Here is a 288358-nt window from a genome sequence, read left to right as displayed (position 1 = left end):
AGAAAAAGAAAAGAAGGAAGAGGAAGAAAAAAGGGAAGAGGAGGAGAAGGGAAAGGAAAAAGAGAAAAATAAGAAAAGGAGGAGGAGGAAGAGGAGAACAAGAAGAAGGTCAAAACATTCTTCCTTAACATTATGAAAATTAAAGATCACACAAACAGCTCATATTCTATCAATGAATCAGTCTGGTATTCTTCTAACACAACTTCCTATGTCAGAGTTTATGAGGAAAAAGATTGTGCCCATGATGAAAGTCATGTATACCTAAAAGTCATTTATTAGTACAACTACTCTCTGATATAAGGTATTGTAAAGGGCTGAAACTCCAAAAAGGTATGCTTGAATTAGACAATGGAGCACTTAAGGTTAATTACCTATTCAATGTGACACAATGACTCTATTAGCATATATTTGGATTATTGGCCCCTCTCTCTGTTGATGCTTGCTGAATGTCTGGTATTAAGATAATCAGAGGCAAGGATTGGAGGGGGAGGGAGATAGGCAGAGTCACTTGGCAACCGAATGAGGAGGAGAGAAGTTGGTGACTCCGGACTCCCAAATCCAGGATTCTTCTTGGCTGCTTCTTTCACTTTTCCCCTAAAGACTTTTCTTTGGTTTATCCTGACTCTGGCTGACCCTGAAGCCCTCCAGAGAGCAAGCCCATACTCTACAAGGCATAACCATAATCTAAACACCTTCTTGTTTAGAAATAGTTACCACAAAGAACCAGTTTTAAGGAACAGACTGAAGAAGGGACCTCAAAACTCTAAAACTCCTTGAAGGACAAATTCTCCTTGAATCCTGTCACTGTGGGGATCCCACCCGAGGATAAACAGCCTCATTCTGTAACTTAGGTGGGGCTGGTTGATACCAATCCTATTGAATTAAAGAAATTCATTCACTTCTATTCAAAGTCAGCCCAAGCTGAAATCCAGTTTGTAAATAAAAAAAAAAAAAAACCAACTTGGAACTCCATCCCCCCACTACCCCCCTTAGCTTGTAGCCAAGGCTTATAAAAACTACAATTTGAAACAACTCTTTGCAAAAGTCCTAACATGCCAGGCTATGCCATGCTATGCCAAGGAAGCCTCTACCCACTAGAATAATTTTCTCTTCCAGTGTTACCCTCTCTTTATCCTCACCTATTTCCCTAACAAGACTTATGCCCCTCTGTCGGAATCTCTCTACTAGAGACTTTACTTCTCTGTGAGACTTTGTTTCTAAGGAATTCAGCCTTTCTATTCTTACATAGTAAAGACTGACTTCCCAATGCCAATAATGCTAAATGCTATACAAATATTATCTCATTTATTCTTCATAATTAGCTTGGAAGGTAGGTACAATTGTTATCCCCATTTCACAGATGAAGAAAATGAAGCAGACAAAGATTAAGTGTATCCAGAGTCACATAATAAATAGGTTTCAGAGATCATGTTTGAATTAAGCTCTTCCTGACTCCAGACCCAGTAGTGAGCATAGTAAGAATGTAGCTACATGAGATAAAGAAAAACAAGACTAATGGTAGAGAGAAGTCCAGGGGAAAAAAGCTATAAAATACGGGGAGTATCCATAGGTGTGTAGTTCTTGTTTTGCAAGTTTGCAAGAAACTCCCAGATTGACCTAATATTCAGTACTTGGGGATAAAACAATTATAGGGAAGAAGGGTATTGTTCCCCTGACGTAGTGAGACTATAAATACTAGATATTTATGATGTTATCACTATAAGAGGCAGAGTAAGACAAAAGGAGAGCATCTTCCCCTTAGAGTGCAACAGTAATTTGTGTAGGTTTTGCACTATGCATCCTTGGTTACTGTATCCTTTAACAATTCCCAGGAAATGTACAATTGGCACCATTATTGCTAAAGAAGTTATCATTCCAAGCCAGCAGAGAACTTTCCATTCTAATTCATCCAAAAGGCTCAGCTTAGCTTTCCAAATCCTATCCAACTCCATCTTTGACGATCATCTTTGAAATCTCTTAGAATCTTCAGCTACTACATAAACATGTCAAGATTGTGTCCTTTTTCTTACTTTTAGTCATCCTTTTGCCTTGACCTGGAATGTGTTCACCTGTTCTTGCTTATTCTGTTTTTGGTTTTGGTTTTCTGGTTTTTGGGTTTGGGGGGGCGTTGTTTGTTTATTTTTTTGCTGAGGCAATTGGGGTTAAATAACTTGCCCAAGGTCACATAGCTAGGCAGTGTCTGAGGTCAGATTTGAACTCAGATCCTCCTGACTTCAAGGCTGATGCTCTATCCACTGTGCTACCTTGTTTCCCCTGTTCTTGCCTATTTTGCAAAGGCTAGTGACAATTCCACTTTTTCTAGCCCACTTTTTCTGTTCACACTCTGACCCACATTGACTTCTTTTTTCTCCATGATACTATAGCTTTTTAAAATATGCCATCATTCATTTTGTTGCTTCATCATTTGCTATGCAATATCTAACTATTTCTTTTTGTATGTTGGAATACTTGAAGATGATCAAAACTTTCTCAAAGTAAGGACTATGTCTTCTATTTCTTTTTATCCATTACATATAAAGAAAATACACATACATTCAAATATATGTTTATGTAAAGAATATCCTTGTCTTTTTTAATCCTGCATAGTAGAATATTTATTTACTTATTCTTCTGTTTTTTATTTCTAGTCTCTTATTTGTGTTTTATTTTTCTATTTTTTGATTTATTGTTTATTCAATTATTATTCTAAGTATTGAGCATGTTGTATGTATTCAAATAAATAATCTAGTGAATTTTAATTAGCTAGAATTAGTATGGTGTTTTTATAACTCATTTCACAATGGAAATCATAACTGTCCACTCAATTGTAGTCAGATGGCATGAAATATAATTTTGACTCTTTTTCCAGATGATCAGAAACTGTCCCAACACAAGTATACACACAGACACAAATGAGAGATCAAACTAATCTGCTTTTGGTGTGGGATGGCGATGGTTGTTTTTTCTAATTTTAAAAAGATCTCAAATCATTTTATTTCTGCATTTTCCTCCTTCCTAATGTGGGCTTTAAACATTTTTGTTCAACACTAATGGTAGAAAACAGGATCATGCAACATTGTATTCTTGGCATCAGGCATTATAATAACCTAGCATGACTATTCCAAAGAATTGCTGGAATGTTGGTAGTTAAGTGAGAATGTATATTTAGAACTAGATGAGATTTTAATGATCATCAAGTGTAGTTCTGTCCCCATTTTTTAACATTTAAGGGAATTGAGGATTAGGGAGATGAAGTAAATTATACAGGATCACCACACATCGAGATATCAGAAACAAAAAAAAAAAAAAAAAAGAGAGAGTATTTAAGAAAGATGGAGTAGCTAGGTGGCACAGTAGATAAAGTACTCTCCTTGGAGTCAGGATCACCACACATTGAGATATCAGAAACAACAATAACAAAAAAGAGTATTTAAGAAAGATGGAGTAGCTAGGTGGCACAGTAGATAAAGTACTCTCCTTGGAGTCAGGAAGACCTGAGTTCAAATTCAGTTTCAGATATTTACTAGCCCTGTGACCCTGGACAAGTCACTTTACCTATCTGACTCAGTTTCCTCATCTGTAAAACAAGCTGGAGAAGGAAATAGCTAACCACTATGGTATCTTTGTCCAGAAAGCCCCAAAGAGGGTCACAAAGAATTGGGAATGAATGAAACAACTGAACAACAGCAACAAAAAGATTAGTACCTCTCAGAAACCCCACCCCATTCTCATCTAGTACCATTCATATGGCATTTGTCACTATATGTACATGATTTATATGTCAAGGTGGATGGAGGACTGGTCTTGGAGTCAGGGAAACTGTGATTTAGGACTTGACTCTGACACGTACTGACTGTGTCAACTTGAGAAAACCATTTAATCTCTCAGTGCCTTTCCACTACTGCTACCACCTCTCCCACCAGCAATTCTCTAAGACTCTAAATTGAAGAAATGTTACTAATTAGTTACAAATATTTTTGTTCCCCTTTCACCAATCTCTTGACTCTTATTTCATGATTCTTTTGTATAATTCTTATTTTCTCAAATTTTCTTCTATCTTTTATTTGATTTTTAAAATTGTTTCTGAGTTCTTCTAGGAGTTCTTTTGGGGGCCTGAGATTAATTCCAATTTTTCTTAGAGGCTTCACATGCAGCTACTCTGACATAGTTATCCTCTTTTGAGTTTATATTTTGATCTTCTTTGTTGTTATAGTAACTTTCTGTGTTGAGGGTTTTTTGTTTGTTTGTTTTTTTGCTCATTTTTCCGCCTATTTCATGATTTTCAATTTTATGTTAATGTTTAGCTCTGCTCTTGGAGTAGAAGGGACATTTTCCCAGACTTCTTTGATGGGGGGGAGGGGAACATAGGGTTTTGTCACTGACCTGTGTTTAGTGGAAGTTTGGGGAGTACTTGAGTATGACTGGTCTGCTGTGTCAGGGAAGCAGGAGTTCATTGTTGACCTATGCCAGGACTTGGAGCCTTGCTACTGGTTAACTTGCCCAGACTCTACATGTCCAGGACTGTGCTTCTCTTTTATCCAAATGAAACAGACATGTCTTATTGACCTAAGTTGTCTTGGTGGAAACTTGTTTTACCCTGTCCTTTTGTTGGTTCTACCACTTTAGAGTCCATTTTGAGGAATTGTTTTGTAAAGTTCTTTGGAAGCATTCAGATGAGTTTCTGCCTTACTCTATCAACTTAGCTCTTCTCTTAGGATCATGGTTTAGTGAATCAATAGTGGATTACTGGCTCTGGAGACAAGAGAACCTGAGTTCAAATTCGGATTCAGACACAAAATATTTACTAACTGTGTGTGACTCTGGGCAAGTTGCTTACCTTGGGTGTGTGTCTCATACACAAAAACAAAATGATATTAAAAAATATGCTTTCCATTCTAAGAAGCAGGAGTAGTGTGGCATGATAGGGAGGATGTTGGATTTGATGTCAGAAAGGCCTAGGTTAAAATCACATCACAGACAGTTATTAGTTCTATGACTTTATATAATTCATTTAACATTTGGAATCTCAGTTACCTCTTCTATACAAATATAGCAGCTGTACTCAATGACCCCTAAGGCTGTTTCCAGTCCTAAATATATGCTCCTATTATCTTATCAGGATAAAATTAAAGAGAGTATATTAAATATCTTTGCAATTTCTCATATGCCACATGCATAGAGAGTCACAATCAAGCTATCAGAGCAATCTGCAGGGACGTTTTATTTCTAATTGAAATATATTAGAAAATTTTACATTGCATTTCAATGACATAAGTCAAGATCTGATCCTCCCTCATCACTTAGAGTCCAGACCTATAGAAATGGGAGATATAACTAAAGCACAAAATGGCACCAACAAGCTCCATTAAGACTTTTCTTTAAAACCCCATCAAATATAAACTCTTTGAAAATAGGAACTGCTTTGTATGTTTATATCATTAGCAGATGGCAAAGAATTTGCTACATAATAGGAGCTTAATAAATGTGGAGTGAATTTAATTTCTTATTCTTCAATCTATTTCCCATAACTATACAATAATGCAGTTAATAAACTAGCATTTATTAAACAATTATTATACACAAAGCCTATGGGATAAAAACACAAAGATTTAAATAATCTTTACTCACAAGGGATTCTTGGTATACAACAGGGCAGACAACAAGGACAAATATAAATAAATACAAAATAAAAAGAATATATGCAAAATTAATACAAATTATCAGAGGGTAAGGGAGCTAGCAACTGGGGACATCAGTAAAGACTTTTTGGAGACAGTAGTATTTGACTTGTGTCTTGAAGGAAATAGAAAGATTCTAGGAGATAAAAATGTGAAGAGAGCACATTTCAGAAATAAGAATAACCAGTACAAAGGTAGGAATATGAAAGATATTTTGTCTTGTGTGAGTAACAGAGGCCAGTTAGATGGGAACGTAGAAGGTAGAAAAAGGAATTATATAAAGTCAGATTGGAAAGAGAGAGTGGATTCTGGTTTTTAATTGTAAAAAAAAGGTGTTTAGAGTTTATCCTAGAGGTAATTGAAAGTCATTAGATTTTATTCAGTAAGGGAGTGACATGGTCAGAACTGAGGTTTAGGAAAATCACTCCGGCAACTGTACAAAACATGGATTAGAGTGAGGAGACACTAGAGGGAAGAGACCAATTAGGAGGCTTTCAGTAATATAGATAAGAGATAATAAAGAACCTGAACAAAGTTCATGATTGTATTACTAGAGAGAAAGTATTAGCAAGAAATGTGTGGAGGTAGAAATTCAATATCTGATCTAGCTTTGTGAGATGTAGATTGATGAGTTGAAGACAGTGCTAAGGTTATAACCTGGGAAATTGGAAAATATTGGTACCTTAGGCAGAAATAGGGAAGTTCAGAATAAAATAGAGTTTGGGAAGATATATAGTAAACTTTGTTTTTGATATGATGAGTTTGACATGTTTCTTGAAATGTCCACAGGCAGCTGGCGAGACAAAACTAAAGCTCAAGAGAATTCCTGGAGCTGGATAGAGTGATAGGTAAGTAATCTTCAAAGAGAATACCTAAAGCCATGGGAGCTCTTGAGGTCACCAAAAAACAATATAGAGAAAACAAAGGAGAATATTCAGAACAGAGTCTTAGGGAATAACCACAATTAGAGGGTACAATGAGTCAAATAAAAAAAAAAAAAAGCTGATAAGAGAGAAGATAGGAGAGAGTACAGTCATAAAAACCCAGAGAGGAGAAGGGAGGAGGAAGAGGAGATGAATAATAATTTTAAATGTAGACCAGAAGTCAAAAAAGATGAGGACTGAGAGGAAAAAAAACATCAGATATGGCATTTAATAGATCACTGATAACTTTGGAGAAAGCTGCTTCAGTTGACTAGTGAGGTCAGAATCAGACAGCAAAGGTATGAGGAGAGACTGAGCAAAGAAGTGTCAGCAATGAATATAAATAGCTTTTTCTAGGAGCTTGGTTTATAAAAGGTGATGAGATATAGAACAATAGCTTGAAAAGATGGTATGTCTAGAGAAGGGTATTCTTAAGGTTGAGGAAGACTTGGGAATGCTGGAAAGCAATAAGGGAAATCCTAATAGATAGGGAGAGATTGAAGATTAGAGGGTGTTATGGGCCAGAACTTGAAACAAGGTGCTGTCAGTGGAATTGATAGAGACAATAGTTATCTAATTTAGCATGGTGCTTAACAGTTCTCTAGTTCAGTATATGTGCTTAGTACTTACTATAGTTCTATAAGATTCACACCTTTGATAAGAGACCATATATAAGCTAGGAGCCTCAGCCAGGGATTCACTCGGGGAGATTCAGAAGCCAGAGAAGGCAGGCAGGAGCTCAAGCTGTCGGAACCAAGGCCAGACTGAAAGGCTCTTCAGAAAGCTGTCCAGTCCCAAGAAGGAGATAATAAAGGATCTGGACTATAAGAAAGCTAACCGGGCTGCAGGAAAGGAAGCAAGACTTGGAAAGAGACAATAAAGGATTTAGAGTGCCTGGGGTCCTCAAACTACGGCCCACGGGACAGATGCAGCAGCTGAGGACATTTAACCCCCTCACCTAGGGCTATGAAGTTTCTTTATTTAAAGGCCCACAAAACAAAGTTTTTGTTTTTACTATAGTCCGACCCTTCAACAATCTGAGGGACAGTGAACTGGCCCCCTATTTAAAAAGTTTGAGGACCCCTGATTTAGACTTTAATTCCTGACTGCACTTATGGTGATTACTGAACTGAAATGAAGACTGCCTCCAGAGACCCCAAGAAAACCCCAACAAGAGAATATTACATTTTAGAGAGAATATTACAAGAAAGAGGGATTATTGAGAGAGCATCTGCTAAAGAAGATGAGAAGGGTATGATCGAGGACATATATAGAGTGAGTGGTCTTGATAAGGATAAAAGCTACTTCATCAGAGATTGAAGAAAAATAAATGAGAGAAAGGTATGATATCAAAAATTTTTAAGTAGAATACTGAGCTCTTTGAAACATCCTTAATTTTCTCAATAAAGTGAGAGACAAAGTGCTTAGATGAGTGAAAATGGGGAGGAGGATGTGTAGGAAGCATGAAAAGAGAAGAGAAAGTTTGTATACCTTCTATAGGGATAGAGATAGAGAATCAGTTAGACAGTCATGAAAACAGTATACTAAATCTGGGCAACTAAGTGATGCAGTAGATAAGAGTACTGGGATTGAAATCAGGAATTCTCATCTTAATAAGTTCAAATTCAGCCTCAAACACTTACTAAATATGAGACCCTGGGCAAGTCACTTAATCCTATTTATCTTAGTTTCCCATCTATAAAATGAGTTGAGAAAATGGCAAACCACTTCAGTACCTTTGGCAAAAAAAACCTCAAAAGGGGTCACAAAAAAAATTGGACACAACTGGTATGACTCAACAATAACAAAACTGTACCAAATCAGTTCAGTTGGCATGTTTTAAGTTTATTTGCTTAAGGGTAACATATTTGTTAACAGGACCTTATATCAAGGATTCTAAATTTTTGTGGGGGTCATGGATTCCTCTGGTAGTGTGGTAAGAACTGTGAAGCTCTTTTTTACATAAAATTTCTAAATGTATAGAAATATAGGATTACAAAGGAAATCTATTATACTCAAATAAAGAAAATGTATGTGTATTTTCCCCATTCAAATTCACAAATTCTCTGAAATTCATGATCTCAAGCCAAGAACTGCTGGTTTACAATCTATTAAAAACTGTTTGGCAGTCCAATAACAGGGAAAAACTGACATAGATCTTTTGGTTAACCCTGAAAGAGAATATTTTCCTATCTCTTAGGAGTCAGCAAACCATGCTTTTACGCACATGATGGCTCATGGGTATGTTCTCCTGAAAAAATGGTTTGCAGAAAATCATTTTCTGTATACTGTAAGGATTAGTACTCTTTACAGACAAAATATTTCCTCAGTTTTCTCACATACAATGACATTCTACACATAAACACACACACACACACACACACACACACACACACATTCTACTTCACTATCTCTACGAAGATCTAGTGGATTTTCTGAGAAAAATATTTATCTTCTTGCCTAATGAATAGTAAACAACAAAAATAAATAATCAGTGACATTTTTGGAGGGGACATCTGCTATGGACCAACTAGGTTTGTGCCACTAACTATTTCGGGGACTGTTAGCTTGGATTCTGTAGGAGGATACAAAATTATCTAAAGATGGCCCTTTAATTCAGAGAGTTTATACTCTAGTTAGGGATAAAACATTGTGCAAAATTTATAAGGAACTTAGCAAAGCAACATTAGAATAAAAGTGAATATAATACAAATTCTCAGAGTAAAGTTTTATCAGTGACTTTTCAGTGTATGCAGTGAATTTTAATTCTTTACAGTCACTTTGACTTAGAGCGGTACAAATTTTATGGGCTAAATACAAATTTAATGGGTTTCAAAATTATAAAAACCAATAGCAAAGTTGTCTGCTCTGCTTAAAAGCATTGAGATAAATTTTCATTTTCATATGACTATAATATGTTCCTATTAACCAAAATTGAGAAGTGTCCTCAAAAGAATATGAGGTAATATGAAGAATTAATTAGATAGGAAGAAGACTAGAACCAAGTTGCTTTGAACAGAAAAGGTAATCGGTTCATAAGGCCCTTCTTTCAACTTAGGGCCACAAAACCTTGCTGTTTAGCTATTGATTTTTAGGACTAATCCCCCAGAGCACCATAATTAAACAAGTCACAAGACTTAATCTCATTTTCTTTAAACACAGCTGAGAGCATAAATTTGACATCTGATTTTCTTTCTTTTCAAAGTTGACCTACTGAAGTTCTGTTGTATGGCATTAAGTTTCTTTATTTTAATTTTAGGATTTTTTTGTGGGGTTTTTTTTTCTCTAAAGCAGAAATTTTAATTTTTCTTATGTCATAGATCTCCTTTGATAGTCTGGGAAAGCCTACGAACCTCTTCTCAGAATAATGTTTCCAAATGAATAAAACACATAGAATTAAAGAGGAAACCAATTATATTAAAATATTATTTTTAAAATTCATGGACCCCTTGAAATCCAGTTGTCTAGCAGTCTACATACCCCAGATAAAGAACTCTGTTCTAAAGAATTATGTTTACCACCAATTTAGAGGAGAATCCTTTTTTTAAACAAGATGATTATATATTGTCCTTTCAGGTGTATATTGCATTTCTCAAAACAAAATATTGCAGGTATAATGTGTATCTTCTCAGATAATTCTTCTGTCAAAAAAATATCATTTTATTTGTTCTTAAGGTTTTTAAATGATTATACTATTTCCTTCCAAATTTAAAAACCTAAAAGACATACTTCTTTATTGTTGCCATCAAAATCAATATTACAAGAAATATTTTCTTATTTTGGCTTCACCGCATGCAAACATAATTAAGACATGATTGCTATAAGAGTACCTCTTGGACACTGGTCTCTGGGCTTGGACACTTATAATAATCAAATAGTTTTCTTGGTAATAAAACAAAAGGGAGAGATTTTCCCCCAATATTCCTTTCCCCTATTTTTTAAATAGTGAACCTTATTTTTCAAAATCTGCTCTTTGTTGCCATAGTGATGGATTCCCAGTATGAAATTATATCATGCTGGCTTTCTTTCAGGTTTCTGCAACACTCAATAACCACCCACCCCTCTTTCATACCATTAGAATTCTGCAGGCACTGAACACCTTAACAGTTTCACTTTCCTAAAGATGAAATAGGAAATCTGAGGAGAAATGGTAAGATGATAAAGAAGCCTTAAGACCTAGGTGTTAGTCCCAGCTCTACCCCTTATTAGACATGACCTTTGACAAATCATTTCATCGATCTAAATCCCAATTTCCCAATCAATAAAAAGAGAGTAATATAACTGGCCTGTGTACCTTATAGGATTGCTAGACTATGTATTTGAAAATACTTTGCAAAGTGCTATATAAATGTAAGATATCATTACATTGATGACTATGAAGAATTACAGGAAATGGAAAGGGAAGGCAAAAGGTAAATTTCAAAAAGAAATATTTACAATAGAAAGTTATCCCCACCCCAAATGTCTTTGTCCAGTTTCTCTCTAGAACAATGTACCTCCAAATGTATCTCCAGCTTCTTTTTTGATAAGTGACTGATAGACAACCATGGGCAACCCAGAGGCAGGGGAACTGCATTCAGCTAAATCAGTGTTGTCCTCACAACATATTTTTATTGACCATCTTTCCCTTTCATGACTAAATAAATCTTTTTAAGCTGGCTAGCTGACATAGAGAAAAGAGCATCAAATCTGGAGTTAGGGAGACATCTTCCTGAGTTCAAATCTGACCTCAGAAATTTATTAGCTGTATGTCCCTGGAGAGGTCACTTAACTCTGTTTCCTTCAGTTTCCTCATCTAGAAAAGTTGGAAAAGAAATGGCAAACCACTCTTTTCAAGAAAACCCCCAACAGAGTCACAAGTTGGCATGATTGAAAAATGACTGAACGACAAATCCCCTTTTACTAACTGTCAAATAACCTAGAAGTATCTAATTTTATTCCAATATTGAACCTAAACTACCAAAAGACTATTCTGAGTTAGACAAATGTACAAGATCTATGCTTAAGTCTCATGTCTGATATAAACTGGCTGTGTAACTATGGGCAACTCATGGAACCTTCTAAGGTTTGGGGTAATCTCCAAGATAATAGTTTGCAAAAAAGCATATATTTGGTAAAGAAAGTTTCCTCATTGAGAAATTCTACTTATATCAGTGAAATCATAGGTCCAGTCCCTGTCCTTAATTCTATCTCTATTAGTAGAGGTCTGTACCAGACACTAGGAAAATATAAAGATTAAATAAGAGATGAGCTTTGTCTCTATGGAGATTACAATGAAATCTGTTAAAATCAATCACTTCACTGATCCAACCATTCTGGAGAGTAATATGGAACTATGCCCAGTGGGCTATAAAACTGTGCGTACCCTTTGATCCAACAGTGACTCTACTGGGCCGATATTCCAAAGAGATCATAAAAAAGGAAAAGGATCCACATGTGCGAAAATGTTTGTAGCAGCCTTTTTTGTACTGACAAGGAACTGGAAACTGAGTGGATGCCCATTAGTTGGAGAATGGCTGAATAAGTTATGGTATATGACTGTTATAGAATATTATTGTTCTAGAAGAGATGATCAGCAGAATGATTTCAGAGAGGCCTGGAGAGATTTATATGAACTGATGCTAAGTGAAATGAGTAGAACCAAGAAAACATTAGAGCAAAAAGATTGTGATCATCAATTCTGATGGAGGTGGCTCTTTTTAACAATAAGATGATTGATGCCAGTTCCAATGATCTTGTGGTAAAGAGAGCCATCTACATCTAGAGAGAGGACTGTGGGGATTGAATGTGGATCACAACATAGTGTTTTCACTTTTTTGTTGTTGTTTGCTTGTATTTTGTTTTCTTACTCATTGTTTTTTCTTTTTTGATATGATTTTTCTTGTGCATGATAATTGTGGAAATGTGCATAGAACTGCACATGTTTAACATATATTAGATTGCTTGCCATCTAAGGAAGGGGAAAAGGGAGGAAGAAAAAATTTGGAATACAAAGTTTTGCAGGGATGGATGTTAAAAACTATATATGTGTATGTTTTGGAAATAAAAAGCTTTTAAAAAAAGACAAATCATTTCACTGAATTTTATGTAACCTCAATAATGGAACTATATTCCATCCAAGAGACAGAGAACACAATCCATCTGTATCCCCTTATCCTGTGTCCTAGACAATTCCTATAGCAAGTCAACCTAATGTTCTAAGGGTCTTCCTCTCTCTTTACATTGTTTTGGAGGAGAGAGTGAGGCTGATGACTTTGGACAGTTCTGCCTCACTTAAATCCAATTGACACATAACTTATGATATCAATTGGTTCTCATCAAGAATAAAGGATTAAGAAATGGAATTCCATTGCAAAGATGGTGGAGTGAGGAAGTCCAAGAGCAAAACAGTAGCCAACCTCACAGCAGGAGGCCTATAGCAGACTCCAAAACTGAAGCAATCCACCAGGAAGACCTCATTCTCTAGCAAACTAACAGCCCCCTTGGAAAGTAAGTGTTCTGTGCAGTGCAGCAAGCCACTCCACCCCAAACTTAAGCCACCAGCAAGGCCTTGACCCCATTTCTTACCAGGTGTAAAGCTCTGCCCTGGCTGGCTAACAATGATACCTCACTCCTGGGGCCTATCAGCAGAGAGATCTTGTTTCCATAGCAACCACTATTAGGGCTGAGCAGCAACAAGATCCCTACTCCAGGGCTAACCCCAGAGTTACCATAGCAACCTAGCAACAAGGCCTCACCCCTGGAGCTGACCAGCAGCTAAACCCTACACAAATGCAAAAAGAAAGGAGAATCATGCAAAAGAATCATGGAAAAAAGAGTCAGTGGGAAAAGATATACAAAAATTTACCAAGGAAAATAACTCCCTAAAAAATAGAATTAGCCAAATGGAAAAGGAAGTACAAAAGCCCAGTGAACAAAATAATTCCTTAAAAATTAGACTTGAACAAGTGGAAACTAATGACTCTAGGAGACATCAAGCTAGAGGGGAAAAACAAAAAAAAAGAAAAAATAGAAGAAAATGTGAAATTTCTCATTGGAAAAATAATATCTAAAATAAAAATCTAGGGGAGGATAATTTAAGAATTATAGTTACCTAAAAGCCATGTTTAAAAAAAAAAACCTAGACAACATCTTTTGAGAAATTACCAGAAAAAAACTGCCCTGATACACTAAAACCAGAGTAAAATAGAAATTGAAAGAATCCACCAATCACTATTTGAAAAAAATCCCAAAATGAAAAAAATCAATAATCAATAATTTCAATAATTAAAATGACAACAATGAGACAACATAGCAAAATTTATGGGATGCAGCCAAAGTAGTATCTAAGGGGAAATTTATATCTCTAATTGACTACATCACTAAAATAGAGAGAAGGCTTATCAATAAATTGGGCATACAACTAAAAAAAATAGGAAATTAAATACCCAATTAAATACCAAATTGAAAATCCTGAAAATCAAAACAAATTAATACATTTGAAAGTAAGAAAACTATTAAATTAATAAATAAAGTTAGAAGCTGATATTAGGATAAAAACAATAAAATAAATTAAACACTGGTTAATTTGATTTTAAAAAGAAAAGAAGAAAACCAAATTACTAGTATTAAAGATGAAAAGGGTGAATTCACCACCAATAAACAGGAAATTAAGACAATTTTTAGGAATTATTTTGCCCAATTATATGCAAGTAAATTTTATGATCTAAATTAAATGGATAAATATCTACAAAAATCTAAATTACTCAAATTAGCAGAAGAAATTAAATAATAATCCAACTTTTAAAAAAGAAAATGATCAATACATCAATTAACTCCCTAGGAAAAAATCCCTAGGGCTAGATGGATTCACAAGTGAAATCTAGTAAACATTTAAATAACAATTAATTCCAATACTGAATAAACTATTTGGAAAAATAAGTAAAGGAGTCCTACCAAAGTTCTCTTTTGATAAAGATATGATGATGATACTCAAACCAGGAAGAGCCAAAACAGAGAAAGAAAATTATGGGACAATTTCCCTAAGAATGTTGATGTAAAAAACTTAAATAAAATACTATGAAAATATAGCAGTGTATCACAAGGATCATACACTCTTATTAGGAGGAACTTATTTCAGGAAGGCAGAACTGGTTCATTATTAGGAAAACTATAATTAACTATATTAATAATAAACCAAGAGAAATCATATGATTATCTCAATAGATTCAGAAAAGTCCTTTGAGAAAATACAGCACTCGTTCTTATTAAAAACTCCAGTGAGCATAGGAATAAATAGCACTCACCATAAAGTGATAAGTAATATTTCTTTAAAACCATAGCAAACATCTGTAATGAAGATAAACTAGAAGCCTTCCTAATACAATAGAAGTGAAACAAGGATACCCATTGTCATCTTTATTACTTAATATTGTACTAAAAATGTTAGCTATATAAATAAGAGAAGAAAAGAACAATAAAGGACTTAGAATAGGCAATGAAGAAACAAAACTATCACTTTTTGCAGATGATATATTACACCTAGAAAATCCTAGAGAATCAATTAGAAAACTATTTAAAATTATTAATAACTTTAGCAGAGTTTCAGGATACAAAGTTAACCTACATAAATCATCAGCATTTCCATATATAAGCAACAAAATTCAGCAGCAAAAGATAGAAAGAGAAATTCCACTTAAAATAACCAGACAATATGCAATATATGCAGCTGTGAACTAATCCAATCATTCTGGAGAGCAATTTGGAATTATGCCCAAAGGGCTATTAAACTGTATGTGTCCTTTGATCCAGCAAGACCCCTGATATGTCTATATCCCAATGATAAGTGGGGAGGCGAAGTAAAAGGACCTATTTATATAAAAATATTTATAGCAGCTTTATTTTTGTAGTGGCTAAGAATTAGAATTTGAAGGGATGCCCATCAATTGGGAAAGAGTTAAACAAGCTATAGCATATGATTGTAATGGAATATAATTGTGCTATAAGAAATGACAAGCAAGATGATTTCAGAAAAACTTGAAAAGAATTATGTGAATTAATGCAAAGTGAAGTGAACAGAACCAGGAGACCACTGTACACAGTAATAGCATCATTGTTTGATGAATTGTGAATTACTTAGCTATTCTCAATACACTGATCCATGACAATCCCAAAGTATTAATCATGAAGTATACTATCTGTCTCCAGAGAAAGAATTAATATTGATTGAATGAAGACTGAAGCATTCCATCTTTTGCTTTCTTTTATTTTTTTCTTTTATTCACATCTTCTTGTGCAAAATCATTAATTTGAAAATTTTTTTATGTAATTAAACATATATGACTGCTTACTGTCTCAAGGAGGGGGAAGCAACAGATGGAATTTAAAACTCAAAAATTTAAATAAAAAATCCTAGTAAACCTAAAAAGATAAAATGAAGTGTCTTTAGAAAAAAGGACAAAAAAAAGAATGAAGGACAAAAAACAACAGCAACTATAGCATGTGGTTATCCCTCCCTGATGACACATGGCCAGTCCATCTCTTTTTGTGGTCAGCCATCTCTCTAATGACATCCTTTATGTCCTTTCTCTTATCCAATTTTTGGTTGGTAAAGTAGTGCAGCCTCCTCCCACTCACTATAGGCTTCTCCATTACTCTTTGGAAGTCCCTCAACTTTTATTCTTTGGAGATTGTGGCATTCCATGACTCATAGTCATATAATATCACTTACTTAAACACAGGTAACTATAATAAGCATTACATAAATGCAGTAGAGAATGCAAAATGATACATAAAGTCATGAAGGAAAGTTATTATGAAGGGGATGAGAGACTTGGTAGAAGATGCCTAGTTTGAGTTGTGTTTCAAAGATGATTCAGAATTCAAGAGAAAGAGGAGGAAGGACATTACAAGAATAGAGAACAACATGAGAAAAGACATGTAAAGAAGAAATATTAAAGTGACAAAGATTGTGACATAATCAATGTGAACAATGTGAAAGGAGGATGGAGAGGAAGGTGGTACAATTTTTTTGATAAGGTCTGAATTGAATAAAGAAGTATGAGCCATACGCAAAAGACAATGGGAACTCATTGAGGACTGAATTGACTATGTCTGCATATGAAGGAAATTAGTCTAATAGTTGCAGAATTTATTAGAGGGAAGATTTTGTGCTAACATGCTACCATGCTTAGACTAGCAAATTCAGCGAATTATCTCTGCCGAAATCTATATAAACTGTGAAAATTTTGAAATGTGAATAATGAGGTCCTGGTCAAAGAAAAAAGTATAGTTTCAATTAAAATTTGTAACTGAAGGCACAAAGAAATTATAGACCTGTGTAACTATTTTCTGAGTGCTACCAGTTGTGCACAAATTATAACATGTTCCTGGAGCTACACCTCTCTAGCCGAAATGTGCTTTTTTAATGCTTCCTAGGGGGGAATGTAGGCCTACAGTACTTCCACCTCAGAGAATCAAGACAATGCCAGAATTGGATACCTGGATGTTATTATTGTGTTTGAGTCTAAAATTTCCAGGAATTTTCATGTTAAATCAAATACTTTACCTAAAATGAATTTAGTTCCATACCTTTCATTGTGCCAACTAGTAATTAAGTCACAGAAGTGTGTTTGTTCTCTTGTCAGGAACTATTCTCAAATGGAATTTAAGGCTATTTTAAAATAGAATCATGAAAAGTTAGATCTGTAAAGAAGCTTTGAAATCATTTAGTCTAGTCCCCTTGTTTTACCAATGATGAAACCAATATTCAGGAAGATAAATTGTGTAATATCATTAAGTTACTTAGGAGTGAGCGAGGAAAAGAACCCATGTCTTCTGATTTTTCCATTCTTTTTTCATCATCCTACTATTTTGTACTTTGGAACAAAAATTTTGACTTGGGCAATCAAAATAATTCACTTACTGCTATTCTTTGCATATAACATTCCATCTTTCAACTGAGGACATTTTCATAGACTATGCCCTATACTTGAAACTCTCATACTCTCTGCTTCCTATCAATCTCTGCTTCTTCCAAGTCTCCCCTCAAGTTCCAATTTCTACATCTCCCTTGACTGGCACCTTTCCTTCCCAATTTATTTTGTACATATCTTGCTTATATGTTGTCTTCTCCATTAGACTTTTAGACTAATTAGATTAGTCTAATTAGACATTAGACTTGAGAGCAGTATTAGCAGTGCTGAGCATAGTTCCTAAAACATAATAGGTGCTTAATAAATGCTTGTTGATAACTTAATCTGAATTAGTGAACAAATTAATGTTTCTCATATTAAATTGTATTTATTACTGAGGTCAAATATTAAGGAATCAATTCAATCGATGAATGATGCATATACATACTAGTCTGAATAAATGTTATTGTGGTTATGCTGTGTGATTGTGATCTTAAAACACTACACAATCTCTGAAAAAAATCAAAATTACAGTTAATTCAAAGAGTAATAGAAAAAACATAGTGGCATAAGTAGGCTGCAGCATATTTACAATGATGACCTATGCAAGGAATTATCATTCAAAATATATATGATCAGAAAAGGATATGGGCCAGTTGTGCATCAGGGGACAAATATTAATAGAGAGTTCAGGTGTTGCTCTAGTATCCACTAAATGTAAATATGCTTTCAGGAAGGCCTCCAGTATAGTAGAGAAGCTATAAAAGAAAGTGGACAAGAATTATTAAAAATAAGAAAGTATGAGTGGAAAGTAATTGACACTGATGCAAGTTATGCCCACAGTAAAGAGACCATAGATTGAACCAAATAATTAGGCCTTCTTATATATAACCAATATAAGTAAATCTGAATAATAAAATACTATTATTCCTCATTGCTTGTTGTTTTAAAGTTTCCATTTCTGCAAGGACAATTTTCAAGCTAATTTTTTTTTACTCTTTTAAAGTAGACAAAATTTATTTGGGAATGTGAGTAAACTATTTACATAGTAAATAGCATATTATGCAATGCCTGACTACATTGGAATCAATAATTAAGTTGTTTATGAATGCTTAAAACACTTAAATCAATTTTGAGAATTGGATAATCTATATTATCTAGGAAAATAACATACAAATTTTTTGCATTTTTGAATCTGACCATTCAGACAAAAAATTTGATCATTCTAAGAAAAATATCATTGCTTGTGATTTAAAGTATATTCAATAGATGATTAAAACTTAATCAATTTTTATGTCTGAAGTAAAATAATGACATTTCAGAGATTTTTCCTTTTTTTGACAAAATGGTCCAGGAATAGTTTATAAACCAAAACATGCTGTACAAAGCCCACTATTTACACTCTCAAGCACCAAAGATGGTTCTAGAATGTTGCAGTGGAGGCTCCTATTGTTCAGAAAACATTTTTACTACATTACTACAATAATGTGAAGTAGGCTCTCAGATACACTTGGCATGGCCCTATGGCTCTGTATTTTGAATTATGTATAGACTTGACAATCAGAGTGTTATTATAGTATTCTACAAGAGGACATGCAACATTAGGAAACACAGAATCTTTGCTAGTTCTTGGTAATACTCAATTCAATTAGGTGGGGCATAATAAAATTATAGTTACCATTTGTAATGGGCTGAAACTGAGCTGATGCACTGAGGTCCAAGCTAATTATCAATTGGACAATACTCTATTAGCATATGCTTGGAGAAAGAATGGCCCTGCCTACTACTCTGTGCTGGCTGGATCTGTTGGCGTATAGAGAGATATGAAGGAGGGATTAGAGGGTAGAGGAGGACAAGCAAGTGTGACTCCAAGCGATAGAAAGAAGAGGAGATTCCTGTGTCCATTTCTCTCCTCCCCCTTCGACAAAAAATAAAGATCAAGGACTTTTGCTTACCTGACTCCAGCTGATTCTAAAGTATCCAGGGTGCTAATGCAGTCATTACAACCATCCCCTTATTACCTCTACTCTTTATCTTTATCCACAAAAGCAAGCAAGCAAATAAACAAACAAACAAACCAAAGCATCACCCCTATCCTCTGTTATCCCAATCTCATACTGGAGCAGATAAAGATAGTCCCTAGATAACTGTATATATCGGGACAGATTGGTACCATGTGTCTGGAATTAAATTACATAACTTAAATGACCAATAAATTCATGGATCAATTCCTCATCACAACATAAGGGTTTAATCTTAGCTTCATAAAAGTTAAGCCATTGAATCACAATGTTTCCTAGAAATTCTTTCAAAGTAAGAAGTCTTTGGATATAGATCTGTCAATAAAATGTATGTCTGCTATCCAAAAACCCATAGAGCTAAATTTGGAAAGAGTTATCACCAAGTTGACCACAGAGTATTGAAACTATGACCATAGCAGCTCTCCAAGACCTCTACAAAAATATATAATAAAACTTAAAGTGCTATGTACAAATCTATATGATTATCATTATTATCAAATGGTTGTAGAGGGATTTTTATGTGCATGAACAGATGGGATACTTGCACTGAACAAATCATCTATCCATTCCCCAAAGCCATGTATATCTTTTTATTCTAGCTCTTTTTACTCTACTCTGTGTGATATTTTTACCCCAGAAACACCCAAGAATATGACTTTGCTCCTGTAAACACTCTGGGTTCTATTTTAGAGGCATTTGACATTAAGTGACTAGCCTAGGATCACACAGTTAGTAAGTTTGTAAGGCCAGATTTAAACTTGGGAAGATTCAGGGCAGCTAGGTGGCACAGTGGATAGAGCACCAGCCCTAAAGTCAGGAAGACCTGAGTTCAAAATCTGGCCTCAGACACTTAACACCTCCTAGCTGTGTGACCCTGGGCAAGTCACTTAACCTCAATTGCCTCAGCAATAAATAAATAAATAAATAAACTTAGGAAACTGAATCTTCCTGACTTCAGTCTTGGCACCCTATCCACAGTGCTATCTAGCTCCCTCTAATAGCTACTTGATCAATATTCTATCACCTACTTAGCAAACTTTATTTTTAATAATAATGGTAATGAGCATTTCTATGGCACTTTATATACATTAACTCATTTGATACACACGACTATTCTAAATTTATTATTATTATCCCCATGTCATATATGAGGAAACTGAGGCTTAGAGTGATAAAGTGGCTTGCCAATAATCATATAACTAATAGTGTGTTAAGGAGAATTTGAACTCAGATCTTCCTGTTTAACCATCTTCTAGCTCCTTCTTTTGAAAATTAAAATCTGTGGCTAAGATGCCAAAAAAAGATAATGATAAATATTGGAGGGGATATTGTGGGGAAATATTGTGGGAAAACTGTGATATTAATACATTGTTGGTGGAATTGTGAACTGATCCAATTATTCTGGAGAACTATTTGGAACTATGCTCAATAGTTCAAAAGTCAATAGACTATCAAACTATGCATACTCTTTGACCCAGCAGTCTCTCTGCTGGCTCTGTATCCCAAAGAGACCACAAAAATAGAAAAATTACCCACTTTTTTTGTTTATAGCAGCCCTTTTTGTAGTGGCAAGGAACTGGAAACTGAGTAAATGCCCATCAGTTGGGGAATGGCTGAATTAGGGTGGTATATGAATGTGATGGAATATTATTATTTTGTAAGAAATGACCAGCAGGATGATTTCAGAAAGGGCTGGTGAGACTTATATGAACTGATGCTAAGTGAAGTGAATAGAACTAAGAGAACATTGTACACAGCAATAACAAGGTTATGCAATGATCAACTCTGATGGACATAGCTCTTTTCAACAGTAAGATGATTAGGACCGATTCCAATAGATTTGTGATGGAGAGAGCCACCTGCATTCAGAAAGAGGACTATGGGGACTGAATGTGGATCACAGCATAGTATTTTCACCTTTGTTGTAGCTAGTTGTTCAATTTTTTAAAAAAATTTCCTTTTCGATCTGATTTTTCTTAGGCAGCATGATAAATGTGGAAATGTTTAGAAGACTTGTACATGTTTAACCTATATTCAATTACTTGTTTTTTAAGGGGGTGGGAGGGAGGAAAGGAGAAAAAATTGGTACACAAAGTTCTGCAAGGATAAATGTTTAAAACTATCATTGCATGCATTTTTTAAAATTTTTTATTGACAGAGCCCATACCTGGGTAATTTTTTTTTACAACATTATTCCTTGCACTCACTTCTGTTCTGATTTTTCCCCTCCCTCCGTTCACCCCCTCCCCCAGATGGCAAGCAGTCCTATACAAGTTAAATATGTCACAGTGTATCCTAGATACAATATATGTGTGCAGAACTGAACAGTTCTCTTATTGCACAGGAAGAATTGGATTCAAAAGGTAAAAATAACCTGGGAAGAAAGACAAAATGCGAACAGTTTACATTCATTTCCCAGTGTTCTTTCTTTGGGTATAGCTGCTTCTGTTCATCCTTGATCAATTGAAACTGAGTTAGATCTCTTTGTCGAAGAAATCCACTTCCATCAGAATACATGCTCATACAGTATCGTTGTTGAGGTATATAATGATCTGGTTCTGCTCATTTCACTTGGCATCAGTTCATGTAAGTCTCTCCAATCCTCTCTGTATTCATCCTGCTAGTCATTTCTTATAGAACAATAATATTCCATAACATTCATATACCGCAATTTACTCAACCATTCTCAAATTGATAGGCATCCACTCAGTTTCCAGCTTCTAGCCACTACAAACAGGGCTGCCACAAACATTTTGGCACATACAGGTCCCTTTCCCTTCTTTAGTGTCTCTTTGGGGTATAAGCCCAGTAAAAACACTGATAGATCAAAGGGTATCCACAGTTTGATAACTTTTTGAGCATAGTTCCAAATTGGTCTCCAGAATGGCTGGATGTAGTCACAATTCTACCAAAAATGTATCAGTGTCCCTGTTTTCCCACATCCCCTCCAACATTCCCCATTATCTTTCCCTGTCATTCTAGCCAATCTGACAGGTGTGTAGTGGTATCTCAGAGTTGTCTTAATTTGCATTTCTCTGGTTAATAATGATGGAGCATATTTTCATATGGCTAGAAATAGTTTCAATTTCTTTGTCTGAGAATTGTCTGTTCATATCCTTTGACCATTTATCAATTGGATATGGCTTGATTTCTTATAAATTAGAGTCAATTCTCTATATATTTTGGAAATGAGGCCTTTATCAGAACTTTTGACTGTGAAAATGTTTTCCTAGTTTATTGTTTCCCTTCTAATCTTGTCTGCATTAGTTTTGTTTGTACTAAAACTTTTCAATTTGATATAATCAAAATTTTCTATTTTGCAGTCAATAGTGATCTCTAGTTCTTCTTTGGTCATAAATTCCTTCCTCTTCCACAGGTCTGAGAGGTAAACTATTCTATGCTTTTCCAATTTATTTATAATCTCATTCTTTATGCCTAGGTCATGAACCCATTTTGACTTTATCTTGGTATATGGTGTTAAGTGTGGGTCAATGCCTAGTTTCTGCCATACTAATTTCCAATTTTCCAAGCAACTTTTGTCAAATAATGCATTCTTATCCCAAAAACTGGGGTCTTTGAGTTTGTCAAACACTAGATTATTAAAGTTATTGGCTGTTTTGTCCTTTGAACCTAACCTATTCCATTGAGCAACTAGTTTATCTCTTAGCCAATACCAGATGGTTTTAGTAACTGCTGCTTTATAATATAATTTTAGATCTGGTACAGCTAAGCCACCTTCATTTGATTTTTTTTTCATTAATTCCCTTGAAATTCTTGACCTTTTGTTTTTCTATATGAACTTTGTTTTTATTTTTTCTAGGTCATTAAAATAGTTTTTTGGGAGTCTGATTGGTATAGCACTAAATAAATAGATTAGTTTAGGTAGTATTGTCATCTTTATTATATTTGCTCACCCAATCCAAGAGCATTTAATATTTTTCCAGTTGGTTAGGTCAGACTTAATTTGTGTGGAAAGTGTTTTGTAGTTTTGCTCATAAAGTTTCTGATTTTCCCTTGGCAGATAGATTCCTAAATATTTTATACAATCAGTAGTTACTTTAAATGGAATTTCTCTTTGTAACTCTAACAGTTGGGTTTTGTTAGTGATAAGAATGCTGATGACTTTTGTGGGTTTATATTGTATCCTGCAACTTTGCTAAAGATGTGGATTGTTTCTAATAACTTTTTAGTAGAATCTCTGGGGTTCTCTAAGTATACCATCATATCATCAGGAAAGAATGATAATTTGGTTGAGTGATAATTTGGTTTCCTCATTGCCTATTCTTATTCCTTTAATCTCTTTCTCAACTCTTATTGCCAAAGCTAGCATTTCTAATACAATATTAAATAGTAACAGTGATAGTGGGCAACCTTGTTTCACTCCTGGTCTTATTGGGAATGGTTGCAGTTTGTCCCCATTACATATGATGCTTACTGATGGTTTTAAATAGATGCTACTAATTATTTTAAGGAAAAGTCCATTTATTCCTATACTCTCAAGTGTTTTTAATAGGAATGGATGTTGGATTTTATCAAATGCTTTTTCTGCATCTATTGAGATGATCATATAGTTTTTGTTAATTTGGTTATTAATATGGCCAATTATACTGATAGTTTTCCTAATATTGAACCAGTCCTGCATTTCTGGTATAAATCTTACTTGATCATGTTGTATTATCCTGGGGATGATTTTCTGTAGATTTTTTGCTAATATCTTATTTAAGATTTTAGCATCAATATTCATTAGAAAGATTGGTCTATAATTTTCTTTCTCTGTTTTCAACCTATCTGGTTTAGGTATCAGTACCATGTCTGTGTCATAAAAGGAATTTGGTAGGATTCCTTCATTCCCTATTTTTTCAAATAGCTTATAAAGCATTGGGGCTAATTGTTCTTTGAATGTTTGGTAGAATTCACATCTAAATCCATCTGGTCCTGGGGATTTTTTTTTTAGGGAGTTGATTAATAGCTTGTTCTATTTCTTTTTCTGAAATGGGACTATTTAAGCAACTTATTTCCTCTTTGTTAAACTGGGAAGCCAATATTTTTGGAGGTAGTCATCCATTTTACTTAGGTTATCAAATTTATTGGCATAAAATTGGGCAAAAAAAAAAAACCCTTATTATTTCTTTAATTTCCTCTTCATTGGTGGAAAGTTCTTCCTTTAGTTTAGGGAGTTTGACAACTAATTTCTTTTTCCTCTCTCCTTTTTCTAAATAATGAGATTATTTAGGTTCCAATTACTTTTTGGTCTATTTACACCTAACTTTTTGTTGAATGTAGTTTTTATTGCATTGTGATCTGAAAAGAAAGCATTTACTATTTCTGCCTTCCTGCAGAAAATCCTTTTCAGATTTACCAAAGGTTTATCAATTTTATTGTTTTTTTTTTTCATAAAACCAACTCTTACTTTTATTTATTAGTTCAATAGTTTTTTTTTTACTTTCAATATTATTAATTTCTCCTTTTAATTTTAGAATTTCAAGTTTAGTAATTGATTGGGGGTTTTTAATTTGGTCTTTTTCTAGCTTTTTAAGTTGCAAGCCCAATTTGTTGATCTTCTCTTTCTCTATTTTATTCAGGTAAGCCTCTAAGGATATAAAATTTCTCCTTATTACCGCTTTGGCTGCATCCCACAAATTTTGGTATGATGTCTTACCGTTGTCATTATCTTGAGTGAAATTATGAATTGTGTCTATAATTTGCTGTTTCACCCAATCATTCTTTAAGATGATATTATTTAGGTTCCAATTACTTTTTGGTCTATTTACACCTTTTTGTTGAATGTAGTTTTTATTGCATTGTGATCTGAAAAGAAAGCATTTACTATTTCTGCCTTCCTGCATTTAATTTTGAGGTCTTTATGTCCTAATATATGTTCAATTTTTGTGTAGGTTCCATGAACTTCTGAGAAGAAAGTATACTCCTTTCTGTCACCATTCATTTTCCTCCAGAGATCTATCATACCTAATTTTTTCTAATATTCTATTTATTATTTTAATTTCTTTCTTATTTGTTTTGATTTATCTAAATCTGAGAGTGCAAGATTGAGATCTCCCGCTATTATAGTTTTGCTGTCTATTTCTTTTCGCAACTCTCTTAACTTCTCCTTTAGGAAGTTAGATGCTATACTACTTGGTGCATATATGTTTAATATTGATATTGCTTCATTGTCTATAGTACCCTTTAGCAAGATATAGTTTCCTTCCTTATCTCTTTTAATTAGATCAATTTTTGCTTTTTCTTGATCTGAGATAAAGATGGCTACCTCTGCTTTTATGACTTCACCTGAAGCATAATAGATTCTGCTCCAGCCTTTTACTTTTCTCTGTATGTATTTCCCTGTTTTAATTGTGTTTTCTGTAAACAACATATTATAGGTTTCTGACTTTTGATCCAGTCTGCTATCCGCCTCCTCTTTATGGGACAGTTCATCCCATTCACATTTATAGTTAAAATTACTAATTCTGCATTTCCTGCCAACCTAATATCCTCAGATTATGCTTTTCTTTTTCTTGCCCCCCCTTCTCCCCTTCCCTATTATTAAACTTATTGGTCCCACTTGCATCACACAGTTCTCCCTCTTTAGGATCTCTCTCTCTTCCCTTTGAATCCCTTCCCCTTTTTTGTAGCCTTCCCTTTTTATACTTTTTCCTTTTCCCTTTTCCTCTCCTATTTTTTAATGAGGTGAGAGAAGAGTCTCTGTAAAACAAATATGTCAATTATTTCCTCTTTAAGCCAATTTTGATGAAAGTAGGATTCACACAATGTTCTTCCCCCTCTCTAAGTTCCCTCAGATATGATAGGTTTCCTTTGCCTCATTGTCGCGTGTAGTTTCCCTCTTTTTATCTCTCCTTTTCCCTTTTTCTGACATTCCCCTTTCCATTTCTACTTCCCTTTTTTATATCAGTAAAATCAAATTATACATGTGATTTTTATGTACATCCACAACAGAAATACTGTTCTCAAGAGTTCCTTTTACCTTTTTCTACTTGTCTTGAGTCCTGTTGTTGGAGATCAAATTTTTTGTTTAAATCTGTTTTTTTTTCCTTAGAAACAAATGGAATTCCTCTGTTTCATTAAATGTCCATCTTCTTCCATGGAAAAAAATGTTCAGCTTAGCTGGGTTGTTTATTCTTGGCTGCATTCCAAGTTCTTTTGCCTTTTGGAATATCAGATTCCAGGCCCTTCGATCCTTTAATGTTGAGGCAGCTAGATCTTGCATGACCCTTATTGTGGCACCTCAGTATTTGAATTGTTTTTTCCTGGCTGCTTGTAATATTTTTTCTTTAGTCTGAAAATTCTGAAATTTAGCCACAATATTCCTCAGAGTCTTTATTTTAGGGTCTTTTTCGGAAGGTGTTCAATGAATTCTTTCAACACCTATGTTACCTTCTGATTCCATTACTTCTGGGCAGTTCTCTTTGATGATTTCCTGTAAAATAGTATCTAGGCTCTTTTTTTCATCATAATTTTCAGTTAGTCCAATGATCCTCAGATTATCTCTTCTAGATCTATTTTCCAGATATGTTGTTTTTCCAAGTAAATATTTGACATTTTTTTTCCAATCTTTCATTTTTTTGGTTTGCTTGATTGATTCTTGATGTCTTAATGAATCAGTCATTTCTATTTGTTCAGTTCTGATTTTTAGTGAGCTATTTTCTTCATTAGCTTTTTTTACTTCTTTTTTGTATATGTCCAATTGAGTTTTTAAATGAGTTGTTTTGCACTATGGAATTTTTTTTCCATTTCACTAATTTTTTTTTAGTGAGTTATTTTCTTTTTTCAATTCACAAATCCTATTTCTTGGGAATTCCTAACCTTTTCCAATTCATAAATTCTGTTTCCCTGCACTTCTTGGGAGGTTTTTACCTTTTCCAATTCACATTTCAGGAAATTGTTGCTCTCTTGCATAACTTCTCTTTCCTTTCCCCATTTTTCTTCTAGTTCTCTTTTAAGGTTTTCAATAGTCTCTTCTAGGAGAGCCTTTTGTATTGGGGACCAACAATTGTCTGGAGATGTCTGCTATTAGTCTCTTCAGGGTTGAAAAGCTGCTCTCTTTCTGTATAGAAACTATCAATCGTCCTTTGGATTTTTTTACTCATTTTGTTAAAGTCTGTATGGTCTGCCTTCAGAGCCAGGAGGTGACCATCTTCCTCTGCAGAGCAGTGATAGGTGTATGAACAGGTAGCTGTCCTGTCAGCCGGCTACAAAAAGCAGTGAGGTACTGGAGTTTTCTGGGAAAGAGTTCCCCACCAGGAAGTAACTCAGGCCTGCAGGGACAAGCTGGGAAAGTGCCCTGTAAAGAACCCCCGCTGTGTGGGATAACAACTGCCCTGGGGCTAGACGCTGAGCAGTGAGAGTTTCTCTACCCCAAGCCAAAGCTCGCCCTGGGACTGTGGGTATTAGCTGCTGAGCAGTGAATGGCCCTGCAGGGACCCGATGTGTCTCTGCCCCAGGAAGCACAGTCTACTGGGGAAGTTCTATTGTCTCAGGCTGAGCAGATTAGAGGCTGCCCAGGCTGTGTCCCCCTGCCCTGCAGATTTGTAACTGCCCCTGCAAAAGCCCAAAACTTCAGGATGTGGCTGCAGGACTGTGTTAAGGATCTGCCTGGGTCACTTCTGGGTTTGAGGGGTTACAGCCAGATCTCATTAGGTTCTGGCATTTTTTAGAATACCCTCTGTTTTAGGCTTTAATTTCTCTGCCAGTTTACTGCTTTGTAATCAAGGCAGAGCAGTTAGCCTATAGCAAAGTCATCTCTATAACTTCTCTAGCCACAGAGATCACCCCCGCCCCTGGTCTGCTCAGGACGTTAGCCTCTCACTGCCTGTGCTAGTCTGTTCCTGGCCCTTCAGGACAAACAAATCCTGGCGATCTTCCAGATTATCTTCTGCTGGTAAATTGTGTGCTTCTAATCTTAATGAATTTAAGCAATGAAGAGCTATTTTTGAGGCTGAATTTAATAGTTGGTTATGAGGGGAATGAGAGGAGCTTAGAAAGTCAAGTGTGCTTTCTCCACCATCTTGGCTCCGCCTCCATTGCATGCATTTTGAAAATAAAAGGCCATTATTTAAAAAAAGAAAACAAAAATCTTATAAAGTATGAAATTCTTCATGCTTTTAAAATCCCAAAAATGAACACCATAAAGTCCTAGGTAAGTGAATGTTGAATTTGTATAATGTACCTGAGTGTATAATGGGAATAGATCCAAAGACTTAGTATGTGGTAAACAGGTCTCCTGCAGAAGAGCATCCCACCTTCTTTCAAGTAGGTTTGAAAAGAAATCAAGACCCAAGGCTGTTAGCACAGATTGCCCTAATAACATCAGAATCAGTAGTAGGAGAAAGTGATACCATAAAGGAGTTGGGAATATATCTCATTAAGAAAGATGCCATTACCCTGCTTTGTGTCACCTCTGAATCATGGGTATCAATGGATCCATTTCCTAATGATATGGTATCAGAGTTTAGAAGAGCTGATAATTATAGAGAAACACATGGAGACCAAACGTAGTACCAGCACACTGATTCTGAGGACCACATGGAAGTACTTCCACATAGTAATCCTTAAAAAAAAAAAAGTAAAAGCAAAATTCAGTTAAAAAACTACTACATTTGTAGTTGAAAGAGTTATATTTGAGACCTTAGAGAAGTCTTATTTCTCTCTCCTTCAATTTCTTTATCAGCAAATTAAGAAGACTGGAATAATAACCTCTAAGGTCCCTTTCATTTATCTCTCATTTTCTGATAAAATGACTATGTGGAGCTTTCCTGCAAAAAAGAGAGTTAGTAAATGCCAGTCTGTTAATATCCCTAGAGGTAAGAGGCAGGTTAGGAATCATATAAATGTAAGCAAACCTACAGATACTGTCCTATTATTAAAAGTTGTTGTTCAGACTTCTTCAGTAACTTGAACTAAAATGCTTACAAATGGGGAATTAACATACATTTAACATGGAGAAGGATATCAATGGACACAAATGTGATTAAATTCCTAAAATGTAATCCAGGTCATTTGTGCTATAAGGTATCTATAGAATAATTGTTATGATTTTTTTTTTTGGTATTTAAGGAGTTTCAGAGATCTCAGAAAATGTCAATGTTATGGCTCAAATTAATCTATTTTAAAGTTAGAATTGAAATGGATAAATTTGTTAAAATATGAAAAATCAAAATAAGTAGCAAATTAAAAACAGAAAAGACTTGATTTTTGTTTTCTTTTGAGAAACTGAACTAAAAGATGCCCTAAGTTTTTAGGGGAGCAAATATAAATCCAATTAATACCATAACAAGTGTCCTCTGGGATCTTTGGAATTCATTGGTTTCACTCAAAATTTTGTGTTTTAACCTTAATTATGTTACATTAAGGTGCTAGAATTCCTCATTGAAGTCATTTCCCCTATCTTACAAGTTCTATGATCTTATCTTTAGGATTCTTTTATTTTGGGTTAATAAAATAAGTATAATTTAAAATAGAAAATATGACCTTAGGGTCAGCAGTTTGGACCACTATACTTTCTAAATACTTTAGATAATCTGGGGAGTGATCAAATAATAATTCAAAATAATACAAAATATATAATAATTATTAACACTAATCAAAATTAGTAATTATTACAAATTAAAATAATTAGAGCTTTTTAATTGAAGAAAGGGACAAGGGGAAACTTCAAGTGCATGCATGAGAATACAACAAGTTTTCATTAGGTTAAGGAAAGGCCAAATAAAAAGAAATGATTTAAGTTTTAAAATGAGAGATTTTGGTAGAGCATTAGCAAGAAATTCATGGCTGCTATCAGAATAATAAGATACTGATGGAGACTATGATTGTAGTACACTAATCCTTAGAGGTGTGAAAAATAAAAGAATAGAAAACCTATGAAAGGCTTACTCATTTTCCAATACTGTGATGGCTTTGTGGTTTTGCATTTGTAGGTATTCTTCTCATGGCTGAAGAACAGAACTTATTCATGACTACCAATTCTTTGTACCTTTTCTCATCCATTTCCTCTCATAAATTCATCACATTCAAGGATAGAGAGAGAGGGTGGAAGGCAAAGGACTCTATTCAATGTGCTGGGACCTTCTTTAAATAATCTTTGTGTTATTTGAATATCAATGAAATGATGGACTTTCCATTACATTTCTCATGTGATAGACCCATCACTTTTTTTACTCATAAATTTCTTTGAAAATATATTTTACACTACTTTTCATTTATTCTTCATGTGTTGTGTACTTTATTCACATTTATTGCGTACCTCCCCTTTACATTGTCCATAGAAAAATATTCATAGTGGAATTTTTTGTGGCAGCAAAAAAACTGAAGCCAAGGTGAGCAACCATACATTGCAAAATCATTTTAAAAAATTGTAGGGCATGAATGAAATATCATTGAGCAAGAAATTGTAAATATGGGGAATTAAGAGAAATATGAGTAGATTTGAATGAACTGATCCAGTGTAAACAGAAGTAGGAAGACAATTTATGCAATAAGTATAGTAAACAAGAATATTAAAAATAAAACATAATTCTAAGTGACAATCATAATCAACTTTGATCCAGAAAAAGAGATGATGAAATGGACATCCTTTCTTTTATGGGAATAGAATTTACATATATTGTGGCCATATCAGTTGATTTTTTAAAATTTATTAATTATTAATATTCATGGAGAAGAAGACATGTCTAGATATGTTTGGGAGATAAAATATAAGGTATCATTAATACTTTTTTAAAAGATGGTCTTTATTCAGGGAGAATCTTAAAGACATTAAAAGAATTATACAATTTCCTAAATACAATCTAGGCCATTCTTCTCTTCTTATTCAATTCTGTGCCTGGCTCCTTGTCCAGCCATAGAAATATGAAATGATAGAATAGACTTAAAGAATTTCCATTTGGGTGCCAATCACAGTCAAAACACACCACCGCCTAGCCAGCCCCTCAGAATCACCACTAGCACATTGACAGAGAATAACAATTACCCACACTCTGAAAACCCATCCTGTAAGTCCCAAAATCAGTTCAAAGAATAGCTATAGATGGGGTGCTATATTTAAACATTATATTCCAGGCCTATCCCAGTAGCAAAAATGATGCAATTTTTCACTTTATATGCCCAGCAATTAGCACATTATTTCATACATAATGGATATTTTAAAAATATTTATTGAATTAAATTAAATGAATAACATATGTCTAGACAAGATAGTGTGAATTATTGATAAAAAAAAATAGAGAGGGGGGGCAGCTAGGTGATACAGTGATAGAGCACCAGCCCTGAAGTCAGGAGGACTTGAGTTCAAATCTGGCCTCAGATACTTAACACCTCCTAGCTATGTGACCCTAGGCAAGTCACTTAACTCCAATTGCCTCAGTAAAAAAAAAAAAATAAATATATATATATATTATATATATATATGGAGAGGGAGAGAGAAAGAGAAACCACATAGAGAGAGAGAAAGACCACATACTCAGCCTTCATAACAAATAATATTAGTTAGCTTCCTTAAATGAAGCATTTTTTGGCTTTCTCTTGCCTGTATAATTTGAGTAAAAATGAAATGTATGGTCTAAACCACACCTTCTTATTCTTAGAGCAGTTACCTACATTTTAGTCTAATTTCAAAAGAACAGTAGAAGTTTTCTGTTCCCCATTCTGAGATGCTTCCACACAACTGTATATTTTCTTTCTGATGGTCATTTTTTCCATTCTGAAAATAGGGCATGCAGGAAATCTGTTCTATTTTCACTTTAGGTTGAAATTTGAATTTATTTTCATTTCACAAAATGACTTATATTAATTATTTTTCCAAATTGGTAGTTGTCAATAAAAATTAAACTCTTATTATTTGCCATATAGTATTTGGCACAGTGGATAAAGTTCCAGGCCTAGAGTAAAAAAAGACTCATATTCTGAGTTCAAGTCTGACCTCAGACATTTACCAGCTTTGCCTAGGCAAGTCGCTCAAACCTGTTTGCCTCCATTAGTCATCTGTAAACTGAGCTGCAGAAGAAATGGCAAAAAACTTCAGTATCTTTGGCAAGAAAACCCCAAATGAGGTCACAAAGAATTGGACATGACCTAAATAACGGAAAATAAGAGTCTATGGCAGGCTCTGTGTTAGGTGCTAGAGATAGTAAGACAGTTCCTACTGTTAGAAGATCTCACAGTATAATGGAGGAGATAATATGTAAACAGACATGTATATCTATCTTTATATATATGTATATTTATATAAACAAGGCATCTAGGATAATAGTGCTTTTATGTTCATGTTAATGTTGTATCTTTGCTTATCACATTTTGACCTCTCCATGAATCAATAATCTCATCAACAGATGTACTCCTTCCAGTGCCCTTCCATCACTTCTCATACTATAACTCTTGACCAAATCATTCCATCATTCATGGGGGTCTACCAAATATTTATGGGGCTTCCTCTACATTGCTTGACATTTCATGGATACCATTAGAGCACAAAGGATATCCATTTATTATCCATCATTCTTTCTACTTAATTAGCTGACATTCTTTTTTTTTAGTCATTACAGACCTGATATCTTTTACACCACTTCTCTTGCACAATTATTCATGAGTAATACATTGAAGTTTACTCATGATGTGCTTTTCCATTGCCCTTTGAATGACCCACAACTTCAAAGACTATAACATTTCATCTTTCAAAGTATTTTTAAATGATTTTAATATAGTCATGGGAGGCATTTAGTAGGAGGATAGCCCTAAGGTGAAACTTTGCTCTACTAGATCAAAAAAAAATTTTTTTATATTCAATAAGCAATAAGCTCAATGAAATGTACTCTCCACAGTATTCATTCAATTGTTTGATCTTGAAGATGTGGTCTCAGGTTATTTGTGAAAACCTGCTTATTTTCTGCCCTTACTTTCATGGGGAAAAGTAATTTGGTTGGCAAAATCCGTTTTTTGCTTTTTACCCAATCAAATTATTTCATACTTCAAAAAGAGATCACAAAGTATATGCTTTCTTGTTTATACATTTTAAACTTCATGTTGCCCTTATACAGAGGTGATATGAAACCCCTTTGAGAAAAATAATTACCAATAACCAGTGATTTGGAGAAATTCAGATTTCCTTCTTAATCCTCATTTCAAGACTCTCTGAGGGTTGAGTTGATGGTCTCCTCTATCTAGATCCCTCCTAAGTAGGTAGTCATTGTGTTCTATTCAGGCTTGAATAAGGTATAAAATTCTTTGAATAGAGTGTCCAAGGCTGTAAGGAGGATGGAACTTACCGTGTTTCCCTGATAATAAGACCTATCCCGAAAATAAGCCCTCCCCTTACTGTGTAAGATTCCTCTAAAATAAGCCCTCCCCCGAAAATAAGCCCTATTGAGATTGCTCCTGTAGTAAAGGTGATCCCCTGCGCTACACGCTACATTACAGTACCCTCTGTATGCACCGTCCCCCTCCCCTCCCCAGGTGAAACGCACGCCACGCTCTGAGCTGCATCCAATCAGAGCTGCAGCAGGGAGCGCATCATCCTGTTCTTCCCCAGTGATTTTCTTGCTGGCGCCATTGAGAGCAGTGCCGCGGAGGAGAGCTGAGGCAGGACAACATAAAAACCCGGTATGTAAGCAGGAGTGAGGGGGCATGATGGAGGATAAAAGGGGCATGATGGAGGATAAAAGAAGAACTCAGGGGGCATCATGGAGGATAAAAGAAGAACTCAGCCAGCACTCACCGCGCTAAAGAAATGAAGAACTTCCTTGCAGAGAGAAGAATAGATCAAGTAATGATTCCTGCAGGAATGACTGCCTATCTCCAGACCCTTGATATTGCAATAAACAAGCCTTTCAAGAACCATTTGCACATGGAAGTCAATGACTACATTGAAAATAGAATGGAAAGAAATCAGCGTGGAAACTTTGTGAAGCCCTGTCTGCAAGAAGTTGTGACTTGGGTGAAGAAGTCATGGAATAAAATGACTGACAGCTGTGTCACCAAGGCACTACGAGCAGGTTACCTGGACAAGACATGTTCATTTAAAGAGAGCTATATTGCTGGACATGACAGATTGGGACCACTTCTTCTGAAGGAAATAGAGGCACAAGACATCCAGGATGGAATTCAGGGTATGGACACTTATGACGATGTTGTTGAAGAAGATGACATGATCATTATTGAATAAAGGTACTTTTTTTTGTTCACATTTACCTGTTTATTAAAATTGCTGCCAATGTTCATTAAAATAGGTTCTCCCCTGAAAATAAGCCCTCTGGTGTTTTTCTGTCCAAAAAAATTAATAAGATAGTGTCATTATCGGGGAAACACAGTAGAAGTGGATGACCTAATAAAAGTTCAGGTACAACCCTCATTGTATTATTCTTTCTCTTATTAATTGTTAACCAATGAGGGATGATTGTCAACCTGGAGACCACATATTCTTCAAAGGGCACAAAACCTGTGAGCCCACCACCATAATTGTCTTTAGTTATTATAAAAAGCCAGCCAAATGACCATCCTTTTATTATTAATAGTAACTCATTTTCACTTATCATTAATAATTCTTGAATTATAAGTAAAATTATGAAACTACCTAGAAATCATCTCTCAAACTTTTAAAAATGCCACACCTTGGTGAACTTATGGGAAGACATGTACAAAAATCACACAGGATTGCCAAACACAGATAAATTATGATTCACATCACTGGAGGAAACATCTGATTTTGGTTATTTACCATGCAATGAAGTACCAGAATTTGGAGGTCACAGATTTTTTTTCTTATTTCCCAATCACCTACAAATTATGATTAATAATATAATGTGCAAGTAACTTCACTTCCCTGTCACTGTCCGGGTTTGTAAAATAGGCCTGAATGGCCTATGAAGTCCTCTCCAAATCTTGCTCTATAATCACATGTTCATGATGAATGAGATCAATGTGTCCCTCAAAACTTAGTTCTTTGTAACCTTTAGATGCTTAATAAAGCCAATCCTACCACTAATTCATCTTCCCATACCTTTTTTTTTTTTTGGGGGGGGGGGAAGTCCCCTAAGCTTTCCTTTTTTTAGCTATAGCTTCCTTTTATTTTCTGGTTTCATTTATAGCAAGAATTGATCACTCAACAAAGATTTATTAATCACCTAGTGTGTATTTAGTGCTATTCTAGGCACTTCAAAAATACAAAGACAAAAAAAAACAAATAATCCCTATTGTCAAGGAGTACAATAGAATGTACCTAAATTTGTTACTAGACAATATTCTCACATACTGGCCTTCTTATACCTTATACCTTTGTTGTCATTTCATTTGTTGTCAGCCATTTCAATTATGTCTGATCTTTATGACCCTATTTGGGATTTTCTTGGTAAAGATACTGGATTTGTTTGCCATTTCCTCCTCCAGCTCAGTGAGATAAGGAAACTGAGGTAAACAGGGTTAAGTGACTTGCCCACAGTCACTAAGTATCTGAGGCCATATTTGAACTCAGGAATATGAATCTTCCTGACTCCAGGCCTGAAAATATGACACCTAGCTTCCCTCCACACATAGAATATCAACAAGCAAACTATTGCTATCAATATTCAAAAAACTATGTAATTCTTAGAACATTCTCCTCTATTTTCTGCTATTTTTCAACTATCAACACACAAGTAAAAGACTCTCAGGATTGAGGGTCATCTTAAATTTTTTGTCATATTATCAGTTGCCATGAGCAAATAATTCTTCACTGAGTAGCAAGTCTTCAGGAAACTTCTCAAAAAACATACATAAGTTGTTTCTGGGACTATGCTCAAAGCCTTTAAAGCACAATGGAGTGGAATAAGTTATATAAAAATTTATTAAGTACTTACTATATTCCTGGTGCTATGCTAGGAACTGAGAATGCAAATACAAGCAAAAGTAAGGTAGCCTCTCCCCTCAAGACACTTGCATTCTAAAAAAGGGAGACAAAACATTAAAAAGGAGCTTAAAAAGAGTTAGATGGAAGTTATAAAAGTAGTTCTATAGAGTCAATTGTCTCAACTAAGGTGCCTTAAATGGAAACTAAATGGAAACTCTAAAGAGAAATTCATCAATGGTATGAAAAAGCTGCAGAGGAAGAAGTATCTCCAGGATGAGAAAGCCCTTGAAGAGAGGTGGAAAAGTTAGCATGGAGGAAACAGAGACCGAAATAAATTAGAACCTAGCAAGGAGCTTAGCTGAATTTGTGCTTCTCTGGTCCAGCCTTTAACGCCCCAAGATGATCTCTTTGCCACAATGGGCTGTTGGAAAAAAGCACTGTGGGTGTTCTCATCAATCATAAGATTTTTGTTTATTAATAAAGTGATTTTTAACTACTCTCCTGTTATTCTCTTCCATTATTTAAATATTTCAGTTTTATCTCTATAATATTAAGTATAGATTCTTCCTTTCATATTATTTTTGAAAGCTGTGAGATAATATTTTAATAATGAAAACTCTAATTGTAAATTGTTAATATTTTGGGGGGTGTAGACTTGCAATTTCATTGGCATAAGGTCTTCCTGGTAAAGAAACTTCCGATAAAAATTGGCAATGATTCTGCAGTTTAAATTCCTTTATTATCTATCCTACTGGTCTTTTTCTCTTATACTGCCACCATACCCCAAGTTCTTTGTGACACAGTGAAATTGAATTTTTTGCTGTTCCTCACACATAACATTTCCATCTCTGAGCATTTTCATTGGTCATATCCTATACTTGGAACTTTCCCTCTTCATATGTAGTTCTTCCCTGGCTTCCTTCAAGTTCCAGCCAAAACTCCATGTTCTACAAGAGTACTTTCCCAATCTCCCTTAATTCTAGTGTCTTCCCTTTGAAAAAAGTAGATATAATTTCACCAATTTTCCTGTCTATATCATATTTGTAAATAATTATGTCTTGCCATCATACAGTGATCTCCTTGAGATTGGAGACTATTTTTAAGTACTATTTTATTTTTCCAAATATATGCAAGATAATTTTCAACATTCGCCTTTGTATAATCTTTTGTTCCAATTTTTTCTCCCTTCTGCCTTAAGACAGCAAATAAAATGATATAGTTTAAACATATGTAATTCTTCTCAACATATTTCTATATTTGTTATACTGTGCAAGAAAAATTAGATCAAAAAAGAAAAAAAACGAGAAATTTTAAAACAAATAAACAAACAGCAATAAAAATGTGATCCACTTTGAGTCTCCATAGTTCTCTCTCTGGATGCGAACAGCACTTTCCATCCCAAGTCTATTGGAATTGCCTGGAATTACCTCATTGTTGAAAAGAGCCAAATCCATCATAGTTGATCATCATATAATCTTGTTGTTATTGTGAATAATGTTCTCTTGGTTCTGCTCACTTCACTTTGTATCAGTTCATGTTAAGTCTTTCCAGGCTTTTCTGAAATCAGTCTGCTCCTCATTTCTTATAGAACAATAATATTCCATAACATTCATATACCATAACTTATTCAGCCATTCCCCAAATGATGGGCATCCATTTCTTATCACTACACAAAGGGCTGCTACCAACAGTTTTGCACATGAGGATCTCTTTCCCTCCTTTATGATCTTTTTGAGATGTAAACCAAGTAAAGACACCTCTGGATCAAAGGGAATATCAGTTTTATAGCCCTTTGGGCATAGTAATTGGAAACTATGTTTTGACTTTCTTTGTACTTCCAGGGCTTAGTAAAGTGCCTGACACATACATAATAAATGTTTATTAATGGACCTACTAAAGAGTTGCCTGGGTCACTAAGAGATCAAGTGGTATGTCCAGGGTCACAAAGCTAGTATCTATCAAAAGCAGAATTTGAATCCAGGTGTCCTGATTCTGTGGCTGATCTTAAATGTATAATAGATATTGCTTCACACTGTGATTACAGAATAATAATAATTATTAACATAGCACACTTTGGGAATTTACAACAAATGTATGAACATTATCTCATTAATCCTAACAACATTCTTGTGAGCCAGAATAAATGAATAGAAACATGTCAAAAAATTTTTTTTTAGTGAGTTAGGTCTTTATTTCTTTATTTACCAATGCAAAGTCAAAGTTATACTCTGGAAAATAATAAAATAAAAACTGGAAAATAAGAAAATCTTCTTTTGTCTATGTTTTCTTTTACAACATGGCTAATATGGAAGTGCATTTTGCATGACTATTCATATATAATCTATATCAAATTGCTTGCTTTCTTAAGGAGAGGGGAAGTAGAGGGAGAGATTTTAGAATTCAAAATTTTTTAAATGTTAACAATTGTTTTTAAATGTAATTTGAAAAAAATAAAATATTAAAAAATTTCAAAAAATGATCATTTCTTTAAATGTTTTTTTTTTCCATTTTCTACTTTTCAGTGTCAATTATCTTGTTTAAAGAGGTCAAGTTGAGTTGCCTCAATTACATGCTCTTTTTTCATCTGTTCTGGCACCAATTTTGATCATCAGTCTAACAAGCTGATTACGCCTTGCTATACACTGAAAGTTGGAAAATACTTTGGCAGCCTAGGCCAATTTATACTTGAAAGTAATGACCAATATTACATAATTTTTATTATAGTAATTTTATTTATTTTTAATACACATTGCTTTATGAATCGTGTTGGGAGAGAAAAAGCAAAGCAAAAAGGGAAAAACCATGGAAGAGATTTAAAAAAAAAAAAACAGAAAAAGAGAAATGTACAAAACATGTGTTGATTTATATTCAAACTCCTTAGTTCTTTTTCTAGATGCAGATGACATTTTCTGTCCAAAGTCTATTGGGATTACTTTGAATCACTGAACTACTGAGAAGAAAAAAGCCTTTCATAGTTGATCATAACACATTCTTGTTGTTATTGTGTACTATGTATTCCTGGTCCTGCTTGTTTCACTCAGCATCAGTTCATGTAAATCTTTCCAGGCCTTCCTATAATCAGGTTGTTCATATTTTTTTAAAGAACAATAATATTCCATTCCTTCATATATCCCAATATTACATAATTGATGAAGTTATTCAGCCTCTTTTTGAAGATCTGGGGAGGGAGGATTAGAATACTCAATACCACCCAAGTCAGTCTATTCTGCTTTTGGATAGTTGTAGATGTTAGGAAGATTTTCTGACATCAACCCTAAATTTTATCCTTTTGAACTTCTACATATTGCTCTTGATTTTGCCCTCTGGGGACAAAATTGAGCAAGATAATTCTACTTCCACAAATTAGTCCTTGACACATTGGAGGCAATAATCTTATTCCCTTTGACTCTTCACTTATTTATATTAAACATCCCCCAATTCCTTCAACTGATGTAGACCCAATGCTATTCACCAGTCTAGTTCCCTTCTCCAGCTATCCTCCAATTCCACTCAAGAAAAGTAGTGACATAAGACTAAACACAAAATTCCAGATGAAGTCAGATCAGAGAAAAATATCATAGGCCTATCATCTAATTCAGCTCAAGTTGGCATTGGGTTTTTTTGACTATCATATCACGTTGATAATTCCTATTATTTTCAGACAAACTACTACTCATGCCTCTTCCAACCTTGTCCTCGTGAAGCTTATTTTTGTATCCAAAGGCAATAGGAAGGAAGGAAAGGAGGAATGAAGAAAGGAACAAGGAAGGAAGGAAGGAATAAAGTTAAGAAAAAACATTGATTAAGTGCTTAGTATATACAAAGCACTTCTGTAAGTAATGGGGCTACAAATAGAAAAATACAATACTCCATGCTCTCAAAGAGCTCACATTCTGATGAGAGAGACAACATATATGGAAGTTTTCAGCTATGGAACATTTTTAGACAAAGCTTTCTGTGGTCTTTATAGTTGTTAATATTGTTATTTGTTCTTCATTCTCAAAGAGGATCATGACATTAGGGAGATGATACCATGACATGCAAGTGAATTGAATTTAAGTGAAGGAAATCTGTAAAAGGTCATCTGTCTCACTTTTTCCTCCAGAGTCATCTGGGTCCAGTGGCAAGATTATAGATCAGAAGGACTGGAGATAGCCTTGGATGCATTAGGAAATGATGACCTTTTTAAGGTAACATCTTTAACAAGTCTCAGTTTGACTGAGGCAACACCTATTACAGTAGCAAAGCAAATGGTGAAACCTCTTTCATGATAACTTCAAATCACTTTCTGTTGCCAAAGCATTTAACAGTGCCAAGGATTTTGGTGGCAAAAACTTTCTTTTCTGGGTTTCCAGTTAACAGTAACTATAACATCTGTGGGTGCAGTCTCTAGACTACAGCTCCTCAGAGAATCATTTTGCCAGGATGATGGCTCTATAAACTGAGCTGGAAGCATTGATATTCCCAAGATTCTTGGGTTCAATTCTAGGGTCTGAGGAGAGATTGGTGGTGTAGTAGAATGCAATGGATGACTTTGGTGCCTTCAATGTCTTACCAAGCTCTAAGTGCTCCATAGGGCTTGTGTCAGCCTCCTTCATGGCTGTTAGAACAAATTGTTCTCATCTGTCTATTCTGCTGAGAAAAGTCTTCACATGTTAGGGTAGTCATTCCCTAGCTCATCAATGGGTTTAAAGCCTATTGTCTACCCTCAACCTAGTTTAGCTCCTCTACTGAGATAGTTAAACCAGTGTTGTACATGCTACAGTTTCTTGGACCCACAGGTGAGAGTTGAGTGAAGATAGACACTAAATATAGGTGTGGAGTTCTGAAAAGGGTTCAGCAAACCTCTACCCTGAATACCTATTCAGACATGACACTGTCCTGTCTGTGATTACACTGTGATTACATTACACTGTCCATTCTGTGATCTTTATGAGCATGATATTCTTTTAAGAATAGATGAAAATGATCAGAAGTAAATTTTTGAAACTATAGAAGATTGTGTGTTAAGTTTGATGATGACTGAAATCGTAGCAATACTGCACATATATCTTCAGAAGTAGATATAAAGAAAATAATAATTTATTGCTGTACTGACATAAAATATTAATGATATTAGGGTTCAGAGTAAAAATCCTTAACTACTGAACAGAAAAAGGCAAGCAATAGAAAAATGGTACCCTAAATGCAAAAATATAAATCAAAGAACTTACTTGGCAAAGGAAAATTTATAATGTTTGCTCCCCCACCCCACCCCAAGAAATGTCTTCATTAATCCTACTAAAGTGCAGCTGTATAAAATTATAAATCATTTGACTTGGCTCAGGTAACAGGACTTTTATTTCAGAATACCATGTCAAAAAAAGCTAGAGGCTTTTAGTAACACTGAATCTTCTATAATACCTCATATTTAAAAAGAAAAAACTCAAAGAATGATTCTGTTATTGACTAGAAAAGTTATTTACCAACTATTTTGATAAGGAGAAATAAACATAAATCAATAGCATAGAGTCTGATGGTTGAAAAAGATTTATTATTCACACAGCATAGTCTCAAGTCAACAAAATTATTTTACTTAGAGCTGCATTCAGATAATACAAGGAAATAAATCCATTAATTATTCCAGAATGATGATTAATTCTATCCATTCCTTTTGAATAATTTTAAATATTTTATCTTTGATGAATTTTATTCAATTATGCTTCTGGCTTATTTGACAAACAGAAACTCTTTTGAATATTCTACTTCTCTGTTTCCTAATTATATCCAAATATCCTCGTAGGGAAATGTTGTGGCCCACAGTATTGGAATACCCTGGCAATAAAAACAGAATAGCAGGTGAACTCTAAATAAAAGGAAATGTTGGTATTTTACTATTACTAAATTTTCATCCCATGAGATAACAAAGGAAGTTAAAGATAGAAAGGAAGCATTTAACTAGAGACTTAATTTCTGCTGGAATGGAAAAGTAATTAAATGCCTACTGTGTGCTAAACATAGTGCTAGACACTGGAGATACAAATAACAAAGTAAGACAGTCCATATCCTCAAGGAGCTAACCTACTAATTGGAATGGGGAGAGCCAATATTAAGGGAGTGATAAATTAACAGCTAAGGCTAGGGGAGGGGTAGATAAGAAAGGTAGTTTCCACGTGTAGAGTCACAGAAATGGTGAGGGTAGCCTTGGAGAGTTAAAAGTCATAGCTTTTCCAAAACAACAGTAGTATTAGTTTGACTAATATTCCCAGAGCAAGAGGTAGAAAAGAAAGAGTGAGGAAGAGTCTGAGTTCTAGAACAGGACAGACTCCATGATGTGAGAAGTATTTAGTGAAATATAATCTGGAGATGGCCAGATAAGGGGAGTAAAGTAAGTTTGTACTAACTCACCAACAGGACACCTCAGACCAAAGCTAAGATTTCGGAAGCTGAGGCAAGAATTTTATAACTTAGTACCTTAATGGATATGCAATTAGGGGCATGGTTCCTAGAAGAATGGTCTCCAAACCTTTTTTGACAGTACTCTTTTATCAGGGGGGAAAAATGAGTATCAGGTCAATCCAGGCCAATCTTCTGGATCACAATTGGTGTATAATGAAACTAATAAAAATTACTCCACTTAACAATGAGCTCTTAAAGGATAAATCACTAATTCAAATTCATGTTGCTCCCCATCCTTCTACGCTGAATCAGAGAACTACCTCACACAGCAGTGAGAATTCTGCCAAACCTCAGAGCCAGCAGGCTACAAGACAAGAAAGTCTTGTCACTGGTTCAAACTTCACGCCAAATCCTAAAGACATCCTCTTTGCCTTATTGAAAGGAATCTAGTCTATATAAAATCTAGTTTTTTATAAAACAGATACCTTTGGTAGGTAAAGTATTAGTCCTGAAGTCAGGAAAACCTGAGTTCAAATCTGGCCTTAGACATTTATTAGATATATGATCCCGGACAAATCACTTAACCTTTGTCTGACTCAGGTTCCTAATGTGTAAAATAGAGATAATAGCATATATCACCAGTGTTTTATAAAGAGCAAATGAGATAATATTTATGAAGTGCTCTGTGAGCATTTAAAGCACTATGTTAATGCTAGTTATCAACAAAAATAATCATGAAGATGATGATGATGATAAATTGCAATGCTTGGCAGTAAGGTTCTCAAAACTTTCTAAACAAATAGTTATCATTTGAAAGGCCTTCAGGACATTACTAAAAAAGTCTGACCTCAGGGGTCAAATGAAAAATCTAACATAGGTAGTATTGGAGGAGAAGCTAAGTAAAGATATGCAGAAAATTTAAAACATCAAACCATCTAATATTGTTGTTCTGTTATTCCAATCATGTCCAAACTCTTCATGAATTCATTTAGGATTTTATTGGCAGAGATACTGAAATGGTTTGCCATTTCTGTCTCCAGATCATTTTACAAATGAGGAAACTGAGGTAAACAGTATTAAATGACTTGCTCGGAGTCACATAACTAGTAAATGTCTGAGGCCACATTTGAACTCAGATCTTTCTGATTCCAGGCCCAGAACTCTGTCCATCATGCACTTATCTACCACTAAATCCTGTAAAAAGTAAAATCATGCAGGAAGGGTAATATCGAGAGATTTCCACAATGGATTTCCCAAAGCAAGGTATTGATAAAGAACAGGATCAGCGTCACAGTACAAATAATAAACAAGAGTTTACTAATGATTAATGGGACACTGTTGGGGGCACAGTCCCTAGGAGAATAGTCGCATTCTTCTCATGACCATCAAATAGTCACTGATTCCCATTATAGGCCAGGATCACCTGTAGAAAGATAACTAAGAAGTTGTAAATCTCATCTGTGCAATTTCTTTAGGGTCTTGAGCCAATACACTCAGTATGTTAAGTGGCAAAACCTCTTAACCCCTGGGTAATAATATCAAATCTTTGCTTTTTTAGAGAGCAAAATGAAGACTACCTATCACTTTCATCCAAGAATTCAGGATTTCCATGAGTTGTCTAAGGGATCTCCTGTCTTCTAAATGAACTCACATTCTCTATTATTGTGCATAGACAGTTTCACCTCCCTATGCCATTAGAAAGCAAATCATTTCCCAGCAATTTCACTCCTTGGTTCCTGGAGCCATCCCAGGAAAAAGGAAACCTGAATATAGAGAGCAAAAACATTTCCCCAGAATATATAGTACCTTCAGTGAAAGGGGGAAAGGCTTAATGACTTCAGGCAGGGAATATAATAAGGAAGAGTAGGAACAAATCAATCAGGATTATATATACATACAGACAAATATGTACACAGATATAACATATCCTTATCAGATAGTTCTATTTGGAGGTTGAATTCCAGAAACTGCTGTACCAGAAGATCATTCCACTTCTTTTTCTAGAAGTAATGATGTTAGTCACAGGTAAAGGGAACAAAAATATACATATATTTATATAAGTAGCATATAAGTGCTAAACTCTCTACTAATATTATTTGATCCTCACAACCACCCTAAGTTGTGATACTGTTATTGTTTACATTTTACAGTTGAAGAAACTGAGGTAAATAGGATAAGTAACTTACCCAGAGTCACATAGTTAGTGAGTATATGAGGCCATATGTGAATTCAAAGCTTCCTGATTCTACACTCAGTGGTCTCTCCACTATGCTCCCTAGAAGCTTCTGTAAGAGGACACTATGTACCCTGATAACCAGGAACAAGATGCCAAAGTTATTATTTTGAGCCCATTCCAGCATTCAAACAATGCCCCTGATTGAGGATAGAGTACTCCATCTCAACTTCTAACCCAAAGAATGTGATGGTGGTGGGCCCAGTCTCAGTCCCTCTTTCATATCAAAATGCATATAGGAAGTGGTGCAGAGGAATTTCATAAAGATGAAGGATTTATTCTATAAAAGCATTGATGATAGCTGCCATAGTGACAGACATAACTTGCAATGCAATATCATAGACTGAATAAACATCAGCTGCAAGAAGGGCAAACTTCTTATTCTGAGGTACAGAAAGAGAGCTAATATGATCAATTTATCAGTTGGAGGCAAGCCAGGAATAATGAGAGATTATGCTATTCTGGTCCTTCAAATTAGACACTGATTTGAATAAGATTATTTTTGAATAGAAGTATCTGTCTCTTCCTCAGTTAAAAGGATTTTAAGTTTCCATGTCTGCATATTATTATAGCCCCCATATCCATATTGAGAATGGACCTAGTTCTCACTCTGCCATTCTCACAAGGGTATCAATCTGATTATTCAAATAAATATGGGACATAAAATATCTCAGATAGGCATTAATGTGTCCTACTAAAAACTGTTTATTAGAGAAGACATCAGTAAAATTTCTCCGTTTGGTTGTGAATACAATTAAGAGAACCTCTTTTCGTCCATATCAATTCTCTCCAAGCCACTCAGTCAGACCCATGGCTATCATTCAGAAATCAATATAACTGAAAATATTATCTGTATTCAGAATTCAGTATAGGTGAAAATATTATCTGCCCTGTCCTATAAGGTTCTCTTATATATCAGTCATGTAAATCATAGCTTGACCCATTGGGTAGATTTTCCATTACTCTCATTTCTCAGGTGTTACTGAATTGTTATCGAAGTTTGGTAACACATTTCCTTTCTTCTAATAGGCAGAGATATCAATGAATCAGGCAAGTGTTCCTCAAAAGTTAAGATTTCACAGGTAGGCTTCCATTGGTTTAACAGAAGAGGCAACAAAGTCTTTTCAGTAAGTTTCATGTCTCTTTTTATGTAGATGGTCATCATATATAATGCAAAAACAAATAAAAGTGAATTTAACAAAAAAAAGTTTTCAGAATAATTCATTCTTCTTTCTTTAAGTAGTTCTTAATGGACGATATATTTCAATATTTTATGCCTGCTTGGATATTTAGTTGTACTTTCTTGTGAGTTTGGGAAACAGCAAAAAAAAAAAAAAAAAAAAAGCCATTTGGTTGGACCTTACAATGCAGGAAAGGATTCAAAGTTAAAAAAAAAAAAGTTTATTTCTGATTCTACACTCAATAGGTAGCCAATGAAATTTACTGAGTAGTAGGGTGATGTTGCCAGACCTATATTTTAGGTGGTGAGAAGTTTGGCAGGTATAGAACATGAAGAGAATAAGGAGAGAGAGCAAGGAGTCAAGTGTGTGTGGGGGAAATACTAAAAAAAAATTCAGGTGAGAGGTGATGGGGAGCTGATAGGTCTATCAGCTGTGAATAGAGAAAAGAGAATTGTACAAGTAATAGAGGCAATCGGGAAAGGCTTCATTCATATAAGAACAGGCATTTGAATTGATCTTTGGAGTAAGCTAAAAAGTTTACTAAGAAGCAGAGGTGAGAAGAGAATATACTTTAGCTGAGGAGGAGAGACTGTGTTAGGGGACAGAAATGGGTAATAAAATATCATGTGGGGAACAAGATCAGTTTAATTGAATTGTAGAGCATGGGAAGGGGAATAATGTTTAATAAAACTGCAAAGGTAGAAGGTTATGAAGTGATTTAAATGACAAATAGGAGTTTGTATTCGATCCTAGAGGAGATAAGAAGCCACTACATTTTATTGATAGTGAATATTACATATTTGAAATTTATGAGTAAAAAGGATATATTGGAAAGAGAAGAAACGATCCAGGAAAATCAACAAGGAAACTATTGGAATAGTTCAGGTGAGATATGGTGAGGATATGTGGAGAGTTTTAGAGGAAGAATACATAAAACTTGACAAGTGATTGGATTTGTGGGATGTTGGAGAATGCTAAGATTCTAAGATTATGAGCACGAATATCTGAAGGAATAATAGTGACTAAATTACTAAGAATTAGATTTCAACTTAATGTAAGATAAACTTTCTAACAATTAGAGGGGTTCAAAATTGGATTGGGTTGAGATAGAATGTTCCCTCAAATATTCAATAAAGATGAAATGATCAACTATCAGGAACATTGTGGGTGGTATTCATACATGGAGAGTATTTTCTCCTACTGAGAAGTTGTACTGAATGACTTAAGTGTCTTCCACCTTTCAATTTTTTTCATTTACTTTAAATGAAAGATTAAGAATCCTTTATTTAGGATTCTATGAAAATTATTCTAGCTTTCATATATGTCTATATGACCTAAATGGAAGAAAGTATAGCTAAAATATAGAATCACAATTTAACAAGACAGCATTTTTTTCATTTTTTGGAGGATTTCATTTTTCCAAATACATGCAAAGATAATTTTCAACATTCCCCCTTGCAAAACCTTGTGTTCCAAATTTTTCTCCCTTTCCTCCCCTTTTTCCTTCCCCCTCCTCAACACAGCAAGCAATTTGATGTACGTTAACACGTGTAATTATTCTAAGCAAATTTCCATATTATAATACTGAGCAAAAAAAAAAAAATCAGATAAAAAAAAAAACAAGGAAACAACACAAAAAGGTGAAAATGCTATGCTTTGGTCCACATTCAATATTCATAATTCACTCAGGATGGGAATGGCATTTTCCATCATAGTTGGGTGAAATTCCTTGAATCACTTCATTGTTGAAAAGAGCTAAATCCATCATTGTTGATCATCATATGATCTTTTCACTGTGTAAAATGTCCTCTCGGTTCTGCTCACTTCATGTAGCATTAGTTCATGTAAGTCTCTCCAGGCTTTTCTGAAATCAGTCTGATCATCAATAATATTACATTACATTCATATACCATAACTTATTCAATCACTCAGTTTCCAGCTCCTTGCTACTACAGAAAGGGGTGCTACAAATATTTGCACATGTGGGTCCTTTCCTCTCTTTTATGTTCTCTTGGAATACAGATCCAATAGAGATCTGCTGGATCAAAAAGTATACACAGTTTTATAGCCCTTTTGGCATAGTTCCAAATTACTCTCCAGAATGGTTGGATCATTTCCCAATTCCAAACAATACATTAGTGTTCAAATTTTCCCACATTCCCTTCAACATTTATCATTATCTTTTCCTGTCATCTTAGCCAATCTGAGAGGTGTAAAAGGGTATCTCAGAGTTGTCTTAATTTGCATTTTTCTAATCAATAGTGATTTAGAAATTTTTTTTCATATGACTAGAAATGGCTTTATTTTCTTTGTCTGAAAATGGTCTTTTCATATCCCTTGACCATTTATTAATTGGAGAATGACTTATGTTCTTATAAATTTGAGTCAATTCTCTATTTATTTTTAAAATAAAGCCTTTATCAGAAATATTGGCTATAACATTTTTTCTCAGCTTTCAGCTTCCTTTGTAATCTTGGCTGCATTGGTTTTTGTTTGTGCAAAAATATTTCAATTTAATATAATCAAAATTGTCTATTTTGCATTTCATAATATTTTCTAGTTCTTTGGCCACAAATTCTTTCCTTCTCCACAGATCTGAGAGGTAAACTATCTAGCTCTTCTAATTTGCTTACACTATCACCCTTTATATCTGAAATATGAACCCATTTCAACCTTATCTTAGTATAGGGTGTTAGATGTTGGTCAATTCCTAGTTTCTTCCATATTGTTCTCTAGTTTTTTTGCAGTAATTTTTGTCAAATAGTGAGTTCTTATTTCAAAAACTGGAGTCTTTGAGTTTATCAAACACTGAAATACTGTTGTTGTTGACTATTGTGTCATGTTAACCTAACTGATTCCACAGGTTTACTACTCTATTTCTTAGCCAATACCAAATGGTTTTGATGACTGCTTCTTTATTATATAGTTTTATAATTTTAGATCTGGTGCAATTAAGCCACCTTTCTTTGCATTTTTTTCATTAATTCTCTTAAAATTCTTGGCCTATTGTTCTGTCAGATGAATTTTGTTATCATTTATTCTAGCTCTGTAAAGTAATTTCTTGGCAGTTTGACTAGTATGACATTAAAGAAGTAGATTAATTTAGGTAGAATTGTTATTTTTATTATACTAGCTCAGCCTACCCATGAACACTTGATATTCTTCCTGTTGTTTAGAGCTAACTTTATTTGTGTGAAACATTTTGTAATTGTCTTCATATAGTTCCTGGCTTTGTTTTGTAATGCCAGAGAAACTGAGGCAGGATAGAGATTAGAGAATTTTTAATATATTATTTATTGGAGAACTTAATTGATTGACTGGATTGGACTTTCTTTTCAAAGTATCCAGTGTTGAATGTGAGACTCCAAGGTTTTTTTATAGGATTCTGGTGAAAAGAGAAACAAAGGCAGAAGGCAAAGAGCGGGAATTTTGAGGGATGGACCATAAATTCGGTTCTGACAGGTTGGGGGTGAGAACTATAAATTCTTACTAACTGGGAGGTAAGGAGATGTCCAACTAGACACAGGAAGTCTGAAGAAATAGAATTAGGTATCTGAGAGGACAAATGCAGTCTTGTCTTTTGGAATGTTAGAGTGGCTACTAATATAATATCTTAGCCCTAATGGATAGAAAAAAGGGGGGCATTGCCTTCTAACTCAGGGAAATTGAGATATTATAATTCAGGGAAACTAATGCAGGGAAACAGAGGTAAAACAATTCAAGGAGAGTGTGGCATAACAGTTTTGGCAAGAAGACTCAAATATTTTACATTACCTTTGTTTATATTATTATTTGTTATTATTGTATTATTATATATTATTATTTATATTATCTTTAATTATTTTAAATGGGGTTTCCTTTTCTATCTCTTGTTGCTGGGCTTTGTTAGTAACATGCAGAAATATCAGTGATTTATGTTAGTGTATTTTATATCTTGAAGCTTTATTAAAGTTGTTAATTGTTTCTAGTAGTTTTTTAGATGATTATCTAAGATTTTCTAAATATATATCATCATATCATCTGCAAAGAGTGATAGTTTTGTTTCCTCATTAGTTACTCTAATTCCTTCAATTTCTTCTTCTTGTTGCTAAAGCTAACATTTCTAGTACAATATTGAATAATAGTGGTGATAATAGGCATCCTTGTTTCACCCTGATCTTATTGGGAAAATCTCTAGCTTCTCCTCATTACAAATAATGCTTGCTGATGATTTTAGGTATATGCTGTTTATCATTTTAAGGAAAGCTCCATTTATTTCTATGCTCTCTACTGTTATAATTAGGAATGGGTGTTTGTATTTTGTCAAATGCTTTTTCTGCATCTATTGAGATGATCATATGGTTTCTGTTCATTTGGTTATTGATATAGTCAATTATGATGAGAATTTTCCTGATATTGAAATAGCCCTGCATTCCTGGTATAAATCCATCTTGGTTAAAGTATATTATCCTCATGATAAATTGCTGTAATCTCTTATTTAATATTTTTGCATCAATACATTAGGAAAATTAGTCTACAATTTTCTTTCTCTGTTTTTAGGTCAGTATTTTAAAATAAAGATTGCTGGAGGCAGAGCCACAATGGCTGAATAAAGGCAGGAACTCGTCCAACCTCTCCCCCAAATCACTCCAACTCTAAACAAATTTTAGAGCATCAAAACACCCAAAAAGATGGAATAGAACATTTTCCAGCTGATGGTAAATTAGTAGGTCAGCAGCAAAGATCTGTGACACCAAGGTGGGGGTCCAGCATCTAGTCCTCGTGCAGACTGCACAGCTCAGCCCCATTTTGAGTCAGTAGCAGTATAGGTGGCTTCCAGACTTCTAAGCCCAGAGATACCAAAGAGGAGCTGGAAAGTCAGCAAAAAAGGTCTATGGAACCAGGATGGGAGCCCAGTGCACAATGCCAACACAGGCCACATCAGGGCAGGCCCCCTGTATCAGACCCCAGTATTGAACCAGGAGCTGTGCTGAAGGCTTTTGGACCTATTGGCCAAGAATACCAGGGAGGACTTGGAAGTCAGCAGAGATGATCCATGGCAACGGGATGTGGTATGTAGTCCCAGCATAGTACCTACCCTAACCGTGGTGTTGCTTTAGCTACTGTGGGGCAGGGATACTTCTAACAGCTCCAGGACAGAAAAGAGTGTTTGTTTTTAGATTCCTAGAAGGATCTCTGAAAACAGCTGTACAAAACCACTGAAGCTTGGGACAGTGCACCCTCCACCCTAAAAACAGAGCCCTAATCTGACAAAAAGTTAAAAGTAGAGTAATAGGTTAGGAAAGTAAGTAAACAACAGAAAAAAAAAAACATTTCTCACCATTGAAAATTACTACAGTGACAAGGGAGATTAAAACACACACTCAGAAGATAACAAAGTCATAGCTCCTACATCCAAAGCCTCCAAGAAAAATAAGAATTGGGTTCAGGCCATGGAAAAGCTCAAGGAGAACTTGAAAATCAAATGAGAGAGGTAGAAGAAAAATTATGGAAAGAATTGAGAGTGGTGCAAAAGGAAATACAAAAAGCTAATGAAAAGAATGCCTTAAAAAAACCAAAATTGGCCAACTGGGAAGGAGGTACAAAAGCACTAAGGAAAATAATTCCTTAAAACATAAAATCGAACAATGGAAGCTATTGATTTTATAAGAAATCAATATAGAATAAAGCAAAACTCAAAAAAAGGAAAAAAAAGGAAAAATGTGAAATATCTCATTGGATAAACAACTGACCTGGAAAATAGATCTAGAAGAGACAATTTTAAAATTATTGGTCTATCTGAAAGTCACGATAAAAAAAAAAAAACACCTGGACATTATTTTTCAAGAAATTATCAAGGAAAAGTGTTTTGATAGTCTAAAACGAGAGTAAAATAGAAATTGAAAGAATCTATGCATTACCTCCTGAAAGAAATCCAAAAATTAAAACTCCCAGGAATATAGGACAGATTCAGGAATTCCCAAATCAAGGAGAAAATACTGTAAGCATCCAGAAAGAATCATTTTAAATATAATAGAACCACAGTCAGGATAACACAAGATTTAGTAGCTTCTACATTAAAGGACTGGAGAGCTTGGGATATGATATTCCATGAGAGCAATGGAGCTAGAATGACAACCAAGACTTGCCCAGAAAATCTGAGTATAATCCTTCAGAGGAAAAGGTAGTCATTCAATAAAATAGAGTACATTTATGCATTCATGATGAAAAGACCAGGACTGAATAGAAAATCTGATTTTCAATTACAGGACTCTGGAGAAGCATAAGGAGGTAATCAAGAAAATGATATCATAAGGGGCTTAATAAGGTTTATCTGTTTATATTGCTCTATGGAAGGATGCTATTTGTATTCCATCAGAATTTTCTCATTATTATGGCAGTTAGAAGAAGTATATATAGACAAAGGGCATGAGTTGAATATGAAGGAATATCTTTTTTTAAATGATGAAATTAAGGGGTGACAGAGGAATACACTGGGAGAAAGGGAGAAGTGGAATGGTACAAATTATCTGCTATAAAATAAGAGGCAAGAAAAGCTTTTACAGAGGAGAGGAAGAGGATAGTGAGTGAACCTTACTCTCAGAATTGGCTCAAATAGGTTATATACATACTCAATAAAGATATAGAAATTTCTTACCCTGCAGGAAAATAAAAGGGGAATGAGATATGGGAAGGGAAGAGGAAGGTGATAAGAAAAGGCATGTGGGGAGGAGAGGAGAGGGAGTGGTCAGTAGCAAAATAAAAATCGTTTCTGTTAGAAATACTATGGTATAGTATCGTAAAGTACATAGCTTACTTTATAGCAAAAAAGATCTCGGCTCAAATCTCGCTTCTGATACAAAATCACTGTGTGACCCTGGACAAATCACTTAATCTCTCTGCTCTAGGAAACTCTGTGAGACTGAATTGCAGAGAAGGTATTGAGAGGGAGTTTCTTTATTTGGCAGTACCTTCAGTTCAATTGTTCTTTCAGTCATATCCAACTATTTCTGATCCTTTTTTTTTTTTTTTTTTTTGGCAAAGATATTTAGCAAAGATATCCTAAAAAAATCCTAAAAGTAAATCATGTTGATAACACTATTTGGGGAAAGGGGAAAGGGTGTGAGAAATCTAAGACATATGACTCTTGCCATCTCAGTGATGTTAACTTCATATACAGAGTGACAATGAGGACATAGTGAAAATATGGAGCCCTCAGGCATGCTAACTTCAATTGCTATTGTTTAACTACTTTTCTAAATACCTTAGTTTAGGAAGAAAGCTCATAAGCTGCAAAGCATCAAGAGGTCAACTTCAAAGAGGTCTAGGACTGAGTCCATGTCACATGAAGAATTTTTGAAAGAACTTGGGGAAGTTTAACTTGAATGGCAGAAGTCTCAGGAGAGACACTATGGCATCATTTAAATATCTGAAGTGCTGTCATATGAAAGAGATATTAGACTTGTTCTGTTTGATCTCAGAGAACAGCATCAAGAGCAACAAGTAGGAAATATCAAGACATAAATTTAGGTTAGACATAGGTTGCAGAGGATGAAGAGGCTGAAAAGTTCTATGAGGAATTTGATAAGACCCTCCAGCCTAAATGGGCATTGTACACATACACACACACATATATATAAATGCAAATTTGGAAAATGTTGAGTATTAGAAAAAATACATATGAAATGTGGAGAAGCATGGTTTCAGGGAAAAAAAGGAATGAGGGAGGCTAAGGACTTGTAAATTATAAGAAGCCTTTCTTTGAGGGAGGGAAAGCAGGGGATGATGGGAGAATGCAGGCCCCAGAGATAACAAACACCAAACAACATTGCAAAAACAAATAAAATAATAACAAAAAATAATGGATTCTGCTTTCACAGACAGGAAAATACTTGTCTAATACTAGTATGAGAAGATATACCTGAATCAACTATGTGTAAGAGAACTAACTTACCAAGCTGAGATCAGAATTGTTAAAAAGCCAAAGTATAATATAAGTTTGTAACAATTTAATCTTAAGCTCTTTAAATAAGCAATTGAACATCAACAATAGGATTAATGATCAAAAATGACTGATGCTAATTATAATAATTTTATTCTTAAGGAAACTAACAGAAATTAATTGCTACAATGAAGAGACCAAAAGAGCCCACAGAGTGCCTAAGTAAGCAAACATCAATCTTACTTATCAAATAGAGAGAAATGGACGCCAAAGGCAACATGGAATTTGAATATAAACTTGTTTCTTAAATTTTGTAAAGATGGATGATAGATTTTTATAAGCAGTATTGTCTCATATATTGATGGCATTGTAAAACTCATTTAAAGAAAACTTGATAAAAGAGAAGTCATCCTAAGGGCACATAAGGACAAAGATGGAAGACAACAAATTAGAAATATAAATGAGATTTTTTTTTTTACAAAAGTCATAAAACTGGTTTTTTCTATTAAGGATAAAGGAACCATCATACTTCAATGTTAAGAACCGAGTGCTACATATGCTTATAAGAGTGATAGCTATGGTGCTAAAGAGAACAAAGTTAAGAAAAATAGCCATAGCCAGACTGGATCAAGTATACTTAGAAGAGATGTGTGCTGTAGATAACAGAAATGTAAGGGTGTTGAGGGGTTTTTACACAAGGTATCTGAGGGGAAGATATTAAAGGTGTGGGAAAAAATCTTGAACCTAATATATATATATATATATATATATATATATATATATACTATGAAAAGATAGTCATCCATAAATACCTCCCTATGTGGCTATTCTTCCACCTATACAAAATCTTTATTAGATTCCCCTAAGTGTGAATCAAGGGCATCCTCAATGAAGATTTTAGCAGGGAACAAGCAGGCTTTAAAAAGCAATATTCAACAATGTACCATATCAGTACCATTTCACAACTGAATGAAAAATAAGAATATAAAATTCTGGTTTTTTAATTATTAAAAAGCATTTGACTCAGTAAGGAAAAATGTTACCTTAAAGGATTGTCTTCCACAAGGTATTTACTATCAATGCACTAAAAATCATTTAAAAAATACTCAAGATTCTTTGAAATAGAAATAACAGATAAAAGATATAATACCAATAATAAATAACCTTGTCCAATAACTCTTTGTCTACAGACATCAAACAAGACAGAAAATGGAACTGCATGCTTACCAAAGTTGTTTGCCATTGTGATGGAGGAGAGTCCAAATTGAAGGGAGATTTCCTATGGAGGATGATGTTCTGATGCTTCTTTTTATGGATAATATTATATAGATCATATCAAACCACAGAATATTACAGAGCTTCCTGAAGGAGATATGTAATTATTTAAGGGATTTTGGCCTGATCATCTTTATGAAAAAGACCAAGTGGATGAAGAATATCTATTGCCTAGATTACTATATGTAATTATTTAAGGGATTTTGGCCTGATCATCTTTATGAAAAAGACCAAGTGGATGAAGAATATCTATTGCCTAAATTACTATATGTAATTATTTAAGGGATTTTGGCCTGATCATCTTTATGAAAAAGACCAAGTGGATGAAGAATATCTATTGCCTAGATTACTATATGTATTTGAATGGCTACTCTATAGAGATTGGTCATCCACATGGATGAACACCTGGGTAGACAACAGAGATGGATAATGGATTGGGCTTAGATTTGAACAAGAAGACAACAGGTTTGACTGATTGCAGGAAAGCACAAAACTCTTTTAATAACGTCAAGCTACTCATGAAAGAAAAGACCAATATTTTTCGTATCAATATTCTACTGGTGAGGTCATGTGGTGGTGAAACATAGAATACTAGTTTCTGAAAAATGAAAAAAAAAAAAGGATATCACATAAAGGACAGTGGAAAGGCAAATGGTGTGTGTGAGGAATCTGTAACATATAACTCATGAAGAACTTCAAAGATCAGGAATTAAAGATGTCTTTATGGAATGCTAGGAAGAGAAAATCAGGCCATGTAACAAGGATGAAAACTAACAGGTATATCACAAGAGTGTTCTACTATAACTATCAGGAGAAAATGTGGAAGAACTCTAGTACATTGGAATATACATGCTTGGCAAACATGGATGTGGTATTTGAATAGTTGGAATGAGCTTTCAAACTGATGAGATCCTAAATCCTAGATCCATAGATCATAGATATTGAATCCAGAAAATCTTTTAATAATTGGAGTTATCCAAAAGTGGGTTGCCTGAAGAAGGGGAATGAATTTCCTTTCATTGGAGATCTTCTATCAGAGGATGGAGGACCACTTGTTGGATAATCTACAGTGGAGAATTCCTTTGGGATGATGAATTGGATAAAATAGTTCTTAATTAAAATTCCATGGTTCTTTGATTTTGGGGTCTTGCCTATTTTCACATCCCTCTATAAGGAAATCTCTACCATTCAGGGTTAGCCACCCTTTATACTACAATTCAGAACCTACTACAATACCTAAAGAATGGTTTTTGAGGAACTGCCCATTATTGTTGCCCTAAGGCCAGATAGATTTTAGTACTCATGTTTTGTGACTTTCCCTCTGGCTCATTCCCTAACTTTCTAATTCTGTCTGATGGTCCTGCATATTTGTGTTGACTCTTGTAGCAAGTACCCAGATTTCATGAAATCAGGCTGAAACTTCTGCTTTCCTGTCCTAGTTTAAAGTGACTCCAGTGTGATGAATACAAAAAAGATCATTCTTTCCGGGGAGCATAGAGGTACTTTGGTCCAAGTCTTTAAATAGATACAGTCCTTTGAGTTTTCTGGGCATATTCACATGTATTCTGCAAGCAACTGTATTCCAAAAGTATGACCACTCTTTTTACTTCTCAAGTGTCTCCTAAACATCTGTGTTAGATTATTTTCCAGCAAAGTCATTTGCATTTCTCCCAGATGAATCACATTTGTTATTTTCTGCTCATGTTTCTCACCTCTTGAGATACTTTTGTATTAGTTCTGAAATCCATTATTGATATTCACATCACCTCTCAATTTAGAACCATCAGCAGATTTTACCAATGGAACTGAGTGATATCTCTTACAGACCATTAAAAAATTTCATGATTCCAGGCCTAACACTAGACCTGTTACACTTTTATTATTTCTCCCTCAAATAAAGGGAAAACAAAAGCACCATTTCCTCAATGAGAGACTTATTTAAAAATTTCAGAGTGCTCTTGTTTTCAAGACAAACGATCAAATAAGTTGAAGAAATGCTTTAATTGTAATGTTTTAGAACACCAGAGATTTACTAGTACTAGATAGGATTATGAGTCTGAAATCTCAGGACAGAGGCGAGCCTTTGTAGCTCCAATGTAGCATCCCTACACCTGATTTGTAAGTGCCCCCTCCTCGCTAGGGTTTGTCAGCACAGTATCCTTTTCTATTTTGGAGTATCTCTCAGTAATGCCTTGACAGACATTCAGTCGTTCCCCCTTTCCCCCCACACCCCTTCCCCGAGGAAATCCATGCAATCGGTGCACAGCTGAGATTTGTGGAGGATGGGGAGTAGGGAGGCAAAGATGGTTAAAAGTACCTCTGAAAACGGAAATTCTGAGTGTTCAGTTGAAGGAGTGAGATTCATAAGAGCTCCCAGACTTTAATGGACCAATAAGTGCCGGGAATGGATCTTTTCCTCCCCCGTTCCCCTTTTAGGGCAATACTTTTAAGAACCTTGAGAAAAGAGCCATGAAGGCAACTAAAGTCTGCAGCGAAAGACGTGAAACCATTTCCAAGCAGCGCTCCCACGGAGCCCGAGGCGTGGGTGTCTGTGTGTGCATGGGTATGCGTGCCTGAGTGGGTGACTGAGTTTCAGAGCGAGAACAGAACAGAATCGTCCCCTCCATCTGCACCGGCAGGTTCAACGCTCTAGAGCTTAGAGGGGAAGGTAAGAGTGGAGTGGGTGGGTCGCTGCAAGTGGTGTTCCCTTATTGGCTGACTGCCGGACTCCCCCTCTAGGAAGACTGAGTGAAGCTGAGCGGGTGGGGGGGCCCCGAGTGCTGGTGCAGCTGGTCCTATTTTGGCTCGGCGCGATTCTAAGCCGGGGACATTGTTTCCGCCGTCGTGTTCCATTCCCCTGGACCAGAAGCAGAAGGGAAGAGCAGCAGCTGCCGAAGCAGCAGCAGCAGCAACAGCAGCACCGGAGCGTCAGCCTCGGCGGGAGGAGGAAGCAGTGGGGGAGGAGGTGGTGGCCGAGGGATTCTCTCTCTCTCTCTCTCTCTCCCTTTTTCTCTCTGTCCCTCCTTCTCCCCCTCCCCACCCTCTTTTCCCTCTAGTCTCTGCGCTACCCGAGCCTATGGTTGGCTTCCGAAAGCAACTCCGGAGAATTCCGGAGACTTCCCCCGCACCCGGTTCCCCCTACAGCTGCAGAGTTTGGGGGTAAGTGTTCCCTAGTCGTTCCCCCCTCCGCCCTTTCCCGTTGGGCTGTTTGTTTTGCTTTGGTTGCTTGGATTGCTTGATTCTCCCGGGCAGCGCCTCCGGGGAATGTGGGAAGGCCCAGGCTTCTCGGAAACTCGGCTCTTGAAAGTGGGGTCGGGTTGGGGATGGTGGAGAAAGAGCTTCCTCTACCTAACCACTCTCTGTACGGGATCTACCTTCCTCTTCCCCCGGGTTTTGTTGGATGGGGCTGTGTCGGAAACAGGTGGATTGGGGCGGGGGTGTGTCGCGGTTTCTGGGGGCTCCGACTGGACTCCAGTGAGGACCCCAGGCTCCCCGGGGAGGAGGTTAGCTTCTCGGCTGGGCTCGCCTCTCTTCTGCCTCGGTGCGGTGCGTGCATGCTCGTGGGGCTGTATTGTGTCAGTGCGATGGATGTGACTCCCGATCCAGCCCAGGCTACCTTTCCTGCTGGCAGCTGCACGTCCTAGTTGACCCGGTAACGGAGGGGAAAGCATTGTGGAATGTGCCGCCGCTGGAAACTGCCTTCCGCGAATCTAGGTTAAATGGTATTGCAGGGGAAGGAAGGTATACCAGAGAGGGGAGGGGGGGGGGGAGGAGGGAGCCGAAGGTGACCACCGCAGCAGAAGCTCGGCTAGAAACTGTACCCTCCTTAGCTGCTTTTGCCTCCGAAACATTTTTTTTTTCCTTTGAAGAGACGCATTCTTAGACTGAGAATGGAGGAGACTGGTGCGTGTGCGTGTGTGTGGAGAGAAAGGAAAGGAAGAAGCTTGGCTGGATCCTATTTTGTTTGTGAGTTGATCTGGGAAGATAAAACACGGTTTAATCATGAACAACCGTCATTTAGATTCTGTGTATACGTAGCCGCACACATGGCAGGGAGAGGCTCAGGAGCATATGTTTAAATCTTTCCCCCCAACAGTCTTAACAAAGGCGGTTTCTCTATCTAGATGCAAGGTGCAAATGTTGCCCTGATGTGGCTTGCAAAGCGTTACTCTGTGTGATTGTAAAGAAGCTAAAGGGACAATCTGTTTCTTTTGTATTTCTTTTTTCTAAAGGCTGGAAGAATAATGCATGAGGTGGCTACGGAGGATTCGAAGATACAGTGATGGTGTGGGAAGTGGAGCTGAAGTCGGTGGGGTTTTGGTGAGGACTGACAGCTTATCATGACGGTGTTCAGGCAGGAGAACCTGGATGATTACTATGACACGGGGGAGGAGCTTGGCAGGTACAGTAAGCGCTGGAACTCTTGTGTCTGTGTTGTGGGGGTGATGAGTAATTCTGGGGGCCTTGGAGTTGGGAATGTGTAAGGCAGGCGAATATAAGCTGGAGTACAAAACACTCCCTAGCTGAGGTTTCTCTAACAGCAGCTCTTTCCCTGTCCCTTCTAAAAAGGGGGAGTTGTTAGAAAAGATATTTACTAGTCACAAAAAGGGGGCTTGGATTTAGATATAAGTGGACCAGTCTGCAGGAAATTGTCTACTAGGAGGTCACACAGAAATTCATTGTTACATTTTGATGCAGAGTATATTGACCAGTCCAGGACAAGTGCCCTTCTAATTCTCAGCTTTAACAATCTGTCATGTTTTGCCCATCTGTGACAGTAGGGAAGGATCTGAAATTATAATTGCAAGTGGAAAAATCTATTGTGTATAATTTAAAGAGATTGATTGGTATTAAAAAATAGAGTGATTAACAAATAAGAAGTTAGTATTAAATAATAAACAGCTAATATTTAAAAAATTCTAATTAATTGGATTTTTAAATATCTCATTTTATCTGGAATTTGGGCTTTCGTTGCAAGAGCTGTGATTCTCAGTGTAAAAATATTTCTGGTTCAGTTTTTAAATTGCTTTCTTTTTAGGCATTTGTGTACTGATATTTTCTTGAAATTGTTAGATCACCATCTGCATAGTAATGATGGATGTCAACATCTGTTGATGGTGTTCTTTGATTTTTAACTTCTTCAAAGTAACTTGAACATCTAGATGTTTTGATGCTTTCATTTGTCTCATTTGCACTGCTTTGTTTTAGAAAATCCAATAAAAAACCCCAATATCATATCTTTTCATAGCAGTTAGGATTTTGATTACTAAGGCTGTGATTCTTAATGTAAAATATCTCTGGTTCGGTTTTTTAAATGAATTTATTTATAAATGTTTGTGTACAGTTATTTTTCTTTAAGTTGTCTAATACTAGTCTTATAAGTGCCATAGACTTTTGATAGCTTTTGTCTTTCCCTATGTAAATAGCTACCATTTATATGTTGTTTAAAGTTTAGGAAAACATTGTACATATTTTACCACATTTGATCTTCACAACTATCCTGGTAGGTAGGTAAATAATTATTTATTATCCTCATTTTACAGATGAGGAAACTGAGGCACAGCAAGGGTTTTAAATGGCTAGCCCAGAGTCACATAGTTAATAGTGTCTGAGGCAGGATTTAAACTCAGGTCTTCCAAACTCCAAGTCCAGGACTTTTTTGCACTTCATCTGTTGCTGTTTGGTAGAAAACCTCTTTTATCCTTTAAAATTAAGTTACAAGAAGGTGCCAATGGTGGATGTGTTGTTAAATCATAAACAAAAAAAAGTTTATGTATCCATTTATATACATGGTCATATATATATATTCCTATATAACTCTTGGTACCTAAGATGAGTTTTCTTTCTTCTATCGAAAAAATGTGACTACATCTACTCTAGACTATTTCAACATAATTTCCTAAATTTACCTTTAAAAAACAAAAATAAAAACAATTCATAACCTTCCATCACTGCATGATCTGAAAATAATTTAAAATCTTGTAACAATACAATGTAGCAAATTTGAAGATATTTCTATGTATTTCTGAGAGCATATGTCATAAAACCAAGTAACTTAGGTATCACTGTTGGACACTTAGATACAGGAAATCTATTTTTAAAACTTTTGTAAATAGATTTATCAGTATTTTATTTTGGGGAGGGGGGCTGAAATATGTATTACAGGGATATATGGTCAAAATATTTGGTTTGCCTTAAATTAAGTCATTTGATTCCTGTGGTTTTGCAGCAATACTTGTGGTATTTTGGAGTGGTCCTTTGGGACTAAGAGGAGGTGAAAAAGTGTGGCATTAGCTCATTTTGGGCAGAATGGATAATTTATAGGTACTTCTTTATTTGAAAGGTATGGTTTGAAATCAGTTGAAAGCACAATTTAGCAATATATACTTCCATATTTTTTCTGAAACCTAAATTTCCTGTAGACCCTTTAGTCCTTTTTTTCAAGAAGTAAAAAATGAGGTCTACCTGTTGAGGGAAGTTTTGTAACCTGTGTAATATTTTTTCCCATTTCTATAAAGCTGTCATTTGTACTTCAGCAGAACTCTGGAGGGTGGTTTTTGTATGTCTGCTGTGTGGGACAAGGGTGGTTCAAAAGAACTGCAATTCAACAATTAAATTTTTGTGAGTAAAGGGAATGAATTTGTTGATTTATATGTATTTGATAGAGTTCTGGGCATGAAGTCAGGAAGACCTGGATTCAAAACCCGCCTATGTATGATTAGTGTAACTGGGTCAAGTAATTTAATCTTGCCTATAATATGCCTATTAAAAAAAATAAAAAGCTCTGGTACCTACTTAAGCGTTATTGTGAGGCTCATATGAAATAGTATAAAATTATGTTTTGTTAACTTTACAATTCTGTATGAATATCAGTTAATAATAAAATAATACCAAAGTAGGAAGTTTGGAAAGTTATATATTGCAAATGTTTTGGTAAGGTTCAAAATTTTAGCTATAGACTAGCCTGGAGGTAAAATGATGGGCCAGATGACCTCTGATTGCTCTTTCAAACCCTGTAATTTTTTATGTCTGCCCTGCAAATAGCTATTTGCCCAAAGCAAGTACTTACTCTAAGTGAGTAAGAAAGCATATTAGTTTCATAACTGTGTTTCAGTGGAAGACAGAAAGATTTGGAAGGAGGAAAGGGATGATAGAACAGTAGAAAAAAATTACAGGTATTAGAGATTGCTACTGTCAGCAAGGCTTGTCTAAATAGTATATTATGAGTTGCTTGTTCATCATCTGAATGTGAGCATGTAGCTACAATAAAGTCATGTAGCAATAATTAGCCTTCAAAATCCTTTCCCTTCCTCCACTGACATAGCTATATCTTCCCTGTCCCTTGATGTTACATTTTTACTTATAAATTCACCTTAATCTATGATGATTTCTACACATGATCATGAAGTTATTGTGTATTGTTTAATTCTTGCACAGATCAATTTATGTGTTTTTCTTACCAAGAAGATAGGTAATTTCCACTGCACTATATTGTCTCTAAAATGTACTTTATAACCTATAAAATCTAGTTGTTGTTTTTTTAAAAGACTAAAGGCTAAACCAATGTAACAAGCTCTGGGATATACTGCTATTTTGAAAAGACTATGAGTGTAGCAGCTGTTCAGTTTTCAGTTGTGTCCAACTCTTTCTGAGCCAGTTTAGGGTTTCCTTGGCAAAGATACTAGAGTGGCTTCTCCAAATTGTTTTATAGATGAGGAAACTGAGGCAACAGATGTAAGTGACTTGCCCAGGGTCATACTAGTAACTGTTTGAGGCCAGATTTGAACCTCAGGAAGATGAGTCTTTCTGACTCTGGGCTCAGTATTGTAGTACCTAATTGCCCATTAACACAACTTCTGAAAGATAAAAGATGTCAGGTATGAATTCAGTAACAAATATTAAAACCACCTTCCTAATTAAGTCAGCAGGTTGGCTGGCTGACTACCAAGTAGTGAATTTCTTTGATTACATTCATTCACATACATAGATTAATTCATGCATAGTTTACAAAACCATAAAAAACTTCTTATCTACATCACTGTAAGATATTCCCCTCAATAAAAGAAACATGTATCCTTGAAATATTTACTGAAGTAATTCTGTATCCTATTCTTCTCAGAGAGAGTATAAATTCCTCTAAAATGCCTATGTTGTCATTTGCATCCTCCATCCTATTCATTGTACATAGTATTGGTAGGTTCTATAGTATTTACCTTTAGAAAATTTTTAGACCCTTTCTCCCCAAAACTTTGGAGAAATGTGTTTTCAATAATGAAAATGAACTTAGAGAATCAATTATATAGCCTTACTTCTTTTCTAAATTAATTTTAATTAATAAATTAATAATTAAAATTAATATGGTTAGGATGATGAAAATGCAGAAAAGGCCATTTTTAAGCAAAATAAATTAAGTTTATTGACAAAATTTTTTATTAGAGAGATATAAAACTGAAGCTAATAACTCAAATTTAAAATCTTATTTTAACCTGCATTTTAAATAAGCAATAGTTACTTGAGTTAGCTAGGTGGTACAGTAGAGTGCTGGTCCTATGAAATCCAGAAGACCCCAGGTTTTCTGTTCAAATTTTGCCTCAGACACCTACTAGCAGTGTGAATTTAGGGAAATCACTTACCCACTGTCTGCTTCATTTCCTTATCTTTAAAATGGGGATAATAACATCAATGACATCTCCTGGTAGCTATGGGCTAAATGAAATAATAGTGCTTTGTAAATTATAAAGCACTATATAAATGTTTAGTAAGAGTAGTAATAGTTGTAGCAGCAGCAGCAGTATAGTATTACACTTTACCAAGAACTAAATATAATTTGTTTTAAATGCTATTTCTGATACTTATCAGAAATTGTCAATTCTGATAAATTGAATATGTGACCTTGAACAAATCACTTAAAGCACTCCAAACCTCAGGTTCTTCATCCATAAAATGGAGATGATAGCCTTTTTCTTGTGGGGTTGTATTGAGGATCAGAGGAAATAATATTTTAAAATACTTTGAAAATTTTAGAGTTATACCAGTTATGCTTAATTAACAGGATCATAGATTTAAAGAAGAAAAGCACCTTAGAAGTAACCTATTCTAGCTTTCTTCTTTTACATAGGCCTTCAGAGGTATTGCACAATAATGAGTGGCAGAGAGTATATTTGAATCAAGAGCCTCTGGTTCTTTCCACTGCACTACATTGTCTCTAAAATGTACTTTATAATCTATACCAGGTGTGTGTGAGAAAAGTCTTCAAAAAGATTTGGTTCAAATATATGTTCTAGGCAAATCCCATTTCAATTATTTTTAAATGCCACTTGTACCATAACATGTTAATAATAGTTTAGAGCTATGTGAAAGGATAATATAAGGCTGTCAATGAACAGCAATTTTTCTTGTCCTTTTGATAATCAGAAAAGAAGGAATGGGCTTGAACTGTATTGGAGGAAAGGCTGTGGATCATTGAAAAGTCTTTATTAAGCACCCACATATTTTTAGGGTGCACAGGGTTCTGGCTAGTCTATCAATTAAGTACTGTCTCTTCCTCATAGGAAATTAAAAACTAATGCATCATTGGGTACACATGTTAAAATATAAGAAAATATTTAGCATTGCACAAATACTATATTAAATAAGTAAATACATACTTATATTTAGAAAAGAGAAATTTTATATGCTGATTTCATGTATGTTAGCCTTGTCTCCTCAATTGTTTCATTCTTTAAGGACAGACCATACCTATTTAATAATAATAATATATAACAGATGTTCAATAAATCCTAATTACAAATATCAGAATTGGAAAGGACCTTAGAGGCTTTCCAGTGAGACTCTTATAACAATAATTCTCCTTTACAAAAACCTTGTTAGATGGTCCTGTAGCCTTTCAATTACAGAACTTTGGTGAGAGGGAACCCTTGAGCTCCTGGAGCAGCCCATTCCATTTTTGGATGACTAATTGTTAGGAAGTATTTCCTTCTGGTGAATAAAATTTTCTTTGCAATTTTCTTTGATTACTCTTTGATGTGCTTTGTTGCTAAAGCAGAACAAATCTAATACTTCTTCAACATGACTATTAAAAAAAGATTTGTTTCCGAAATCTTTTTGGGTCATGAGGATTTATTTTGTGTTTAGTTGTTTCAGACACTCTTTCTCTCTTTCTTTTTCATTTGGGATCTGAGGTCAAACAACTAGTGTCAAATAAATGAGGTCAGATTTGAACTCTGATCCTCCTGACTCCAAAGCTGGTATTCTAGCCACTGTGACACTTAGCTGGGAAGGAAGTTGTCTAAAATAGCACAACTAGCACTGTAAGCAAAGTTTTGTTATGTTTTCCCAATGTAAGGCTCTTTTTTATTTAAAAAAATACATATTTTTAAAGTATGCCTCCCTACCTTTTCATAATTCAGTGATTTTTATCTTTAGTCAAAAGCTAAAAGAAAATTGATTTTTTACCTAATGCAGCTGCTGACTGCCCCTGCTATCATAGGTAAAGTGGGGAATAAATAGGAACTGGCATACCTGCAGCTTTTAATTTTCATGCCTATTGAAAGTAGTGTGACTTGGCATTTTAAGCGGACTATTTCACAGATCCTTCACTTTCCCCCTTTTTTCCCAAAGGGCTTATTTCTTGCAGTTATAAATGGTATTAGTATGCAACACGCATCACTCAATCTGACTCCTGAAGTTAATATTTTAACGTAAAATAAAAATATACCTTTTGTAATTTTTTAACCATTGAGTACCTACAATCATTTAGGTTTAAAATTTGTAATTAAAAATGGTCTGTGCCCAGTTGGCCTGCCTTCTAAATTATTGATTTCTCATTTTATTATAGAGACATTAGGAAATTCTTCTAGGATTTATATGACTAGGTTTTGGTTTTGGTTTTGGTTTTTTAAGTAAAGGCTAATAATCTAACTTTGCTTTGTAATGCCATGGCAAATCATCAAAATAGATTTCTTACCTCATAAAGGTAGAATGGAAGCAAATTTTTTATACAGCATTTTAAGTTCTTAAATTCATTTTATCACTGTTAAAAGTGTTACTTCTAGAATCTTAGAGATGGTCAGGATCTCAAAGGCCCTCTAATAAAACCCATACCTCAACCAAAGTCTTATTTATGACATATCTGGCAAGAAATTACTTGTAGCCTTTCCTTGCCATCTCACAAGTGACTAAAGAACAGTGTCAATTGATGCCATACTTGGCTTGTTTTTTTGAGGTATTCTTAAATTCTGATCTTTTCCATGACTATAAGTCATCCCTAACAACTACTATAGGTGTAATTGTGGGGAATAAATAGAACTAATGTGTTTGCAACTTCTCGCTTTCACACCAGTTGTGTGTTAGATGCAATGCCTACTGGGGCCACTGCCACTTTGGTTAGGCTAATTTCCTCCTAAAAGTCAGGAGAGCTAGTAACACTGGATTGCTGCAAGGGGTTAGTAATGAAGTCACATGAGCTACTGATGTAGCTTTCATGTAATTTAGGGCATTAAAAAATCCAACCAATGAAGACCTGATCTTCCTTAGACTTGAAAGCTGTCCCACTCCCAAGTATCAACTCATCCTTCTGACTAAGCTTTTTTTTAAAGACATAAGGGAGGGTAGAGTCTACTTGAATAAGTAATATATTCTTGCTCAATTTTTTTCTAGGACATGTTAAATTTCCTTTTGTTAAATATTATATGATTTGTGAATTTTTAATTTTGTTTTGGTCCTGAGTCTGAACAACTAGCCCAAGTAGAATCAGGCCTCACCCAGAATATTAGGTAAAGTAGGCTGTTCTATTTCTTAAAAAGCTAATTGCTAGTAAAATTTTCCTTTTATCAAGGTTAAATTTGTCTTTGTATAGCTTCTACCCACTGCTCTTAGTTGTGACTTTGGGGTTCAATGGAATAAGTCTAATTGTTCTTCTATATGTTGGTTCTTCACATACCTTAACACAGATATAAATATCTTTTTTATATTTTCTCCCACTCCAGATCTTTAACTTTTCCTCATATAGCAGAAACTAGAAGCCCTGAACTATCATGATTGCTTTTATTGAATATTCTTTAGCTTATTATGTCATTTCTAAAATAGTATCCACAATTGAACACAGTTCTCTAGTTGTGATCTAAGCAGGTTAGAATATAGTGAGACTATTGCCTTAATGATATATATCTCTTGATTTACCTGATATTGAGTTAGCCTTCTTGGATTCAGTATCATCACATCACATTGTTGATCTACAATATTTTTTTGGATGAACTGTTGTATAGTCCCACTTTTTTTATAGTCCCCTATCTTTTCTTTGAGAATTTGATTTTAAAAAATCCAAACACATATAAAACTTTATCCTTATTAAATTTTTCCAATTATATTTCAGCCATCAATCTAAACTGAGATATTTCTGAATCCTAGCCTCTTTATCCAGTGCATCGTTATCCCTTTAAGCTTTGTGTCACTTGCAAATTTCATAAACTGCTCATTCAGCATTTATCCAAGTCATTGCTAAGATTAAAGAAGTACTCATTTAGAGAATTTCTTTCAAATTAACATTCAGCCATTGATGATTGCTCTTTGAATGTGAGCAATTAGGCCAATTCTGAATCCATTCAGCTATGCAGTCATTTAGATACGTCTTTACATCTTCAGTAGCATTCTCTATCTACCAGTGGAATAATATTGTCAACCAAGAAAGTTGGTTTGACTTGATCTTTTCATGATAAAGCTGTGTTGATTCTTTGTGATCTAGGCTTTCTTTTTTAGATGTTCACTGATAATTGTACTAGGAACTGAAGTCAATTTCATAGGTTTAGGGAATTTACCTCCCATTTTTTCCAGTTCTCTGAAAATCAGGGCAGCATTTTCCTTTCTCTTGTTCAGTGGTGTTTCTCCAATCCTCCATGATTTTTCAAAGGTCAGTGGCTCAGAAGTCACATAAGCCAGTTCTTTCAGTTCCTTAGATTGTACTTCATTTAGCCCAATTTGTCAAGAGAATTTTTTCAAAATAAGGAGCGAATCTGAATGAACCTATAATTGTTGTTCAGTTGTGTGTGACTCTTTATGACTTTATGCATCATATACCATGCATAAGGTTTTCTTGGCAAAGGTGATGGAGTTGGTTCAACATTTACTTCTCCAATGGATTAAGGCAAACAGATTAAGTGATTTGCCCAGAGTCACATAACTAGTAAGTGTCTGAATCTGGATTTGAACTCCTGTCTTCCTGATTCCAGGTTCAGCCCTAGATCCACTGACCCAGGTAGTTGCCTCAGCTACATTTCATTAAGTGCTTATTATATGCCAGTCACTGTACTAAATGCTAGGGATGCCAAAAAAAAAAAAAAAAACCAGTCCTTATACTCAATGAATTCACAGTTCAAGAATGGAGATAATATGCAAACAAGAAAATACGCAGAATAAATTAGGTGTAATCTTTGGGGGAAGGCACTAGCATTGTGAGGGACTGAGAATCCCTACTTGCAGGACTTTAAATGAAACTTGGAGGAAGCCAAGGAAGTTGTGAAGGAGAGAATTTCAGGCTAGTGAAAATATAAGGAATTAGGAGATGGGGTATCCTGTTCAATGAACAGCAAGGAAACCATTATCACTTGGTCATGGAGAAGAATCAAATTTAAGAAGAAGAATGGGAAAAGTAGGAAGGGGCCAGGTTATGAAGGATTTTGAAAGACAAACATAAGATTTAATATTTGATCTTTGGATCACTGGTATTGTTTAATATTTGATCACTGGAATTTAGGGAGAGTGTGTGTATGTGATACAGTCATTTAGGTTATAATTTAAGATAAATAATGTTGGATATTTAATTTTTATAATACATTGTTTTTGTTTAGTCTTTTCTGGATAAAAGATAATCATGTAAAAGTTAAATTAAGTTTATTTCACTATTATTTTTCATTTAGCATAACTCTATACAGTATGAGCATTAGCTCTATCCCGTTTTCTCTTTTTTCTTCTATATAATTTTAAAACAACCTGTGTTTCTTATCCTTAGCTTTTGTTACTCAAGAGAAAATATGAATGAAACCATCAAATGCTATAGAAATATTAAGGAAGACAAAATTTTTTGATATATAACCATTTGGAGGTCATTGATAACTCTAGAGCAGATAATCCCAGTAAAACGGTAGTGTCAGAAACAAGACACTTGTAAATGTGGAGAATAAATGAATGGTGAGGAAGTAGAAGCAATTTTAATAGCTAAGAGAAAGAATATAGGATAATGGTTTTGGAGAGTGGAAAGGTCAAAAATAGGATTTCATTAAAGATATGGAAGACCTGAGCACATTTGTTGACAGTGAGAAAGAAATATTAGGGAGAGATTGTAGATGGAGGAGGATGAATAATTCAAAGGGCAAATTTCTAGAGGAATAAAAGGAAATAGAAGGAGGGATTAGTCTTTTCAAGGAGAAGGACCACCATCATCCTCCAAGACTAGAGCAAATAAGGTGATGATTGGTGAAAATGAAGAGGTTTTAAGATGTAAGGAATTTAAAATAATAGATTGTGATCAACAGAATTGCTTCTAAATAAAGTGGTAAGACCACCTGCTGAGGAGGGGAAAAGTGGAATTTACCTCCTTGAGAAAAGAGGAAAGTAATTATGCTGAAGTAATTTTTTACAGTTTGTTTTTTCTGAATAAAATAAATGTGCAGACTATACTCAAATTATTCAATTGTTATGGAAAATAAGTTTGTTATATTGGAAAAGATTTTATTGAGCTTAATGTCTTATACATTCTAGTCAAAATCATGAAATATATTCATAAATTTCTCTTTTATAGGTGAAATTCAATAATAGTTTTCAGGTTGTATATCATGTTTATAGTATTTTAATTTAATTTCCTTTCTATTTAGTCCTTAATGGACATTTCTGTCTATATCATTGAAAAGCAGATTATATTTGAAATTGCTAATCTGTGTTATATAAAGTTTTCTTTTAAAGTTTCTAAGTAATATGTAATTTTCAAAGCTATCTTGCTTGTCTGTAATTCCTTTTGTTCCTTCCTCTTTTTGGATGGAGGTGGGGTGGGAAAGCATAACTATCTCTTCTTTCCCAATTCCCCTTCCAAAATAGAAAATTCCTGTAGCCAAATTACTTAGTCAAGTAAAACTTAACCATATTATACTTATCCAAAAATGTCTGTGTCATTTTGCATTTTTAATCTACCATCCTTCTGTTTGGAGATGGGTAAAATGCTTCATTGTTGGTACTGTAGAATTTGATAATCATTGAATTAATCAGAATTCTTAAGTTTTCAAAATTGTTTGTCTTTACAATGTTTTTATTGTATAAATTGTTTTCTTGGATCTTCTCACCTGACTGAATCATTTCATATGAAACTTCCCAGGTTTCTCTGAAAATTTCCCTTTGATATACTATAATTTATTCAGCCTTTTTCAATTGGATGGGTACTTCCTTTATTTCCAATTCTCTGATTCCATAAAAAGCTTCTATAAATATTTTTTGTATAAATGGGTCCCTTTCCTCTTTCTTTGATTTCGTTGGGGTATGGGTCTGGTGGGAGAGCTTACTGGGTCACTGTGGCATGGCTTGGGGAACATTTTCAAACTGTTTTGGAGCTAATTGCTTTGACAGGATCAATTCATAGTTTCACAAATAGTGCACTGATATGTTTTCCCACCATCCCTCCAACACCCACCATCCCTCCAACATTTGTCGATTTCCTTTTATTGTCATCTCCCCCCAGTCTAAGGGGTATAAAGAAGTGTACCTCAGAAATGTTTTAATTTGCATTTGAGCATAGTTCTTTCCTTTAAAAGAGTAAATAATGTATTATTTCTCTTCTGCTTTTCATTGAAAAATGATGACTTTTGTATAGGTTTGTATGAGCAATTTTATTTTTGAGATTGATGATAAATTTCACCTCAAAGCTTTATTTTATTGGAAGTTGTGGTGGAATGGCCAGGCATTTTTATTATTTTCTTGACATGAACATATTCACACAAGTCCTCATTTGATTAATATGCTTGAACAAATAATATTTTGTGAACCAAAAAGCTCTGTCCTTTAAATTGACTTTTAAGAATCATCAGTTTAAACTGTCAGGCTGAGATAAAACTGTTTTATAATTTATTCATTTTACTTTAAGAAATTTGTTGAGTCTGATATTTCTTTTAATAGTCTTCTATCTTGCTAAAGCTATTATGTGTATTTATTTACTTGGGTATGCTAAAAACTGGAAGGTTTTTGGGTATAATGTGCAGAGAGATGCAGAAATGAAGTTTTATACAAAAATTTTGAGTTTTTATTTATAAATTAGAAGTGAACTAATTATACCATCATATTACTAAACAGTTCTTTCCATAATATAGTTAATTATTGTTCAGACTTTCTATTCCTTTTGTCTTCCTCCTTAATCTAAGCTTGTAACCAATTGCTATCCTATTTTCCCCCCATCTTATCTAATAGTATTACCATAATGATTTTTTAAAATGGTAATTGTTATTATAATAAACCCTTTCTTTTGCTCTTTTTGAAAAGTATCCAGTTTTTTTTTACATGTGCTGTGGGTTGATCTGTCTAACATCCTTCTTATTTGTAGTTGGTCAAATGATTATTTGAGGAATGGTTAGAGAATAAGGTAGTAAAAAAGAATGAGAACCTAGATATGGTGGTATATGTTTCTAATTCCAATTTCTAGGGATACTGAGGCTAATGGGTCTCTTGAATTGTGGTGGTCTAAGTTCACTAAATGTTCAAATAAGAGATTAACAATATGGTGAGCCTCCTGAGAATAGGAATGTGAACTGGAGCATGGAGGTAGGGACACAAAATTGCCTAAAAAGCTCCTGTGTTGATGAGATGAATAACCTGTATAACCTGTGCAAGATGGAGATCTAATCGTTAAAGAAAAAAAAAGGAGAAAGGAAAAGGCAAATGGCTAAGAAGAGAGAAGAGTGTTTTCTAGAGTGTTGTACAGCTTTAATATGTCATCTCCTGTTCCAATCTGAGAAATGGTGCTATAGTATTTTCCATTTATCCATTATGTGGAAATTCAAAACGCTCTCTTTTTTTCCCAATAAGCTGGGAGTACCTTGGTAAGCCCCTTTCCCAAAAAAAGCTTTTCTAATGGAGAAAAGTAAAACTTTAAGGGAAATGTTTAATGGATTTAGAAGTTTCAAGCTGCTTTTACTTTTAAAAGGGTAAGGAGGAGTTGTGATTATATACATGTGTTAGGAGGATTAACTTGTTTTTTAATAATGACTACAGAATTTTGAAATGTTTGATTATATAAGATCCAAAATCCAGATGTCCTTGGAAATTCTGTATACACAAAAAGTACTCAGCAGCTATTTCCTGAAACTCAAAACAAAACTAATGAGTCATGAAATACCAGTCATAAGGGACCTATACTTTATTGGTTTCCTTTAAATTCATATAATTAAAAGCATAGTTTGCTGGGTGTTTCCACTGTAAATGTGAGAAACTTCCATAAATTTAGACAATTCAGGAGGTATGTTTGTAGGTAATGATCATGCTACAAGTCTTCTTTGACACTAATCACATATATCCAGTTGATGAATTAGTGTTAGCAGTCAATGGAAACTTCAGCAATTGGTATCTCTAATTGCAAATAGTTGAAGACTTTATTTCCCTAAATTTGTTGTTTCAGTTGTTTCTGATGCTTTGTGACCCTATTTGGAGTCTTCTTGGCAAAGAACTGGGATGGTTTGCCTTTTCCTTCTCCTGCTCATTTTACAATTGAGGAAACTGAGGCAAACATAATTAAGTAATACAGTTAGTGTCTGGGTCTTCCTCTCCAGGCCCTGTGCTCTATTCATTTTGCTATTTTTCCTCCCATTTCCCTAAATGGGAAGATACTTCAAATATATATTTAAAGATTATATATTCTAAAGATGGCAAAACTAGGATTATGGGATTATAGATTTACATCTAGAAAGAGATCTCAGGGATCCATTAATTTCAACTCCCTTATGTACAGATGGGAAAATTGAGGTTGAAAGAAGTTAAATGATTAGCTACTAGCCACTCACACAACCATTAAGTGAAATAATAAGGAATGTGTGATTTTTAAAAGATGACAGTTATTTTTAGAAGTAGTAATAATTTGGAATTCTTATTCAAAATTAATTTGGAGTTTAAGGGTTCAACTTAAATAGTGTCATATGTGTGTGTGCATACATATATATATACATACATATACATATACACTATATACTAGGTATATATATGTATAAAAATATATACACTATAATTTTAAAACATATACATGTATAAAATTTGTCATTACTTGTCTATTTGGTGGCTCTGGATTTTCAAAGGTGATGCTAACTGTAAATGTCAGTTCAGATATATCCTACCTAGGTGGAAGGATTCTGAATACAGGGTAAGCTATAAACTATATTTCTATCTTTTTTTTGTTTGAGGGCTGAGTAAGCTATCCAGAATTCAAAAAAGCTCATCTTTGGAAGGTTAGGTGCCCGGTGATTTGAATTTTTTAAAAATAGTATTAATTCATGTTGAACTAGTCATTGGTGGAAAAAATATATCCCTGGAAATAAAGTTCACATTTGGAAGGTAATTTAAAATGCTGTCATTCAGAGTTAAGGAGAAAGACACCATCATCTTATTATCTATCCTACTTTAGAAATTATATTAAGAGCACCAAAAATTAGAGGTTTTGGAGAACCAATTAAGACAAAATTGTGGAACAGTGCAATATAAAGAGAAAATAAAATGTGAGTTTAAATGCATTTTCCCCTTGATGCTTCTGAGAATCTAGCAATGAATTAAGTGGGACAAACATTTCCACTTAAAAAGTATGTCATTTGGTTCTTCCAGATTTGACTACACTAGATAGCTAGATGTTACCATGGATAGAGTACTGAATTTGGAATCGAGAAAACCTGAGTTGAGATTCCACTTCAGAAACTTAGTAGATTTCTGACTCTGAGCAAGGTACTTAAAATCTCTCAGCTTCAGTTTTCTTCATCTGTAAAATGGGAAAAATAATAGCACCTGCCCCACAAGGTTGTTGTGAGGATCAAATGACATAAAATGTAGCATGCTTTGCAAATCTTAAAACACCATATAAATAATAACTCTTAAGTATTTATCTGAAAAGATGATTGTATCAACTAGTGATGAATAATATAAACAATTTCTTTTTTTTAAAGACACTTTCTTATAGGCTTAATCATTTGAGATTCAGTTAAGACTTTGTTTTTAAATTATTGAACAAAGAAGAAAACTTGTATAACATGCTTTTAATTTATATTTGACCTGACCTAACCAGTAGCCTCCCTGGTATGATTACTACTTTTACCATACTCACACAGCCCTACTACCTAAAGTGCTAACTATAGGATCTTTTTTTTTCCCTTAAGTTTTATTGATGAGTCTTGTTTTTATATTACATACATTTGCAGGTTACTCCCTAATAATAAAAACCCTAATAATATTATAATCTTCTAGAAAAGTACATGCAACATTTCACATCTGTAACACTCCCTCAGTCCCTCCCTCCCTATCTCTTATCCCTTACTCTATTGGAAAAAAAAAGAACAAGAAAACAAATTTCTTTAAAAGTTTTGTATAGCCAAGTAAACAAATTCCCCTAGGGGCTAGCTACAAAATTATTATGTCTCATTCTGTACCCTAAATATAGCAAATTTGTTAAATCTCTTTAGTGAATAATATATTTCATTATCAGTCCCTTGGAATCATGAATGGTCTTTGTATTGATGTTAGTCCTTACAGCTTTCAAAGTTGTTTGTTTTTCCAATGTTATTGTTATTATATAAATTGTTCTCCTGGTTCTCTTTATTTTCATCACTTTATAAAAGTACTTAAAATTGTTCATTTTTATAATATTGATGTTATAATAGATCTTCTGATTCTTTTGCATTCTGCATCAGTTCATGAAAGTCTCTCCATGTCTTTATAAAATCATTTATTTTCTCATCTCTTATAGCATCATATTCATATACCACAATTTACTCAACTATTCCTTAATTGTTTTATTATCTATCCTTTTCTTTCTTCTCTCTTCCATCCATTATGTATTCTGATAAATGAAACCCCTTGCTTTCTTTCCCCAGTCCATTTAGGTTATTCTGCTAAGTATGCCCATTGCTGAGTTTGACACTATCGCCTTCCTAATCTTTTGGTACTTATCCATAGAGTCCAGTTCCTTTTACCTTTTGTACTCTGCCATATTTCACATTACCCAAACTGACTATGTTTGATAGACTATAATATAATCCGCATCAGTGAGAAGTAATTAACTATTTTAACATCTTGATGGATAGTAGATTGATTCTGGCACTAATTCTGCTTTGGTTGCTTGTAGGGGAATGACTTAGTTGATAAAGTGCCAGATTTGAAGTTACATTTGATAGCGTCTCAGACATTTAGTTATGTGACCTTGGACAAGTGACATAACCTTTAACTGCCTCAGTTTCTTCATCTGTAAAATATGAATAATAATGGCACCTAGGGTTTTTTGGTAAATAAAATTTTATATTTATAAAGTGCTTTGGAAACCTTAAGTGCCAGTTGTCATTATTATTGTTATTATATAATAACATCTTTGCCATCTCACTCCATACTACCTTTTCAGACAGTTTCCATATAATTCCCTAACATAATGTTGTTCAATCCAGCCCACTTGCTATTCTTAAGAATCCATCACATTTCACATCCTTTCTCCATGTGTTTGTATCCCCCCTCTGCCTGGAATATTCTCCTTCCTTATATCTTCTTTTTAGAACCCCTAACTTCAATTAGGGATCAGCTTAATCATCACCATTTATGCAAGACTTTTTCTGTTAGCCCAGCTGCTGGATCCCACTCTTCAGAAGAAAATTTCTTCCTTATTTTTTTATCTACTTAGTTCTGTTTATATTGTCTCTCCCTCATTCCCATAGAATGTATGCTCACTATAGATAGGAACTTTTTTATTCTTATATCTCTAGGCTCAGCACAGTTCCAAGCATGTAGTTTTTGCTTAATAATTATTATAGATAGATGGATTTTAAATGCATCCCAAGATTACATTGTTTTTGTTGTCATATTATCATCATTTGGTTGGTGACTCATATTGAATTTGCAATCCACTAAATCCCCTAAATATTTTCAGACAAATTGCTTCCTCTTTCCTGTTTGAATAATGTATATGTATGTCTTAATATATAATTATCCTGATTTGTTAAGGTCCAAAATATAGGATTTTTGTTAACTCTCCCAGTTTTGTTATAAATATTTTTGATGAGAATGCCATCAGAAGTTTAGTCCAGGAATTCTTCTGCTTGAAATAAACGTAACTTTTTATGTTTTAGTCACTTCTGTTGGACTGTTGCCAGCTTGTATTCTTGAACCTTTTGGTTTGGTTTAAATACTCTTCATTATTCTACTTGTGCTACCTCTGGAACAGCTTGTTTTTTGCTTCCCTTAAACTATGGAGGTACCTTGTGAAGCTACAGGGAAGATAGAATCATACCTGTGTAGGTTTAGCTCTGGTTTCCTGGAGGGTGACTGAATAAGATGAAGTATACTCAGGAGATTTAGGGATCTGAGGCTAGATAGAAATAAAGGGCTGAGTTTAGAACTGACTTGCTCATCTTTCACTGAAGCCAGCTTCAGCCCAAGACAAATCTGAAGGCTTAAGTGCATTAGTTTCCCTAGAGTTGAAGGATTGGGTCCCTGAAGGTCAAGGTTAGAAGATCATTGTTCATGGCAGAGAGAGATGAGCAGTGGCAAGGTACCCACATTGTCTAAAAGAAAGCACATGAATTCAGCTGAGAAAGAATTAAGGATTCTAGCTTCCAAGAGGAAGAGAGGTAAGATAGGATTACATTCCAGGAATAAAGCTAGGTGACTCAATGGAGGAAGCTCTGGACTAGGACTCAAGAAGGCCTGAGTTTAGCCTCCTTCAGACATATAACATCTGTAAACTTGGACAAGTCACCTATTTTTCACAGCCTCAGTTTCTTCATTTGTCAAATGGAGATAATAGCACTTATAGAGCTATTGTGAGCATCTAAAGTATAAAGTACATAGAAGTACTTTATAAATTCTAGTTATTATTTTAGAGAGGCAAATATACAAAGGGTATAAAGGTGGGAAGTAAATTGTGATAGTGATATCACTGAATGGACTACTGTTATTTACTTTTTCAAATGATTTAAGGTATTTTTAAAGATATTCAGGGAATAAAACAATTAGACTGCTATGCTAAGTTAGCAGCTTGATCCTGTGAATAATCCTTTTTTCCAAACAACTTAAAAAAATTTCCAAAATTGTGCTGCAAACTAGTGTCTCCTAGTATACCTTAGTCTAATAATCAGGGACTGAATTTTAATCATGGGGAGAATATAGAATATGTATGTAGGCATTATCCCTTGGTCTGGGTGTGAAACTTCCTCCATAAAGTAACAAATCTTGTTGTCTACTAATGAAAACTTTGTTCTGTTATTTATGATGGCTTCTTTATAAAATGAGACATTCCATTGAAAAACTTTGACTATCTTTGCCCGCCTGAGTTAACCTCAGGTTAATGGTGAAGTTCTTGGTTATTTACTACCTAATTGATGCATTATTATTGCTTTTGAGGTTAACTGTTAAGCTAGTCATTGGACTTGGATTTTAAAGTAAGGGAATTCTGTATACCTTATTGGGAAAGTTTTCCCAGAGGAGGGAGCAATGGAGAAGAAATAGTAGAGTAATTAATGATCTCTTGTACCAAATAGGAGCCAGAGCTAAGGATTAGGACTATGTGAAAGGAACAAAACCTCTGATGTCAAGAGGTTTTTATACCACATTGGCCTAGAGGAATGATATTAAGATCCCCAAGGTATTTTCTATTTGGGGTAAACGGTTCTCTGATAGATAGTGTAATAAGTCTGGAGGATTGTGCAGGTCACTAAGAAAGTGAGAATCACTAGAAGAAAGGATTTCTTGTATTGCTTGCTTCATATGAAGCATTTGCTTGCTTCGAAGTTTCCTTTGATGGGGGAGGACAGTAGAGAGAGAACCATATTTGTATTATGAATCTGGAAGGTTCTATAAATCTTAGGGGAAAGGGGGAAGTAAGGGTTGATTGTAGTTACCTGAGAAGCAAGGAGAATTGTTTTGATTGTTTATAGTCAATAATGAGTCTGTTTTCTTCCCTTTGAAATAAAAGCTAGTTGTGTATTTCAATGTATTGTTAGTCTGTCCTTGCATGAGAATTGAAGGTCCTTTCCCTTCTTTTGGGAATAGACATGTCTCTTTCTATCTCTCTCTCACTATCTACTTATATCTATCTGTTTAGATATAAACATTTACTAAATTTTAATTTGGTTTGGGAGTAGAGAACAAAATGAGGAATAGTCCCATATTCTCAAGAGTTACCTTGGATGCATGTTCTAAAGAGTAAGATTGTTGAGATTTCCCCAGCACTGATCTTGATCCATAGGGAAGAGGGAACAGAAAGGATTTAATACTATTCCATCTCAATGGCACCTACAATATTCCACATATGAATCTAGAGCTATAGTTCTAAGCTTCTTAAACTGGTCACAGAATTATGATTTATTATCAATAAATATTTTATTTATATACCTATATACCCAGGTTCATTTAAAAAAATTTCAGGCAAAAAGGGGTTGTGAATGGAAAAAGTTTAAGAAGCCCTCTTGTAGTTTAATTTAAAAAAGTGATTAAAGTATGTGATCTCTAGATTGCTTTCCATTAGTTGTAATTTTGTTTTAATGGTTAGTACCACAAAAAAATGTCTGAAACATTCTTTCAGGAAGGAAGTAGAGTTATACTATAGGGGTGACAAGTTTTTTGGTGTTATTTGTTTATAGAATCATAGATATAGTGTTGGAAGGGTCCTCAGAGGTCTAGTCCACCATTTTCATTTTATAGGTGAATATGAAGACATGGGAGATAGCAACATTGTAGATATGAGTAAAAATACCCACATAGTAAGAGACTTTTATTCAAAAAGCCTCTATATGTTTTCAACTAGATTGAATCATTCCTGCTTTTTATTTAGCTTTCTTCATAGCCAAAAACTTGGTTAAGCAGTGAGATCTAGGAATTGAAGAGTAACTCTGTGTGTATGTGTGTGTTACATACACACACACACACACACACACACACACACATATATATATATATGTATATATTATTTTTCCAAACACATGTAAAAATCCTCTTCAGAATTCACTTTTGCAAAACCTGTTATTCCAAATTTTTCTCTCTCTCTCCCCATCTATCCATTCCCCAACATAGCAAGCAATCCGATATATGTTAACATGTGCAATCCTTGAAGAGTTTTTAAAGCATTTTATTTACTGCTCTTTCCCACAGCAATTAGACATGATACTGAAAAAGGTCTGTATCATTGCTAGGAGTCCTTAGCATAGATATATTTGTTTAAAAATGAAAGACATGGGATAATTAAGTGGTACAGTGGATAGAGCACCAGCCCTGAAGTCAGGAGGACCTGAGTTCAAATGTGGCCTCAGACACTTAACACTTCCTAGCTGTGTGACCCTGGGCCAGTCACTTAACCCCAACTATCTCAATCAAAAAAAAAAAAAAAAGACATAAAGTAGCTGGTATATATAGTAGTATATACCAGCTAGCCTGGTATATACTAATTTAGGTTGTGGGAGGAAAATGAATATTTTGTCAAGCAAGAGCCACTTGTGCCAAAAGATATCTTTTAGTTGGCTAGCTTACATCAAAATCTGTGATACACTTATAGGCGTGGAATATGTTAGAATTTTATAGGTAAATTCACACTGACATATTTATTTGACTAGTCTTTGTTTTCGTCAGATATTGTTTAGTTTGTTGAAGGGATTGTGTTGCCTAAGTGAGCATTTAAAAATGTTTCATTATTCTAAACACTTATTAAATTACTTTTTTCTCACAAATATGGCATATCAAGGAGTAAACTCTGTAACAAATTCTAAAATCCTCTTTCTGTGACATTGTAGCAAGATAAGTTGTCAGGTAAACTGTCAGGATGAGAAGATGTTCAAAGAAGTTAGTTACAGGCATAGGGAGGCTTTAATCAAGAAATAACATGATTTGATCTTGAATATTTTATGCTAATTCCTTTTAAAAATTCTTTTTAAAGTGTTTGAACTAAATGCTATGGTTTTTAAAAGATTTATAGTTGCTTATCAAAGGCTAAAAAAATATGATCAATGATGGACAGCTAGCTGCAGTACAAAAACAATAGATTATAGGAGTTCATCAGAGTAATTGTTTTCTGACTTGAGGCTTTTAAGGACAATGCAAATTTTAAATTATCTCCTTGAATGAAAACTATAGTCATTTACATATATGGAGCATTAAAAAGTAAAAGCGTGGTCTAATGGAATCAATGGATTTTGCTGTAGGAAGATTTGGATTTGAATCCTGCTTACTTTATGTGTGATATTGAGCAAATCACTTAACTTCACTGCAGTTTCTTGATTTATAAAATGGGGAATTTTTGACTAGATGATCTCTAAGATCTCTTTCAGTTCAAAACCTATAATCCTATGAAAATAAGGATTATAAGTATTATTCCCATTTTTCAGAATCAATGAAGCATAAAACTGAATCAAAAGATCATCTAGTCCAAACTGTGACTATAAAGGAATCCATTTGCACAATATAAATGACAAGTGATGATTCTATAATGATAGTAATAATAATTTCGTTATTGAATTCTTTTTAGTTGTACCTCTTAACCCCATTTGAGTTTTTTCCCCCCTTGGCAGATACTGGAGTGGTTTGCCATTTCTTTCTCTATCTCATTTTGCATGGCTGAAGAAATTGAGGCAAACAGGGTTAAGTGACTTGCCTAGAATTACATAGCCAGAAAGTGTCTGAGGATGGATTTGAACTCAAGAAGGTGAATCTTCTTAACTCCAGACCAGGCAATTTATCTATTATACCATCTGTAAGAATAATAGCATTACTCTATTCTACTTCTTTTCTCCTTTTTCCTCTTCGCTTCCCCCTCCACCCAATCCTCTCTTGTTAAGTTATGTTTATTTGGTAGGGAAATCACTATATTTTTAGGGGATGATAGAGCCCTTGCCCAAGTTTCCCTCTTTGTTTATAAAATGCATAGTTCTTGAAAAAAAGAATAATTGCATTTAAGACTTGTATAAGCACTTTATAGGAATTACAATAGCAGCAATCCTGGAAAGAAGGTGAAATTATTATCCCTATTTCACAGATGAGGAAATTGATGCATACATTGGTAAAGTGACTTGCCCAGGCTCATGTATCTAGTAAGTGATAGAAACTGAATAGGAACTTAGGTCTTTCTGACTCTAATCTTATACTCTATGTACTGCATCACCTAGCTCCTTTACTTTTGAAGACCATCAATTAAAGAGAATTGCTACCTCCAAAAATAGCCCATTTCACTTTTGTATAACCTAATTGTTAGGAAAGTCTTCCTTTTATCAAACCTAGCTTTGTCTCTGTGAAGTGCATCACCCTCCTTCATAAATCAGGTTTTAATATATACATTTTGGAAAGTCTTTTCTGACTAATCCAACTTTCTGCTATTGACTCTGAACTCCTTTAACTCTTCAGTATATATGTTCAGTCTTTACACACAATTACACACTGCTCTCTGTAGTATTCTTATTTATTTTTATGGGTGTATGCTTTTCTTCTCTGTTTAATTCTAAACTCTTAAAAGATGGTTTCCTGCTTTTTGTTTCTTTTATACCTTCCTCTCTGCCCCTCTTGTAGTGCTTTCTGGAAAATTAGACTTCTCTAAATATTTGCTGTATAAATCAGAGAAGAATGGGTCTGAGTATGCAAGGAGGCCATAATATGTGAAAACAAAGATTATTTGTAATCCTTATTGATCCATGTGCCAACTTTCACATTTGACCATACCACAGTCTATTCATAAGATTTTTCTCTATCCATAAAATTTATAAAGGATAGTTACAGATGACCAGATTTGTAGCATCATGCTAGATGGACTCAGTTTTTTGCAACTGGTCAAAAACATAGTAGTTGATGATGACATAATTCAGTTTTTATAACTCTAAGTTTAGCATTCTTTTCACCATGTTATGTTAACTATTTAAGAAAGTTGCTCAAAATGCATTGAAATACTTCAGTTAAAAACTGTAAAATGGAGCATTCTTCTTTTGTAGCGTAGCACTAAAGAATAAGGCAGACTCCATGAAGAGATAATTACTAGGGGCATCTGGCTGGCATAGTGGATGGAGTTGTTCAATCATGTTTCAGTTATGTCCAATTCTTTGTGACCCCATTTGGGGTTTTCTTAGCAGAAGTACTAGACTGGTTTTCTAGGTGATGAGGAAACTAAGGCAAAGAGGATTAAGTGACTTGCCCAAGGTCTCATAGCTGTAAAGTGTCTGAATTGAATTTGAACTTCTACATGATTGTCAATTATTTTCTGTAGGAAAGTTGTGAACATGTCAAGAAAAACCCTCAACTTTAGGATTAGAATAGTGTTATTTTAGTAGATGAGCAGAGTAAGGGCAGCAAGGTCAAAATAAAGACCTCATAGCTCGAAAGTTGATCTATATAGCACATGCTTTTAGATCTCTTTGCCATTGGGAGTAGAGCTTGAGGATAAACAAAAAAAGAGATGGCAGTTTTTAACTTTAACTTAAGAATAGTCATTCTTAAAAACCATCAAATAAACTGGAAAGATAAAAAATATGAAGTAGAATAAAGAATGGCTTTTCTATATTTGAAGAAAAAAATCCAAAAGTGGGATTTACTGAGGAGAGAAACATGATTATAACTAAGAGAAAATAAGCTTTTGTTTTACTTTATACATTTTTTTAAAAAGCGAAACTAATGTAGAATCATAGTAAGACTATTGAGATCATCTTTGGTGAGGAATCTTAGAAAGGAAAAGATACTTTCCCCTCAGGGATCAGTAATCAAGGTAAATGGTAAAACAGCAGAATGGATCAAAGGACTTTCCTTCTTTAAGTAACTTTATTGTTGTTCAGTCATTTCAATCATATCTGTTGCTTTGTGAACCCATTTGAGATTTTCTTGGCAAACATACTTGAGTGATTAACTTTTCCTTCTCCAGTTCATTTTACAGATGAGGAAACTGAGGTAAAGAGAGTCAAATAACTTGTCCAGGGTCACATAGCTAATAAGTGTCTGATTCCATATTTGAACTCAGGAAGATGAATCTTTTTAATTTCAGGTATTATAATGGATAGAATACTGGGTCAATCTCTTTCCTCTCCTTGCTCAAATTACCACTCTGCATTTTTTTCCAGGTGTGAGTCAATAAATTTTTACTTTATTTGTTGTTAAGAGAAAGGGATTTTTCTCAAAGTCATTTTGTCTCACTTTTATAATATGAACTCACGGAATTTAGGTTGGAAGGGACCTTAGACATTATCTAGTCCAAGTCCTTCTTTTAGCAGATGAGAATTCTGAGATGGAGGGATAAAGTCAATTCCACCAGATCACATATTCTGTGATGGACATTGAAACTTAGACATGGAGAATGAGACATGTTTCTTCCCTCCCCTCACTTTAGTATATATATTTTAAATAAAAGTAGTTGGGGGGAAGGGAAGTGTAAATTGAATGCAAGATCCTGGAAGTAAGACATTTTTTGAGAGGTATAAATACTATTTTTTTAGCATCTTCCCTTTATTATGAAGCCAGATCCTATACTACAGACATTTTTAGATTTGAAAGAAATCCCAATCTAAGAAAGTTTCGCCAACCAACTATTGGTATTATTCACTGTCATAAGAAGAAATGCTGGCCAAAAAAAATTATTTTAAATAAACTGCCAAGATTATAGAACTCTTTCTGAGGAAGTTGAGTAAGATAAACTCTTAGGAAGAAAATGGGCAGTCTTTTCTGGCACAGAAACAAAGACATAATTTATTTATTGGTAGAGACCTAAGAGATTCTCCCATTGCTAACCATATATACTTATATATACATATATATCTATCCTATATGCATACCTATGTACATGTGTGTATACATATATATACACATGTGAGATATATATATGCATATATATATATATATTAGACTTAAAAATACTTTGTTTATGGATATATGTGTGAATGATTGATTGGTTGAAATAGGCCTACCTCAGAGCTTTGGAGAATTTTAAATTTCCCATAAATCTCTTAATATCAGGGTTTTTTTTTAAACATTTATTCAGTATCTTGGGGATCATTGAGTTCACTGTGGCTCCAGGTTTCCTTCTTTCTGCATCCTATGATTTGGGAGGGATAAATGTATTCTATTGATACATTCCTTTCTGATTAGACATAATAGAATGTATCAACATTATAGTTCAGGTTAAATGGGCTTCTGTGAAGTAACCACCATTTATAATATGTTTCATTGCTCTATGAGAGCAAGTTCTTATTCATTTTGTTTTATCTTCCACAGAGTTTCGTTTAGTGCCTTGTCTATGGTAGGCATTTCATCATTACTTGTTGAATAAATGAATGAATGAATGAATGAAAAAATTAAAAAATGTTATGAGTTCCAACCATCAGGTTTACAAGTGAATTTTTCTAATTCATTTTATCTGTAAGTTGGCATAATTTGTATGTCAATTGTTACTACAAACAGCAAATGAGAGTTTTAAGGACATGTTGGGACTTTAAGTGATAGGTGAAAAAGATATATGGATTTAAAAAAAATTAAATTTTTGAAATATTAAAATAAATAAAATCATGTTAAAATAAAAAAAGGTGACAAGTTCACTAAGAAAAGCATGGTATCTAGGACGTTCAGTTGTTTCAGTTGTATACAACTCTCTGTGACCCCATTTTGGGATTTTTCTTGGCAAAAATACCAGAATGGTTTGCCATTTCCTTCTCCAGCTCATTTGAGAAATGAGGAAATTTAAGCAAAGAGTTAAGTATGGCACTAGTCAGAGTCACACATCAGTAAGTGGCTGAAGTCAGAGTTGAATTTGTAAAGATGAGTCTTCCTGATTTTAATCCAGTTACTCTGGGCCAGCTAGCTGCCCTTACTAGGATTTGAGAGGTGATAGTTCTTTCATATCTTCCCTGATCAGACCACATCTAGGTTCTACTCTGTTCAGTTTTATAGTTTGATAAATAAATATTTAATTGTTTGTGGGTATTGTTTATTTACAAGCTATTGCTTTATAAAGTCTTGAACTTTGATTTTAACAAAAATGAATCAAGAGAACTATTCTACACAGTAACAACAAGATTATGGAATGATCTATAGTGAGGAACTTGGTTCTTTTCAACAGTGGAATTATTCAAGGTAATCCCAATAAACTTGTATAGTGGAAAGTGCCCATCCCATCCAGAGAAAGAATTATGAAGACTGAATGTGGATCAAAACATTATGTTTTCACCTTTTTATTGTTTTCTTGCTTGTTTTTTCTTTCTTTCTTGTGGTCTAATTCCTTATGATCTAATTTTTCTTGCACAGCATGACAAATGTGAAAATATGTTTAAAAGAATTACACGTTTAACCTATATCAGATGGCATTGCTATCTTGGGGAGGTGGGGAGAAAGGGAGAAAAATCTGAAACACAAGATTTTGCAAAAGTGAATGTTGAAGACTAATTTTGCATGTATTTGGAAAAAATAAAATACTATTAAAATATAATGAAATAAAAGTTGGTGTCACATGAACAATTTGGGGGAGGCATGGCTATAAAAACTAAAACTAAAACCACACAAAAAGTGTAGTTTTAGTAGGCTGAATGATCAATATGAGTCAACAGTGTGATGTAGCATCCAAAAATGTGACAGATGGGGCAGCTAAATAAAGTAAATAAAGTACCAGCCCTGGAGTCAGGAGGACATGAATTCAAATCTGATTTCAGACACTTAAACACTTTCTACTTGTATGACCCTGGACAAGCCAATCCTAATTGCCTTGTCCCCCCCCCCCAAAAAAAAAAAAAAAAGGTGACAAACTTAAGTTCATTAAGGAAAGCATAGTGTCTAGGACTTTCAGTTGTTTCAGTTGTGTTCAGCTCTCTGTGACCCGATTCGGGAGGTTTACTTGGCAAAGACACTGGAATGGTTTGCCATTTCCTTCTCATTTGACAGAAGAGGAAACTGAAGCAAAGAGGCCCAATTCCAGAATCATACATCTAGTAAATGTCTGAAGTCAGATTTGAACTCATGAAGATGAGTCTTCCTGATTTTAATCCAGTAGATAATCCAGTGGTATTTACTGCACCAGCTAGCTGCCCTTGCTAGAATTTGAGAGATGATAATTCTTTCATATTCTTCCCTGATCAGATCACATCTAGGTTATACTCTGTTCATTTTGGGAAGGATGCTTATAACAGGGAAGGTTACTAGCATGACAAAGAGTCTTCTTGTAGTTGAATACACTCTCATGCTTTCCATAGTTTCAAGTTTGATATGATGAAAAACTTATTACAATTATAACAATTCATAACTGGAGTAGGCTGCCTTAGGAAATAGTAGATTTGCCTCTCACTAGTAATCTTAAAGAAATAAATGGACCGTTGCTTGTCAAGCATGTTTTGAAAGGAGATTTTACTAATTGGTTACGAATAGGCTGGAAAAGCAATTCTGGAACTGATTCTGGAAAGCAATTTGGAATTATACCCAGAAAGTTAGCAGACTCTGTGTACCTTTTGTTCCTGGATATGTTTATTTAGTATTAATGTTTTTGGGATGAAGCATTATTTTTGGCAATGCCTACAAAAGCGTCATTTGTAGTCATACATTGAATAAATCCTTTTTGGTGATGGTGATAAAAGATTTTCTCAAGTCTTCATTGACTTCAGTCATTTATTTAGTTTTCACTTGATCTTCAACATCAAGGATTCATAATCTTTTCTGTGACATGGACTTCTTTGGCAGTCTAGAGGAACTTTTCTCATAATAATGCCTGCAAAAATTAAAATACATGATTACCATTGAAACCAACTATATTGAAATACATTTATCAAAATATTTTAAAAGAAGAGTCACAGACACATTGTCTGAAATGTATCCATTTACCCCTTGAGGTACATTGATTCCAACTTAAGAACCTGTGCTCTACAATAATTGAATAAATGCTTTTGTGTAGAGATCAATTAAAAAGACAAGGATACATTCAAAAAACTGTGGTTATTCAAATGACTAAAGGAAGACCATTAGAAATTATTTAGATAAGAAATCCTTTCTATTAAAATAGTGGAAAGTGGAAGCAGATAGAGGAGAATAGAGGAAATGAGGTGAGGAGAGAATTTGAAGTCCATTCTGGGTCAGAAATTGGATTGGACTTATTCCCAGTCATATGACTGACTGGTTGTGTCACTTAAGGCCAATTTCAAACTTCTCTAGATGTTTGTTTTGGGTTATTCCCCCCCCCCCAAGTACCCGGAAACAGTGTGATTTAATAAATCTGGGCTATAATGACAATTATACAGTTCATTAGCTCAATAACCTTCAACAAATTCCTTTAATTCAGAGTTTTCTTTAATCTACAAAATGAAAGTTTTTATAAATATTTATAAAAAGGAGGCAGTGTTATGCAGTGAAAAGAGTGGTGGTTTGAAGTCCAAAATTCCAGGTTCAATCCTGTTTCTTCTATTATTGCTTATTTTTCTGATATATGTATATTGTGCATATAAATATACATATATACATACATGCATATAAGCATGTATGTCTATATATTTCTTAAGTTTCTGCAAAGCACTTTACAAATATTATACTATTTTATCCTCATAATTAGTTCTAAAGCAACTATGCCTGAAAATAAAAACACTTCTCTGTCTATGCATCTTCTGTTGTTGTAACTTTATTTAAATGCTTTAAGATGCTCTTGATGAAATTTTGGGTTTTTTCCTCTCTGCAAATATTGTATTCATTTTACTTCATCTATAAAACATTGAGGTTGGACTAGCTGTGCCTCTAAAGTCACTTTCAGCTGTAAATCTATTATCCCAAGGTCCTTTTCCAGGTCTTATATTGTCTGACTTGATTCTCTAAGGATATGATGATATATTAGGCATTCTGTTCTCACTACTACTATTGGATAGCTTACAGAAATAAAAAATAAAAAGTAAAGCCATTCATTATAAAAGCAATTACAAAAAAAAAAAAAAAAACCTTTCATTTTAAATCTTACATTATGTTTCACAGAATTACTATTCTTCTGTGATTAGCCACTTAAATAAATCAAAGTTGACCATGTGTTTGGGTCACAAGTAAAAGTGAAAGTATTGTTTTCCCTTATCCTGGGTTGGAGAGAAGTGTTAAAAGAAAGTTTTATTGTAGTACATGCTGTGAACCTTTAACAGGGAACTTTTTCCTCTGGGTCAGAGATCAAAGCTTTTCCCTCCCATTCTTCCCTCCTCCCTTAGAGGCTTTCAGGACCTTTGGATTTAACAAGACTGTGTGGGCATTTATTTTATTTTATCATTATATGTTTGTATTATAAAATAAATGTCATTTATTTTATTGTCATATTTTTAAAAAAATATATCTTCTTATATATCTTGAATTTAACTGTCACCAACAATGTTTCAATATGAAGATGATTGTTTAAGAAACTAGGAATGCTTAAATACAGTTTTTATTTTTTTTAGGAAATATGTATTACATGTAGTGTGTGTGTGTGTGTGTGTGTGTGTGTGTGTGTGTATGCAAGCAATTTTACAAGGTAGTAATAAAATTGCTCTATTTGTGTTTCCTTATGACATTCTTTTCCTAAGTCTCAAAATTATTTATACTTTCAAATTTATGGTACTTTTGCATTTGCAAAATAACTAAAGTGAAGCCTAATGTATTCTCTGAATATTGATTTTTAAATACTTCTGAATTTATAAAATTTGGTCACTTTTTGGGAGCTCTTTTCTTATAATTGGAAACATTAAAAAAAATTGAACATAAAATATAGATTTTTTTACTGAGGAAAGACTCCAAAAGGTACTAGAATGCTACTGCCACATAAAGTCAATAATCAGATCTAAATTTTATATCATCCAAAGAAGTTCATTCAATGCCTTTCTTAGGTGATATATTTCACCAGTATCATTAGAAATGGATGTTTGAAACTAAAAAGCAATTATAGCTTAGAATTTGTGTATAACATAGTTTGTTCTGTGTTCATCTATAAATCTTTGAGCTACAAAGAATAGTCAAATCATGTGCTATTTCTAGTTCATATAGATCAGGACTTCTAAAACTTTTTCCACTCATAACACCTTTTTGCCCAAGAAATTTTTACACAACCCCAGGTATAATAGGTATATAAAATAGATGTACAAATTATTGATAATAAATCATAAATCTATTTTAAAACAATTCTTTGATATATATATATACATATATATATATAGTTTTACCATTTCTTAAAGATCAAAGCAAATTTTCATACTAATGAAATGGATATGCTTATTTATTTTTACATAAAGTATTAAATCTTGGTGGAATATTTGATATTACTGGATTTTGTTTTGTTTTGCCAAGCACTTTTTTTTTTTACTGTTTTTACTCCCCCCCTTTTTTTTATATTGTTGCCAAATTTTTCACAACCTCTATATTGTTACATGATTCCATATGGAGTTACAACCCACAGCTTAAGAAGTTTTGCTATCAATGATAGTTTTTTTTTATAAATATGATATAAACAGTCTCCTATTACAGAAGCTTAACAAGTTGTCAGAACTACTGTTTTATATTAAAATTTCCTTTAAATGAATATATTTATTTATTCTTGTTTCTTTATACAAACTTCATTTTAAATCTTACATTGTTTCACAGAATATTAGAAAAGAGAGTAAGTGGCTCTAAAGCAGGGGTCTTCAAACTATGGCCCGTGGGATAGATGCAGCAGCTAAAGATGGTTATCCCCCTCACCCAGGGCTATGAAGTTTCTTTATTTAAAGGCCCACAAAACAAAGTTTTTGTTTTTACTATAGTCCAGCCCTCCAACAGTCTGAGGGACAATGAACTGGCCCCCTATTTAAAAAGTTTGAGGACCTCTGAAAGCAACTATGCCTCATAATAAAAACACTTCTTTGTCTATGCATCTTCTTTTGTTGTAACTCTATTTGAATACTTTGAGACACTCACTAAAATTTTGATCTTTTTTTGCCTAAATATCATATTCATGATTTGGAAGTTTTTAACATATCCAAACACACCCCAATACATGTATATGCCATTGTCAACTCTGAAGTTCAGTAAGTAATTTTGTTAATTTTAACATCTAAACTAATTTGGTGATAAAAAATTTTCATAAAGCAAGGACATAGAATTTAGAATTGGAAGCTTCCTTGGATTTTGTAAATGAAGAAATTCAAACCCAGAGAAAGAAAGTTAACTTCCTCAAGGTCACACAGATAGGTACATATCCAAACCTAAATTAAATTTTCTTTGCCTTTACCCCCAATGCTTTGCAAAACATTTCAGTAGTTTGGGTATAGCTCAGACTGTATAGTGTCACTTTTATAGAACCAACACACAGCCTGGCATATAGTAAGCTTAATAATAAATACTTGTTTCTTCTTCCTATATAGAACCAAGATAATCAAGGCAAATGTATTCAACTGCAATCCAACTTGCACTTGGGGATATTGAGTCAAACGTCCTTTGATCTAATAATAGAAAGTGTTAGAATTTTGACAAAAACCACTATTCTCTGCTTATACTTTCTTTTTCTCTTTCTGTTTAGTTTCTGTGGGATATTCCTGCATTCATTTGATATGTTAAGATCTTTTAAAAAATATCCTTATGCTATTGATATTAAGATAAATAACAAGGATCTAAAAAAGCAAATATCTTTAGAAATATGGGTGATGCCATTGGTTTTGTACACTGTACAATTTATTTGGATTTAATAATTTTTAAATAAAAAAACCAGCTTGCGTAGAAGATCTTAACATCTTGAAGTATGGTTGGCTCATTTTCTTGCATATTGTAGTACAAACTATCCTTTTGTTCTTCCATTTATTTGGTATTCCCTAAACACAAAATATTGGGATACATTTTTCTTATACTTGTATTCCCCCATTACTCTTTCTCTCTTATTCTTCAATTTTCTCTAGCATATGATGTTACTTAAAAACTTTAGAACTTTTTTATTTCATTAATGGGTCCTTTTCCCACTTAACATAAACAGTGACCCCCCTTTCCACTCCTCCACTTATTAATTAGTTTTCAGTAGTTTCTATGAGCAAAAAAAAAAAAAATAATCATCTTTGTCCAATATGGTGACAAGCATCCCTTAGCTTATCTAGACTTGTTCTTGGATAACAGAAACACAGTTTATTGCCATCTAATTAGCAATAACTAGGTTCCTATTATTCAAAAATTAAGCTAGCTAAGTTGAGAAAGGCTTGTTAGCAGATTGTGTTTTGCTGTTGGAGTCATGGAGGGATAGTTCCTTGCCATAATGAGGCATTTGGTATAAGACTGGTGCGGAGAATGTATGTCCTATGCCAATAATAATATTTGTTTGAACTTCAGATTTTAGATGAAAATCTAAGAGAATGTGTTTTTTCATCTTGTTCAAATTATGTTAAATAATTAAATACTGTTATGGGGAAATTGTAGAATATTTACTGACTACTTTTATTATGCCTCATTTCTATTATCTTATTCTCTATATTCTTCAGTTGCCTTCTTATGGTATAGAGGTGAATCTAGGTTCTGGAACATTATTCAGGTAGACCACAGACTCTGAAAATTTACCAAACTATAAAGATTCTGAATATTGATCTGTAATAGATTGTCTATTACTTGAGGACTAGACTACATACGTGGAGAAATTTAGCATTAAAAGATTGTCCATGTGAAACTTATGAAAAGTATCTACATAGACATTAAGTGGTAGGACCCTCCATTGGTGAATGGAGTATCCATATAAAATGAAATCTTTTTTTGTTGTAATGAAGAAAAATCCTGTTGACAAACTTCCAAATCCCTTTCTTAATGTATGCTTTTAATATCAAAATATTGCCTTGAATCTTGCTCCAGCTTATGACTAAAAGAAACTCATGTTTAACATCAAGTATTGAACGTTTTGCTCATTTTTAAAGAGACAAAATCTGTAAATAAAATCCTCTTTAGTTACAGCAAATACAGTAGATAGAATGTGTTGATTATTTGGGTTGATATCATTCTCTGCTGATATTGTTTCTTTTCTTTCTGATCAGCATATATGAAAAGAGTATTAAAAAAAGAAGCTACTATGACAGGTGGATTTCAGAAGTAACCCACCAGGGGCTCTTTGAAAGTCAGTCTCCATCAAATGACTAAGCCCCAGAATGATGATATCCTCTATATTGAACTCTCTCTCTTTCTTTTTTTTTAAAAGCAGTCTCTACCCCAGGGAGTCTAAATAGGTATTCACACTAGGAATATTAAAATACCAACTGGTAAATTTAAAAAATGTATTCTGTCGATACTATGCTAAGGAACTATGTGTGTACGTATACATGTGTATGTTGTGTATATTTAAAAAGTGACATGAGGATTTTTTAAATCTTGCTTTTTTGGTAGTGTGAATGCTACCTGCTTGTTGATGCATTTTTTGTAAATGTGTGTATGTTCCTATGCATGTGTGTTTTTTTCTTATATGCTTTCGAAGTTATTTTTCACATTTTACCATTTGTTTGCATGACTGTTAATACTGCCAGCCTTCTGCTTCTTCTTTCCAGTCCTGTAGTTGTTGCTTCCCATTTTGGTCTTCTGTCTTTAATCACTGCAGGTGATAGTGCTCTGTCATTGGCAATTGTGAAAATGGGCAGATAGTTGTATTGTATTATCAGTTGAGCTTAATCTGGTACCATATTGGTTAGAGAACATACATTCAGCACAGAACAGCTATGATCCTTTAGGCATCACAATCAAACTTAACTTGATTATCTCATCTTATCTTTTTGCATATATTTTCATATTATATTTATGAAGTAAGAGGATTTTTTGAGTTTAACTGAAAATGAGTGCTTACATTTCTGCAAATGTTCTGAGGTTTTATAAGGACAATATTCCATTTTATCTAGTCAGTCAAAAATAATTTATTAAGTGGTATTAGGCTTTTATCTTCACCACCAGTATCTAGTTATATTTTTAATGCTTGAAAGGAATTAAGATTCTATTGAATGAAAATATGATTTCATTGAGATTGTGTTACATATAGACAGTCTCCAACTTATAACTCAATGTAATAATAATAGAACCATATTTCCAGAAAACTGTCCCTGCTTATCCTGTCTTCCCTCTCATTCTTGCTCTGCACAAGATCCTATACAAGGAGTTCCTGTTGTCAGGGGAGGAAGAGAATAAGCATTTATTAAGCATCTGCTAATAATGATAGTAATAATAACTTTAAACAATGCCTACTATGTACCAGTTGTTGTTCAGTCATGTTCACCTTTTCATGATTTTATTTCTTGGCAAAGATACTGGAATAGTTTGCCATTTCCTTCTCCAGCTCATTTTACAGATGAGGAAACTGAGGCAAACAGGGTAAGTGACTTGCTAAACTCACACAGCTATTAAATGCTTGAGGCCAGATTTGAACTCAGGAAGAGTCTTCCTGACTTCAGACCTTATAGTCTATCCATTGTGCCACCTACCTACCCCAATTATGTTCTAGGCACTGTGCCATGTACTTTACAGTGTCATCTTTTTTGATACTTAGAACAACCCCGGGGGTTAGATGCTGTTCTTATTCCTATTTTACAGTTGAAGAAACTGAGACAAAAATTATGATTTTCAAGTGATAAAATAGGATTTGTTTAAAGCTTAAATTCAGATCTTCTTTACGTCAGTTTTAGAACTCTTAACTACTGTATCACCTAGCTATCACATGAAAACCACTGGGGGAAGAGAACTGTTTGGAATCTGTGAACTCAGAAATGGGAGAAAAAAAATAAACTAAAAATCAAGAACATTTAGAGAAGATAAACCTCTCCCTTCCCAGGTTTTCTGACTTAATTGCTGGCCTATTTTAAAAAAAACTATTTTACTTATTTTTACTTATCTTTATTATTTTTATTTCTTTTCCTATTACTAAAGTTGTTTTTTTAATTATTTCAAACACTGACCAATATAAACATTTTAATATATTTGAGCCATATATCTAATGATGTTATCCTTGGGTCAAAAGATATGGACAATTTAATAACTTTTGGAATAAAGTTTCATGTTGATTTCAAGAATTATTGAACCAACAAACAGCTCTAACAATAGGATATCAAAGAACTTGTCTTTCCATATCTCTAACAGATGCTATTTCATCACCTTTATCAATGTGACAGGTACCAAATATTTAGGCACATAACTTAGCAAAAAACCTTTAAGACAGGGAAAACATTTATTCTGGAAGAGGCACGAGGACTCCTAATTTAAAATATAGTGCAAAGATGATATATTTTTTAAAAGATTATCATTGTATACAGAAACTGACCTAACCTGCTGCTAATAGAAATGCCAAAGAGGTACTGATAAGGAAGGGGTTGTTTACATATGCATAAGCTCTAAGCTCTCACATGAGACTATACTGAACGCTTTATATACTAAATGATAAACCATTGCCAAAATATTGACATAGGAAAGGAATAATTAAAAGAACAAATAGAACATGGCAGTAAAGTAGACAGTATGAGTTAATGTTAAAAAATAAAATACTGGGGTGGGGGGGAATTGAACTCTCAGAAAAATCCTGAACTTTCTTTCTCTGGTTTTCTTCATTACCAATTTTCCTTTTTAAAACAATAGTTGAGTTCTGGGACTCAACCAAAACTTAAACCAGCAGATCATTGTTAACCACAATTTAGGAAAAGAAGCAGAGGATTCTAATTTATAAAAGAGTAGAGGGAATGAGGAGATTATTTATAAAGAGAAATTCCTATATTGTTCCCTGAATTAATAGTATGCCTTTCCTTTCAAGAGTACCACTAGTGCTTCTGACTCTTCTACTGACTTTCATGAATTGTGCTATGTGGGTGGTTCTCGGTAAATTACACTATATTTTGCCTTTTGTATAGTACCATTTTACTAAAATTAAAATATTATCCAGATTTTACTGCTTTCATAGGTTAGTCTCCCAGGTTTTAGCCCAATTTGAAAGTGGAGATTACTGTAGGTTTATATTAAAACATTGATTTTACTTTGTTGATAACCATATCATCCAACAAAGAATCATTGTCAGCCACCTGCTGGATTCCAGTCGTTTACTAAAATGGGATGTGGAGCAGGTGGCCCTTCTCCTGTGATGCACTTGTAGTTAATCTCAGGATTATAGTACATCCTGATAGTGCTTGGGCCTCTCTGTGGGGAAATTTTTTAAATTTTGAAAGAAATGGAGACATTTAGAAGGCTTTTGAGTTGTAATTAAAATCTGGGTTAAGAATTTTGTTTTTCTGAGAAAAATAAAGGGGAAAAAACATACACATAAAAATAGAGAAAGCAAGAGAAAGTAAATGTGAGGCAGCATATGCTTCAGTGAAAAGAATTCTGAGCTTGGAATCAAATTCTCCTCTCTGATGCTTAGTGACTTAACTTTCCTGGGCAGATTGATCTCAAATACTAATTATCAGTAATTAAGTATAATCCATTATGAGCCTATTTAACTGTTCCAGGTTAAGTTAAATGATTATAAGCATATAACTTGTGGCTCTAAATGAACTTAAAATTAGATGAATCTGATAAATTACAAGATCTGGAATGTGAAGACATCATGGATGATATTTCTTTACCACAGAGACCAAAGAGAATGGGAAAGTAGATGTAGATGCCATGTACTGGAGGTGGGTAAAGAGTTGATTTTCAAGAAGGGGAAGAAGCTTTGGACAGCTAGAGTAAGCAAGTGATATAATGAAGAGAACATAGAACATAGAACATGGAGTCAGGAAGACCTGCACTAGATTTCTGCCATAAACACTTAGTAGCTACATGACAGTGGGTAAGTCTTTTAATCTTGTTTCCCTGTTTCCTCATCTGGAAAGAGAGATAATAGTAGCACTTCCCTCATAGGAATTTTGTGACGATCAAATGGAATGCTAGCTATAATTATCACATCACCATCATTATTATTTAAATTGTAGGTCAATGAGATTGACTAGATTCTTAGCAAAAGTCTAGAATAACTTATTTTACTGATTCAGTAGGATCTTTTGAGGGAAATAATTTTCTCCTTTGGCTAATCTGGGGATATTAAGCTAGACTAATTTTATTATTTCTTTTCTTTTTTTCCTTTTTCCTTTATTGTTCCTATTTTTTCTGGCTTGAGTTACCAGACTGGATAGATAAATACTATAGATATAGCTGCAGTCTATTATAGTATGGTTGGGGAAAAGATGGGAAAATGTAGTTTGGATAACAACATAGCTAGAGACACAACAGAATATAATCCTCAGAATGAAGATTCATTAATTAATGTTAAGATGGAAAAGGATATTCTCTACTGAAATATACTAGCATTCTATCATAGGTTCTGTTTTTTGGAACCATGATAAGGTGGAATATGCTCCCAAAAAAATCATAGCAGTGAGGATAATTGGAAGTCGTGTTGTGCAAGTGTCATTTCAAGGAACTAGAAATTTTTAATCTGGAAAAGTAAAGCCTTAAATTAAGTATGATTTTAGTCTTAAGATAGGTAAAGAATTATGTGAGAAAGGGCTTAAACCTATTTTGCTTATTCTGAAATAGAAATAGGAACAGTGAGTACACATTATAGAGAAGCAGATTTCAACTCATTATAAGGAAAATCTTTCTGACAATTAGAGGTTTCTATAAATGGCCCTGCTTCAGGAGGTAGTGACTTCCACAATTCTGCGGGTCTTCAAGCAAAGGCTGGCTGACACTTGATTTGTGATGTTTTACAGAATATTAACATATATTTCAGCTTATGGGTTAATAATATTCATAACAGCCAGTATTTATATAGGATTTTAAGATTTATAAATGCTTCCCTCCCCAAAAAAATCTAGGATTCTATGATTCTACTTTCATTAAATGTTCACAAAATATTATGTAATATTTTGTCAGATGCCTACCAAAAGTCTAGTATCCAGTATTCATGGAGTTCCCCACTAGTATCAAAAATTTATGTCTAGAGGCCATCTTTGCCCTTCCCTTTCCCCAAGTTCAAAAAGCCCCTTCCTCCCTTAGAACTTACATAGCACCTTGCTTGCATCTTTCTTTTTGCATGCATTATCAGTCTAGAAGAAGTGCCTACTATGTGCTAGGCACTGTTGATATAAATACAATAAATGAAATAGCATTATTTTGTATTATAGTTATTTTTGTCTCTATTGTTCACCTCCCAAAATTGAATACTAATCTTCTTGATTAGGGTTAGGCATCTAACCCTAATGAATGAATGAATGAAACAAATGAAGTTGTTTCTATTGATTCCTTCCCTCTCTACAAGCAAAAACATATAGGTTAGATTAGACTTCGGTGTCTTTTCCAAATCCATGATTATAAAATTCTGTGAAAATGCTTTTGTTGTTTCATCTTCCAGACCTGGCTGAAGTTCCCCCCTACATTTGGTCCTATTTTCTTTTCTTCTCTTCCCTTCTTTTCACTTTTATGTAAAATTGACTTAGAAATATTTGGATTTCATTGTTATATTAGTGTATAAATCAAATAAAATATCTAACTCATTTGTCATTCATGAGTTCTACAAAAACATTCAAGCTTTGTTCAAAAAAATTAGTTTGGGAATTCTTTTTGGAGAACAGTATATTGGGATTTTGCAAAAATTCCTCTGTAATTAGTTTTCATTGGGATGTAACTTGGGCAATTTTATAGGTTTAAAGACACCTTTGGAAAATCAAACAGAGTTTGGTTAATTTCTGCTCAGAGTTATATATAAAATTATTCTTTTCAAGTTGACCACTTAATTTTCTTTTAATGAACTATGTTGTATGTATGGTTGGGGGTTTTTGTGGGGAGGGAACAGGGCTGTATTCTTGTTCTCATCCACTTAAATATAATAAAATCTTAGAACTTTTTATTTCCCTTTCCATTAGGAACTTTATAACTCAGCAGATCTTGGGAAGGAATGATTTAAGAAACAGCTAAAATATATACTTTTATTAAAGTAATTTTATTTGGAGAAAATTTGCACCTTATGGAATCCAAACTTCAGAGATTCCCAGATGCATATCATCAAAAGATGTCTGCTTTGAGATACTCAGGTTAGGAATTAAGTGGTTAGTTTACATACAAAATCATCTGAGTTTTGTTCATCTAACATCTGAGAGACCTATGTAGATGTCAATTACCATCATTATCAAATGTAGACTCTTCATTTAAATCTCCTTGACTTCAAAGTCTTCTTTCTGTGTTAAAGACCCTTACCTTGAGAAGACTAAGAGGAATCTTATTGCATTTTAAAACATTTTGTCTTTATTTTCAAGATAGCTATTCCTGAAAAAAAGATTTGTAAATACTGGATTTGATCTCAAAGAACAAAGTTGCAGTTGTTACCACAGTTGTATCTTAATCTTAAACCAGGGCCCCAGAGAGCAACCAAGTAACAAAGACATCATTGTATTGAAGCTTGAAAGTCAGTTTTAAATCATCAGCACCTTTTTAGTTTGTTTTTAGTATACAACAGCATAGAGAAACTGACTTTATGGTGTCCCTGATAATAAAGTTTTCGGGTAAGTTATGATTGAGTAGAGGGAGACTCTTCCCCATTGTAGAATGTGAATGTAAGTAAATACTTGCCATTCTTTTTGTTTAAACCTTGCAAATAAAAATCCAGGTGAAAGTTTGTAATGTTTACATAGTGTTTTTTTTTTATATTAGGCCAAGAAGTGTTAAGCAATGAAAATTTTGTTACTGGTGACTTAAATCTAATAGTTATGAATTCTGACAGCTGAATTTTATTAAAAAGAAAGTAAATCAACAATGTACCTTCAAGATGCCTTAGGCTAATGAATAAATTTATAATACTATAAAAATAAAGCCTAATTTACATCTCTACCTCAGAGTTAAGGGCATTAGATAAAATTCTTTCTAATTTCTATAAGTAGTACTAATAATATCCTATGAAAAATATAGTGTTTTAATGTTTATAATTCAGTTTGCCTTATCTGTAAAAATCAGTTTATAATTCTCATGCCATTTACCTTTAGGTCTTATACTCATGCTTTTTACTATAACTATGCTTTTATTATTTAATTCTCACAAAAGAAATAATAGATGTAATACATACTCATTGAAATTTTGAGTAACTGAATACTAAATAAGTGAATACCCGAACACTAATGGTAACAAATTTTATTCTGTTTTTATTAGGAGCATTAATTGCTCCTAATCCAATCCAATCAATAATAGATTGATCTTCATTTTTTAAGTAAATTGGTAAATTCAGTATTTAGAGCCTGTTGGGTTAATTATTTATTCCCTCTTATTGCTAGTACAGATATTTTCCTTCCTCAGTAAATTTGAAAAGAGAATTGTGTGGCCTTTTTGACAAGCTAGATATCTAGGTGACATGTTGGGATTTGTATATATTTAGAAATGATTGGGGGACAGAGAATATAATTAAAAGTAAATTTCCATTGCTATGCTTTAACCAAAGGAAGATGTTTATAGGAAGCAATAGAAACTAAGAAAAGTTGAATTGACCTCACTCTTGACATCAGTTTGACATAAAGCTATTTTTCTAGGGCCTAAGGATTTTTGTCAAAATGAGAAGAATTGATCAAGTTCTCCTACTCATTTTAATTATTATATTTGGCAAACACCTATTGAAATAGTAATTCTGCATTAAATCATTTTCCTTCAAAGGAGAGAGAGTCTGAATACAGAATTTGTGCATCCAGATGAAATTTATTGAAAGATTTTCTTTATAGTCCACAAAACATCTTAAGAGAACAGGTCTACAAATCTCTGAGTCTGCATCCATTGTGATTTATGTGTTGGAATGTGGAGGGGGGGAGAATAAAGATGGCTTTTCAATTTTGGCTTTCTGAACAGGAAAAATCCTGATCCTATTTGAAAAGAAAAAAATTATTTAAAGACAGTCTGCTACAACAGAAAAAGCTGCTCCATTAAGAAAGATACCAGTTCTTCAAATGCCAGTTAAGCCTGCTTCAGAAAAACTATCTCTTCCTGTACCAAAACTAAACAGGATTACAAATACAAATAAATTTGCTTATTCAAGGAAAACATTTAGATGACTGGCTTTTTTTAGAATCAGGATTATATTTTAAGACCATTTCCCAAGCATTATAATAAATATTGATTTTGATTTTTTTAAAAGACAAAATTGAGAATTTTGCCTTATCCCTGACTTTTGCTTCTTGGTATTTCCTTACTGCTCAGGAACTCTAGGGTAGTGATTGTGGGAAATAAGGCATTATCTCTTAACACCATTTTCAGATTTGTGCTTTGGAATCTTGGAATCTGATTCATCCAATGCAAACTTTGGACCTGTTCTCATCCAGGTATAAGCCTTGGTTCTTGCACATTTGATTGAACTCTGAGAAACAGTCACCTGTCAAGGTAGTCATGAACTCAAAGAACAAAGGTTCTAAGATTTGTTAAAGGAATCATGGACTGGATAATTGCTCCTTACCCCATTAATTTTTTCTGCCACCTTTACTCCCCCTCCCACCTTGACCTCCAATGTGGGCATGAAAGACAGGCTGCACACAGCAGAGATAATAAGGTGTTAAAATGTTAACAGCTTGTTAATGCCCTATTATCCCTTTACCTAATATGAACACCTTTCGTTTTTGAATCATTAAGAGTCAATACTATATGCTGCTGAAAACTGACCACTCCCTTTAGATTAAAATAGTTAAGCTTCCCAGTCATGAAGGCAGTTTCAGAGAAACAGAGAACAACCTTGTAGAAGTACCTAAGATATAAATTTAAACCTAAAACCTTGGTGTCCTTGTTAATGAATTGGTGGGGTATAATTTATTGAGAGAAACAATTTTCCTTCTGTATTTAACCCTTATATTTTTATGGTTGAAAATATCATTATGAAAATAATTAACCAATCAAAGACATTTCACTTTGGTACAATAAGAAGTCTATTGAGATTGGTAGAATAGACTTAGTCATAGGTGATAAGGTATATATCAAATTGACAGATTAGTTTGGAACTAGAATTTAAGCATCTATCATAATAAAGACTCAAACTTTGATGGAAACAGCCCAGAATCCTGATGCCAAGAGCCTTTGGAATAGCAGTTTTTCGGCATTAGAAATTTATATGATTTTATCACTGGGAATGACATTAAAGAGGCTTTATCATCTACTTTGCTCCTGGACTATAAGGACCTTAGGATCTTTCTATTTGATTTGCAGCTGAAATGTGAAATGTGGGACTTTGATACTTTTCCATTTGTATCCCCAATGCTTAGCAAACAGTGCTTTGCACATTGTTATGAATTTATTAATTCTGAGTTAATTTTTATTTAGTTATTTGTGCTTGTTTTTTAATGATTTGTCCATTATTTATTGTCATTCAGGTAGGGGCTCCATTCTAGCTAAACCTTTGAAAAGGAATTTTTGGTGAGGAGTGAAGTGAGGAAATCACCTTGGCTTCTCCTCATCCCACCTTGTTGGGCTTTAGGGTTAGAGGGTTTGGAGCTTTCTGTTAGCATTGTATTCCTAGTACTTATGATATAGTATATGCATCAAGACCTGGTAACAAACTAGATTCTCTGACAAAAAGGAACTTCAAGTCCATCAAGAAAAGCTGATTCTTGACCAAGGAGAACCTTATGAGCACTCTACAAATTGGAGCTATGTCTTACCTCTGCCACATATTTTCTCTAGCCTTGAATCTGCTTTCTCCAATCTTGAAGCTGCTTTCTCCTGGACTCTATTTTGAGAGCATATGTCATAGAATTTGGGACAGGTTTTTTTCTAACAACTATTTTTTCTTTTTTTATTATTTTTTGCACTCACTAATGTTTTATTTTTCCAATTACATGTACAGATAGTTTTCAACATTCATTTTTATAAGATTTTGCGTTCCAAAATTTCCTCCCTTCTTCCTTTCTTTCTTCCCTCCTCAAGACAGCAAGCACTTTGACATAGGTTATAAATGTTAAATGTATTTCCACATTAGTTATGAACAATGATTCTTTCTGTATATTGTCTTAATAAAACCTCTAATCAGAAGCTAATTAATTCTAGGTAGCTGGTGGCCATTAATTAATGATAATCAAGGAGGAGCACCCTATTGGGGTCTGTGTCTGATGCACTGTAGCATCAGAAAGATATTCTCCAACCTTTCATGGCTAGTCCTAAGACCCTGAAGGTATGGTACAGTTATCCCCTGTAGTCCTGACCTGACAACGTAAGTGAAGTTTTGGAAAAATATAGAGACATACCAAAGTATGTCTGCCATAATAATTTATCAAAAATGTACTAATGGAATATGTTTAGTTGAAATTCAAGGAATGATTCACCAAAGAATCACATTTTATTATGAATTCAGCAAAATGATAGCATTAAAGAATGATTTGTATAGTCTTTTATTTCCATTGTGGCCACTGGAAGACTGTTCGAAGTCAACAAGATATCTTAAAAGGGAGAAGGCAATGTTTAATAATGTTACAGCTCTTGGCTCATGTAGTTAAGTGTTGATACTACTAAATAGCATACATTTAATGTTTAGAAAATAACAATATGTGTCTCAGTATGTTTTACAATCTAAGTAAGAATATTGGCTTGGCAGTTCATTCATTCATCAAGCTCTTATGTGCCTAGCACCATGTGTGGTGTTAGGGATACAGAGGCAAAAACTAAAAAGTCCTTGTCCTCGAAAAGAACATTCTACCGAGGAAAAAGAGACAGTTGAGTAAATATAAATATATAAAGTAAATGCAAAGTAATACAAAAATAAGGCTTTCATAACTGGAAGCATCAGGGGAATAAAAGCTGCATATATGGAATGGTAATTGAGCCCATCCTTGATAAAAGCTTGTGATTTAAAAAAAAAAAAAACAGAAGTAGAAGAAGTGAATTCTTGGAAGAGAGGTAATCCTGTCTGTGCAAAGTTAGAATAATGAAATGTCTTTTGTAGGAAACAAGTAGACCAATCTAGCTCTAAAGCAGAAGGGAAACCTAGTAAGAGACCACTGCAGTAATCCAGTCTGGAGGTGATAAAAGGCATAATCAAGATGGTAGTAATGTGAGTAGAGACATATGAGAGATGTTTTAAATGGGGTAGCCCTAGAATTTAGCAACTGATTGGATATTGAAAATGAGAGAATGGGGGAACATAACTTTGGGTCTTTGCAAATAAGTAGCTGAAGGATGTGTGACTGTCCTCCAGAGGTAGACGACTTAGGAATATAGGTGGGGTTAAGGGAAATATATTAAGTTTTGTTCTAAACATGTCAGATTTGAAATAACAATGAGACATCTTTTTGGAAATGACCAATAGACAATTGATCATTTGGGGCTGGAGGTCAGGAGAGAGAATAAACTTAACTTGATGTTTGATTGACCTGTCAGTGATTTGGGGAGGAATGCTCAGCCTTAGAAAAGCATTAGGAAATATTTAAACACGATCCAAATTAATTTTTTAAAATTCATTGTTTTTTTAAATACAAAATTGCATAAACATGAGAAAGATATATGATCAATCATCTGGTTTGAGCATTCACTCTACTCTTATAAACCTGTAACTTAGCAGCTAAATCCTTTGCAATTGCCTAGAGTAGAATTATTATACAAAGCACTGTTTCTTAGAAATGATTTTACTCTTTTCAGCATAATTATCCACAGTTTATGTGTGGTTATCATAGTTCTTAGCTACCTACAATAGTCTATAAATATTCATTAAGCAGCTGATATGCCAGCTAGGTGCTGAAAATACTTCATTAAATCAAACTGAAATGATTATTATCCTCTGTATTACCTCTACTTACAACTGACCTATCTAATATGTATTCCAAAGGGGCAAATTGAAATAAAACCAATTTGTGTCATGGATTTCTGTGAATAAAAACTATCATCAGAATATATCCCAATTAATATAGATTCGGCTGAATGTCTTAAGTATACAAGGTTGTACAGTGAGCTTCACAATTATGGTCTTAATTTGCTAGAAGATCATGAATCATCAAAAATACCAAATTATACAGTATTTGTATTCTATATGCATATATATGTATATATATATATATACACACACACACACACACACACATATATATATATATAATATATCATTTTATATAATTACTTAGAAAAGCATACTAATACATTTTAGTATGGTTGATAACAACAAATTTTAAATCTGAACCTTGACTAGCTAGGAAATTGAGTTTCCCAGAATATATACATTTCCAAGTGATTCTAGTTAATTGAAGTTTTAAAAGATATTAGCTCTTAAACAGAATAGTACTACATCATCCTGATAATGTTTGATTTTCTTTCCTTAAGCATTACTTATACTTTGATTATTTTGAATCCTAGGCTATATTATTCCTGCAAAGAGGTAAATAGAAAATTTTTCGCATTTAATTTAATATAGTGTTCTTTTTTTAGAAGAATTTGTGAATCTCTGAATATAGAATATATTTGATAATTTTTGGTTTGGACTTAGGGTTTCAAAGACATAGGAATTTCATTTAAAACTTGTGTGTTGCTTAGGGTTTTGAAAGGTTAAATAACTTGTTTGTCCTTGAACACTGAGATAACATGTAAGACAAAAGATGCAATCTGAGGCATTCCTAGTGTTAGTGTTGTAATAAGGGTAATATGGTTTCTCCTTATCCATATCTGCTGTGGCAATAGCATACTAATTTAGGAGGATTTATATAGGTTTCTAGCCAGGAAGATGTTTTTAAATCAGAAGATTTTGCTGAATCTTAGGATAGTGAGCTATCTGTGAAGTATGAGAGGCTCTGACTCTTTTCAAGTTGGCTTTCTTTATGCGCTAGGCAAATGGAGAGCCAAAACAGTGACTTGAGTCTTAGTCCTCTGCATTTATCTAGCTTTCCCTGAGCAGAAGCAACATGGGTTTTTTTTTTTTAGGCAAAATACTCTTTATTCTCTAAAAAATTTTCATTCATAGAAATTCTACAAAAAAAAAAAAAGGAGAGGAAGGGAAGGCAGCAGTATGGTGGGAGGGTAGGGAAAGTATTTGCTGGATTCTGGATTAGGAAGAGTATGTTAAAAGCAGCATACAAGAGCCAGCAGGGAGATCACATCTAGCCTTCTTGGAGTCCAGGAGATCATAGTAGCTATCACAGTTCCCATGGAAGACCAAGAAAGGTAAGTGGAAGCTTGAGAGTCCTGTTTCCTAGATGTTGCACTTGACAGTCTTAGAGTTCAATCCTACAACCAAAGAAGATTCTAGCCATTTCCAGAAAAATAGTATAGATCTTTGTGGTGCCATTATCCAGGAAAAGATGTTGGATCTCTGTAGCAACTTATCCAAGGATATCTGGAAAATTTTAATGTCATCAATAGCAGCAAGAAAGACAAGGAAGGGACATGGAATCATCTTTTTGGCTCAGTCATCCAAGAGGTTTTAGGAAAAAAGCCCTAAATCTCAAGACTGACAGAGATCACCTGCAGCTTCAACTTGAGAGGGAAGCAGGAGAAGGAGGACCTCCCTTCTATGAGGGAGTTTTTTGTTATGTTCCCCACCTTCCCCACCCCCCATCTTTCCAGAGTCACACATAATACTTGGTTGGGTAATCTGAAGGACCTTGGGAGCTCCCTGGGGTGGGGGCAGAAGCAAAGTATCCAGCTACATAATGGTTTGTGCCTCTTGAGCTGCCAGAGAGGCTAGTGTAGCAGAATAGCCCCCCACCTAGTAGAAAAAACTGCAGCTAACGAGCCCACCTATAAGTTGTGCCCCAACTCTCTTTTCTGAGCATCAGCCACTTGTAGAAGTCCTTAATGACCATGTGGGCAGTCTAGCACAGAGAATCAGGACTAGGACTGCCCTGATGAGAAAAATAATCTCTGAATCAGAACTAGTCCAGCTTTTAGTTCCTTGTCTTCTATACACCTGGTACACTTGGCCCAGCAAGGCAGATAGATCAGCAGCTCCACCAGGACAGAAGCAGAGCAGCAACAGTGAGGGCTTTAGTTGCTTGCAGTTCATGAGGCAGGGCCAGCAAGGAATCATACATCTTGTACTGCATCTAATCAATTCTCTGGACCACAGAAGACATCCAGAGGCCTTCCCACATCATCAAGGAAGGCTGTGATTTTCCACATGGGCATAGCACAGGACATTCTCATTGATATCCAGTTCAGTAATGAAAGAATAGTGCCCATAATCTAGAGATCAGCAGAAGTCATGGATGAATCTTAAGAGAAGATCTGACTAGGAGAGGAATGAGTGCTCCCAGAGATCAAGATAGTGTATTGCAACCTGTGATGCAGGTAACTTAAAAACATGAAAACACTATATAGGGTATCCCAATAGATTTATTGCAGTTTAATCTACTGCAACAGTGCAGATTTAAGATTTGAAAGCTTACATTTGCGGTAAGGCTTTTGGGACACTCTATATTAAATGTCAGTTTCAATTTCCAGCCTTATTTCCTTCATGTACTCACTTTGTTTTAGCCAAGCAGAACTATTAGTAGTTCCCTGTCCTTTCCATGCTATCTTTTGTTTCTGGATGTTTATACAGACTATCTTCCATTTCATATCTTTCCTTCAAGACCCAGCTCAATTATCTTCCCTGATCCTCATCCCAAATTAAAGTTTTCTTCCACTCCTCACATTTTTTTAGCAGCAAACTTTGATCACACTTGTTCATTTCATCATATTCTATATTTTATAATATTTGTATGAGTATGTGTTTTATCTCCCTTCCCCCCAAGTATAATGTAAACTTTTTACTGAATCATTTAAAAATTTTGTATCCTCAATATATAGTGCCTTGCATAAGATAGGTGCTTAGGAAATTATGAAAATAAATTTAAATATATTTTAAACACTTTTTATTGTTCTGATAGTTTCATCATGGAAGCTTGAGAAAGTTTGATTTAGGCATTGATTAGCAAACTAATTTACTATATACATGTGCTGCTTTCATATATAGTGTGAGCTTTCTGTTAAAATTCAAGTAGAGAAACTACTAACAGAACCTGAGAATCTGGAGAAATATGAACATAAACATTTCCCAGATGGTAATGTCTTGAAAAATCTCAACAACACCAAAGGAGGAAGTGTAGCCTGTAGCAGATGAAGAGTTTCAAATACCTTGGGTTAGTTACCTAACAGGCAAGAAGTCAAGATGAAGAACCAACTTCCAGTATCTCTCTTGCCAGTTATATGTTTTTTTTTTCAATCATCATCATCATCAAGGAGGAAAGTTTCAAAGATAACCAAGATTGGCATCTAAGGTAACTAAGGTAGCCATATAAAAGTCTCATGACTACCATATTGACATTCAAAGCCAACTTTGCTAGACTCTACACAACAGAAATAGTATGCCTCATGAGAGTAAGAGACAAGACTACTCTTAAGACTATGGTCTTATACTATCTAAAAGAATGATATATATGTGAAAGCCTTGCATAAGAGAAAGTATCATAGCTATTAAATTAAATTAAGTTAAACAAATGTGGTCTCTGGCAGTTATTGACATTTTGTTAGATTATTCCAGCAATCCTAGAGCACAGTAGTCACCTGGCCAAGGAGCAGAGAGGCTCATCCCTCTAGGAGTGGAGTAGAGAAGAGGAGAGAATAGGGAGAAGAGAAGGTGTAAATTAAATATATACACAAATGTTTATAGTAAAAATGAATAACACACTTTCCACAATAGCATCATGAAGCCCATAAGCATTTGTAGAATATAAACATTTAGATTTGTTGATTATTAAAAATTAAAGGGGAAATAGATAAATCAGAAACAAAAAATAGAAATTATCAACAAAAACCTACAAGGTGGTTCTCTGAAAAGAATAACAATTGATAAAGCATTAGTCAATCTAATGTCAAAAATGTTTTAAAAAATTAGAAGGGAAATAAACTTGTTGAATGGATCATTCTTGACAGATATTGGCCAGTCTTTACTGACTTAGAACAGCATCAATCTTATATCAGCTGCTATAGTAGGAAAAAACCCTGAATTGGGGGTCAGAAAAATGAATTTTGAATCCTTGCCCTCCCACTTTGCCTTAGTTTCCCAATTTGCAAAATGTAATTAATATTTCTTTTATTACCTCACAGCATTGGAAAGAGCACTGACTGTGAAGTCATATGATTTGGGTTCTCTTGCCTCTGATATTGGCTATTTGTGTGACTTCGGACCTGTCATTTACCTTGGACCTCAGTTTCTTTATCTGAAAAAAAAGATTGGTGTCTGAAGACCCTTTTAACTTTTATACATATAATTCTATGAAGGAAGTGTTTTATAAATCTTAAAGCTCTATAAAATTGTAACTGATTTTTACAGGACTTTGTATCACTTGAAGAAGTCTATACAGTTGACACTCACATAATCCAAACTCTGACTTGATTGCAGCAGACAAATCTTTCTAAATTTTTGAGTGTGGCAGTAGTTCCTTGATCTGATGTGGCACAGATCCCCAGTTCTGGATGAATGAAATGAACATTCCATCTCAATTAGATGTAGTAATTCTGGGACAATGTTTGGGATGGGAGTTGGGGATATGTGAAAACTATGGATCCTCAAACAGTGATGGCCTTGGACTAACTAAAGGGATGTATATTATATGAGGTAGTATAGAATTGGCTGGAGACTCTAATACAGGGGATCCTTATGATGAGGAAGTGTGTGTTCTCCATGTTGTCACACTAGGAAATAGCCCAGGTCAGCCCAAGCTAGTTTTGGTTCTGTCTTAATTAGTTGTCCAATAGTGTTTAAGAGGGGTGTGTATATGTATATATTATATACATGTGTATTTTCTTTATTTTTAGTTTTTTCACTCAGTAGCAGTAGAATTAAATAGAGAGATGTATGCATTGGAGGTGGTAAGAGAAAATAGAAAAAGTATAATGTGGCATATGGGTGAATTCACTGCTGGTAGAAAGAGAGAGAAATATACCTTTGGTTTGTCTCTGGTAAGTTGAAACACATATTAGGAATTGAATGAGGCTAGACAGTGCTACTTCCAAATTTTAAAATTCATTTAAAATGCAAAAATATACAAGTAAAAATTAGGTTTATAAGACCATAAGGTATGTAGAATTTGATTTTTTAGTCCAATTGCATATATCTATACAAAGGCATTGACCCAGTGTGTTATATTCAAATTTTTAAAATCCAATATGCTATCAGAATTCTGTTAAACAAATCTAAGGAGCAGTAAATATAAAAGAAAATAAATCATTGTAGTGTTAGATCAATTATTTTACATGCTTTTGTTGTTATCCTGGGGTATGGAGTTTGTTTAACCCCTTCATTTTTAAAAGGTTCAAGGTAATAAAAAAAATCATTCATTAAAATAATTATCTCAACTGAAAGCAGCAGTGACAACCATAAAAATCAGGCATTAAAAACAAATGAAGAAAAGAGCTCATCTTCCAAATAATCTAATTTAACAAGAAATATTTGGAACTGATCTAAAATTTTAGGGTGACAAGATTGAAGGGAGCTACATTTTTTACCCCACAAAATAAAAATTGTTTAAAAAGGACAAAGAAATTTAAAAAAAGGAAATTCTAAATGAGCAAATCAAAGACGAATATCAATAAAACTTAAACAAATTCTAAAACAGCCAAATCAGGTAAAATATCTGAAGCAATGCAACTAGAAAAAGAAATTATATAAGACATCGAGATCTCATGTGGGTAAATGACCCATTGGAAGAAAATTGGAAAGAATTGACAATGCTAAGAAAATTGTAAGACCAAATAAAGAGCTTAAAAGCAGGAAAAAATCAGGTGAGGAAATTGAATGAGGTTTTGAGACATAAGAGAAAAAAGAATGAAAGGAATTAATAAAGAAGATAGCCAATATAGAGAGAACTCAATCTAAACCTCAGAAAGATCCATAGCAAACAATAGCTTTGCCATGAGAGTAAATGGTGAATATATAGTGGAGAGAATATTGTGCACTACATTCTGACTGACAAGGGAAGAGAAATACTAGTTAGGAAAAACTGACTGTTAAGTTCAAGAAAAGAGATCAAGCCTAAAAAGGTAAATTTTAAAAATGAGAAATGTAAGATTACAAGGGCAAAATACTTCAAGAAATTTGTCTGAAATTTGTGGAGTGGAATTATTCTATGCCATATATGGGATCACCAAAATCTTAGGTTAATTCTAAACTCCCAACCTTAATCACTCATCACTTATGGGATACTGTATTTTAGAACCTGAAAGAATAGAACATCTAGCATTCATTTGTTAAGTATCTGCTATAATCCAAACATTTTGCTAAACACTTGAGATAGAAAGGCAAAAATGAGAACAGTCCTCTAAGAGGTTACATTCTGCTGGGGAGGAATAATGTGTAAGGAAACTAGAAAGACTATTTTTCTCCCGTTTGAATTTATCCTCTACACTAGCAGTGTCAAACTCAAATAGAAATGGGTCTCTGCAGGTCAGAGAAAACCACAAATCAGCATTATTTATATTGTTCTATACTTTTATTTTGTTAAACATTCTCAATTATCTTTTAATTTCCTTTAAGCCCAGGAGTTTTTCAAGTTCTAATTTTGACACTTCAAATATAATCAATCAAATATAACTATCAATTTTTTTCCAAAAAAAAAAAAGTTTTTGCCAACTTTTTTCCCAAAGTGTAACTCTGACTATGTTGTCCATCTATTCAGTAAATTCCAGTAGCTCCCTTATAACTTTTGGGATGTGCAAACTCCTCCATCATTTAAAACTCTTCCTAACATGCAAACAAATATGTATAAACAAGATATATATACAGGAAAAAATGGGAGTGATCTCAGAGAAAAGATGTTGACTTATATTTAAAGGAGAACCAACTACTTTATAAATCATGTTGGGGAATGTAGAAAGACATATAATCTTTAGATCCAGAAGTATGTATTTCCCTTGATTCTGTGTGTGTGTGTGTGTGTGTGTGTGTGTGTGTGTGTATTTAAAGGAAGGAAAAGTCATGGAAAAGAATGCAGAAGAAAAACATCTTAATTCCTTGTGTAATTTAATTCTGTCTCATTAAAGACTAGGGAAGATGGGTAGGATTTTGTACTTTGGTTTGTATATTTGCTTTATTTACAGTAAGTTCATCATTAAAATTAAACTTTTTTTAAGAAAATTGTTTTTACAAGGCATAAACATTTATCTTAATATCAACCCTAGAAGCCTTCATTGTGAATCTTAATTATAGAAACTTGAGGAGACCACACAGGAAAGCCTAGTCTGGCTACTCCTGACCTTTTTCATATCTGATTAACATAAAATTACCAAAGGATTTTCATTTTTAATACTTATATTTATAAGAATGATTGTAAGTGAGAAGTTGGCTGGATTTTTAAGGACTGGTGTGCCTGTATGAGTTCCCTCTTTTGAATTTAGGAAACTTCCTTATTCCCAATATTTGTAGTATGAGAAGGCACAGTTCCTTATTCCTCACCACATTCTTCCCCACATCCTCATGTCCCATATCTCACATCACATATTCTTAGGCAAAATTTAAATTAGGCAATAACATTTTTGCTAACTTTTAAAAAGATTTGCTTCTTAATTTCTTTCTTGCTTTACTAATATACCCTAATGCCTAGGGGCAGTACCTAGGGATATACTTCCCCCCAAATTAGCCTCCAAATATCTTGATACCTATTAAGTGTAAATATACACTCATGTAGCTGCACACTAATGAAAAAATTCTGTTTAACTTGGGGGCATGTAAATTTCTTATCAAAATGACTAAACATTGTAAGGGAAAATTACCAGGTGGAGAAATGGAATGACTCAGAAATTCAAGCTGCTGTTATGGGCAGTTTAACCATTGAAAAGCCAAACAATACATACATCCATATGTTTCAAAATAAATTAATAAGTTAAATAAATTGTGGAGAGAAGAAGAAAGCAAGACAGAATAAGAACATCATAGTTAGTATTCATCACTGAGTTATCATTCACCTTACACCCATCAAATTGGCAAAGACAACTAAGGGCTATGAGAAGAGGATATAGTGCGATGATGTTTGAGTGAAGAGCATAGTTATTCACAACAACAAAAACAAGGGAAGAGAAATACTAGTTAGGAAAATTAGGCTTGGATTTTTATTTTTTTAAGCACAATAATAATAAAATCAGTTTTCTGAAACTTATATGGGCAAGCTTTAAAAAAAAATTTACATTGGAACATGATGTGTTCCAATTTCAATGTTGAGGAAATGGCTGTGATCCTTGATTAATTCAGCTTTGGTTCTCTTGCTTCATCTCCTCATTCCTCCTAATAGGTCAGCTTGTAATAAGATAAAAAGTAAAGTGAGTTCTCACAGGAGTATGGACATGGCACCTCTACCCTAACAGCAACAGAGTAGTAGTTACAACAGAAGGTTACTTCGTCCATTGAAAAGGGACAAAGATCACAAGAGGCAACGTGTTCCTCTTCTGGATGTTTCTTGCTTGAGAAAGAAAAAAAAAGTTTTCTTCTAGCTGCTATCTCAACTTAACCTCTTTTCTGAGGAACTTTACAAGTTGGGTAATTCAAGAATGCTTAGAGTTTTGTTTAGTTGTGTAAATTGTTATGTGAGACATAGTGATGAAAGAAACTTCAGAGATCTAATAGTCTAGCCCTCTTAATTTACAAATGAGGAAATTGAGGCCCAGAAAAATTATGCCATTATTGGCTGACATAAATTTTGAAATTGAGTCCTCTTCCTCCAAATCCAGTGGATACACTTTCCAAAATATCAAGGTAATTAGCAAAAAGATTTTTGCCATTGTTGTTGTGGTGTAGACTTATTTCCAAGAAGGATGGTTTATAAAGTTTTTTAAAATAAGTTTTATAAATGTCATTACAGTCATTTCCAGATACAGTTTCTCCATCCCCAAACTATGTCTAGAGTTAAACCCTCCATCATAAATAAATAAAATATTAAGCAAACAATAACTGCAGTAACAAGGTCTGACAATATATACAACATTCTGTATACAAGCCTTCTTCTCTGTCAAAGAAGGGAATGTACTTTCATTATCAACTCTCTGGAACATTGTTTATTTTTCACTTACTTAGAAGTTTGCCTTTCTTTCAGTGATCTTTTCATTTATATTATTGTAATCATTGTGTATGAAATATCATAATATTAAAGTAACATCTATTATTTTGTCCACTCAATTGTATTCCTTTTGCTAACAGTAATTTTAATAGTCTAATGTTTCCACATCTTCCTTTCACTTCCCACAGCATATTTTTATTTTTCTTAATTAATAAAACCAGAGCCCCAAATTCCAGCATCTTAACTTGCATTAGCAGAGCAGAAATCAGACTGTTTGATCTTGTTCCTCTGAAGGCAATTATGCTTTTAAGTGTCTGTCCCTGAATTTTACAGAGACTGTTTCTTATCTCTGTTATGTATTTCCTAGTCTTTAAATACTCACACTCCTTGAAACATCACAGAAAAGTATTGAAGTGACTAGAAAGGATTAGCTACTCAGTTTTATCTAGTACCTTGACCACTCTTTTGTACAACATACCAGATCAAGAATTCAACCAAAAAGAAAAATTACATTTTTTAAAAATTGAAAAGTGAAGAATCATTCCAGGTACTTCAAATGTGTTATTAGATAAATCTTTGCAAATATTAATATTTTCATAACAACTCTGGGAGCTAAGTGCTGTTATTATCCCCATTTTATGGATGAGAAAACTCAACTATTTGATGGAATTTAACACAAACACAAATATTATAGACATTATTGTTGTAAATCCTATATGTATTGCTCACTTATAAACTTTCAAGGAATATAGGTATTTTCCATAGGAGGCAAAGCTGATCCTTGATCCCTCCTTTAAAAAAAAAAAAATTAAAGCAAAAACAATCCTGTTATTATAATAGAAAGAATTTGTGCTGAAATTAATAGCAAGCTTCATTCTCTGAATCTTAATCATTAAGTAAATGAACAGATCAGGGATTTTAAGGTCCCTAGTATACCTAAGCTGTGAGGTCACAAACCAGACTTAACCCTCTTTGGTCTCATGAGGCTTTCACTCAGTGTGCTGAAATGTCACAAAGTTTAAAGCTCCCTAGAGCTAGATTCTTAATAGATCAGCAAAATAAGTCAAATGGGAGGAGAAACTATTGCTTTAGCATTTGTTTTCTTCATTCCAGATGAGTGCTGAAAGTAAAGGGACAGTCCCATGGAGTATAATATTTAAAGAAGAATCATGAGTGATATCATTCATTCATTCTTTATCCAACAAATAAATGCTTATTAAGTGATAGGTATGGTATTAGGCAAAGTAAGAGATGGAATAGCAACAATCTTTATTTAACTCCTACTGTTTGCAGTATACTGTGCAGGATCCTGGTAAAGATACAAATTTAAACTAAAGTCCATTCTTTCATAATCTTTCAAAATCATTTTTAATGGCTTTAGAAGCCATATTTGAGTAGGGAGATAACACACTGAAACAGATAGCTGTGTTATACAATATTATGGGATAAATTTATTAGAGAATTATAAAATAAAATGTTTATTCTTAAATTTAGTGAAGCTCATATAAAAATTATTGCCAGAGTCCTTGTCTATAATGATCTTAAAGTGTAGAAAATAGGATAAGTGTAGATATTATTGTGAAAGAAGTCATAAAATACAATAACAAGTCCTGTACAAGAGAAACAAATTATTTTAATATAAGGAAAGATTATAGCTAGTTGGGGAAACAAGCAAGGTTTATGGAAAGAATAGCATCTGAGAAAGACTTTGAAAAATTGGCAGGATTTAATAGGTAGGCAGTAGAGGTGGGTGGAAGATATTCCTTTCCCCAGTCAGGATTTTTCAGGATTTATTTTGGAGTGACATTCCCAAAAGACCTACCTTCTTTTAGTGTGGTGGTAAATAACAATCTGGACTGATCTGCCAGTGGACCATAAGCTTTGGGATTCCCTTCCAAGCTGTCCTAGTGACAGACTATGCCTGCTGTCCAAGGACCAGGATTATTTTGGAAGATATGTTGCTAGTTGATTAATTCTTTGAACACAGATAAAATAGATAAAAATACAAAATGTCTTGTACAGTTCAATCCTACTACCATAATAGTAACAGAATGGGATAAAAAGAGAGAAATGACCTAAGAATCACAGGTATAGTTTATGTATGAATACTTACTTAATTGTTGGTTAAATGTATATTTGTCCAGTGATAAACTTGGAGATATACTTCTGTGGAAACTAAATCATATCTATATTAGCATTTTCTCTGTAAATTAAATCTCAAGACATAAAGGAGTGAATAAATTAGTTTGAGTTGTTGGCTTCCTCTTATGTGCAAAAACATTAAGACACATTATAGGATACTTGGGCACTTCACCTTGCAGTAGTCATACTGAGTTTATAATCAGGAAGGAACCTATATAGATTATGGCAGTTTTTACTCCAGAATCCATTGTAGGATATAAAGAAATTTTATAGATAACCCCACAAAATCTTCTAAAATAAGCTATGTTTTATTTTGATATAATGTGAAACTTCATTTTGTTGATAATTATGAGGGAGGATGATGAAAATGCTAGAAAATATAGTAGGGAGATCAAAAAATGAAGATGATAATAGGCTTTTAGATTTTTCAGCTTCCTTGTTACATTCCATCATGAATGTTTTTTCAAGACAAGGGTCAGAAGGTCCTGGACATGATATATAGTCAAATAACATTACACATTAATAATAAAAAGGTAAAAAATAATTGGTTGCTGATTTGGGTGCAATTTCATAATTTCCTGTCTATGTAGAGTAAGAGGAAAGAGCAAATTAAAAGAAGGGATAAATATAAGGAATATCATTCAATTTAAATACAACCCCTCTTCACTGATTTGTTCGAGCAAACTTACCTTCTGAAAAATGCAAAGTTCACAAAAATTAAGATATTGATGCTGAAACCATCTCTCTAAAGAGTCTAAGTAATATATGATAGTTGCCACAATAAAGAGGCCAAAGAACCCAGAACCCAACTCAACCAGCAAACACTTGCTTCCCTTGCTAAGTAGAGAGTCATGGCAGTCAGGGATAACTAAAATTGAGAATATAAAAATCATTTGTAAAATATTACAGAGAATGAAGAGTACATATGATTACAAGAAATATCATTACAAAACAGCAAGAAATAAGAAGGAAAAAACAGATTTGTAGGTATGTTAGCCTAAGATCTAACTTAGATCACCATCAAGTTAGTACCTTCAGGTTCAAGATACTTTTAGGAGAAAACATGATATACTAGAAGAAGCATGTGAGTTAATTTGTGTTCAGATTCCAACTCTTATCATTTACTGTAGCATAACTGAATCATGATTCTCACTTTTCATTTCCATTTGCCAGTTTTACAAGACTTTTTGTTGTAACTGGGCTAGTAAATTTCCATTTTCTTCTGATGTTAATCATTTTTCCTTGCAAGTTAATCAGAAGATTACAATTTAAAATTTTAAATCAATGGTTTCAAAACTCACTGAAATTTTTCATTTGAAATATTTTTAAACAGGTTATAGAATTGTCATGCTAAGCTTCTTTTAACTGTTCAGAGATAAAAATTTTAAAGGTCACAAGTGATCATTTTGATAATAAAAGCTCAATTTTTAAATGTCTTGCTAATCATGTCATATTTGTAGCTAAGATATCAAAGTACAGTCAACACTAGAAAGAAATTCATTTTTAAAGATAGTGAATATAGATCTTTACTTCAAATGAACTTGATGTTTTCAAGATCAGGAGTAGGGGAGAGGTGTCAGATGACATTAGATCATCATTATTTTGACTTTAATATGACTTACACTAGGAGTAGAGGAAATGCTTTCTCTGTCTTTTTTTTTTTTGCTCATTTATGCTTACATAATATTGTCTTCAATCTGCTGTTTCTTTGTATGACATCTCCATATTATGAGGTTTAATATAGATAAAATAATCTATAAATCCACTCAACCCAGCACACAAAAACTGCAATATCTTGCAGGACTTTGAAATCTAATAGCAACAAAAAATGAAAATGTCATTGTTATCTCCATATTTTGAATTACCCCTCTTCCTTAAAGATATGTGACATAATGACAATTGATCCAGAAGATAAAAGGAGAGCACCAGAGTCAGTCCACATGTTTAATATTAGTAAAACTCTAATTCTTTTTTTTAAATAAATATAAAGAGAAGTTCTAATAGTTTCTTCTTATACTTCAGTACTTCTTCCCTTCCCCTGGGTTTCATATACTCCATTTTGTAAACAACTGTCTTAGTGGGCTTATAGAGATTTATATCAAATATACTTATAGGCCATAAATATCTTCCTTTCAGTAATACTGTACATTCAATTTTTATATATACACTCCCAAGTGCTAACACAAGTACTTTGTCAGAAATTTCTTTGACATATGATCCTCTAAAGGTGAGTAGAAGGAATGAATCTGTGGTCAGATCCAGGAAATAAGTTCTCCTCTGGTGAAATATTATAATTGTTCCATCTGCTGCAACAGATAAAGATAAAGAATTGTGTTGAATTAGTTTTCTCTGACCCCAAATATAGGACTCTTTCTAGTCTAACAACTACCATTTTATGGATGAGGAAGCAAACTCAGAGTGGGTTGACTTACTTAAAGTTTTGTAGCAAGTTAAAGGAATGGGAAGGAGAATCAAGGTTTTTTAACTCGATATAATACTACTTAGTGCACAACTTTTCTCCTATTTGTCTCATCACTAAATTGTTTCTGTTCTACTTTATTCTTGTATTCGCTGGTGATGTATCATTCATCAAAAAAGTTAGGACTTGAAAGAGATAGGAGTTAGTAAAAATTAATTTGGAAAGATATTTTATGACTTACAACAGGAATGTCCAAGTATATAAATATTAAAAGAAACAAAACTGTACATCATTGAGAATAGTGGGTATGACATAGAAGAATAATGGTGGGCATGCCCAGCAATTCTTAGGACAGTAAAAAGAGTTGGAAATAATTCTTTTGGTATCAGATGGCTAATATATACAGTATATTACAGAGACATTATGCTCATGCATATATGCTATAAACAATATTATTTAGAAGCTGTGATACAAAAACAGTTAATATGATGATGTTATTATCATACTGGATGGCATAGAACATGCAACTAGAATGTGAATGGTGTATCTGCATTGTGCATCTTCAGATCTCTACTGCCTACAAAATACAGTTCAAACTTTCTGCATGATGCTCAAGGTCCTTCACACAACAGTATCACCTTGTCTTTCAGTCTTTTGTTATTCTCCTGCACACATCTCATTCATCTGCTTTATGGGTAAGGGAAAACTGAAGGATCAGAGAGGTTAAAGAAGTTGTCCAAGTTTACACTAGCAGTAACCAAACTTTGCTCTGAAGGATCAGAGAGGTTAAAGAAGTTGTCCAAGTTTACACTAGCAGTAACCAAACTTTGCTCTGAAGGATCAGAGAGGTTAAAGAAGTTGTCCAAGTTTACACTAGCAGTAACCAAACTACTGCTCAAGAGAGCAGTAACACACTCTCTTACTATCATTTCCTTTTTTTCAGTGTTTCTTAAGCCTATAATGCCTTTCTATAAAATGGCTCTTAAGAAAATGATTACTCTAAGACCAGATTGCTAGATGCTATTTCTTTCTATTAATAAGTCTATAGAGTTTACTTTGAAAGAATTATGTGTTTCCATGGGACAGAGAATTCTTTGCTATTTAGTTAAGTTAAAATCCTTATCCTAGTGGTTACCTTGTCCCTCTCTAGACATGGAGACCATCTTTAATATCCTAATCTTTACTTCACATGTTTGAAACCATTGAGTTGTAGGCTTCTATCTCAATTGACTACCTGTGATAAATCATTACAAGAAACAATAAGTTAATTTCTTCTCACTTCTCACTCCTTTTTTATATACTGTAATTGCATAGATGACAACAACAAATATTTCCTCAGTAACCCTCAGAGCAAGTAAAATTTTTAAAAACACACTAATATCATATCTTCTTTGCAGAATATAAACATTTTTATTTTATCTTTTTATGCTATAAACTTGGTTACCTCTCTTAAGAGTCTTTTGTTTAGTGAAAATTTAATTAAAATTCTATGCTCTGAATTTGTCAGGAATACTTGCATTCAAGTGACACTTAGTAAGTATGATCTTAGGGGACATCTCTGAGCCTCAGTTTCCTTATCTGAAAAATGGGAATAATATCTATAAAATTTTAATTATAGGATTGTTGTATGAATTGAATTGTATAACACTTTGAAAACTTAAAATCATCATAAGAAATCTAATGATTATTGTTATTTAATAGAAGAGTTTCAGATTCCTCCATTCTGCTGATATTATCTTTTTCCATAGAGAAGTTCTGCTTGTATGTATGTACGTATCATTTTTGGTATGCAAAAATTTATTTGCGTTTTGAAATGTTTGAAATATTTGAAATTTTGAAATGCTGTTCCCATCCTTTTTTTTTCATTTCTCATGGTTGATAGACTGTGTGATTCATGTTGCTTTTCCATTACATGTAAAGTATCTCTTCCTAATTATTTGTGATATTGTTTCTTTAAGGTTGAAGTCTTAGTATTCAGTGATTATATTTCTATATTAGTTAAACTTGGAGTTCTTTGAGCTTGTGTCCTATGAATTCTGTTGCCTCATATTTTCCTTCTATTTCCAATACTGCCAGAACATTTTTTCCTACAACTTGCTAAAGTATGATATTCAGATACTATGTTTCACCATATCAAAAGTCATGAAGAGGGAAACCTGAAATTCTCATATTTCACTGAATTTTGCTTCTGTTACTTTAATTGTTAACTTAAATGTTTATCCAGATTAGATTATTGATTATAGATTTAGAGTAGGAAAAAGCTAAGAGGTCATCTAATTCAGCTTTAAAAGAACAGGGTCTTTTATTGCATCTAGGGCCATCTCCAGTCCTCCTGATCTATATCTTGCCACTAGACCCAGATAGTTCTGAAAGTGAGATTAGTGAACTTGCACAGCCCTCTCTCACTTAAATTGAATTTTCTTGCATGTCATTGTATCACCACCCTGCTTTTATGGTCTCTTCAAAAATGAAGGAAAAACAACACAGCAAATAATGAAAAATGAAGTACCAAAGAGGTTGAGTGAGTTTCCTAAGGTTGCATTGACTGCAAATTTTGTATTTGCTTTCATAACTAGAATTTTTATAGGTAGCTCTTATTGCTAGGATTAGGAATTGTAAGATTTTTTTCTGACTTTTCTTACTCTAATACCTATAATCTGTTTGGTGAGGGATAGGGGTTTTTTTTGTTTGGTTGGTTTGCATTTTTGGATTTTTGAGTTTTGAAATTGGCAATCTCTTTTTCACAACCATTTCCTTTTTTTTTTTAATTCTCCTATAAGAACTCTAATTTTTATTGTTATTTCATTCTTTTTTTTTGTTTTAGTTCTTTTGTTGAACTTTAAAATCAATGTAGTTATTCACATCATTGTTCTGTTATCATTTTTGAGGGGTCAAGTTATTACTGTAGAATTACCCCTTCAAGGACTTGCCTCATTTTAAACTGTAATATTTATTTTAATGATGCCTTTCTTTTGTTTTCAATTTCATTTTTAAATTTTTCTACACGTATTCACCTCTGACATTATTTCCTTGCCCCTATTTTTTGTTATTTTGTTATTATTTTGTTTTATTTGGCATATTTCTTGATGTTTTGAAACGTTAAAGAAGCTGATTTGGACATGGCCTCTCACTTAACCATTTTGCTTAAGAGCCCTGGTTTGGGCAATGTATTCTTTAAATAAAGGATGTATTGTAGGATTACTACCTCCTCTAAAGAAGAAGCCAACTTGTGCCAATGATTAGGGTAAAATATGTTATTTGAGGAAAAAGTGGTGCCTGAAGAATAAAGGAAATGGTTCAAACTAATTTGAAAAGATAAACAGAATGCTGTTCCAATATCAAACCACAAAGTTTACTGAAGTAAACTAACCCAAAGACTTAGGAAGGAATTATGAAATGGAAACCAAAATGTTAGGGAATAGGGAAGGGAGGGAAAGGTGACAGTGGAAAATACCACAATAGGGCTGGCATAAATTGATAATGGGAAATGGGATAATGGGAAAAACAACAATTTTGTTTTGTTTTTTTAAATCTTGGATGAAATTCTTTCCCAATATTTCTAGTTCATACAATATTCCTCTATGATCCAGTTCCCTACAAGTAATATTGACAAAGTAAAATGTGAACAGAAAAGATAGATTAAAATAGTGAAGATGTAGAAACCATATCCTTAGCAGAGTTCAAGAAACTAGTTATGTTTAACCTGAAAAATGAAAGGCTTCAAATATGTAATGAGCTATTATATCACAAATGGAGTTGACTTTGTATCTGTATGGGGAGAAAACAGCAGAAATAAATTGAAGTTGATTACACTACCTGTATTTGCATTCCAACCTAACTGATCTACTTGCTGTTTTTCTTTTTCTGGGTCTATATCCCTGTCTCTGTGCCTTCGTGTCATTTGTTCTCCATGTCTGGGATATTCTCTAGGCTTCCTTCAAACTTTATATACCATCTCCTATAGGATCTTTTACATAATTTCTCCAGTTCTTGATGTTCATTACCTCCTCAGTTGTATGTGAATACTATAATTCTTATGTCAGTTTTATACATTAAAATTCATATAATTTATAAATAACATAAAAATATATTTTATATTTTGTCATATAATTATACACACACACACACACACACACACACACACGCTTATGTATACATATTATATTCCCTCAATAGAGTGTAAATTTCTTGAGGACAGAAACTGATCTTGTTATCTCTTCATACTACCATTACCTAGCATAGTATCTACCATGTAGTAGATGCTTAAATAAATACTTATTTAATAGAAATGTCAGAACTAATTAATAAATAGGTAGATTACCTGAAGAAGTAATAAGTTAATTAACATTTCATACATTCAAGATGAGGGACTTATGTTAGAGATATTTTAGAGAGGTTTCTTGGTTTGGGATGGGATGTTGAACTAAATGCTTGTAAGGCCCTTTCCATCTCAAAATCTAGAGAATCAGCTAGCAAAACTTCATGAGTTAGTAAGATATACTTTTTTTCATTTTTTGATTATTCATTCATATCAATGAAAAATATTAAGCACATCTTGAATAATACATATATACTTATAAATTTTATATATATGTATATATATAACTTGTCAGCAAATTAGGTATATTATGAATTACACAAAAATAGATATTTTAAAAGCATGAAATAAAGAAGAAATAATGTTTTCAAAATATTTATTTTGTTAGTGGTTCACAACCCTTTTTGTTCTCATTAAATTAATAATATTAATATTTTACATCAATATGATTGAATAGAATTATTTTATATTATTTCAGTACCTATTTGGTAGAGGTAGAGATGAAAACAATTATTTTCATCTCCAAAAGATTAGCTTTAAACACCTTCTCAAGTATGATGGTATTATGCTATTATTAGCCAATAGCTTGAGGCTCTTTCAAAAAAAATTCTTATTTATACATTTATTTATTTTAATAATTTTATTTAAAGTTTTGAGTTACAAATTCTATTCCTTCCTTCCTTACCTCTTCCCTCCTTGAGATTGTAAACAATCAGACATAGGTGATACATGTGTAATTATGTATAACATTTCCATATTAGTCTTGTACAAGAAGACTTGAACAAATGGGAAAAAAAGAAAATGAAAAGTAGCATGCTTCAGTTTGTATTTAAATAATATCAGTTCATTCTCTGGAGGCAGATAGCATGCTTCATCATTAATCCTTTGAGATTATTTTGGATCATTGTATTGCTAAGAAGAGCTAAGTTATCTCACAGTTTTTCATTGAATAGTATTTCATTGAATAGAATTGTGTACAATGGTCTCCTAGTTCTGTTCACTTAATTTTTTTTTAGTCTATGTCTTTCCAGTTTTTTCTAAAATCATCCCGCTTTTTATTTCTTATAACACAATAATATTCCATTACAATCATATACCACAAATCATGTATGCATTTTAGCCTTTTCTTCGTATATAATGTGAAATGTTGATCTGTACCTACTTTTTGGAGGCAAATATGAGGATCAGATGAGATAGTATTTGTAAAGTGCTTTACATACAGTAGGTGTTTAATAAATGCTTGTTACTTTCTTTGTTTTCTTTCTCTCTGTTGTGTATTACCACATATTCTCATACATACTAGCATCATGCCAGTAGAAAGGACACATGATTTGTTATCCAAGAACAAAGATTTCAGGCCTAGTTCTGCTGGCAAGTATTTATATGACTTTGAGGCAATCATTTATCCACTCTGGATCTTAGTTCATTCATCTGTAAAATGTCTGTGACTGCTCCTTTCCCTTTAAATCTGTGTTATTATGACCTCGTTTGAATAAAAGTGCTGGAAATCTATTTTTCCAGCAGAAGGGGCCTTCTTTTGATCCTATTGTGGCCACCTGGAGTCTAGAGGTTGGGGAGGAGGGTTGTAAAATATACATAATTTGCATAGCCACTGGACACCAGTTTAATTTCTACCTCTTTGCCCTCAGGGATCTTTTTTTTTTTTTAAGACTGATTCCAGGAAAAAAATTTTACATATATGAAATGCAAAACTATTTCTAACTTAGTTTTTCTTTATCTGAATTCATAAAAATCATTTTGATCCTGGGAATGATGTGTATTTTAAGTCATTGAAGTTGTTTCAGTTTTTGTTAAACACATTTGTAAAAGGTAATTGTTATTATTTACTCTGTGTGTGTGTGTGTGTGTGTGTGTGTGTGTCCATGTGTGTGCATAAAGAGAGAGGAAAGGAGGAGAAAGAAAGGGAAGGGGGAAGGAGGGAAGGAGGGAGAAAGACAAAGATGCCATCCTGTGCTTTTTAGAAAATACTGGGGCAGGTAGGTGGCAAAGTGAGTAGAGCAAGTCAGGAGGACCTGAGTTCAAATATGACCTCAGATATTTAACACTTCTTAGTTGTGTGACCCTGGGCAAGTCATTTAACCCCAGTTGCCTGAGAAGAAGGAAAGAAGGAAAGAGGAAGGGAAGGAGGGAAGGAAGGTAGGAAGGAAGGAAGGAAGGAAGGAAGGAAGGAAGGAAGGAAGGAAGGAAGGAAGGAAGGAAGGAAGGAAGGAAGGAAGGAAAATACTTAAAAGAATCTTGTCTTTGCCCCATAGGTCATAGTGATCTAGCTTCACAGTCAGAGTCTTATCAGGGGAGAAATCATTTTAGAAACAGAACAAAGATTGAATTGGACTTTGGCAAAGTAGTAAGGACTGAAAGTGATTGAAATGACCAACTTTTAGGTGCTAGATAATGATTGGTATGGTCATAACTCATGTAATTACTTAGTTCAATGTAAGAGCTTTGTTTACTTTGGGCATATATACAAAAAATTTTCATATTATTGAAAACTAGTTCTGTAACCCTGATTTAATTGTCATTTTTTACAGCTATTGAATATGAGTATGGTAGCCCACTACTTTATTGAGAGCTTAAGGGGAAATGGATGTCTTATACTGACTTCATTTAAGGCTTATAAAGACAACCATTTACAGTGAGTAAATTATTGATAAATCAAAGGTCAAATTAGTAATGACTTTGTATAGTGAATAGCCACAAAACTCAATACCATCATTTTCCAAGTCATTACTATGATGTGATGCACAGAAGTTACTGTTAAATATACCCTCTTTAGAAGATGAAACTTCCAGACCATTTATCACATGTCTTTGCTTCCTGCCTGGCTTAGGAATTGAACACAAATTACATGATCCAACAGCTGTTAGCATAAGATTAGACACTATTTTTTTTTTCCTTGGGTTTTCTTTTCCTAAATAGTGAAATAACATGGCTCTGATCGAATGAATAAATTAATTGAAATTTCTACTTGCATTCTTATAGCTCTCTGATTAATTAACACACTATAGAATGCAATTGCTGACTGTACAACATGTGTATTCCTTGTTTTTCAAGGTTTGGGAAAATCTGGGAATCAGAAATAGTTTTTCAAAATGTTGATATGATCTGATTCTTTTACTTGTACCATAGAGGGAGGATCCTCTCTTGGCATAAATGAATCATTTGCCTGTAGTTTTTTCCCTTGTACTTTGTGATAAGAGAAGAATTTCAGTCAGTTACAGTCCAGGGAAGAGAATGTAATAATACAAATACCACTAAACCTTTATTGACACAACCTGGTTTTCCCTCTTGTGCATGCATATGACAAACAGACATTGTTTGGAGTTTTATGGACAAGAGACTAAAAAAAATCTAGTTAGCTAAAATCATGGTTCATTATCATTAAGAGCCTTCGCTAATCTGGATATATTTGTACTATTTTTTAAGGTAGTATCTGGTAGCATATGGGAGTAGGCTTCAGGAAGCCTTTCTGCTTCAACTGTTTGTGTCCTGGATTAAAAATACTAAAATGTGTCAGGACAGCTAGATACTGCCAGTTCTTCAACCCACTAGCTGACAAGCCATTTAACCCCTTTAAACTTCATGCCCTTATCTATAAAGTGGATAGATTTGGCTCAATCTCTAAGATTCTTTTTGATTTTCACAAGATTGCATGCCATCATTCTTCTTTTACTCAGTTCACTCTCTGATGGTAACTCTACTTCCTACATTGACTTCCTTAAATTACTCTCCCCAGGAATTGCCAGATAAAAATTCATTAGCAATGGCAGCAAACATAGAGGAGAGAGTGTTATATTATTGGAACATCACAGTGTTGTTTCAGAATGGGAATGATATAAATGGCTTTGGTGTATAGCTGCCATATGTTCCTTTGTGGAGTTGTCAAACACTTCACTTTGTTTCAGCGCTGAAAATATTTTTCTTTAATTCATCCCTGTTTATTTTCCTCTTTAAAAATGACTTACTGATGTTCTTTTTAAAATATCATTTTTTTCTTCTAATATAACTCCCTTCGCCTGCCCCAGATTAAAGTTTCTCGTAACAAATTAATAAAGGGAGAAGTGGTATCACATGCCTATTTTCCCTGCCATTGGAGCTAGTGGATTGCATGTTTTCTGAGCTGGAGTAGACCTAATGCCAATTGAGAACCTGCACAAAGACTGCAATAAGATGGGCTGACAAGACTGAGGGACCAATAAGCTATCTTCTTGTTGTTATTTAATCATTTCAGTCGTGTGTGATTATTAGTGGCCCCCTTTGGTGCTTTCTTGGCAAACAAACTGGAGTGGTTTGCCATTTCTTTCTCTAGCTCATTTTATAGATAAAGAAACTGAGGCACAAGCATGGTTAAGTGACTTGCTCAGAGTCATACAACTATTAAGTGTTTAAGGATGGGTTTGGACTAAGACTGTGCTAATAATTTCCTACAAAAATAAACATGATCTTGGATTTTCCAAAAACCTTTGGATTTATTTAAAATACATATATTCTTGAAACAATAAAATGTAGTAAAAATATATTTCATTATTTAGGAAATTATCATATTTTGAAAAAATGAAAAGCCAAATGTGTCCTAGCTTTTCTAATTTTGCAAAAACTTCTAAGATTAAAGAACATGTTATGAACATCATAAAAGCCTAATCTTAATTACTGCTTATTTCTCTGCTAGCAAGTTTTATAATCTTCAGTATGATTTATAGTTCTTGTATTCAAAAATTGTATACTGGGTTGTCTCTTAGATTTTTATGCATTTTGTATTTGTATTGAAAAGAATTTATCTTCTTCCTAGTTTTGTTAATAATATACAGAGAAATTGATGATTTTTGTCAGTTAAATTTTATCACCTTCTGTTTTACTAAATTACTAATTATTTTTATTGTTTTTCATTGATTTTTTTTTAGGATTTCCCAAACAAAACATTTTATTAGTAAATAGTGATAATTTTACCTTCTTTCCCTAAGGTTATTCTTTTCTCCCCACCCCCCATTTTCTTGTGTCATTTCCATAACTAGCATTTCTACAATTGTATTAAGTTATGGTAATGAAAAAATTCCTGACTTTACCTTTGATCTTACTGGAAGTACTTTTTAGTGTTTTTTTTTCATTTGCTCTTGAAAAGGAGAGAAAGGAAGGGGAAAAGCATTTATATAGCATCAAATATGTGCCAGGGACTGTGTGATTTTTGATCTTTTTATTCTCCTTCTAAGAGCTAAATTTCACTTGTTATCACTTATTTCAATTTCTCTTTCATTTCTTCCAATGAGCCACCCATGGGGGTCTTTGTGACCAATTAATTCATCTCAAGAGAGGAGTTGCTTTTTTTTTTTCTTCTTTTGGAATTTTTTCATGGATTCTCTTAACTCAGTTTTGTTTCTTCATTATATTTTCTTTTTTTTTTTTTGCTCATATTTTCAGTTTCTTTGTTAGAAATACTGTCGGAAGTCCCTATCTATGCTGTTTCTTGAACACTCTTCTTCACTCTATAGTTAACTGAATTATTGTTGCTCCATTTTTTCAGTGGGTGACTGATAAGTACAAGACCAAAATCAGTCACATTGAACTCTCAGTTCTTTGTTTTTCAGCTTGAAGATAACTAAAAAGCTTGAATGATAATAACTTCTTGGCCCTGTTTCTTTTTGTAATGTTGGTCTGGGAAACCGGGGTCAAGATTGTGACCCTAAATGTAGGGATTTGTTTTCCATGACCATATATTTTTATTAAAAGGGTGAGGTTTTTAATCTTTTAAACTGGGGAGAGGTGTGTGTGTGTGTGTGTGTGTGTGTGTGAGAGAGAGAGAGAGAGAGAGAGAGAGAGAGAGAGAGAGAGAGAGAGAAAATAAATACTTAGTAACTGAAAAATAAAATGAAAGACTAAAAAAAGAAGTATGTGCATTTTCAAAATTTCAAGAATCAGCTGTGGAATTCAGTTCTTTGTCTTGGACAGACATTTTCTGTCTCTTGTATCCTTTGCTCTATATACATTAGTTTACCTATTTGGGAATTACTCAAAAATATCCACAAAGACTGAATACTTACCCACATACCTGAATTAAACCCCCATAATATTTCAAATAGCAAAAATGATCGGAGAGAACATGCTGAGGAGATGGTTTTGGAATCTACCATTTACTTAAATCTTCAGTACTTAACCATTCATCACTTATCAATAAATACATCAATTATCAATTCTTCACTGATACAGTTAACTTTTGAGTGTTCACAGCTATTATTTTCTAGTTATGTCACTATGTCACAATATAAAATATTTAAATACAAAACACAAGATTGTGGTCTGATTTGGGATAATTAAGCTTTGTATTCTATGGCTTTAGGTTTTGTTCCTCCACTATAGGTAATCCTGGACTGAAGTTCTTTTATGTGTTTCTGGACAGGTTGAAGAATCTGGGAATTGAGATGCAGAGGGAAGGGTTCTTAGTTTTTTCCCTGTAGGAATTATTTCTGTGGTGTTTGTTTAAGTTTTTCTCTCTTTATTGCAGTTCTTTTCTATGATTCCTGGTTTTAGAACAAACATTCTTAGCTTGGGGTCCATAGATAGGTATCATAGAGTCCATGAACTTAGATGGAGAAAAATTGCATCTTTGTTTTCACTAACCTTTGGTTTACTTTATAATTCTATTTATTTTGTTTGATGTTTTTAAAAAATATTATTCAGAAAAGGGGACAATAGGCATCAGGCTACCAAATGGGTCCATAAAACTAAAAAAGTAAAGAACCTCTTTGCTAGAGGAAACTGAGATTTATTGGAACTATTCATGTAACCATCTGTGCTAGAAGTGTTCCCATTCCTTTTTGTTCTAGTAGTGTAGATGTTTTATGGATCAATTTGTTTTGCAAATAATAATTTGTATCTCATAGAAATAACATGATATGATTTAATAGTTTGCCTTTTTAACATTTTGGAGAATTATTTGAAGTTACTGCTGAAAATCTTGAAAAATTTATTTAAGGTTTTTCATGTTCAGAATTGATATTCCAAATTATCTTGGGGAGAAAAATTTGTGGATGGGCAGGAGTCATCACCTATAATGGCCTTTAGAATTTTTTTTTCTTATGAAGGTATACTCACCTCGTTCAAATTATCTCAAATTTTTGGTTTCCTAGAGTTTTACAACAGGGAGAAATGGTGGGAAACTTTTCAGGAAAGGAGAGCAGAGGAATAAGTTTTTTTATTCCAAGTGTAATATGCTCATTTTGTCCTCTCTGCTTACAACGTGGAACTGACCCCAAAGGTGCCGATAAGAGAAAGAATAAATCGGTAATTGCTCCCAGACTTCTAGTCTGATATAAAAGTCAGTTGGTTTCAGTGGACCATCCAGGAACACGAGCTCTTTTGTTTGCTCTTGAAAGTTTAGCACTTGAATTTCGGGATGGGCTGTTTAGTTGGTTAGAGAAAATGTGGACGCCTCATGCCAGTGCCTGTTTACTTTAGGAAATGAGAATGAAGGGTATTGTGTGTGCTGTGGAAGAAAGTGAACAGGGACTTCATTGTATACCCTGTGAACAGAAACTAACCAGTGACAAGATGGGAGACCCCAGGCTGCCTACCCAGCATCCTCCCCTGAAAAGTCAAAATTCCTGGGAACTCCTTGGCAGATGTCTGAATGGCTTATGGTGTTTCAGTGTGTGATAGAGAGTGGTTTCCTCTTCCACTTAAAAATGGGCAGAATATGATACAGACACAGCCTAAGAAATCTCAAAACTCCAGAGTGTATGTCCTATTCCTCCTTCACCCTCCCCCAGAGAAGAGAAAGCAGAAGGAAGGTACAAAAAAAGGAACAGAAAAAGGAGTGGGTTTCCTCAGTCTGTGCTAGATTTTTGCAACAGCTCTTGACTATTAATTCTTCTGCTAATATTCCAGACTGATGGCATGTCATGTGGTTCCCCATCTGCCTGCCAGCAGTTAAATTTTGGTTCAATTAATTTTACATGCCCTTACCCACTGTTATATTATCTACATGTAGAGAATGCATACTTACTAGAAAATTTGTGCTTTGGTAGTCCATATTTTTTTAGAATAACTGCCTTTCTCATTTAATCAGTAAAACAGTAAAATTATATGTCCATTTGAGTGACAATAGTTTCAATGAATAGATCTACTGAATCCATTATCACATACTAAGTTAAATTTACTTATTATCACACCTAGCCAGGATGATATTTTTATTTATATTTATTATTACTTATATTTATTTATTATATGTATATTTTAATATATTTATGTTTATATATGTTTATTTATTATTTATATTTATTATTAGGGTGATATTTTTCATTAAGATATATACTAGCAATTTGCCACCCAGGTTAAAGACACTAAGCTACTGAGGAAGGCACATTTGCCCTAAAAGGTTCAAGGAAAGCAAACTTTTATGGTGCTTAGATCTATTCAATTCACTTGTCCATTCAGAAACTCTCAATGGCTCCTTCCCTGACTGCCAGATAAAGTCCATATTTCTTAAGTTGTAATTTAAGATCCTCCTTAATTTTCTTCTAACTCTCTAGTTTTATACTTTTCTGTCTTGTAGAAAAAAATGAGGCTGGTGACTTTGCCTAGATCTCCCTCATTTAAATCCAATTCACTTGCATGTCATGTCATCATTTCTCTGATGTTATGATCCTCTTTAAGAATGAAGGACAAACAACCACCTCTCATTGGACAACACAGTTTCTCTTCTCTTTCTCTTTTTTTCTCCTCTCCTCCCCTCTCCTCTCCTTTCTTCTGCTCTTCTTTCCTTTCCTTCCATCTCCTCCCTTCTCCCCTCCTCTCTTCTCTGCTCCCCTCTCTTCCCTTCTCCTCCCCCTCTTCTCTCCTCTCTTTTCTTCTCCTCTTTTCTCTTCTCCTACCTGTAATTTTCAATAGTTATTGTCCACTAATAAATAGTACAGGCCTGCATGTATTTTGTAGTAGGATGACCTTGCCTTTCTTCTCCATCCTTATGTCTCTGCCCATGCTATTCTCTATTCATAGAATATCTTCCCTTTTCCTTATTTCCTGTTCCCTATTCATTTATCAAGACTTAACTCAAATGACACCTTCTCTGTGAAGGCTTCCCTAATCTGAACTCAAAGTGATCTCTCTCTAATATATTTTCCTAGCACTTCTGTACTTTTATAATCATATATATATATATATATATATATATGACTTGATTCTCATTTATCTATCTGTATATATATATACATATATATATATATGACTTGATTCTCATTTATGTATCTGTATACATGCTTTGAAAACTGCAGCTTTATCTCTCCTGATATCTATTCAGCATTTTGTTCAGTAAATTACAAATAGTAGGTATATAAGTTTGTTGAATAAGGAAATACTGTTAGAGTATCAATAGATCATTAAAAAATAGGGGACATGAGATCCACAAATCTAATCCCTTTGTTTTATAGGTGAGAAACAAATACCCAGAGAAGCTCAGAGAAAGTGCTTATGCCATAGTGGGTTGGGTTGTGAAAGTATTTCATGTAAACAAATTGCTTTTGAATTTAAAACTCCCATTCATCTGGTGACTCTTAAATGTTAGTAAAATATTAAAATGATAGTAAACCAAGACATTGAAGTGTTTTTAGTTTTAAAAACAAAATAAAAATTGGCTGATTTGTTAAGGAGAAATACATTCTACCTTTAGATCAGTTTTTAAGATTTGAAAGGAGTCCTGGATCATAATCAGTCTCAAATTCAACATATCCATAGCAGAACTTAATCTCTAAAACGAAACCCTTTTGCAAATTTTCTTATTTCTGTTCAAAATATGCCATCCTTCTAATCTCCAGGTTCACAACTTTTCATTTTCTCCCCACACATCCAATCTGTTGCTAAATCTTTTAATTTCTACCTCTACAACATTTCCCACAACTGTCCCACTCCCTCTGCTCCAATAATAATAATAACAAATAAAAATAGCATTTCTCTGGAGCTTTATAATTTGCAAAGTACTTTATAGGTATTATTTCATCTTAGAATAACCCTGTGAGATGGTACTATTATTATCTTCATTTTATACATGAAGAAATTAAGGCAAACAGATTAAATGATTTGCATGAGGTCACACAGCTAGGAAGTGAATGAGGACAGATTTTAAATCAGTTTTTCTTGACTTTAGGTCCAGTGTTTTATCTATTGTTCCCCCTTGCTATCATCCATCTTAATTCTAGCCCTCATCAACCTTCATTGTGACTATTTAAACAGTCTCTTAATTAGTTTCCCTTGCCTTAAGTTTGTTTCTTTCTAATCTTTACATAGCTGCCATGCTCAGAATTGATGGTGTCAATTTCCTACTCAATAAACTTCAGTGGCTCCCTGTTACCTCTGGTGTCAAACACAAATCTCTGAACTTGCCATTTAAAACCCTTTAGAATCTGGCCCTAATTTACCATTTCAGTCCTATTATTTTTTAAGTAGGATTTTGTTTTCCCTCCAATTATACATAAAAACAATTTTCAGCATTTAAAAAAAAAATTTGACTTCCAGATCTTCTCCCTCTCTGGGATAGTAAGCAACCCGATATAAGTTATACACGTGAAACTTATTTCCATATTACTCATTTTGTGGAAGTAAATTCAAACCAAAAAATGCCCCAAAACAACTAAAGAAAGTTAAACAATAGTGTGCTTCACTCTGCATTCAGACTTCACCAGCTCTTTCTCTGGGGGCAGATGGCGTTTTTCATCACCAGACCTTTGGTATTGTCTTGGATCATTGTATTGCTAAGAATAACTTGTATATTATGTTTTTCTGGTTCTGCTCACTTTTTTCCAGGTTTTTCTGAAATCATACTTCAAATCATTTCTTATAATACAATAGTAGTAAACCACATTCATATACCACAACTTCTTTAGCCATTCCCCAGTTGATGGGCATCCCCTCAATTTCCAGATCACAAATTTCTATCACAAAAAGAACTGCTATAAATATTTTGTACAAATAGGTCCTTCCTTTCACATACACCTCTTTTTATTTCTTTCAGTTACAGAGCTAGTAGTAATATTTCTGGATTAAAAGGTATGCACAATTTTATAGCCCTTTGGGCATAGTTCCAAATTGCTCTCCATTATGGTTGGATCAATTCAAAATTCTACCATAGTGTATTAGTGTAGCAATTTTCCCACATCCCCTCCCAACATTTTCCTTTTTTATTATTTTTCCTTTTCTGTATTATTAGTCAGTCTGATAGGTATGAGGCAGTACCTCACAGTTGTTTTAATTTACATTTCTCTCTATTAGAAGAGTGATTTAGAACATTTTTATATAATTATAGTTGTTTGATAACTTTTTCTAAAAATTGCTTATTCATATCCTTTGACCTTTGGAGAATGACTTGTATTCTTTTAAATTTGAATAAATTCTCTATATATTTGGGAAATATAGCCTTTATCAGAAACATTTGTTATAAAATTTCCCCCATGTTTTTGTTTTCCTTCTAATCTTCATTGTATTGGTTTTGTTTGTGCAATAACCTTTTTTATTTTAATATAATCAAAATTAATCATTTTGTATCTTGTAATGATCTCTATCTCTTGTTTAGTTTCCATGCATAAAATTAGCAGTAATTGAGTGGGATACAGGATGCAGTAATAGGGTAGAAAGATGTGACAATCCAATTCCAGACCATTCCTAGGGTTATAAGAAAAAACTGGGTCAGACCTCTGTTTTTCTGTATTGGTTTTAGGTCTTCCTTGTTGATATCTGCAAAGCTAGTAAACTTCACTGACTGACTATCAAATTAAAGTATAAACTTCCTGAGTGGTAGCCATGTTCTTTCCTGGATTGTGCTATAGCCAGCACTACAATGTCTTGATGTTTAAAATCACATCTTTATTAGGTGGTTTTTCTTTGTTGGTTTAAAGTCTTCCTGTTAACATCTGGAAAGCTAGTGAATTTCCCTGACTGACTATAGAATTAAAGAAAGGTATAAACTTTCTAAATTGTAACCATATTCTTTTCTGTATTATGCTTTAGCCAGCATTGCAGTGTCTTGATGTTAAAATCACATCTCTTTTGGATGGTAAACAATAAATATCACCAACCAAATTCTCTTTAGTCCTAAAGGCTCTAAAGTTCTGTACTTATGTAAAGAAGAGGTGGGGGTGAAAGGAGACAGGGAGAGATAGAAACTGCATTATTAACTTTAAGTTATATGTCCTTTTTATAATAAACACATATATTTGACATCATTCTCCCACATTAATTTATTCATACATCCCTATCATGCCCAGGAGGATGTTCTTTCCGGGACAGGGTGAAAACAACTCAGGACTTCACTTAATGTACTTTTGATTTGTCACTGACTACCCCCTTCCTCCAGTAGAACAGGTCTATATAACATGTTCTGTGGTCTACTGGCTTTGATTTCTTTCTTCAGCCTAGTGACCTGAGCCTTCCTCTGATACAGGGGAATTCTTATAGCAAAGTGAATAATAAGTCCATGGACCAAGTGGTTTGTTGGAAGATGAAGGATGTTGTTGAACTGATCTGAGCACTATAAAATTGTACCTTCCTCCAATTTCTTGTATATCCCTCAGCAACTCAGCATCTGACCAAGATGGCAAATAATTAATACAGGTATAAATGAAAGATACCACAATGGCTATTCTCGATAGGGTGGATTCAGTTCAATTGATGGATCTATTCACTGAAACCAAGTTCGTTTGAACCAAATGTGATTCCTTCTAATCTAGCTTGGACAATTTGGGAGTAAGTTTGAATGTACCCTAAGAAACTCAGTCTGTTCCTAGCTTACTTCTGGACAAAAAGACTTCCAGGGAGTGGGTTCATGCTAGTGGACTCAAGAACTCTTAAAACCAAGAGGCACCAGGTTGCCTGGAGTGATAAAGAGTAGCTCAGGTTAGAAATGGAGCAGGTCCAAGCTCTCTTACCTGTCAGCAGGTTTGGACTCTTGCATTTCTAGCCTGGGTGAGATAGGTATATTCAGTCTATACACACTCACACACTCATACTTTCTTACTTTAAATTCAATGTAAATCAAAGAAGTCAATGTAGAGTCAATCCATTCCTTTTTTCCCCCTGACTTCCCCTCCATCTACATTAAATAAATGCCTAGCATAGATTTCTTGGCAAGCTAAGACTCAAACATGCTGAAGTGAAGGCAACATTTTACAATGGAAAAAAATCAATGAACAAGTGCATATTAATTGCCTAATATGTGCCAGACATTTCATTAAGCACTAGAAAAGAAGTCTGGATGTAGAATTAGAGGACTTTAGTTTGAATTGTTTTATTATCTGTAAAAACCACTTAAGGCCTGTTTCTTTCTGCATAAAATGAGAGAATAGGCCTTAATTCAGTATTATCAAACTTAAATAAAAATGGGAACCACTAAACTATTATATAAGAATTCCTGAAACTGCATATTGACCTTGAAAACCACATATTGATAATTATTTATGCTCTGTTGTATTTTCATTTATTTTGTTAACTATTTCTTAATTGCATTTAATCTGGTTCTAAGCCACACTTAGAATGTTAAGGACTTGGCTATGTATTTATTAACACCTCTTGCCTAGATTACTTAATAGGTCCCTTCTGTCTCTATCCCTGTAAAAAATGTGATTTTTACATCTTTTTTTGCCCACATCTCCATTAGGACCAGTAACAATAAATGCATTTATGGCTGTGCAAATTCTAATACTAACAAAGGCAGAGGAACTCATTTCAAAATGGGATGTTTTATTCACTTCCAATCAGTTCATCAAATATTTATCAAACATTTACCATGTTTAAGGAAGACACTGGCTGGTACTAGGGAGGGGAAGTTTTATAATGACACAGTGTCAAGCTTTAAGGAGCTTAAAATTAAATATGATCATCTCAAATATATCAAACTAGCAAATCTAATCAGTGTATCTTCACTGTAGTTCTCACCAAAAGGCAATTCCGGTTTGATTGAAATCACTCGATTTGTAATATCCTGGGTTTGGACCCTGGTCACCTGTTTTTCTGTGGGCAAGTCAATTCCCTGGGCCTCAGTTCCTTTCTCTTTAAAAAGAGGGGATTGAATTAGATGATTCTAGAAGCCCTTCTAGCATTAAATTTTATGAACTATGATCTTAGCTAAGTAAATTCTGGTATAGAATAAAGGTGAGAAAAATATGCATATAAATAACTTGGAGAATATATATATATGATTACATCAAAAGTAAATTATGTAATGTAATACATACTTTTGTTAAAAATCTTAAAGTAATATTCTTAAACTTTTTTTTTCATTTATTAAGCATTTTTTCTCCCTTCCTATCCCTATCCCACTCCCTGAGTAAAATATAAAAGATACATATATAATCCTTGTACTATCTGAGCTTGTCAGGAAAAACAAATTCCAGTATTAACTTTCTGAAGAAATTCATTTCAGATTCTGAATCTTTAGTGCATCTTTTTTCTATCACAAAGTGGGCAGTGCTCTTCATGAGATCTCTACCACCATAATCGATCATTCCATTGATCATATTTCTTGCAGTTTTCATAATAGTACATTTATATGACATCGTTATGAAAATATAGATTTCTCTCTTCAATCTATTCACATTGCTTTCCATCAATTCATATGTGTCCTCTGAGGTTTATCTAAAACTATCTAAAATGTTCCTCATTTCTTATAACACAGTAATATCCCATTAAAACTTTCCTTTAAGCAAATAATTCATCTCGAAAATGGAAAGTGGAAAAACAAAAATAATTTACTTTGTTCTTCCTTGTTCTAGCCAGTATTTTTTTTTTCTTTAAACACTATGTAGCAATATATAGAAGAGAGAGCATGTTATTACTACCAAGGTGACATTTAAATAAGTCATTGAACTTCTTCAGACTTCAGTATCCACACATAAAATGAGAGAGTCTGATTAAATAATCTTTGTGTGCCTATTTCCCAATCTATGATCCTATATGTATACTAACAGAAAAACTTTATTTTGGACAAATGTCATTTTCTATCTAATAAAGGAAAACATATCAGTTTGTGTATGAGTGTATAAGTAATCAAGTGGAAAAATGTATTGTATTATTTTTTGTGAATTAGAAAGTATTGGAAGAGAGACTCCCAATTTCTCTCCATTTCTAGACCATATTATAATGCACAGGAAGACATAAGGAGTATATTTTGATGTCATTGTACAAAATAATAATAAAGATTTATTCTTTTTTAAAAATTAGATATGCTTTTTGTCAGAGGTTATCGGGGCCTTAATTTACATTCATAAACATGATACCCAAGGTTTATGGGCTTATTTAGTACAGGAAGAGAACTCAGAGACCATCTAATACAACGTCATCATTTTCTTTGGTTAAGATGAGGAAGGCATGTCTTTGTTTTAGTACATATTGAAGTGATCTTTTGTATCATATGCCTTTTAAGTTATTTTTTGGCTATGTTTAAATGTAGTTCAGTAGAATGCTTTCTCAAACCATTTATCTTTGCATATTTATCATAAAAGTCTCCTTTTATCCGATGCTCATTTTTTGAAGCCAAATATATCTTTAATTGCCTCTAGGCTTTGCTTTGGGAGAGTTCAGCTTATCCTGTGATGGTTCTGCTTATCTTGGGATGCTGATATGTCTGTAATTTACATCTCTTTTTTTTAAAAAAGAACATTATCTCTGTTGCAGGGTATTCAAATACAAGCAAAAAGACAATTCCTATTCTCAAAAAGCTTCCATTCTAAGGGCAGAAGGGAAATGATTAAATCTAAAAGGAAGCTGAAAGATCACATGGGGAGAGAAGATACTGACATTGGGGAAAGATGATAATTCCTTTGATGGCATGGGTAGCAAAGTCCAGAAACTTATCTCCAAAATGAAGCTCTTTGAAAGGAAGTTACGAAGGGAGCAGTGTGATGGAGAATTGTTCCAAAGTGAGAAGGCTCAAAACACCAAGGAAAATCCAGGGTGAGAAGTCAGTACAATCTTGATTTTGACAAAGTCCTAGAGAGTCAGTTCAGCTTCATTAGCTTGACCTTCAGGGCCCTTTCACACTCTCTAAAATTGTCTTTTGCAGCTTTGCCATTTTAATATCTCAGATCAGACTAAGATCGCTTATTTATTTTACCCTAAATACACTTTGCATCATTGCTTATCACTCACTTTAGAAGCTTTTATCCTTTTAATTCATTCTAAATCTTAAGAATTCCTTATTAGAGCCACTCACTTAACAGAAATATTAACTTGTGTACTAAAATCCCTGAATCTGTGTAGTTTAGAGATTAATAATTACAGAGAGAAACACAAAAAGGAATCAATCAGCAAGCATTTATTAAGTAAATACTCTTTCCCAAGCACTGCTAGTCACCGTAGATGCATACTAAATTGAAATAGGCTCTGCCCTGACATTACATTCTATTGAATGATTACAAAATATTATATGATGATTTTGTTAATGACTTCCAAAGTGCTATGTGAGATATAAGAAGGGAGATCATTACAAAGAAAAATCAGGAAAATCTCCTGCCTGAGACTTCTCTGGCTTTACTCAGATCTTTCCCAGTCTCCATCTCTGTCCTTTCTATTTTATCTTTGATAATGTGTTTCATCTATACTCTATATGTTATATGTTAAATAAATGTTTGTCTGTTTTCTTCCCCATTAGAATGTGAGCTCCTTGAAGGCAGAGGTCAGGTCTGTGTCTCTAGCACTTAGCACACTATCCAGAACATTGTAAGTTTATTGACTTGTGGGTTTCAAGGTTTCAGACTCTATTCAATTAGAATCTTTGACATTCTTCAAAAGTCCTTTTTGAGTTAGGAGTTGGGATTATATTTTCTTGTATGGGAATGAGAATATAGGAAGTAGCACTGAATAAGCCTCAGAAAATATGACTACTACCCTGCCCTTAAATCCTTAGAATTTGACTTTTCTGACTATTTACCAGTGTGAGGCAAGACATTGAGCAAGGTTTAGAGACCCAATATTATACAAAAGTTAAATCAGCTGGTGATGTGTGATGTCGTAGTTATATTTAAATATAATATTAGCAGCACCAAGAACATAAATTTAAATAAACTCAGGTTTAGAAATTGTGACAACTGTAGATTATTAGCTCCTCTCCTAGGTAAATCATTATTTTATTTACAAATAAAAATTCTCTCTTAAGCCATCAAATACATAATTTAAAAAGTGGCTGAGTTGGTATTGGTTCATAACTCGTTTTTGTTAAGTTTCAACTTGGCATATTAGAACTATCTTTTTAGTAAAAAAAAAAATGTACTCAAACATTTGAAAAAACAGGATTAATGGAAGTGTAAGTCAGGGTGCAATTATACCTTTTATATTATCTAATGACCAAACCCAGAATTCCAAAGCTATCCATTTCTTACTTGCTATCCCTTAATGACATTATCCTTTATTTTTAACAGTATAAATTTTAATGATATGCAATTTTCATTTTTTTATTATGTGATTGTCTTTATGTTTTATACCCAGAGATATTAGTATTGTTATTTATGTATGACTTAATAGTATAGTAGACTTAATAGTCTCGTAAAGCATAAGAATTACAGCATGATTTTCATTATATTTCCAGTACAACATATTGATACTCTTGATATTTTTTAAGGATGGCAATATATCCAAGTGTTTGAAGAGGCTTCAAAAACCTTAGCATTATACAAATATCTGTTGTTTCTACTTAACATGTTCTTCCACTTCTTTCTCTTTTTCCTCTAGTTCTTTCATTTCCAGTGCAAAAGTCCTTTTTTTTTTTTTGAAAAAGGAGCAAAAGAAGAATAGGGCATCATTTCTGTTTTCAGTTATTATTCTGTCCCAGAGCACAGTCTCATCTCTTCCTTGATTTTCTTTTTTCCTCCAATATAGCTTTAAAGTAAATTTTGTTATTTTTACTGAGTAAAAATCTCATATCATTCTGAACTTTAGCATTGTTGACGTTTTTTTTCTGGACTATGCTACTCATCTTCTATTATCTATTCCTTGCATTAAAAAAATTTTTTTTGTTTGTTCTATACAACCACATTAGTTTTTTCAAGTAGTTAATATTTTCCTTCTTTAGTGCAATATTGTATAAAAAAATTTTATTTTCCCCATTCCTTCCATAAACCCTCCATAAAGGGTCTAACTTCTCCCATAAAATTTTAGTCTATCCCCTCCTCAGTCTATTAAAAATCTGAAATATCATTAAGGGAAGTCTTTTGGAGTGAGAGAAGAAAAAGGAAGGAGAGAAGGAGGGAAAGACAGAAAAATTCAGCAAATGCCTGAATAATTGAAGTTTTTGCCATTATTATAATCATACCTCTCTTTCAGTCTTGTGATCTATTTCTCAATTCCACATCTATTTACTACTCTTTCTGGCCAGGTTGTCTCTGGTATCCTATGATGGGGAAAAAAAAAAAAAAAAAAACTTGTTTCTTCCTCCATTGATTTGTACCAAATTTTCTTTATTTAGTATGCTTCCATATTATGTTTTCTGGTTTTCTTCACTTACATGCATTATGTTATGTTGTGTTATATTAAGTAGCCACTCTCATTTACTAATCATTTTTTGGTAGAGAGAGAGAATAAGACATAGCTAAAGGATTTGATCTCATTAAGTCTCACTGATACTTCTAAGATTAATCCACCTCTTTGCATTAGAATTTCCATTTCTTTTTTCTTATTGTCCAAACTGTGCCCTTTACCTTCAATTTTTTGAGGCTTTTTTTGAGGTTTTACTAATGAATGGTTTTTGGATTTTATCTCTTATGAATTTATTTATCCCAGTATCTTTATTCCTTCATCATAGCTACTTTAGCTATAAAGCTTTAGCATTGTTTTCTCTGTGTGTCTCTCATCTCTGTCTCCCTCTTCCTGTCCTTCTTCACCTTCTCTCCCTTCTTCTCTCTCTCTTTCCATGTCTCTGTCTTTTTGTCTCTGTCTCTCTCTTTCTCCCTTCTCTGTCTCTCTGTCTCTCTCTCTGTCTCTCTCTCTGTCTCTCTCTCTCTCTCTCTCTCTCTCTCTCTCTCTCTCTCTCTCTCTCTCACACACACACACACACACACACACACACAAACTATTTTTCCTTTTTCCATCCTTCTTAGCTTAATGCCTTCTGATTAGAATTCCAGAAAATCTGTCATTTCTCCTACATCATGATATAGAACTTCAGATCTCATCCTCAGATCTTTTTAACTGGCTGTCCAGTTAACTTCCAAATCTGTTGTTCTTTTCTGTGTTTCTCACTTTCAGTGGAAAAAGAAAAGAAAACACAGCCTGTGTCCTTTTGGTCATCAATTTTTTGCCCAAAACCTTGCAGTCTTTCACAATGTTTTTTAGATTTCTTTTGATAGTGCCACAGAATCACAGCATTCTCAGCTTAAGGGACTTATGAAGATATTTATTCTAATTCATACCTGAAAGAAACTCTCTTTTATAATAATATAATTGAGAAGTTAAGTTTTTTATTTCTGCACCATAAAAAGTTCATAAAATCATGATTGGAAATAAATTATAGATTCATAGTTTGATGAATTCTACTGTTGACTAGCAGGGCAACTTTAGATAGAGTAGTTGTATGACTTTAGAATTTCAGGTTTCTTATTTGTAAAATGGAAGGTAGAGAAGATGAAGCTAAATTACATATTAAAAAAAATTAACAAGCTGATTATAGAAAGGCCTGGAATGATTTACATGAACTGATGCTGAGTGACACAAGCAGAACCAGGAATACATTGTACACAATAACAGCATGACTGTGCGATGATCAACTATAAAAGACTTGATTCTTTTCAGTAGTTCAATAACCAAAGCAATCCCAATAGATTTTGGACTAAGAATGCTATCTGCATTCATAAAAAGAACTAAGGAGACTGAATGTAAGTCACCACATGTTATGTTCACTTCTTTTTTCTGTTCTTTTTTCTTTCCCATGGTTTTTTCCCTTTTGCTCTGATTTTTCTCTCCCAACATGATTCATAAATTCATAAATTCATTGTATTAAAAATAAATAGGCACTGCAACATCTCTAGGGGCAAGAGAAGAGAAAGGAAGAAAAAGGGGAAAAGAGAAATTTTGTTGTATAGTTGAAAGAAATAGCAAGTTGTGCATAATAAATTTACAGTTTCCATATGCAATCATCTTTTTTATTGTACTGTGTTACGGAAATACTTGTTTTATTCTATAAATCCAAATAAATAAAAAAATAAATAAGTGAAAATTATTTTTAATAGACAGAATATTTATTCCAGGCTTCCCAGTCATTATAGTGGTCAAATGGGATAATATATGTAAGCATGAATATGAATAAATGTAAATCACTATTATTGTTAATGATAAATTGCATCCAGAATACTTTGAAAGAGAATCTTTAGTGTCATATTAGAAAAGCACAAAATTGAAATTATCAAAAAACAAAGCCGTGCCTTCCTTTCTAAATTTTGATTGAAGCAGTAAGTGATTCATAATAGCTCATACTTTCAAAATGAATACTCATTACTCAAAATTAGTATAAAGAGGAGGAAAAGAAAATTCCTATATTTGCTTTAACAGCTTGCAGCTATCCTAGTATAAGCTATTATCTTGTCAGAAAGCTTCATCTATGTAGATGAAGCCAAGACAAATCATTGTGTAGATGCAGGATTCCTTCCTCCATGGAAAACCCCCCAGTGCTAGGAAAGGGTGGAGGTCAGAGTGAGTATAATAGCAATTTGCAAGCAAGCAAGCTGCTTGATGATTTCGAAACAAATTTTTTTCTGATGTCTTTTCTTCTCATTTAAAAGTGTAGGTGTCTCTTTTCTTGAGTTCTGTTATTCATTTGACAGCAGATTGTCTTTGAAACTAAAGGGATCTGTCAGCCTAGGAATAAGAGCAATGGTCTGACCATTTATTAATGTTAGGGAACTAAAAGATAGCTGAGGAGGTGTAGATTCATGAAGAGACAAGGGATGAAGTCTGTGACTCCTAGTCTACTCTTACAGCTATATTTTTTTTCCAGATTCTTTATAGTTTATTTGAAAAACTGTTTGTCTTTATAGTCAAGGTATACAAACTGGATTGTGTTGCAGGAGGCAAATGATTATCTTGTTAGCATCCCACAACTTGTCAATGATGTTTCCATGGCAGAAGATGCTATTCCTGTGTTTTATAAATAAAAAGTACCACAAGGAGCATTTTATCCCAGAGACTAGTCCATTATAGTATGCTGTCCTCAGCCCAAAATTTTAATTATAGGGAAATACCTTCTTCCTACTGTTTTTTATTTTGGAAATATAAAAACAATTTCTTTATCTGAGATATAAAGACTAACATAAAAGCATGGGCTAAGAATCCTTCATTCTTCTAACTTTCTGTGAGTTCTTAGGATGGAAATTAGCACAATCTGGGGAATTTTTAGTATGTCTTCAGAGATCAGTCAGGATGTTTGTAGTGGAAGAAGGTTGGGGAAAGATTTATATTTGCTGTTATTCATTTTTCTTTGCCCTTTTTTTGCTTTTATTATGAAAAATAGAAATCTTCAAATGTAATGATATATGAGGATGTCCCATTTTGTCAGTCAGAAAGAGAAGTGGTTACTTTTACTTCTTGTTCCTTTATACTAGGGTGATACTTTTTCTTCTTCAAGTATAGGATCATAGCATAGGCTATTTCTTCTGAAATTTTTACAATATTTTAAACAAGTAATTACTTGTCTCAGATGCAGTTTTAGGGGATGAAATGACTTTAGATTGGGGAAGATAAAAAGTGCTCAGTCATCATGAGACCACAGATTTAAAATTGGAAGGGACCTTAGAGATCATCTAATCTACGTCCCTAATTTCACAGACGAAAAAACTGAGGTCCAGAGATAAATAAATTGCAGAGCTTAGATATGAACTCAGTCCCTAAATCACCAATGCAAGTCACTTCATCTCCTTTGGCTTCTACTTCATTTGTAAAAGGGAGAGAATGGTATAGACTTCTAATGTTCTTTCAGCTTTAAAATTCTAAAATCTATTAAGATTTTAAAAATCTAAAATCTATTGAATCCTATTGGAATATTTTTTCCTTCCCCTCAAATTCCTTATCAGCTCCAATGTTTAGAATCCACGGTGGCTCTTTCAGACCTTTTCCATTTTCCTTAAATCTTTGATCCAGCCTTCTCTTTGCCCATTGCTCCATAGACGGAGGAAAGTTAACAGGAGCTTCCTGTGTAATCTTTTTTCATCTTTTCATCTCAAGATCTATCTGTTCATCTTTCTCTCTAAGTTTCAGACAAAGAGAAGTGGCTTTTATCTTTCTTGTATGCCCTCTATGCTTTTTTTTTCATCTCCATTTCAGGGGCCCTTCTTCTATATTTAAACTCTTCATCAGTATGTTAACTCTCCTCATTTCAATAGTTGTTTCTTTGCTATTATTCATTCTTTTGCTCACCTCTTCTGTTTTAAAATAAAGGATAGATTTTTTTTAAAGTTCATTCGACTCTGCTACCTTTTATGATTTTTCCTCTGTTAGGATGCTTCTTCAAATTGCACATTCTAAATCTATGACATCATCTCTTCTCTTCTATATAGTCTATCTTCTGCTCTAACTGCTTTTCTGAATTTGCCATCTTAAAAGTTTTTAATAACTTTCTTCTAGTCAAATACAATATTCTTTTGGCAGTTCATGTGAGAGGGAAACTGGCTGGCAAACTCCTTGGGCAGGATCTTATCATATATATTGGTACCTTGATGAGATTTATCAAGCTGTGGAGAACTGATTTACTTTTATAAATAAAGATAACAGTTATTTTAGAAGAGAAGAATAACCTTCTATTGACTAGAATAGTCCTATTACTCAGTTCCCAGTTAATCAATTCAAACATTTTTATTAAATATCTGCTGTTTTAAGGGATTGTGTTAGGCTAGAGCTTGCAGTATATAAATACAAAATAATTTGAGGTGGGAATAAGTTTTAACTATTGAGGTAGAGAACAATCAAGAAAAGCTTCTTTAGGTGGGAAGTAACATATGCCTTACACCTTGGGAGAAGCTAGGAATTCTTTCAAAATACCTGAGAAACATAATTAGTAGTCAAATGGTTGATTAGTGAACATGGAATCAAAGCAGAGGAAGTTGGTTAGTCTTGAGGGATATTGCCAATTCTGTGTCTTTCCCTTGTGTAACATTGGATAAACACTGACAAAATCTATCTCATTGACTCACTTTTTCTAGACTATATTAACCTCTCTGAACTTCTACTGTGATATGTTATAACTGGAAATATATATGGAAATGTTATAACTGATTAGTTCACAATTAATCTTCATTAATCCTATTTTTTTCTTGATGAAATCTAGGAACATGCTAAGAGGTCTAGTGATTATGGTACAGGTCTCAGAGAGACCTAGATTCCAATTCTACTTTTTACACTCACTGGTTGTATGACCTTGGACAAGCCATTTAACCTTAAAATGCAACTCATGGAGATAATCATACTCATACTACCTACCTCACAAGAGGTGAGGAGATAATTAGGGCTCAACTGAGGTAATTCATAAATACTTTGCAAGCTGTAAAGCCCTATAGAAATATCAAGTAGTGGTGTTTTAAATGTTTATTCAATCCAAAATTTTTTAAACTGAAGGGTTGCAACCACATATAAGATTAGATAATTGAATATGGCGGTCACAAAATTGACTTATTATCAGTAAATGTTAGATTTGTATACCTATTTTATGTTATATACCCAGGGTTGTGCAAAAGTCTCAGGCAAAAGAGTGGTCACAAATGGAAAAAGTTTAGTAAGCTATGATCTAATTAGCCTCATCTTTATATTCCATCTTTAAAATCGATGAATTCTGCCTATAGTTGTTCCTAGTAGTTCAAATTTCAGAAAATAACATTTACTGATTTTTTTCCCATCAAATAACAAATATTTAATAAATCTCTATTATGTGCCAGGCACTGTGCTAAGCATCAGGGAATATTGTTCAGTCATGTCTGACTCTTTGTGATTCTATTTGGTGTTTTCTTGGCAAAAATATGGAGCAGGTTTGCCATTTCCTTCTTCAGCTCGTTATACAAATGAAACTGAGACAAATGGTTAATGACTTACCAAGGGTCATATAACTAATAAATATCTGAGGCCAGATTTGAATTCAGAAAGGTGAGTCTTCCTAACTACAACACCTAGCTGCATTTCTTAGCATTACATTTTATAACAGAGTAGTATTCTGTCACATATACCACAGCTTGTTCAGCTTTCCCCAGTTGATTGACATCCCTTCAATTTCCAAAAAGAGATACTATAAAATTTTTGTACAAATAGATGCTTTTCTCTTTTCTTCTCTTCCTTCCTTCCTTCCTTCTTACTTTCCTTTTCGGTGGGATATAAGTTAGTAGAAATATTATTAAGTCAAAGGGTTTGCTTAGTTTTATAATTCTTTGAGCATAGTTCCAAATTGCTCTCCAGAATGGTTGGAGCATTCCATCAACAGTGCATTAGTGTCTAGATTTTCCCACATCTCTTCCAACATTTATCATTTCCCTTTTCTTTCATATTAGCCAATCTAACAGATATGAGGTGCTTTTAATTTGCATTTCTCTAATCAATGGTGATTTAGAACATTTTTTAAACATGACTGTCAATAGCTTTAATTGCTTTATCTGAAACTGCCTATTCATATCCTTTGAGCATTTGTCGATTGGGAAAAGACTCATTTTCTTATAAATTTGATGTAGTTCCCTATATATTTAAGAAATGATGGTCTAGGAGTTTATGCAAGTGATTAAGGAGTTTACATGTACACCAAGAATTCTCATTTTTGACCATTAACACCAATAAAGCATTCAGTTACTCAGTAACAAATAAGCAAATATATCTTTTGTAGGCAGAATAAAATAACATGCTCCTAACTAATAATATACTGTAAGATCATAGGTTTTGAGCTGGAAAGGACCTTGGAGGTCATTAAGTCCAACCCCCTCATTTTATAGAGGAAGAAACTGAGGTCCAGGTTAATTGATTCACTCAGGCAGTAAATGGCAAAAGTGAGACTTAAAATTGTTTCTTCTGATTCCAGATCCCATTCTTTCTCCATCATTAAGCCATCTCTCTACTATTTTTCAAATTTAACTATTGTTGTGATTAATAAAAAGTAAATTCGTTTCAAAACATTATAGAATCCACAATTTTTTTTGTACTTACCTATTAAGTCAACTACCATTGATATGACATACATATACATACACAAACTCAAGAAGGTATAGTACAAGTAATTACTAGAAATTACTATACTTCATTCATGTAGCCTGGCTCATTTCTATCATGACTCCAGCTTTTAGGCCTATACTTATTACTGCCCATCTAGCTACTGAAATCCCTCTCATTTGAAGCTAAGTGATATCTCCATCTGAAAGATCTGGTTGGTCTCCCTTCAAACTCAATAGCCTACTTACCTAATTTTCTGCCTGGTATTATCTTGCAACTGGATTTTCATTATTGTCATCCTGTACTCAACAGTATATAAATGGTTCCAATTTGCTTGTTAAAATTATAGAAATTTAGAATTTTTGAGATTCCATTTTCCATATATAGAAATTAACGGTCATGGAGTTTTTATTTTTTTAAGTAATTCAAAAAGTTGGTATCAGAATCAGGATAGAACCCAGAAAATTCTAAAGTACTATTATGGAATTATTTAATAGAGTTTTCCACCCAGTCCTTTCCTTCTTTGCATAATACTGTGTGTGTATTAACATCTGTTTAATTTCTTCCTTTTATCTCCCCAACTGGATGTAATTCTTCCCTCTTCTCTTCCCCTCTTCCAGTTGGTTCTCATAGCTTTTATCATAATCTAAAATTTATATTATCATCTTTACTAGATAACAAACTCCTCATTCTCTTATCTTGACCTTGAATTCATTTTCTAACACTCATGTGCTCTTGTCTTTCTTTATGTCCCTTCCTTCAGTCTCTTCTCCCCTTTTTTCTTCCTTCTTCATCTTTCCCCTTCTTTCCTTCCGTTCTTCACCCCTATCATTTTCTCATTTATTCTCTTTCCCCCATGCTATCTTTCCCCAAACTCCTCTCCCCAGCCAGCTCAGACTCTGAAAAAAAAAAAAAAGATTTAGGAGATTAACTGGATTCCTCTTTTGGGGGCACATTTGGACATATATTCTTGTTTAGGATTATGCCCCTGACAGAATAAAATAGAAAAAACAGAAGTAGTTGTTGAAAGAATCCTTGCATAGGATTAATTTTATACACCCTCAACTTCAGAAAGGTAGCATTGTACAGTATCCGAGGCTTTGGTTCAAACCCTACTTTTAATACCTCACTACCCATCTGGAAAATATCCTCCCTGGCCCTGAATCTCCTCTTGTAAAATAATGGAGTTGAACCAGATGGCCTTTGATATCCTTTGTAGCAGTAGATCCGTGATTATGTCACTTTAAGATAAATAGACTGACAGCATCTGCAGATAAAGAGACCAACATATGTTCTGGCTGAACTGCAATTGAACCAAACCATGATTTTAAATATTATATAGAGATTTTAATTAATTTATAGTATGATTAAGGTAATCTAATATGAAAGTGGATTTAAATACTTTCACTATAATTACCTTGAATAATTATCATACATATAATTATTATAATAATATTATGATAGATAATTAATAAAGAAGCTATATTTTCTTTAGTTACTTAGATCTAGTTCTTTTATGATAATATGGGGTCTCTAACTCCTGATTCATTGCTGCTGAATTATGTCTTCTCAGCTTATAATTTAAATAGAGGTTTCAATCAATCACTTAGTCAACAAGCATTTTAAAAATGCTTACTAGCGATATGCTAAGTGTTGGAAATATAAATACAAGCCAAAAGAAACTTCTTGCCCTCAAGAAGTTTACATTTTAATGGGTGAAAACATCACCTAAAAGGAAGCTGAAGAGGACAGGGGAGAGGAAGGAAGGTAGGATATAGGACTGAAAATCTTAGGGGAATATGATGAAGTAATGATTGTGGCTTGGTAAGAAATGAAGTAATGACTCCATTGGGTGATCTACTTAATGAAGGTTCTGGGAGGCCATCTGATCAAAGAGGAGGAGCTGAAGGACCCAGAGGTTACTTCCAAGGTGTGAATTCCAAAGAGAAAGTGATCTTCCAGGATTTAAGAATTTCTTGGAGCTTGATGAAGCAGTTGAGATTGCAATCAAAATCATCTGGTTTAAACCCTTCATTTTTATAGAATTGGTTTGATTCAAATCATATGCACTTAATGTTTCATGGATGCAATTTGCTACAGCCTGTGTTAGATAATCTATATATTTGAATTGCTTAGGGAAACTTTAAGGAGGTTGTAGACATTTTGATGTTAAAATTCAGTTGGCTTTACCTCATTATGATGGTACAAAGAATTTTTTCCAGCTTCAAGTGTTCTCCAAGTGGCCTTCTTCAACTTGTTTACACATGCACTTGTAATAGGGCTAAGAATTCAACTGTAAAGCTCTATTGACATTCATTTTGGTGACTATGGTAATTAGAATAAACAGGAGCAAGAGAAGCTCAAGAGAGTCAAGGACTTTATACTTGCATTTTCACACTTATCTTGCTCACCAAGATTATACAAATAGGATTCATGCACTTTTTAATTTTCAGTAGTACATTTTGTTATTTTTTTCTATTTTTTTTCTAATTTTTTTTATTTTCTAAATACATGTAATACTATGTAAAAATGGTTTTCAAAATTCATTTTTGTAAGACTCTGTGTTTCAAATTTTTCTCCCTCCCTCCCTTAACTCCCCTGTCCCCAAGGAGTAAATAATTTGATATGGGTTAATCTATACAATACTTTTAACTATATTTCTGTTTTTGTCATGTGCAAGAAAAATAAGACTAAAAGGGAAAAAATCATGAGAAACAAACAACAAAGTGAAAATATTATACTTCTATCCATATTCAGTCTCCATAGTTCTCTCTCTGGATTCATGCATTTACTTTTTAAAAAAATACCTATTAAGACCTAATTGTTATGCTCGGTGATTATAAGACAGGAGGAATGGGTATGGCAAGGGGACAGGTGGAGGTGGTGGTTGGTAATGAAAGGGTTAAGAAGATGAATAATGAGCTGACCTCTGGAAGTTTACATTATCTTAAAGGAGGTAGTATGCCATCTTCCTCTCCTCACTGATACTAGAACTGGAAAAAAGATTTTGAACATAAACAAACAAAAGAACAACAGTCTGGTAGAAAAAGGATTTGTTTTAGTGGCCAAAAAAAAAAAAAAATCTGGGGATTTGGGATATCACTGTTTCCTCAGAACTTTGTAGTTCCTCCTGAATAGACAATTATTAACTAAGGTTTAAAAAGAAAATTCTCACATAGGCAGTATCCATTACAGGGAGAAGGATTTTATCCAACTTTGTATTAGTGCCTTCCTCAAGGCCTCTCTAACTGTTGATACTCTGCCTGGACTCTGCTCAATGGTTAGCATCTACAAATTTATATCTAATCTTAACTGGGTCTTCACTGTATCAAGTTAAATATTATATTCCTCCCTAATTGATTCACTTGTCTCACTCTCTGTGGCAACTGTTCCAAAGCTTCTCATAGTCTTCTGTTCTTTCTAAAAGCCTTATATGTTACCCCCGAGACCTTACATCTTAGAACCTCACCTCATACTTTAATGAAAAAATTAAGAACATTTTTAAAAAGCTTCTCTGCCCCAATCTCATATCATTCAAACATCTTTCCCTGTATCTCTACTTTATTTTCATATAAAAAGGCAGCACTTCTTTCCTAGGCCACCATTCTATATATGTCCTTGATCTAGTCTTCTGCTAACTTCACTTGCATATTACCACCCACATTCCTATCTTCTCCATTTTTCCCCTCTTTTCTGGCTCCATCTTTAATCCCTCCAAATATGCTCATATCTTCTTTATCCTTAAAATAGCCTTCATTTGATCTTACTGTTCCCACTATCTTTTGTCCTATATCCTTCCTCCTCTTAATGACTAAACTACTTGAAAAATATCTTTCAGATCTTAGAGATCATTGTTGATTATTTCTGTTGCCCAAGATAACTCTGAATTTAAGTTTTTTGGGTATCATAAAGCTATATCAGAAAAGACTAGTCACAAACAGTTGCAAAATAGGATTCCTTTTATTCCTACTATCATAAATTATTCACATCTGAGTGATAACTTGTTATTTTAATGATGAAATTTTCATGGATTAAATTTTGACTTTATAACCTAGTATGGTCAAAGGCATAAATAGTACTTAATTTATTCTTTCCAAAGATTCAAAAAAATGTAAATCTTTCCTTTTCTTTCATCCTCTTTTCCACTTTTCTGAGTACTTAACCAGGAACTTAGTAAAAGCCAAACCATGTTCATTCTTCCAGCATCCTAATCTTGGAATTTTTCATAAATCCTAAATCATCTCACCAGAATTTTTCTAAATTAATGTCTTTGGTCGGCTACAGAGAAACTGCCACATAATTGTTCTTCTTTTTCATTTGCATATTCTTTTTAGATGGTTTAGAAATATAATTAATATTAAAAATCCTGAAGACAAAAAGTGGGAAGCAATTTTTATGCTAACCATTACTACTAAATCTGCTTTTGGAATACCTGAAATGGTATTGAATAAACCTAGTCTCGTTACTTTTTCTTCAACTCCAAAGGAAAATATTTATAATATAGCCTAAATGTTTCCACATGTATCTCATAGCATTTCATTTAAGTATTTGCACATGTCTGAAAGAATCTTTGATGGAAGTACTGAATATGAAATATAAGAGGCATAGAGTTCCATAGAGCACAATCCTATAGGGAAATGAATCTCTCTTAATACCCTGGGCCTAGTCCATTGAATTGATGGTTGCAGTATAATAGCTTCTTGCTAGAAGCTAGAAGGAAAGTTACAAATCAAGGTTGCAGGGGAGTTTTCAGAGTACTGAAATGTCAGTGGCAAAGATGGTAACCAGATATATTTTGTATTTTTATACATTGCTAAAGCAAATATTCATGCTATTTAGTTGCTTTGCTGATTGTCTGGGGCTAAGTATAATATCATGTCAACTGTAAATGGAGTTAATTTTGAATCTTCTTTGATTTAGCTTTTCTTTTCTTATCTTATTGCTGTAGCTGGCATTTCTAGAAGTATCTCAAATAATAGTGGAAAGAGGAAAATATACTTGCTTACTCCTGTTAATACTGGGAAATTTTTTATGGTATTATGTTATAAATAATCCTTATTTTTGATTTGAAATATATGCTTTTGATCATATTTTTAAAGGGTCCTTCTATATTTTTGTTTTTTAAAGGTTTCTAATAGAAAAGTGTGGCATTCTGTTATAAATTAATTATACATTTTTTGAATCATATACTTTTGTTGTCTTTGTTTATGTTATTATAATAACTTTTATTGTTATCCCAGCACCCCGGGTATGAATCTAATTTGATCATAGCAAATCATTTATTTATTTTTGTGCTCTCCTTATAAGGATTTATTTTAAATTTTCCATTAACATTCATTTGTAACATTGTTTTGCATTTCTTTTTCTACACATAGTCTTACCCCAGTTTGAGTATCAGAATCATATTTGTATTACAAAAGGAGCTTGCAAGAAATGTATTTTCTTCTGTCTGATTTTTCATTAAAAAGATATTTTGTACTATTGGTATTTTTTTAAAGTTCTGCCTCCAAATTTTGTGTTTGAAATCTTTCATTCACTTTTTCATATGTCTTGCTTTTTTTAGAGAATGTCTGCCCTTCCCCCCCCCAAAAAAAAAAAATTCTCTCATCCTTCATTCAAACCAGGATTTCTACTTGAAATTTTTTAATTGTGTCCTAATTTTTTTTAGTATTTACTCTTAATTCTTTGATTGTTAATCTGTGTTATTCTGGGAGTTTTTAAAATTGGATTTTTTGTTATGTCTGAGAAGCTCGCAGAGTTTGTTACGATACCATCAGCTTTCTCATATTTCTTAGATGTGAACTACTTATGCCTTGAGAATGTTCATTTCTTCAAATACTTGCCAATTTATTTTTATTAGCTTTTTGTAGTCTTGCTAATATTTTCTAATTTTTCTTATTTGCTGAAAATTTGTTTTATATTTAAATTTATTCATTTCTGAAGACTCACTGCAGTTGTGTCAGCCCATGTGTCATTAAATGTATATTAACCATTTTGGAAATCACTTATTTCTTACAATTAAATAAAAATGGCAAAAGATACAAATAATAAAAATAACTCTTTTTATGACTGCTACCTATAAAAGTAGAGATTCTTTTAAACCAAATTCTATATATTATCCAGAATTTAGTTCAGATTCTACATATAAGAAACCCCAATAAATCTCAACTGAATTAAATGGATTTGTCTATCACTTCCTACTGGGTTTTATTAGTGAGACATAGAAATATTTATCATTTATGTGGGTTTATTTTATATCTTGCCTGCACCTTTGCAGGCTATAGAGTTGTTAATTATTTTAATTAATTTTAATATGATTATTTGTGGTTTTCTAGATAAACAATCATATTATATGCAAAAAGCAAAAATTACATTTGCTTTTGTTTTTAGCCCTATTTCTTCTATTTGTTTTTATTACATTGCTAACTGATAACTGAATTGAGTTGAATTAATTGTGCTCCAGTGTTACTAAATTCAAAGTTTTCTACTTCAAATAAAAAAAACTGTGTTTACTTGAGATCATTCCTGATTCTTGGAATTCCTTTTTCTGGCAGTAATCCACTTCACTCATAAAAATACATGAGTTGTTTGTTATTTTTCTTGTACTATCTAATTAAATCCTGGAAATTGCATCTTCTGAGATTTCTGTATTTATTTTCCAAACATTGGCTTTATGGTGCTTCATTGGCTCTGATAATAAAGTTCAGGATAGCAACAACCTCCTTGGAAAAGGTCAGCCTGAATGGCAGTCATCCAGGAAGTTTTGCTTCCATTGAGGGAATACCACAGGTGGCCCCAGTGGCTCTGGTTTCTTTTTAACTTATCCTCTTTCACCGTTATCTAAGTCTCTCTCTCTCTTCAGGTAACTCCAGCAATGAATTTTCCTGCCAGCTTCATCTTGCCCTGAATTGACCCTCTGTATTCTTATCCCAGTCCCCTACTTCACCAAATGTTCTTTCCTCTTCTAGGTAAGTTATTTTCTGGGTGCAAGTTAAGATGGCAGATCTAGGAAAATTATAGGAAAGAATTTGGCTGTGATCTCAATGAAAAAGGACCCTTTAATTGTCAGATAAAAACTGCTTCTTTGAATACTATATAATATAAAGCATAGAGGAAAAAACCACAATAAGGCATTTTCTACTCTACCATGAATTCAGTGTCTAGACTCAGAGACAACCCAGTTCCTTCTATCATAGATGCCTAATGACTATATGATCACACTGCTACCAAATCATCTTCTCAATGTCATATGCTTCAAAAATAGGAATCTGGATTCTTGGGAAAATATGAAAGCAGTTCTTCTTCCTCCTTCCATATTTTTATCCTTTGATGTATCTCTGATCCTGTTATTATGGATACTTTGTCAAGGGATGGAGATCACAACCCTTCCAAGCTTTTCTTTTCCATGTGGCACTTGTCTTTCGAACCATCAAACCAAAATACAGGATAAAATAGGATTAAATCATAGATCTGGTATACAATGTAAAAATAAATTTACTCAAAAGAAGAAAGAGCTAAACTCAATATTAACTCCTTTGTTTAGTGTTATTCAGACATTTTCTTACAGAATTCTTCCAAATAGCTACAAGTCTTATGTATTGTTACCTCTTTAAAAAAAAAAAAAAAAAGCTCAAATTTCAAATTCTTTTGCAGATTTTCTAAATAGTATTGTGCATGTGTATGTAGCATTAGGAAAACTGAAACTATGCCAGTGACCCCCAAAAAAGTATATTACCAATGAGCATTTTTAAACATCTACTATGTATCAATGAGAATTTCAATTGATAAAGTTGGAAGCCAGATGGCAAAGGGATAGAAAGTGGGAGGAGAGGAATTTGAGGAAACATTTTATAAAGAGCTTTCTTCTAGGAATTTGTGAAAGGAAAGAGAAAATGATATCTTGAGAGGATAGTAGGATCTTGTGAGGAACTTTTTCTTTTTTGTTTGTTTTTGTTTTTTAAGAAGAAGGAAACTTGGTTATGTTTGTAGTCGGTAGGAAATGAATCAGTAAGATGTTTTTACACACACACGTTTCGGACAGATGAGGCCACTATCCAGAGTGCTTACCAATTCTCTCCCTTTCGCACATGATTTTAGATTTGGGAAGGGAGCTTGAGAAAATGGAGCAAGAAACCCAAAAATAATTATATATGTTTACAAGTGAGAGCCAGAGAAATTGTGGATCAGGAAGACTGGCCTTGATCCTTCCTTACTCTAAATAGATGGGGAGTTATTGAAGACCAAATTGATATATGAGGAAGTATCATGGGGAGAATTTGCTGAAGAAAATAGATGAGATCAATGATATGTAGTGAGTCAGCCTTTACAATCAAATTTAACATTTAAGAAGTCACTGAGAACTTTGGAGAGAATTAGAACTGAGAAAAAAGAGAAAAAGACATTGAGGCAGCTATTATAGTTAACTTTTTCCCCCTAAAATTTTGACTAAGGATGCATGAATAAGGGAAGAAAACCCTGATTCACTCAGAAGTTTTATTGAAATGCTTGTCATGAAGAGCAATGCTTTCAACTTTTAAAAAGATTAAAAGCTCATTTTCATTCCCCCCCCCCCTCACTTATATTTCTGGTTTCCCTATTTCTGTTGAGGGTACTGTCATTCTTCCAGTCACTCAAGGCTCACACCCTCATTGTTATCCTTCAGTCTTCTCACTTCCTCATATCTAATCAATTGCCAAACACTATTTTTTTCTACTTCCACAGAATCTCACCTCCCTTTCTCATGTTGGCTCCCAGTCGCACTTTTGTTCAGGACCTCATCATCTCTTACCTGAACTTATGAAATAGCTTCCTAATTAGTTTTTCTGCTCCAATATTTCTCTTTCCAGTTCATCTTTGACATAGTTTCCCTGCTTTCTTTCTCTCTCTTCTCCAATTTATCAACCAGAAAGCTGTCAAATTGACTTTTCTAAAGCACAACACTTTCTGCCCAAGAAGTTTCCCTTTGTTCTCTTTTGTCTTAGGGTAAAATCCAAAATTTTCTCTGTTTGCCATTCTGAACCCTTCCCGATCTCACTCTAGCCTATCTTTATAGATATTTTTCATTTTGGTATTCATTGTTATTTAGTCATTTTAGTCGTTTGTGATGCTTCTCAACCCCTTTGGAGCTTCTTTGTCAAAGATATTAGAATGGTTTGCCATTTCCTCCTCTGGCTCATTTTATAGATGAGGAAACTGAGGCAAATAGGATTAAGTGACTTGGCAGAGACACACAAAAAGTGTCTGATCCTGGATTTGAACTTGAGTCTTCTTGACTCTGAGCCTGGTGATCTATCTGCTGGGCCAGCTGCCTTATTTGTGTTCTCTATTCCATCCAACCTCATCTACATGTCTTCTATATGACATCCCACCTAGCTTCTATATGCTTTGTACAGGCTGCCCCTCATAGCGTCAGTGTTCTCCCTTCTAAAATAAATCTTTCCCAGCCTCTCCCTCATTACTTTGTAATTTAGTTATATATGTGGTTGTGATTGTTTTTTTTTTAATGTACTTATCTTGCCTTCTTTATTGTCTTATGCCTGGTACACAGTAGGTGTTTAATAAATACTTGTCACATGGTAAGTGGAGCTCTGTTTCAAGCATTTAAATAAGTAAATTATCATCATAATTTTGACAGTGAATAATTTTATAGTGTGATGTTTCAGTGTCAGCTTTAAATGGCATAAATAAAAGGTAATAATACTGGGTTTTCTCTAGAGCAATCACTTTTCTCTACCCAAATAGCAGACTTGACAGCAGTTATAGCCATCTGTATTCATGCTAATTACTGTTTCAATTCAACGAATTTACAAAGGGAAATTGCAACAGAAAAGAAAAGCTCTGGGGTGGGCATATGGTAGTTAGGTCTCAGGTTTCTTTTCTTTCTGATGTTTTGATTTCCCTGTGTGTATCTTAGTTCATCCTCAGAGCCCTATCATTGTCACACCATGTGTAGTTAGTGGGTAACTGAGGAGTTGGAAACACCTCTCAGAATTTTTTATTTTAATTGTTTTGGGGGGGAATATGGAGAGGAACTGAGCATGGTCAGATGCCACTGTGAAAAATGAGTGCAAATAAAGACAGTGAAGGCAAAATGCCAGTTGCTCAGAAAAAAAGTGAATTTGGAGCAGTAATTAACCAGCAATTCAAAAGGAATTATGGGATCACAAAGCAAATTACTGTGATTAGAGAAGTACTTGTTCTCCCACCAGTCTGTCACCACATTTTTACTCCGGATGGGTTTTTGCTTTGGAGAAAATAATTGATGTGAGTTAGTTATATGTCTCAGAAAGCACACACAAAGACCTTTGGGGGCATGTTTGTATGTGCACATGCAAGCCTCTGTACCTTTCAGTGTAGTTCATTTTGTGACTCAAGCTTCTGAATCTGTGGGTCACTTTATGGGTAGATTTGGTATTCTTCATAACTCTGCATGGTAGCTCCTTTATAGAAGACAATATTGTACTGATTAGGGGGAGGGGAAGAAGGAAGGGGAAGTCAGTTAAAATCTCTGAGCCTTACTTTGCTCATCTGGAAAACAAAGATAATGATGCTTATAACCCTTGCTTTTGTGCAATCACAGTGTAGATTTAGAATTGACAGGTTTCTTGGCAGTCATCCAATTTAATCTCCTCATTTTACACAACAAAGAAACAGACCTAGAGAGGTTACATGACTTATTCAAGTTCACATAGGCTTTTCCTGCTTGGGGAAAAAAGGCAGGATCCAAACTCAGAGTTATTTTAAGGGTCAAGTAAGAATGGGAACTTTAAAATACTATATAAGTGTCATTTACTTAATATTAACCCTAAGGTAATAGTAAGACGGTATAGAAGATCCAAGTCTTAGAAGTTTATAGGATCACTGATTTAGAGATAAAAGGGAGGACCTTAGAAGTCTTTGGAACTCAACCTCTTCATAGTGCTCTCAGTGAGACTGAGATACAAGGAGGATAGGGTCATACAGCTAGAAGTGTCTAAGGGTAAAAGAGCTCAAACTCATTTCTTCCTAATTCTGGGGCCAGTGCTTTATCCACAATCCCTTCTTGCCTAAAATTGGCTTCACTTAGAATCATTTTATATTGTTTGACTTTTTAGCTGTCTTTCCCTTGTATCATTTTCCTTATTACCAAGAATTAAAAGATGGTGTTAGTGGTGGTAGTAAGATAGTATACATGTATAGGTGGAAGAGGGCATGGACAGAGTGGTTAGGGCTTCCGTTGCAGCCATTTGGCGAAAATTCAAGCAACACTATTGTTCTATTGGCCAGTTTTAATGAAGTCCTTTGTGTTGGAATCCTTACTAACTGCTAACTAATTAGAGTTGAACCCATAATCCCTCTTTCTCGTATCCCACAATTCCTCCCTCTTGGATAAAAGAAACAGACAGAGGCTCTCGGTCAGATTTCACTATTTATCATTCTCAAAAAAAAAAAAAAAAAGAAAGAAAGAAAGAAAGAAAAAGGTGTTAGTTCTAGCTACACCTTCCAAATGGTCTTTGTAACACAAGCATCACAAGTTCCCAACATCATACTTGCTCTTGTCCATGCTCTTCAGGGAGATGAGTCTTCAAGATAATTGAACTCTTGGATTTCTCATGCTATAGCAGTGGCCTTTGAAGGCTTCGTGGTACTTAATATATTAGAAAATGAAGTGGTTGGAGATGTTACACAAGAAACCATGAGGTAATGCTTATTTTCACAGGTGCACTCAGTTCCATATTTCTCTGACTAACAAGAATTTTGAATATTCAGCCTACAGTTTGCAGTTGTTTGGGCTTTTAAGTCACTGGTGCATCCCACAAATAAAAACAAGACATCTGACAGTGTACAAACTTCAGGTTTTGTTTCCATAAGCAAGCATACAATGTTATGGAACTGGGATTTAAGGTTAAACTCTTTAGAATAGCTGTTCAAAGTGCTCCAATTTTGGTTTAAAAGCATCTTCAAAGTAATACATGAATAAAACAAGAGAGATTATAATGAATACTGTAATGCTTAAAAATTTTAAGTGAACTTTAAAAATACCTATGAGTAGGAAAGAGCTGGGGAAGATAATAAGCATGTATTAAGCACCTCTTATATTAGGAATTTTGCTAAAGGCTTTTATAAATATTACCTTATTTTAGAGAGAAGCACAGTTCCACTTCATCTCAATTATCATGGGCAGAATTCATTCTGTGCCAGATTTTATTTCCTTATATCTTCTTTGAAGAGGGAAGAAATGCATATATTTATATTGAAAAGCCTATTTTCCTGGGATATTTACAAAATTTGGTTTATAGTCAAGCTACTTCTTCAAGCATTCTTTTCCCCATCACTTTTCTCTCTGCCCAGCAAAAATAAATAGATAAGTGATTTTTGAATTGTTATAAGAAAGCAGTCACAAATCTTGTAATCATTTGAGATTATAAGAATTTAGGCTCTTCTTGTTCATAATGTAATAAAAGCATGCAATTTGGTGAAGGATGACTGGTTTTGGTGTCTTATTGACACACAATAAAAAAGTTTGATTCCTAATGTGACATTTTCTAGCTATATAATCATGGCCAAGTCATTCAATATTATTATGTTTCAATTCCCTCATCTATCTAGAACAAGGATAATGATAATATTTGAAATGATATGTATAAAAAAACTTTAAAACTATATTAATATCAATGAGTCTGTTTGGTGTCCTCTAGAAAGAAAAAAGTTTTCATGTTAAATATTGGTTTAAAAAAATTTAATGTCTTCACTTTTTGTTTCCTTTGCCTCTTGTTACTAATCGTTTTAAATAGTTGTCTCATGACATTAAATTTCCATATTTAATAAGTGAGAAGCACTTATTAGTAATGTAGGAGATAAATGCCTGGAGTTGGAGTCAGAAAGATTTGTTTTCAAATTCTATCCCTATACAGACTAGTTTTATAAATATGGACAAGTCATTTAACTCCTTTCCACTTTCTTAAGACTGAAATTACAAAGAAGCAGCAATCTGCTGTAGTGGAAGAACTTTCCATACCAAGACTTTTTAATGGATGAAGCTACAAGTTTACACTGAAAAAATTAAAGCCTCTTAATTTTAAAAATACAAAGACTACAAAATCTTCTCAAAATAATTAGTGATTCTTTATAGTATACCTTTCCAGAAAAAAAGAACCAAGAACTTTAAACTCTTGTTTTGCAAAACAAGTAGCAGATTAGGTGTGTAAACTAAGTGAAACACCCTTTCAAGGTACCTTTATAGGAACATTTAGTAAATGCTTTTGTAATATCTATAAAAACTCATGAGGCTTCCAATAGGGCATAATTTTAAGGAGTAGGCCATTTGGGCAACAGGATGTAATCTCTTGGTTATCTTTATCATTTTTTATTTATGTGACTCCACTGATTCATTATAGCATGGAGCTATTCCGAGGTTCTTGAAGGTGATGACAAAGAATTACAAGTCCTGGCAGATTCTGCCAAACTAGAAAGACTTTAGGGTATTGACTTAAAGACAGATTATATATCCTCCCAAGGTGACATAACGGATAGAACACCAGGATTGGAGTCAGGAAGCCCAGAGTTCAAAAGTAACCTTAGACACTTAGTAGCTGTATCATTTTGAGCAAATCACTTAGCCTCTCTATGTCTCCATTCCTTCAATTGTAAAATAGAGTTAATAATAATAGCACTTACCTGGAAGAGCTGTAAGGATCAAAAATGAGATGATAATTGTAAAGTACTTAGCACAATGCCTGGCATGTAATAAGTGCTACATAAACATTAGCAATCCTTTTCAATAACTAATTTACAGACGCATTGAGAACCTCATTGCTAGAAAACTGACCATTAAGTTTTTAATTTTTTTTAATTTAAAAAAAATTGATTTTGTGATCTTTAATATTTTTAAATAGATAAATGATAGGCTCTGGCTATGTGGCTTATGAGTAGCTAAGTTGTGCCATAATGAGGTAGATTTCATCATATATTGAAGTTAAGCAGCATCACTACAAAACAGAAATTATATCTAATTACCTTGTATTCAGAATATATCCGTTTTCTAGTATATATCTCATGCTTATCTTCCCTTCTTATTAAATGTAATTTAACACAATAAGCATTTGTTAAGTGCCTACATTATGCTAAGAGCTGGTTATACAAACACAAAAATTAAACTGCTCTTTCTCCCAAGAAACTTGTTAGGGATGCAGATAATATGTATATGGATAAATAAATATGAAATATGTAGCATAAAAAAGTAATTGGTGGGAGTAGGGTAGAAACATTAACAATTGGGCAGTGAAACAATTGGGCAATAATGACAACAACAAAGTATTCATACTTTTTCTCAAGCATTCAATACTTCCCTTATAAGGTATAGTACAGAAGCCTGTCTTGACTGTCAGATTTTAAACTACAGATTTAAAACAAGAACTTTCATTGCATAAAACTTGTAATTTTTTTATGCAAGGGGCAGACTACAAAAGTGGTGTTTTTATGCCAGAAACAAAAGCCCTAATTTGCCTTTCCTATTTCTTACTCTAGCCCAGGGGAAGAGGTCTATGAAATGAATTGAACTTACTGCTTATCTCTTTTGCAAATTCTGAGGTATTAAGAAAAGTATAGGATAGCAGTATATTGAGATTATATTGAGGTGAGGCAATTCTGAACAAAGACTGAAGAGAAAAAAAGTCTGCTTATATAGGTTTCCATTCTAAAATACTGAGAAAGACTAGCAGTTTTAAAAGATTTTTCCATCTTCACAATAACATTAGAGCAATATATTCAAAAAAAAATTTTTCACTGTGACCTAGTGAAGGAACACCAAGAATGCAAGAAAAATTCAACATTAGTTCAACAATTAGCAAAAATAATCATATAATAACAAAAAGATAACAAAAACATATTATTTCAATCAGTGCCAAAAGAAAAAAGATTTTTAAAGTGATACAGCACTTATTTAGGTTAAAAAATAAGAATGGAATGATTTTTACTTTGTCTCTCTTACTCTCTTTTTCTTGTACTCACTTCTCTCTCTTTCTCCCTCCCTCCCCTCTCTTTCTCTTTACACACACACACACACACACACACACACACACACACACACACACACACTTATGTATGTATATGTATAATAATAACTAGCACTGTTTTCAATGGAGAAATGCTAGAAGTATATCTTGTACAACATAGGGAAAGCAGGGATGCTACCTTCTTTTTACCATTATTTGACATATCTCTGAAAATACTAACTAAAGAATGAAGAGCATAAATTCTGAAGATATAAATATTGATAAAGAAGTGGTACGGATATTTTCATTTGCAGGCAACAATATAGCCATAAAATTCCAGTGAATCATCAAAGAGATTGATATAATTGAGATAATTATCTTAAACAAGTGAGCGAAATACAAAATAAGCCACAAACTTTTCGTTATTTCTTTTAATATAAACAAAAATAAAAATGTAAGAAATTCCATTGAAAAAACTACAAAAAGCATAAATTGAAATTAGGTAATAATAATGCACATGAAAGTTATACTGAGTGCACCAAAAATCTTACTGCAGCTCTAAGTTTCAGTAGCTACTTTTTAAGCCATCAAAGCCTAGAACTACCCTGATATTGTTGGAATACCTTATATGGATACAATTATAAAATACTTATTGTAAAAATAAAATACAATCAAATCATTGGAGAGAGATTCATCCAATACAATAAAATAAATTCCAATACAATAAAAATGGAAATGTTATAAATTAATTTAGATTTCATTCTAAATTACTGATTACTGAACTCATTACTGAATTGATACCGCATAGAACCAGACAAAACAAATTTTCACATATAAAATTATAAAGTTCATTTTTAAAGACAAAAGACCTGGAATCTCAAGAGAACTCATGAGAAAAAGTAAGAATCAGCAGAGTATACCACACCTCAGATTTTATTATAATCCATTATTTGATATTTATTATTATTGATATATATGAGATAAGTAAGAAAGAATAATCAATCCAAAACAGTAGGCCAAAATTTGATGAACCTAAAGACATAAATTACTGAAGGAAAAGAGTCCCTTTTTACAAAACTTCTGGGGAAACTGGAAAACAGTTGAACCAGAAATAAGGCTTAAACCAATGTTTTATACTATGTGACAATGAACTCAGAATGGATATGAAACTTGAAGAGAAAACATAATGTTAAATTTTTAGAAAAGTAATTAGATCTGTCTGACATTTTAGGATTATAAGAGAATTACTAAGAGATAGAAGAACTCACAAAAAAATAAAATCATGAATATAATCAATGAAGATAGAATAAGACAAACTAGGAAAGATATATCTATACTATCACTAATTAAACAATAGTATTAATATATGTATGTGTGTATAAAGTTGACACACATATGTAAAAAGAGTGATTCCTCCAACAAATATTAAAATTTGAACAAGCATTTCTAAAAAGAATTGCAAACTTTAAATGGCCATTTGAAAATATGTCCCAAATTATTAATAGTAAGGGAAATGCATTTTTTAAAAAAATAGTTTTATCTCACATCTTGAAATTATCCTCCAAAATGGAAATGATCAAGATAAAGGGCTTGGAAAAACAAGAACACTAGTCTACTGTTGATGTAGCTACGAATTCACCCACTATTTCTGGATATAGATTTGGAATTATGGGGAAGAGATGATAAAATTGTCCTTTAACTCAATGATCCTACAGGTGTATATCTAAGGATATTCTCTTTTCAGGCTGTGGCACTAGAGTCTTAAAGGGCAATGAAAAGTACATTGAGTCTTTGAGTAGCTGATTTGCAAAGTTAAGAAAGTAGGCTCTCATTTGCAGAAGATCAACAGAAGAAATGTATTGTTAAAAACCTAGGGAAGCCTGGACTACAGAACTATTTCATGAAGCAATGTAAATTTCCATAATTTCCAGAAATGAAGATTTGGGAAAAATTCCGGGTGATCACTATAAGTTAGAGTAAGGTCTTTCACTGAGAGGAAGAAAGAATGAAATAGAAAAGAAAGGAGGAAGGGAGAGATAAAGCAAAAGGTGATGGAGACCACAATTACCATAGTTGAGCAAGCTCAAAGCAGCCCAGAAAATGGAATCCAGAAAAACAGCACATACATCTGAGATGGCATTCACCCCATTTATCACCTGGTTCTAATACTTTGGAACTTGTCTCACTTTCCCCCCATACTCAAGGCAGCTCATTATTGGAAAAACTTCACCATCCTTCAGTATTCCATCAGCCTTGGCACTTCATCCCATAATCATATACAGTCATTTTAATTGGAGCGTAGAGCCAAGAACTCCAGAACTTCCATTTAAAGAACTCAACTCAAAACATCTCATTTCTCTTCTGGTTTCACTACTTTGGGACTCCTCTGTCTTTTTCCCCATACTTTCAGGTCAGGTGCCTTTTTCTTACCCCCTTTCAGCTTACCTTTTGTATGCTATCTACCTCCATCGGATTGTATACTCCCCAGGTAAAGAACTATCTTTTTATATTTGTATCCCCAACATTTACCTTGGGGCCTGGAATATAATAGATACTTAATAAAAATTGATCAATTGATTGATTGTGAAGAGGTACCTCAGTCCAGTTGTGAATTGACTTGCCCTAGCAAGTCTTAAGTAAGCCGGGAATCAAAGACCACATATTTACCAAATACACATGGTAGTATTCTTTTTGGTAGCAAAGAACTGTAAATCTATGATTACCTATCATTTGGGGAATGTTTGAACATATTGTCATCTCTGGATAAAATGGAAGAAAACCAGAACAGAAATGTGATGAAAACTATGAAAGGAAAAACTGTTAAAAGGGAAAGGTAATCAATAGTGGCACATGCTACAGAAAAGTCTAGAATAATGAGGATTGAGACAAGGATGATTGATTTAGCATGATAGAGATCATTAGTGACCTGAAAGAGAAGTTTCTTTCAATGTATGGGAATGAAAGCAAAGTTTTAAGAGATTGAGAAGCTTGAGTGGGAGGTTAGATAGCGAAGACATTGAACCTCAGTGGCTTTCTCTAGGACAGGGAATAAGTTGGTTAATCCTGGGGGAAGAAATAAAGGTTTACATTTGAAGATATCTAAAAAAACAACAGCAACAAATAGATCAATCATTTAGCAAGCATTTATTAAGTGCCTACTAGTTCCATATACCTTCCTAAGTGATGGGATACAAAAATTGTTTTAAAAGGAAACAATACATGTCTTGAAGGAATTTATATTCTATTGTGGAAGGCAATATATACTGAATAAAAATAAATAAATACAAAACAGATAGGGGACATTAACCCTAGCCCTAGTTATTGGGAAAGCTCAGGGAAGGTTTTATGTAGAAAGCAGTGCTCAAACCACATCTTGAAAAAAGGCAGGCTTTCTAAGAGATGGGGGTAAAGAAAGAATGCATTCCTGGTTTTGGAGGACAAATAGTACAAAGGCTGAGAAATGGGAGTTGGAGAAGAGAGAAAGCTGTACTGTAGAGTATGGGAAAGGGAGTAATGTGAGATAGTTCCTATCTTACTTAAATTCACATTATGCAAATTAGACTTTATATAAAGAATTCTTGGGGTGGGGGGGAATCTGCATTCCAAAAAGTACCTATGTTAACTACTGTATAATAGTGTGTTTCCTTTCTCTGTTCCTGCCCCTTCATTAGTACTCTGTGGCTTCTCACCAGCCCTCATTACCCCCACCAAAAAATAAAATAAAACAAAATCCTCCAAGTGAAAGCAGAATGGAGGCTTTGGCTTGAGACTTCAGGCATCAGAGTAGATCTTTGCCCTGTTCTGCCCACTCACCAACCTATCTATCCAGCTTGCATCTGTCCATTCACATGTCCTTGACATGTCCTTGTCTTCCTGACTTCAGGCTCACCATTCTATTTGCTGCACCATCTAGCTGCCCTTCTGTACAGCATACCTTGTAGTTATGGTGGATTTGGTTTTAGACTACTACAATAAAATGAATATCATAATAAAGCTAGTCATACAGGTTTTTTTTCCCATTACATATAAAAGTTATATTTATACTACATTGTAGGTTGTGTATAATAATATTATATATATTTTTAAATCTACCTTAATAAAAAAGGATTTTATTACTAAAAAAATGATGCTAACCATTATCTGAGCTTTCAGTGAGTCATAATCTTTTTGATTATGAAGAGTCTTGCCTCAGTATTGATGGCTGCTGACTGATCAGGGTAGTAGTTACTGAAGGTTGGGTTGGATGTGGTAATTTCTTAAAATGAAACAACAATGAAGTTTTCTGCATAGATTAGCTTTTTCTTTTACTTCACCAATCAGATGTCATTATAGGATTATTAATTAGTCTAACTGAAATATTGTGTCTTGGGGTATAGGGAGGCCTGAAGAGAAGGAGAGATGGGAGAATAGCCAGTCAGTAGAATACAGTAGAATACACATTATTTGTTAATTATTATTATTAATTAAATTTGCTCCCTTACAAAGGTGAGGTTCATGGTACTTCAAAACAATTACAATGTTAATATCAAAGATCAATGATTACAGAGGACAATAACAGAATAATAATGAAAAAGTTTAAAATATTGCAAAAATTACCAAAATGTCACAGACTCATGTGTGTGACACATGAGACTATGTGTGTGTGACTGTGATCACACACAGTGTGATCATGTTAGGGAAATGATATTGATACATTTACTTGATGCAACCTTTACTTTGTAAAAATGCAATATCTGTGAAATACAATAAAATGAGGTATGTCTATGTGGTTAAGATGAAAAGGCTGAGTTTTGAGGCTTAATAAACAGATAGAGAAGCCCATGATTTTGTCCTAGAGCAAATAGGGAAATGAGGAGTGGTATGGTCAGATCAAAATAATTTAGGCTGCAATGCTGAGGATAGTTTTCAGTGGGGAGAGGCCTGAGATAGAAAAATCAATTAAGAAGCCATTGCAGTAGTCTAGGCAAATTAATGGTGAGAGAGTGAATAGAAAGCAGGGACCAGGTGCAATTAAATAATAGAATTTGATGACTGAATGGATAGATGATGTGAAGGAGATTTAGGAGTCAAGGAAAGTGCTGAAGAGATGATCCTGGGAGAATGAGAAGAAGAAAAATGTAGAGACCTCACAAAAATAGGAAAGTTTGGAAGAAGTTTTGTTTTGGATTTATTGAGGTTGATATATCTTGTCTGTATTATCTAATAGGCAATGATATAGATGCTGGCAGTGTTTCTAGACATTGGGGGGTGGGGTTAAATATCTACTTGTACTTTTTAGAAGAAGTGATAGATTTGGAGATTTCCTCCAAATCTACCTTTGTCAACACCTTTTTGTATTAACAGTTAAAACTCTTTCTTAGGATATCAAATTTCAATGGTACCTCTAAGGTCATCTAGTATGAGCATAAATGCATAAAAATCTCCACAACATACCTGACAAATACTCATCTGGTTTTGTTTTGAAAAACAATAATCAAAAGAAATTCATTAACTCCAGATAGCAAGAATTCCCAGGAATTTCATCTCTTAATTAAGAAGCTTTATTATTAAGTCTGCTTTTCTGTATCTTTTTTTATTTTTGATTTCTGGGAACAACTAGTTTAATCCCTTATCTATTTGAGAGATAATCTCTCAGATAATTGAAGTTATCATGTCTCCCTTAAGTCATTTTCCCTCATATTAAACAAAACTCTCCATTCTTATAAGGCATGTTTTCAAAGAACTTCACTATCCTCTTCTGAATGCTTTTAAACTTGTTAATATTCTTCCTAAAATCTAATTAATAGGGACTAATGATGATATTTTTTTTCTAAACCTACATCTTTCAATCTTGTCCATGATCCCCTGTGACTTGTACCAAAATTTTACTTATAATAATGGTAAAGTGTAATAAGCAGCAGTGTTAATTTATTGATTTTTTCACAATTTGTATTTTTCTAGTCATTTATAGCATTTATTTTCTTTCCCTCCTTCATTTAGATCTTCTAAGAAATGAATAAAAGTTTCATTTTATATTATTAAGGTTTTTTTTTTCCTTTTTCAATTCTTTTTTTCAGTGGGCAGTTTGCAGTTGTGAAAAAATGCCGTGAGAAAAGCACTGGTCTACAATATGCTGCTAAATTCATTAAGAAACGGAGGACTAAATCCAGCCGACGAGGAGTGAGTCGAGAAGATATTGAGCGAGAGGTTAACATATTGAAAGAGATACAACATCCGAATGTGATCACCTTACATGATGTTTATGAGAACAAAACTGACGTCATACTTATTTTAGAACTGTAAGTCATTTTTGTATTGTGATTTCACTGCCATTGGGTGGGAAAAATCAAATGATTACATTAGGAGAGTGAATGTGTGGCCTTGAGCTTCCTCCACAGCTGTTTAATGAAATGACATTCAGAGATGTTCTATTGTCCCATGTCAGAAATTATATTTACTTTACACTTTAAAAACTAGGGTGTATACTGCCTGCCAGGAAACTGGAGTAGATTCACATTTCAACAAATTGTGCGTAGGTTTTATCATTTGTTTTCTCACCTGATTGGGAAGTTGGCAGTTCAGTCTTTTCCAGGGTACATCATGTTCATCTTTGTTTATCACAAACGCCTCTTTTTTTGTTTGTTTTTTTTCCCTTTCCATATCTCCCCTTTGTTGTGTAAAAAAATTTAGCTCAACTAAGCAGATTTCCCTGTTTTTGGTCTCTTCAACATGACTGAAGTAATCGTAGGAGTACAATTTTTTGGTTAACAGAAAGGAACTGTAAACATCACTAATATCACTCAGATATTTTGGTAGGACTTAAGACTTAAAATGTTTTGTTTATTTCCTCAAGCCCTACACATACAATATTGGTATCTAGTTATGATGACACATGCACTTCTAGAACTTATTTATTTATTTGATTTAAACTGTCTCTTATTACTGAGTCTCCTACATGACTGTTCCATTGCTCCCTTAAACAGTCTAGAGAATAGTGCTTGATAAATGTTTTCCACATGCCCCATCTCCTCCAGTGATATTCAAGAGGCTTGAGGAAATAAACAAAAATAAGGATCTAAGATGAAAAAAATCTTCGCAAATCTTAAATGAGAGAGGTTCTCTGATGTCATATGGAAGTCAATTCAGTTTTTGACTAATAAGTAAAGTAGGTATTGACAGAAACAATAAAGGATGCTGTGTATGATAGACTCTGGGTTGGAAGAAGGGAAACCTATCAAGAAGCAGTCAAATAATATGTACCAAATGAGATGCTGTGAGGAGAGTCATGTTTGCTCCAGATAAGGAACTTGAATGTAGGATTGAAATAAAGGGTATAACTTTCTTTTATCTGTCTGTCTGTCTCTCCTTTTGTTTTGTTACTGTTTTGTTGCTTGAACTTTTTTAAATTATTTTTTTTATTTTTAGAGTATTCCTATGAGTTCTGTCACCCCTAAAGGGTCAGAACTAATGTCTCCTCTGGGGAAAGAGATGTGAAAGGAAGATTCTGATAGTTGTGGAATCCCTTTCCCTATTTATGTATGTATATAAAGAATATGATACATATTGGATACTATATTTGAGAGTCATCATAGCATAGTAGAGAGCTGGCCTGAATGCCAAAAAAGACCTGTGTTCAGGTCCTACCTCTTTTATATATTGTGTCTGTGTGACCTCGGATAAGTGATTTGACTTCTTAGTTTTTTAAGTAAGTTCTCTTAAGAAAGTGCAGAGAAAGGATAGATGGATGGATGCATATAATAAGTATTTCTATGTGCCAGTCACTGTGCGGTTAGCTTTATAAATATTATCTCATTTGATTCAATGAGAAGGTGTCAACTTGCATTGATAGAGAAGTACGCCTAGTGCCAATGTAATCACAGGTCTGTTCCTTAGCTCTTTTAAAGGATATTATAGAAAAGAATAAGATTTAAATAAAGATATTTTCATATCATGATACATTTTTATCCACAATTACTTTATATTTGTATTTGTTTTTTGCTTTTTCATTAGTCATAATATCCTTCCTCTTCTATAATATAAAAGGGAAAAGAATGTCAGCCCAACCAACCAATACAATGATCATACATAGTGTTCGGCAGTGGGTAGAGCACTGTGTGACAGTTCATTTAACTTCTACTTCAGTTTCCTCACCTGTAAAATGTAAATAATATCATCTACCTCTCAGTTTTGTTATAAGGATCAAATACATTATCTGGCACAAAATAATAGAGCTTGTTTCTTTGCTTCTATTCATCTACCAAGGGAAGGGGAAGTATGTATTACTCTTTGTTCTCAAAGGTCAGTGTTGATCTATATAATTAACTTGAGTTTGGGTACTTTGCATTGTTACTTTTATTAATATTATCCTTATTATTATTATGTACATTGTTCTTGTTTCTTTTTTGCATCAGTTAATTTAAGTTTTCCAATGCTTCTAGGAATTCTTAATGTTGCTCATTGGTGGTGTGTTAGCACAATATTCTATTACATCTATAGATTACAGTGTAGTCAGCCATTCTCCAAAAAGCACCTGCTTTGTTTCCAGTATTTTTGCTGACATAAAAAAGAACTATTATTAATATTTTTGGTGTATATTAAGCCTCACTTTTTGTCTTAGAACTTCAGCCAGGTATTTGCTTATTATTCACTGTTAATCTGTAACACCTAGAAATTTAATCATTCTGTTCCTTAAATTATCCAGTTTGGATTCATTGATTTTAGAAAGCTTTGCTCAAGTTGACATGTTAAATACATTTTTTTTCTTTATATACGTGATCTGCAATCTTCCTTCAAACCTAAATGTGTATTCATGATTCAATTTCAGTTATTTTAAATGGTTAAAAATGTAGTGAGTTTACTTAAGACAGACAGGGCAGTGGTATGGGTAGAATTAGGACAAGATTATTTATAATTAGATTAAACCTATACTTGATGGAGCTGAAGAAGTAAACCCCCTTGCTGGTCAGCTTTCCATTTTCCCCAGCTTTAATAGTCTATATCTCTGTGCCTTGTTTATTTTCTCCTAGGAAACACTTAAAATCACTTAAAAATTCATTGTTCTTATGTTTATATCACTTCAGAGATGTGGATATATTTTAAAGAACCCAGTGGTGGGCAGATTAGACAGGACAAATTTAGATTTCTATCCACTACTTGGTGTAGTTATTTGCTTCAAGTTCCCCTTCGTTAGAATTTGAATAATTATGATATATAATAAAAATAGTAGTAATAATAATAACTAGCATTTATGTAATAATTTAAGATTTGCTAAGTGTTTTACTATATTATCTTATTTGATCCTCACAATGTTAGGTGCTCTTATTATTCCCATTTTACCAATGAAGAAACTGAGGCAGACAGATTAAATGACTTGCCCAGAATCACACAACTAGTAGGTGTCTTAGGTGGGATTTCAACTCAGATCTTCCAGCAATGTTCGTTCTCCCCCTCCCCCCTTCCCCTCCCTCTTCCTCCTTCTCCCTCTCCCTTTCCTTCCCCTCTCCCTCTCCCCCTCTTTCCCTCCCCCTCCCCCTCTTCCTTCCCCCCTCCCTTCCTCTCCCTCCTCCCCTTCCCCCTCCTTTCCCCCTCTCCCCCTCTTCCCTCCCTCCCCCTCTCCCTCCCTCTCTCCCTCTCCCCCTCTTCCCCCTCCTTTCCCCTCTTCCCCCTCCTTTCCCCTTCTCCTCTTCCCCCCTCCCTCCCCCTCCCTCCCTCCCTCTCTCCCTCCCCCTCTTCCCCCCTCCTTCTCTCTCCCTCTCTCCCTCCCCCTCTCCCTCCTCCCCTTCCCCCTCCTTTCCCCTCTTCCCCCTCCTTTCCCCTTCTCCTCTTCCCCCTCCTTTCCCCCTCTCCCCCTCTTTCCCTCCCCCTCCCTCCCCCTCCCCCTCTCCCTCCCTCTCTCCCAGTTCATATGAATTCAGAGCTTCTATTCTGGTCCCACCATTTATATCTTCATGCCTTTGCCGAGTTTGTGTTTACTTTTTACATGTTATTCCTCTTCTGTAAACTTCTAATCCTTTCCTTATCATGAAGATAAGGAGATCTAAAACCATCCCTACACTTGATACTTCACAAACTGACCCTTAGTGACACCTTGTGAGAAGGATATTCTATATCTCTTTTGGCCTTTGTACAGAGACTATGGTGTCTGTGCTAGAGTTTAAACAAATTTTCAACATTTACTTGTTGAAATACATTTCAGTAATTGTCCTTTCAATTCCCCTAACTATAGGAAACTATAAAGAATTACCTTTTTCATTTGTTTATTTGGAAATATCTTATTTTTTATATCTGAGATTGGGGGGGGGGGGTGTTTTTGTTTTAAACTTAACCAAAATGCTTGAAATGAAGCCATGACTGTGCCTTCTGAACTCACTGTTAACCTCACACACTATGTGTGAATCTAGAAATCTTTCATTAAGTCTGTATGTTTAGGGGACTCAGAGTAAACTAGATTATAGCTTTTTTGCCTGGGTGGAATGAAGTTAGCACTTTGATTTCAAAAATGAGAAAATCGGGCTTCAAATAGATTAATGATTTGCTCAAATACATATAGTCAGTGGATTGTTTTTCGAATCCAGAATCTCTCCCTCCAAATCCAACATTCATTTTTGAGATTATATTGCCTTGGATTAGAGAAGAGGATTTGTGTAGTAGAATAAAGAGAATTAGACATGCAGGATTATAGGATCATTTATCCCAAAACTGGCAGATTAAATTGAACAACAGATTAAGAGGTTTGGATATTATTTGGTGAGCAATATGACAAGTAGACAAATATCTCAAATATAGAGTTGTGGGTGAAAAAGTGTTCAGTGAGGTAAATGCTAGCCAAGTGGATATTATTGTGGTTTGATTGTATTCATGATTTTTGTGGTCCATTCAATGGACCATTTCAAAATGGGGGGGAGACCAACTGTCAGCCAGGTTCTTCTACTAACTTTGTGTTTAAATTGACTCCTTTACTTTGGATCTTTGATGAATTTGCCTTAATTTGAATTCTCTGCTACAATGAATTAATGATAATTCTAATACAGATGGTTTACTTCTGGGTGGAACTGGGCCTTACTAATTACATTTGACTCTAACTGGAAGAAATCTTAAGAACCAATATATAGTTTTGTAATTTTTTTTCTTCCTGTTTCAGTTGAATAACCTTTTCTAATCTTACTTCTCATTATATAGAGAATAGGTCCTTAACTCTTTTGTATTGAAATGTTAGATTTCCCCTGATTTCTCCTCTGGTAAAGCTATGAACTTTTTCTCAGAATCATGTTTTTAATGTGTAAAGTATATAAAAATTATAAAGAAAACTAATTTTATTGAAAACAGTTTTCAAGATATTTTTATTCTATTTTTAATAATATTTTATTTCCCCTAATTAAAAGCATGCAAAAACAATTTTTAACATTTGTTGTTTTGGGCTTTTTTTAAAGTTTTAAATCCTAATTTCTATCCCAGCCAAGATGGTAAACAATCTGATATAGCTTATACATGTACAGTTATGTAAAACATTTCCATATTAGTCATTCAAAAAAATTTTTTTTATTGTTGAGAGAGAAAAATCAAAATAAAATGGAAAAATTATAGGAGAAATTTAAAAAAAAAACAGAAAAAAGAACTGAACATAGCATGTATTGATTACATTTATTCTGCTTAGTTCTTTTTCTGGATCCAGGTGGCATTTCCTCTCCAAAATCTATTGGGATTGCTTTAGATCACTGAACTTCTAAGAACCAAGCCTTTCATAGTTGATCATCACAAATTCTTGCTGTTATTGTATACAAAGTATTCCTGGTTTTGCTTGTTTCACTCAGCATCAGTTCATGTAAATCTTTCCAGGCCTTTCTATAATCAACTTGTTCATCATTTTTTAAATAGTAATATTCCATTGCTTTCATATACCACAGCTTGTTCAGCCATTCCCCAATTGATGGGCATCCACTCCTTTTCCAAATCTTTACTACCACAAAAAAAGAGCTGCTACAAACATTTTTGCCCGTGTTGGTCCTTTTTCCTCCTTTATAATTTCCTTGGGATACAGACCCATCAAACAGACCCATGAGTTCACGGACCCCAGGTTAAGAACCTCTTGTGTGCAATCTACTTGAAGTTCTTGAAGATTATTTTAGTTTAAGCTCTGACAAATCATATAAAATTAGAAAAAGTTCAACTTCTCTTCCCCTCAGATTTTGTGTGTGTGTGTGTGTGTGTGTGTGTGTATACATATATGCATATGTATATATCCATCATCCATGTATCCACATAACTAAGTTGGGAAAGTCTCATCACTAAGCTGGTCACCAAACAGCATATTTTTTGGCTTTCCTAATATGTGTGCCTTTCTTCTAAGCAACTCGCATTGCTTATGAACTGAAGTGAAGAACACTTATAATCTGCTTCATTGAAAGTTATACCCACATAGCTGAAATCACATTCTAAAAATTTTGAAAAAGACATAATTAAATAGACAGTTTCATGTAGTAGACCCGACAGTCATGAAATCTGGGTCATAATCCCAGATATTTTGCTAATTAATTAGAATTATGACTAGACAAATTAGCTAATCTCTTAGAGCCTCAGTTTCCTCATTTAAAAAATCAAGGAATTGGATTAGATAAACTTTATGGACCTTTTCAGTGCTATAATTTAATTATTAATTGTTCAAACTTCTTTTTCCTGTCCCTTGTGTGTTGTTGAACGAGCCCTTGTGTACTATTGAATGGGACTGAGGACTGAGGGGGACACCGAGAATGTTTCACCAGGTTTCTGTTGTGAAATCTTAACATTTGGATATCTGCCTGGGTGTTTGTTGCTGCCTATACAGATAAAGTTGTAGACAGAATCTGATCCTGACTACTGTGCCAATAGTGGACATGAAACCACTACTACTACCATCCCCCCAAAAAAGCCTATGCTGTGAACTCCTTTGAGCTATTTGTCTTTTGATTCAATATTGTGTAGCTTCATTAGAAAGTAATATTTCTTAGGCTAAGAGATCCAACCATAATATTAATGTTGGAAATTCTATGAACTACTTTAAAAATAAATTTTTTTAAAAGCAACCCATAATTGATATATGGATTGATACTATTAGGTATTTTGCCAGATACTTTGCAAGTTGTGGATACAATGAGAAAACTTAGACAATTCTTGTCATCAAGAAGCTTAAAATGTATCAAGGAAGATTTTATATATTTATACACACATGCACATTATATGTGCATTACATATGCATATATTCATGTATAAGTACATGCTATATATATTCATACATGCATATATACATTCTAAGTGTATATATATAGTATATCCACAAAATAAATACAATGTAATTTGGTGAATCATACTTAATAACTAGTTACATTTCATTAAACTCCATACATAGGTTATTTCATTTATTCTGTGATTGCAACTAAAAAACTCAGGGAAAAAATCTTCAAGTAGGAGATGCCATTTCAACTGAGTTTTTGAAGAAATTGAAGCTTCTAAAAAGTAGAAGTGTGAAGAGACTATGTAACTGGGGACAGAAGCCTCTGTGTAAAGCAACTTGTAGACAAGATGGGTTTCTGTATAAATAGAATAGCAAAAGGTTTACCTAGATTGTAGAGTATGTTAAGGATACATAGGGGCACAGAAGGAATAATTAAAATAAAACTGGAAAGGTAGTTTGGAATCAATTTATAATGGATTTTACATGCCATAATGAATATAATCCTAAAAATAATATGTTGCTGGGGCAACTAGGTGGCACAGTGGATAGAGCATTGAAGTCCAAAGGACCTGAGTTCAAATCTGGTCTCAGACACTTAACACTTTCTAGCTGTGCAACTCTGGACAAGTCACTTAACCCAAATTGCCTCAGCAAAAAAAAAAAAAAAAAAAAGATAATATGTAGCTATTAGAGTTTATTGATTAGGGGAAATAACATGGTCAGACCTCTCTGCTTTTGGAGTATCACTTTATCAGCTGCATGAAGATGCTTTTGGGGACAGGAAGTTTTTGAGTCAGGGAGACCAAATAGGAGGCTATTATAGTAGTGTTTATAATAGTATAAAGAATGGGTTGGATAGGAAAGTTGTTATATAAGTAGAGTCAGTTGTTTGGTAATTGATTGGCTATGCTTAGTGCAGTAGCCTATAACACAAAAGTCAAAGATATCCTGAGGCTAGGGTTAAGAATCTTTTAGCTACTCATTTAACCTCTCTCCTTAATTTCCTCTTCTGCCATTCCTTTTAAGTATTTGATCTCCACTCATAGTTGCTGCTAAGTTATGTTTGTGAAGTGGAAATTATGTATATTACCAAGGAACTTGAATAAATTGACTCATTCTTATGAAGTCTGATGAGAATTCTCAACTGACTTATAAATTACTTAAGTTTTCTTGTTATTTTTGTTTTATACATAGGCAGCCAGGTAACCCAAAGGGGAGAGAACAAGCATGTATTACATATGTCCTAAAGACTTTACCAGTATTGTCTCATTTGATCATTTCAATAACTCTGAGAAGTAAGTGCTATTATTATTCCCATTTTATAGTCAAGTAAACTGAGATAGAGGTTGTGGCCTGCCCAGGGTCACACAATTAATGAAACTGGATTAGATTTTCCTGAAGTGCAAATGAGATTATTTATAAAGTATTTTGCAAACCTCTATGATTTTGGGATGTTAATGTCTATCACTTGATTTAATCACCTCAGGTAGCCATGGAGTTGTATTTATGTCTGTAATACTAAATCATTTAATATCAGATTTATTAAGTTCTCACTCCATTATAAAATACTAAGTCTGTATGTCTTCTTTCAAACAAGAAAAATATTCATATTCTTTTAACCCACTACCTGATAGCTACTTTAAGCTGATAACTACTGCATAATATTGTCAAACCAAGAACTCCCAACTTCTTTATAAAGTAAATAAACATATTGATTGAAGGAAAAAATTTAACTCACTTTGAAAATGTCAGGAGAATTCTAAAATTTAATAGTCTAATAGTGTCATTTAGTTCAATTTAATTTAAGAAATATAGATTAAGCACCTGCTATATGGCAGGCATTATATTATGCACTATGAATAAAAAGGCTAAAATTATTATAGTCCTTATCTTTAAGAATCTCATATACTTGAACTGATTGTTCATCCACTTGGTAATGGTAATTCTTATGTAGATAATTAGATCCAAACTTTTCTGAATGATCATTGACCCAATTTAGGAGGCTCTTCAATGTTTTGGGTGTGATAAATTTAGCATATTTTCATCTCTAAACAGAGTATCTGGAATGCCATTCAATAAATAGAGAATCCTTTTTCTGTTATGGATTCTATGGTAGACATTCTTCTTGATACTCAGCATATCATACTGATATCAGCATAATATCGCAAAATCCAGGAGCGGTCCCTTCCTATGCCTACTACTTTAGTGAAGCCCCTATAGAAAATTGAATGGAAAACCTGAACTGAAACAGTAGGACTGACAGACATAGATGGGTTACAATCTGCATCATCAGAAGGAATGCCCTAATTGCTATTCTCAAAGATCTAGAAAAATAGATATGTTCTGATAATTCAATTCAGTATTTTTTGCACTGTGTGGGTATAGGGGATACAAAGACAAAACAATCCCTGCCTTCAAAGAATTTAAAATCTATTGAGGGGAAATAATATGAACACATAAAAACATAAAAATTCCCAGGATTGGAAATTGGAGGTCACTTGTAGTAGAGGAGCAGGAGTGGGGGTGGGGAGGGAAGAGAAGAGAGGGGGTAGAATGAGGGAGCATGATCAGGTTAGGACATGTGCTAGGAATTCTAGGAGGTATAAACACAAAGCAATTACATTCCACATATAGCATGGAACTTTTGCAAAGGCACAGAGGTAGGAATTTTTTATGCCATGTGTAAAGACCAGCATGCCATTTGATTGTATCAGAGAATGTATAAAGGATATTCATGTGAAGTAAATCTGGAAAGGTCATTTAAAGCAGGATTGTGAAGAGTTTAAATGTCAAACAAAGAAGTTTGCATATTCCCTGAATGCAATTAGAAACCAGTGGAACTTTATGAGTGGGGGAGTGATATGGCTAGACCTCTGTTTTAGCAATATCAAGTTGGGAACTGTGTGGAGGATGGATTGGAGAATGTAGAGGAAGCTAATGAAATAGCCCAAGAAAGAGGTTTTGTGAGGGCCTGAACTAACATGGTAGCCATTTGAGAGGGAAAGAGAGAGAGAAGATTTATTAAATCAACAAGACTTAGTAATCTCTTCTATATGGGAGATGAAAGAAAGGAAAGAGGATGTCTTCTTTGCAAACCTGAATAGAATGGGAAAATAATGTTGACTTCAACAGAAAATTCATCTACAATAAGTGCCTTCACTTTCTCTCCTCTCATTATTAACCCCTTAAAATGCAGCTTCCAACTTTGTCATTCTACCCAAAGTGTTCTCTCCTAAGTTAATAGTGATCTTTTAGTTGCCATATCCAATGGTCTTTTTTTTTTCTCAATCTTCATTCTCTTGGATCTCTGCAGCTTGATATTGTTGATTACTCCCTTCTACAAGATACTTTGTCTAGTGATAAAATCTAGAAGTTTGGGGATCATCTCCTGGTTTTTCCTCTCTTTATTTGACCATTCCCCTGTCTCTATTGTTGACTCTTCCTCCAAATCATGCTCTTTAATTCTGTTTTGGGTCTTCTCTTCTCCTTCTATCCTATTTCATTCACTTGGTGATCTCACACAACACACTACTAAGTCTATCTGCCTTATTATTTTCTCTATCACTCTCCTAAGTCTAAACAATCACAATAAACATACACAGCACAATAAACAAGTCTTGATTTTTTATTATGCACTGATTTCTGAGGTATCAGTGCTCACACTGAAAATTTAATAATTGGCTTTCATGAGCTAGTACACACTGCCTCTAGTGCATCACTAGCTAGATATATAAATCTAGGAGTCATCAGTATAGAGATGAGAACATTAACCCATGACATATGATGAGATCACTGATAGAAAATATGGATAAAAGGAAAGGTCCTAGGAGAGAACTCTGTGGTTCACCTATACAAGGGAGATAGGATATAAATCATGATCCAACAAATGAAACTCTTAAGAAGTAAACAAACAAGAGAAAAGGGAAGAAAGGAATAATTGCCATGCTAAAACCTGAGAGATTTGTAAATAACTTAGGGAAATGGAATTCAAGATGATCCCTGCCCACAAGACAGGTTAGAAATAGATCATTCATTAATATATCTCTAGAAAAGAGGTTCATAATCATTTTGTGTCATGAACCTTTTTGGCAATCTGGTAAAACCTATGGAGACTAGAATAAGGGTAGGTTTTTTCTTTTTTAATTTGTAGAAACATTAAATTTTTGTTAGATGTTAGTAAAATGAAAGATATAATTTCCCCCCCACTGAAGTTCACAGACTCCCTAAAATCTCTCAGAAGATTTACCTATGATATCTCCTTTTCAGGTTAAGAATCCCTGTTCTACAATCACATTAATAATTAGCATGAATTGAGGCAGGTAGGTGGTGAAGTGGATGACATACTGGCCTTGGATTCAAGAAGACCTGAGCTTGATCAAATGCAGCATCAGACATTTGACACTTACTGGCTTTGTGATCCTGGGCAAAGCACTTAACCTTGATTGCCTTCCCCGCCCCCAATAATAATTAGCATGAATCAAATGATCCTTTTGATTATAGTAATTAATATGGAAATTACAATGTTAGAGAATCCCATGTTGAATAACACTAGATTAATTTTTTTTTTATTTTAACTTTTGTTGTTGGTCCCATGGATAGATTTTTACTTTACTTAGAAATAAAATTGTTATGATGTGAACTACAAGGCAAAAATTGGTTTTCATGACTTACTGTTGACCTTTTCTTCACTTTACAGTTTTCTTCTTGTGTCATGTCATTTTATGGAACTCATAGAATCATAGATTTTAGAGATGGAAGGGACTTCAATAGCCACAGAGTTCATCCCTTTTATTTTAGAGATAAGGAAACAGGCCTACAGAGGTATACATCAGGATGACTGAAGATAGCCCTGGATACAGCGGGAGACTTTGACTTTTTTAAACTAAGGTCTTCAACAAATCTCAGTTTGACTGAGGCAACACCCATTCAGTGATTAAGGGGAGGTAATAAATGAGGCAAAGAATGTAACTGAAGTAGCATTTGAATCCATATCTTTCAGATTCCAAGTCCAAGACCTTATCTATTATTCCATGCTATTTCCATCCTCAGTCCTCTGCTTATGATCTAAATCAGAGGTTATTAGTGTATTAAAGTAATTATTATTTGCAGTGATCTAATTTCAGTTTTATCACCAAAAAAATTTTTTAAGAACCTGTCATGCTTATTATATAATGTGCAAGACATTGATTCTCTATTTTTATCCTTAAAACCACCAGGATGAGTGAGGGAAAATGTTCATTGGCTATTTCTCTTGCATATAAAGGAAGATGGGTAAAATGCTATCAGTGGTTAAAAAAACAATAATATTTGTTCATTTTATTATTATAAATTAATATAACAATATAAATAAATATAACTAATATAACAGCCTCTTCAAAATCCAATAGATGTTTAGGTGAGGGTTGGGGTGTGGAGGGAAAAGAAGAGAAAAATAAGGACGTATCAGGTGGGGTGACATATAGGAGGTACCTCTAGGTGCCATGAAACTGCACTAAAAGCCCAAAAAGCCTTTGCCATGTCAGCACTGTGCTCTGGGAATACTATTGATTAAAGTTAACAATTTGGCTAATATAATCACTCCTATAATATAATATAATACAAAATATATAATATATACAAAAATATAATATAATATAAACAAATATAATATATAGTAATATAATATAAAACAAAACTAATAAATCTAAGAAATAGGCAGGATAGCATAGAGTTCCAAAATCTGCTCTTAATTATTGTGAGGGTCAGTTTGCAATGGAGGGAAAAAATGTTAGGGTTTTTGTATGTTCCAGTATCATAAGAATGCTAGTTATATTAGACCACTGCTAAAATACCACAATCCCACATAGTGGAAATGCTTTGTTATCCATAATGCTGACCACAGAAATGAGCAAACTATGACTATGCATGAGATGAACTAAAGACATGAATGTTTTTATTATCTGATAGTACTGTATCATAATAGAATTGGAAAGCAACTCTCAGATTCTAAACAAGGACTTCATATTGCTTTTTGTCAATAATATTCTCAGTTCCATATTACACTGTGTATTATAGATCAGTATGATAAATTCATTCTTAAAACTAGATTAGCGGGGTTGGTGCAATGGATAGAGCATTGCTTCTAGAGTCAGAAGGACATGAGTTCAAATGTGACCTCAAATCTTAGAAGCTTGAGCAAGTCACTTAATCCTGATTACCTTTTTTAAAAAACCAAACAAACTTGTTTAGATGAAGTAAGAATAGAAATTAAGGAATTACTGAAATCTGAAGAGAATCCAAACAATAGATTAATTATACCAAAACTAAGTGATTTTTTAAAAGCTGTTATCTTTTGTAACTGTAAATCTGCAATTCATTCTACATCTCTAGTCTATCACCTTTCTTCTGCATTTGGAATGGTTCCTTGCAATGATTATAGTTTTTAAGTCATTCGAAGATGTTTTCAATTTACATCGTTGTAATTATTATATAAATAATTCTCCTGGTTCTGCTTTCTTCACTCTGTTATCAATTCATACAAATATTCCCAGGCTTTCTAGAATGTTTTCCTTCATTATTTCTTAAGTATACAATACTATTCCATTATATTCCTATAGCATAGTTTGTTTAGCCACTGTCCAATTGATGGATACTTAGATTGTTTCCAGTTCTTTGTTAAAACAAGAGGTGTTGTCATAAACATTTTTGTAGAAAAATGATCATTTTTCTCTTTGTCCTTTTTGAAATATATTCTTAGTAGTCAATCTCCAGAGCAAAGGACATATGGGTAGACTTTTAGGATATAGCTCCAAAGTGCCTGTCTTCCCAGAGATACTTCAAAGATTGTCATTTTCTTGTTGGTCATTTTTGCCAGTGTATATTTGTTAGATAAAACTTCAAAGTTTTAATTTGCATTTCTCTTATAAGTAATTTTGGAGTATTTTCTCAAATTGAACTATTAAAATTCTTCTGTTAATCTAAGGTATTTTATTTTCTACAAATATTCTTTTTTTTTATTGATCTGGAGATCAATTAGAAAGTAATTTTCTAATTATTTTTCTAATAATTTTTTTATTTCTTCTTTAACTATTGTTAAATTTTCCCTTTTTAAAATTTTGACACTTTTCTTTTCCTCTTCTTTTTAAAGTCAGATTAGTTAATGGTATACCTAGCTTATTAGTGTTGTTTTTTTCCTCCCAAGAAAGGTTCCTTTTTGGTTGATCTTTTTATTTATTTTCAATTTTATCTATTCATTTTTTTTAGTTACTTATTTTTATGTGGTTACTTTTCTGTCATTTTTCAGTCAAATCCAATTTTTCTCATGACCCCATTTGGTATTTTCTTGGCAAAGATAATAGAGTAATTTGTCATTTCCTTCTCCAGATTATTTTTACAGATGAGCAAACTGAAGCAAACAAGATTAAATGATGAGCCCAGGGTCATACAGCTAATAAGTGTCTGAAGTCAGATTTGAACTCATGAAGAGAAGTCTTCCTGACTTCAAATCTAGTACTTTATTCCACTGTGTCCCTATTTTCATGATTACTATTCAATTTTTATTTGTTGCTTGGGGGAGGGGGAGGTGGGGAAGGAGTGTTGTTGTATAGCCAATTCATTTATCTGTTCTTTTCTCTTGTGTTGATGAAAATAGTTGGTGATACAAATTTTTCTTTAAGGGCTGCTTTATCTCCATCCTAAAAGTGTTGGCATGTTGCCACATTAGGTTCCAGGTACTTATATGTTATACTATTTGTCCATATATATTATGGATTGTTAATTCATTATCTTTGGTGGCTGTAAGCCTAATGGAGCTTCTTTGCTTGTGTAGTTTAACCATGTCTGTTTTTATTGTTGCCTTGCCTGAGATCATTGCCACTCTTCTTTAAAAAAAAAAAAAATCACTTGAAACACAATATAGTCTTGTCTAGCTGCTCATTTTTAGTGTGTGTATTTTTAATGTTGTAAGTAGATTGCTTATAAACAATATATTGATGGATTCTGCCATAATTTATTCTACAATCTCCCTCCATTTGAAGGGTTAGTTTATCCCATTGACAATTATGAAAATCAAATGTGTTTTTCACCCTTTTCTATTTTGTTATACCTTTTGCTTTCTTTGTTACTTGCCTCTTCTTTATAGAGAATTAGCAAGCAAAGAAGTAAAAAGAGTATAGTTAATATTAGAATATCCAATAGAAGTGGTCATACCAATCATGTCTCTTTTTTTCTTCATCCTAGCCATTGAGAAATTAATAATATAGAAAGTAAAAATACTATTGAACTAATAAATAAACCTAAGAGTTGGTTTTATGAAAAAACCAATAAAATCGATAAACCTTTGGTAAATCTGATTAGAAAAAAGAGAGAGGGAAATCAAATTAGCAGTCTTAAAAATGAAAAAGGAGAACTTTCCAATGATGAAGAGGAAATTAAAGAAATAATAAGGGGTTACTTTGCCCAACTTTATGCCAATAAATTTGATAACCTAAGCGAAATGGATGACTACCTCCAAAAATATAGGCTTCCCAGATTGTCAGAGGAGGAAGTAAATTGCTTTAGATAGTCCCATTTCAGAAAAAGAAATAGAACAAGCTATTAATCAACTCCCTAAAAAAAAAAATCCCTGGGACCAGATGCATTTACATGTGAATTCTACCAAACATTCAAAGAACAATTAGCCCCAATGCTTTATAAACTACTTGAAAAAGTAGGGAATGAAGGAGTCCTACCAAATTCCTTTTATGACACAGACATGGTACTGATACCTAAACCAGGTAGGTTGAAAACAGAAAAAGAAAATTATAGACCAATCTTCCTAATGAATATTGATGCTAAAATCTTAAATAAGATATTAGCATCCTAGCCATTGGTTATTACTCTTTATTTCTACCCTTTAAATCTCTCCTTTTGGTTTACATAAGGGCAGATAAGTTGTGCAGTATATAGAATGTTGGGCCTGGAGTCAGGAAGATCTGAGTTTAAATCTGGCCGCAGATACTAACTAGTATGTGTGACTCTGGACAAGTCATTTAACCCTGTTTGCCTCAGTTTCCCCATCTGTAAAATTAACTAGAGAAGGAAATGGTAAACTACATCAATGTTTTTGCCAAGAAACCTCCAAATGGGATCACAAAGGGTCAGTCATGACTGAAATGACTTAAAAATGACTTACATCTAATACTGAAGTTTGTGTTACTTGGGATTTATTAGCTTCCCACCTCCATCCTCTCTCGTAAATCCTATTGGCTCTTCTTCCTGTCCCCACCTGGTTTTTTTTTTTTTTTCCGTCATTGAATTTAATATGTTTCTACAACAAATTTCTTGTGTATATATGTATGTGGGTGTATCCAGCCATTCTTTTCCTGTTTCAGATAACAGTGACCAGTTCCCACCCAGTCTTCTTTGTATACAGCCAAGTCTAAGGATTAATACAAATGAATGCCCCAAATTGCTTGCATTATTCAAATCCATGATTTATGTTTTTATTGGGACAGAATAAATATAATTATGGTTATATATCATAATTATAACCTTGAATAATATGAATTCAAATACATACAGGCATCTATCTCACAGGATTATTGTGAGGATTAAAGGAAATAATACTTCTAAAAAACCGCTAATGCAATCCCTATCACATAGGAGGCACTGTTCAAATACTTGTTCTACTCCCTTCCCATCTTATCTCTTATATTTAGGTTTCCTATGTCTGTTCTTTTTCTTTATTCCCCAGGAATGCTTCCTATGTCTGTTCTTTTTCTTTATTCCCCAGGAATGCTTAAAAGTCTTCTGTTCTACTAAAGGTCTGGTTTTTTTTTCCCCCTCTATAGGGAAATGCATATTATGGAGCATAAATCATTCTTGGTTGTATGCCCCTTCTTTTAAAAATATATTACCTATCTGAATATCATATTCCAAAATATCCCATCATTTGTAATAGTTTTAACAAAGTTCTGATTGTGATTTCTAGGTAGTTTTTGGTATTCTTTTTCCTGTTTTTTTGTTTTGTTTTATTTTTTTCTTTGTTTTACTGCTTGAATTATTTTTTCTTTCACCTAAATGCTATGGATATTAGCTGTGATATTCTTGAGTGTTTTAGATTTCTTTTTCAAAGTGACTGTTGAAATTTTGTATTTTCACCTTGCAATTCCAGGTGATATTTGTAGTTCTCTTTTTAATGCTTTCTTAAACTATTATATCTAACTTTTTTTTCTTATTATGTTTTCTGAGATGTACAATGATTTTATAATTACTTTCTCTTTTCCTATTTTCCAAGACATTTGCTTTTGGTGGTATATATTTTACATATTCTAAATTTTCAGTCTTTTTACTTTGTTCTGATATTTCCTATCATCTTATGGAATTATTTAATTCTGTATTCTCCATCCTACTTTTTAAAGAAGTCTAATATTTGGGTAATGTTTTCTTCTTGTCCTAAGCTATTTTTTCTCCTAAATGTTTTTTTCTTTAAATAATGCTAATTTCATTTCTAGTTTCAATTTTTATCTTTTTCTTAATTTCTTTCAGGGATCTTGGAATCCTTGTAGCCTAGTTGTTCTTTTCTCTGAGAGTCTCCTTGTATTTATTGTAAAGTTAATCTCTTCAAGGTCTACCTTTTAGGTCTTTCTTCACACTATGACTTCTTCAATTTATTCAGGATTTTCATCTATATATTTAGTTTTTGCCTTAAGATTTTATCCCAGGGCCAAGCTTTGTTCACTCTTAATGATCTAGCTGAGATAGACATTGTTTTCCCACTCTGTTATCTGGATGCCTCTGTCCACTGCTATTTTGGATGGAATGGTTTGAGCTAGGCTACACTTTTTGCCATAATTCCTGATTTTTATTTCTGCCTTTGTGTGGTAACCCAATCCTACCCTTAGTCACAGCTATCTCTGTTCCCTTTTCCCTCTATAGTCTATAGCTGGAAATTATTTCCACCATAATGATTCTGAAAGATCCCACTAGAATCAAGACAAGACAAGAGATTGTACTTGTCTTCACCCTTTTGGAAGTTCCCCCAGTATGCAAACAACTAGACATAATGCTAATCCTTTTTCCTATCATGGTCGCATTGTTTTAAGGGTTCTTTGGGTAATCCCATCACATACAAAAAAACACAGAATTGTCTGTTTTCTTTTTTGACTGGCATAGGAGCACTGGCTTTCCATTTTTCAAAGTGTCCAGGGAACCTTCTCATTGTACATTAGCTCTATCCCAGATGATTACTCTTACAGACCAGGGCCTAAATCTTAGTACATTCAGGTGCAGTTGATCAGAATTCATATGGGCTCTTATCTCCCTGGTGTGCTTCCTGTACTGAATGACCAGAAACTTCTGGCAGATGTCTGGCAATTCTGGTCTAGAGAGAGGTTCTTATTGGTGTTTCTCATGTTCTCTTCAGGTATTTCTCCATATGTTACTTATTTAGCTCTTTGTTTGGGGTATTTGTAGAAGACCTGGTCTCATCTAGTACCTTTCATGTTTCCATCTTACCTGGAAGGTTCAACTCTTACACTGTTAATAAAAGAGGGATACACACACACACACACACACACACACACACACACATATATATACACATATATGCAAGGAAGTTATGAAAATTTTTCCATGCCATCTTCAAGAAGAAGGAAGTGGATTGACAGATATTCTCAGATCATATAATAAAGAGACTGAAAATTTGTAGAATAATCTTGAAATAAACTCTCCTCACTTCGTAGAATGATAGAAAAGTCTGACAACCAAAAGCTAGTGGTTTTGTCAAATATAACTGAAAGTCATTTATCTCCAGATGGAGTCTTGTAAAAGGCAAAGATCCAAGAACAACATCAAAAGACACTCCATGGGCCATACTCACATGAACTTAACCAACAATATGTTGACCAGGATTTATGTATAGAAAAAGAGATGTTTATGATAGTTATTCAGCTTCACTGTCAACAGGTGTTCTGTTCAAGGAATCCAGACTGATCAAAGTGATTATGATATGAAATGTTGGATAGTTTACAACATATGGCAGATTGTAAAAATATAGCATGTACTGGTTATCCAGAGGAAAAAATATAAGGTAGCTAGAATTATATACCAGAACGAACAGACCATCTTGCAAATATAAACTCCAGAATTTCCTTAAAGAGTTAATAAATAGAATATTTGTAACTAGAACATCATTACAAACTATTGTCCACATTCTGCCCAGGCATAATATTGGGCCATAAAACAAAAATAAATAAAAATTGTGAACTACACTTTTTATATACATATTTAGCTTTTATTTGGGAATGTCTGTATTTGTAGAAGACCTGGTCTCATCTAGTACCTTTCATGTTTCCATCTTACCTGGAAGGTTCAACTCTTACACTGTTAATAAAAGAGGGATACACACACACACACACACACACACACACACACACACATATATATATATACACATATATGCAAGGAAGTTATGAAAATTTTTCCATGCCATCTTCAAGAAGAAGGAAGTGGATTGACAGATATTCTCAGATCATATAATAAAGAGACTGAAAATTTCTAGAATAATCTTGAAATAAACTCTCCTCACTTCGTAGAATGATAGAAAAGTCTGACAACCAAAAGCTAGTGGTTTTGTCAAATATAACTGAAAGTCATTTATCTCCAGATGGAGTCATGTAAAAGGCAAAGATCCAAGAACAACATCAAAAGACACTCCATGGGCCATACTCACATGAACTTAACCAACAATATGTTGACCAGGATTTATGTATAGAAAAAGAGATGTTTATGATAGTTATTCAGCTTCACTGTCAACAGGTGTTCTGTTCAAGGAATCCAGACTGATCAAAGTGATTATGATATGAAATGTTGGATAGTTTACAACATATGGCAGATTGTAAAAATATAGCATGTACTGGTTATCCAGAGGAAAAAATATAAGGTAGCTAGAATTATATACCAGAACGAACAGACCATCTTGCAAATATAAACTCCAGAATTTCCTTAAAGAGTTAATAAATAGAATATTTGTAACTAGAACATCATTACAAACTATTGTCCACATTCTGCCCAGGCATAATATTGGGCCATAAAACAAAAATAAATAAAAATTGTGAACTACACTTTTTATATACATATTTAGCTTTTATTTGGGAATGTCTGTGTTTATACAAAAGGGCCTTTCCCGCTCTACATCTTTCCTCTTAAAGAGTTGAATAAAAGATTATGTATTTCTAAGTTAATAGATACTAATATGGAAACACAAACATTAACAATCTACTTTTCCTAGTCATAAATCTAACATGCTTAGAATAGTTTATAAATTTGTATTGCTAATAATATATGACTTTAAGATAATTATACTTTGGTTTTTTTGCATAGTCAGATGACTATGATATGTTTTATATGAGGTATTTCTGAAAATGTATATGTTAGTCATATCATTTCAAAAATAATTGTCACCATAATACATATTCACATTCAAAAAAGCTTCATGGAATGAAGAGCAATATAGAAATCTTCCAGAAGAAATTAAAACTGTATGGGTACAGAATGAAGTAAATATTCCTGTTGGCCTGTGAGCTACTGGAGTTGTCCAGAATATATTTTCAGTGAATCTACAGAAGACAAACGTAACATCTTGATACTCTCAGTTATAAAAAGCACTCAGACAATGAAGAAACCCACTGATTAGTAAGTATAAAAATATAGTAGCAGGAAAATGACTTGTTCTTGACTGAACCTTATCAAAAGATAAAACCAAGAATAGTAGATGCTAGTGGTAATAGTTTAAATAGCTGATCTTCGAATAATCTTGGACAAGTCCTTACCTTTTCTGGACCTACATTGTTTCTGAGGCCCCCCTTGCTCTGGTTAGCTTTAAATCTGTGATCTTAGGTTTGGGTAGTATTTAGTACATTTATCATTTCACTTTATCCTTACAGAAAGGAGATGAGGTGTCCTTAATGCCAGTTGCCAAAACAACTTTGGCCTTTATATTGGTTTGACCTGGAGTCTACAAGATCTGCACACAAAAAATGATCAGTTTCTCACAAACACTAGCAAGGCCAATGGTTGTTTTCCAGTTTAGAAAGCCTGACTTTTCTTAAATTTTGTTTTTTATTCACAAGTATAATTTCAGGGACTATTGTGGTTATACTTGGTAGTCTCTGTGTTAAAAATCTTTTCTTTAACAAAGAGGAAAAATTGAACTGCATTTAGCAATGGTTTCATTCAGGCATTCTCTTGAGAAATAAAGCTCTGTATATTTTTCCATCTAATTCTTCATTCCTTGATTATTCAACTTAAAAGTGGTTCTTTGAGATTATTAAAGTGGATATTTGCATTGGCTTAACTGGCTTTATTTGTTTGCTAGATGGAACAAGAAAATTTATGACTACTGGAAATTCTTGTAATTATCTTTTTTGATGTTATTGAGAATATGAATTCATGATTTTTTAAGCTATAGTTTAATGTTTAATTTTTGGTTTGAAATGTTCTCTTCATAGAGTTAGATATGGATTCTATGGAGCACTCACTAAAAAATGACTACCTCTGAAAAGGGCCATGTTATCAAAGTTTAATGTAGCTCATAATTTGCTGCTCCCACCAAAAAGATCTTTTTGGGATTCTGAAATCTTCTAAGGGACTCCACATATTCATTCAAAAAGCCAAGACTTCTTGAACTGCCTAATTTTATGAAACACACCCTTCTCCTATGAAAAAGCACATGGTTAATCTTATTATTTCTCCCAAATAGCTATTTTGAGATTACTTGAGAGCTCAGTTTTCTAGGAGAGGACCATTATGAGAAACAAAAATCTGTTGACTATAAGCATTCTTGCCTATACAAAGGCTTCATTCACCTCACCTTGTTATCCATTTCCTAGCTCTATCGGAATAACCATCTCAATCCATTTTTTCACTTTATTTAATTATTCCCTCCCCAACCAACATCAAACATAATAGTGTTTTCACAGCAAAGCCAAAAAGAAAAAGACATCACCATGCACACTGTCTCAACCACCAAGTGTACAAGAGTTAACCTGTAAGTTTCAGAGCTCTGTGACTTGTCTATGCTTCTTTCTCCAAGCCATTTTTTCAGTTATTTCTATTGCATAGCTGCTTTAGTTCTAACCATCAGTATGGATGTTGCTGCTTTATAACAATCACCATTAGGCTGCAGGAGCATTCAAGGAAGATTACTATACTTGGTATGAAGGCTGCTTTTTTCAGGGCTGCTTTTCACCCTCCTAATTAGTCTCCACCTAATTCATCCAACTCTTCATCTGATTCCAAGAAGCTTTAAGCTAAACCACCAGATGGAGGTAACTGAGGGGTTTCAAATCTGTTGGTGAATTGGAGGTGGTTGAGGTATCTGCCCCAAGCTTGTGAAGATTTTCCCCAGTAGAATAGGTAGATGAGAACACGTTATTCTGATGGCCATGAAGGGGCAGAAGAACGTGCTGTGGAGCACTCACAGCCTTTTTTTTTAGACATCAAAGATACTGAAGTTAATCTACTGCATCTTGAACCATCACTAGTTGTCTTACATTCTTGTCACTGGACTTTGATCACTTTGAAAGAAAGAGGCCAACAGCTTGATGCAACTTTGCCTCACTTAAATCCAATTCACACAAAAGTCATCAGCCTGTGATGTCACTCATCTTTGAAAATAAAAGACAAAACACCAGCAACTCCCATTGGATTGTTGTGTCCAATGTTGAAGATTTCTTGTTTCATTTTGGAGCCTCACCACATAACAATTATCAGGTCAACAATATGATTTCAGTACAACTAAAATATCTGCAGTATCTTTTTTTTTCCTTCTCAGAAACTCTATTTCTGGAAAGAATTTCAGTGTCTGTACATTATCTTGGGAAAGTAGTAGGAACTGGGTCTGGAATTAGCTTCCACTAGTGGCAAACTACCATACACTGAGCGCTATCATGGGCCCCCTACTTCAGTAATCTCAAATCTTCTCTTATTGCCAGCACTACATTATTGCAGGCACTAATTTGAGAAGTACATCTTCAAATTATTAACTGAGTTCTAATTTTTGGTGCTTCTTTTTTTTTTTTTAATAGTAACTAAATGAGCCTTTTTTCTTAACCTTTTTTGTATTTGCCCAAGATTCAGATTGTCTGAATATTACTATAAATTACTAGAATGCAAATGAGAAACATCAGTGATACAAACATGTAAAATTAAATATTTCATCTTCCATTACACAAATGTCAGTGTCATTTTCTGCTATGATAGAAAAATAGTTAATACCATTTGGTTGACTTGAGAAGCAAAGTGAAATAGTTAATGTGCTGCTGAAGGAGTTGAGAACTGAGTTTGAATCTTGCCTCATACATTTACTATGTGACTCTGAGCATGTGACGGTCTCTCAGTCTCATGTTCATCTTCTGTAAAAGGGGGTGATAATAATACCTCCAAGGATTATTTTTAGAATCAAAAAAAATAACATAAGTAAATGCTAGGAAGTATTAGTGTAACTCAAAATTCCCGAGTGATTGGAAGATTCATCTGGTCTTCCTTAATAGAAGTAGCAATGTCCATTGCATGACTTCTGTTATTTTGGGAGAAGGCAAGAATTTGAAATGAATAAAGGATAGACATTTCATTTTCAAATAAAATTTATCTTTTCAGCAAGCCAAAATAGCATTTTTCTACCTTTTCCTGAAAGCTGAAGGTACTTGACAAATAATACTATCACTCAAGTGTCATCCTTCATAAAGAAGCCAGAAATGATTTTTTTAAACTGACTCTCCAAAAAGAAGAGTCTCCATAGACTTATTAGATCATTTTAATACCTTGGGCACATTTCAAAATGAATTTCAATTTTTTCTCTAATTCATACTGCCTCCCAAAGGATTAGTTTTATTTCCTTCATGTCCTTGAACACTACAGGACTCCATATTAAATGGCTTCTCTTCAATCCTTACCTCTCTAACCTACTCATTTAGAAAGGGAACTGGCTCTTCTTCTGATGATTACTATTGGTATGACCCTGATGGGCCTTTGTCTTCTCATCTATAAAATTACAACATTGTTCTAGATGGCTTCTGAGTTCGCTTCTCCTTGATTTCAACCACAGCAACCCCAACCAAATATAATGAGCATTTCCATGACAAAGCTGAACAGAAAAGGAAATTTATGCAATATATTCTGAATTACCACCAGGTATACTTTGCCTTGACAACCAAATATACTACAGAGTTAACCTATAAGTTTATCTTAATATGGTGGTTGTCATGCAGATATACCCAAGCCATGTCCCTTTCTCTCCTTTTTTTCCCTTTTTAAAATTTATTTTATGATGGACAGAAACAGCTACACCCAAAGAAAGAACACTGGGAAACGAAATGTGAACTATTTGCATTTTTGTTTTTCTTTCCGAGTTGTTTTTACCTTCTGAATCCAATTCTCCCTGTGCAACAAGAGAACTGCTGGTTCTGCAAACATATATTGTATCTAGGATATACTGCAACATATCTAACATATATAGGACTGCTTGCCATTTAGGGGAGGGAGTGGAGGGAAGGAGGGGAAAAATCGGAACAGAAGCGAGTGCAAGGGATAATGTTGTAAAAAAATTACCCTGGCATGGATTCTGTCAATATAAAGTTATTATAAAATAAAATAAAATATTTTAAAAAAAGAAAAGAAAAAAATAAAATTTATTTTATTTTATTTTAATTTTGGAGACAGGATTAAGTGACTTGTCTGGGGTTACACAACTAGGGAGTGTCTGAGGCTGGATTGGAACTTAGATCCTCCTGAATCAAGGGCCAGTGTTCTATCTCCAATCCCTTCATTCCTGCATACTTTCTCAGGCCATTAACTTTGCTCTGACTTCATTTTCCTTCCTGCTCGATTTTGACCTTATAGTTAACCAATTCAAATCTACATTATAATGTTTGCAAATTCCTCACTTCAATCCTTTTTCCACTTATCCCTTGCCAAAACACAGCCCTTTATTACTCCCACCATCCACCTCCTCTGCTGGAAAAAAGCTACACAATTAGGTACACTAGAAATTTATGTTTTCTAATTTCAATGAGGTCCTTAACTCAGCAAAGCAATCTTTTTTTTTTCCTTTCCTAATAAATTCCCTACTTCTCTCCCCACAGAAGCTATCGTAAACTTTCTTTTCTATCCTCAAGCCTCCCATTAGCCCCTCTTGCCTGAAGACCTTGCCTCTTATTGTAGTGTAAAAATTGAGAATAGATATCATTGTTCCCTCTTTACTTCTAAATCCAATGAATTCAATCCCTCACCTCTTCCTCTCTTCTCTAGTCTCTAAAAGTGAGTGAATCCTTTTTACCAAGATTCACTGTCTTGTGTATGTGTATTCCCATGTTCTGCAACAGAATGACCATTTGAATTCAAATCTTCCTGACTCCAGACCTGGTACTCTATTCACATTGACTCCCGTGAGATAAAAATGATTAAGAATCCTTGTTTTATACCCTCTGGCTTCTTAATTTTTCAGGATAAGATTCTGATCACCGCCACTGATCATAAATTGGGGGAAAAAATGCAAGGTGAGAAAAAATTTTTAAAAAAATTACTATTGGGTCAATCAGTCCAGATTCTGAAAGGATCAGAAGCAAAATAACTTATGCATATTACACTTAGATTTTTATTTTACATTATATTTTTTACATCTTAAAAGACAGACTGTAGAAGAGGACAATGTAGACCTGGAGCTTTCAGAATAGGCTAAAAATTCTCTTCTGGATTGCTTGGTGTTCACATATCTGATGGGCAAAGGGTGGAAATGAATCTTTGTCTTCCATACTGAGATTTCCAGGTCATGAATAACAATCAGCTGCTTTCATTTTAGCTCACTTGGCTGGATAATCAGAGAAAGTTAAATGAATGGAGAGGAGTAGGAATATATGTGTGTGTCTGTGTGTTTTTTATCTGGATAATAACCTTTCATTGTTATCATCCCGACTAGACAGACTGATTTTGGAGAGAAGCTCCATCCACAGTTGTGCTCAGCTTTGTTTACATCCTTTTGCCTTTTGTTTAATTGCCAAATATAATTACCAAGTCTAAAGCAATGTTTGGCCAGCATACCTTCTCCTTTTGCCCCACTTTCACATGGCCTCCTTGTCATGATGGATCACAAAAGCTTAGACTGAAACAGTGAGTGAAAAAGCAGGGCCTGTACTGTGCTGGTCGAGCATTTTTTGGTTTCTTTGTCTTCCTTGTTAGTAGGTAGGTCAAGAAAATCCCATGGGACCACCTCCAAGTGTAATAAAAGTTTTTCTTTGTTGGGCCACCTGAGGTTGTGCCCCATAAAACATCTAATTACTATCATTCTATAAAACATTGTGAGATTCCTCCTCGACTTCAAAGGACAATTATGATGCTATAATTATCACAGCATGATTTCAAGACGTTGCCATATTCTTTAATTCTTTAAAACTTACCTTTTGTTTTCACATCCATTTCACTTCCAAAAAGATATTAATAAAGAAAGACCTTTTTCATTGTTAGGTGCCTTCTGTTATCTAATATTCCCTAAACACTAGCCCATGGAACATGGCTCCATTCTTTCTGAACCTAACCTCCTATTCTTCCATCTCTCCATTTGCCTTATTTTTTCTAAAACTGTTTTTTATCTTCACAAGTTTGTCACAGCTTCTACCTACTTCTCTGTTCTGCTGGTCCATCATTGCTGCTTAGATCCTTCTATGTCTTGATCCTATAATTAACATTAAAAGTAAAGACAATATTCTGTTCTTTTTTTTATCACTGTATTCCCAAAATCTTTGTAAAAGTAGGTGTTTAATAAATATTTTCCTTTTTAAATTCCTCAAACCTTAAATAGATATATTTGCCCTAGCCTTGTTTGTTATCCCATATAAAAAAATAATCATTTTGGGTTTTGTTAGCATAGCTAGAAGTATCTTTTATGTATTCTAAAAATGTTTATAATATGTGAACTAAAATCTTCTCAACAAAAAATAATCCATTTATCTATTTTTCTTTAGTCTAAATAATCCCTATTCCTTACCCCACAGAGCTCAGTTCTTATATCTTCAGTTCCTAATCTTGGAACTATCTCCAAATTCTCTACAGTTATCTTAAAATTATGAAAACTGAATAAAACACAGACCTCTAAGAAGAGTCTGACCAATATGTAGTACAATGAAATATTTACCTCAAAATTCTGACTCTCTATTCCTGTTTAGCACTACCTTGATAACTACCTTGTGAACTACCCTGAACCCTACTTCATTTTAAACCATAATACAAATCTTCACCATATTGTAAATGACATTTGTTTTATTGTTACATGTAAATTTTTTTTAACCCTTTTTGACCATATAACTTGAAAACTTTGGGGAATACTGGTTATTGAAACATTGAGTCTGTGTTACTCAGAAAAATCTTACTATGTTGGAATTCCTATTTCCTTCAGCACCATTCTCTTCCAGATTATATTGTTTGATCTCTGAAAGATAATTTGGGGAAAACTATAAGGCTACTCTTTAGAAGGTTTTTTAGTGTTTTTTAATTTTTACATGTTTTTCATCTTTCCTATATTAATGGATCTGTTTGTTTTACTTTGATATTTACAGTGATTTTTTTAACCTAATCTTTTTTTATGTAAAATATTGGAAACTAATTTCTCTGGAGCTTTTTTTTTAACGTCTTGATTCACTTTTTTAAAAGTTACTGTCACTTCCCAATAACTCTCCTTACTATCCCAAATTAAAGCTTTCTTTGTAACAAATAAGTTCAATTAAGGAAAATGAATTAATCCATTAGGCTTGACTGAAAGATATGTGCCTCATTTTACATCAATAGTCCATCCCTCTGCTGAAGAGTGGTAAGAATAACTCATTGTCAATCTCTAAAGTAACACATTTGTCAGTGAATTGATCAGAATTTTGAATTCTTTTGGTGTTATTTTTCTTTAGATGTTACTGTGTAAATGTTGTCTTGATGATTCTTAGTTCATTCTATATAATTTCATATAAACATTCCCAAATTTATATGAACTATTTATACTCATCATTTCTTATAATACAATATTCAATATTCAAATAACACTATTTATTTTGTTCTTCCAAAGTTGATGGGCACCCACTTTCCTGCCGGTTTTTTTCTATTTCAAAAGATACTGCTATAAATATTTTTTGTATACATTCTTCCATTTTTTATATCTCTGCCCATCTTTGTCTGATATAACCCAGTGGATCTTTGATCTCAACAGTATTATGCATCCAGTGATTCAAATCACAGCCTATCAATGGCATCCTTTCCTGTGTGACTTTTATTTATATCCTTTTTCAGATTTTCTAGTGGGCCTCCACCTTAAATGCTTGTTCTCTTTACATCAAGATAGAGCAGATAGAATAGAAATCCATTTAGGGCAGAAATGTCAAGTGGGAAGCCAGTACTCCTCATTGTGACCCCTAGATTAAAATATAGTTTGGAAATAATTAGCCAAATAAATAAAATATATTTATTTTAAATAAAATATAGATCAATATGTGGTCAGCAGGATCATTATATGTAATTTATCTATAATAGGGCCCTTGTTTTCTATTTGAGTTTGACTCCACTGGTTTAAAACATTATTTCACTAGAAAAATGAAGATCATGATAGAATTTTTTTTTTAATTAATCATTTATAAGGCCTATATTGAATATATCTCAGTCAATAAACATTAAATATCTACTGTGTGGCAGGCACTATACTAAGCTCTGGGGATATAAAAAGGCAAAAGATAAATCTTGCTTTCAAGAAGCTTAAATTCTATTATTTTGATATATATAGAGGAAGGATAAGGGAAATGATAATTTCCAGATTAACAAAATTCTGTAGGTTTTAATAGCCGTGTGTGTGTGTGTGTGTGTGTGTGTGTGTGTGTGTGTGTGTATGTATGTGTGTGTATTCAGAAGTACATGATAAATTATGATAAATTTTTCCTTCTTCAAATAAATGATTTTTTATATATTTCCTTTCAATGGGAGGGGGGGAGAGAGATTTTCAATTATTAACTCCATTTTGTTCAGGGGAAGAATTTTAAATTTTATTAAAGAATTATAGCTATCCACATGCAAACTATTTTTTTCTTCTAAGACTTTGTAAGATAGCTAGAATTCTCCTCATTTTTATTATTAAAAAAAACTATTTATTTTTGCATTATTAAGGAAAGACCTAATACAAATATCCCTGAGAACCTGGATTAAAAAGAAGTTGGCTTAACCACAATCTGAACTCTTGAGGTATCTAAGACCTTAGAACTGATATTGGAGGTATGAAATTGATAAGCAGGGAAAACAATTTTCTTTAAATCCACTTTTACTGGAAAGCACAATACTCCATTATATGTTGGCTGTCACTACTAAAGCCTGACCTACTATTAAATAAAATCAAGTTTTACTTAGAAACTTAAAGTCAACTTCCTTACTTTTACTAGTCTAAGTGAGCTCAGGTTTGTTTAAGAAACTAGTGGAGCTTTTTCAAGTGAGTGAATGACTTCTTGTTGTTGTTTAGTCATTTTCAGTTATGTGTACCTCATTTTGATCCCATTTGGGTTCTTGGCAAAGACACTGGAGTGTTTTGCCATTTTCTTCACCAGCTCATTTTACATATGTGGAAACAGGCAAACAGGGTTAAGTAACTTGCCCAGGATCACAGGGTTAGTAAATAAAGTTGATCTTGAACTCAGAAAGGTAAATTTTCCTGACTCCAAAGTGCAGCACAATATCCACTGAGCCAGTTTTTTGCCTGATTAAATGAATACCCCTTTCCAAAGTATTTTAATTTTCTCTGGAAAATCTTTGTTAGTTTCATCCAATTTTATAGTTTCCTGCTTTGGAATGTTGTCCAAACAAGGAATTTTTGCATGCAGATCAATTTTTAGGGTATCATTTAGCACACCAATATCACATAGGTTTAATAACTTTTGTTTTTCCACATCATGATCATATGCTAATATATTGTTGAGGGAATTTGTACTTTATTTATAAATAGAGATGATTCATGCTTCAGACAAGATGGTCTCTGAGGTTTCTCTCAGAATCTGTGAACTCTACATTAACATCTTAGCCAAGGGGAACTCTCCTTCCAGCCTATCCTAAAAGTTTCTCCTCCATCATTATAATTATGAATGCTTTAAAATCTAATCACCATGAAAGAAAAAGAATAAAATGAAAAGAAGAAGGTAAACAATTTATGCAATAATAACAACACTGATCAACATAATGACTATCCATAATTCCAGGACTAGTGATGAATTGTGCTATCTACCTCCTGTTGGAGAGGTGATAGATTTAGGATGTACAATCTCTCCGTCTCTCTCTTTCTCTCATTGTCACACACACACACACACACACACACACACACACACCACACACACACACACACTTGTGGGGAGCAAATAAAGGAATTTGTTTTGCTGGATTATGCATATTTGTAAAAACTTTTTTTTCTTTTCCCCTTTTTCAGTGGTGTAATGGGATGGGAAGAAAAGAAGAGTTTTCAGTTAATGTCTTTAAAAACACTTTAAAAGTTGAAAGGTTAAGACAGGCCACAGGTGTGAACTATTATAGCACTTTCAAATGATGTCACTGTATTTTACTTAATTGGTTTATTTTGTTATATTGACTACTTTGTTAATTGTGTTTGTTACTCCCATAGGGTGGAGGTGATGTACAAATATTTGTAATGGAAAAAACAAAATGGATCACTAAACCTTAAAAAATATACATAAACACTACGTATTTATTCATAGAATTTTGTGTTTAAAGATTCCTGCTTAACCTTTTTAGCAAGAGAATATCCAAAAATCATTCAGGCAATGATGAAGTTGAATTTGTAGCTTAGAGGGACAGATGAGTTCTAAAGATGTTATTTTGGGCAAATCTATTATCTAGGACAGAGAGGAATCAGAACTTGATTAAGAAAAGATCAGAATTTAATTATAACTGGCTGTTATGAAAATATTATTTTATCTTTTATCATTGCATAATGGAATAAATCAAAAGATCTAGAATTGAGTCTTAGTCTAACACTATTTGTTCAAACTTCGGCAAATAGCTTTTATTGAACCTCAGTTTCCTCTTATATAAAATGTAAATAAAAATATTTATGCCTTAGACCTATGTAGTTATTATTAAATCTTCACTCAGTAAAACTTAAGCTAAATATGAATGATTATGGTGAGTTTTCCATTTATCCTAGCCTTAAGTTTCTTAGGGTGAGATGACTGGTCAATTAACCTATTGACATTATATGTGCCCTGTGTGGAGTTATTTTTATATATTACACAACTAATTGTTATGCTTTTGAAGACTTAGAGCTGGAATGTAAGATTATGCTGTAAATGCTAATGTGGAGTGCCTGGAGCTATCCATTCTAGATTAGAGTTTTCATAGCATGTGTTAATGAAGTAGATAGAGCATAGAAATTTTATTTGCAGTTCACCTTGAGAGGTGAATTAGTAATGGCTTTGACTTTTAAAGGTAGAGCCACAATTCAAGTGCTTTGTTTTGCATTTCTCCCTATCCTGCTCCAGTGAACAGTAATCAGTTTAATATTGCTATTGTTTCTAGAAAAGAACATGCCATCTGACTATTCAGTGGCTCCTGTGGCCATAGCTGTGTCTTCTCAGACCCTAGCTACCTCCCTCATAGACTGTTATCCCCATTAAAATGTATACCTTGAAAGCAAGTCTTTTTTTCTTTTTTTCTTTTCTTTTTTTTGTTCCTTTTTCTTTTTTCTTTTTTTTCTTTTCTTTTTTTTTTGTTTTTTTTTGCATTTGCCTTTCCAGGTTTTAGCACAATCCTTGGCTCATTGGAAGTGTTTAATTAAATTTTTTCCATTCATTCACACCAGAATTATTGTTTTTAAAGAAAATCAAATAATTGTACATGATGAATCCAAAAAAATTTTAAGGGCCAGAATAGGGAACCAAATAACAATTCACTTCTCATTGTATTCAATCCACAATAATGAGCTAAGGCAGGTTGAGAGTAACTGACAGGCCTCAATCCTATCAGTGAGTTTAGGAGATGTCTAACATGTGAAGATTTTCCCCAAATAGAATGAGCACATGAGAACAATTTGTTCTAACAGTCATGAAGGTGGCTGAAGCAGGCACTGTGAAGTTCTTAGAGCTTGATCAAACATCAAAGACACTAAGATTATCCACTTCATCCTGGGCCATCACCATTCTTGGCTTTTTTCTTGCCATTGGATTCTACTGACTGGAAAACTTTGTGCAGCTGTATCTCACTTGAATCCAGTTCACATTCGAGTCAAGATATCACCCATCATCCACTATTTTACCCCAACATTGTGATATCATTAGTCCTCAAAAACAAAGAATGAATGTAACTATGTACCTTTATTAATGAAATCTAATCTTCCAAGAAAATTCAAATTAAAAAGGAAACAGAGAAAGTTCATTTATCTCTAATTTCACAAATTTCCTACCCTTTTATTTCTGCCTTTGCTTTCCCCATTTGTGTCTTAGGACTTGAGATATAAACTGGATGCACCTGCCATACCTAGCCACCAATAGGCGAGTTCAGGATATTCAGTGTGATGATTTTTCTGCTACAGGTTGACTGCTATGCCCTCTTGGTTGAATTATTTTCATTTAGTTCATAAAATAAGATAGGATCAAAGCATAACTCATTATGTGCTGAATTAGGGCTTGTAGGATCATTGAATTAAAGCTAGAAGAGATCTTAGAAGCCATCAAGTTCCACCCCTTTTTTTTTTAGATAAGAAAACTGGGGTACAGAAAAGTTAAGTGCCTTGTCCAAGGTCACACAGCTAGTAAGTATTTGAGATAGAAAATAAACTCATTTCTTTCTGACTCCAAGTCCAGGAACTTCATTTAATGAACAAAACAAAATAATAGTCTTTCCAGAGTTAGGCCCATTTAGGTGACATGGTGCTGTATTCTCCTTTGGGGCCTAAATCTTTAGGCTATTTGTATAGGAGTTCTTCATCAGGGCTAATGACTCCCCCCATACACATATCTAGAACAACTTAGAAATTGTTTTCTACAGCAGTCTAATCAAAATAGGTCCTTTCCATCCAAATCTTTTATGTTTTTCCTTTATGATCCTATCACTTTCAAAAAAATGAATAGGGAGAGAACCTCTTTATAGTCCCATTATAAGCATAAAGAATTTATTAAAATGCAGTTCATAAATAACTTAAGTGCACTTCGCAACATTTACATGATAATGCTGAGATTTGAATTACTTTCAGTTTTCAAAGTAATAAAGAAGGTTAAACTCATTTTCAAATTTTCTGAATAGATTGCTCATCATTCCTTTCATCAATCAGTTCTTAAGCAAAATATCAAATCCAGAACAAAGAATAGAAGCACAAAGATTTCTGACTGATTCCATTTTTATCATTATTCTATTCTTCAGCTACAACAGTTGCAAGTATTCAGTTCCAGTTTTAAACTTGTGTAATAGGGGAAGGGAAATGCCCATCTAAGAAATCATCTTTTTCCCAACCTTTTAGGGAAAGGAAAAAAAAAAAATCCAGAAACAAAGGAAAACATTTGAATATGAAAAATCAATTAGATATATAGAGAAAAGGGTATTGTATACTGAAAAGAAAAATAATATGTTTTTGAGGAGTAGAAAGGGGGAGAGATGTTTTCTAATCATCATTCCTTCAAAACTTTTGTTTGTTTTGATAACATAAGGAATAAGAAGTACCTTATGGGTGAATAGCCTTGTTTAAGATAGAAGGTTATATAGGAAAATATTCCTTTTTCCAAAAAGTAATTAAAAATTGATAGGTCTTCACATGAAATCAATAGGGAAGATGGTCAAATATGGGGTTCCTAAATATTTGAAAATATGCCTAGTCCAGTGCTTGACACATAGTGATTGCTAAATAAATGGTTATTAATTATAAGAGCAAGTTGGTGTTGTTTTGACTATACAAGTGTTTATTTGAAGTTAATTCTCTAAGGAGAACCATTGAATCAGAACCTCCTGACATAGGGATTCGAACTTGGGCCAAGTGGACTGATTTGTAGATAGAGTCATTAGAAAAGAGGTGAATGAACTCAGAACAAGGTTATTCATACTGAAAGAGTTAGGACAATCAAATCAGCTTGCATCAGAAATAAGAGCATTAAAAAGGAAAGCTGAAAGAACAAAAGAAAATTGAGTTTGTGCTGATGGAAAGAGGTGGCTTATCAAAGGAAAAGTGAATATGAAAATGTAGTAGTAGAATTTATTCAGCCTGATCAGAGATTTCCTGTTGATTATTGATACTGAATATTCTATGGTTCAAGAATTAAAATGGGGAGGGGGGGGAGTCAATTTCTGTTGGAGGTGGTGTAGATGGGGAGGTCTTTGGTAAATGAATTAACATATAGGACGATGACTCCTAGAATTATGACCAGTAAACTGAAAAACAAGAAACCCAAAATACTAATTCTTTAAAATTAAAAGAGGAAGCAATGACAATGTATAGGGAACTAATATAGATGCCAGAAAGACTGGGGTTTTAGCCCTGTCTTTGATATGTACTGTCTATGGGAACCTGGGCAAATGATTTAACCTCCCAGTCCCTTTGGCAGCTCTCTAAGAGTATAACTGGTAGAAAAAGGTGCCAACCTTCATTATTGAATGGAATTTCTTCTAGGAGTTCCTTATACCTATGAAATCATAATTCTAAACCCTATCTCCTACCCTTACACACCTGTGAAAATTATCTGAGTGATTGGAGTGAACATGTACCCCAAATGGCAAACTTATATTAAGTTTGAGATAAGTTTGAGATCTTAGGATATCGAGTTTGAAATGTCCAATAGCCAATGGTGACGTAGGATTGAATCTCTAAGGAAAAACTTGGGAATAGATATATAGATCTGAATCATCTGCATGGAGATGATAATTAAACCCAGGGGACAGAATGATGTTACCAAGAATGAGAGTATAGAGGAAGAAGAGAAGAAGAATATAGGACAGAGTGCTGGGGAATACATATAATTAGGGAGCATGATAAGGATTATGAACCTGTAAACAAAATAAAGATGTATTGGTCAGTTGGATAAGAGGACTAGGAGAGTGTAATTTCAAAACAACTCAAAGAATAGAGAATATCTAGGAAAAAAGAAAGGTCAGTAGTGTCATATGCAATTTCAGATGAGTGAGTCAGAAACTAGATTGCAATTGGTTAAAGAATATGTGAAAGGAATTGAAATAGAGAGAGTAGAGACAGCTTTTTTGAGGAGTTTGGTTGACAAAAGATGAGAATGTCAGCTTTAGGGGTTGGTAGTGGGTTTGTTATTTGTCTTTAAGGATGGAGGAGATAGTGATGGTTTGAAGACAGCAGAAAAGAAATCACCAAATATGTGTTGGTCTTGGCAAAAAGAAAGGCTGTTTCACTCTTAGATTCTAAGAAAGAAAAGGGAAGAGTAGGAGATAATGCCCTTGACTTTTAGGTGGAAGAAAAATGTGAGAAGAGGGAGTTTATGTCAAATGGCTTCAATTTTCAAAGAAAACAAAGGAGCAAGGTTCTAACTAAGGGTTTGGAATGAGAGAGAAGGAATTATAGAATGCTTTAAAAAGGAAGAGAATTAATGTTTGGAATTGCTTCTTTGAGAAGTGACATAGGGAATCAGAGGGTAATAAAAGGATTGCCTTTCTGCAGTGACAGCCCAGTTGACATTGGATAGTATTGCTTTATAATGTACCTATTCAGCATGGTTGTATGCTCTAGTCAGCAACTGGCAAATGGGTCCTCTTCTGAGCTAATAAAATTAAGAAGAGATGAATAGTTCTTCATAGAACAAAGGGATAAAGAAATTCCGGGCAGAGGACAGTGTAGAGTTAAGATGTAAAATATTAGGGTGGAGAATGGAAAGAGAGGAAAAGAAGTCAGAGTCAGGCTAATGGTCCAAGAAACTAATGAAACATTGGAAGTATCAATAAAAGTGAGAAACAGGTTTAGGAAGAATGAAATTTATAGAGAGAGATAGAATAATCAGTTTAGTCAAATGAATGAAAGGAGGTTTTTATTTGAGGGAGTATGGATAATACTGGATAATAGTGGATATTGTAGATAATAGTATCTGAGCATCCATAGGCATGACTGAGGTATGGTATTTTCCTATACTAACAAGCTAACACTCTTCTGCTTGCTGTTTGTCTTGCTATTCGTGTATTAATTATCTACTATCTAGGAACAAATTATCCCTAACCCTCCCTTCAATTCTTTTGTCCTCATTCTCTTCAACTCTGCCCCAATCATTCCCCATTCCAATTATACCCATCTCTTTCATTATGATTTCTGGAATCCTTATTTCATAATGAATCAATTTCCCTTCATCTTAGACATGTTTTTCCTCTCCCTTCTTCTATCTACTAGTCCTCATTGAGAGCTCGCTGGCTTCCCCTTGAATACAACATCTTCCCAATGATACTCCCCAGCAATGGCATTTCCTATTCCCACACTCCCTAATATACTGGTCTTTAAAGGAAAATTGGAATACTCCTTTCCCATTACTGCTGCTTCCCATATTACTGTGACTCATCAATCTTACCTCCTGTGAAATCCACTCAGTCAAAATTTTACATCCAATACAGACCATGGTAGCTGATGTGTACTGAATCTTTCTGCAGGTGTTTAGCAGTTGGCTCATCATTTTCTCTTTTCAACTCTTGTCCTTAAACCAGGAGTCTTCAATATTCACATTGATTGATGCTCTCTCTAACTCCTTAATCTTCCAATTCCTCATTAACCCACCTGGTGATTCTCATTTGTCTCATCTGTAAATGATGGGATTTGAATATCTACTCTCCAAGCTTCCTTACTGCTTTAAATTTCAAGTGTGAGCTACAAATGATTCAAGGATCCTTGACTTTATCAGTTTAAATAATTTTTTCTACTTATATGGTTCATAACGTTTTTCCATGCTAATTAACAAAGCAATTAATTGCAATCACAAAAATAAAAATTCATCATCTGGTTTGCCAAGCCTCTTATGATGAGCCTCACCACACTTAACTAGGCTTTTCCTTGGAGGAGAGACAAATAATTTGTTGCTAGGCCTATAAGCCTTTTCAGTTTGGTAGGCAGCAACACATCTCAAATAAAGAATCACACGGGGTAGTGGTATGAACAATTTTAGATATCCCTACAAGGAGAATATGAAAAGACCATAGTGTAATAGGTGGATTCTCTATGGCAAGTTTATGGGAGGAGAGAGTTGAAAGGATGGACTAGAAGGATCTATTGCAATCTGTATCCCTGAATGGGATGTACACCTTAATGAGATCACACATACCTAGAGTATTACCAGTCTTATCCTATCTTGCGTACTTTTACCATACCTTTTAAGAATCTAATCTTACTTTTCTGTCATGATGAGGCATTGGAGATTAGAGTTAGATTTTTAAAAAAGATTCACATACACACAGCTCTGATTTCATTCACCTACTATCCCATTTGTCGGTATTGCTGCTCCTATCATCCTACATCTGGTGGTCATTTCCTCTTTCATCTCCTTTCAACACATTTACTATTATACCCAATATGTTGCAGAAACAACAACAGTGAAAGGGTGCATTTATTAAGCTCCCCCCCCCCCCTCCCATGCTTAGTATGTCCTGGGAATACAAAGAAAGACCAAAAAAAAAAAAAAAAAAAAACCCACTTTCAAGAAGTTCAAAGTTTAATGGGGGAAAACAACATGCAAAGAGTTAATGTTCAAACAGGATATGGACAGGATGAATTACAAGTAATCACAAAGGGCAGGGACTAACATTAAAGGGGTATTAGGAAAGGTTTCTTTTAAAAGACAGGATTTTAACTGGGATTTGAAGAGGCCATTGAGTAAAGATAGCCAGAATCAGGTAGTTTAGCTTCTGATATAGTTGAATAGCCTCTTTTCTAGAAGTGCTGAACCCACAAGCTTCTAGTTTCATAACAGTTTTTAGAATAGTTGGTAGAGTGAGAAAGACTCATTTTTGAACATCTTTAAATAACATGGTAAACTTTTCAGGAAGAAAGATATAATCAAAACATACTCAAACATGCATACATATATTCATATATATGATATAATCATTTTATAGTACATAAAGGGGAGAACTCAAAATCTGGAATTTGGTTTTAGAAAAGCTGATTCCCCTCCCCTTTTAAATTAATAAGCACCAATATCTATACAAGTGCAATCAGACAATTAGAGGTTACACACATACACACACACACACACACACACACTCAATATTTGTCTTCCTTAATAAAAAGGCAATTTATTTAATATGTACTTTTTCTTAACTGCAGTACAATTGTGGTTTTATTTCTCTGTGTAGTTAAACTACAAAGATTATTTTAAAATATTAATTAGTTTTACTCTTCTGAAGAGTTTCCTATTATACATATTTTCAGTTCATCATCTTAAATACTGGAGAAGACATACCATAAATCATGCCACAAAATTAGTTTATATTTTGCATTCAAGATTTAATATGGCTTTTAAAAATTAGAATTATTCTTTTAAATAATTTAATCTTTCTCTTCTCCCGGTAAAAAAGGCAGTTCCATTTTAATAGAACTGCCTCTAAAATATTCTGAATCATAACATGATCAATGATGTAAAATACAAGTCTAAAAGTATTTATGACTTCTTGAATATTGGCTTTATTGTTAAGGCATTTTTCAATAACTCTTTATGACCCCATTTTGGAGTTTTCTTGGCAAAGATATTAGAGTGATTTGCCTTTTTTTTTCCAGATGATTTTACAAATAAGGAAACTGAGGCCAATAGGATTAAATGAATTGTCCAGGTTCACATAGCTAATAAGTGTCTGAAGCCAAATTTGAGCTCATCATGATAATATTTCCTCAATACCTGCACAGTGATCTATCTAGCATGTTCCCAAGCTGCCATATTGGCTTCCCTGATTCTTAATTCTTTAATTTTTTTTCTAGATTTAGAATTTGAACTGTCAGATATGTGACTGAAAGAAGCTAAGCAAAAGATAAATTGATGTCACTTCAAAATATCAATCAATAACACTTTTCTTTCTCACAGTGTTGCAGGTGGAGAACTCTTTGACTTTTTAGCTGAAAAAGAATCTTTGACTGAAGAAGAAGCTACCGAATTTCTCAAACAAATCCTTAATGGTGTTTACTACCTCCATTCCCAGCACATTGCTCACTTTGATCTGAAGGTATGTTGCTATGTATAAAGCAAAATATAGAAGTTCTTTTTTTAAAAATGTTTTTATTGGTATTTTAAAAAAATTAACAGTTCAAGGAAAGCTATGAGTATAACATATTTCACTTAATTTAATAAATGGAATTGCCAAGTGAAATAAAAAATATTTTAAAAATACATAATATAACAGTCTCTCACCTTCTTTGTGGGAAGTGTTGTGACTTTATGGAAAGCAGTGATCATGTCTTATGCATCTTTTTGTTAAGTCTAGGATAGGTGCTTGCACATAGTAAGTACATAATACATATTAAATGAGGAAGTACTTTCAATTTACCTATGAGTCTGACTTTTCTTTGAATAAAACCTGAAACCTGAAAGTTCCAAATACTTGCTTAGCTCAAGATTATTTTAGATGCCACAGGAATTTCTTCCAACTATACACATGTCCATCTCATCCAGAGGTTATCACAGAATTGTGGTAACATTTAGAACATGATGAGCCCAGGTTGAAATTCTCAATTGACTAACCAATCACAATAGACTTATCCTGCTTTCTGCAAGATACTGTGAGAAATATGAAGAAATATAAGAAATGATCCCAAACCTCAAAAGACCTTAGTTATTTTGGGAGAGGGTAAGAAGTATTTTGTAGCTATTTCCTCAGAATAATATATGATAGCTTTTAATTTTTCTTTTCAAAAGCCTGAAAACATAATGCTTCTGGATAGGAATGTCCCAAAACCTCGGATCAAGATAATTGACTTTGGCTTGGCACACAAAATTGACTTTGGAAATGAATTTAAAAATATCTTTGGGACCCCAGAGTTTGTTGGTGAGTGTGATGTTCCTGTAGGCATTAGATTATGGTAGAAGAATAACCATTTTTCCATGGCAATATTTCTCATACTTCTCTGATTTTAAGAGAATTATTTTAAACTGTTTCAAATTCACATAATAATATCAACCATTAGGTCACTTATTTCTAGAACTTAATATATCTTTGTTTTTTTTCTTAGCTCCTGAAATAGTAAACTATGAACCTCTTGGTCTTGAGGCAGATATGTGGTAAGTAACCTTTCCATTATTCTACTCATTTTCTTATCTGTTTCACTACCTTCTGATGTATATATATATATATTTTTTTTCTTTCCTAGGAGCATTGGTGTAATAACCTATATTCTGTAAGTACCCAAGTTCACAAAATATAGGCTTATATTTTTCTTTGAAAACATGTATATTTAGTGATCTTAAAATTTTGTTTATCCCATTTTGTTCATCTGACTTTGGTTATCCTACTTAATATTAAATGAAACAGGATCACATTTATATTCTGTTACAATATACATAGTTACCTTTTGTTCATTAAATTTTTACTTCTAATTTTAAATATTAAGTCAAAATTGTAATATCACAGTGGATAAAAGCTTTGCTGTTGATCACTACTGAGAACATTTTTAAAAGGAGGTATTAGATGACAAGATTGTTATAACTTGATTTTTTTAAATGAATCTTTTGAATGAATCCAAGCTTTTGCCAGTTATAATTAACTATCATATAAAAAAGTAACTATCTTCTAAAATAGTATTTCTACATATCAAGAAATAATTCTTTTCTACTCTTCCCTTATCAGGTAATTAAAAAAAAGTTTAGTGCACAAGGACTAACTGTAAATGTCCTATGTTCCATTTTTATTTTTACAGTCTTAGTGGTGCCTCACCATTCCTTGGTGATACAAAGCAAGAAACGTTGGCAAATGTATCTGCTGTGAACTATGAATTTGAGGAAGAATTCTTCAGTAATACCAGTGCTTTAGCCAAAGACTTCATAAGAAGACTCCTAGTTAAGGACCCAAAGTAAGTGTCTGTTGTCCCTGCCTGTACAGAGATGTATGTTAGCTTGTCATTTTGAGCATGGGTAAAAGTTTGAGCTTTGTACATATTGGCTACTTCTTTGCTGACAAAAGGAAAATGTACTATGTGAAAAACATTCAGAAAATGCACCATCTTCTACACAGGCACAAGCTTTCTTATCCTGCCTTGGCAAATGATTTGCAAATAATAGGCAAATGTAGTTTTCAGCATTTTTCTATACTGTATAAACAGTACCATAGAGTTTTTGTATATAGTTTGCCAAGCAGCTAGAACAATGGAGAGAGCACCAGGCCTGCAGTCAGGAAGACCTAAGTTCAAATGTGACCCCACATAATTATGTATGATTCTAGGCAAGTCACTTTAAACCTCTTTGCCTCCATTTCCTCATCTATAAAATGAGCTAGAAAAGCAAATGTCAAATTTCTCCAATATTTTGGCTATGAAAACTCCAAATGTAGAATTTCTAAGAGTCAGACATAACTGAGCAACAACAATGTGTTTTTTTATGTTTACATTGAGATAACCTTAATGCTTGCCACTATGGTTCAAATATTTTTTTCTTCCTCCCCTCAAAAGGAAAAGAATGACAATTCAAGATAGTTTGCAACATCCTTGGATTAAGGTAAGTGTTATATGTTGTCATATTTTAATTTTTTTTTTTAGATTTTTAAAATCTTTAAGCTTATATGTAAAACCTCAAGTTAATATTTTTTCTATTGCATATCCCCTGAGATTGCATTTAAAATAATATATCCATTTCTTCAGATCCATATTTCTAAATTCAAATGAAAGCAATTAAAAGGGTGAAAAGCTCTTGGTATAGAGAAATGGTTGAAGGAATTAAGTGTGCTTAATTAACCTAGAGAAGAGAAAATGAAGGAAACATATCTTCATATATATGAAACGTTTTCATGTAGAGTAGGATATAGCTGTTTCTCATCAGGAGAAGGTATTGGAGGTGGATTTGGATCCAGTGAAAAGTGATCTAAAAGTTGGAGTTGCCATAACTAGAGAATAGCTCATCCATGAAGAAAGTGACCTGTCATTATATTCTAAAGGATGTGTATGTGCATGTTTATATATATAGATATACATTTTCTTTCACTAATATGCAAAAGATATAGATGACTTTTTCAGAGATGCAAAAGGGATTTAGACACTGTATAGAAGATTTAGATAGCTTGTCCTTAAAGTACCTTAAAATATCAAATTATGTCCTGTGCAATAAGAGAACTGTTCAGTTTTGCACACATATATTGTATCTAGGATATACTGTGACATATTTAACATGTATAGGACTGTTTGCCATCTGGGGGAGGGGATGGAGGGAGGGAGGGGAAAAATCAGAACAGAAGTGAGTGCAAGGGATAATGCTGTAAAAAATTACCCTGGCTTGGGTTCTGTCAATAAAAAATTATAATTATTTTTTAAATCAAATTATGTAATTCTATCAAATGAAAAAGTGTAACAGAAATGTTCAGAACATGAAACATTAGGTAACATTTTCCTCCTGTTAAAGTCATATAATTATAAAGCTTCCTTATGGTAAATTTTTCCACTTCCTGCATACACCCCTTAAATTTTATATTCGAATTCAATCTTATCTGCATTGTCTTTTCCCATGTTAAAGGGACTCTTTTTTTTCCATCTAATATACTATGGTAAACTTTTGTCAATGGCTCCCCAAGCTCCCTGTGCATTATTCCCAAACCATTCTTAAGTGCTTTAATAAAGTATATGTATGTATGTGTCTTTAATAAGGTATATGTATGTATACACTGAATAATATGAGAAAACAGAGAAGCTTGATTATTATGAAGTAATGTAGGAGGAATTGTTTTAAATTTTCTGATTTTTGATTCTCTGTTTAGCCTAAAGATAGTCAACAAGCACTTAGTAGGAAGGCATCTGCAGTAAATATGGAAAAATTCAAAAAGTTTGCAGCCCGAAAAAAATGGAAGGTAAGTATATTGCACAAAGTAGAAGCATTAATTATTTTTATTTCAGTCTGAAATTCTGTCCTATTTTATGTTGACAATGTGTAAAATTAAGTTATTTTATTTTATTGTCTAATGCTCTGCTGTTCCCCTCTGTTTTACAAAGAGTTTTTAAAGTGTTCCAATTAAGATATTTAATCTCCTACTTTTAGTGGAATTTTATATAATTATCATATAAATTGTTATTCATATAAAAGTATGTATTTTAAACAAACTCAAAATTAATCATAATGTTTCCCAGAACAGATAAATAGCTGTCCATTTCCATTCATTTATTCATTAATTTAAGCAACATGATATTTAAATGAAGAATGTTTGTATGATTAGCTAAAAGTGTTCTTTTTTGTTTTACAATTAATATTTTCTTTCCTTTTGGAAAGAAATATTTTAAAATTTCAGTACTGTCATAGGCATTTAACCTCTCTTATTCTTTCAATCCATCTAACTCTTCATTTTGCTCTCCCTTTAAGGGAGGATATGAGATATAATTGTTTTCATAAAAACTTTTGAGAGAAAAAGAGAATAAAAACCCTAAGTTAGCCTTCAGTTTCATACTAACAAGAAACATCTAGAATCAAGTCAAAAGTTAAGTATAATGGCCCCAACTCCATGCTAGAATTATACGATAAGAGATTTAGAAGTGAAAGGAATATCAAAAGTAATCTAGCACAATCTCTGTTTTACAGAGCCTTTGCAGACTATTTAGAATCTCTCCTAAGTAGCAAAACTGAAATTCAAATGTATACCTTTTGCTTCCAAATCCAAACCTCTTTCTATTGAACTTAAAATGTGTTTCATTTTTGCATCCTTGAAGGAAATCCATGCTTAAGAAATCACCATTAAAGATACCAAGTGGGATATTTTCAGAAGACATGTCTTCCATCCACCTTAATGAATTTCAACCTCATTTAGCATTGATCCTCCTATCAAGGTTTAGAACTTACTAAGAATATCCAAATGTTTCACACACATAAATCTATCATGTTGCTTCTGCTTTTGTTATTAAAATGTTAATATTTTTCTCTTACAAACAAAACAATTCCCCGCCTAGAGGCAGTATATTACAATGGAATCAATTGAGGGATCTGAGTTCAAATTTCAACTACTTATTATTTATGTCACCTTGAACATATTACTTAAACTTTATGGACTTTTATTTCTTCATCTGTAACATTAGAGGGTTGGACTTGATCATCTCTAAGAAGAGTCCCTTCTTTTCTTGTTGGTGAATAGATGATGGGTAAAATTTTGTAAATGCCTAGTTCATGCATTACATGATTCTGTCAAATAAAAAAGTATTATACAAATAGAAATATTGGTTAACATTTTTCCCTTGCTAAAATCATATAATCATAGAGCTTTCTTACAATGAATTTGTCCACTTCTTTCATACACCTCCTAAATTTTATATTGGACTGCTTTTCTGACCCTATAATGGAATGAAATACCAAGAAGAGAATCCTTTGTTGTAGCAGATATGTAGCTGTAGGGTTGCTTCCTAAGGGGATAAAATACTATTCATTCAATGCTGATAGAATGCACTCCATCTAATCATGCTTCACAAACTCTTCCATGTGAGCAAAGTATTCATCTACCAGTAATTTATAGTGTCGTTGGAGAAAGCTGTCTCAAAGTGCTTATAATTTACATGAATCTGAGCATTGTTATCTAAAATTTTCTTTCTTGTGTGTGTGTGTGTGTGTGTGTGTGTGTATGTATGTATCTCTTCCAAGCAATCTGTTCGATTGATATCACTGTGCCAAAGATTATCCAGGTCCTTCTTATCTAGGAGTAACATGAGCGTCGCCAGAAGTGATGATACTCTGGTAAGCAGGCATGTTGCCTTTCATGTGGTCTCTTCTTAATATTATATGTGTATGTATATTCATATATTCATATATATAATATAGCTTATATTCCTCTGCAACATGAAAGAGTTAAGAATCTGAATAAACTTAATATGTTATTGTTTTAGCTCTTCTTGAGAAGAGACTGATAGAATATACTCTTCTATCTTTGCTTTGTTGTTATGGTTGATATTGCTCCTTCTTCCTCGTCTCTTCTTTTGAAGAGAGTAGTTAAAGGAAGGAATTGGTCCATTCTAAAAGGGCCTTATTGTTCCTGGCCATTTATAGCTACTAAAATGAGCTATCCACATCCATTGATCATATGGAATCTCAGATTATAAATAGTATTAGAGAAAGAGAAAACCACCACAGGGGAGAAAGGAAATGTAAGAGTAGCTGCTGTTATGCCCTAAGAGGAGTTTATGAAGCTTTATTACCCAAGCATAATTGCCAAAGCTCCATTTGATTTATTAACAATGTACTCCCTGCCCAAAGGCCATTTACAATGAACACAGATTTTTCCCCCAATCCAAATTGAAAGCTAATCTCAGATTAACCCTGCCAATAAGAGTCTACACATCTGAGTTAGATGAGCCTTTCCCTTATAGTCAACAACAGGACTTTTTGTTAGATCTAGAGGGACAGAAACCCTTCAGATACAGATTTTTTTCATGGGAACTGTCTTGCCTCTGGCAATTTAATATTTTCATAGGTCCTGAATAGTATCCACCCCTGACTGAAATTTCTCCCTTACCCTTAAGCTTAACTGACCCTAAATGTTAAATATGGAGAATAGGATAAGGAGAAACATAAAATTAAAGAGGTCAGAATAACCAATGATAGAATAAGTGAGAACAAGTAATCTAAGATAAAATGCTAATGAGTAAAATTTTATAGATTAAAATAATAGCTAGAGTTTTTAGATTAAGCATCAGCAAGGTTAATGTTAACTAAAACAGAATATAGAACAAATATGTGATGTGTCATGTAAAACTATCTCCCCTTCAAAGATTCATTTCTTATTATGTTAGTTACAAGGAGTTTCCTTAGAAGTTCCATGTTTCTTCCTCTTTTCTTTTCATCCCATATTTTCATTCCTCTTCTATCTTTTCTTTTTCTCTTCTTCCTTTTCTTCAATTCTTCTTGCATTTCTCATATACAGATACTTTCTGTGGGTTAGTTTTGATGGCAATATAAAAATAGAAATGGTGGCATATTTAAAAGTGTGTACAATAACTAAGAGCTCACAGAATCAACTGTCTTACAGACTTTAATCTTGTAATAAATAACCACATTATTAAAATCTACATGTGTTTTTTAAAGACTACAGAGCAGAGATAACATAAAGAAGAAAGATGTTTTGGGCATTTTGTGAAAAAAAAAACCTGTATTAAATGCATTTTTTTCACTGTTTATACATTTGGAAGATATAGTCACAAATTTATAATCCAACTCTGAACATAGTTCATTTTGATTGTTTTTTCAGATTTACTTTTCTGACAATTTTTTTTAACAACTCATTCTTAGCATAGCCTCACATACAAATGTACTAGAGATAGCACAAATTCATTTCAACTGAGATAATATATATAAAGTGCTATGTAAATGCTAGCCATTGTTGTCAATATTATTGTTAGTTGAAAATAGTTAATTAGGAAAACATTTTCAAATACATGTTTTTTTCTGCTTTGCCTTTCCTTACTAATGAAGATACTTTTAAGTTGTTATAAAATCATAAATGTTGAATTCTAAGAAGACTTAGAGACTGTCTAGTAGTCAACACTCCTCATTTCACATGTGAGAAAAACTGGGACCAGAGAATTTAAGTGATTTACCAGTTTGAATCCATGTCCTCAGACTCTAGGACTAAAGTAATCTTTCATGATACCCAACTGCATCATAAGATTCCTATTGCATTTATCATAGTGGTAGCTGAGGCTAGTATATTGACATTCTCCTATTATATACAGAGTTATAATTGATTTTACAAATTACCAATGCTGAATTTGTTTCTTTTCTAGCAGTCTACATAAGTTTTAATTATGTAAATGCTGATGAACTGTCAGTGTTCAATGGATTAAATTAACTTTCCATTCTCTGATCCAAAAATCTTACTTATAAGCATATAACCCAAGAAAGTAAAAAGCAGAAAGGTAACTTATGCATCAGTCAGTGAGCAAAATTTTAAACTCCTACTATTTTCCAGACACTATGCTAAACACCAAGGATACCAAGAAAGGCAAAAAAAAAAAATTGCCCTCACACTCAAAGAACTAATAGCACTTTCTGTAGTAACAAAGAACTGGAAGCAGAATAGATGTCCATTAACTGGAAAATTGCTAAACTTTGCTAAATAAAGTAACAGAATATCACTGCACTGTGAAAAACAATGAATATGAAAAAAATACAGAGATTTATGGAAAGACTTGTATAACACAAAGTAAAGGAAATATTACCAGGAAGACAAGATATATAATTACTGTCACAATATAAACTTTAAAAAAGATGACCAAGATGATCAAGCTTGTTCCCAAAGAAGAGATGAGAAAAGGCATCTCCTTTCTTCTTTGCAGAACTGGGGGATTTTGGATTTGGAACATTTCACATACTGTTAAATTCAATTGCTATTTTTGTTAGTTTTGCTGAAATGGTTTTTTTCTTTCTTTCTTTTTTCTTCTTTGTTATACTCTGATGGCCCCATGGGGAGGGGAAGTAGGGAAAGATATATTAAGAAATGAAAATCACATAAAAATGATCAATAATTAGTAGTTTTGGATGGTTCCCTTCATTACCTATAGTATTCTTGGAATTAGAATTCTGTATGTACCTATCCTATGAAAACCCCTTATATTCTCATTGATTTAAAAAGTAAATGTGTGTGTGTGCATGTGTGTGTGTGTGTGCATCTCTAATTTACTCTTCTTTTTCCTTCAAGGATGAAGAAGATTCGTTTGTGATGAAAGCAGTCATTCATGCCATCAATGATGACAACGTTCCTGGGCTTCAGCACCTTCTGGGCTCTTTGACTAACTATGATGTGAATCAACCTAACAAGGTCTGACAGGATTCTCCTAGGATGGTCTGACATATATGTCATCTTGGATAGTAAGGGGCCATTTTAATCAAAAGTAGGATGCGCCTGAAAAGCTTGAGGTGAAAGGAGTACAAATGATTCCCTATACTCTGCTAACTGGAAACCCTTAAACCACAGGGCAAAGTCACTTTAGTTTACAAGTTGATTTGAGTTAGAAATAAAGAATCTTTTGGCACAGAAGAATCAAATGATGGTGCTTCTACCTATAAAATCTGAAAGCCATCCATTCTTGTAAATGAAAATGTCATGAATATAAAAGAGGAATCTAGGTCAGGGAAAGATATGTGACTCTTGACCATCTTCCACTTCTGTTATGAAGAAGCAGGGGAGAGGTGCTATTGATTGTACAGAAAAAGGCCATGGGGAAAGTAACTCATGCATAGTTTACAAAACCACAGAAAACATCTCATCTATGTCACTGGAGGACTGCTACCCTCGTTGTTTGAGTCCTGATTGACTCAGATTAGATGTAAATAACAGTCATTTCTGCTTTGACCATAAACCCTGAGGGTTTTCCCCTCCCAGATGCACTCATTTATTTTTGGGGGGTGGGGTGGGGGGGAGAGACTAGGTGAAAGAGTAGATTCTTTGCCTCAGTTGCTGCCTATCACTAACTGAATATGGCTTCAATCAAACTGAGATCTGTTGAAGATCTTAGCTTTAAAAGGCCCAGATCTCCCATTTCATCCAGAGCCATCTCTAGTCTTACTGATCTATATCTTGCCATTGGACCCAGATAGCTCTGGAGGGGAAAGTGAGACTGGTGACTTGACATAGCCCTCCCTCACTTAAATCCAGTTCACTTGCCTGTCATGGCATCTCCCTGATGTCATGGTCTTCTTTGAGAACAATTTAACATTTACATTTAAACATTTAAATATGGGCTTATTCTCTTTCTTAGCAAACCTCAAGTATTTGAAAAGCCTATTTCTCTTGTTTATTCTCAGCATGGGACACCTCCATTACTGATTGCTGCTGGCTGTGGGAATATTCAGATGCTGCAATTACTCATTAAGAGAGGTGCAAGAATAGATGTCCAGGATAAGGTGATAATTCTGTTTCATTTCAAATGAATGAATTAGTAAGAAGCTTGGGATGTTCTTTTTAAATACTAGTGTCACATTGTTTTAAAAATAACAGGGAAATGCACAACTGTACTTAGTTCATTTTTCATAAAGCAAATTATCTTACATATTCAATAATAATATACCTGCAGGTATAAAGTCCTGAATTAGAATCCCGATTCAAATAAGTCATATAACTGATATGCACATATAACTTATCTGAGTCTGTTTTCTCATCTGTAAAATGAGGAGGAAAGACTTGATGGCTTATAACCTCCTTTCTATATCTAAGTCTCTGATCTCATGATCAACCTCAAATTTATAAATCTAAACTCTCAATGTTACTGTGCTGCTTCTTTTTTTCTTTGTGTACTGCCAGATTTTATATCTCACTCATAATATTTCTTGAACAATGTTAAATATCATGCTTGGGAAAGTTTCCATTATTTATTTCACATTACCAGAAATTGAATTTGCCAGCATGTTTTTAGGGCAACAGTAGAAAAGCAATAAATACAATAATCTTTGATTATTGTGTTTCCATGAAAACATGTACTGTGAGAAGGCTCTCATGGTAGCAATGTTGATGCTATGATTTGCTCCTAATAACTGTTACATTGTTTAAGTAATCACTTTCTGTATCATTTTAGAATAATTGGTTATTTGAAGTATCAAAGATTACCCAGTAAATGCACAGTTCTTAGGATGTGTTATTTATTGTTATACCTAATACAATGGAAAGGAATTCTTAGGAAATTTGGCTTCAGTTTATTAAACTAGTATATAACCAACAAAAAAGTATGTTTTTTTGTCAAAGTTTAATGCGAATCTACTTGGAATATCTGATTTGGTCATTTCCTGATATATTTGAAAATGACTATAAATGAGCATGAATTTGTTTAGGAAAAGAGGCCATCAGCTATCTGGAAGTGACTTTTTATGTTATTTCCAAACAGGCTGGATCTAATGCAATTTATTGGGCTTCTCGACATGGTCATGTAGAGACCTTGAAATTTCTTAATGAGAACAAATGCCCTTTGGATGTTAAAGATAAGGTAAGGGTAATAATCTTCTGAAGTGTAACTAAAGGACTTGATGAAAAGTGAATATGTGGACTTTGTTTATTAGTGTGTGAAAAATTCTTCAAAGGACAAATGGTAAACCTCAAATCTCCTTGAAAATAATTAAAATTTAATATTCTTTGGGCTGATAGTTTGCAATAATATTGAAATTAACCAAGTTGGTTACATCTGCCAAATGGCAGTGTTATGCAGATGGTGAACAGTTCTCCCTCTGCTTATAAAAAAACAAAAGCAAAAAGCATGGCAATGTTCTAGTGGGCAAAACACTGAGTTGGTTCTAAACTAAGAGAACTGAGCTCCATTCTGTGTTTTCTCATTGATTTACTACTTGCCATGAGGTAAGTATTTTCAGTACTTGCTTTCTCCATTTTCTTAATTGTATGAAGTAGTTGGAACATTGGGAGAATTAGTGAGATGATACATATATACCAAACTCTTTGCCAGGCAAATATTAAATCATTGATCTAGTAAGATTCTTAACTTCCAGATGATAGATCAACACATTAAGGATCCATGATTTTTTTTTCAGCATGGGAATTCTATCTACCATCATAGATCACACACAGATAGTAACTAATAATTTTAGAGAATGACCTGACGCTGAGGTTACATGACTTATCCATAGTTACACAGTTAGTATAGAAAATTTTAAGCCCAAGTCTCTTTGACACCAAATCTAGTATTTTGTTATTTTAGGTTTTTTTATAGATTAGCAACTGAGTTAAGCAAAGTTAAGTGACTTGTTTTAGTATCACCATTAATTAATGACAGATCTGAAACAGGTGTCTAGATTTTGTTTCTATCAACAATCAATATTTCATATTCACTGACAAATATATAGATACATACAAACCATATCTATAAGCATATGCATTGTAATAATAGCTAACATTTACATAGCATTTACTATGTTTTGCAATTATTGCAATTATTGCCAAATGTTTTGCAATTATTATCTCATTTCATCCTCATAATGACACTGAGAGGGTAGGTACTATTTTTATTCCTATTTCACAGATAAGACTGAGGCAAACAAATTAGGTGACTTGCCCAAGATCACACAACCAGTGTTTGAAATGTGAGATTTGAAATTGGATCTTTTTGACCCCAGGTGGGTTCTATGCATATGTTCTATGCATAATAGTACTGCTGATATACATTTGCTATGTGACTTTGGGAATGTTCTTTATCTTTCCTAGGCCTCAGTTTTCTTGTCTGTAAAATGAGAGAGTTGAACTTAATACTTTCTGAAGTTTCTCAGGGCAGCTAAGTGGTGTAGTGTTCAGAGTCCTAAGCCTGGAATCAGGAAGGTGAATGCTGAATTCAGATCTGGCCTCAGACATTAAACATGTGACAATGGGCAAGTCAGTTAACTCTATTTGCCTCAGTTTCTTCATTTATAAAATGAAATAAAGAAAGAAATGGCAAACTCCTCCAAATATCTTTGCCAAGAAAACTCCAAATGGGCACATGAAGTCAGACACTACTGAAAAAAAAAAAAAAAAAAAACAATGTAACACTAAAGTTTTCTTAAAACACTTGTGTATTCATTATTTAAATTAGCTATTGGCCCCAATATTTAAGGAAAGATAAAGACAGATTTTGCAAGGCTTATCATGCAAAGGGATGTTGCTAGTATTGTGATTCCTTGTGCTTGTGAGATTGTGTAAGAGCTAAAATGAATGCTTGTGAATGAATGGCTTTTACCCACAGAATGAGACACTCTGTCTTTTCATTTCTTTTCCAGACAGAAAGAACAGTCTTGATGAAATAGATTAGTTTGATTACTGATGCTACCATAGGTAATCTCATTGAAATTCTTGTGTTCATAAGTGAGCGTACAAGAGTCACTAAGTGTTATAATCCCCAAATGATGTATGGTTGTGAAAACATCAGATTGAAGGGCATTGCCTTTTATTTATTTTTTTTTCCAGTCTGGAGAAACAGCCCTTCATGTAGCAGCTCGATATGGCCATGTTGATGTAGTTCAGCTACTCTGTAGTATTGGGTCCAATCCAAATTTTCAGGACAAGGTAGGTCATCATTAACTAACACACTAATATTACCGTATCATTCTACATTTGTTTACTGGTTTGGTTTTTTTTCTAATTAGACCAATCAAAAAGTCTTTTTTATGTCTATGCAATTCATGGTCCTATCTTAGATTGAAAGCTCCCAAAGGCCAGAATCCATGCTGATGTACTTCTCTTTTTTATAACATGAAGTATGATGGCCATTTTAAAGTATAATAAACTCTTTAATAAATATTTTTAGTGATTCATAGTGTTGATCAAAACTTCAGCCTTTTGTACGCCCCACAACTAGATATCTTTCTGTATATGTATAGTTTACAAGTATATAATCACAAAAAGCATGAAAAAAATTACTTTCTGTGTACATTAGAGAACTTTATGAGTAAATACTTTTAGAGGTATAATCATCTACAAATAAGGAAATATGTTTAGAAGAAGTGTACATTTAACCTATTTTGGATTGCTTCTATCTTGGAGAAAAAGTGCCAAGAGAAAGGGAGAAAAATTTGAAGCATAAGGTTTTGCAAAGGTGAATGTTGAAAACTATCTTTGCATGTATTTGGAAAAGTAAAATCCTATTTTTAAAAAAGAAGAAATATAATCATTGGAGTGAAAACTCCACTTTCTAATTTTAGGAATCTTGGGTTAAACAAATGAAGTAGTTTTCAAGAAAAATAGAAATTCACTTACTTCTAAGCTTTCATTGTTAAGAGTTTGACAATGCCAATAGACTCAGTCAAGTCATCTGTCTTTAACATACTGAGATGGTTGAATCAAGAGGTTCAGAAATCTACAAAGTTGTTCTAGTTGTTTTAAGAAAGAAAAATTATAAGGAGAGAGAGTTGTTGTCTACTTTTTAGAACTTCTCTAGAGGAACTGTATTTCTTAATACTTGTGTTTCCAAACTTTATTATTTTGTAGAGAAATTCATTGATCAAGCTTTAATTGACTTTCTTCTCTGTATAAGGTGGTGTGCTAGTCTTTGGGGATACAAGAACAAAATGAAAAACAGTTCAAGGAGCTTAAGTTTGGGGCTGGTGAGGGGGAGATATAATATTTACTCAGATAAATGGACTTGATGGACTTGAATACTATGCAATTATAGTCAATGCAAGTTCTTCTTCTTCTTCCACATCCCCAGCTTGATTTGCCACTAAGGAAGGAACTCTCATATAACATATTTTCATCTTCCCTTGCCTCATTTCTCTCCTACTTCCTTAATCAATTTGCCCAGGAAGAAGAAACTCCTCTACACTGTGCTGCCTGGCACGGCTATTACTCCGTGGCTAAAGCACTTTGTGAGGCTGGTTGCAGTGTGAACATTAAAAACAGAGAAGGAGAGACTCCACTTTTGACAGCTTCTGCCAGGGGTTACCATGATATTGTGGAATGCCTTGCAGAACATGGGGCTGACCTTGATGCAACCGACAAGGTGAGTAATGGGTGATTGAGTCACACTTAGTGGGAGATTATATGTGGCGAATGAGAGTGGTGCAGAACTCCCCATGCTCCTAAATTACTTTTCCTAAAATAACACACTCAAATTCAGGAAGCTGTAATTCTTTTAAATAGACTAAGTAAGGTTTTCTGCTCCAAGTAGCATGTCTATGACCTTTCCTAAAAATAACTTATCTTTAAAAAAAAAATTATTCTTTTTAACATTTGACATTCATCATGAAAGATTTTCTAATTAAGCAGATGTTTAGTTTTCTTTTCCATTTTTTTTCATTTTGGGAGTAGTAATAGTTATAAATATTGAACAAAGTGATGAACCTCACTGAAACTTACAAATAACAAAATACTGTTAATTTTTAGGATAAATAGTTCATTTATTTTAGGTACTTTATATTTCATAGAAAGATAATACATTTAGAAAAATTAAATTGAAGTAATGGAAATTTTTACTTCAGAAATGTTTAATATAATCTAGTTATATATAGTGCATATTTATTTAAAGTGAAAACATTTTGTCACTGAATATATAGGCCAGGTGGTTAATTTTGTTATTGCTATATTACAAAGTATTTACTTGGTCCAGAGTTAAGATAATCATTTAAAAAATCCAAGTCTTCTATACATGAAAGATTCTACAATGTAATATATTGAATTTATTTCTGATATTATATATAGCAAAATTTATAAAGTGTTAAGCAGTAATATAAAGAATCAGACATGGTATACAAACCCTTTTGCCACAATGCTGCAATATGACCTTGAGAAGGCTCTTAATATTGCTTTAGCAATCTCCTGATGTTAACTGAAAAAATTAATATCCTTTTCCCCATTCAGCAAAATGATGAAAATTGCTGAATCAATATTTTATAACTTTTTAAAAGATATTTGATTAGAAAGTACAATTTAAGAAATAAATATTACTTTTGCCATGCTGATGTAGATAGTTTTAAAATGCATATTCTAGTTATCTAAGTACTGTCCATACAGTACATTGTTAATTGGATGGATCTCTTCAACTTGAGCATTCTTTCCACTGATGTAGATCACAGTCCTTCCATGCCTTTTCACCCTGTGTAGTCCTCATGCATATCTTTCCAAAAGTCTCTATCTCCTCAAAGCACTGGAGGTCAAAAGACTGGATGTCTTTTAATATTTTAAAGCTACTAGTGTAAAAATGAAGATGTCCCATCTATTATATAGTCTTTCATTCTCACCATGTGACTGACCAACCTCTTCTTCAAGACATACATTTCTTTCTCAGCACTCTTTGTGTATAAGTCATTGACATAGTCATATTCTGCAGTCTGCTTATAAACACCATCCTAAATCCCAGCTTAAGCAAATCATACAGGCAGTGTAATCAACAAATATTCACAATCTTTCTGATTTAAATTTACTCCTACTATTTTTTAAATTTGTCTCCTAAGCAGTGAGATTCTATCACTTATGAGACTGGGTCATTGGGGGAAAAAATTAGAAATTCTATCCATGTTCATTTGAAAAATGTTTCATTATTTGTTGTTTCTTTTTTAGGATGGGCACATAGCTCTTCATCTTGCAGTGAGACGATGTCAAATGGAAGTGATCAAAACTCTCATCAGTCAGGGATGTTTTGTTGATTTCCAAGACAGACATGGAAATACTCCGTTACATGTGGCCTGCAAAGATGGGAATGTACCTATTGTGGTGGCACTTTGTGAAGCAAACTGTATTCTGGATGTCACTAACAAGGTAAAACAGATGAGAAAATGACAGTATGAAAAATGGTTGCCATTTAAATTTAACTGATTTGGGATTTTTTTGCCAACTTTCTGTTTCCATCCATTTTGCAAAGTAAACAGAATCCATGTGACAACACATACAAAAAGGAAAGATATTTATAAAATTTGAATTTTGCTGCATTTTGATTTGAAATTGCGGCATTAAAAAAATTTATTCACTAGTGAGGAAAAAGAAAATTCCTTATAATAGCAAGCTTTTCCGGCCTTATTTTAAAATACATTGTGTGCTTCCATGAATTAATCAATTAACTGATTAATTAAGAAGTTTTTATTAAGCACTAACTATATGTTTAGCACATAGCATTGGAGATCCTTGAACTTTCACTACATTTGAGGGAGAGAGCACAACAAAAGAATTCAACTGTAGGATAAATGGCAAGATTTGGAGATCCTTCAGGTACACCAGCTCATAAGGTAACAGTGTCTAGGCATCTGGAGAATGCTACAAGGACTTTAGGTTGCAGTGTCAGGGCAGAAAGTGAGGCTTAATGGTCCACTATCTGACCAGAAGGTTTGTAGTTAGAGATTCCCAATTCATCCAGTAGTATGAACAACTCTTTTGCTCTTCATACCCTGCTGTTCCCTTGAAGTCTGGGTAAGGGGAGGGTAAAGAAAAGGCAAGGGAAATTGGCCACCCAGTTGATGATTCCTCTGGGATCTGAGCACAGTAGTAGGTGGAGAGAGTAAAGGGAAAGGAAGAGAAACAAGATCTTAGCTGGCAATTCCTCTGATTAGATGCATTCTAGGCAACGTGGGGGTGTTTGGCAGTGGAGTGAAGGGAAGCATGAGGATGTTCTAGTATTGTTGTTGTTTTAAATTTTCTTAGATGTTACAGCCAACCCACTGGAAGCAAGGAATGTGATACAGGTGGCACATTATACTCTAGAAATTCTAACACTACAAAGAGAATAAGTGAAAAATATAGAAGAAAAGGAGTATGACTAGAGTAAGAAAATGGGTTCAAATTCTATCCTTGCTTCTAATTAGACATCATAGATCACTGCCATATTTTTACCTCCTTCCAGTAGAATGTGAGCTTCTCAAGGGCTGAAACTTCATTTTGCCTTCCTGGCCAAGCTCCTAATACACAAAGTATCTAATATTAACATTCATGGTGCCATTATATTTGTATAACATTGGATAAGTCACCTAAATTCTGTGATCTTTAGTTTTCTAATCAGCAAAAGTAGGGAATTGAACTGGATGAGTTTTGAGGTCTCATTGAGTCCTAAACCAGTAATCCTACATCAGTTCTATTTTGATAAAGTACTTAATTGTAAATCATAATACTTGAGTTCTACCATCAGCTTTCCTCACTGAGTGTACACAGGGCCATGAGAAAAATTATAAATCTTTTCTTTGCTCCAAATGTTTTATAAGACAAAAAGATCTATTTTCTGAATAAGTTAGAGAAGGAAGAACAATTAATTAAGTGTATATAAAATATTTTCATAAGGATTATGCAATATAAGTACAAAGTGTTGATTTCCAGAAGTTGGATAACTTATCTTCATTTCTTTCTACACAATTTTTTCTGATTTTGTTACCAAAAAAAAAAAAAAAAAAAAACAGAATCCAGCCTGTAATTTATATTCATGGACATAGCTCTGACAGTTTAGTTATAAAAAGTAAAAACACTGTTGGTTTGTTTGGGTTATTTTTTTTTAACTTTTTCCCCTTAGAAACAAATCCAAAAAAGACCAGAGAGAATGAAAAACAATTTCATTGAGAACAAACTTATATTTTGGGAGGCACACATTTTAATAGACACACTATTTTTTATCAAGGTTTGTTTCATGTACATAAAATTAATTACTGAGACATTTGGCAAATTTTGCCTCTCCTAAGGAAAAATGTTGCTTGCTCAAACCTATTATGAGATCATGCATAATGGAAATTAAAATAAACATATTTCATATTTTAGGAAGTATGAAAAAGCAATATACTAGGTCCTCACTATTAACTGGTGGTATTTTGTTAGTCAATCTTACTCTAATATAGCTGAATCAGTCATATAATTTTAAATTAGCTTTGCAGTAAAGCCAAATGTAATATTAAGCAGTACTAAGACTTGGACCTTCCCCCCAGGAATCTTCATATGAATAAAAGGCTGCTCCAGAGAAAATTCCTGCTGCTAATTTGATACCTTTAGTTTTGTTTATTATGTTATATGCTAGTTGACTCTGTGCTCACAGTGCCTGACATTTAGCTTTAAATATCTTTCTCAATGTGAAGGTGAAGGAACATTGTGCTCTCATGCTGTTTTGCAGTAACATGTAGGCAGAAATGAGGAGTTACTTCTGCCATCACCCTACCCAGTGCAAAAAATGGATCCTCTCAAAATGTGGCAGTTTGGCTTCCCCTTTCTTCTTGTTTATTTTTGCCAAAAAAAAATTGAAAAAAATAATCCTAGAATATCAGTCAGTCAGTTAGCATGTATTAAGCATTTATTATGCTCCAGGCTCTTGTGCTAATATCTGAAGGCTAACCAATTCATTTAGTAAAGCTTTAGAGTTGTGAAAAGTTATAGATTTTTTTATTTGTTTAAAATTATCCTGGTATAACATCAACTTCTCATAGGAGGATTTTCCATTTGAGAGTTGTAGGTCCATTTGAATGGACCACTAAACCCAGGTCCATTATCCATAACTTTTCTAGCAAAGAAGTTTGGCTAAGTGAAAGCAGATGCTAGATAATTCAATTATTTCATTATGAGAGCCACAGTACCTAAACTCAGAGTTCAACAATTTATTTTTAGATAAGTTTTTATTGGTATCTTTTTGCAGAAACTATATTCTCCTTTTTTTCTTCCCTCTCTTTCTCACCAGAAAGTCATTTTATATAATAAAGAATTTTTAAAGAAAGAAAAAAAAAACCAGCCAAAAATAAAACATCCCAAAAAATAAAATATATGCAATATTCCTTATCTGTATACTACCAATAAAAAGTGGAGTGAAGGGAGATATTTTCTTCTCATTTTGGGGACCAAGTTTGGGTTTTGTTATTTTTTTGTTTTAGCCAATTTACTTTTAAACTTACTTTCACAATATTACTAAATTTGGATAAAACAGTTTAGGCCAGTCTTGTTCCATCTTCTAATTTTTGAGAAAAGGTGACAGGAAAAGCATTTTTTTAAGAACTATGAAAACACAAAGATAATTGAAAGATCTAACTAGGTCATCAAATCACATTCTGCCATATTGTGATAATTTTAAAGCAATCAGCTTGTCGATGTTGCTACTGATCAATGACATCATCCCAAATTTAAAGTAGATTGCCATTCTTTCCCTGTAGATACTATTATTTAACCTTTTATATGTTGACTACATCCCCAAAAGATAAAAAATGAGAACTCAAATTCTAATTTCATATTACTAATGTGTGGAATGTGAATCTTGGCTCTCATTACTCTAAAATATAACTGTATCATTATTCTTTCACCAAGAGCTTTAAAAGGAAGAGCTATTTTCTTATAATTACTTGAAAGAACAAAGGAGAATAAAATAAATGGCAGCCAGAGCTTATGAATGAGGATCATAGCCGTTTGATTTCTTATGGGCTAGACCTATTTGTTGGGTGAGGGGGAGGAAAGAAACAAAAATAAAGGATTTTCTTTGGGGAGGGAGGAAAGCCCTTATTGAAGTTGAGCTCATTAATGAATGTCATCTCTTATACTCTTCATTGACCTTCCTCTCTTCTATTAGCTCTGAATCCTGCTGCCAAAATTATCTACCACCACTGTCTCCACCATATTACTGCATTCTTCAAAACTTTCCTTTTTTCCACACTTATTTGAAGTGGCCTTTTGACCCCAGATTTATTTCAAATTGTTTTTTTTTCATATTCCTTCCAACTAAACTATATTACTGGCAATAATATCTGATATATTCTGGCCTCTTGTACTTATACAAACTGTGCCCCTCAAATGCCTAAATCATATTTACTTCTCACCTCTGACTAGCGAAAATTTTGTCTTCCTCTTCCTATTCTTAATGGATTCTTACCCCACTTCCATTCTCAATTTCACTTCCTCTGTATGTTTTATCAAGTTCTAAATTGTATTGTAGTTTTTTTGGTGTATTATTATCTTTGTAGTCCACAAGAACAGACCCTACTTTTTTTTAATCTTTATATTACATACGCATATAGTAGTTGTTCCATAACTTGAATTAAATTGAACTGTCCATGATCTTCAAAACAATATTTTAACACAGCCTAATAAATCTCACCATTGCCCCCACTACTTTAATTCTGTGCTGTTAATGCTAACTTTTTTTATGGGTTTAGCATATTTGTAAATTCCTCAAAAATCAGCCAGTAATCACAACTAGAACAGCTTAGAATCATATTTAGAAGTGTTCTTGAATGACATCCAATGCAACTGATATATTAACAGGAATCCCCTGTATTAGATCCCCAAGAAGTAGTCATTCAGACATCTCTTGAAACCTCAAATAAAGAACTCACAACTTCAGGAAGCATTCATTTCAATTTTGGATAGCTCTTATCATTAAAATTTTCCCTCTTATATTTATTTAAATTTGCTGCTCTTCACCTTCCACACATCTTATTGTTCTACTTTCTGGGGCAAAGGGGGAAAAAAAGATAAAATTTTTCCACCATATCGCAGCCTATAAAATACTTGAAAACAGATATAATGCCACTTCATATTCAGATGTTAGTCCTCAGAAAGGACCATGACATCAGGGAGGTGATGTCATGATGTGCAAGTGAATTGGATTTACATGAGGGAGAGTTTCCAAGTTCACCTGCTTCACTTTCCCCTCCAGAACTATCCGGATTCATTTGCAAGATATTGATTAAGATGACTGGAGATGGCCCTGGATGAAATGACCTTGGCCTAAAGCTAAGGTTTTTCAACAGGTCTCAATTTGACTGAGATCACACCCATGTGATTAAGGATAGGCAGCAATTGAGGCAAAGAATCTTCTCTTTCACCTGGTCCAAAAAATCCAAATAAATAATAAATGAATGGATGAATCTAGGAGGGGAATACCCTCAGAGTTTCTGGCCAAAACAGAAATAACTGCTTATTTACATTCAAAATGAGTCAGTCATTTTGGTTTTACATCCTCTTATATCAGTCAAATCTAGTATGGTAGATTTGATTGACTCTTTTGGATGCAGTGTCCTTTCCAAACAAAACTGTGTCCAAAACTTGACAAAGTGTACAAAATAAAGGACTTCATTGAATTAGGTTATCTAAAGAATAAATAGAATGAACAAAAAAATCAGAAGGAGAATAAGAGGAAGAAATGAATAACAATCTTATCCTACCAATAATCAGTATTTATACATGACAAGATAATACAAAGGAATGTCTCTGGGAAGGGGAGAGAAGATGGGACAGTAGACACAAATTATGAATAGTCTAAACTGAAGAGGAAAGGTGTGAGAAGACCTAATTTCCACTTCATGCATATGTGGTGGTAATAAAGTAAGAATACAACAATGGGAAGTACATCATTGATAGGGGACTGGGATATGTAGGAGATGGATATAGCCATATAACAAACATAAACAGCAAAGCCCTGGAAACCCTACTTTGATGTATGATGTATGATGATGAAATACGTATCTAAACAATATGAAATCCTAGCCGACAGGAAAAAAAAGTGAGAATTATTACTCAAATCTAGTATAGATAGTGATATGTCAGCAAAATGAAGAGTTAAAAAATGAATTACAAAAATAAAATATACAAAACAACATATTATGATGCAGTCTAATTTAAGACTAATCAAACTAAATGAAAAAACTAAAAATAAAGGGAATAGCAAAGAAAATATATGACTAAAACTAAAAGCTAGCATTATTCACAAAAAAGAAATACTAGAAACTTTCCCAGTAAAGCAAGATTGTTCCTTCTCTTCACTATTATCTGACATAATTCTAGAAATACTAGCTGTGGCAATAAAATAAAATTAATTCAATGGTATAATATCAACAATGAGGAGGGAAAATACCTATTATAAGATGATATGACTTAGAAAACCTCAAAAATTTAGTATCACTCAAACAAATGAGAGTTATATATAATAAACTTGCCAAGATTCATGTGTAAAATCATAAATATTTCTATATAGTATGAACAAAAATGAATCATGAATAATGATAGAAACTCTATTCAGAAAAACTGTAAAATTCTTGGGAATTTATCAAAACACATATAGTTTTTACATAATTACAGTAATAAAACATCTTCTATAGAAATAAAGGATAACATACATTTGGAGATAAATTCACTGCTCTTGATTGGCTCATGTCCATATAATAAAAATGACAATACTGTATAAGTAAATTTACAGATTGAGCACTGCATTAAAAATTATATAATATGCTGTTATTATTTAACATAATGATTTAAATTATATACTGTAATATTGCAGATGTGTTGCTTTTTTAGAATAGGATAGGAATAGTGATTGGATATGTATCAAACCTGTGGTTTCATTTACTTCTGAGAGTGGCCAATTCATGCCACCACATCCTCTGTAATTTATTTTGTTTATGGTACTGAGAAGTTAAGTGACCTGCCAAGTATCATTTAATTAGTATGTGTCCATCCATTTTGCCACACTTTTAGAATTAGAGAAAATAATAGATCAATTGAAGTACAAAAGTCCTCAGATCTCAAAAAGAGGGAATGTTAATGTTACTATACCTCAAACTATATTCAGTTGTCATCAGCATCATTTAGTACTAGAAAAGTTCAGTGAAACAAATTAGATAAGTGAAAACAATCAAAAGTAGCTCAATATTTAATAAGGCCCAAAACAAAACATTTTGGGGAAAAGACTCCCTTTGTAACAAAAACTGTTGGGAAAATTAGAAAGCAAATTTGGCAGAAATTAAGATTAGACCAACATCTTATGTGCTATAATATTTTTCAAATAGATAGATGGCCTGATCACAAAATATTATACAATAAATAATTAGTAGAATAACAAATCAGATACCTTTCCAAATATGGCTAGAGGGAGAATTCTTAAGACAAGGCAGAGATTATAGATAGAGGTTATTGTAATAGATAAAATGGACAATGTTCACTGCATAATTAGCTGTCTTTTACAATTGCTCATCATTACTATGTTGATGTTACTACGTATAATATTCTCTTGCTTTTGTTCATTTCACTTTATATCATGAATATAATCTTCTTAATAGAATTTTCACTTCCATGTCCACCTTTTCTAAAGTAAGTATCTTTAAGAAATAACTAATGTTGGAGAAGTCTTTTAGCCTCTTTTGACCTCGGTTTCCCCATCTGTAAAATGAGAAAGTTGGACTAGAGATGACTCCTGTCTTATATCTTTGACCTATGATTAACTATTTCCCTAAAAGCTTCAGTTTCTTATCTAGGATTTTAGATTGTGTAAAGAAGCTTTCTAACATCAATCTGGAATATTAGACATCCCCACAGGAATTACCATAAATAAATATTGATTTTCAAGTTTAAAAAGACTTGGGTATATCCTCAGGCATGTCCCAGATCCACATCAAGGTATAGCAGCATTCTTCATTATTATTAATATCAGATTGGCACGTTTCAGTACTCTTGCAGGATTCTTCATCATCTCTTTATCTTGTGATCAGTACTTGATGTCATTTCAGCATAGATCCTCCTGATAGCTTCCCATCATTATTCTAAGAAAAGATGATGCTTTCTCTTCTGAGAATTCAGTCATTTTCTGTACAGAAAGAGCATAGAATTTGTTTGCTTAGTTCCAAAGGTTTAGTTCTTCCATTACTTATTTGTGTGACCTTCTTCTACTCTTCTCATATAAATTTAGATTTTTCTCTGTTCCTTCAGGGTCTTTGCCCCTTTTCCCCCATGAACATTTCTTCACTTTTTCTTTTCATAGAACACTTATCTCTCACTAATAAATCAATGGCAATGTAGTATAATAGTTAGAAGACTGACCTTGTAATCAGAAAGCTTGACCTCTGACATATTTTGGTTCTCTGACCTTGGACAAGTTATTTACCTTCTCAATGTCTGAAGAAACTCTCTAAGACTGAGGTGACTTCTGTTTGCATCAGTGAAGTCGGTTTTCCTGCTAGGAGTTCCCTACACAGACAAAATTATAGGTCTGTACTAAAAACAAAAAACCTGGGAAATAGTAAGGCATTCCTGAATCACAGTTACTTCATCTAGCAAGATGACTAACCACATTATTATAAACACATAATTATAATTGACTTTTGAAGAAACATAAATATAGTCCAGTCTCTCAGGACAATAGAACATACATTAATTTTTCCTACTAAAAGTCACATCCTCGGTGCTCTGCATCTCTTGCTGTTAATTCTTGCTACTGATGGCTATCACAAACACTATATGTGTGTACATATATGTATATATGTAAAATACACATAATGTATATATGTGCATGTTTCCATGTAGACAAATATTTATTTTTACACACACATATATATACATATATAATATGCCCATGCATGTGTATGTACATGCATATATTGTATCCTTATCGATGCATGTGTATATATATGTGCATATCGATGCACAGTGTATATGTACAAATATATACTGGAGGCATCTGACACTGGAGGTTTATTTATGTCCAGTGACATTTTTTATCTTTATCCTAAAATATACTCTAAACCTCAAAAGGCAACACACATACTTTTAACTTGATGAAAGACTTTTATTAGTATTATTCTCCTTGTATTTAGTAGAGATTCATACAGACTGAATCTTATTCACTTATTTAAAACATAAAGCATTCTACCTCAATAAAAAGAAACCATGGTGTAAGGCAGTAGTGTCAAATTCAAAATAGAAAAAAAACTACTAAGCTTACCCGAGGATTCCTAAAGGATGTATATTGACTTACTTTCAAAATGTAATGTTATCTATATTTTATTGTACTTTTATTTATTTTGTTAAACATTCCTTAATTTCATTTTTATCTGATGCCTGTGGGTGACAGAGAGCTAGTAATGGCCAAAAAAACCTTGCCCACCTTTGATATATATATACTGGTATGTAAATATGAAAGAGTCATTTACTTTCACAGCATATTAGACACCTTTCCAAGACTTTAAGTTACAGAGATTTGGCAAGTCGACTTCACCCTATTTGCCTCAGTTTCCTGAGCTGTAAAATGAATTGGAAAAGGAACTGGAAAATCAGTTCAGTATCTTTACCAAGAAAACCTCAAGAAAGGGTTACAGAGTCAGACACACTTGAAATGACTCAATATAGGGGAACTGAAGATTTAACATGGAGATCATGAAGACAAAGCACAGATTTCAGGAGTCATGCATGATTTGATCATTTATGATTATGCATGATCATAAATATCAAGTAAATGATTTGTATTTGTTTTTCCTTCTTTCTTAGTATGGTCGAACCCCTTTACATCTGGCAGCCAATAATGGAATTCTGGAAGTGGTCCGGTATCTTTGTCTCACTGGTGCTAATGTGGAAGCTTTAACATCTGTAAGTATCAACTGTGTCCTTGGTTCTCTTTGCTTTTGACAATAGAAAATCTTTTAAAATCCCTGATGCCTCAAGGGGCTAAGGGAAAGGCATTGCTTGGCAACTACTTCTAAAGCAGACAAGCTGATATTAAGCTTTAAACTTCTCTACTCTATGCAGATAAACATCTGCCCACGCAGAAACCAGTTTACTATCTAGTTAATGTTTTATCCTCTTTTCAGTTCAGCAGTTTAGGTCTCTTAAGGTACTACTGTTTCTTAGTTGTTTTTGCTTCATGTGTTAAGTAATAACCTTTCAGTTTTTATTAGCTATGTATATTTTTGTATTCTTAATGTTTGCCCTTTTCCATGACGATGACTGTTCATGCCTTCTTTATTTGAGTTAGTGAATGGGTAAGCTGGCATACAGGTGAATCATGGAGCAATTATTGTGTTTACCTGCCAAACTGGTTGTTTTCATGACTGTGACTTCAGCAGCCAATTGGCAGGAGTCCTTGGCAAATTGTGACTTTTTAGTCCATAACAAAATGATAAGAACAGCAGTTCTCTCAAAGGCACTGTATGTATCTTAGAGCTAAGAAGGATGGAGAAGAATATTGACAAAGTAAGGAAATGTCAACTGCAATGGTGTATGGAAGATGTAACAGTCCTGTGCTCTTAGATAGCTAATAATAATCATAGTAATATTTAACATGTGTATAGCACCCCCTACTTGCCAAACATTATGCTAAATACTTTACATTTATTCTCTCATTTGATCCTCATTACTCTGGGAGGTTATTGCCATTATTATCCCCATTTTACAGATGAGGAAACTGACATAAACAGGGGTTAAGTTACTTGTCCAAAGTCACACAGTAAATATCTAAAGTCACATTTGATTTAACTCTTCCTGACTCATGGCTCTATGTTTTATCTACTACACTAACTAGTCATTCTGACTGTGGTAGTAATGAAAGCCTGGCATTATCTCAGACAGTGGCCAACTGAACTCTGGCGATACTGTTTTATTTTGGGTAGCAAACTAGTCAATGTGATGAAACTGCTCCTCTGAATGCAAGAGACATGATGGCTAGAGGAGCAAAAAAAAAAAAGTGGCCCTATTTCAAATAGTTATGATGATCAGCTTGACATGAAGGATAATTCAGAAAGTAGTGGCTTCTTTTCTTTTAAAAATTTGAATTCTACTGTCAATAAAAAAGTTATTTTAAAAATTTTTGAATTCTAAATTATTTCTTTCCTGCTCTCACATTTCTCTCACCAACTTGAGAAGGCAAGCAAGAAGAAATAATTTATATATGTGAAATCATGCAAAATATATCTATATCAGCCATATCACACAAAAAAAGAAAGTGAGAAAATTACACTTTGATTTGTACTCAGAGTTCATATAGTCTCTTTCTATGGAAATGGATTGCATTTTTCATCATGAATCCTTTGGAATTATCTTGGTTTATTGCATTGATCAGAGTAGTCAAGTGTTTCACAGTTGATCATCAGTACAACATTGCTGTTACTGTGCATAATGATCTCCTTATTCTTCTCACTTCACTTTGAATCAGTTCATATAGGTCTTCACATGATTATTTGTTTTCTTTTTCTGGAACCACCATTTTTGACATTTCTTATGGCATAATATCACTTATCTCAATCATATACCACAACTTATTCAGCTATTGCCCAATTGATAAACATCCCTTAGATTTCAGTTCTTTGCCAACTCAAAAAAAGAGCTGTCCTGTCCTTTTTCTTCTTAGGACTTAAAAAAAAAGATAAACAGCTTGAGTTCTAAAAAGTTCTATCTTGTGGAGAAATTTGAGAATGGGTCAATCAAGAGACTTACCTTTCCAAGAATCAATATAGCTAAGTAACCAATAAATTAGCTATTTAGTGATGAACTCTTAGCCATGGCAGCCCATACAAAATATTCCTTAGTCCTGCGTGCTCACATCTACTTCAGCCATGACAAGGACTGAGTAAAAGAGAAGAAGAAAGAATTACAGTTTTAAAACCATTTATAAATTATAAATTGGTTATTAATGCTCTAAATGATAGCTAGAGATGCAGTGATAGCTGGATAATACAATGGATAGAATGATAGACCTGGAATCATCAAGATCTGAGTTCAATTGTGGCCTCAAGACATTTATTAGGATCAAGTGAGATAATATTAATAATGTGTTTATCACAGTGTCTGGCACATAGTAGGGGTGAAATATATATAAATTTCTTCTCTTTTATCCCTAAATGGGAGATCTTATACAGTTATAAACTAGTGGACTTGGTACTGGAGGAATTCAGTCATACCAGTCTTAACACTTACTTTAAAGGAAAGCAGAAAAGGGTAGGAGGTACAATGCATAAAATACTGAACTTTAAGTCAAGGAGACGAATTCAAATTCTGCCTTGGACACTTAGTAGCTTTGTGACCCTAAGTCACTTAACCACTGCCTGCCTCAGTTTCTTTTTCTGTAAAATAAGAATAATACCATCTCCCTCTCAAAATTGTTTTGCGGGTCAAATAAGATTATCTATATATAAAATGCTTTGCAAAACTTAAAACACTCAATAAATGTTAGCTTTTGTCATCTTCATCATCATCATCACTTTTAAACCTACAACTACAATCCAGTTCTTTAAGGTTAAAAAAAAAAAAATGAACCTAGATGTAGTTCTGGGATGGAAGCAGCTCAAGAAATACAGTGTGATCCTGGATCATCTCCAGTCCAAAGGGAACAATTTTGTATTTTATTTGGGAAACATGATAGTCCACTCTACATGTACTCAAATTTAAACTAAGTGTTCCTTGTTCTGCCTTAGAGTAGACTTTTAACTCCTATCTAGGCCATACCACACTAACTTCCTGGAGCTCTCCCAGGCCCAGTACAAATGAAAGTGGCCCTTGATTGGTATCCAAAGTCACGAAGTTGAGGTACTATTCACTTTGCTAGATTCAAGACTTTTTTTTTTTTTTTGCTAGACATTAATAGAGAAGCCAGAATAAAATCTTAGAATTAGAAAATACTTTCCTTCCCCTAAAGACAAATTTAAAGCCCAAAGCTTAGAGAATGTTTTGATTTTTTAAGAATTTTATTTGGAAATTACTTTATGTCTTTATCTGTTTTGTTATTTTTTTTTTTTGTTGATGTCAGCCTATACTCACACTAACCCATTAGCCCTATCTATACAGAAGCCTTCCAAGTCTTATACACACCTCTCCTGGTTACTTAGATTTTATGTATCCTAAGGCCTTTTTTAGGGCCTCCTTAGTACAAAATCACTGCACTTAAAATACCACTCATGATGGCACTTAGAAGGAAAACATATCATAACCCCAATCCCACTATAGAAAAGTGAATGAACTAATTACTTTTGGAGGTGGGCTAATTTTTTAGATGGCACAGAAATACCATTAGTATGTTTTTTTTTTTAAAAAGCAGTATAACAAATGAGTCTTGTGACCTGAAATAATTACTATAGTTATAGGAAAGGAACCTTGAACTGATGCATAAAAGCTGTGCCAGACAGAAACACTAATGTAGTCATTTAGAATAATAGAAGTGAGCTGATTTTGTATTAAATAGCTCGCTTGTGGAACTTGTTCAATTAAATGTCAAGAGCAAAGTGCTGTGGACTCCTTTGTTTCTCTCTTATGCTCATTGAAGCTCTTTAATTTACAAGTTTCATGAATAATAAGGCCATCCTCTTTGAACCTTCAGTAAGTAATCAATGTACCACTCTTAATTAGATCCTCTGCATTTTTTTGTACTTTATATACTCATGTTCCTCTGTCCTAATTCTATTAGAATGTGAGCTCCTTGAAGGCCAGGATCTTTTATTTGCCTTTCTTTGTGTATCTCTGGCATTTAGCACAGTGTCTGGCACCATAGTAAGCACTTAATCAATGTTTGTTGATAGACTTACATTATATTGTTATGTTGTGTTATATTGTATTATATTATGTAACATTATAATAAAGTGTAACAGTTAATATAACATGTTACATTATGTTATATTGTATAATATGATATAATATGTTAAAATTAGTATATATTAGGTATTTTATCAGCATGTATTAGGCATTTAAATTTTATATCCTTATGTACTTTTAAAGATATTTGTTTATGGTAATTTAAAATTTCGTAATTAATGACAGTCCTTATACTGTCTATTTCATCAGGAAAAGGAAGTTTAAAACCCGAATGATGAATATTCTAAAGAAATAAATGAAGTTTGGTTAATGCTTTTAGGTCCAAAATATATTCAAAACATTATTTCCTGTTTTAACCATTAGCCTGCGATCTTCTTGAGAGCAATCCTTTTTTGCTTATCTTAGTATCCTCAACATTTAGCCTAGCATCTAGACAGTTAATTGAGACAATCTAAATTAAGTTAAAATGGGGAATCCTGAGAGTAACACAATCCTTGTAAGCTTCCTAGCCCCAATCCCTTTATTTCTGATGACACTTAGACTATTAATGCCCCAGAAGAGAATTGGCAAGTGGAACGTGTATCTTTTAGTGACAGAGAAAAGAACACTATTTTAACAATTTATTTGTATTTCACAGGATGGGAAAACTGCTGAAGATCTTGCGAGGGCAGAGCAACATGAACATGTGGCCAGTCTTCTTTCAAGACTCAGAAAGGTAGGAAATTTCTATTTGTTCATCTGAAATGATATTACACTATTACTTATCCTTATTCTTTTATCAGAATGATGTTTTAAGAATACTGCCAACTGCTAGGAATCATCTCTTCTTTTTTTTTCTTCTCATTCTACTTTTTGTTTATTTTTTGGTTTTTATCCAAATGTGTAATTTTATCAATGTGTGGGACTCCCTAATATGGAAACTCATCCATTAATTAAATTATTTTGTTTTGTTTTATTTGTGTGGGGGATTTAGAAGCAAGACTTGTCCAAGATTATGTAGCTAGCAAGTGTTTGAGTTCAGTTTTAACTCTGGTCCTTTTAACCCCACATTAGTTTAATTATTGACAAATTGCCTAGGGCCCTGATAAGTTAAATGACTTGTCCATGATCCCACACTTTGTTTGTATCACAAACTAAAAGTCTGATTCCAATACTAGTCTTCTACCATTGTTGCCTTTTTTGTCAGGATAAAAAAAAATTGATTGCTTACTGTGCATTTGCCCACTTATTGCAGATTCAGAGTTAAGATAGTTCTGCTACCTTTAGAAGAGTACGTTTTGTTTTTCTGTATAAAACTCAAGAGGAAGGATGGAAAAGCAACCTCCTTTCTCTCCCTTCTCAGGATTTGGAGATCTCAGATATCACTTATATCTCCTTCCTAGAAGAAGACTTCTAAAACTGATTACAAATTCTTGCTTTAAGATGACTGTTTTATTTGAAATATTTTTAGTTTAATAAAATCAAATGCAAATTTAGATAATAATGCCTAAAAAAAATCCATCAGATAATCAATAAGAGCAATCTACATGCAAGTTTATCAATATAAAGAAAAATGATAGATAGTTCAACTTTATATTCACTATAGAACTTGGAAGCAAGAGTTTTATACTTTGTATCCAAGTTCTCAAATTTACAAAAAATATTAATAGTCATAAAGTTAGGAGGTATCTTTAAAGTCAATTAGTTCAATATTAATTTGACAGATGGATAAAGTAAGGATTAGAGCAGTTAAATGATTGCCAGATAATACAGCAATAAAAAGAACACTGACTTTAGAGTCAAAAGATGTGCCTTCTTTTGCTTTAAAGAAATTATACCAAAAAATTAAAAATAAATTTTAAAAATTTAAAAATACAAAACCTCTCCACAACAGGCCAAATTAAGATGAATGAGGATTAAATATATAAATGTTTAGTTGAAGAAAATCTCTCTAAAGAAGGGAAAATTTTGTTACAAATTTCCAGACTACTTCTTTTTTTAATATAGTTTTTTTTTAATTATAGCTTTTTATTTACAAGATATATACATGGGTAATTTTTCAGCATTGACAATTGCAAAACCTTTTGTCCCAATTTTTCCCCTCCTTCCTTCCACCCCCCCTCCCCCAGATTGTAGGTAGACCAATACATATTAAATATATTAAAGTATATGTTAAATACAATATATGTATATATGTCCATACTGTTATTTTGCTGCACAAGACTAGACTCTATTTCTAACAGCTCTTCATGTTGGCTATTTAACCTCAGACTTGATAATATTTAACTCACCATATAGTAGTTTTCCATAAGGATTTGCTGCTAGTAGCCTTCAGGCCTTTGGTTCCTGCAAGCCAATGGCTTTCCCTTCTTGATTACTCATCAACTGCTCACCCTTATAAGGAACAAGAAAGAAAGCATTTTACAGATAAAAAAAACCTGAGACCTCAAAAAGTAAAAGTCTCTTGATCCTTAGCCTCAAGTCCTAAATATAGCTAGAGGCATTGTAATTGGTGAATTGGGAGAGAGAGAGAGATAGGCTTCCAGTGACAGGGTACAAGAGCTAAACTATGAAAGAGGAGAAAGATTCTGAAAAGTGAGAGTGTGGAGGAAGTCCAGACAAAGGGGATAGATAGAAAGCCGGCATAAAGGCAGGAAGATCAGAGTTATAAATTTGTGAGTAAGACCATGTAGAAAGTTGGGTGGAAAGTAGTATGCATGAAGAGTAATATGTAATAAATCAGATTGCAACCAGAAAGTAACGGCTTTAAAAGCCAGAGGACCTTATATCTTATTCTGGTCACACTAAATGCTTTAGAAAGTTAAATTTCTATCAGGAAGACTAAAGAAGGGAATTCCTAAATGCAGAGGAATCAATTAAGAGGCTATTCAAATAGTTTAAAAGTAGTAAGGGCCTAGATTTGTGTGAAGTCTGTATGACTAGAGTGTAAAGGGGAAATATCTGATAGAATCAATAAAACTTGGCAATTTAGAGGTGAAGGAATGGGGACAGTGTGGAGAAAGAATCTGATAAGAAGACTTCAAAAGAAATAGGAGAAGTGAAGAAGAGAAAGAATTTGGGGAAAATATTCTGTTTAAGGGACACTGAGTTGCAGATGTATATGGTACATCTAATTATGGATGTCTGATATGTAATTATGAGGATATCCAGCTATAAATAGAAGTCCCCAAGTGTAAGGAAGGAAGTTTTCCTGAGGAGTAAGATAGTAAGCCAGATAATGCAAAAGAAGAGATAATAATCTTCAGTCTGGTAGAGAAGGGCCATTAAGATCTGACAAGGGTGACAAATCCAGTAGTAAAACTTAAAAGAGAATTAAGTTGCTGAGTGATAATGGATCTTCTTTACAGGACAATGTGGGACAAACAAACATGATTATTCTTTCTAGCCTAGTATTTGGATAGAGAAATCATGAGTGAAGATATATCTAGTATTGGTGAAAGTAGTCAGAGATGCAGTGTTTGGGGACAAGGTGGATATAGCCAGGTTTACACGATTGCATGAAAACAGAAGGAACAGAGAGTTCTGGTGTGAAGGGAAGTTTGTTAGTGATCCTGAGCTAATGGCTGGTACCTTAGTTTATTAGACTTCCACAGAACTTCTGTTGGAAGGATTTCAGTTGAGGGGGACAGACAGCCATTCTTCCAGTCATCATAATTCACACTCTTGGAGAGACACTTTGGCTGTTCTCCCTCTTTTTCTCCCTTTGTCCTGTTAATTGCCAAATCATATTCTACCTAAGCATCTCATATTTGTTTCCTTGACCCAACTGAGAGAGCCTCTCTCCTAATGCAGACCTACATCTTCCCATCTAGATCATATCAACAGCCTCTTAATTGGTGACCCTGCTTCCATTGTTTCTAATTCATCCAACACAGAGCTGCCAAACTGATATTTCCTAAAACAAAAATCTGACTATATGATTCCCTTGTTTTAAATTCTTCAATGTCTTGTTACCTCTAAAAGAAAATATAAAAACCTACCATTTAAAGACCTCCATCATGTGGCTCCCATCTACCTAAGTCTCATTTCATATTACTTACCTTTATACACTTCCCATTCCAGTCCAAATCCTTACACGTGACGTTGCTTCTCCTACATCCTTATTTATGCATGGTGGTTCTGCCCATTTCTAGAAGGTACTCCCTCCTGATCTCTGCTTCCATCAATACACAGTTCAGGTGCTCCCACTTACACAAAAGTCTTCTAGATACTCCAATTTTCAGTGCTCTCTCCTGCTAAAGAGCATTTTATATAACTTTTGTGTATTTTACATTTATTTTTTCACATGTGCATCCTTCCCCCCACAAGCAGAATAGAAGCTCTATGAAGGCAAAGTTTATTTCACTTTAGTCTTTATATACCAGGAATATAAATTCCTGATATTTTTCCTGGTATTTCATATGAAGCCATGGGTATGGTGAATGCTTAACAAATTTTTGTTGAATGAAATTCAATGTGTGGACAATGGAGAAAAGCTAAGATTTCCCAGGGGAGTTTAGAAAAGCTAATATCAGTCAGCCAGTAAGCATTTATTAGATATCTTTTGTGTACTAGACACTGTGTTAAACATTGGGGATATAAAGAAAGACCAAAAAAGAAGGAAGAATCCCTGCTCTCAAGGAGTTCAGTCTAATAAGGGAGATAAAATGCAAACAGCTCTATAGAAACAAGCTATATACTGAATAAAATTAAAATAAAGAACAGAAGGAAGGCACTAGAACATGTTAGCTGTGTTTTGTGGATTTCAGAAAATGATGGTTTCAAAAAAAATTCATTTTACTTCCCCTGCTATGTGTACATGTCACATGTCTAAACAAGAAGTGACATGAATTTATTTCTGACTCAATGTGCTGTGATCCATGAGTAGAAATGTCTTCTCACAATGTTATATTATTATTTATACTTGGTTATTGTCAGTGGGAATTCTGGCTTGAAATACAAAAGAAGCCTTTTATTTAAAAACAAAGAAAAAGTAAATGCCATCAACTAATAATTCATTTGTATGATTTTATAGTTATGGACTCAAGAATGATTCATTTGTAAGGGACTCAGAGTTATAGAATCTCAGAATTACAAGAGACTTCCGAGGTCATCCATCCATCTACTACATGAAACATAAATTCCTTCTGTAACATCGGAATATGTCTTCATCCTCTCCTTTAGTCAGAAGCATTAGGAACCAGTGCTACCTATATTCAACTAATTGAAAGGCTCCTACAGAAGAAAATATAGACTTAATCTGAGTTATGGAGCTAGGAGTCTTAAAAAGGACCTTTTTATTTTCAAATGAGGAAAATAAAGTACAAAGAAGTTACATGAAATCCATATGTGCCTAACTAGAATTAATGCAACAAATATTAACCATTGTCCTGGATATCAGGGGAAAGAACAAAGAAAAATAAGATATGGCCGCCTTTATATAGCTTACATTCTTGTGGGGCAGATGATGTAAACAAATTACTTCAATATAAGGTATGATGTGAAAGTATATTCAAAAAGGCATAAGAGTTTAAAGGATTAGAGAAATTACTTCAGACTGAGAGTAGATCAGAGAAAGCTCCATAAAGAGATGACATTTGAACTATATATTTCAGAAAAGCTAAAAATTAGATAGGCAGACTTCAGAGTATCTATAGATACTGTTAGAGAAATATGAATTATTGATAATGTTCTCATTTCAGATGACTGAATATAAGAGAAGATTTCTTAGAAACTAGAGTAATTAGAAACTTAGTAACTAAAATTAGGAAGTTAAACTAAATGACCTCAGATACCTTATTAATTAAGCTCTTGTGGTATAAGCTATATAGCACATAGAAGCACAGAGGGTATAAGTGTAAGCAGTAGCTAAAATATTCAGAATAGCTTTTTATTTATTTTTATTGAAATCTCAGTTGAAGTTTATATTTGAAACCTGTATTTGAAAGGGTGCTAAACCACCCTTTATCCATGGAATAATGAATATGTTCTTTAACATAGGTTTCACTGTACTTCCCACCATGTATACATTCACTCAATTCCCATAATTCTCTCAAATATAAACATTGTGAACATAATCCATCAGTTTTTAAAATTTCACTAAAGCCTCAGAGAATAGAAATTCACCCACATAACCTTGTGTTTAGATAAATAAGCTCCATAAAACATAAGTATTATTATTTTTCCCAGTTCTAGCTGATAGACTCTTTCCAATGGCCACCACTATTTAAGAAAACTTCTCACTTTGTTGTACAGCTCGATGAAACCCAGGTTTCCTCATATTTTCTTGTCTTTGTGTGATGTTTACCACGTCAAAAAATTTGTCTTGGTGCAGTGAACCACTGGGTATATTCTTCCAGTTAATCTTTAAGCAAAAGTAAATTGCAAAACCATTATTCCCAGTATTAGCTCATATCACCTCAGAGAAACCCTTTCTCTCTAATACTGATAAGTCTCTCAATTCATATATGCTTTATTGCTTGATTCATTAACTCCATGGGAAAACTTCTTTAAAATTCTGTAAATTCAATAAAGTAAATTCTGCAAAGTTCCATAACCCTATTTTTTCTAGAAACAAATGGAATTCATCTGCCTGCCATTTTAAAGCCCCTCCTAATCTGGCTCTAACCTACCTTTCCAGATTTATTATATTTAATTTCTTAAACATTTATTTTTCACATCCTCTTCAGGATCCTAGTGATGAATCTAAATTCAAATTCGGCCTCAAACATTAACTAGCCATGTGATACTGACTCACTTAACTCTCTACCTCAGTTTCCCCATTTGTAAAATAGAAATAATAATAATAGCACTTGCTCCCAGGATTGTTGTGGAGATAAATGAGATATTATTTGTAAAACCCTTTACAAACCATTATATAAATGTTAACTATTAGAAGCAGGTATGTAGCTCAGCAAATAGAGCACCTGAATTCAAATGTGGCTTCAGATATTTAATGGCTGTGTGACCCTGAAAAACCTTTCTCTGCCTCATTTTTCTCATCTGTAAAATGAGGCAAACTGCATTTTCCACTCAGGCTTGTTATGATTGATTAAACGAGATATTATTTATTAAGTGTTTTGCTAATTCAGTACAGCCAAATTGTCTTCCTTGCTATTTATCACATCATCATCCCAGTACCTTCAGGATCACCCTAACATTTTTATATAGCTCTTAATTGTCTAACCTTTCTTTGTCTTGAGCCTGATTGTTCCTTTTTACAATTTGTACCCCCTAAAGACAGCTATTATCACCTTACCCTCAGTTTTCTCCAAGCTAAATATTCCCAAGGTCTTTCTGTAACAACTGGGGATGGGCCAGGCCATAGTATAATAGTAATAGCTTCCTCCCACCACCATAACCCCATTCATTTCCTGCTTTCTTGCAAGCTTCAGAAAAAGTGTCTCTTAACCAGAAAGGGAACATAGTACCGATTTTGGCCACCAGGTGGTGATAACATCAAGCTACCAATAAAATGAATTCACCAGAGGACATATTATCTAGGCTTTTCCAAACACAGGATCTTCCTGCATCTAGACTTTTCTATCCATTGCCTTTCAATCCACTGTAGGCAGAACAAACTTTGGCACTAAAACCTTAGTCCCACACTTCACTGTGCTTATAAAATTTTCTTACCATTTTCATATTAGTCTTTTGCCTGCTCTCATCTCTATTTCTATATAAACAGCTGGAGCTCTGCTAGAAAAAAGGAAGAGGGGAAGAAAGATCTGAATAATGGCATAATTCTAAAGAATCTCAAACCACGTATGTGGCTACTATTTTAGCATTTGCTTTTTTGCACAAAATAATAATGTTTATAGCATTATTTATTCAGAACAGATCTCAAAATACAAAATGCAATTAAAAAAAAAAAACTCCTTGAGGGCAGGTTCTATTTCATTTTTATCTTTGTATCTTAGCACTTAGCATGATATTTTGAACTTGGTAGCACTTAATGAATGTTTGCTAAATTTAGTTGAAATATTCTTACTCAAAACAAGTTAAAATCTAAGCAATCAGTATTTGATAGAAATAACATCTTCATGTCAGGTAATAAGCAGGATAATGATAACAATAGCTAACATTTACATAACTTTAAGGTTTGCAAAATGCTTTACAAATATTTTTTGGTCCTCAAACCCTGAGAGGTAAATGCTATTATTATCCTCATTTTACATTTCTGAACACTTTACAAAACTGAAAACAGAAGTTAAGTAACTTGCTCAGTCACATAGTTAGTAGGCATCTAAGACTGGATTTGAAATCAGGTTTTTCTAATTCTATTTCCTACACTTTATTGTATCACCTAGATGCTCTAGCTAATCTAGGAAAGTCCTTCTAAATATGCCCTTGTTGCTACTAGTTAATCCATGATTTCAAGATGTTTGCAAGTCTTCATTTTAATATGCACAAAGTGGATAGATATGTATATTTCCCTATACAGGAAATAGGATTGCTGAAGTCAGGCAGACTCATCTTCATTAGTTCAAATCTGACCTCAGACACTTACTAGCTATGTGACCCTGGGCAAGCCATTTAGCTTTGTTTACTTCAATTTCTTCATCTATCAAATGAGCTGGAGAAGGAGGTGGCAAACCATTCTGGCATCTTTGCCAAGAAAACCCCAAATGAGGGTCCAGAGAGTCAGATATGACTGAAAAAATAGACAAAATGTTGATAACAAAAAAGCAAAGGTGGTACAAGGTAATGTTGTTGCAATTAAGATAAGAAAAGCTTCTATTAGAAGAGTGAAGCTTGTTGTCAAGTTCATAACTATGAGGTAGAATGTCTTGGGGATAGAACTTGAGACATTAAACCAAAAGATATGAATGGGGGGGATGTAAAATTAGGGGGCTGAACTAAATGTTTTTAGCATCCCATGATTCTGTAATCTCTAAAACTGGTTTACATGTAGAAATTTCCTTGCATATTATTGAGAATCTATCACCAAAAGTATGCTACTCATGATTCATTCTAGCATAGAGATGACTCTAGAGTCTTAAAAATTGTGCTTTCTAGGTATAAATTCTAGCATACACTAGACTTAAAAGTTTCTAGATACAGGAATCTTTTTAGCAATAACATAGATATCTGTTGTCTGAGATTAAGTCTGTTTAAATCCAGAGAGTCTTATCAGCAGAAATTTTGTCCCACAAATCAAAAATTTTGGCCATAAAAACCCATAAAACAAGGAAAAATACAAAGTGATTCTCAAACATTAACTCATAGGACCATAGATTTAAAGCATAAAGGATATTTAGAGACTGTATATTCCAACCCCCTCATTTTACAGATAAGGAAACTGAGGCTGAGAAACTGAGTTGGCCAAGATCATACAACTAGTAAGTAAGAGATTCAGAATTTGAACTCAGGTCTTTGGAATCCTATTTGACTTATAGTTTCTATGATGGGAATGGAAAAGTAATAGAACTTGTAGAACTTTAAGGTTTATAAAACACTGTTAAAAATATATCATTTTATCTCCATCACAATCTGGGAGGTGAATGCTGTTATTATTATCATCTGAATTTTACAGATGAGGAAACAGAAACTATCAGAAGTTAAGTTGTTATACAACTAGTCAGTGGTCTGAAGCCAGATTAGAACTAGGTCTTCCTGATCCCAGATTAAGTGGTTTATCTACTGTCACCTAGCTGCCTCTATAAATAAAATTTTGAACTCAGAAGTAGTAATATCTAAGTTAGGGGTTCTTACCTAGGATTTATCAATAGATTTCAGGAGATCTATCAATCTGGATGGGGGGAATGATATCTTTTATCTTTACTAACTTTTGATTTCCTTTATAATTCTATGCATTGTATTCTATGCATTGAAAGCATGACTCCAAGAGGGGTCCATAGACTAGACCTCACTTCATTGTCAAATAGATCTATGACATTAAAAAGAACAAGAATCTCTGCCCTAAGTGGATATGTGATTCATGGCCCCTCCTTAGTTGGGCAAATGAATGAGTTTGCAAAGTTCATTTTGTAATGTGCCCAAAGACAACAAGATGTATCATTCTGTGGGACACTTAGTCATCTTATCTTGCAGTACACATAATGAATATGAGCAAACTGACAACAATGAAGATGATTGCAGTTTATGCACAACATCATTTGCAAAAAGGATGAAGTTGTAGGAAAATTCTATAAATAACTTAACATCCTCTGAGTCACAATAAACGTTGATACTGAGTAAAAAAGTTAGACGTAGAGAAGTACCATATTGGGATAAGTAGGACCAAGAAATGAAATAATTTTAAAATATTTGGCTAATCCAAAGGCTTACATATGGTGTATGTGTCATTAATACTTTCATAATGAAGAGTTACAAAAATGTGTGTTGTTGAACACCAAACACGATAAAATATGAAAGACTGCTATTATTCCTTCTACATTGAGAGGGTTAGTAGTGTAGTATACTTTGATTTAAAAAAATCCATGTGAAATTGCTTGGCTCCCTCTTCATGACAAAGAAGAAATCTGAATTTTTTTCCTTGTTCTTCTATGGGATATTTACAACACCTTACTGTAAAATTTGGATTAAAAATTTCATTATATTCTGTATGATACATAATGCATATATCTTATGCATTTCTGAGTTTCTAAATTTTTTTCTCTGTCATCCACCAATTTTTATGTATCATCTGTGCCTTCCATAAAACTCCCCCCAAATTCCCATTTTAATTTCTTATCCCAACTTATGATATATCAAAACCATAATGAGAAAAATGGTGATGTGGATGGCATAACTATATTATAACAGATAGGTTATAGGTGTTTCTTAACCTGAAATCCCTTGAACTTTCTTCTTAATCCTTTGATTATTATTTTAATGTAATTAGTTTCTTTTGTAACCCTAGAGTATTTTGTGCATTTAAAAACGTCCTGGGAAGAGATCCATGGCATCATCAGATGGTCAACGAATCCACATTCACAGACCCATAAAAAGTTAAGAACTCCTGGGTTAAAAAAAGATCAGAATAAATACTGAATTAGAAGAAAGAATAAAAATTAGGAAAAACATATCTTGGACAGGGACCATAGACCATGGTCCAGAACTGAGTAGGAGGGGAAAATTGAGTTGTCTCATATTTGAAAATCCACACAATTCTTTTAATATTTAAGGCAATTGAAAAAAAAATAGCTGATTCCATTAACATTGGAATTCTCCTGATCATGTTATATGTCCACAAAAAAATGGAACACTATAATATTAAAAATATATATATATAATATATACAAGAGGAATTGTGAAAGTAAGCAGAGATGACTGAAAGAAATAGCAAAATAAGCATCATCAGGAAAATGTACCAATAGAAAAGAAGGTAGTTTGGTAATAGAGTCGAAATGAAAAACAACAGGTAGGAAATCCAAGTAGTATATATTTTATTTCTGTGTTATCCAAAAGAACCAGAACAAAGCATTTGATACTCACAGGTTTATCCATGAGCAAATAGGATGAGAAGGTTGTTATCTGCTTTGGTGGGGGGAGTACTTATCTCTAATGTATCAAAATATTTTCCAATTCTCACTGTAGCTTTTCTAAAATAATCTATGATTTCTCTTTATCGAGACTACTTAATAACTTATCCCTCTACAACCTGGTCTCCTCCTACCTTTCCAGTTTTCTCAGATCCACTACTATTTGCTCTAATCCAAAGCCACTGATTTCCTTGTTTATTGTACAACCTACAACCCCTTCTCACTCTAGAAAGTTTCACTGACTGTTTCCCATCCTTGAAATTCTACCTTTCTCCTCTCTACTGCCTGACTTTCCTAGTTTCCTTCAAATCCTAACTAAAATCTCATGTTTTACAGGAAGCCTTTACTAATGCCCCTTAATCGTAATGTCTTCCCTCTATTATTTCCAATTTATTTTTAATACATTTTGACTGATTAACTATTCTTCCATATTTTTCCTTCCTCTTTCATCTATTCTCCATACCACTGCCTGAATAAGCTTCTTTTTAAAAATAATAAACATTTTTCCTAGTTACACATTAAAAAAAATTTAATATTGTTTTCCATTTAGTTAACTCTTTTTTTTGAAGATGTTGTTTTGTTCAGTGGATTTTTTTTTTTTTTTGCATTTGGCCAATTGTATTATTTAAGGAATTGCCTTCCTTTTCTAAGCTGTTGACTCTTTTTCATAGCTCTCATTTCTTTTCTCATTTTTAATTCTACCTCTTTTATTTGCCTTTTAAAGTCTTTTATGAGCACATCCAAGCAGCCTCTTTGGGCTTGAGACCAATTCATATCACTCTTTGAATTTTCTCTGTGAACATTTTGTCCTCATCTGAATTGGTATTTTGCTCTTCCCTGTCATCATAGTAGCCTTCTATGGTCAAGGTTCTTTTCTGTTTCTTGTTCATTTTCTTTTCTTTACTTTTGGTTTTTCCTCTTTTTTTTTTTTTACTTTTATGGTGGAACTCTGCTCCTGGACTAAAGGGTGTATTGTCCCAAGCTTCCTGTATAACTCTGAGTCTTGCCTTTGAGCATAGGGGCCCCTTGTGTTTGCAGGGGATAGCTTTGTTTGCTCCTTTTAGGAAACAATTTGGTTTCCCAGAGTTTGCCTTCTGAGCTGATACTGGAAGCTGCCCCACTGATCTGCTTCTCTACTGAGTCAGGACCAAGAGTCTCAGTTGCAGTTTTAAAGTGATTAAGACCCTCTCAATGACTTTCTCAGAGTCTGTCTGAGCTGGCCTGAACACCCTTTTCATCCCAATGAGACTGACCTTTCTTGAAGTTTTTCCAGTCTATCTATAATCTGAGAGTGGTTTCATCCCATCAGATTCTGTTCAGAGACTTGGTTTCTTGTGGTTTTCAAGGGAAACTGAGAGAGCTCGAGCAACTTCCTGGCTTCACTCCATCATTTTGGCTCTACCCCCAGAAGTCCTTAACACTTATTTTAAAAATTTTTGAGTTCCAAATTTTCTCCCTACTTCTTCTGAATTATAAGGGTTCTGAGTTATACATGTGCAGTCATGCAAAGCATTTCCATATTACTCATGATGTAAAGAAAACTTAGATTAAAAAAAAAACAAGAAAAATATAAAGTTTTAAAAATATGCTTTAATTTACCTTCATACTCCATCAGTTCTTTCTTTGGAGGTAGAAAGCATTTTTTTCATTTTATGTCTTTCACAATTGTCTTGCATCTTTGTATTACTGAGAATGGTCAAGTCATTCACTGTTGATCATCATATTGTTATTACTGTGCACAATGTTCTCCTGGTTCTGATGCAGACCTAATAGTGGCATTGCTGGGTCAAAGGGTATGCATAACCCTGGCATTGTTCCAGATTGCTCTCCAGAATGATTGGATAAGTTCACAATTCCACCAATAGTTCATTAGTGTCCTAATTTTTCCACATTCCTTTCAATATTTGTCATTTTCCTTGTCTGTTATATTAAGCAAAAGGTGTATCTCAGAGTTGTTTTAATTTGCATTTCTTTAATCAATAGTGATTTAAAGCATTGTTTCTTATAACTATAGATAACTTTGTGTTCTTCATCTGGAAACTGCCTGTTCATATCTTTTGATTATTTGTCAACTGGAGAATAACTTATATTCTTGTAAATTTGACTTAGCTCTCTATGTATAGTTGAGAGCTGGGGCCTTTTTCAGAGAAACTTGCTGTGAAAAGTTTTTCCTTTCAGTTTTCTGCTTTCTTTCTAACCATGGCTGCATTGATTTTGTTTGTATGAAACCTTTATAATTTAGTATAATCAAAATTATCCATTTTACATCTTGTAATATTCTCTATATCTTATAAAATGCTGAATTACTATGATCAATTACTATTGTGTTGTATATTTTTAATCTATTCCATTGATCCACCACTCTTGTTTCTTATCCAGTATCAGATTGCTTTGATGATCACTACTTTGTAAAAAATTTGACATCTAGTAAGGCTAATCACCCATCTTCCATCACACTTTTTCTTTCATTGGTTCTCTTTATATTCTTGAACTTTTGTTCTTCCAGATTAATTTTATTGTTATTTTTCTAGCTTTGTAACATAATTTTTGGTTGCTTATTATGGTACTGAATAAGGAAATTAATTTAGTTAGAATTATTGTTTTTATTATATGGATTCAGCCTACCCATGAGCAATTAATATTTTTTTCAAATTGTTTAGATCTGACTTTAGTTGTGTGAAAAAATGCTTTTTATTTTGTGTACACGAATTCCTGGGTTTAACTTGGTAGGTAGACTTCCAAGTATTTTATATTGTCTACAGTAATTTTAAATGGAATTTCCTTTTTTATCTTTTTCTGCTGGACTTTGTTGAAATGCTGGTGATTAATGTGGGTAATAATTTATCCTTCACCTTTATTAAAAATGTTCTTTATTTTCACTAGATTTTTAGTTATTCTCTAGGATATTGCAAGTATATCTTCATATCATCTGTAATAATGAGCTTCTTAATATTTCTACTATAGTCATATGAATCCCCTAATCAAAGCCCTTTATTAGCTTTTGTCTACTATGTGAAATATAAAATTCTGAATCAGGTTTTCAGGGCATTCCATAATCATCCTGGATTCCATAATCATCCTATGTCAACTGACCTATCCATCTCTATCTAATTTATTCCCCTTTATATTGCCTACATTTCAGGCAGATCTGACTCCTTTATAGTCTCCAGTTCTTAAGTTCTCATCCTTCAATGCCCACCTTAGATCCCACCTCATTCATGAAGTCTTCTCAACTTCCCCTCCCCCACTTTCAGATCAAAGCAAACTTTGCTTTATCTGATTTCTCATGGGAATTTCTTCTAAATCTCTCCATTTCCAGTAACCTTACTTTGCCCTATGTTATAACTATTTGTAATTTTCGTAATATCTCAAAAGTCATCTTGTCCAACTCATACCCAGAAGAATTTATAATGCTGAATGGCCTCAACCAGCCTTAGTTGAAAACTTCTAGTCAATAAAAAAAAATTAGAGTAAATTAGAGTTAAAATGTAGATTGTTTTTCACTTTAGTCATAAAGCCAAGCATTCTTATTTCCAGTCTATAACACAGTTAATCTGGAGTACACACTGTTGTTGTTGTTATTGTTATTATGTGTCAACTACCAAAACTTATTTGATCTTAGCCTATATTTTAAAAGGCGTGTAATCTAGGACCATAGGGGTTTTAATCTCCTTTTATTTACCCTGGTCATTCTACATGTAATCCAGAGTAGGAGGGTTCCTTCCAAAGCTGTCCTTCCTACTTTGAAGGGCAATTCTATGTTGTCATCCACACTCAGTTCCCACAGTTCTCTCTCTGGGGTAGATGGCTCTTTTTGTCACAAGATCATTTATGATGAAAATATTTTTCTGAACTAGAAGAGTCTCTGAAAAAAATTTATCTTCATTAACATTTCAGATCTTAGGAAGTACTACATTTAGGGATACATGCATAAATAGTTCACTTGGTAGACTTTAATATGAGGCACACTACTTGGCCTTCTTGGTTTTGTAGAATAAAGTTTTTCACATTTAACTTTGTAAGCCCCAGCTCTGAACACACACAGTAGGTTTTTAATTAATGTTAGTTGAATTGAATTAAATTTGTAGAAAGGATACTAAACTATAGAATCTAATAATTGTGGTGGAGGTGAGAGACTACTGCCAAGAGGAGGATGGAGTCACAAAACCTTATAAGTTCACATCTCTCTTGATAGCATGATTTGGGCATGCAAGTCAGACACATGATAATTCAGAGTCTTCACATTAGAGGAAATAAGGTTGAGGGTGGTAGTGTTCCTTAAGCAGTAAAAGGTCTGCCTTTTTTCCTCTTTTCCTTTTTTTATGATCACTGACTCGATAATCTTAGAAAGAGCTACTTACCTTCTTAAACTAGAGTGAAAATGGCATTAGCCTTAGATAACCCAACTTCTGGGAGAAAGGGCAAGGGGATTAAGCTAGACTGGAGATTGTCCTGAGTAAAGAAATTGTTTGGGGGGAAAATGCAGGTTATTTTCCTCTTATTTTCATAAGACCAAGGTTTCTAATTATCAACCTGTAAAATAGCAAAACTGTAGTATACTTTCCCATTCCTCTCAGCTCAAAAAAAAAAAAATAGAATATGAATGTATACATAATTGTATGTATTATGTGTATATATTTGCCTGTGCAAACATATATAGGAGAATTCAGAAAATTACATGTTAAATAATACAATACTTAGTAAAAATGATGTTTCTTTATATAAAGTAAATTTTCTTTAGAGTACAGTGTTATTTAGGAGATAATTAAATATATCACATATATTTAAGCTTGAACCAATTTTGACACTAAGTCAGTCTAAACCAACTTAAGAGCTCCTCACTAGACCTATGCTTTTGATGAAACCCACCCAAGTGTAGCTTAGCTTCTTCTTCACAGAGCAAAAGTGGAGGGGAGCAATCTAATTAATTTGCTTAATAAACATATAAGTTAGAAGAAGAAGCTAAGATTAGAGATGACATTTTATACTGCAAGAATCCAGGGATGAAAGGGTTCTGTCTATTTTCAATTGCTTTTTTTGTAACATGTATTTAAAAATCTCATTTGGAATTGCCCAGCCCACGCACAAGAAACCAAACATTAACTGGGGAAGTCTGTTCAGAGTGGAGTAAGCAGCAAATGATACTCTCCAGACATGCTTCAGTAATTCCCAATTCCAAGAAATCTCAGCTTTGGAATTCTGCCCTTCAAGTGTAAATCCTCGTTTTTTTTTTTCCCTCTAGTCATAAAGTATTATTTCATTATAGAATAGAAGTGACCTTAGAATATTAAAAACTAAGCCATTGAGAAAAGCAGAATTTCTGGGCAATTTCTACTGAATTGAAAAGCCTTCAAACATTAGCTGGGCAACAAGGGACTGTGAATCTATCTAAATTCAAAACAGTTCATCCTTCTGTAGAAGGCTGGCTCACCAATAATAATGGTTTATTCTGGTTATACCTCCTAAAACCATCTACAAAGTAACATAATAGTAGACATTGTAGTATTCACTGGGAATTCTAGAAACATCTTTTAGAAGAATACATCTTTATTTCAGCATAATTGGTCTCCTTTGTAATATTTTCCTTTGTAATTCTGTATATTTTATCTTATGCATTTTAAAACATTATTCTAAAAAGGGATCTGAAACATCACCGAATTGCCAAAGGATCTTACAACATAAAACAGATTAAGAACTCATATCCTACACCAAAAAGTCACAGACCATATGACTTTCCAAATTGTAAGAGAAATCTAATCACCAACAGGTTGGTCCCCAGATAATGATTTTTTTTTTTTTAGCCACAGCAAATCCTAACATCATCTACTAAAGTATGGATTTGGGATTCTGCATTAGAACAGAGAGTGATAGTACCCCATTGAAATCACAAATATTGAAATACTGAAGCTGAAGCTAGTTTTTCCTTGTTTTCTCTCTCTTCTCTCTCTCTCTCTCTCTCTCTCTCTCTCTCTCTCTCTCTCTCTCTCTCTCTCCCTCCCTCCCTCCTCCCTCCCTCCCTCCCTCCCTCCCTTCCTCCTTCCCTCCCTCCCTCCTTCCTCCCTCCTTCCTCCCTCCCTCCCTCCCTCCCTTCCTCCCTCCTTCCTCCCTCCCTCTTTCCTTCCCTCCCTCCCTCCCTCTCTCTCTCTCCCTGGGAATTAAGTTTCATAAGTAGGAATGTTTCTTGAAATTAATTCTAAACTCTCAGTCTGCTTCTGGAAAAAACTGTATGTACAATAAGCTTTCTTGCGCTCTGCCACAATTCCTAACATAACATATTCCCATACTATCAACTTAAGGTGGTCTGTAAAATCCACAAGAATCCAATAAAAGTTCCTAAGTTCTCTACAAATGGCTCATCTGTTTCACCCTCACAGTCAACATCCTATCAGTCTTTATACTTTATCAAACTACTTTGCTTTGAGATCCTTTCTAGATCTAAATTTATAGTATCTGTTTAACTTCAGAACCCTTCCTAACTTGTTTTCACACACAGACTTTTCTAGTCTTCTTATACCTCCCCACCTTGTGTATCCTACTCTTTGATCTCCAATGAGACTAGCCTCCTTGCTGTTTCTTATATAAAATACTCAATTTCTGGGCATTTTTTTCTAGCTGTCTCCCATGTCCAGAGTGTTCTCTCTTCTCATTTCCCCCTCCACCTGCTACAGAAAGCCTTTCTTGATTCCCCTTAATTCTAGTTCTATCTTTCTGATGATTACTTTCAATTTATCCTACTTCTTTGAACATGGCTGTTTACATATTGTCTCTCCCATTAAACTATGAGCTTCTTGAGAGAAGAGATTGAGTTTTGTTTTTCTTTGCATCCCCATAGCTTAGCACAGTGCCTGTCACATTTAATAAATGTTTGTTGAATTACTGACTAACTGATCCTATGATCTTATGACTGAATTTGACCTGAGTTCTGACACTTAACAGCTATATGACCTCAGGAAAAGTATGAGTCTTGGTTTCCTCACCTTTAAAATGGGAATAATACAAAACTGACATTTAGATAGTATTTTAAAGTTTGTAAAACATTTTACATAAATCCTCATTTGAGTCTCTTGCCAACTTTAGGGTAAGAACCTTCAGGGTTGTATCATGAAATAATTTTGTGAAACATTTTCTGACCATTGGAGCAAGAGATGTGGGGAAAAGCAAAAGAAATTATAAAATCAATTTCATATTTTTCTTAGTAAATGAAATGTAATTGGCAAAATATTATAAAACTTAAGGCTAAAGCAAAGTGTGCACTCTTCTTTTCCAGAAAGATTAACACAACACGCTGGCTTATACAAAAGAAATATATTTGTGTATTTTTATATCTTGCTTAGTTATTTTTCAGTCATGCCTTACCTCTGTAAGCCTTTTTGGGTTTTCTTGGCAGTTATACTAGAATATTTTTCCATTTCCTTCTCCATCTCATTTGATAGATGAGGAAAATGAGACAGGATTAAGTGACTTGTCCAGAGTAACACAAGTACTAAGTATCTTAGAGGCTGGATTTGAACTCAACAATAGGATTTTTCTTCACTCCAGGCCTGGTGCTTTATCAACTGCCCTAATTTTTTATAAACATGGATGTATCCTTAAGCTTCAAAGCCTTTATTCTGCTATTCTTGCTAAAATATGGTTCAAGATCATAATATTCTTAATTTTGATGAGGATAAGCTATGTCAGATTTTTTCTCTGATGCGTTTTGGTTCCTGAGTGGGAATTAAATGATTAGGATTCTGCTACTACCTAATTATGTGACCTTGAGCAAATTGGCTTCCCTTCTGAAAGTCTCAATTTATTTATAAAATGAAGGAGAGACGAATAATTTTCCAATCATCCTGCTGCATTCTGCCTTTAGGTTCATTTGCTTTGGCAAATAATGTCAGATTTTCTTCAAATTTTGTTATTTTGATATTCTTTGTTTCAGCTCTCCTTTTTTGTGTGTGTTTGAAATCTGTCAATATCTTGTAGAGTACCTAATACTTTAGAGAGATTATCCTGTGTTTGTTTTAAGAAATCCATTTTTGTTTGTCTTTTTAAATTATTTTTTTATAAAAATCTGTCAGACCTACTTTCCATCCTTATTTCTTCCTTTACTTCTTTTGTTGAGCTTCAAAACCACTCTAAACACTAAGGGTTCTTACAATTGTTCTATTGTCATTTCTGACAGTTTTTTTTGTAGTGTTATCACATTCTATTATGATTTCATATTGCTTTTACTTGATAATCTTTATTGTTTTGCGACCTCTTTTTGGTTTATTCTTTTTTCTATCTCCCTTATGGTTCTTATAAGATTTTTCCTTGTGATGATTTTTTTTCCTTTTTCTGCTGTTTTTCTTATTATTCTTTTTCTTCACTTGAAGCATTTCTTACTATTTTTGAGATGATAAAAAGAAGCTAAATTTAGATGTATCTATGTAATCAGCCATCTTGCTTCAGATCTTTCAAGACTATGTATTTCTCTTCAATTCAATTTCAATTCATAACTCATCAAAATACAAATGGACCATAGTCAAAGGTACTTAGAGAATAAGCTACAAAGCTTTAGAAGACAGTCAAATGCAGTATATATAATAGTATTTAAATATATTCAATGCCTTTTTTCCCCACAAAGTGAAAGACCAACAGAATTGGGTTTTGTTTTTTTTATATATTTAGGATGCACATAGAGGACTCTTCATCCAACAACTCCGTCCTACCCAAAATTTACAGCCAAGAATAAAACTGAAGATGTTTGGCCATTCAGGATCTGGAAAAACTACTCTTGTGGAATCTCTCAAGTGTGGACTCATTAGGAGCTTTTTCAGACGCCGAAGACCCAGACTTTCCTCCACAAATTCCACTAGGTTTCCTCCTTCTCCCTTGTCTTCCAAACCAACAGGTAAGATAATTTCTGGTTAAAATTCTGTATAAAACTGGTATATGTGTTGATTCACATTATGGTATCATGAGCTGAAAATCATACTAATTCATAGTTCATTTGGCTAATGTGTTTTAGTTTCTTCTGAGGCATGTAATTAATCTTTAGATTTCCACTATTACATTGAGATCCCAAATCTGTGAGGAGCAAGTAGCTAATGCGATACCTCAGTCTGGGCTTCTATATAACTTAGGAAGCCAAATTCTGTTAGTATTATCTGATTTTCCTCTTATCAATCTAGGTTATGAGTGTCTGAAGGTAGTAATTAGCTAAAACAAGACTGACTAGATTCAGCATTGGAACACTTGTCCCTTATTGCTTAATATCCCTTAATGGAGGAATTACAAGTTTCTCTTTTCTATATCTGCCTAGTAAGTTGGCTGTTATTGATAGTTCTATATTTCATGAGAATAGAAGTTTAGACTTGGAGACTCCACTCATTGCACTGAGGTTCATTATCTATATATCTAGCATGCATATAAGAGAAAAACATAAAAGATATCCTAATGGTCTTCCTGCTGAGAGTGCTGCTTAGCTAGCCTCACTGGAATTCTGAAGGCTTGGGTAGAGATTGGAGATTCAGTGCATCCTACCATCAGAATCCCCATATTTAGTTATATGACCCCATTTAGAATTACAAGTCACAATTTTAAAAGCTTTGGTCTAAAATATAATATGATATAAAGCACAAAGTATTGAACATAAAGTCAGAAAGAGCTAAAATCCAATCTAACCTCTGACACTAGAAAGGTAGCCATGATCAATGCTTCATGTTACAAGTCTCAAATGAAATAACATATGGAAAGCACTTTGCAGACTCTAAAGCACTATGCAAATGTTTAGAAATTGTTATAGCAGCCAAAAAAACTAGTGTTACCTTAACCTGAATTTAAAAAAAGGTATAAAATGCAAGAAAACAGAAATGATTGTCTTATAGTCTGTTCCAGGCACACAATAAAACAAATCTTGATTTGTAGAATTTGCTGATTCCTGAGATATAAATGCAGCAGCCTCCAACATACTCTTAGTTATACCCTTTTTTGCAAATGAGAAAAAAAATGTGTTTCCCCTAAGAAAATTCATAAATCTGTTGCAAAGCTAGGTTTGAAACGCAAGTCTTTTTCTCATTTTACAACTCTTTTTTTCGATATTATGCTAGAGTTGGCTCTACCACTACTCCCTCAAAAAAAAAAAAAAAAATGGTGATGCAAAAGAGATAGACCTTCTCCAACTTCTTTCTCATGAGGCTAAATTGGTGATAGACCCATCCACTGATATGTATCAAAACCTGAATCTGAAAGAATAAAAGTTCCAAATATCAATCTGAAAAATACAATCTTGATACCAGTTGTTAGAATATTTCTAACAACTGGTATCAAGACTATATTTTTCGGTGGCTTTGTTCTTTGTGCTCACTTAATGATTGAAGGTGTGTTAGTCAGTGAGTCTCTGAGCCAACCAGAATCTACTCCCAGACAGCAGCTGAGATAGAGCCTTAAGATCAGACTCTGATAAGTGCATACGTGTAAACCTGTATTACTTTCTCCGATTACTTTCTCCTCAAAAGAATTAACTATATTAGCCCTTCGTGCCTTCTAATTTTAGATGTCTGCCTGAGATTTTGCCATTCTAGTAGGTTCTTTACAAAAGTTCTAGTTCTCACAAGTTCTAGTTCATCAGTGAGTATCACAGAAAGTAAAGAGCTCCTTCAGGAGATATCTAAATATACCCACATCATCAAGTTTAATGCTGTCTAAATTTTCTTAGGAGAATCTGTATAGTAAACCAAATGATCCACCCCAAGATATCTTGAGCACTTAGGAATAATACCCTTTCTGAAAAGCTTCCTTCACTTTTTCCTTTCTTCCAACCTATGGATGATTATGTCTAGCTAGTCTTTAAATTTCTACCTCATGCCTTTTCATTGGTTAATTGGTTCCCCTAAGGGAAGAGTTAAAAGAAAGATTGTTTTTGTATTCTTAAGTTGTATTTGATCAAATTATCTGGAAGTTTTCAAATTTACCTCCTAATCAGCATCTCATTCAGGATCTGTCATTTACACTGTGCAATCTGGAATGTCTGATCCATAATTAACAAATTTCCTTCAATCCTGAACCTTTTCCTTTCTCATTTCTTCCATCTTCTAGTGTTCACTGAATTCTGACACTTTTATGATGACAATGCATATTTCTGGTATTGTTATGCTTTTACTCATACTTTATCCATCCACTCAAACCCCAACTGGTCATGGTGGAGGAGTTTGAATACTCCTTATTCCTTGTGGCCACTTCTAGGTTCTCCCTCTGCTACTATCGTTGAGGTACATGGTGTTCCATTTTCTTTAAGATGTTAATGTTGTTCTGATTATAACTTTGTATAATTCCATATCTCCCTATGCTTCACTTCTCCTAAAATATTTTTTGCCTTCATCAAGACCTCCAATCCTTTGACTTCTCAATGTTTTTTCAGTTTCTACCTTACCCTTTCTGACTTTATTTCTCTTCACTAATTCTAATGTTAACCAATTCAGTTCTCAGGACAGTATCTACAAATCCCTTGACTATAACTAATCATGATTTGCCAAACCTCAACTCTGAATTACCCCCATCATCACCTTCCTTTGTTCTTCTGATTCACATACTGCTAGATGGAGCTCAGAAAATTATGAAACTGATTGGTCTACTATAGATTTGTTAAGTGATCTCAGCAGGGCTAACAAGACAATTTTTTAATACCTCTCTGACTGTCTCACATACCATCGATGACTAATCCAGATCTTCAAGTTTTCTATCATATCCTGTCATCAAGAACTTTGTCTCATACTTCATCCAAAAAATACCCCACAATTGAAGATATTTGTTGAAAAGTCTCTCTCTTCTTCCCTTCTTGTCGTCTCACATCAGTCACTTTTCTCTCACACCTATTTCTGTTAAGAAGATGACCTTTCTCTTTGCTTATGTTGTAAACTTTTGTGTTGGCACCCTTCCTATCTGCTTCTGTCTTCTCCAGCACATTGTCCTTCCTCACTCTGTGTTATCTTCAATTTCTCCTCCATCTTCTGGCTCTTTCCTTCCTGCCTATAAATCATGACCATGTCTTTCCCCATCTGAAAATAGTAAAGGCAATAGAAAAAAAAAAAAAAAAAAACTTGATCCAAGCATCCATACTAGCTTTTGCCATATATTTTCTTTTATCCTTAATGTATAACCTTCTTCAGAAAGCTGCCAACATTGGATGTCTCCACTTTTTTTTTCTTTCACTTACTTCTAAACACTCTGTAATATGGCTTCTGATCTTAGTCTACTAAAACAGCTTTTGCCAAAGTTTTAATCATTGATATCTTGATTACCAGATTTAATGGCTATTTTCTCAATTATCTTTTCTTCTTGACCTCTTTACCAGATTTAATGGCTATTTTCTCAATTATCTTTTCTTCTTGACCTCTCTGTAACCATTGCCAATCCCCATCTTCTGAATACTCTTTCTTCTTTTGGTTTTCATGAGGGCATCATCGCCAGTCATTCTGAAACATATTTTGCTGTGGGACCCAGATGGCTCTGAAGGAGAAAGTGAGGCTGGTTACTTGCACAGCCCAACCTCACTTAAATTCAACTCACTTGGATGTCATGGCAACACTTCCCTGATGTCATGGTCCTCTTCAAGAATCAGATGCCTGAATCTCTGTTCATCATAAGATGGGTCCTTTGTTAAGCAGGTAGAACCCAACCATGAAGGGCTTGGTTCAAATAGTGCAATAAAGTTTTCTCCCAATTCCCACAATTGAATGGTTTTCTCACAGGACAGAACTTGGACTAGACCCATTATTAAATAGAAAGGGAATCGATGTAGCTCCAAAATTGATTCACAAAATGAAGTTAATGTGATTCACTCACTCCCCACGTTTAACCACTTATTGTTCTAATCCCCTCAATTCCCTCACCATGAAACTCAATTATCATCTTTATGAAGGTGATTCCAAATCTTTGAGATTTTTTCAAACTATTTGTCCTAAATGAATCTTGAAATCATTATGTCCAAAACAGAACTCATCTTTGTTCCCAATCCTCCTCTCTTCCCAGCTTTCCTATTATTATTGAAGGTCTAACTATTCTACCTTCTCATAGTTCACAACCTGTGTCATCTACAACTTCTCACTCATATCCCACGTATCCAACGTTTGGTCCAATTTTGTTGTCTCCACCATCACAGTGCCTCTATCTACTATATGCTGTCTCTTCTCCCACTGCCACCTCCTCAGTCTAGGTTCTCATTATCTTCCATCAGGACTGTTACAATAGCCTGCTTCAAGTTTCTCCCCACCCAGCCCATGCTTCATTCATCTGACAAGATGATTTTTGTAAAACACAGGTCTGACAATATCACCCATCTCACTCTATCCAATAAACCTCTGTGTGACACTTGAAGCTTTCTGTGACTTGGCCACCTCCTTGAACACAATAGTCCAACTTCCTACTCTATATCTTTGTGGTAACTGTTCTCTGTGTCTCGGATGTTCTCACCTCCACCTCTTGGCTTCTCTGACTTTCTCTAAAACTCAACTCAAATCCCACTTTCTGTCAAAAGTATTTCTTTCTTCTTCCTTTACTACCACCACCACCACCACCAGAGTTAATGCCTTCCTTCTGGTATAACCATATTTCTTTTTTTTTTTTTTCCCGAGGCAATTAGGGTTAAGTTACTTGCCCAGAGTCAACTTCAAAGCTGGTGCTCTATCCACTACACCAATTAGCTGCTCCTATAACTTATTTCTCTAACATATCTTCTATGAACCTAATTGTCTTCTCCATTAGGAAGAGAGCTCCTTTAGTGCAGGAAGAATTGTTTTTGTCTTTCTTTTGTACTCTCAGTGTTTACCACGGTTCCTATCACATATTAAGCAGTTATCAATGCTTGTTGATTAACTTACTAATTGATAACATATCTTGATTTTTTCACCTTAAAGATGAGCAAGCATAGAAACTTTAATAATAAAACTTTAAACATATTAAAAATAAACATAAAAATATTTCCTTATTCTCACTTAGTTCAGACAAATCTGTTCTTAATGCTAATCAACTAGGAGGAAAAAAGAGTTAGTGTAGGTTTGTTTAGCCTGTGAAGGAAGTGCCAAATTAGTCAACTACTTCTGGTTGGGAGGGGAGAATGCAAAAGAGGAAAACAAAAATAGAAATGCTAGTTTTAAAACAAAAAGAAGAAAAATAAACCAAGAAGCTCTTGTGGGGTTAGGATAGAGGGCTAAACCAATAAGGAAATAGCGTTTTAAAGATGGGTATCAAGTTGATTTAAAGCCAACTGATTTGGAGAATGCTTCTTTCACCACCCGGTCTCCACTCTAAGGGCAATGTACCAGTGTAGAGTGGTGTGAAAGTTTTGGCCTATCAAGAGAAAAACAATCCACAGCAGATATTTAAGAACTGCAATTTAATCAAGGCTTGTTTTTAATATATGTGCTTTTAGTCTGGTTTAGTAATTAGACAATTGCCAGAGGGAGTTATCAAGAAAGGTGCATGTGATTTAACTATTAATGCCTACAACTGTGTGGCCAGCCCAAGTATGTGGCCAAACCCAGATAATTCATTCTCTTATCTGTTTGCCTCAGGTTCCTTATTTGTAAAGTGGGTATAACAATACCTTTTACACATACCTCACATGTTGTAATGAGAAGCCAAAGCCTTAATTAAATTTTCTTATTCATTACTGCCATCCCACTTCTATTTTAAATTTTTATACTTAAAAAAAAAAAATTTGACTCCTAAATAGAATCCTCCTATGTAACAAACAAAACAGTTCAACACATTGGCCACATCTGAAAATGTGTGCCTGATTCCATACTATCATTTATCCCTTCTTTATGAAATTGAAAGACTTGTTTCCCCATCAGCCCTCTGAAGTCATGATTAGTTACTGCATCAGTCAAAATCCTAAAGTTTTTCAGGGGTGTTTTCCTTTAAATTTTATGGTTACCAGGTAAACTGATGTCTGGTTTTGCTTCCTTCCCTCTTTATCATTTCGTGTCTCCCAAATCATCTGTAATTTTTCATTACATTTATATACCACAATTTGCTTTAATGAAAATCATTATTAATTCACTTCTTTACTACAAAAAAAAGTTATTATAAATATTTTTTAATTATGAAGAGGACCATACCTTCTGTTGAATGATTTTCTTAGTATATATGCCTAATAATGATACCCCCAGGTCAAGAGGATTTTACAGTTCAGTGAATTTTCTAGTACAATTTCAAGTAGTTTGGAATTGTATTAAAGATTTTACTCCACATTTTGACTGGAGATTTTGACATTTATGATTTTGACTGGAATATATTAACCAGTGTCTAGAACTATTAAGAAATATCCCTTACAGTTCCAGTCTAAAAACGGGATTATAGCTCTGCTTTGAAAGACATATTTAGGAAGGGAAATCCAGCCTTCTAGGATCTTTGTCTTAGGTTAAATGGCAAGGAAGAAGTCAGTAGGAATAAACTTATTCTTAAAACAATATAAATCTAATATCACTAAGCATCAACCTCTATGAACAATGATTGAGGAATGGTGGATACATTTATGGTATAGTAGTGTTATATAATGCAATTTCACCATATATTATTGACACATATCACAGATGTAATATTATTAATCAGTCTTGCTCGTGAACTTAGGCTAGTTTTCACTTACTTGAAATTTGATTGACTAAGGAAATAATTTCAGACCTCTGATAGATCTTGCTTGTCTCTGGTACAAAATAGCTAGGAGGTGAAAAGTCAGAGTCCCTCCCTGAGATTTTCAAGACCAAGATTAGCAATATGACACAAACTACAAAGTTATACTCAACCTTATCAATGCTTCATCCTGGATGACTACCCTTTCCCTTGCAATGACTAAGTAAATTTCCTTTTGTTAGCTATCGGATGGGTTGCAAATAAAAAATTTATTCCAGATTTGGAACTAAATTATCAGGGAACCAGCCTGTTTCTACAGATACACACAATACAAAGAAACAGGGAAAGAAAGTAGAATCAAAACATTACAGGGTCACAAAATCTCAGAACTGGAAGAGACCACAAAAGCCATCTAGTTTAAACTGTAACTGAGTAAGAATTCTACTTAATACACAACAAGGAGTCATCCAAACATTGCTCAGATTAATCTAGATTGTTTTGAAAAAGACAGAGACAGATTCAAAGAGATTGATTTATAAAATCAAAGGCCTAAAACCGTGTGTGTGTGTGTGTGTGTGTGTGTGTGTGTGTGTATGTGTGTGTGTGTGTGTGTATACACATTGTATTTTATATATTTGTACATGTATATATGTATGTATATACACACATAATTACATATACATATATAATCTCCTCAATTTTATCTTTAAACTACTACCCTGAGCAGATAATAATGTTTTTTAAAGATGGAGAAGATAAAATCCAATTAGACTTTCCCAAAGTATCATAGAAAGGAAAAGGACTGCTGAAACTCTCCCTTCCTCTGTTCCCCACCATTGCCATTGCCATCTGACCAATTTACTCCTCTGATGAGAACTTTATAGATTCTGACTTAATCCTAGAGTACTTACTCCATTTAAATTGAATTGTCTCCTTTCAACAAATAAAACTTCACAATTTTTTTTTTTAAACTGGAGTCATTAATGTAAGTCATAGGAAACACACAAAATGCCCTACTCTTTTTCTCCCTTTATTATGGGCCTCGACTATGGCCCACCACTTCAAACTGAAAGGAATTATTTTAAATAAATACAAGGGGAACTTAGCCCAACTACTAACTAGCTCTAATATGTCTCAGTTTCCTTATCTGTTAAATGCCAGGGGATTGCATCCAGATCTGATATTCTAAACTCCTTTTTATAATACTCCAAACTGCTTTCCTTTAGGAGTTCCTCTTAAGACCATGCTATTTTGAGATCCATTTAGGAAAGTCAGTCAGCTACAAGGTTCCCCAGGGGAAAAATAGAATATTTCCCTAAGATAATAGGATTCTAAGCTAGATAGGACCTTGGAGCACCTCTAATCCAACAGCTATTTTGCAGATTTAGAAATTGGTATCTTTTTTTTCTTTCCATAGACCATAGATACTAATTAATGTTTACAGCATATTTTTTAAAAGATCCGGTACAATTCAATAAAATGCCCTCTGGGTTGAGATGTGCCTTCTCCTGTTTATTAAATGACTAACCTCCTTTTTTTCTCTTGTGTCCCTAGTATCAGTGAGCATCAACAACCTGTACCCTGGCTGCGAAAATGTAAGCGTGAGGAGTCGGAGCATGATGTTTGAACCAGGCCTCACAAAAGGGATGCTTGAAGTCTTTGTGTCTCCTTCCCACCATTCACACTGCTCAGCCGATGACCAATCAACCAAAGCCATAGACATCCAGAACGCCTATCTGAATGGTATGCTCCATTTGTATTTTCTATGAAATGGGGCTATTCTTTCCTAAAGGCTACTGAACCCTTTAACTTTTTTTAAAAGAGGATTTATCTCTAAATTTTAATCTACTATAGAGAGAGATCCCCAAATGTTACCACACTTGGAAGCAATAAGTGAAAAGGCAAAGTACAGCCAAGATTATGGATGAAGTGGGTACTAATAAAGTGGGTACTAATTCCCCAAATGAGGAATATAAAGTTAAGAGATTTAAGGTAACTTGTCCTGAGTCCTACAGCTATATCTGAAACAAGACCCAAATCCAGGTCTTCCCATGTTTTTAGATTCCTCAGCATTTCTTCAGCAGTCTGATACCATAAACTAGTAGTGAACAAATCATTTAACTTTCAGAAGTGTATTTATAGGCCATTTCCAAAATGCAGTCCTTTATCTATTCATGGTCTGTCAGGACCATACTAAGTGCTACCAAGAGATATACATCACATTGTAGGAGATAAATTGCAGAGTTTCAATTAGAAGTTCTACACTTTAGAGTCTATAAAATCATTTGTTGTTGTCATTTTTCAGCATGTTCAATTCTCCATGACCCCATTTGGAGTTTTCTTAGCAAAGATACTGGTGTGATTTGCCATTTCCTTTTCCAGATCATTTAACAGATGAGGAAACTGAGGCAGAGTTAAGTGAATTGCCCAAGGTCACACTGTTAGTAGTTGTCTGAGACCAGATTTGAACTCATGAAAACTAGTCTTCCCAATTCTAGCCCTGGCACTCTATCCACTGTGCTACCTAGCTGCCTCATAAAAACATTAGGAGGCCATTTAACCTCTGGGGCTTTTTTTTTTAACCTAATCACATGGGAATCCTAATAACATTTGTACCAGCTACTTCATAAATTGTTATGAGGAAAGCACTTTACTAACCTTAGAGTATTATATAAGTATAGCTCATTAAGTATACATGTGGTACAATAATAGCAGGTGACACTTATGGAGCATTGTAAGGTATGTAAAGTATTTTATATACATTTGCTCCTTTGATCCTACAGTAAATCTGGGAAATAAATTTCCATCTTATAAAGGAAGAAATTAAGGCTAATTTGCCTGAGGTCACAGAGGTAGAAAATGATTTCAACTCAGATGTTCCTGACTCCCAAGTCTAGCCCTCTATCCCCTATTAACTGTATTTACTGAGTGCTGAAATGACCCATGATTTCATTAGGGTGAATACCTTCAACCAATACAGATTCAGAGAAGCTTTTGCTATTTGAAGATACACAATAGTCTTTATTTCTCTCTCTGCAGGAGTTGGTGATTTCAGCGTATGGGAGTTCTCTGGAAATCCTGTTTATTTCTGCTGCTATGATTATTTTGCAGCAAATGATCCCACTTCAATTCATGTAGTGCTTTTCAGCCTTGAAGAACCTTATGAGATCCAATTAAATCAAGTGATTTTCTGGCTTAGTTTTCTAAAGTCACTTGTCCCTGTTGAAGAACCCATAGGTAATACGTATGTATGTGAATGTTTCTTTGATAATGAGGACGTTGCAATTTCCTGTTTGATGTTAAACTTTTCTTTTTCCATGTGTCTTCTACTGCTCTTGATTCCTAAAGGCATTTAGCATATACGTAGCACTTTTTAAATTCTGTCAGTAGCTTGAACTGACAAATTGTATATTTCTGCATTTCTTTCCATGTTCAGCCTTTCTAATCTCATGTACACTTTGTACTGGATATCTGACAAAACTTTTTTGTTCTCTTAAATGGTTAAAAAAAAATCCACTTGTGGGATTTATTATTTATACTTCTTCAAAAGATCACTTCTTAGTTCTTCTCTCAAGCACAGTTAATGACTGGTCATTTCTCACTATCCTTTGAATTATATTAGTCTTTTTTTTTTTTTTTTAACTTGGAGCTATCATTTGTTTTATAGAATCTAAAAATCTTTGAGATTCCTCTAATATTTCTCAAAAGAGAAAATCCATTAGAATTATAGGGAGCCATACAGTAATACTAAAAAGTAATCCTTGCTACCAGTTTTTTTTTTTTTTTATTCAGTCATATATTTGGCTCTTCCTAGCTTCATTTGAGTTGTTTTTTGACAAAAATGCTGGAGCAGCTTGCCATTTCCTTTTCTAGCTCATTTTACAAATGAGGAAACTAAGGCTCACGGACACATAGCTAGTAAGTATCTAAGACCATATTTGAACTCCAGAAGTTTTCCTGATTCCAAGCCCAGTTGTCTCTTCATTGTACCATGTACCATTATTTGCTGCCAATATCAAATCCCTACTTTATGAGTCAAAGCAGTTGGATTTCCTACCACCAGGGGGCAATGTTCTACTTCAGAATTTCTTTTCTGCAAAACAATGAAATATGTGTGTGGAGTGTTGTGACCTAATTAATATTTTAAAATAAAGATAAGGAATCTTGTATCAAAGACTGCTGACCCAATGGGAAAAGGGGATTATAAAATTTTTTAATGTATTTTATTTCATTTGTCCTCATCTTTATAAGTTTAGAATTGAGGACATAAAAGTCTATTTGGGAAATATAACAAATAACTAAAAAATTAATGTCCATTTCATTAGATGGAGAGAAGAGGAAAGAAGGAAAAAGACAGACAAAGACATACAAAAGTAACAGAAAGACAAGTAGGGATACACATATATGGACATACTGGAAGAAAAACAGAAACAAATACATGAAGAAGAGAGAATTTTATGGAGTAACATCTCCATCTTATGGCTATTTAGGATATTACCTCTAAAGACTTTTTCTTACATAGTCCATATTTAAAATGATCTGTATTATTAAAACCTACTCATTCATTTAGAATTTTAATATTTGCAAAGTGTTTTCTTTTCGCATTTGATATTAATTCTTGGATTTTTGTCTCAATATCTAAAATGGAATTAAATTAATTGGCCAGATAGAGCCTAATAATTACTACATTTTCCCATCTAACAAATACAAAATAAAAGTGAGTCATCCTTCTTTCGTTAGTTCTGCCATAGAAAAATGAAAGAGCATTCAAGTTTGAAAGTAGAGACCAATTTAACAAAATCAGATTGTCTAAATGTTATTACTAAGGACAGGGAATGAAATGGAATTTAAAAATCCCTTTTGTTTCTTTACCTAAAGGGAGAGCCATTCTTCACCAATAAAATCTCTGTAAAATCCCATTCTTGTAAGAAACTTGTAAGTTTAAAAAGCTATAGGAGTATAGTAGTAGGTTTAAATTTTTTAATGTATGTGTAGTATTATGATCTCATTCATATTGCCATATTGTGTCTTTCTCTTTCTCATTCTTTTTCATGGTATCTTCCAGGCTTTCCTACTTAAACTCTCCCCTAGGTGAGAGTTCATTGTTTGTGTAAGTACTGTACAGTTACATTCATACCAAAGTATGAATGTTGTGGACCATTTATCATCATTGTCATTTCTGTAGTATTATGGGGTATCCAAAGAACTTTTCATAGATCTTTTAAAAAGAATCATCATTGGTGGTTACATCTCCTTCCAAAAGATACATAGTCACAGAGATATATAGTATCCAAAAGAGTAGCATTTCTTGAAATAAAATCTTATTGGACTGGTCATGGGAAAGAGTAATTAGAATTAGTTCCATCCTTGTTGCTTCCATGTCCAGGGTGAGGGCAATATTCTGAAAAGGGTCCATAGATAATATTAGGACAATCAGTTTGCCATCTTTGAGGTCCACAGACATAATTGTAAGTTCTCTTAGTTTATTTTCCTGCCTACACTTGGGAAGATCTGGAATGTTACCTATTTATGAAATGAATTCTGGTATAGCTAAATATGGAAAAAGAAAGAGCATGAGGAATAAATGTTTTCTTCCTAAAATTTTATTGTTTTTTCCCCCCTCTACCAGCTTTTGGCGGCAGGCTAAAAAACCCACTTCGAGTAGTCCTGGTGGCCACCCATGCTGACATCATGAATGTTCCCCGACCCGCTGGAGGTGAATTTGGTTATGATAAAGATATGTCACTGCTGAAAGAAATTAGGAACAGGTAAGAAGCCATGTTTTCACGACAGCCTCAAATATGTATTTGCTCTAAAGCAAACATTATTTACAGGAGAAACAAAATCAAAAAGACTCATTGAGTCAATCTTTTTCTGGGGAGCAAGGAAGTAGAGGGGAAGGGGCTGTGTTTTCCTATCTCACTCAGGCTAAAAGTTCAGCAACCACTCACAAGCTTAGTTCTATTACTGTTTAGCATGGGAGTACCTGCTTTGGTTTTTTGGTTTGTTTGTTTTTTGTTTTGCCTGGATGGGTTTGTCCCTTCTTCAGCAACCTTATTGGCATTTACTATATTCTTGGCAGATGAAGTAGTCATCCAATTGGCTTAACACACTGTAGTTTAAGAACTCCTAAGTGCAAAAGATGCATTAGCCTCAGCCTCCCCCAATTTCAGGAAAAGCAGGTGTGTTCTATCACACCAAGTCCCTTCATCTATACTTAGCTACACTGTTTCTTGGGTGTGTGTAAGAAGGGATCGGGGTGTTTCTTCAAAGCTTTATACTTATATACTTTATATAGCTCCTAGAGCTTAGAGTTGATATAATCATTCTGAGAATTTACTTTGTTGAGCATCCTCTGACCATAAGGAGGAAAATTTTACTCAGGACTGAAAAGGACTGCCAAGGCTCATCCAATCTATCCCTGTATTCATTTTAACTATGCAGTAAAGTTATTCTTCCACATCACAACTTTCCTCTGTTATGTTTTCAATATATCACAGATTGGCATAAGAGATTAACTGGAAATTTGAGGGGTTTTGCAGAAGCTACAGATGATATACAGAGGCCAGAAGATACCAGAGAAAAAGTTTAGATATTCAGAAATATGTAATATGTATGTATAGTATTATGTAATATCAACATATTTTAAGTTTTATTACCATAAATATACCCAAATTTTACAATAAGGCACTGTAAATATTCCATGAAAGAAAAAGGTAAAATTCAGATTTTTTCTCTGGTAAGAAAGAAGGACCAAAAAATTTTGCACAGATTTTCCAAATCGCAGAGGCACTGCACTCTAATCTCCATGATGTGAAAGGGATAATTGTACTTCTCTTCAAGACATCTAGAACAAAATAATTTTCTATCCATTTTTCTCCTATCTCTTTCTCTTAGATTTGGGAATGATCTTCAAATTTCTGACAAGCTTTTTGTTTTGGATGCTGGTGCTTCTGGATCTAAAGACATGAAACTATTACGAAATCATTTGCAAGATATAAGAAGTCAGATTGTTTCTGTAAGTAGGAACTCCTATGAAGACTCTTGCCTCTTTAAGTTAGAACTCAAATTTCTAAGAAAATATTTTATGATAGATTCCAATTTAATACCTTCCTACATAGCTCTACTGAAATGTGAACCCCTCTTTTTATCCCTTCTTGATTTTTAATTCAGTAGATCAATTAAATAAATATTTATTGGGGCAACTAGGTGGTGCAGTGGATAGAGCACCAGCCCTGAAGTCAGGAGGACCTGAGTTCAAATTTGACCTCAAACATTTAACATTTCTTAGCTGTGTAACCCTGGGCAAGTAATTGCCTCAGCAGGAGAAAAATAAATAAATAAACAAATACTTATTAAATATTTATGAAAATGTCAAAAGCATTTATGAAGCTGGGCATTGCTAAGGAAATACAAATATAATAAGCTGAAAGAACAGTTCCTTTATAATAGCACACATTGAATGTTTACTGATTAATTTATTTTAATGGGTTAAGATAAAAAAAAAATGAGGAAGTAAAGCATTGTGCAGGGGTTCTCAAACTTTTTAAATAGGGGGCCAATTCACTGTCCTTCAGAGTGTTGGAGGGCCGGACTATAGTAAAAACAAAAACTTTGTTTTGTGGGCCTTTAAATAAAGAAAGTTCATAGCCCTGGGTGAGGGAGATAAACGTCCTCAGCTGCTGCATCTGGCCCGCAGGCCATACTTTGAGGACTCCTGTTTTAGATTCTGGGGCAAGAAAAGCAAAAATAAAGTCCCCAATCTCAAGGACCTTGAATTCTACTGGGAAAAACACCTGTGCATAAGAATAGAGTGGTATGTTAGATAAAGACTTGGACCTGGAATCAGATCTGAATTCGAATCTAGTAGCATTCACTAAATAGCTTTATAACTCTGGATGAATAATTTAGCTTCCATCAGCTTCAGTTTCCTTGACTCTGAAATGAGCATAATGATAGCTTCCTCCCACATTTGTTTTAGGTCAAAACAAGATATTTGCTTTGCAAACTTTAAAGAATTACATAAATGCTAGCTATTATTATTGGCTATAATATTTGAAATACATATATAATAAATGCAAAATAATTTCATGAAGAGGGATAGAAAATAATAATAATTAGGAAGCGCAAAGGGAGCATTAGAAAAGGCCCATAAAGAAGATGGCACATGAGCAATGCATAAAAGAAAGCTAAAAAATAGAGGTGAGGAGTGAGTACATTTGGGATGAGAAGAACTTACAAAGTTAAAGAGAAGGAAGACCATATATGGGGCAACTAATTAACACAGTGAATAGAACACTGAACCTGGAGTCAGGAAGACCAAACTTCAAATCCAGCTTTAGACACTAATTAATTACTTTGTGACCCTGGGCAAATCACTTAATCCTGTTTGCCTCAGTTTCTTCATCTGTAAAATGGGCTGAAGAAGGAAATGGCAAACTACTCCAGTATCTTTGCCAAGAAAACTCCAAAAGAGATCATAGGGATTGAACATGACTGAAAATGACTAAACAACAAGCCAGTTTGAGATCAGTCTAGAAAGGTAAGTTAAAGTCAGATTTATAGGGGGTTAAATATTATACATGGAAATTATATTTTTATCCTAAAAGCAATAAGGAGCTTTTGAAGGTTCTTGAGTCATCACAACCTTTTCTTAGGAAGATTAAAGTTTGCAAAGCATTTTACATATATTATCTCATTTAATCCTCCCAACAACTCTGGAAGGTAGATGCTATCATTATCCTCATTTTACACATTTGGAAACTGAACATAAGTGAGATTAAGTGACTTGTTCCAGAGTCACTCAGTAAATAACTATCTGAGGTTTGTATTTAAGTCTTTTTTTTTAATTATAGTTTTTTATATACAAAACATATGTATGGGTAATTTTTCAACATTGATCCTTGCAAAAACTTTTTTCAACTTTTCCCCTCTTTCCCTTCACTCCCTCTCCTAGATGTCAGATAGTCCCATACATGTTAAATATGTTAAAATATATGTTAAATACAATATATGTATACATAATTTGTATTCAAGTCTTTATTCCAAATCCAATATTTTAAACCTCTGCATCATTTAACTATACTCAAATAAGGATTTCTTTTAATTTCCAAGGAAAATAGACTTTAAATGTAGAAGTGTTTCTTCATAACAATTGTTTGTTAAACCATCCAGCCATTAAATCATTTGTATATAAACTGTGGATTGTTCTGTAACCTGCCACAATTCTATATGTAGCACGTGCTCTGCAGATGCTGTCACAAGGCTGCTGCATCTCCCTTATAGCCTTGAATGATGGGAAACAGCTTTTCTCTTACTTTAACTCTTGAGCAACCACCAGGGCACTTTCACCCACTGATTATCAATTGATGTCCACCACTTGATCATATTTAATTAGCACTTTTTAAGATGGTATATAATAAGAATGATACAAGACATTCCTCCTAAAAGTTTGTGACACATTTTCCCATGAGTATAGAGGGAGTTTTAGAGAAATTGGGCTCAAACTTGGGAAGCACTTGTAATAAAGGCGTAATTCATAGCTGCTAAAAATCTTTTTCTAGAGCCCACTTAGATATGATGTAGCTTTTTTTGTAGAACCTTAAATTGTTTTTTCCTCACTGAGTCCAAATTATGTTTGGCTACTAAGGCAGGCACTTTGTTATTGTTATTGTACTGCCCAACAGCCATTGTCGTTCTGGAGACACTACTAGAATGCTTAGGGGGAAAAAAATCCAAATTCTCTGATCATCTGAAGTTCACAAAGTTGTCTTCTGGTCATTGGAATGGGAAAGAAAGGTCAAAGTAATGTTCCCACCCCTACCCCAACTCCCTGTCAAGAAATTCCTCCTCAAGGATATGAAAGGCCAGGTGATAGAAACCCCCTGACTCCCAGACTCCCAAATCTCTTCTGGTCCATCATTTTATAGATAACTCATTGAGTATGATTAATTGATCCAAACATTTTACCTGTGCACCATCACTTAAATTCATCCAATAAGTTTCAAGGATAACTAAAATTGATAGAAGACTTTTTTTATACTTAGTCTAAAGCCTTTGATTCAATAGAGAAATGTTCTTATCTCATTAAGATATCAGGACATTTCATTGTTGATCCTGATTTTAAGTGGGGTTGAGTGATTTGATTAACTCAATCAATCCAGCCAGAACAGTAAGAATTCACAGCTCATCCAATGAGCACCCCAGTATACATAGGGATGAGGGGAGACCATTAAGTGTTAATCTCCATTTGTTGTTCATAAAATCTACTTCTGGGAATATAGGTGAAAAGAGATATTTAGCCTCTCTGTGAATTCCACAAATTAACTGACAATCTCCTCACTAATTTTGTGTTTTGTTTGCTTAATTTTTTGTTTAAAGTTTGTGTCTTGTAAGGAACATTTCTTAGTAGACATAAAACATAAGATATCAAAAGAAAATTCAAATTCTTTTCCCCATGTGCATTCTGTAAACATATGGTCTGTTTGTATAAAATATTTGCTTACGTACTGGGGGAAATAAAGACTTTAGAAATTAAAAAGTCTAATTTCATGGAATATTAGGGGGTTGAGACGTAAAGGCAGCAGCAATAAACAAAATCATATGCCAAGGACATTAGTGAGTTGCAAGACAAAATACTACATGAAGCCCAAGGTGGGTATTCTTGTAAGAAATTGCATTTTAGTTCATTTATAACAGATAAATGTGAATTCAACCAGTGCAAAAGAAGCAAAGATGTCCTTGGTTTAGAGAGGCAAAAAGAACCATGGTTAATTTTGTTTGATATTCTTTCTATGGAAAACACTGACTGAGTATGGGATGGCAGTATTAGGAAAGCTAGAAAGTTAAGATGGTACAAGATTCTAGGAGATCATGAATGTCCAAGAAGAGAATTTGAACTTTACTTAGGAGATAGAGTGACATGACCATATCAATGCGTTAGTAACATTATTCTCTTAACAATATGAAAGGCAGATTAGAGGGAGTAAGGAGAAGAGACAGGAAGATTGTTATAGTTTTAATGCATTATATATTATTGGAGTTTTTTTTCATTGTGGTTAGTTATACAACTCTACAAGTTTCATTTTCTATAGATGATTGAACAGTGAATGCCAAGTATTTTGAAATAGATATAACTGAAAATATCCTACATCCTACGAGAAGTGCTAGCCTTCATTTGGAGGAAATTTACCATTATTGTATAGGGAACCACACTTACTCACTCACATTTCCTGTTTCATTGCCCATAAAGTTATCATTTTTTTTTTCTGTCATTGAGCAAATAAGTGAAGTAAACCTGCTCACTCAACACTTATTGTATGAATGAGTCCACATTTGCATGCATTTCTATTACTCTGCCTGAAAAATCTTAACAGATATTCAATGAGCTGCTACTCATTTACATAAAGTGGTAGAAATGAAAACTTTCAGCAGAATTTTTGACAGATATAAAAAAAAATAGATGACTGGATTTTGATTAGAGTGGGTATTGAAAATTGCAGAGTACTCACTTTAAAGAAGTAAGTGGCAAAAACAAATATCATTAAAATTGTACCTTCAACAGCTCCCAGACTCTTTTGCAGCGGTGAAAGATCCACTAGTATGGAATATTGCATATGCTATATCAGCTTTTTTCAATATACTCATTGGTTCTTCTGATACTTTTTTCTATTCCTCTCATTTTTTTTTTAAAAACAATTCTCATAGAAAGATCTAAAAGGAGGGAGGGAGAAAATTAAGCCACATGAAAATAAAAGATTAATTTTTAAAACCTTAAAAGAAAATATATATTCAGTATGTAAACAATAACTAGTTACACAAATGGATGTTCATTAGGTTTGCCCCCCAATGACGCATCTGTGTGAGAAGATCATCTCCACTCTGCCCTCCTGGAGAAAACTGAATGGGCCAAACCAGCTGATGTCTCTTCAACAGTTTGTATTTGATGTGCAAGACCAACTGAACCCACTTGCAAATGAAGAGGATTTAAGGCATATTGCTCAGCAGCTCCACAGCACAGGAGAAGTAAGTAGTCCATAGCACAGTGATTAAAGAAGTTGAAGAAGCCATTACTTTTCTCCTCTGTCATGTTTGTTTGTTTTTCTTGAAAAGTCTGTACTTGGAAGTTTGGGAAGGGGATAATTTCTTCACACTTTGAAAAAAGGTCCTGGTTATAGAATGATGAGCATGAGGATGGACAGAACCTAGAGGAGGAAGGAAAAGAAAGAGAGAGAATATGTATTTTATATGTAATATATAAATAATAAATGTTTATGAAGTCATATGTATGTTTATAATAATAAAGCATTTGTATAACATTAATATTATTTAATAGGTATTTGTTGTTTATATAAATATTTATTACATAAAAGTAAAAATTGTACCAGTAAATAAAAAGAAAAATTCCTTTGGAAATATAAATGGAAAACTCAAAGAAATTTTTCTCACTTATGTTGCTCTAATGTTTTCATTTTTCTGAGATTTTGCTCATATTCTACTTAATAGAATATGTTATAATTTTATAATAATAACATAAACTTAACTGATTTTTTAATTAAGCAAATTCACATGAAAGTGCTTGTATTGGTGATTTTTTTAAAAACGCGTTTGCTCTTTGTTATAGTGCAAAACAACTTGCAGTGGGCTACTGGCCTCTATCCCAATCTAATTATGAGCTTGCCTCATTATCTCTTACTCTCAAAACATAGCCTTTTGTCCTTCTCTACATAATTTTACTGCTTGTTGTAGATTCAGTAGTTAAATGTTTGATGGGGCCTAAATTCACCTCCTCCAGGAACTATATATTTTCACGGAGCTACTAAAAGGGCTGATACCTTGGAGAAAATGTTATCCCTTTGACCACATTACCTGAACTCCCATTCAAGACCAAAGCCCAAAGACTTTGTATGGCAGAGAAATTATAAGATAAGAAGCAATGCACCGTAATGATAGTTTTAAAGGATATCATTTATGTTCTAGAACACTTGAACAATCTTGACCTAACAACTACAACTCCTTCAGAAAGAATTTGTAACTAAAAAGGCACTGGAAATGACAAGTTACTTTTGGTCTTAAATTACTTTAGGTAATAATATTTGCAACTTAGATTGTCTAGTTCTGGTTGTAGCATTGCTCTATTTCCAAAAAATCATTTATCTATAATTATCAATATGAGAGGCAGTTTAATGATTAATTCTTGTACATGAAGTACATGACTAATTCTTGGAGCATACCATTATGAATGTTTATATAGTACTTTATGAATTTTTAGGAATTTTATGAATGCCATGTGAATGTTTATAAAATGCTTTCAGATTTGCAAAGCACTTTTCTTTTTGTCATTTGATTCTTCCCTTTACAATCACACAAGGGAACTCTAGCTTAGGTTTGCCAATAATAATAATTGAGATCAGTGATGGTTACACAGCTAATATCTGAGACACGATCTGAATTCATGTATCTTTCCAGGTTCACAACAAAGTTTTTCCTACGTGCTATCTGTCTTTTAGACTCCTTTCTAATTCAGAATATAGCACAGCTGGTTTGACATTCCCCTCATTCTTGTTACTACACTGAGCAAATTAAGACCACAAAAGAAGTGAAATCTTCAGTTCAGTAATAGTGACTTCATTCAAGTCTGCCTTTGTGTGTGTCTGTGCCCTTTTAAGCCTTTTTTTGTGGCATAAATTTCTTTTGCAGTCTAGTAAAACTCACAGACCCATTCTCAAAATAATGTTTTTAAACACAAAGTTAAATACAGAAGATTACAAGAAACTGATTGTTTTTGAAATATAGTTATGGGGGACTTTTTTTTTCAAGTTCTGGAACCCAGGTTAAGAAGTCCTGGTGGTTGGTGTAGTTTTATTCTGTACTTTTGCTAACCCAACCCATTCCCAGGCAAAGGATTTCTAGTCTTATAAAGAGGAAAGAAAGCTATTAATGATAGTACTGATGTCATAGTGGCTTTTACATTATTTATCAAATGTCTTGTGAACTGACATGATTGCTTCATAACACAGCCCAGCATTGTGACCCAAGGAGTCACAGTGCTATAGCTGATTTCTCAACTCTGATCTTAAGGAAAGGAGAAAATGATCTGCATGTTTTGAAATTGGGATTTTTTTTTTTTAGGAAAATTTCCCAAAGTTTCAGGGGATTAATTTAGAATATTAAATCCAAATCCTAGAGAATTCAACAAGGGAATTCAATTAAGTTCTTTTTGTTACTTCTGATTACAAAAAAAAAAAAAAAAATTTCAGGAAGGAGGATAAAATAAAACAGTACTGTCCTATTAATAGCCAGTAATAAAAATTGAAAGTTAATTACGTTTCAAAGCCTGTCCTCTCCCATTTTTAATGATAGCATCAAGAAAAAAGAAAGATTCAAAAATATTTATTTAAGAACTAAATTTCAAATTAGCCTTTTCCAACAACTACAAAGATCCTGGTGCTATCTGTAGAATATTATAACTTAAAGAGATGCACAATTGATTTTATCATAAACAAATGACAGAACCCAAGGATGTATAAAGCAATCAAAATTTCTGTGGGTGAGCAAGTAAATGATATATACCTGCTTGATCAACATCTGTCTCATGATTGAGTCTAAATCTGCAAGGTATCTTGATGCCTAAACCTAAATGATCATGTGAGAGATATTCAAGGAACTATTATTCATTTATGTTAAGGAGTGAGAATAAAATTCTCAGTAGAAATTTATGTTAGAGATAGAAGAAAGAACTTGAATATTATATATAAGCTACCAGAGAAATATCAGCTTAAGTCTCTTCAGTTTTTTCCAGACAGATAAAGTACTCATGTAAATGAGTCATTGAAGGGCAATCCTAGTGAATATAATAAAGAGATCAATATCTCATGAGTGAAAAGCAAGAGTAAGCTAATAACAGGTTAGAGATTCAGGATAGAAATTTTCTCTGTTCCATAGCAAAGAGCAAAATGACTTTCTTTTTTATCACTGATACAAGGAATCCTAATGTAACAAACAAACAACAACAAAAAAAAAAAAAAAAAAAACTTTATTTCCCAGTAAATGACTACTCCTTGTTTCCCTCTGGCAGATTAACATAATGCAGAGTGAGACTGTACAAGACGTCATACTCCTGGACCCACGATGGCTCTGCACCAATGTTTTGGGAAAGCTCCTCTCTGTGGAGACCCCCAAAGCCCTACATCATTATAGGGGGCGATACACCATGGAGGACATTCAGCGTCTAGTACCAGACAGTGATGTGGAAGAATTAATCCAGATCCTGGATGCCATGGACATCTGTGCCCGAGATCTGAGTAGTGGGACCATGGTGGATATCCCAGCCCTCATCAAGACTGACAACTTGCACCGGTCCTGGACTGATGAAGAAGACGAAGTGATGATATATGGAGGAGTCCGAATTGTCCCAGTGGAGCACCTTACCCCTTTCCCTTGTGGGATCTTTCACAAGGTACAGGTGAACCTGTGTCGGTGGATTCACCAACAGAGCACCGAAGGGGATGCAGACATCCGCCTGTGGGTGAATGGCTCCAAAATCGCCCACCGCGGGGCCGAGTTGCTCGTTCTACTGGTCAACCATGGACAGGGCATTGAGGTTCAGGTTAGGGGATTGGAAACTGAGAAGATCAAATGTTGCCTCCTTCTCGATTCTGTGTGTAGTACCATTGAGAATGTCATGACCACCACTTTACCGGGTCTGTTGACAGTGAAACATTATCTAAGTCCCCAGCAACTGAGGGAACATCATGAGCCTGTCATGATTTACCAGCCACGGGACTTTTTCCGAGCACAGACGTTGAAAGAGACCTCATTGACTAATACCATGGGGGGCTATAAGGAAAGTTTCAGTAGCATTATGTGCTTTGGGTGTCTTGATGTCTATTCTCAGGGTAGTCTTGGAATGGACATTCATGCTTCAGATTTGAATCTCCTGACTCGGAGAAAACTGAGTCGCCTGTTGGACCCACCTGATCCTATGGGGAAGGACTGGTGCCTTCTTGCCATGAATCTGGGTCTCCCTGAACTTGTGGCAAAGTATAATAATGGAACTCATAAGGATTTCCTTCCAAGCCCAGTCCACGCTCTCCTCCGGGAATGGTGCAACTATCCTGACAGCACTGTGGGCATCCTTATGTCCAAGCTGAGAGAACTCGGCCGCCGGGATGCAGCCGACTTTTTGCTGAGGGCATCCTCTGTGTTCAAAATAAACCTAGATGCCAATGGCCAAGAAGCCTATGCCTCAAGCTGTAATAGTGGAACATCTTATAATTCAATTAGCTCAGTTGTGTCACGATGAAGACAGCCATAGGGGTGGGTAGAATCTCTTCCAATTGCAGAAGCAAGAGGGGCACAGTATCACAATGGATTCTGGATGTACTCATTTATATGCTTATATACAATCTTATTCCCCACTGTCTCCTTTCCCCTTTGCCTCATCCATTGCTTCCCTCTCTCACCATGCATTCTGTTTTATGTGAATAATAGCAAACTGTTGCTTTTACTTTGGCCGTTAAAGAAAAAAAAAACTGGTCTACTTTCAGTGTTTTCAATTCCATATCTGGTCCACCAATGTACTGCTTCCTATTGCTAATTAAATCAGAATATCCAACTTTTCAGTGAATTTTTTTAAAAATTATCATGTTGACTTTTTTTTTTAATGTGCATGTATCAAAAAAAAATGTGGTTTTCTTATGCCAGTTTTGTTCCTTAAATCATCTCCTTGGCTTGATTTTTTTTTTTTATAAACCATAAACTGTTTAATACTAAGCAGTTTGTGGTCAGTATAGCATAACCCCACTATATAATTTATAAATAGGAATTTTGTGAGTGCCTTTTGCAGAAGAGGATATGTTTGGAAATCATCAAAGCTGACCAGGAATTGTCATAAAGAAAATGCTACCTCTTTGTCCCTAACTGCATGCTAATCATTGAAAGTGGTGCTTCACCTCTGGTTTCTCCAGTTTTGAAGTGGATTTTTTTTTCTTTGTTTGTTTTTACAATAAACAGGAGAGAGGGGGAAAAAAATCCTTTCCTAGGAAAGTTTTATGTACGACACCTGTTGCTACACAAAGTTGTGCATTATCAATTTTACTTTTGTTGAAACTCAATGTAAAGTTCCCCATGAGTCTCTAAATTGTCAGTTTCATTATTTCCTCTCATCTCAGGTAAAAGGTCCATACAGTTATAGGATAAGCACAACCTGTGTAAAGATATCACAGTGATATTCTATAGCTGTCCATGATGCATAGCGGATGGTTTTCAACATTCAAGCCCTAATTTGCTTATTTCCAGTACTTGAAATGTGAACAACAAAAACAATAAAGGAAATATTCCTGCAGTGATTTTAAATTGTGGATACATAGCTTTTAAATTAATATGAAGAACATGTCCTATTCTGTTCTGAGAAGCATGTGATGTTAATTAATGGCACAATATGTGTATATACATATATATATGCAATATGTGTATATATATATCAATACAGGTATTTTTTTCTTAAACTTAAAAATGTAGTAAATTTTAAATTTTGTTTTTATTTTGTCTTAAGGAGGTTTTGTTTTGTTGGAGCAATTTTTTGGTTGGGAATTTTTTTTTTTTTTACAAATAAACTGTTGCTTGTTGCATTATTTTTGTTAGATTTTGTTCCAGAAGACATTATTTCTCTGAGTTGTGTATTCATCATCATTACTTTTCATGTGATTTTTCTTTTTCTAATTTCAGGTTATATAGATATCAATTGTAGGGTATTCTTGATTGCTTTCCCTAAAATATCACTATGGGGGCAAGGTGGAAGAGGAGAGTGCAAAGCTCATTTTGATACATGTTTTTATTTTAAAAAGAAAGGACTGCATCTGTGTTCCTTTCACTAAAAGACATCAAACAAATTACATCATGGAATGCCTGAAAGGGGTGGTACAAGTTTAAGAAGAAATAAGTCTACTAAGAGAAAAGCACTACTTAGATGACTTCAGTTCCCTCACTTACAGCCAGAAATACAATTATATGCACTACCTCAACAAGATTGTTGTGAGATTCAAATGACATAATGTGTGGGAAAGTGCCTTGTAAACCATATGCCAGTATTAAAGCATTGCTTTCTAATATGAAATGAACAGGGGAAAAAATATGGATGGAATCATTAACAAAAAGAAACTGAGGACATCCATAGCTAGTAGTCAATGTCTCCATAAAATCAGCATGCACCAGAATAATATAAACAAAGATCTCCAGTTTTAAAATGAGAAAAGGTAATAGTTAAACTTTTGTAAATGATTTTTGACAACCAGCCACTTTAGACTCATAATTGAGAGCTCTTGAAAATCGAATTTTCCATTATTCTTGGTTTAAAAACAAAATGCATTTGACATAGTAAAGCAGAAATTCCTAACTTTTTAGGACCCTCTGGCAGGGCCCTTTTCAGAATAATATATTTAAATTCATAAAATAAAATGCACAAAATTATTGAGGAAACCAATTATATATACATATAATTATCAAAATATTTTTTAAAAGTTGACAGACACTTTTAAGATTAAGAATCCCTGCAGTAAAATAAAATGTGGGCTCTGCACATATGCAGAATCTTTAAGAGAGAAAATCAAAGAGAACCTTGTTCAACAATCCTAGGATTGTCAATGTCAAGTGACACATAAAATAGGGATTTGCTTGACAAAGATTTTCACTTTTGTCATAAACTGTGTCCTGTGCAGGGTTGCAGTCAAAGGGATTCTTAATAATTGATACATTCTTCCAGATGCTTCTGTTTGTAGATGATTGTACAGTTATCCCTTCCACAGTGCAACTTTTCCCGTGGCAGTTTCAATATATCATAGGTCAGTATAAGAAACTACATGGGAATTTTATGAGAGCCAGAGTCCACTCAAAGCCAGCAGATAACACAGGAAAGTTTAAAGATTCAGAAATGCATATATATATGTATGGTATTATAAAATACCAACATGTTTTCTTTTCATGCCATAATTATAAACAATTTCTTTTTTAAAATTAAAATCAATTTTAAAAGTTTATGAAAAGAATGTGAAAGCCAGCAGAAGATGGACAATTTTGCACAGATTTTCCAGATCACAAGGGTGCTGCAATTCCTAATCCCCATGATGCCAAAGAGATAACGGTATTCGATCTCAGAATACTGCTGAGTTTCTTTTCTTTCTTTTTTTTTTTTTAGGTTTATATTTTCTTCAAGTCTATTAAAGCTTTTTATTTTCAAAACATATACCTATTCACTCTTGTAAAACCTTTTGGTCCAAAAATTTTTTTCTCCCTCTCTTGCCCTCACTCCCACCCCTAGACAGCAAGTAATCCAACAAATGCTAAACAGTGCGATTCCTCTATACATATTTCCACAATTATTATGCTGCACAAGAAAAATTAGATCAAAAAAGAAAACAAAATGAGAAAGAAAATGAAATGCAAGCAAATAACCAAAAAAAAAAAAAGTGAAAATAGTATGTTATGATCTACACTCAGTTCCCACAGAACTCTTCTAGGTGCAGATGGCTCCATCGCAAGACCATTGGAACTGAGTGCCTGCCAGCTTTCTTAAATGAGTACTGTGCCCCTTAAAATGAAACCCCACAACTCATGCAAGAAAAAATATGTGGATGGAAGATTCCATTTGCCCAAAGTATGACATGAACTTGGACAGGTTGATCAACACATGGACTGAAACTACAGATGAATAACAAGCTGGCACAAGAATTAAATACGAAGAAGAGAATGAATTTCAGATTTCATTTAAGAAATTAGAAATGTTTTCAATTATCTCAAGCTTCTCCCTCATACTTAAAGGCTGTGTGTATGTGTGTGTGTGTGTGTGTGTGTGACTGTCTCTGTCTCTGTCTCTCTTTTAAATATTAGTCATCTTCCAGTAATATATGACTGCAAATCATGAAATCTCACTGTAAAGAAACAATAACAAGTAATTCAAAGGAATGTAAGTAGACGTGTTGATAAGTAGGTGACAATATATTACTAATCATAACTTCTGTTTAGCGAGCTGACTTAAAATTTATAATCCAGGAAATGTATAACATATAACATTTAGTACAAAGAAATGTTTTTTTAAAAAATACCACATAGAGGAAGCCTTCTCTAGCATATTGCCTGAATCATTTGTTGGGGGATTATAGAAGGACACAAGCAAGAATTACGCAGAAGATGGAATACATAGCTTGTGATCTGTACCACTAGAAGAAATATCCACATTAATAAGGACCTAGATACATGGAACATATGAAACTCTATTAAAGTCTTACCCTGTATTTCATATAACAACTAACCAGAAAAAAAAATAAATAAGTAGAGATAATTAAGACTTCTTAGACCATATGGTTGGGGGAGGAGAGTAGAAAAAAGAAGGGAATGTAGAGTTGAAAATCAAAATTAAATAAAAAATAATTATTAGAGAAAAAATGAAGATCTACCCTAATGCTTTATTAAGAGCACCCAGGTAGTGAAATGGACAGAGTGCTGGACCCAGTATCAAGAAGACATCTTCCTGAGATTAAATATAACCTCAGACATTAGCTATATAACCTGGAGACAAGCCACTTAATCTTGTTTATCTCAATTTCCTCATCTATAAAATGAACTAGAAAATGGCAAATCGTTTCAGTTTCTTGGCCAAGAAAAACCCATATTGGTAGTGAAGAGTCCGACACAACTAAAACAACTGAACAACAATGATGCTTCTTTGGGGCATGTAAGGATATCTGAATACTCATAGTAATAGCTCACAGATGGGTGGGTCCTTCCCGCTAATCAAAAAAGGTAGCACATAAATTGAACTGTCTGAATCTGGACATCACCAGAGTTTAGCCACATCTGATGAGCTTCATTGGGAGGAAGAGGGGAGCTACAGCAAATCATAAACTATGTCTGCTAATCAGGGAAGCATGTAATTAGGACTACTATCAACGTCAGTAAAAAGTAATATCTACAGATTCTTAACATACTGACGTATATAAAAAGTATTCCTTAGCTAGAGATTAGAGCTGATTAAACCATTACACGACATATAAAATATTGTTTGTTCCTGTCAGTCATCTGACTTTTTGTGACCCTATTTGGGGTTTTTTTGTCAAAGATACTAGATGGTTTGCCATTTCCTTCTCCAACTCATTTTACAGATGAAGAAAGTGAATCAACTGACTTACCCAGGGTCCTATCCATAATATATCTGAGGCCAAATTTGAATTTTCTGGCTCCAGACCCAGAATTCTTTCCACTGCACCACCTAGCTGCCCTACATAGAAAATCCTTGATATTGAATTATAAATTATTGAAAGGGCACTTGGCTCAAATAATCCCTAGAGCACCTGGGCTTCAGGGTCTTTAAAATAGTAATCATTACCTAAAAATCCTAAGACTATTCAGCTAGTATGCCTTTATTGTTAACTATGAGGCACTGACATCACAGAAAAATGTATCGTCAGTAGCCTATTTCTTATGTGTTCTAGACCCTCATTTTACATTGTGGTATCCCATTCTATCAGCATCCTGCTCACTTTTTTTTTTTTTGCGCTGAGGCAATTGGGATTAAATGACTTGCCCTGGATCCCATAGCTAGGAAGTGTGAAGTGTCTGAGGTCAGATTTAAACTCAGGTCTTCCTGATTTCAGGACTGGTGCTCTATCCACTGAGCTACCTAGCTGCCCGCCCCAGTCACCTTCTTGTGGATGTGTCTAACCTTGTTGGTCTCCTTCCTAAAATGTGCCTAGAACTAAACTCTGTGTTCTAGAATAGATAACTCTAGAATTCAGTCTCAAATCAAAGGCCATTACATCTCCTTCTCCTTGCTCTTAAGAACCTGCCTCTCAATACAACCTAAGATCATACACTACTTGTTTTGGTTTTGTCTATGTATCCTTAGAACCTAGCAGAGTACTTTGCAAGAAATAGGAGCTTAATAAATGTTTCTTGAATTACTGTATTCATTGTCCTATTCTTGATTCATATTTAACGTACAAACCACAAAAATCTTACCTTTTTTTACAGCAGCTGTAGTCCAGCTGTAATTCACCCATCTTATACTTGTTAAATATAATTATTTTTAAATTAAGTGTAAAAATATAAAGACAGCAATAAGTTTATCCAGTGCTTAGGGTTTAAGGTAACAAGCATTAGGAAAGGCATAAATCAAGGAAATGTATGCTAGACAAAAGTATTCATTGTAATGGAAGACATACAGGAAAAAAGGCACAAATTAAAGAAGTATTCCTTGGATAAAGTGAGGTGTTCTACATACACCTATTTGTGAATGAATCTGTTGACTCAAATCTTTGAACATCCTAGAGCCCCTGGAAGAGATTTACAATCAATTCCTTCAAAGGAATTTGGCCTGTCCATCCACACATGCAAGATCAAATGGAAGAAGAATGTCTGTTGCCCACATTTCAGCATAAATTTGAATAAACACCCTTTAGTGAAGAGTTTTCCAACAATATGTATTTCAACAGCTGATGTGGTTTTAAAAGGATCTAGATCCAGATTTGAGAAGCCAAAGAGAAAGGTCCTGAGTCCAAATTTGAGAAGCCAAAGAAAATGAGCTAGGTACTTTTTGGAAAATTGCAAAGCCCATTTACTGCCCCTGGCATGATGACAAATGACAATCTTTCCTATTAAAAAAAAAATTTACAAGGATTGCTGTACAGCAGCAAAAAAACCACCTCTGCAACTAATGACAGCTCACACAGAAAGCAATAAAAAGATGTGTGGTGGGGGTAAGCAGGCTGCAACATTTTAAAATGTGACATTTTTTTAAAAGTTCAAGAGATACAGTTTCTGCATAATTTAATCATTTTGTTAATAGTCAAGCAGATTATTAATAAAAGAAGTCAGTGGTACTCTGGAATGCCAAGAGACCTCTCAAGGTGGTGGGCTCACAGTTTATATGCCCTTGGAGAAGCAGATGTTCCTGAGCATGCCAATCAACTCTGATTGGTTTACACTTAATGAGAAAATTAATGTTATAAAGAGAGGTGAGCTAAGTTACAATGAGGATCTCAAAGTATGTGACACTGAGCACCCAAATCTTGTTCAAAGTGATTTGAACTATCATCAGTCTGACAACAGAAAAAAATTCACATTTTCCCAGATTTGTTTGAGTAAACACAATAAGCAGGAATCCACCCTTTTGCTCAAACTTATTATTTCTTTTACTGTTTTTTTTTATTAGATTTTAGCTACTTAAACTGGGCAAGTTTTTGAGAAAAGTTTCCCATATTGCTTAATTTCTGAATAAGAAAAAAGAAAAGGAGAAAAGCCTTTGGTTCAGTAATTAGTTACTAATACAAGAAGGAAATAATCATTTCTCTCAATACAATAAGAAATTCAAAAGAAGAAAAAGAGGGAAGGATATCATCATAATGAAAAGGGAACATGGGCTGGTCATATGGTGAGAGAGAGCAATACCAGGAGTGTCACAGAAGTGCCTTTACTGATACCTTGTGAAGAAAAGGTCAGAAAGACCTCAACGATGTTGAGTAAACTCTGTTGGGAAGTTTGGAAGAATGAGAACCAGAATTACAAAGAATGGATTGCAATTTGCAATTAAAAGCTTGCCTCTTAAAACAGATAAGATCACAGAATCATTTGAGTACTTGAGTAGAATTTAGGATTATTCCTATTAATCTTTATTTATTAAATTCAACTCATGATTCCTGTCAGTGAGAAGCTTTCTGGACCTTGAGTGTCATGTTAACTTTCTTTCTTATGTTTTCTTTCATCTACACTTTTTATATACATGTTATTACCACTTTCAAGACTGATACAAATATTGAACAGCACAGGATTTTTTTTTTAATTTTATTTTATTTAATAATGACTTTGTTATTTTTTTTATTTTTTAAAATTTTTATT

At 33.8% G+C, this 288358-nt stretch overlaps 1 protein-coding gene and 1 pseudogene across 2 annotated transcripts; one reads left to right on the top strand and one right to left on the bottom strand.

Moving 5' to 3' along the window:
• Positions 1–57812: 57812 nt before the first annotated feature.
• Positions 57813–281820, top strand: DAPK1 (death associated protein kinase 1). 2 transcript variants are annotated; one of them, XM_051996986.1, is made up of 27 exons: positions 57813–58001; positions 58390–58492; positions 59566–59735; positions 168484–168705; positions 207644–207782; positions 208472–208601; positions 208786–208834; positions 208924–208950; positions 209470–209622; positions 210217–210262; positions 211512–211601; positions 213371–213463; positions 216420–216539; positions 217526–217624; positions 218599–218697; positions 220659–220757; positions 221992–222189; positions 223746–223943; positions 233382–233480; positions 238048–238125; positions 257531–257753; positions 266027–266215; positions 267512–267709; positions 270102–270240; positions 271370–271490; positions 276308–276496; positions 279549–281820. In XM_051996986.1, exons 3-27 carry the CDS (start codon positions 59674–59676, stop codon positions 280773–280775), a joined length of 4287 nt encoding a protein of 1428 aa, XP_051852946.1. In that variant the 5' UTR covers positions 57813–58001; positions 58390–58492; positions 59566–59673; the 3' UTR covers positions 280776–281820. The 2 variants fall into 2 exon arrangements, with proteins under 2 accessions (XP_051852946.1, XP_051852955.1); XM_051996995.1 differs by lacking the exons at positions 57813–58001; positions 58390–58492 and adding an exon at positions 59108–59299.
• LOC127561770 (claudin-6-like) lies at positions 105136–106603 on the bottom strand (annotated as a pseudogene).
• Positions 281821–288358: the final 6538 nt, after the last annotated feature.

Source organism: Antechinus flavipes, chromosome 1 (assembly GCF_016432865.1).
Source record: "Antechinus flavipes isolate AdamAnt ecotype Samford, QLD, Australia chromosome 1, AdamAnt_v2, whole genome shotgun sequence".
NCBI lineage: Eukaryota > Metazoa > Chordata > Mammalia > Dasyuromorphia > Dasyuridae > Antechinus > Antechinus flavipes.
Note: the sequence above shows the minus strand (reverse complement) of the source record. Positions and strands in the feature narration are given on the sequence as shown.

Coding starts and splice junctions, on each gene's coding strand:
- DAPK1 (XM_051996986.1), top strand. CDS start 59,674: ATGACGGTGTTCAGGCAGGAGAACCTGGATGATTACTATGACACGGGG. Junction 223,944..233,381: donor TTCTGGATGTCACTAACAAG/GTAAAACAGATG, acceptor CTTCTTTCTTAG/TATGGTCGAACCCCTTTACA. Junction 270,241..271,369: donor CTGAAAGAAATTAGGAACAG/GTAAGAAGCCAT, acceptor TCTTTCTCTTAG/ATTTGGGAATGATCTTCAAA.